Raw genomic sequence first — 255,000 nt, 5'->3', positions numbered from 1 at the left:
TTAGGGACTTTAGTTTTCATTCCCTTAACTTTTTAAAGTTACCGTATTTATCGGGGTATTGCGCGCTCCGGCGTATAGCGCGTACCCCTAATGTGGACCCGCAATTCCTGTAAAAAAAAAAAAATTTAGTACTTGGTTTTGGTGTCTTGCACGGCGGCCTCGTCGGGTCCGGCTTCGGTGTCCTCCCGGCTTCTCCCGCGCTGTCTCCCCGTCGAATCGCCGCTTCCCGCGCTCAGTTTGAACGCCTCCGCCGACGTATACCGAGTGCAGTACAGTCGGCTACATTCCACCAGGCTCGGCTTCGCTCGTGCTAACGCTCTGTGACGTTTATGCGTGAGCACGAGCGAAGCCGAGCCTGGCCGAATGTAGCCGAGTGTACTGCACTCGGTGTACGTTGGCGCATGCATTCAAACTGAGCGTGGCTATCGGCGTATATCGCGCACCCACGGTTTTCCCCTTATTTTAAGGGGGAAAAAAGTGTGCGGTATAAGCCGATTAAATATGGTAGCTAAGTAAAGTCTAAGTTGGCTTACACTGACCACCTAAACTTGTCTTGCACTACTTTCACTCAGTCACTTTCCTGGAACAAGTTTTTTCCAGATGATGATGAAGTCCTAGATGGGATATATGCTACTACCTTCAGTTAATTGGACACTGACCAGCCTTTTTGTACTTGACGTGGAACTAAACTCTCTCAATCAACTATTTAACCTTATGCTGCTAGAATTAGTAAATGGATTGTTATATTTACTAGTTTGCGTTTCTTTTCTTCAGTTACTTTTTGGTTTCCAGGCCTTGTATAAATCCCTGAATACATGCTTATGTGCCCCCCCAAAAATTTGCATAGTCTGCGAGATCTGTCATTGCATGCCTCCAAATATAGGGTGCTCCTGGCCCTGCTAAAAATCTCAAGGCAACCTTTTCCTGAGACACTTGGATAGCCCACAGCTGAAGGACTTGGCAATGGTCTCATTTTAAAACATTTGAAAGGACATATCAAAGAATTGCTTCTCTGAGGTTTAGCTGTCGGACTAGCATGAACCAGGCATCCCTCAACTTGTTTCTGCATGAGGAGAATCCCACAAGCAAAGTGGCTTTTTTTGGTGACCATTATCTCCATCAGGCGTATTTTCCAAGTTTCTTGTAAATAATGTTTTCTCATCTTGTGTAGCAATAAAGTGATCCTAAGACCCAGACCCTCTTCCCTCCCCAAGATGGTTCCGTCCTTTCACCTCAAAGATATCTCATCCATATGTCCTGCCCTGAAGCACTCCAGAGATTTCCTTTCATGTGTGGCAGCCTATGCCCTCAAATAGAAAGGCGATGGGAATTTTAACTTTCCAGTGTTACCTTAAAATTCTATATTTCTCTTATCACCTTCCAGGACGGCACACGAGAGATGATGGCTCCTCCCCACAGGAAACACAATCACTTAACAATTTAAAAGTCCCCACCCTTCCCCTTGATCCCCAGTATTGATTGTGTTTCTCCCGAACACATCGTCACGTTTGTTTTGTTTGAATACCTAGAGACCGGGGAGGGTCGAAGGTACCCCTGTTGAGACAGGTCTTAGGGAGGCCGGGGAGGGCTGAACTAACCTGTAGGCCTTCGGGTCTAACTCACAGGTCGCCCCAGGCGTGCACCAGCGCTCTGAGCTGCGGGGAGGCTTGCCATCGCTAGGGTGCAGAGGAAACGCCGCCATTTGAAGAGCTCTCTCTTCCCGGGTACTGCTTCCTACTTTTGGAAACATGGCGCTCCAAGCCTCTCTGAGTGAAGGTGGGCTTTTGCCTCACAGCGCAACCCGGAAGGAACGCCTAGAGAGCAGCATGGGCGGCGGAAGGGTCGGCTTGCGGATAGCCCCTGCAAGAGGTACCGACAGCCATGGACCCAGCCAAACCTCCTCATGGAACAGGAGGAGATGAAGGCATATGTGACTGCAAGCAGATCCAGGTCGGGGTGCAGTGAGTACAAATCCCCCTTGGAAAAGGAGGAGGGAAGGGAGTGAGAGCTCCTGGATTTCAGGGGTCTGGGATCCTGGAGCCAGCCAGGCAGGACTGGTTTTCTCACCTTACCCTTTCCCCTCCCCAGTACAAACCTGCAGTCCTGGGGGAGGACAAAGTAATATTATGCATATATGTATATCTCTTGTCTGGCAGAAACCCCCCAGCGGATCCCAGGAGATCCCAAATAAATGGTCTCCTGCCGCTACAAGGTATAGCTCCTCTAAAAATAAATATGTGGGTCATAAGATAAACTCCCACTCAAAATCCTTTTTTGCTAAGAATGCATGGATAACCTAGCAGAGAAAGGGACTCCTGCAATAATGGGGTATCTCTCATCTATACAGATGGAAAGACCGGCAACGGTTAAAACTTTCCGTGAAACTGCCAGGCAGTCAGTAACCTAAGGTCTGACATAAGAGGAGCTTATCCCTAGAGAAAACATATCCTCCCAGGAAGGCCTCACCTGAATAGTATCTAGTGCCCTTCCCCCGCTTCCATTCATTCCCTTTAGTCCGGGTAGAGGAAGCAAAGGACAGGGAGGATATGAAAAGCAAAGCTGAACAGGACGCCCCTTCACCCTAGAGGGTCTGGATGGACTCCTGCGGGCAATACAGGCCTCTGAGGAGATTATAGGAATCCCTGAAGGATTAGGGCCAGCTACCATGAATCTGACATATAGCTCATAATGGTGTTGTTAGATGTTTTTTTTTTTTAGCCCCCAAAAAACGTACCTCCTAAACTCTTAGGATAGGCCCGACAAGGGGGGCAGCTTATATATATATATATATATATATATATATATATATATATATATATATATATATATATATATTACCCCTGTGGGGGTTGCTTATTGTCTACAACATCTTCCCAGGTTCCAACCGATCACTTTCTCCTTACAATGCTGTTATACTTATCAGTATGTAAGGGTTAATCTGAATCTCTTGTGGCTCAGGCAACAAACCAGTGAAGCAGCCATACAGGTGTCTGATTGCCTCCAGCCTAAAAGTTATGGTCATCTCTTCACGAGAGACCTAATTGATTTCTGAGTCTGTGCTCGTTAAGACCGTAGAGACTAGGACTCGCTCCCACCTGTATGTGGACCAGCTACACCTACTCAGATCTAGGCAATAGTAGGTTAGCAGCTACCACTACTGTGGTATATTTAAACACCTCAGATTTCCATTATTTGGAACTACCAGGCTCCTCCACTGGGAGGAAGGATCAGTATCTGAGATTCAGGTTATGCCTAGGATAGGTCGTTGGCTGTCCGCACATCAGAAATACACAACATGGGGAGTCTTTTATCTTGTGTCATTTTGATATACATATATATACAGTATATAGATAAATATCCTATGATTCACCAAAAATTGATTAGGTAACGGTACGCTGTTCCTAGTCAAACGCTTAACACTGAATGGTGGGTGATGCCTCTATTACATATCAGCACAGTCGGATACATGACTGTATACTATTGCTCATCAAAAAAGTATGACATTGATTTGTCGGTGACACATCTATTATATAACGGCACACTATTGTTGTTCAGAAACGCACCACATTGAATTACTGTGGGTGAAATTTCTGTCGGATACAGGACTGTATACTATTGCTCATCAGAAAAGTGTGACATTGATTTGTCGGTGACACATCTATTATATAACGGCACACTATTGTTATTCAGAAACGCACCACATTGAATTACTGTGGGTGAAATTTCTGTCGGATACAGGATTGTATACTATTGCTCATCAGAAAAGTATGACATTGAATTGTCGGGGACACCTCTGTTATATTGTTATTCAGATACATACCATATTGATTTACTGTTGGTAAATATTTCTGGAGGTTACATGTCTGTACACTATTGCTTATCAGAAACGCATGACGTTGAGTTACTGATAGCGACTTTTCTGCTGATTATATGACTGTACAATTTTTGCTAAACAAAAACGCATAACATTGTATTATTGGTTATGATATTTATGTATTCAGATATGCACTGCTTCAAGGTTTCCTTTTGCTAGTGGCATCTCGGTTGATTAGAAGACCCGGCAAGGTTGCATTTAGTAACACACTGAGTTGTCGGCAACATTCTGTTGGTCATATAACTGTTCAAGTTTTTTTCTAATCAAAATCATTCACAACTTTGTATGGTGGGTTCAATGACGGTTTAACATTACTATCCAGAAACGCACAGCATTGGATTTTTGCTAGTAGCGTTTTTTCTATCGGGTATATGACTGTGTAGTGATGGTAATCAGGAATATACAATCTTACTGTCTGTAACATTTGTTGTCCTATACCCTGTTGTTTATCTGTAATGTGTTAATACCGCTCTCTGCTAGTTATGACTGCAGGTAGTATAGCACCAGCCATACACGGTTGAGGCCGCATTTGTCCTTCTTTGTTGTCTGCATGCAGCTGCAATTCATGATCATCAGAAATATACTATAGGTGCTAGTGTTATTTTCTGTTGATTTAGAGGACCGTACTGTGGTCAGAGTCAGGAATAGACAACACTAAAGTTGTTCTTGTCATCCCGTCTGGACTCTATTACCTGGGATCGCTGCAAATAGATAAAACACAGCAGTAGAAGGTGTCTGTGCCCTCCGCGTTTAATTACTCAGAAAAACACCATATTGGCTAGTGGCCTCTCTGTTGGATGCAGGACCTTATAACCTATTAAGCATCAGAAACTCACACTTGGAGCTTCTGTCCTTTCTCTGGGCTGAGGTTATATGGTATCTTATTGCATATTAGAATTACACAACATCCCTTGGTTGGTTTGTGTCTTCTCTATCCTACAGTTATCTGTATATCAGAAAACACAGCAGTGAAAGCTGGGGGTGTCTTCCTGCTTTGTGTTCCATGTTAAGTCTGAGCTTGCTACCCTTCGGAAATACAAGATTTATGACCTGTATTTCAGAGATGTTTTGGTCACTTTATTTCAGACCTCATTTTCCATGTACATGGAAGGAACAAGATTTCTGATTGCAGGCCTTTACTTCTAGGCATGCCAGAATTCCCTGGACCTTGGACCCAGTAGGGTTATAGGACACTGGAAGGAGGTCATAAAATCACCTATCAGGTTTTTTCTTAGTAGGAAAGGGGTAACGCTTTTAGGAGCTGTTTGCTTAAAAATTCAGCATCAGAATATTCTGACTGTTTCTCCCGATCCGATAGGTTTATGGCTCGGTATATGTTCTTCATGTCACCCCCTTGGACGAACTGGATGTGAATAACCAATATTCGTCTTTTACTCCTACTATAGCATTTGTCCCTTTATGGTAGGGATCTGTTTAACTTGACACTCCATTGGTGCTTGGAGTGAATCATGACCTCGAACACTGGATATTTACAGAATACTGTATTCTGTTGGCGTGTGGCACTCATGGGTTTACCCTGAGAATATAGGGTAAAAGGTGTCTGCGTGTTATACGCAGGGTGCGGTGAAAAGTTTTTTTTTTTTTCTTTCCCCGACACTTTTGTTTCTTTTCTGTTATATACCAATTAATGCAGTGGTTACTCGCAATTTAGTAACAGGCTCTTTTTCTGCGCAGTTTAATATATTGACTCGCAGAGTTATAAGGAGCCTGGGGTATATAGAACAATTTCACAGCCGACATGTCAGCATTCAGATGGGAAGAAACCCAGAAGTGGGGAATGACCAGGATGAGACCTACTTGCCAAACGCCTTGCAGTGCAGCCGTTTTGACCGGTCTAGCAGTGTGCGTTGGAGACAGAATTTTGTCCACGCGTATTGGCGGGCGCATGAATGAGCCACGCCAAGGCATCCTGTGGTCCTGACACTGACCAATAAGTGTCCTCACTATGAAGTCGCATGCATTCCAATAAATGGAGGTGGACAGGTGGACTGAAGGGAGTGCAGGAGCACACCAAACGCCTTGTTTAGTCACATACCTGTCCAGCCATTTGAATCAAGGGAATAAACTTCCCTTAAACCTAGTATCCTTGTTTCACCATGACTATGGCAAACAAAAAGGGGGACCCACAAGGATTGCCCATCAGGAGACCTTTTTTTCCTTTCTAAACCATTCTCCTGAACAGACTAGTGGCTTAAAACCAGATGTTTTGTCTTGGTTGATCAAAGTAGGTCCTTGTTTCACAGAACAAATGTCTAGATGGTCCTATGCAGCAGTGGCAGACATTATCGACCACGATGTCTAGAATATTGGCACAGCCAACCTTTCTATCCTAAAAAATACTCAGGCTCTCAGAATGTTTTTTCTTTAAGAGCACGTGCCACCTAGACCTTGCATCCAAAGAGGAGACAAGGGCATAGGTGGAGCAGACCTGCAGGTCATTTACATGATCCAGCTAGGATACCTTCATCACACACTAGGGAGTGGAGGTGGTGAAATAAAATCAGATTCTGACACCTAGCAGAAGACCTTGCAGGCAAGGGTCCCACCCTAAAGTAGGCCTTTTTGGTTCCTTGATTATCCTCTCGTGTGCCGTCCTGGAAGGTGATAAGAGAAAACCTACGTTACTTACCGATAACGTTATTTCTATGAACCTTCCAGGACGGCAGGCCTACTTCCCGCCCTATGTGGAGGGAAAAGATAAGCTAAACGCTAGGTGGTAAGTACCTATACGGAACAAGGTCCCTTGTGAACCAGTTCAGGATTACTTTATTACATACTGGGGATCAAGGGGAAGGGTGGGGACTTTTAAATTGTTAAGTGATTGTGTTTCCTGTGGGGAGGAGCCATCATCTCTCGTGTGCCGTCCTGGAAGGTTCATAGAAATAACGTTATCGGTAAGTAACGTAGGTTTTTTTATAAGGCAACACCAGTCAATTCCAAATCTTGTACAGGCCCTTCCCCCTCTGATCCCTATTTCTACTTATTGCACTGAAAGTGGGTTCCCAGCAAGACTTTTCCCAGTGTCCAATCACATGGTGGTAGCTGATTATACCCCATGGGCTTTGACTTCATATCCTGCGTCCTTTACCGGTACATCAATATGACGTTTACAGGGAAGTCAAAATGCCCATTTTTCTGCAATTTGTTTACAGTGTCCATTGCATGTTCTTTGCTGCTAATGTGATGTCTTTCTGGTTACTTTTTTAATTGGGTTTGTTTTTTTTTACATTTCTTCAGAGTGTATTATCTTGATAAATGGTGTATAGATGTGTTTAAGGTTTGTGTAGCTATATGTATAAATATAATTTTTCTTTTTTTAATGCAGCATTATAATGAGGGCAGAAACGTGCCCCCAGGAAGGGATAATACAGGGCCAAGAAAGGAATGGCATGGTCCAAATGCACAAGTGGGTGGATTTGACAACCGAAGAATGCCAGATGGTCGCAGTGGAGGCATGATGTCTTCTCATTCCAGGTTTGCATTTTTATTTTTTTTATTTTGTTCATGTAATCTATTTAGAAATCTGTGTGTATATGTACGAACATTAGTACAGTGACCTAACCACTAGAAGACCCAGGGGGTAGTATTACCTTCTCAATCAAATATTTGAACGCACTATTTTTTTTTTTTTTTTAACCACTTCAGTCCCAGAAGGATTTAGCTCCTTCCTGAACAAGCCCCCCCCCCCTTTTTTTTTTTTTTTTTTTTTTTTTTTAATATATATTATTATACAGCACTGCGTTGCTTTAACTGACCATTGCTCAGTCATGCAAAGTACCCAAACAAAATGTACCAAAAGAGCTTTCTTTTTGGTGGTATTTTATCACCTCTGCAATTATTTTTTGCGCTATAAACAAGTGACAATTTTGAGGGTTTCTTTGCTGTAATATACCAAAAAATATTTATTCCTCAGTGTAGGGTACTATGTATGCTACCTTATTGCAATTTTTTTTTTTACAAAAAAAAGGCATAAATCTTTGTAGATGCGATAACTTTTGTGCAAACCAACATACACATTGCAATTTTTTTTTCCAAAAAAAAAAGTGTATGTTGGTTTGCACAAAAGTTATCGCATCTACAAAATAGGGGATAGATTTATGCCTTTTTTTTTTTTTTTTTTTAATAGTAATCCGGATTTTCATTGTGACTGCGGCGGACAGATCAGACTTTTAACACTGTTTTGGGACCATTGACATTTATACAGCGATCAGAGCGAAAAAGCCACTGATTACTGTATAAATGGCAGGGAAGGGGTTAAACACTAGAGGGCAATCAAGGGGGTTCCCTCGGCATGTTCTAACTGTAGGGGGGGGTGGGCTTGCTAGAACATGGCACAGATCACTGGGAGCAGTAGATCCCTACCATGTTGCTAGGCAGAGCAGGGAAATGCCTTTGTCATCTCCTCGTTATGCCTCTCCGTGCCACGATCGCAGGCCACCGGCAGATATTGAGTATGCAGGCATGCTCTAGTGGCACCGCTACCCGCCAATGATGGAACGACATACATGTACGTAGTTTTGTGCACCTTTGCCACCGTTTATTTGCCTGAGCCGGTCAGCAAGTGGTTAACCTAGACATGCTGATCACTGTAATTCCCATTCTGTTTCAAATGAATGGAAGTTTTGCAAAGTTTTCTGAAACAGCCAGAACATGTAAATTTAACTTGGCTTTACATTAGGGTTGGAGTTGAACTTTAAGTTCTTATTCACATTGGGCATTCAGCCCCTGATATGAGGCTCCAGCATTTCACAGCTGTTGGAGGGCACAGGCGCGCACCGTCCAGCTTCGCTACCAGCTGTCTATCAAACTTTTCTGATAGTTTACTGCGGATGACTAGAGCACACTCGGCGGTATGCAAACAGTCTGCGTTCCAGGCATTGGCGCACATACTGCCCTGAACTGACTTGTCCAGCGGAAGCAGCTAACGAAGAGAATAGGCCCACCAAGTAGATTCTTAAACAGGATTTACTGAAGTTCCCGATCACCAAAAAATTGCACGTGTTTAGAAAGCACGGCGTGGCCCTCTTTCTCGGGGTGACAGACCATGAGGGGCACCCACTTTGCTCTTGAAACATTTTAACTGTTGGCGAAGAAAAATGTCAGTACATCCTATTTATTAGTCATCTTAATGTGCTTGCTTCTGTATGGTGCCGCTGTAAAGCCATGCATCCACCATTCAGAAGAGTCCTCTATAATGTCTATGTGGATGGTTTGATGAATTGTTATGCTGCCAGTGGAGCTGAATAGAGCGCCTGTGCCCTCCAGCTTAAATGCTGGTGCCTCGTGCATCATGCTAATTGTCCATGAGGCTTAAGTGGACTCTGATGGGTTGAAAAAATTGTTGGCTTTTTTTCCTTTTAAATTGCCCCTCCTTTGCAACCAAGCAATACATATCTTATAGTTTTGCTGATTGGTTACTAGGTATTATTGCACTTATAAAGGTGAGGTTTGAGAATGCTTTATGTACAATAATCATTAACCTGACTTTTTTTTATTTTTTATTTTTTGTACTAGTAATTCAGCCATCAACAGAGTTGTACCGATGCCGGGTGGATCCATGCAGCGAGGAAGTGGCTCTGGATTCAAGCCCTTTAAGGGAGCACCTCAAAGAAGATACTAAGTTTTTCACTTGCCTGGTTTTTGGAATAACTTATTCTTTTGTAAACTCTTCTGAATTTTGACAAGGGTTTTCTCATATATATATTTTTCTTTTTTTTTTTTCTTTTTTTTTACCATTTTAATTCTTTGTTTTATGATGGACTTTTAATGGTATAGTGAAGTTGTTCCTCGGGCAAACCATCCTTGGGCAAGCGGTCCTTGGAAATGACTTCTAACAGTATTTGGATCCAAATGTTAAGAATATTTTTCTTTTGTGCAAAAATATCATGAACAGACTTCACGGTGCAATGAACCTTCTCGGCCAGCACACCTGACATTGTATCGTTTCGATGGATTCAAACATTTTTCAGTGCAGAACCTGTAAAAATAGTACAATTTAGGTTTCTATTATGTGTAGGGAATGTAAAACTTTCCTAAAAGCTAGCAATCTTTTCTTCTCCTGCCCAAGGCTTTCATAAACAAAACACTTTTTTGACTGAATAAAATGTTCCGAAGTTCGTTGTAGATGTTGATAGCCTCACAGCCACCATTCAGCTACTGGAGTCTGGTTTTTAGAGCTCATAATAAGAATATTTTGGACTAAAATGGCTTTATCCTCAAACTATTTATAAGATAGAACACTGTCTGAATAAGTTTACTTGCGTAATAAAAATTAACTGAGCTTTTTTACTGAAGCAATATTTACCAATGCAATTATTTTTTTTTCCCCATAAGAATCACCATTTGGAAATGGTCTGTGATAGGCTAGATATTATCTGGTTACTGAGACGGTCGGTCTTTCAAGATGTAGTATAGTTTTTGTTTCATTTACATTTGAGCTTAAACATCATTAAGGTTCCCAATACTGTAGAATATTTTTTTGCACTTGTCTGGAATGTCAAGTTACACTGTGCTGTGATGTGAGTCCTGGCCATGACTTTTCTCCTCAATGTCTTGTAAAATTTTTAGGTGGTATAAAAATAAAGCTGGCATTCAGTTTTAAATGTGTTTTTGAGTTGTTTTTTTTGTATATTTGCTCCCCCCACTAATCCTTAGTTGTGGAGCACTTAAGAGTTCATGCTGACAGCCCTGCAATCTGTAGGAAGGTTAGTGGTGTCTCCAGTTTAATTTCACTCTATTGGTCTCCTATCCAAGAACATGCAGAAAACTCTTTAACTAAAATATTGTACTGCAGAGCATTTAGGGTGAATGCCTCTTCAGAACTGCCGTGAAACCCCTTAGCAAGGATGTTATTTGGGTCAAAGTGATTGTAAACCCTTTTTTATAACGTTATGCTGCAGGTAAGCCTATATTAAGGCTTACTTGTAGCTACCCAGGATATCTCCTAAACCTGCATGGTTTAGGAGATATCCCTGTGTCTGCATGTGCCGAAGTCATAAGCACATGCGCACTGGGGCAAACTAAAGCAATGGCACCTATGTGCCATTGCTTCAGTCTTCGTGCCGTTACTCTTGCGCGCATGCGTGAGAGTGAGGTCACCGCGGCTCCTGCCAATCATGACGCCGGAGTCGCGATACCCGGTAGTAACTCTGGGATGACATGATGGCCGGATGGGGAGACGTGGACCGCTGTGGGGGCTTCCATCGGAGGTAAGTAATACATAATGAGTTAGTATGCTGTGCATACTAGCTCGTTATGCCTTTGTCTTGCAGGTTTTTTTTTTTTGAGAACGGTTTACTTCCTCTCTAAGAGTGCTCATCTACCTCCGCAAAAAGTGTGAAGAATCGCCACACCCCTGGGGCAAAGGGTTCCTTTTCTGAACCAAAATAGTAGTTCATGTTCATGTGCAGAACTGACTGTAGACACAATGCAGCTTTGTGCATAGATAATATCTGGACATCTACACAAAGAACAAGGTGTCTGGCCAGTGCATTCCACCATATTTTGTGTTTTCAGAGCAGCCTTTCAAATGTCACTGCTTAGATTGCCAAACCTCTGTATATCCCCTGTGGGCCTTCTGAAGCGAAGGGCCATTCCAAAGCGAAAGGGCCATTACAAATTACTGTAGGGCAAAGGTTTCATTCATTTTTTATTTCAGCCTTTTCTTTTTTTTTTTTACAGTTCTGCAAAGATAAAATGGCATCTGGCCCAAATTATATCTCCCAGTCCTAAATGTCTTCTTTCAGGGCCTAAAAAATCTATATTGAGTCTATCAGGTCTGTCATAACTTTCCACCATCAGACTTTCTGGCTTCTGTACAGTAGACATCAAGGACACTTGGCTGCATATCCCTATTTCTCTTCCGTTCATGGACGGACACAGCAGCATTGACCTTGGGGTTATATATCCTTCCCTTCAGGAGAGACTAGGCAGAAAAAAAACAGCACTTCAAGTGTTAAAACACTTCCCTCAGTACAGCACCTCCCAGGGGGCGGGTCCCCGGGTACATCCCACTCTCATGCATCATGCAGCCTCAGTTTTATTCTGCCTAGCGTTAGAAGACATGGACATTTTTTGTTTTATTTGGATTTCCCTGCATTTTTGGATCTACAATCAACTGCCGACTGGGTGACAGGCTGGATTTTGATCCTTGTAGTCCCCCCATGTTCGGCAATCGAGCGTGTGCCAGCCTTTAGCTAGGCTGTCCACGACATGCCCCGTTGCTCCAGGGGTGGCCGGTGAGCTATATGCTACAGGGCACACATATGACCGGTCTATGGCTTTGTCACAGTGTGCCGGGTCGACAGCCATGCCGTATCTGCTGCGGACATTGGTTCTGTCTGGAATGCCTCCAGCCGGTGGTCGCAGGATGGGTAAGTAGTATCCCCTTGCCTTGGCAGGGTGGTTCGGCTGGTGCATTCCTGGGAAATCGATTGAGGGTTCGCCCTGCTTTCCTCTCTCCCTTCCTCTATCTCTTTCCCCATTCTGGGTGGCGGCTTTGAGGTGGGGGGTCCCCTGGGGGGGGGCTCTGTTACTGCCAGGGGCTGTGCTGCTGTGAGGTGCTATATTTTTTTTTCTTGCATTATGGTGCTGTGTATGCTGTACTGTTCTGCTGTGTGTTGCTGGGGTTTTAAAAAACGTGTATGGCTGCTATTTTACCGGGGTCGCGGTTCTATGTATCGGCGGCCATTTTCTTGTAGCCCACATGCTGTTTTTCTGCATGTCGGCGGCCATCTTGGAAACGCTTTTGGCCTCTAGTGCCCGAAATAATGGCGCCAAAGCCCGCAGAATACTTCCTGAGGGACAGCACGGACAGCGCTCTCCGCTCTTCAGCAGCGCTGCACTCTGGTCGGGGTGATAAGTCTGCTGGGGGGTCCCCTGCTCTCTGTTGCAGGCGGGAGGGTGACCTGTGGGTCCTGTCTTGCAGTACTATGGCGGCATATACAAGTGGGTCAGCATGGAGTCTGAACCAGAGGCTTCTACCCCAACCATGCCAGAGTTAACCCTGTGTCCCTGCGACCTCGGTGGATGCTATGGCAGCAGTCCTTGAGGCGTTTGTTGCCAGGATTGAAGCGGCAAGTGGCCAGAAGGGGGGTAAAAAGCGCCTGCTTCTGGGGATGTCTCTGACACGGAATCAGGCCCTGCCATTGCATTTGGCCCTGGTTCCGTTATGTCAGATGATGCAGGCTTAGATCACACGGACAGTGATGATGACTGCTTCAGGGTCGGCGCATGATAAGGAATTTGTTGGAGCTCTCATCACTGCAGTGCGGGATACTCAAACTTGAGGAATTTGGCGGAGGCATCAGATATGCCAGTCCCTTTTGGGTTCCGCAAGCCACCCCGCACCGCAAAAGTGTTTCCTTGTGTTCCATATCTGGAAAAATTGTTGTACAAGGAATGCGATCGGCTGCAGAATGTTTTTGCTGTTCCAAAATACTTTGCGGTCCGTTATCCTTTTGAGGAGGACTTTTTAAAAAAGTGGGTCTCTCCTCCGTCAGTGGACCCACCTGTGTCCAGGCTGATCAAGGCTACCATGTTACCTGTGGAAGGAGCTCCCGCTTTTAAGGATCAAGCAGATAGAGTTGAGGCTGTGGCCCGCTCCATGTTCACAGTAGTGGGGTTGGCGGTGAGACCGGTTTTGGCCGGGGCTCTGGTGTCGCAGACACTTACCGAACAGGCAAAGTCCTTGCTGCAGGAACTGGAGGCGCAGAATGCTTCTGAGCTTTGTGTGGACCTGGCTGAACAGTTGGTACAGGGCCTAAAGTTTGTCTGTGAGTCGGCCCTGGATACGCTCCCTTTGCTCTCCAGGGCCTCCGCGTTGGTACTACCCTGCCTCGTGTGGCTGAAGTGTTTGGTCTGCGGACCAGTCTTCTAAAAAGGTTTTGGTGGACTTACCCTTTAAGGGTGAACGGCTTTTTGGGGCATCCCTGGATGACACAGGTGGCAAGAGCACTCTGCTCCCACAATCTTGAAGGGAAAGGAGCCTCGCCGTAAGCAAGGACCCCTCCTTTACTGCCCCAAAGGGGTTCTTTCGCCCGCCAAGTGCGACAGGAAAACGTTTCCAGGGAGCTAAAGCGCCTGCTGAAGGGCAAAAGCGCCCCTGGTACCGCAAGCCCAACAAGCCTGCTTCTGCATGAAGGTCTGCCCCCGCATCTCGGGTGGGGGGGGCGGCTTCGCGGCTCGGTGGAGGTCTTTCCTTTCCGACCGTTGGGTTTGCGACGTAGTTTTCTCGGGGGTACAAGATAGTTTCTCTCTTGCCCACCAAACAGATTTTTTTCCCTCCAACCTCCCGCTTCCTCCGGGTTGCTGACAGGAGCTGTCCATAATCTGCTGGTCAGGGGGGTGGTTGTACCAGTTCCTTCAACGGAACAGTTTCAGGGGTTTTACTCCAATCTGTTTGTACTCCCCAAGAAGGAAGGGGTCTGTCCAATCCTGGACCTCAAGGCCCTCAATTGTTTTGTCAAAGTGCAAAAATTCAGGATGGAGTCGATTTGCTCAGTTGTAGCAGCGCTCCATCAGGGGGATTTCCTAGCATTCTTGGATATCAAGGACGCGTACCTGCATATCCCCATATGCGCAAAACACCAGAGCTTTCTGCGTTTTGCGATCGGAGAGGACCACTTTCAATTTGTGGCCCTCCCGTTCGGCCTGGCCTCGGCACCACGGGTTTTCACCAAGGTGCTCGCTCTGATTCTGGCCCTGCTGAGGCAGCGAGGGATCGCTATTGTAGGATACCTGGACAACCACCTTCTGAGAGCTTCTTCAAGCTCAGAGTTGGAAGAGGATGTGTATCACCTGTCAGCCGACCAAATTCTCTGAGGGTTTATTGAATACCCAGAAGTCAGTACTGGTACCATCTCAGCAGCTGGAATACCTGGGGTTAGTCCTGGACTCCTCAGAGGCGAGAGTTTTCCTCCCAACGGAAAAACTACAGACTTTAGTCTGCGGTGCAGCGGCTGACTACCCAGAAATTGACGTCGCTTCGCTTTTGCATGAGTGCTGGGTCTGATGGTGACCTCTTTCGAGGCAGTGCCGTATGCCCAATTTCACACTCGAGCATTGCAAAAAGATTGTCACGTTGGGACCCCCCCTGGTCTCTGGATTACCAGATTCGGATGAGTCGCCTGGTCCGGTCCTCCCTAGTTTGGTGGCTGACATCTCTGGCACTTTGGGCCGGAAAATCATTTCTGCCATGCCATTGGACAGTGATCACGACGGGTGCCAGCCTCTCTGGCTGTGGGGGGGGTCTGGGGTGTCCAGTCAGCCCAGGGGCGCTGGACTCGGGAGTCCCGCCTACCAATCTATGTACTGGAGCTCCGAGCGATCAAGTTGTCTCTCCAAGTGGTCTTCAGGACCGACCGGTCAAGATCCAGTCCAACAACGCCACGGCCGTGGCATACGTCAATCAGGGGGGCACGTGGAGCTCGGCTGCAGCGACAGAAGTCGCGCACATCCTCCGGTGGGCCGAAAGGTACGTTCCGGCTCTGTCGGCTGTGTACATTCCAGGGGTGATGAACTGGCAAGCTGACTACCTAAGTCGGCAAACGCTAGACCAAGGAGAATGGTCGCTACACCAGGAGGTGTTTCAGAGTCTGTGCCAAAGATGGGGCATTCCAGACGTGGACTTTCTGGTGTCCCGTCTCAATCGGAAGGTGTCACGTTTCGTGGTCAGGTCAAGGGATCCGTGAGCGGATGCGTTGGTGGCACCATGGGGGTGGGGGTCACTATCGCCTAATCTACACCTTCCCTCCTCTGAAGCTTCTTTCTCGTGTGCTGCGCAGAGTGGAAGCCGAGGGGATACTAACAATCCTGATCGCTCCGGATTGGCTGCGCCGTCCCTGGTACGCGGACCTGGTGTGTCTGGTGGCAGACGTCTGTACCCTGGCGTCTGATCTTTCACCCTGCTTTACAGTTGCTGGCTTTAATGGCGTGGCTGTTGAGAGCCAGGTGATGAAGGATCGAGGCCTGTCGGGCTTGGTGGTCTCTACCATGTTACGAGCACGGAAGTCTACTTCACAAAATATTTACCATCGTACGTGGAAGGCCTACATCGCCATGTGTGAAGAGATGAAATGGCACCCCCGTACGTACATACATGATGTCCTGGATTCTGCTGTTCTTACAGCGTGTAGTGTATCCGGCTCTCGCCTTAAGTACGATTAAGAGTCAGATTTCGGCTCTAGCTGTCTACTTTCAGAGACCCTTGGCGGCGCACTCCCTGGTGCGTACGTTTGTGCAGGGGGTTCAGCATGTAGCCCCTCCTGTGCGCCCTCCACTGCCTCCATGCGACTTGAATTTTTAGTCCTTTCGGTGCTTTAAGAAGCTCTGTTTTGAGGACATACGGAAGATTCCTCTGTTGACTCTGTCCCAGGAGGTTGTTTTTCTGGTGGCGATTACCTCGGTCAGATGAGTATCGGAACTGGCAGCCTTGTCATGCAAGGCTCCTTACTTGGCCATCATAAGGATACAGTGGTGCTGTAGCCACAGCTGTAATGCTGCCCAAAGGGTGTTTTGGATATTTACATTGAGGATATTGTTTTGCCATCCTTATGTCCTCGGCCGAAAAACACGAAGGAGGCCACTTTACATTCCTTGGATGTGGTTCGAGCCCTACGGGTGTACTTATCTGCTACGGCGCTGTTTCGGAGGTCGGACTCACTGTTTGTGTCGGTGACTGGTCCTAAGAAGAGTCTGGTGGTCTCGTCGGCCACCATTTCTAGGTGGATCAGACAGGTCGTGCTCCAGGCCTATGCCCTAAAGGGGCGGGCGCCTCCCTTTCAGGTTACGGCGCATTCGATTGGTGCCTTTTGGGCTTTCCGTCATCAAGCGTCTGTTTTACAGTTGTGTAAGACAGCGACCTGGTCGTCAATCCACACCTTCTCAAAGGTTTACAAGGTGGATGTGAGTGCATCTTTGGATGCCTCCTTTGGCTGCAAGGTTTTACAGGTGGCAGTTTAAGGTTGAAGTTCCTCCATTGAACTCTGGTTTGTTTGGGGTGAAGCTTGGTTTGCTGTGTCCCCCCCCCCCCCCCCAAATTTTTTTTTACACTGCTTGGGGATGTTCTTAAGGTCAATGCTGCTGTGTCCATCCATGAACGGAAGAGAAAATAGGATTTTTGTACTCACCGTAAAAATCCATTTCTCTGAGTTCATGGACGGACACAACAGCATTGACCTTAGGGTTATATATCCTTCCCTTCAGGAGAGACTAGACAGAAAAAAACAGCACTCCCAAGGTCAATGCTGTTGTGTCCTTCCATGAACTCAGAGAAATGGATTTTACGGTGAGTACAAAAATCCTATTTTTTTTTTCTTGCGCATTAGGATTTTTTTTTTTTTTGATTTGCTGTGTCTTTTTCAGTTCCATTCAGTTTTCTACACCCTGTGTATTTGCTAAAATTGTAGCCCCTGCGGGTGGCTTGTTACACTTCCAGATCATCATAATAGTAGGACGTTTGGATGACCTCCCTCCGTTGGGAAAATAGCACAAGTCCTGACCAATAATTTTGGGGGAAGATCGCTCAGACTTTGAAAAGATTGTTTGGATCCTGAACCTTTTTATGGCTGTATGGGGCCTCTTTCAAGGTATACCAATTTGCTGTTTCATTTCAGAGCTCTACAACTCCACATCCTGTCTTCATGGGACACATTTGGTTTAGTCTCCTGTCTCACCTGACACCAAGGACTAGGTTATCTCTGGCTTGTTGGCTCAGGAATCCAACTCTGCACTTGGGGGAAGCGTCATCCTTTTTTTTATCACTTGGAATACAATAGACTGCAGCCTAACAGACTAGGAACGTCAACTCCTGATCAACATTTTGGAGCTTTAAATAGTCTGCCACACTGGACATTTCAAATGTCGGGTCTTCCTATCAGGAACCAGACAATGACATACATTAACCATCAGGGATGAACCAGAAGACTTGCCGGGGCAAGAAATAAAGGATTCTGCCCTGGGCACAACTTCACATTCCAATTTTTGTACACTTGCATATCCCAGGTAAGGATAATCGGCCTACCTCAGCCAGCAGATAAGATGGCTGACGTTCTGGTAATGCTTTAACGCTCTGGACTGGTCCTGAATAATGTGACATGCTGACCTGATTAGACTCCTGGTAGATGCCTTGAGGGCTGTTCCAGATAAACTGTCCCCAGTGCTGGCTTGTGGTCCTTCGTGATCACTGACTTTAATGGCATGGCTGTTGAGGGACAGGGCTCTCTGAGCAATTCTTGAAAAGTCTACCATCCCATGTGGAAGGCATACTTCACTTAGTGAAGGAAAAACTTTCACCTCAGAAAATACTGTAAAAAAAGGTCAAATTTTCTCACAATCTGTCTGGAAGCAACAATTTGCCTGTAAGTACTATTTGTGGTCACCTGGTCTTCTGTTTTACATTTTTTCTAGATTATACTAGCTTTGGGAGTAAGGTCCTTCAAGCTTCTCTCACTTTTTTTAACCGCTTCAGCCCTGAAACGATTTATCCCTTTAATGATCAGGCCGTTTTTTAGGCATAACAAGGTGTAGTTTTAACTGACAATTGCATGGTCATGTAACATTGTACCCAAACAAAACTAATGTCCTTTTCTTCCCCCACAAATAGAGCTTTATTTTGGTGGTATTTGATCACCTTTGCAGTTTTTATTTTTTTGCGCTATAAACCAAAAAAAGTCTTTTTAAGCTTTTTTTTTTTTTTTACATTTTCTGCTATAATGCATAGCCGGGAAAAAACTGAATTAATCAATTTTGGCAAAATTGGGATATTTCTGGTAAAATCCCAATAAGTGTTTGATTGGTTTTCTCAAGTTATAGCAACTGCAAAATAGGGGATATATTGACTTTTTCAGACTACGACATTGCAGTGGACAAATCTGACCCTAAGTGACATTTGGGGACCAGTGACACCAATACAGTGATCAGTGCTAAAAAAAAAAAAAAAAGTATCAACGTATACATGACACTGGCAGGGAAGGGCTTGACACTGGGGGGGCGATCCAAGGGTCCCTTTTTAGTATGTGTTCTAATTGTGTTTGTGTTGTCCCAGTGAGCCCATCCCCAAGAATGCTGTTCCTGATCACTAGGAACAGCCGATCTTAGTGTTTTCCTATCAGAACGGGGATCCACCTTGTTTAAATTGGCAGATCCCCGTTCTGCCTCTGTGGAGCGATCGCAGTTAGCCAACGGCACGCGCCGGAAACAGTATCTCATGCACAAAACGATGTACAGGTATGTAGTTTTGCGCAGCCGGGCTGCCCTGCTGCAGTATGTGTGGTATGCGGTCTGGAAGTGGTTAAATATGTGGGCCTTTTAGCATTTTGTTTGCTGTGTTGCCCATACTTCTGTTGGGCTGCTTTTGGACATCCCACAGGTCCCTGAATCTTGTGTCCCTCCAATAAATGTTAAGACAATTTAATTTTTTTGTATTTGCCCAAATCCTTTTCTTGGTGTTCTTTAAGGGACACTGCTTGTTACAAAACTGAAGTATGCTGGGAGTGGGAGGGGGTTATATCAGACTTTTCAATATTTTGGAAATGAGAAGAGAAACACAGGCGCTTCTAGGTTAGGATTGTAAACATTTTAATGATACAGGTGCATTATTAACTTACATGGAGGTTAAGGCCAAGTCCATCCACACCGTTCACTGCAGGGTGGTGTTCTGAACAGCTGTGGGGGAGAAATCCTAGCCAGCAGGATCTCTGGGACCACAGCGATGAAACTGAGGCTTTGAATGTGGTGCCGGGCGTAATGACGTTGGGTTGCAACAGCATTTTGGAGCATGTGCACTGGTACACGGAAATCAGGGCACGCTCCTTTGTCAAGCTAGTGAGAATCTGGCTTATAGCAATGTTCCAAGGCATATATAAGGCCGTTATCTACTGCAGGGGTCTCCATACTTTTCAAGCAAAGGGCCAGTTTACGGTCTTTCAGACTTCAGGGGGCTGGATTCTGACCAGTCAGGGTAGAAAATGCCCAAGGATCAGTGAGAATAAACATGGCCCCAGTGTTGGTGGGCAGTAGGAGGAGGAATAGTGCTCATCATTGTTATTAGTCTAAGAAATTTTGTCTCATTGTTTGTGCAAATGGGAGGAATAGTGGCTCATATCGTTGGGAGCAATACTGCCCCAAGGGCCGGATGAAGGCTAGCAAAGGGCTGCAGTTTGGAGACCCCCTGATCTAGTGGAAAGAATGTGAGATGCTTACCAACATGAAATACCCAGAGCTAAAATAATATGGATATCAATAGACTGTTAACTGCCTATGGTTCACCAGAACTAACATGATGTATCAACTTCAGTTCTTGAGGTAATTCCATATAAGACTAGGCTATAAAAAAATATATATAAATTAAATTTGAGCATAAAATCAATCTAACTCTATTGCATTAATTTCTTTGGATTAAATGGATTCATTATCACAAAATTAATAGTATGTGTCGATGGCGGGGTAAGAGGAAAATAACATTTTATATTGCAAGATGCATGAAATTATGACGACTATGTATGTATCTTAAAATAATTTGTACACTCTGTATATCACACAGAGGTCAGTAGTAGCTAGATACCTTTTGCAAAGCAGTGATTTTTATTATAAATGTATGCATTAATAGTGGTATCTAATGTAATTGTTTTTGTGATGGGGTAATGTAGTGAGGCAATTGCACCTTTTAAAGGGGCTATTGGGAGTAAAAGGGGGAGTAGGGATGAAAAAGGAGGGAAGATGTGAATAGTAACACTGTGTTTACTAAAACCTCCCAAAGAAAAGTAATTTATATGAAAACCATCGCGATAAGGAGGGGTGGGGGAAAAGGTAATTCTTGAATTTTTTTTATAATATACAGGTGGTTCTCAAAAAATTAGAATATTGTGATAAAGTTCATTATTTTCTGTAATGTACTGATAAACATTAGACTTTCATATATTTTAGATGCATTACACACAACTGAAGTAGTTCAAGCCTTTTTATTGTTTTAATATTGATGATTTTGGCATACAGCTCATGAAAACCCACAATTCCTATCTCAAAAAATTTGCATATTTCATCCGACCAATAAAAGAGAAGTGTTTTTAATAAAAAAAAAGTCAACCTTCAAATAATTCTGTTCAGTTATGCACTCAATACTTGGTCGGGAATCCTTTTGCAGAAATGACTGCTTCAATGCGGCGTGGCATGGAGGCAATCAGCCTGTGGCACTGCTGAGGTGTTATGGAGGCCCAGGATGCTTCGGTAGCGGCCTTAAGCTCATCCAGAGTGTTGGGTCTTGCGTCTCTCAACTTTCTCTTCCCAATATCCCACAGATTCTCTATGGGGTTCAGGTCAGGAGAGTTGGCAGGCCAATTGAGCACAGTAATACCATGGTCAGTAAACCATTTACCAGTGGTTTTGGCACTGTGAGCAGGTGCCAGGTCGTGCTGAAAAATGAAATCTTCATCTCCATAAAGCTTTTCAGCAGATGGAAGCATGAAGTGCTCCAAAATCTCCTGATAGCTAGCTGCATTCACCCTGCCCTTGATAAAACAGAGTGGACCAACACCAGCAGCTGACATGGCACCCCAGACCATCACTGACTGTGGGTACTTGACACTGGACTTCAGGCATTTTGGCATTTCCCTCTCCCCAGTCTTCCTCCAGACTCTGGCACCTTGATTACCGAATGACATGCAAAATTTGCTTTCATCCGAAAAAAGTACTTTGGACCACTGAGCAACAGTCCAGTGTTGCTTCTCTGTAGCCCAGGTCAGGCGCTTCTGCCGCTGTTTCTGGTTCAAAAGTGGCTTGACCTGGGGAATGCGGCACCTGTAGCCCATTTCCTGCACATGCCTGTACACGGTGGTTTTGGATGTTTCTACTCCAGACTCAGTCCACTGCTTCCGCAGGTCCCCCAAGGTCTGGAATCGGTCCTTCTCCACAATCTTCCTCAGGGTCCGGTCACCTCTTCTCGTTGTGCAGCGTTTTCTGCCACACTTTTTCCTTCCCACTGAGGTGCCTTGATACAGCACTCTGGGAACAGCCTATTCGTTCAGAAATCTCTTTCTGTGTCTTACCCTCTTGCTTGAGGGTGTCAATGATGGCCTTCTGGACAGCAGTCAGGTCGGCAGTCTTACCCATGATTGCGGTTTGGAGTAATGAACCAGGCTGGGAGTTTTTAAAAGCCTCAGGAATCTTTTGCAGGTGTTTAGAGTTAATTAGTTGATTCAGATGATTAGGTTAAGAGCTTGTTTAGAGAACCTTTTTATGATATGCTAATTTTTGGAGATAGGAATTTTGGGTTTTCATGAGCTGTATGCCAAAATCATCAATATTAAAACAATAAAAAGGCTTGAACTACTTCAGTTGTGTGTAATGCATCTAAAATATATGAAAGTCTAATGTTTATCAGTACATTACAGAAAATAATGAACTTTATTACAATATGCTGATTTTTGGAGAACCACCTGTAGTAGACACCTAGTTCCTTGTTGACTCCCCCAGGCAAAAGAGATTGAGAGAATCAATCCAATATGTTTTGTGTGGATGGACTCGTGCCTTACTTCCTAAGGGCCCTTTCACACGGGTAGACTGTTTAGGTCTGCCTGTCAGTTTTTTTTTTTTTTTTTTAGGCAGACCTGAACAGGTGCGCCGTGCTCCTCTATGGAGCCACGGATGTCAGCGGTGATATCCCGCTGACATCTGACCTGCTCTGATCCGCCAAAGTGTGACGGAGGAAAACCCTACTTTTCAATCCTTCTGGCGGATCGGATGACGATGGACTCTACGGTCTGTCGTTATCTGACCCCCCCCCATAGAGGAGAGTGGAGTTCTCTGACAGGTCTGTTACTGCACAGTGTGCAGAGACCGACCTGTCATCTTCCTGCTCAGCGGGGATCAACGGTGCGATCCCCGCTGAGCAAAGTGGTGCCCATACATGGACAGCCCCGTGTGAAAGTGCTCTTATACTCCATGTAGGTGGATAATGCACCTGTATCTAGATAAAATGTTTACAGTTCTAACCTAGAGGCACCTGTGTTTCTCTTATTTGTATATCCGGAGTCTGCTTTCAGCTCCTCCATCCCCCCCGCCCCTCAAAGGCTGTCAAGGTTGTTTTGGACTGCTAAAGTAATCTATACAGGTCTCCCATCCTCATCTCTCCCCCTCCACATATACTGAGTATCCTGTGACTGACTCGGAGTGATACACCCCCCTTTTTTTTTTTTTTTGCTTACTTGGCTCGTCTCATTTGGATTAGGATTGAAGCAGTATTTTAGATTGTTATTATATGTATTTAATATAATTTTATTTATTAGCAAGCGCCATTACCCCTCTTGTATTCTTGTATATAATTGTTATCAGTGTGTGAGCACTATATTGTTGTGGCTGCTACTTTAGTTATTTTATTTTAGCTTTTATTAGTCATTATTACCTATTGCTTTTGTTAGTGTGGTTTTTGCGCATTAGTTCCGCCCACTATTCAATGCATTTTTTGTGGTGAAAATGACAATGGTCCCAAAAATGTGTCAAAATTGTCCGATGTGTCCGCCTTAATGTTGCAGCCACCAAAAAAAAAAAAAATCAATCACCACCATTAGTAGTAAAAAAAAAAAATAATAAAAATGCAATAAAACTATCCCCTATAAAAACCGCAGAGGTGATCAAATACCACCAAAATAAAGCTCTATTTGTGGGGGGAAAAAAAAGGACGCCAATTTTGTTTGGGAGCCACATCGCACGACTGCGCAATTGTCAGTTAAAGAGACGCAGTGCCGAATTGCAAAAACTGACCAGGTCCTTTACCTGCATAATGGTCCGGGTCTTAAGTGGTTAAAGAAACCTTAAGCAATAGCTATAGACCTGCCAGGAAACCATTGTTCCCTATGTGGCACATTGTTATGGACCTCTACTCATCAATACCTGATTTCTATCCTACAAAATAGGCTACACTCTGCAATATAATCCTGAAGACCATATTTCTGGTTGCTAGAACCTCTGAAGGGGGTATCAGAGCTACAGGCTTTGTACTCAAGGCGCCTCATCTAAATGTTTAACCCAAACAGAATAGTCCTAAAACGCCATCTTTCTTGGCGAAGAGAGAGAACCACAGCCCCTATATGTTGATTTAACTGATGGCCTGCTTGGCAGATACCTTTTCATTTAGAAAATCTGTGCTTGGTTCCAGCATGGCTTAGGGCAAGGTCAGTCAAATGCAACATGTACAGATTAAGACAATTAAATTAGCCTACTCTACAAGATCTTCCTGTTCCAGAGGACTTGAGAGCACATTCAACCAAGGCAATGCCAGCTCTGTGGACAGAGAAGTGTCTCCTAAGGCTATTTGCAAGTCAGCAATATGGTCCCCCCTAGACACCCTAATCACACTTTATTAGGTGAACCCAGCTCAGCTGACAGTAAAATTTGAAAAACTCATTGTGCATATTTACACTACTGACCATTACAACATTTTTCTTGCACCCTTCCATATAAAAGGTTAGTTCCCATTGTATGCTGCCATGATGCTTTAGGAAAAACTGTCAATTTTATACTCTCCTTTGCGTAATTTTCTTTTCCTGGTGCATCTTCATGGCAGCATACTGATTCCCACCCAACTGGTGAGAGTTATAGAGAATGCTGCACCCGTCTCTGTCTTTGATTTATAATTAACCAGTCCTATCAGGTTGTGGTGATGAAGCCACGACCCATTGTATGCCGTCATGAAGATGCACCAGGAAAGGAAATTACAGAAATGAGAGTATACAATTTTGCATTTTCTTGAGGGACGCAAGATTCAGAGACAATTGGTTATAATGCACATATAAAAGCAGTTGAACACACCAAAATATTGAAAAAAATGCATTGTTTACTGTGAAAATGATAATTGCAGTTTAGGAGTTAACCACTAGGGGGTGCTGTAGGGGTTATGTGTGACCTCATATGTGTTTCTAACTGTAGGGGGGCAGGGCCGGACATTTGACAGCACTGATCGCCTTTCCCTATATCAGGGAACAGACGATCAGTGACATTGCCACTGTGAAGAACGGGGAAGGTGTGTTTACACACACCTCTCCCCGTTCTTCAGCTCCTGTGACCGATCGCGGGACACCAGCGGCGATCTGGACCGCGGGTCCTGCGGCCACGGAGCTTCGGACCGGGTCGCGGGCGTGTGACCCACGGCTGGGCACTTAAAGGGGGACGTACAGGTACGTGCCTGTGCCCAGCCGTGCCATTCGGCCAACGTAAATGTGCAGGAGGTGGTCCTTAAGTGGTTAAACCCCTGTGAGTGCAGACATGGTTGAACTTCAAACGGATATGATCCTAGGACCCCCCCCCCCCCCCCCCTGTCCAGCCCCAGTTGTAAGAACTGCAGAATCTTGGCTGGTTTTGGTGATAAAAGGACTCCAAGCTTTTGCTGCATGATATCTGCACATTTTACCCATCCGCTCTGGTAAGTCTCATTCATGGAAACCTTTTTGGCTTTACACAAGGTAGCCAATACCTGCACTGCGTACACTTCATTTGGTAGCCTCTGCCTCTAAACTTCCATGCCATCAAAAATAGTCTCTTGGAGCTGGATGGAAAAACTGGTCATGAGAGAGCCGATCTGTCATCAGAGGCAGGGGTGACTCAATGCTTAACTGTAGGAGAGAAACACTAGAGCACCCCCAGCCAAAATGGTATAATTGCAATTATCAATACAGGAAATTCCACTAACAACCTAAGAATTTTACCCTTCCACTGCTGTCTAGGCACAGTAAAACTCTTGTTCCTCTTAGAAAAGGAATAAATCACAGTAGAGCTTTGATCACTGCTCTCAGTTTGAGGGCATTCAATACTATGCCTCATAAGTTGAACATCCCATAACCTTGATGAGCCTGCTCTTTGAAATGCGTCCTCCAACCTCTCAGGCTGGGAGCTAATGTGATAATGTTCCGTTTGAAAACGACTATTGGTCAGTTTAAAGAGATGTAAAGGGGTTTCACCCCTGCCCCCCCCTTTTTATACTTGCCTAGGTGGATGCTGCATCTGTCCCCCGGCGTCTCTAAACTGAGAACCGAGTCATCAAACACCGCCGATGGCACGGTTCTCACAGACCCAGAAAGGAGAGCTGCTTACTATCAATCAACAGCTCTCCTCTGCTTCTCTACTCTCACTGGAGCACTGAGCAGCCATCTCAGTCTCTCTGAGACAGGTATCAGTCCAGGCACCTGATGGATCCAGACTTTGCCGCGATGATGTGGTGCCTGGACTGATTCTAGTGACGCCAGCAGAGAGCGGACTTCAGACCACTCTGTTGAAGACGGGTCACAGGAGTGCAAAACGAATTGCACTCCCATAGGATAAGCCCAACCAAACAAGCTCAGGCTGGACTTCTCATTTTAAGGAACAAGGATAATTATACACTGTGCTGCTTGAAGAGACTTTGCTCCCAAAGCACATTTGACTTTCTCTATCACAGGACTAATCTTCTGTCGTGGAAGTTCTACGGAATTTTTCCATTTTCAAAAATGCCTCAAGAACATCATTCTTTTGGCTGGGCAGAGGAAGCTCCTCTTTCAATTAGCTGTCAAAATTCTGTAGATTGTGTAGCAGAGTATCCTGATGCCAGATAAACATCTCACAATTGCTGGCTAGAAGAAGGACTCTGTCCAAGTAGTGGTGTATTCTCATCCCTGTTGCAATTGCAGACAGTAGGACCTTTGTGAATGTCCTGGGGGAGGCACTAAAACTGGTAGTGGAACTGAAATGCAGGATGGATTAAGTAGGTGTCTGATAAACCTACAGAGCATCCAATCTCAGATTTATTAGTAAAAGGATTGATTGGAGGTTCTCCATTTTTATCTATTACTCCAACTTTCTGTGCTTGATCGCTCTTACAGGTGGCAGTTCAGCCACTTGCTCGTTCTAACAGGTGGCAGGAGGGGGACAACCCTTGCCCCACTGTTTCTCCAGACCGTGCAATTGGCGACGCAGAGAAAAAAAAGTCACCGCCGGTTGATGGTCATAGAGATTTCCGGGTTACCAGATGGTCCCCAGTCATCTCTAAGACCTTTTTTCTTTTTTTTAAATAAAAAAAATAAAGTAGAATAAACAATAAAAAAAAATGTACGGTAAGTCCCCGCGCACAGAAGCGAACGCACGTGTAAGTCACGCCCGCATATGTAAATGGCGTTCAAATCACATATCTGAGAGATCATCTGTACCTAACCTCTTCCCGCCGTCCATACAAATATATGCAGCCTCACAGAATGGGCCTTTATACATGGGCCGAATATATGCGTATCTGTCTTTGTGCTGAAAGCGCGCTCCCAGCACAGAGACTGCGTTCTCACCGGAAGCCCTTCCAGGTCACCTGAATGCTGCAATAGCCTCTGATTGGCTATCACAGTAAACAGTCACTGTGCAGCCCGATCCTGTGTTTTCTTTCTCTCTGAATGGAGGGAGAAATACATTGCATCTCTCTCTCTCCTTGTAGGGAGAAAGGTATAAACAAAAGTGTGCATCAAAAAAAGTGTCAGGGTCAAAGGTCCTGGTTAGTATATTTTGGGCAGGATTTTTTTTTTTTTTTTTTTTTTAATTTGGATTATTGTCAGTATGGTTTAGGTAGGATTTAAAAAAAAAAAATATGAACTATCTTTTCATGGCCGTGCTATGGGTACAAATAACTAACATACACATACCGTATTTGGTATCGCTGCGATCATCCAAAGTAGGAGAATTTCTATCACGTTGTTCTTTGGTGGTAGATTATGGTAGTAGCAGGAAATATATAGCTAAACTTAAAAAGTATATATATTTTTTTACCATTTTGGGTCAGTTTTCTTTTGATAATAAAAACAAAAAATCCGATATCCGGTACCTTATAATATTTACGGTTTTACAAACACATGTCAAAGTTGTAAAATTGTGTTCAGGCATCAACATTTGTTTTACCCCAAGTCACTAGGGAGTTAAAGACCTCCATTACCCTTTAAAAACAAAGAATGCATTCATTCTAGTCTGAATTTTTTATTGCCCATTTGCTTGCCCAACAAGTGACTAGTGGTTAGTTTTGTAGAAAGCAGAATAAGGCATGATTTTCTAATCTGCTACATAAATAGCCATTTATTGGGGGATATCTTGTGTTCAAGATTTCTTCTTGGGGTGAAAAAAAAATGCATGTAATTCTTACAAGTTATATGTAAATACACCAATCACAAGCAATGACCTACTTTGGTACAGTCTAGTACAGCATCTTCTTATAAGGTAAGTCCATTTAAAAGCTGATATTTTGGCTTTGTCTATATTTCTGGGACTCTGCCTGAGAGACATTTGTGATTAATATCCTATTTGAATTATGGAGTACACATACATAGGAGTGCAATGCTCTTGCGTCAGGGCTTGAAGTGATCGTTAATAACAGGTATGTTGAGATTATCCAAAAGATACCTGAAGCCAGTGACTAAAACCAGCAATTACAAAATTAGGTATAGGTGGACTTGACCTTCAGCCATATTTCCACAACTCATCTAGACAGCTACCTGTAACTAGTCTATAGTAGTAGTGTATGAAAACACAAAAACCAAGTGGATAACTGGAGCAGACATTGATTGTCTACAGTCATAAAACATATAGAATAAGACCACATTAACTTTACAGCCAATATAAATACATACCAACATTCTTCATTCAAACACTCTTGCAGCCTTACAGAACCAGTATAACAAGTCAAACACAAGTAAAACAGCTTTGTTTAGTCTTCATCGTTAAAATGTGTCGATCAGAGCTGCAAACACCAAGTGGTGCTTATTGCAGTATTTAACAGTCTCATTTGTTGGATTAAACGGTGTTCACCTTAGTTAACCTTATTTACTAGACACATCGTCAGCTCCTTATACTACCAATTTATCACATACAGAACATTGTATACAAAAAGACTGGTCCTAAATATTAAAAAAGAGAGTACTCTGTCACAAAATATTCAAACCTGATATTTTGGGTACAATGCCCAGGTTATGACACAGTGAAATAGTAAATATTCCCTTAATTACACTGAGTAAAAGTCTAACTGGATCTATATTTACAGGGGCAAATACATAAGACGGGCATCATTGAAACTTGTGGGGGAAAAAAAAGTGCAAGTCCCAGGATAAGAGGAAGTAAGGCCAGCACTTGAAGACACAAAGCATGATGGGGCATGCTTTTTACTCTCAATTTCCTTCAACAATCTGCCGTTTATTATTCAGAACATTTTCCTATGTCCAGAATGGTAAACATTCTTCTTTCCCATGGGTAGAAAATGTTGGGATAATTTATTATGGCTTAATATCAAGAAAGCCAAACAGATACAAAAAACCTAACGTAAATGATGCACTTGGTGCTTTTGCTCCACACCTTGTAACACGGACACATGGTTTCACCACACTACTCCAAATGAAAAAAAAAGTAATGAGTGTACCAAGTCTGTAACAAATCCCCCCTAACAAACTTGAAGCACGGCAGGGGGTGTTCAGGCACAGATGGCTTATAACCGTTGTTTCCTTTTTCCTGGACCCACTTTCATGACATATTGCTAAATAGCCAATAAGCTCCATTACAATAGTGTACACGTGTTCTTTTCTTTTTCCTTCTCTTTGGACTCTTTTTTCTTTTTTTCACCGCTTCCTGGTGATCGCCCACTGGACGGACTGGCGCTTGCTTGAGACTGCTGTCCCGGCTGTAATAAGCAAACAGATATAAATTATTTACAGTTAAAAAAATCTCTCCTGGGCCTCTAAAACCACCAGGAACTATTGGATATTTTCTTCATGCACAATATAGAAAACACTGGTAAACCTGGTGACACGATACAAAAATGCCAATAAATTCCAAGGAGAGTAAAACCTTGCTTTGAGAGTAACTTGGTTTGAGAACGTTTTGCAAGACGAGCAATATTTTTTAAATACATTTTTACTTCATATATAAGCGATGTCTTGAAATACATGTAGCGTCATGTCACAACGGAGTATAAAAGAGAAGAGAGGCGCCTCTAAGTGTAGCAATATGGTTACATTTAATGAAGGTACAACATTTAGAAACTCACATGGTTGATGAATAAAACAGGCACATCTAAGTATGCATGGCATCCGGGGTACAGCTGTCCACATAGACCATTTTCATCACCGCCATTGACGACGTCATTTCCACGATGCGCTCCAAGATCGCTTCAAGCCTCGCTTTCAGATCGCTCTACTGCAGAGTCTTCCCCGATTGCAAACGGACAGTGGTGAGAGCCGGCAGTGCGGGGGAAGGTCTATGTGGACAGATGTACCCCGCATGTCTGCATACTTAGATGTACTTCTTTTAATCATCAATCATGTGAGTTGCTAAATGTTATACCTTCATTAAATGTAACCATATTGCTACATTTATATGCGCCGCTCTTCTCTGTTATACTCTGTAGCTCCTGCTGGATTTTGCTAATCCCCATGTGAAGGGACATTTTATGGTTACACAACCTATCACATTATTATAATCTTTTTATATGGACTAAAAACTGAAGGGCTTATGAATAAATGGTTGTTAAATGAATCATTTGAGTTTCCATTATTTCTTATGGGGAAATTTGCTTTGCTATACTTTGGATTACAAGGTTTTACTGTACATGCCTCACAGTTACACTACTGTGCAACATTTTAGACAGGTGTGACAAAATGCTGTAAATTAAGATTGTGTTATTGGTTTGTTTTTATCAATTAACAAAATGAAAAGTTGAACAGAAATTCAATTCAAATCAATATTTGGTGTGGCCACCCTTTAGGTACACTTGGAACTTGTCAGGTGGGTTGTTTTAAACATCTTGGGGAGCAAACCCCAGATCCTCTGTGAACGTAGGCTGCCTAAATCCATCAGTCTCGTCATGAAATCCCATGACAGACTCCATGATGTTGAGATCAGGGCTCTGTGGGGGCCACCCATAACTTTCAGTACTCTTTGTAACACTGAAGATAGTTATTAATGACATTGGCTGTATGGTTTGGGGTCATTGTCCTGCTGCAGAATAAATTTGGGGCCAATCACATGCCTCCCTGATGGTATGGCATGATGGATAATTATCTACCTGTATGCGTCATTATTGAGGACATCACTGATCCTGACCAAATCAACTCCATTTGCAGAAATGCAGCCCCAAACTTGCAAGGAACCTCCAACATGCTTCACTGTTGCCTGCAAACACTCATTATTAAAATAAAAAGGAAAACTGTGCTAGTATGTACTAAAAGCCCTAAACAATATGATCAAAGCAGCAATTTTGTGTGCAACACCAACAGGTATAACGGCTGCTACACAGGTGCCTTATCCCATCGTTCACGTACTGAGTGATACCGGATCTATTTAGGAAACAAGTCCATCTTCCAACACCAAAACTGCTGTGAATCCACCACCAGCTGAAGAAACTGTTTACCAGCTCCTGTGTACCCCTTATTATAGAGTCATATTTAGAGTCTTATAGAAAGATGATCTGCACACAAAGAGTTTCTCTTAAAAAAAATCTACATCTTTATTCAGAATCCACAGTCTACAACCACAGATAAAATCAGTTGGCGAGTTTCAGCCTATGAGGCCTTCATCATATGACAAGGGCCTCATAGGCTGAAACGCATATGTACTCAGTGAAACAGCTGTGGATCGGGCACCTAGGAGCTCTTTTCATTGGTATGTTGTATGGGTAGCTGCACTGTTGCATCTGTTTATATTTAGATTCTTGCCCTTTTCACACGTAAATACTTGTATACAGAACATGCCTGTTAAAAGAACACTTCCAGGTTTGTTAATAACTGCACCTCCTCAGGTTTGGACTAAGCACAGCAAGTGTAAGAACCATGTTAACCTCTCCCCCCTCACCATTTGCATGCGTATCTGTGCACTATTGACTTTTTTTTAGGTATTTAAAAAAAGTGTGAACATTAAAGATAAGGGGACGCTGCCAAATGGACTTTTTTTTTTTACACATGATTTGATTTGTTACAACGCAGAATGTCCATATGCACCTTAAGGCCGGGTTCATACCTATGCGAATTGAATGCGCGTTTCGCCGCATTCAATTTGCATAGCAGGAAAATGTGACTGGCTCCCTAAGGAGCCGGTTCACATATTTCCGCAGAGGGTCAGGTGCGGTGTGCCGGAAAAACGCGTGCGTTTTTTTGTGCGTTTTAGGTTCGATTTCAGCCCAAAATTCGGGCTGAAATCGGACCTGAACCAGTGAACCAGCACGCACCGGACCCCTGCTGAGCGCCGCTTGTGGTGGCAGCGTGATCCCGGCCTAAATGATGTACCCTCTCTTTGATGACCGGTGAATCCTCAGCTTGTAGGCATAAATCTATAGATATCCTGATGTGGCCTGCTTTTGGTCGCTTAGGATACTGTGGTTTGCCCACTGTAAGCCACACCTCTCATTCAAAGTCCCAACCCTACTCTCCTTTGTATTTCTATAAGCAAGAGGGCATTAAAGAGGGAAATTTCGTTCAATATTTTTATTGAAGTTTAAGAGAGAAGAATCGCCCACTCAGAGGGATGTACATTTCTGATTTACCCTAGGTTCACATCTTTGCGTTCTGTGTGTGCTGCATTTGCACGGCACGACAGCCCATTCAAATGAATAGGCTGCCGTGCATGTGTTTCTGCAAAGAAAAAAAAAAAATAGGTGCATGCTCCTTTTTTAAAACGTAGCCGCAGGGAAATTGCAGTGCTTTTTGAAGTAAGTGGCCCCCAGGTACTCGGAGACAATCAGTCGGACAATTTAGAAGTTAGACATACTGGAGATATGCACTGAGGGCAGGGCATACAGGAGCCACGGCTCCCATATCTTGAGGAATTTGGGATAAGAATCGTTACGGATGCTGGACATCTTTTTAGAGGGGGAAATCTCAGGAAAAATTACAAAAATAAGGAAAGTAATTATGTTTGTGAAAAGAATAGCGTTTTTATAGTGCACATCACTAAAAAGGTAAGGTTACACATAACCTTAATAAGAAATGAGAAAAAGTATACCTGTGGGGGAGCAGAAACCGCTGCCTGCTCCTGTTCCTGATAATACTGTGAGGCTCTCCTATCCTCTTCCTCCTGAAGTTTTTTGGCCAGCTCCAGGTCACTGATGCCTTCTGGTATTTGCTCCCAGTCTATATCTTGGTTCTGCTGCTCCTGTTGTAGTGATAGTGCCATCAGATAATCCTATTAAAGACACAGTCTGTGAGAATTCCTTCAAGAAACATCTAAAGGCATGCTCAATTATTCCATTTACTTTACAAAGCTCCATCAAATTGAAACATTATTTTTTTTTTTTAGATCATTCAGTCAAGTCTTTAAACTTGACACAACTCACAATCTAAATTCCCTACATGCAGCAAGAGAACATTTTTGGAAAAGGGCCATCTGAAGTTTTTTGTATGGTTGTAGCAAATGTTAAACACACTGAAATCGAAATCTCAAAGCAGTTTTGTTCTACTTGAGTTCTCCCTGTCTGGACTACAGACTAGAAATCAACCAATTATCGGTATGGCAGATAATTGCAATTGCAGGACAATATCAGCATTTTCCCAAAAATCGGTTTCGGTTGCAAACTAGACCGATATTGGTCTCGTCGGGCCACGTCCATCTTTTGGGGGTCTAGAAGCCTGCAGAGTGCAGACCCAGTGCGCAGGGGTGCACGGGACATGCACATGACATCATTACGCCTCCGCACACTGGGCCTATCGAGTCTGAAAACCTCCCTTGCCTAACATCGACACTCGGATGGACGGCCAGCCAGCAATGTGGGATCAGTGTAGGACCAATGTCGCAGAGCAAAGTAGGATGAAAGTCCTGTAGTATAGTGTGAACCCAGCCTGAGGCCGGGTTCACACTTGTCCGACAAACGCTCCGACATTAGGAGCTCATGTCGCATGACGTGTGAAAATCAATGTTTCCCTATGAGAGCCGTCTTAACTGGTCCGACACAAGTCGGTCCAACTTTGAAAACGCTCCCTGTACTACTTTGGTCCGACATTGATCCTACTTCAGCCCATTGAATATCATTGAAGTCGGACCAAAGTAGGAGCCTTGTCCTTACCAGACATCCGACATGTGATTACAGCAGCAGTAAAAGGAATTTATCTCACTCTGGGATTTTTTTGATTGGTCAAAGAACAAGTCAGACTATCACAAAGTCAGTTCAAAGTAGTATCCTCTTCATGAAAGCCGGATGGATGTAGGACCAATGTAGGACAGATGTCGCAGAGTAGGATGAAAGTCGTACTGCTGTTCTGTAGTATACTGTGAACCCAACCTTCATTTGAGTCCAGCTGTATTTGATAATACTGATTGGACGTGATTAGGAAAGCCACACACCTGTCTATATAAGACCTTACAGCTCACAGTGCATGTCAGAGCAAATGAGAATCATGAGGTCAAAAGGAACTGCCTGAAGAGCTCAGAGACAGAATTGTGGCAAGGCACAGATCTGGCCAAGGTTACAAAAAAAATTCTGCTGCACTTAAGGTTCCTAAGAGCACAGTGGCCTCCATGAACCTTAAATGGAAGACATTTGGGATGATCAGAACCCTTCCTAGAACTGGCCGTCCAGCCAAACTGAGCGATCGGGGGAGAAGAGCCTTGGTGAGAGAGGTAAAAAAGAACCCAAAGATCACTGTGGCTGAGCTCCAGAGATGCAGTCGGGAGATAGGAGATAGTTGGAGAAAGTCAACCATCGCTGCAGCCCTCCACCAGTCGGGGCTTTACGGCAGGAAGCCTCTCCTTGGTGCAAGACACATGAAAGCCCGCATGGAGTTTGCTAAAAAAAAAACACCTGAAGGACTCCAAGATGGTGAGAAATAAGATTCTCTGGTCGGATGAGACCAAGAGAACTTTTTGGACCTAATTCTAAGCGGTATGTGTGGAGAAAACCAGCGACTGCTCATCACCTGTCTAATACAGTCCCAACAGTGAAGCATGGTGGTGGCAGCATCATGCTGTGGGGGTGTTTTTCAGCTGCAGGGACAGCTGGTTGCAATCGAGCGAAGGATGAATGCGGCCAAGTACAGGGATATCCTGGACGAAAAATCTTCTCCAGAGTGCTCAGGACCTCAGACTGGGCCGAAGGTTTACCTTCCAACAAGACAATGACCCTAAGCACACAGCTAAAATAAAGGAGTGGCTGTACTTGAATTGCCCAGCCAGAGCCCTGACTTAAACCCAATTGAGCATCTCTGGAGATACCTAAAAATGGCTGTCCACAAACGTTTACCATCCAACCTGACAGAACTGGAGAGGATCTGCAAGGAGGAATGGCAGAGGATCCCCAAATCCAGGTGTGAAAAACTTGTTGCATTTTTTTCCAAAAAGACTCATGGCTGTATTAGATCTAAAGGGTACTTCTACTAAACACTGAGCAATGGGTCTGAATACTTAGGACCATGTGATATTTCAGTTTTTCCTTTTTAATAAATCTTCAAAAATGTGAGCAATTCTGTGTTTTTCTGTCAATATGGGGGTGCGGTGTGTACATTAATGAGGAAAAAAATGAACTTAAATGATTTTAGCAAATGGCTGCAATATAACAAAGAGTGAAAAATTTAAGGGGGTCCGAATACTTTCCGTACCCACTGTATTTCTCCTCATCTGTAATTGCTTGGGAATGTGATGATTTTAATGTACCATTGCTAGGGACGGAATTGTGGAAAAAAAGCAATATTGATGTATAAGTCACACTGGCTATAGATTAAAATGATCAGATCCATATTTTTATGAGGCACTCTCTGTTTTAGCGATATTCTACAGCCTGTGCATATCAATATATACAGTGCCTTGCGAAAGTATTCGCCCCCCTTGAACTTTGCGACCTTTTGCCACATTTCAGGCTTCAAACATAAAGATATAAAACTAATTTTTTTTGAAGAATCAACAACAAGTGGGACACAATCATGAAGTGGAACGAAATTTATTGGATATTTCAAACTTTTTTACCAAATAAAAAACCGAAAAATTGGGCGTGCAAAATTATTCAGCCCCTTTACTTTCAGTGCAGCAAACTCTCTCCAGAAGTTCAGTGAGGATCTCTGAATGGTCCAGTGTTGACCTAAATGACTAATGATGATAAAAAGAATCCACCTGTGTGTAATCAAGTCTCTGTATAAATGCACCTGCACTGTGATAGTCTCAGAGGTCCGTTTAAAGCGCAGAGAGCATTATGAAGAACAAGGAACACACCAGGCAGGTCCGAAATACTGTTGTGGAGAAGTTTAAAGCCGTATTTGGATACAAAAAATTTTTCCCAAGCTTTAAACATCCCAAGGAACACTGTGCAAGTGATAATATTGAAATGAAAGGAGTATCAGACCACTGCAAATCTACGAAGACCTGGCCATCCCTCTAAACTTTCAGCTCATACAAGGAGAAGACTGATCAGAGATGCAGCCAAGAGGCTCATGATCACTCTGGATGAACTGCAGAGATCTACAGCAGAGGTGGGAGACTCTGTCCATAGGACAACAATCAGTCGTATACTGCACAAATCTGGCCTTTATGGAAGAGTGGTAAGAAGAAAGCCATTTCTTAAAGATATCCATAAAAAGTGTCGTTTAAAGTTTGCCACAAGCCACCTGGGAGACACACCAAACGTGGAAGAAGGTGCTCTGGTTGGATGAAACCAAAATCAAACTTTTTGGCAACAATGCAAAACGTTATGTTTGGCGTAAAAGCAACACAGCTCATCACCCTGAACACACCATCCCCACTGTCAAACATGGTGGTGGCAGCATCATGGTTTGGGCCTGCTTTTCTTCAGCAGGGACAGGGAAGATGGTTAAAATTGATGGGAAGATGGATGGAGCCAAATACAGGACCATTCTGGAAGAAAACCTGATGGAGTCTGCAAAAGACCTGAGACTGTGACGGAGATTTGTCTTCCAACAAGACAATGATCCAAAACATAAAGCAACATCTACAATGGAATGGTTCACAAATAAACATATCCAGGTGTTAGAACGGCCAAGTCAAAGTCCAGACCTGAAACCAATCGAGAATCTGTGGAAAGAACTGAAAACTGCTGTTCACAAACGCTCTCCATCCAACCTCACTGAGCTTGAGCTGTTTTGCGAGGAGGAATGGGCAAAAATTTCAGTCTCTCGATGTGCAAAACTGATAGAGACATACCCCAAGCGACTTACAGCTGTAATCGCAGCAAAAGGTGGCGCTACATAGTATTAACTTAAGGGGGCTGTATAATTTTGCACGCCCAATTTTTCAGTTTTTTATTTGTTAAAAAAGTTTGAAATATCCAATCAATTTCATCCTACTTCATGATTGTGTCCCACTTGTTGTTGATTCTTCAAAAAAAATTACAGTTTTATATCTTTATGTTTGAAGCCTGAAATGTGGCAAAAGGTCGCAAAGTTCAAGGGGGCCAAATACTTTCGCAAGGCACTGTAAGTATTCATAGAAACAGCGATATACTACAGACTGACACAACCTCCACCAGGCAACTGGACACTAATCTAGCAATAAAGTCAAGATATGAAGCTGTGTGGGGCATCCTCAAAAGGAGAAGTACAGCCAAAGCTCTTTTGGCTGTACTTCGCCTGTGGATCACAGGAGTGAACTCCTGTGACCGGTTTTCAGCAGACAGTGGGCTAAAGCCCGCAGTTGGCTGACTTCACAGAGTTGGTCCAGGCTAGGGCAAGAAAGCGACAATGAAGTCAGGATCCACCCACATGCCTGGAACGGCACCCGGCTCAGCCTCTCAGCGTGCCACCACTCCTGCCCCCTCCACAGCTCAGCACTCCAGTGAGTGTGGGGGGGGGGCAGAGCTGAGAGCTGCTGCCTGACAGTGTTAGAGTCGAAAGGGGACAGATGCAGCATTGGCCCGATGCTGCATCCACCTAGGTAAGTATGATTTAAAAAAACAAAAAAAAACAAACACATCTCTTTTAATCCATATTGTTATCCAATGAAGATTGCCACATTGAAAAGAGAGACACTGAAAAAGAAGCAAACGGTAAGATTAGGTCATGCAAACAAGCAATCTGACTACCTATGTGTGTCTGACATGGTGTCATAAAAAGAGCTTAAGGTAGCATACACTGTGTTAGATGTTAAAAGCCCAAATGGGCAGGAATTCACAAAACATGTGGTGCCCATGGTGCTGTGCAAACGCTCCATAGATAACCTGGACACTGCAAGTCGGAACAAATTCAAGTTGGCGGTCCATACCAACATTATAGAAACCAGTATGGGTATGGATACTATATGCACCACATCCCCAATAAGTAATTTAGAAAGAAACATACAAAAGCATGGGACATTATGGTCCAACATTGCGATCAAACAAGAACTAAAGAGTGCAAAACAGAACCCTACCAATGACCCTTCACAAACATCAATCCAAATAAATCAATATAAAATTTGTTGCAAGGGTCTGGAGTGGACCCAGGCAAAATTAAATTGCCACAAAGAAGGCTACCATCATGCCAAGTAGGGATGGGCTATCTGTTCGAGTCAAACATGAGTTTGACTTGAACATTGTCTGATCGCTGAACAGCAAACAATTTGGGGTGTTCACGGCAAATTCAAAGGCACCCGGCCGAATGATGCGCAAGCTGTTTGACAGTTCTTTTATAACCAAGGGTGGGCCCACCGTGACGCGGACGGGCGATCATTCGGCAGGGTGCCTTCCGTGCACGGAGGATCGTGCGTCGTTCCTCGCTGGAGTGGAGAGCATCGCTGAAGAATGGATCACCACAGGACATTGAGAATGCCTTACAACGCTGGACAGACTGGATTACATCGCTGGAATGTTTTGTTTTTTTTTAATAAAGGACTTGTCCCAAGCCGTTTTCTGTAATTTTTTATATTTTCACACTTTTTCTTTGTGCAATGGTAGGGGTACAATGTATCCCGTTACCAATTCACATAGGGGGGGGGGGCGGGATCTGGGATATAACAATCTTAACCGGTTAACGACCGCCCACTGTATATATACGTCCTGTTTTTAAAGATGGATATCTCGGTAACGGCAGCAGCTGCTGCCACAACCCGAGATATCCATCTCTTCAGTGAGCGGTCCTGTAAACAATAACGGCGGTCTCCGCAGCGGATTTGCCGCGAGATCGCCGTTATCGGTGGCGGGAGGGGGGCCGCTCTCCCGCGCCCTCCGCCGCTTACCGGAGCCGTAGGTAGCGGCGGAGGCGATCGGGACCTGCTGCCTACTGTGTGAGGATACGAGTGAGGGCAAGATGGCCCCCACCCGTCCTCAAAGCATTGCTGAGCGGAAGTGACGTCAAAACGTCAGTCCTGCCCAGCGTCTTAAAGAGACATTTTTTTGTTGTCATTTTTTTAAATGACAAAATTTTCTTTTCTTTTTTTTTTGCATTTAAGTCTAAATATGGGATCTGAGGTTTTTTGATCCCAGATCTCATATTTAAGAGGACCTGTCATGCTTTTTTCTATTACAAGGGATGTTTACATTCCTTGTAATAGGAATAAAAGTGATACATTTTTTTTTTATTTCAGTGTAAAACATTATAAAATCAATAAAAATAAATAAGAAAACAACCCCAATTTTTTTTTAAAGCGCCCCGTCCCGAAGAGCTCGCGCGCAGAAGCGAACGCATACGCGAGTAGCGCCCGCATATGAAAACGGTGTTCAAACCACACACGTGAGGTATCGCTGCGATCGTTAGAGCGAGAGCAATAATTCTAGCCATAGACCTACTCTGTAGCTCAAAAAATGCAACCTATAGAATTTTTTAAACGTCGCCTATCGAGATTTTTAAGGGTAAAAGTTTGACGCCATGCCACGAGCATCATTTTACTCAGCGTAACATTATCTTTCACAATATATAAAAAAATTGGGCCAAATTTATTGTTGTCTTATTTTTTAATTCAAAAAGTGAATTATTTCCAAAAAAAGTGCGCTTGTAAGACCGCTGCGCAAATACGGTGTGACAAAAAGTATTGCAATGACTGCCATTTTATTCTCTAGGGTGTTAGAAAAAAATATATATAATGTTTGGGGGTTTTAAGTAATTTTCTAGCAAAAAAAACTGTTTTAGTCTTGTAAACGGCGAATCTGAAAAACACCTTCTGTCCTTAAGTGGTTAAATTAAAATTGCATGTTTGTGGAAGTATAACTACTGTACATAAACATCGTTCTTGACATGTTTCGCTAGAGTATATAGCTTCTTCAGGAGATTTTCAGATATCTGTACAGCATCTTCACCCAAAATAAGGCTGCTCTTGGGTTAGCGTGCAAACATATCCGGGTCAATGGGCCGCCAATTCAGAGGATATCAGTAGATCATAGAAGGACCAAGGTGCCCATACAAAGATCTAATGTATAAAAAACTTCATTCCAAAAATTGGGAAGCTGTAATTTCTTTTTTCAACCACCGGGAGCCCAAAGGAAAGGCCTGCTAGTAGACATGTGCACAGAATTTTTTTTCGTTTTTTTTTGTTCTGTTTCGTATCGTTCCGTTGGTTCGTTACCGTTCGTTTTTCGTAAGACGCCCGTTTTCCTGTTCATTCCCGTTCGTTTTTCGTACGACGCGATTTTTTCGTATTTCGATCGTTTCGTATTTTGGTTACCGTTTTATTTTCGTACATGCGGGATGGTTCGTTATTCTGTTTAATTCATGTTCGTTACTTGTTAGACAATAATTTTCGTGAATTTTCGTCATTTTGTACTTTCGTAAATATATTGCGGGATTCGCGGCACTTTCAACACGCGGCTCATCCATATTAACTATTGTTAAGCCCCATACACTTGGTCAGACTTTTTTAACAACAAACATAAAAACGATCGTTTTACCGAACGTTCGTTCGTTTTTAAACTCCATCAGAAAACCATTTTTGGGTTCCAGGTTCAAAAGTCTGGCCAACTGATCTCCCTTCAGACGAAAATCCACAGAAAAGTTTATTTGGCTTTACTCTACTACTGTACTACTCAGCACAAAAGAGAAGCTGCTTCACTAACTACACTCACTGTCCATTCAAAAAAACGAAAATGACATCTTATAACAAAAGATTTGCATTCTGTATTTTGAAACCAAATTACGAACAGAAAAAAGGAATTCAGAATACAGAATACAAATCTTTTGTTATAGATGTCATATGAACATACAAACAGAAAAAGGAATCAAACAAAATACAGAATGAAAATCTTTTGTTAGATGTCATATGAACATACGACTGAAAATCAAAATACGAACAGAACAAGAATTCAAACAAAATAAAGAATGCAAGTCTTTTGTTATAGATGTCATATTCGTTCTTTTGCCGTTTTCGTTTTGTCGTATTTTCGTCGGATCGTTCGTTCGTATTTGCGGTTGTTCGTTATGCGACTCATTCGTAATCCCGTCGTTTTCGTATTTTGGTGCTTAAATTTTTTCGTATGTACACATTATTCTGCGGGTACGAAAATTAACATTTTCGTACGAAAATAACATTCGTACGAACGGGAATGCACATATCTACCTGCTAGTAATCACAGCAAGAAAAGAGCAGTCCAGAGTCCAGGTGTACAATAGCAAAGACGTCTAGAGATTCCATTATTTCCGACTTCAAACCGACCAAATCTTAGGATTGTAAAAAAAGAAAAATGTGTGGCTCCCAAGTAGGTGCAGCTTATTACCTGTATAAAAAGACACCTGTCCACAGAAGCAATCAGATTCCAATCTCTCCACCATGGCCAACACCAAAGAACTGCCCAAGGATGTCAGAGACAAGGCTGTAGACCTACACAAGACTGGAATGGGCTACAAGAACAACAGTTGGTGCTATTATTCGAAATAGAAGAAACACAAAATAACTGTCAATCTCCCTCAGTCTGGGGCTCCATGCAAGATCTCACCCCGTGGCATTTCAATGATCATGAGAACGGCGAGGAATCAGCCCAAAACTACACAGGAGGATCTTGTCAACAATCTCAAAGCAGCTGGGACCATAGTCACAACAAAAAAAAACATTGGTAACAATGTTGTGAAGGACTGAAATCCTGTAGTGCCCCCGCAAGGTCCCCCTGCCAAAAAAGCACATGTACAGGCCCGTCTGAAGTTTGCTAATGAACATCTGAATGATTCAGAGGAGAACTGGGTGAAAGTGTTGTGGTCAGATGAGACCAAAATCGAGCTCTTTGGCATCAACTCAACTCGCCGTGTTTGGAGGCGGAGGAGGAATGCTGCCTATGACCCCAAGAACACCATCCCCACCGTCAAATATGGAGGTGGAAACATTATGCTTTGGGGGTGTTATTCTGCTAAAGGGACAGGACAACTTCACTGCATCAAAGGGGCGATGGATAGGACCTGACGAAGAGGTCCTGCGTGGCCTCGAAACGTTGCACTTTCTGTGATGCTTTTTCTTGCAATACATTTTTGGACGTAATCTACGATCCATGGTGTGCTGGTGAATATGTTCATGTGGACGGGGCCACGAACCTTCAAATCTTGAGCGAGAAACTCTTTCCTTTAGTCAGGGCATTAATAATTGGTTGTGGATGGGTATTCCAGCACGACAAATACCCAAAACACATGGCCAAGGCAACACACGAGTGGCTCAAGAAGAAGCACATTCTGACACTTCACTCCTACATGTAAAAATCTAATTTCTTTTCCTAGAAAATTACATAGAACCCCCAAACACTATATATACCATGTTTCCCCGAAAATAAGCCCGGGTCTTATATTAATTTTCGCAAAAAAAGACACAGTAGGGCTTATTTTTGGGGTAGGTCTTACCATGTAATGTGCCGTCTTCTCCCCCCCCCTGCCAGGAATCCCCAGTGTGAACCGAGTTAAAATGCTTGTAAAATCCTATAATCCACTCTATTACAGTATTATATAATGTACAATGTGTGTTTTTCTGTAATATAGTTGTGCCAAATACCTTCGTTATAGCGCCGCTCTGCGCTTTTGTCACCCGCCGGAGCTCTCTTCCCCACAATTATATTACAGAAGCACACACATTGTACATTATATACTACTGTAATAGAGTGGATTATAGGATTTTACAAGCATTTTAAACTAGGGCTTATTTTTGGGGTAGGGCTTATATTGCAGCCCTCCTGGAAAATAGCGCTAGGTCTTATTTTCAGGGTGGGTCTTATTTTTGGGGAAACACGGTAGTGTTTGGGGGTTCTATAGCAGAGACTCTATAGAATACAATGGCGGTCGTTGCAGCTTTTTACCTCGCACAGTATTTGCGCAGCAATTTTTAAAATGCTTTTTTTGGGGGGGAAAAAACTGTTTCATGCTTTAAAAAAAACAGTAAAGTTAGCCCAATTTTTTGCATAATGTGAAAGATGAAGTTATGCCGAATAAATAGATACCCAACATGTCACGCTTCAAAATTGCACACGCTCGTGAAATGGCGACAAACTTCGGTACTTAAAAATCCCTGACACTTATTTTTTTTTTTACTGGTTACATGTTTTGAGTTACAGAGGAGGTCTAGGGCTAGAATTATTGCTCTCACTCCAACGTTCACAGCGACACCTCACATGTGTGATTTGAACACAGTTTTCATATTTATTAATGTTAAGTTTCCCAAGTCTAATTTTAATTTTGTCCTCTGTTGGCCATGGAGGTGCTTCCTGTGATGTGTCATGAGAATAAACACTGCAGTTTTGGTTACTGAAGCCCCCGATTCCCTCGTGAGGACTGAGGAGAAGAATAAATTCAATACCTTTGCCATCTCGTCATCCTTTGTAACCAGATGTCCTTATTCATTCTTTGAGAGGCCAATATGGTCTGTCCTCCCTTTTTTACCGTTTACATACTTGGGATTTTTTTTTGGCTCTCCTCCGCTATGTGTCTTTCATATTCTATCTTAGCCGCCCTCTCTCCTTCATGTTCTTTGTTCCTTAGATTTTATCCCAATTTATGCCTTCTAGCAAGGTTCGTAGTTTAGGGAAGTTGTCTCTTTCCCCTTATGTTTCCCATTTGTGTGATTTATACTGAAGCCAATTGACCTGTGATCATCGTTTCCTAAATTGCCCCATATTTCCACATCCGTGATCAGGTCTGTATTATTATTAATCAGTAGATCCGGTAACGCTTTATTTCTAGTTGTTGCGTCTACCATATGACCCATGAAATTGTCCTGCAAGACATTTAGGGAAAGTTGAGCCTAAAGCCCTGTACACACAAGTCAGAATCTTGTCAGGAAAAAAAAAGGTTGTTTTCCTGACGAGATTCTTGGCAAGAATCTCTTGCCGCCCGAGTGAACAGACACTCCTTTCAAAAGAACTGCTCGTCACATTCGATGCAGTCCCCACCATCTTGCTGCACCCTACCTATGCCTAGGAGGCTACCGTGCATGCGTCAGTCATTTCGAGCATGCGCAGGTTTCCACAGCGACAGGTAAGTATACACACTCTCGGGTTTCTCGGTAGGAAAACACTGCCGAGAATCACAACGAGAAAATAGAGAACATGTTCTCTATTTTTCTCATCTAGATTTTAGGCAGTTTTCTTGACGAGAATCCTGAAAGCCTCATACACACGCTCGGTATACTCGCCAAGAAAGCTCTGCCAGCAGTTTTCTTGCTGGGTCTTGCCGAGTAAACCGAGCGTGTGTATAAGGCTTTAGACAAATGCGTGGTTCCCTCCGCCCAGTGTATGTCTGGATAATTAAAATCCCCCATTATGATAACACTTCCTATCCTTGCTGCTAATCCAAATTGTGATAGCAGATCTGTCTCCCCCTCCTCGCTCAGGTCTTAATAGTAAGAGAATAAAAATGAAATCAAAAGAGATGAACATGTATAGAAAGACCATACAAAGCATAGTACCAATCACTCACACAAATCATCTAATAATTTAATATACCGTATCTGTATTTGTCTTTACGCCAAATAATATATAAGAGATGAAAAAAACTGCTGTACTTTTCTACATTTTAAACTCTCTGAAAAATATGACAAGTAATAATAGGATGCCTGAGCCATTAGCAGTTGTCACAGAGCTGATAAATAATGTATAAAAGTCTCATAAGCTTTGCCGAAAGACATGGCAGTTATATGACAACAGTACTCAATCACTGCTTACATCAGTAGGGTACCCATGCTAATGGCAAAAATCAAATAGAATTTTCTACTTGATTGTGGGAATAAAAACAAAATAAAGAGCCCTGTTGAGATTCTGTTAAAACTCTTTGATTAAATAGGAAATCGCTGCCAGAGATTAAACTCCTGTCGTGGGCTCCGGTGGCCATGTTTTATGCAATTTATTTTTTTCATTTTAACCTCTTTTTTGCTTAGAAAATGTTATGGGTTACCTGAAAGAGAAAGTGGGTAAATTTAAATCAAGCCTACCATACAGTGGGTAAAATAAGTTTTGACCACATCACCATTTTTCTAGTTAACTAAATTTCTAAAGGTGCTATTGACATTACCTTTTTTACCACATGTTGGTAACAACCCATGCAAACCATACATACAAAGATACCAAAACAAATAAGTTCAAAAATTAGGCTGGAAAAAGTATTGAACACATGAAGAAAGGGAGGTGCAAAAAGGCATTGAAAGCCAAGACATCAGCTGAAATATATTAGTAATTAAAAAGCAATCCTGCCCCTTGTCAGTGCAAACTAATATCAACTGGTTCAGTCTTGATGGCCTATAAAAATTACCAAGGTGTCACACGAGAAAGATCTCATGATGGGTAAAAGCAAAGAGCTCGCTCAAATACTTTACAACCTTATTGTTGCAAAACATATTGATGCCATTGGTTACAGAAGGATTTCTAAATTTCAAAACCAGTGAGCACTGTTGGGGCCATAATCCGGAAGTTGATAAAACAATTTCACTATAAACTGGACTCAACCAGATGCTCCTCACACGATTTCTGACAGACGAGTGAAAATAATTATCAGAAGAGTTGTCCAAAAGCCAAGGACCCCTTGTCAAGAGTTTAAGAAAGCTCTGGAATTAGCAGCCCCATACTAACAATGAAATTTGGAGGTGGGAAGATAATAGTGTGGGGCTGTTTTTTCAGCATTCAGACATTCTTGATAAAAATCTGCTGCCATTTACCAGAATGATGAAAATGAAACAAGGGTGGGCATTTCAGCAAAACAATGATCCCGAACACAAAGCCAAGGAAACTCAATTGGTTTCAAAGAAAGAAAACTAAATTGCTAGAATGGCCCAGCCAATCACCTGACTTGAATTTAATAGAAAATCTATGGAAAGAACTAAAAATCAGAGTTCATAGAAGAGGCGCACAGAACCTTCAAGATTTGAAGACTGTGTGGACGAATGGGCCAAAAATCACACCTGAGCAATGCATGCGACTAGTTTCACCATACAGTAGGTGTCTTGAAACAGTCTGTCAGGGATACCAACTGCAGGCATCCAGCAGGAGTGATCAGATCAGTTGGCTGCACCTAAAGGATTTAGGACCGCATGAGTAAGTGAAAATAATATATTTATTAAGATAATGACAAACTTCAAATACCAACACCAGTAAATCATAAGCAACTGGAAAGTAAACATAACACAGCCAAAACCCTATATAATAACCTAACTAACTATATACAAGTGGGGGGGAACACACATGAGCAAAACAGGACAGGGACAAGAGACAAGGGAAACCAGTAAGTGGGAGCAGGAAGCAGGTTGCAGGGGACAGGATCAGGAACGGAGCAGACTCAGGCAGGGACACAGCTTGCAGTGAAAATAATGAAGCACTGGATCTCAGGTAAAGGCGGGCCTATATACCCCCAGCAGTCCATATCAGGTGCAGCCTAATTCCCTGTATAGTCCATCTGCTGGGAGACACATCCTATTGATCTGGGGGCCACAGTGCCACCAGTAGGCGATGTCCTTTCTTGACAGTACCCCCCCCCTCTAAGGTGCGGCCTCAGCCCATAAAAGACAGCTGAACCAATCCAAAAAAAACAGTCTTCCGTTCCATAAGCCTAGAGCAAAAGTTCCTCGTAGTCTGAAGCAGTACCGGGTTCCAAGCAAGATGCCCTACTACCATTTCCGTCAATAGGCAAAGTGTCCCAATACCCGGGTCAGATGAATGGCTGGGTATCCCACTGTTGGGGTCAAGCGACTGGCTGGGTGTCCTGCTGGCCAGATTCCCTGAGATTTACAGCATTCGACACGCCAAGTCCCTCAAAACAGCAGATACCCCAATGCTGGGGTTCCAAAGGTTATCTGAAAACTTAGCCCTGGGGTCATGTTACAATACCGGAATCCAGACACCAAAGTGTCTTGTCATAACCAAGTAGCTTTCCTGGCTTCCACGACTCGCTCCGCTCATCAGAAGCCACCTAGGTCTCTCCGAGGCACTGGTTACCCGACCCATGTCCCTTAGTACACCCGGAGCTGTGGCAATTGCCTCTGGTTCAAGGCAATGCACATATCGTGCTCTGCCATTCTCCTAGAGCTTACCACGACCATGGCTCTAAAGACAAATGCAGCAACCAGTTACCAAGGACAAGTCCGGACCACCAGGCTTTGGCGCCATAGGAGCAAGATACTGCCAGAGGGTCTCAACAGAGGCAACTGTGAAATTAATCTCAGGCCAAGCAGGTAACCCATATAGGACACATGAGGATTCAAAGCTGTCAGACTCATTAGCAGGTGGACACTTAGCCTTTGCACCACAATCCAACCGAGCAGCTGGCATAATGTCAGTAGAACCCGGCTGTGTGGTAGGGAGAAGATAAATAAGATCATCAAGAGGTAGATTTGTCATTAGGCAGCGGACCATCAGATGCACATCAAGCTGGGCAGCGGCGCATCCGGCTGGGCAGAGGGCACGGGAACCATCAGGCAGGGCAGCGGGCATAGGACCATCAGGCTGGGCAGCAGGCAAAGGACCATTAAAGGCTGGCCTAACCCCATTGGCAATCAGAGGCAGGCTTGAGAAGATCAGCTGGCGTGGAGACAGACTGGGACAGGTCGGCTGGCGTGGGGGCAGACTGGAAAAGATCGGCTGGCGTGGGGGCAGACTGGAAAAGATCGGCTGGCGTGGGGGCAGACTGGAAAAGATCGGCTGGCATGGGGGCAGACTGGAAAAGATCGGCCGGCTTCGGGGGCAGACTGGAACAGATCGGCCGGCGTGGGGGGCAGACTGGAACAGATCGGCCGGCGTGGGGGGCAGACTGGAACAGATCGGCCGGCGTGGGGGGCAGACTGGAACAGATCGGCCGGCGTGGGGGGCAGACTGGAACAGATCGGCCGGCGTGGGGGGCAGACTGGAACAGATTGGCCGGCGTGGGGGGCAGACTGGAACAGATCGGCCGGCGTGGGGGGCAGACTGGAACAGATCGACCGGCGTGGGGGGCAGACTGGAACAGATCGGCCGGCGTGGGGGGCAGACTGGAACAGATCGGCCGGCGTGGGGGGCAGACTGGAACAGATCGGCCGGCGTGGGGGCAGACTGGAACAGATCGGCTGGCGTGGAAGCAGGATTGTGCGGGTTGGGAAAAACTTCAGTTTCTTTTTGGGGTTAGCCACTGAAGTTCTTTATGTGAATGCAGGGCTGTAAGTAGGGGGTGCAGCTGACGGAAGAGAAGAGCTGGAGGATGGTAAAAGAGGGAGCAGTTGTTAAGGGAGATCTTTGTGGGATGGTTGCAGGCAGTGGAGAAGAGGTGAATGGATTAAAGGCAGGGTAGGTACAGCAGGTGGAAACAGGATATGGACACGTGGTTGGTAGCAGGGTATATTGGGCTGCAACTGTGGTTGATGGATAGAGAGCAGGCAGGTGTCTAGCAGCAGGAATGGGTTGTTGCAAGCTGACAGAGTGCAATGTATCTGACCATGCCTGTAGTAATGGTTGCAAAAAAATCAGTTTACACTCCTGCACCTGTTGGGAACATGCTTAATAGTGCTCAAATAAATAAGCTGAATCATCCTCCAATAACCATACCAGAGATACTACCTGAACCACACTAAAAGGAGAAGAATAATCATTGCCAACGTTAGGGATACTAGACAAAGCCAACTCTGCGCAGATTTAAATGAGTGGCTGAATTTCTTCAAACACAAATCTGCCTTGATCAACAAGAGTGAGTCAGACAGATGCATACTTGCCAACAGACTATTGCTGTACATCCTCTCCTTAATACATCCTGATCAAGTGGGATTCACCCCTGAGAGAGAAGGTAGAGAAAATATGCAACGGGTCATAAGTTCTATACATTTTTCTCAATATCATCAAAAACCCCTAGTGCTTATCTCCACAGATGCAGAAAAAGCATTTGATAGGGTAGACTGGACCTTTCCGAGAGCTACTATGCAACATATAGGACTGAGGAAAGGAATGCAAAACTGGGTCATGTGTTTAGATTCCCTCCTCAAAGCCAGAGTCAAGGAAAATGACATACTGTTAGAACCTTTGTCCATATGCAATGGAACACGACAGGGATGTCCATTATCGCCTATCATTTTTATTCTGATGCTGGAATCCTTTTTAAGATCAATAAGAGCTAATCCAGATATCAGGGGCATAGCGATAAAAGGGAAGGAACATAAACTTGCTGCTTATGCGGATGACCTTTTGTTTTTCATAACCTCTCCAGTATTGTCCTTTCCTTCATTACTATCTGAGATACGCAATTATGAGGGCCTGTCCAACTTTAAGGTAATGATATGGTTGGAACTCCGCTTTAAATAATGTTTTCATTGTGGTTGCAATCAATGTCCAACAGCTATCGGCCTCTGCTTATTCCCATGTTTAAATTAGAAGTCTAGTTCCACATCTCTACATGTGGGGGACACGTGCAAAGTGCCTACCTTCCCAAACTGCAGAGAAATGTGTTGCACTTTAGCAGATGCACTGGATGCCATTAATAAATAGGCTGCCCTACACCCGCGACATGCCCATGATCTGAACTGAAAATAAATGCCACTTTTAGAGGAACAGTTTAAACATTTTGCTCATTCCTTAAAGGGAATCTATAGTCTTTTATGTTATTTCTTATATATCCATGTACGCAAAAGCAATCAGTCGGATATAAAATAATCTTGTGTGTTATTGTTCTAAAAAAAACATTGTTTATATATGAATAGCTATTAACCTCCCTGGCGGTATGATTATGTCAGATTTTTCATGCTCAAAGCGGTACATTGTTTTGCATGAAAATTTGGCGTTTTATATTATAAGCCTGTAATTCTTCATAATAACTCACTTAAATCTGTCCAAACAAGAGTCTAGTAGACATCCCGGGTATGAAAGTTTCAAACACAAATCATAAATTATAATATAAGAAAAAACTATAAATAATAACAAAAAATAATAAAACTTATTCAATAATGTAATCAAATCAAAAACTCTGAAATTTGCTCAGTTGCAGAATTGTCGCTGTCATTACTTTCAGTGTTTGATGACAAATTTCCCCACGAATCGCTATCGCTCAATTCTGCAAGTGATTCTAATTTATGATCGCGGTTTTCTAGCTGGACTAAAACAGCTTTTGGCGTAAAAGGGACACTTTTTGGTTGCTATGGACAATCTCCAGTTTCCAGGCAGAAAGAACAGTATTTATAATATAAAACTGCATGCAGGGTACTGGACAAACCATTAGGGACAAAAGGGATTTGAAATAATTTTATACAGTGATGTAATCTGTAAGATTACAGTGTACCGTATGTGTAATGCGTTTTAACATTTTTGAATTTGGCCCCGTGCTCCGTCTTCGTGCGTCGCAACGCTAAGAAGGTTAAAGCGGATGTAAACTCCATTCATGAAATTTGAGCTGGGCACATATATCTTCAGTGTTTTGTTATGTCTCTCCAAAGTACTGTCCAGTAGCTGTCTCCTGCTCCGTTCTTCTGTTATCAGCCTGATAACTCCTGGCAAGTTCTCTGTCACATATGATAAAAGCAGTTTGGGAGGATGCTATAAATAAATTAGCAGAGCCCTGAACTATTCAACGATCAGCTCTAAAAGTCTCTACCTATAAGTAGAGGGTGTGTGCGCGCCTTTCCTCCAATCAGCTGTCTTGGTTATATGCCCAGGCTTTACTGCATTGTGGAACAGGAAGAGAAAATCTAACATGATCTGAGCTTTCTAAAGAATATATAAAGTTGAAGACAGCAGATATACATGTAAAACTTATGTAGGAGGATTCGTTTCATCCCTGAGTATCATCTGAGGCTGTTCACTTCACTATATGTAAGGCCCCGTACACACGATAGAATCCACCCGCTGAAAAATCTCAGCGGATCGGTTTCAGCGGATAGATTCTATGGTGTGTACATTCCAGCGGATATTTATCCGCGGATATTTCCGAATTCCAGCAGATAAAAATTTGTAGACATGTCTACAAATCTATCCGCTAGAATCGGAACCAGCGGATCGATCCGGTGGTCTGTACAGACTCACCGGATCGATCCGTCCGAAGGGATCCCCTGCATGCGTCGTAATGATTCGACGCATGTGTGGAATTCCTTTTATGACAGCGTCGCGCACGTCGCCGCGTCATCATCGCGGCGACGGCGCGACACGTCATCGCGAGGGGATTTCGGCGCGGATTTCGATCCGATGGTGAGTACACTCCATAGGATCCAAATCCGTGGAAATCCTCGAGAGGATTTATCCGCGGATACGGTCCGCGGATAAATCCTCTCGTGTGTACTAGGCCTGAGGGTTTACATCCACATTAAACTTCATGGGGGCAGCCATATTTCCTTACCAATTACTCAGACTCTGCCTTTTGCTTTGCAACAATACACAATAATTCTCCTTAGCGGTTCTTTTTTTACATTGTAAGCCAATGGGTCAGCAGACTCAAAAGAACATACCTCCAAACTTTCTGAGACAGGAATGAGGAACACCTTCCAGCATAAAGTATGCAAGCAAAGGACACATCCCTAAGATGTCCCCAGTTATAAAGACGATAAAAAATTAAGACAAAAAAAATCTATTTAACTTAGTAAATTATAGATGCCATCCATGTTAAGTGTACCACTTCCCTTACATACCAAACAATTGAAATTTGAGTTCTTTACAACAGTGTTGGTCAGGAGAATGTTGTTCAAGTTACATTCAATCTTGGACAACTCCTCCCACCCACTCCACAATACGCTGGTCAGTCTGCGGAGTACCATCAGTGACAGATTGTTGCACCCACAATGCACCACAGAGCGACACAGGAAATCATTTTTGCCTGTGGCGATCAAGCTATATAATTCTTCTCTGGAATGGCTGGAGGTGAAGATCTAATTCTTGTTTATGATCAGGTTGTGTGTTGTTTTTATAGTATGTTGGTATTGTGTTGGCTATTATTTGGGGGTTGTTGGGGAAAGTGGTATATTATTTTATTTTATTATATGTATTTGGTAGTTTGTCTGTTTTTTAATCTGTGTTATTTATTCTATGTTGTATTTTAATTATATGGATGTTTTATTTATAGTGTAGTTTTAATTTTGTTTATTTGGTGCTAATGGCTGTTATTGGTAATTTTGTTGTGTTTTTGTATCTTGTTTAGTGTGTCTATGTCAAAATTTCCCAATTCCCTTTGGGATTAATAAAGTAAAGTATTCTGTATTCAACCAAAATGTTGAGGTTACCTTGTGGTACTTTTAAGGTACAAATGTTCTGGTGGCATCCTACCTAGAGGGGCTCTAAGGAGCATTAGCAGTAACCAATTAACAATGTGGAAATCTATTACATATTGTGAAACACCAAACTAAGAGTCTAAAAAGCAACAGCCCTTAAGAATGTGAAGGAAAGTGGGCACATTAACATACTACTATTATATTGGATATTTTTCTGTTAAAAAAATATATCAAACATATTATAAAAAATTGAGCAAATGGATAACACCTTACACTCAATCCATTTGACCAAGCACACAGCAATGGTGTCACTTTCGTTTAGAACAGCAGAACCTTTCCATTAACTGTTTTTGGTTGCCTTGATGACATTACAACTTTATTTAGAAATCTTACACAATGGAGATGCTTCTCTTCTGCCGACCTCCTGGAGTCCCCCCATTGGCGGAAGGTACTTTATTTTTTTTTGGGGGGGGGGGAGCAGCAAACAAACCACCGTACCATTCGTCTCGGTCCAGTTTGGTTGGACGGTTCATATCACCATGTCCGAGACACAGATTTGCACAAAGATGTTTGGACTTTACTGCACCCTTTCACATACCTGATCAATTTGATCTTGCTGCCCTTGGTAAACCGTCTCTGGATCAGTTGGAGGTCTTAAGTGGAAATCTGAATCACAAAAGTTTCCATCTCCATCCACATTGTGTAGACTTTCCCAGACAATGTTCTCTTCTGTAAGAAATCCTTGGTCCGTGACAAGCAAGTACAGCAGTCCCTTAAAAAATAAGCAACATTGTTTTTCATGTACATCACCCAAGAAAGTAATGCTATTTACTAATGGGGGGGGGGGGGAGATTTATGATCAGTGGGTTATATTGTAATCCATATTAAAGACTTTTCCGCTCCCAATGAAAATTCCCTAATAGCTTTTCAGTAAAAGGTTCTTATATACAACCTTTTGGATGTTGCTTGGGAGAAGGTGTCTTGGCCGACTAAGTAATTCTGAACAATGAGTGAGGCTGTCCCAAGGACAGAATGAGCTCTCTCTCATTAATGTACAATGCAAGAAGTTGAGACACTAAACCTTTAGCATTTTGTTAGAACAGTGTTCAAATCTAGTTACAGCTGTTAACGAAGATCTGCCTGCATGGTACAGACAATTGATTATGGCAAGCACAGTTGCCTAGCCCCCTCATGAACAAGGAGAACTATGTAGAATTTCACAATGCTGAAGGTTCCAGAATAGATTATCTATAAAAGGTAAGCTGCATTAAATTTTCATTATCAGTGTAAGGCCAGCTTTACTTTGCATGGTTCCTCAGGCAAAAATATAGAATGGTAGAGGTTGGGACAAACACAGATTGTCGCTCACTGACTTCCAATAAGCTTAAATTATAACTAAACAGGCAAAACTTTTTTTTTTAGTCTGGAGATTCACCCTTTCCATTTGTCCTGGTCACCATCATCATTGCAAGTGAAAGTAAAATCCCAAATTTTGGGTTGTCCCCAGGAAAAAGCAATAGGAGAAATCTTCCAATGGGTACACTAGTTCTGATGACCCGGGGGTCCCCAAGAAATGCCTTTAATTTGAAGGGATCTCTTCTCACTTCCTGTTTGGCTATGGGACAGGAAGTGAAGATAAATCTCCAAAATAGGACACAAATGGCAAAAAAAAAAACCTGACAGGGGTTATAACCCTCCCTTACTCTATCCAAAATGGAAAAAAAAAAGGTTCTACTTTAAAGGGGTTGTAAAAACAAAAATATTTTCCTCTTAAATTAAAGTCTGACAGTAGCTGATAAAGTAAAAAGTAATGTTTTGCATTATTACTAGTTTAATATAAAGAGTGTGGTGATACTGCGCTGTCGCACAAACAAAAAATTTAAATGCTGCAACTTTAAATGTGAGACACACAAAATAAACAATTGTATAACAAACAAGCTGCGCAACTAATAAAATAATTCAAACAAAAACCAGCGACTACATATATTGCAATACTAGTGCTGTGGATGTGTTAGAATCACAAAAACAAATAAAAACAAATTTAGATTAAATAATGAGAAGTCCCAATGAAAAAAAGAAGTGAGCAAATCAATGTCCTATATTCAAAAGAAATGACGCTTCAGATGGTGGTTTGGTAGTTGGAAATATACTGCTCTCCCACAGGTATAATGGTGACATCAAACCAAAAAGGAACCACAGAACAGTGATGGGATAGAAAAGAAATCCTCCACCTTCCAATAAAGCAGCCTCTTACTGAAAGGGAAGATCCCAACCAGAGATCTTCTGTTGGCGTGTTGCTTTCAAACCCAGCCTAGAGGTCTTTGTAGCAAGATGTCGTTACCCAGATGTCAAATGGATCTCCCACCGCTCACAAATGGTCAGGTATGAGGGCAGCCAAGTGTGGAAGGAAAATGGCTGACATAGCGTAATCCAGTAAAAACGTTTTAATGTATAAAATAAGTAAAATCGCACTTACAATGTGAAGATATAAAAATCGCATGTGAAAATTTGTAGCCGGCCGGCTAACACAGCCCGTTCACTCCGGGACTCTGTAAACAGTGATGACGTCAGCACGCCGCTTCACCCTACGTCGTTTCGTCTCAATAGACTTCGTCCTGGGGTACGAGCGGCATGCTCACTCACCGCTATTTATATCTCAAATACACAATTGGGACTGCCCCCATCTGAACTCCCAGCATCCCTGATGCAAAAGTAGCCATATTGGATGTGAGAAAGGCCCCCTATACCATGGGCAGGAACAATTTTGGCAAGTTCTCCCATGGTGACCCTACAGATGAGGCTCAAACTTTACATATGGAAGATAGAATTTAAAAAGTAAAATTAAAAATGTACTCACATGTGAAGATGAGGGTGTGTGATGTGCTGGATGTGGTATGCTCATCGTTTTCACACAGTAATCATATTAGGTAACCAAACCTTACAGTGACCATGATTGAATTGGCTATGGCCAATATTGCTAAAGGATTAGACCTAGGCACATTTGCCTATACTAGGGAAACGGCTGCACTGTAAAGTGCTCGTATCAATGCCGATCTGTATCTGACGCCCAGCATCATGTTACAGGCCGGCCGGTCACATGACTGCAAAGACTCCTCCCCCTCAAGAGCGTCTGTATAGGCGCTCCCATAATTGCTGATGGAAGGTTGCCCACACTCCAGGAGGGACGCCGTACTAGTGACACGCGTGTCTCCTCCTGCCTTGCTGCCCCTCCCATGTCGTGACGTCCTCCCGAGCGTCACCGAACCCCAATGTGCCGCTCGGAGAGGTGAATCCAGTAAAACCTTTTTTACTGGATTACGCTATGTCAGCCTTTTTCCTTCCACACTTGGCTGCCCTCATACCTGACCATTTGTGAGCGATGGGAGATCTATTTGACATCTGGGTAACGACATCTTGCTACAAAGACCTCTAGGCTGGGTTTGAAAGCCACACGCCTACAGAAGATTTCTGGTTGGGACCTTCCCTTTCGGTAAGAGGCTGCTTTATTGGAAGGTGGAGCATTTCTTTTCTATCCCATCACAGTTCTGTGGTTCCTTTTTGGTTTGATGTCACCATTATACCTGTGGTAGAGCAGTATATTTCCAACTACCAAACCACCATCTGAAGCGTCATTTCTTTTGAATATAGGACATTGATTTGCTCACTTCTTTTTTTCATTGGGACTTTTCATTATTTAATATAAATAGGGTCACCCATTTGTTTTTGTGATTCTAACACATCCACAGCACTAGTATTGCAATATATGTAGTCGCTGGTTTTTGTTTGAATTATTTTATTAGTTGCGCAGCTTGTTTGTTCTATAACTAGTTTGATACCTGTTGAAATCGAGCTGTTTTATTCACCTCCGTCACTCCTGAATCATTATTCTCACTGACTTCCTGGTTTGCGGTGCGCATTCATTCTTGCTACATCACGGCCTAATGGGAACTACAGTTCCCATTAGGCTTAGCCTCCATGCCTGTGAGGGATAAGAGAGCATCTTCACGCAGGGCTGTAGTCATAGGTAGGGGATGAGCACATTTTGCTTTCCACCATGCAAAACAGCTCAGATGCTGGTGGAAAGCAAGAAGAGGAGTGACAGGAATTGCATTTTCAATCAATTGATCTAATAAAAAACAAACCTTTAGTGTTCCTTTAAGGCTAAACCAGTGTATATCGGGGCTTTTTTTCCATATATGGTAAAATTTGCATTTTTTATAACAATTACATTAAACATTTTTTCAAAGTAGAGATCATATAAACAATAAAATGGTGGTATTTACATTTTTTTTTGTTACACAAAATTTGTACAGTTATTTATCAAAAATACATATTTTTAGAAAAAACACAAATGTATTTTAGTGCAAACACAATATTATACCCAATTTTTGTGGTAAAAATGTAAAAGATGCAGTTGCATTGATTAACCACTTTTGTACTGTAGAACGTCATATGACGTCCAGGACTTCAGTGGGGGATATCTGAATGATGCCTGCAGCTACAGGCATCATTCAGATATCCTTTTTTCAGGCGGTGATTCTGCGCACCATAAGAAGGATCATTGCGGCGGTTCGGCCGCTTGATCGTTGTTACAGGCGGCGGGAGGGGACATCATCCCCTTCTGCCGCCATCCGGTGGTTCTCCGGGCTCTCCCGTGCCATCGGAGGCCCGGAGAACGAATTGGCCGCCCGAATGAAAAGCATAGGTCTCTCGGAAGTAAACAAAGCCGCAATCGCAGCGAAAGCACGAGATCGATTAATTTTTTTTCCCGATATCATGCTTTCCAGCCTGGAAGAGAGATGTGGTGTCTTATTGACCCTGCATCTCTCCATAAAGAGGACCAGTCACACACTATGACGATTACAAGGGATGTTTAACCACTTCCATACCAGGTACTTACGCAGCTTCCCGCCCAAGCCAATTTTCAGCTTTCAGCACTGTCGCACTTTGAATGGCAATTGCGCGGTCATGCTACACTGTACCCAAACAAAATTGGCGTCCTTTTTTCCCCACAAATAGAGCTTTCTTTTGGTGGTATTCGATCACCTCTGCGATTTTTTTTTTTTGCGCAACAACTAAAAAAAGGCTGAAAATTTGGAAAAAAAATTACGTTTTTATTTTTTTCTGTTAATTTTTTTGTAAATAAGTTTTCTCTTTCAATTACGGGCACTGATATGGCGGCACTAATGGGCACCGATGAGATGGCACTGATGGACATCGATGAGGTAGTACTGACGGGCACAGATGAGGTGGCACTGATTGGCGGCGCTGGTATGCGACACTGATGGGCACACATAGGCGGCACTGATGGGCACACATAGGCGGCACTGATGGGCACACATAGGCGGCACTGATGGGCACACATAGGCGGCACTGATGGGCACACATAGGCGGCACTGATGGGCACACATAGGCGGCACTGGGCACTCATAGGCGGCACAGATGGGCACTCATGGGCGGCACAGATGGATACTTATGGGTGGCACAGATGGGCACTGATAGGTGGGCACTGGGCATGGATGGGCACTGTGGGGTGGCACTGATGGACACTGGGGTGGCACTGATGGACACTGGGGTGGCGCTGATGGACACTGGGGTGGCAGCACTGATTTTTGCCAGGTTGCCAGTCAGTGCCCATTTGTGGGCACTGACTGGCATCTTTTTTTTTTTTCTTTATGCTTTTTTTTTTTTTTTTTTCTGTCATTTTTTTATTTATTTTTTTGCCCACCCTGGTGCTCCAGGGTGGGCATCCCTGGTGGTCCAGTGTGGCGATCCGAGGGGGGGCTGCGCTGATAAACAATCAGCGCTAACCCCCCCTGTCAGGAGAGCCGCCGATCGGCTATCCTCTACTCGCGTCTGTCAGAGTGAGGAAGAGCCATCGACGGCTCTTCCTGTTTACATCGTGATCAGCCGTGGTTGGACACGGCTGATCACGTGGTAAAGAGTCTCCGCCGGAGGCTCTTTACCGAGATCGGAGATGCAGGGTGTCAGACTGACACCCCGCATCACCGATCGCCGCGATGCGCGCCCCCACGGGCGCGCGCGGCATGAAATCCTGCAGGACGTTCTAGAACGTCCTGTCAGGATTTCATAACCACTTCCCGGACGTAAATCGGCCATAGGCCGGGCGGGAAGTGGTTAAATTCCTCGTAATAGGAATAAAAGTGATAAAAAAAAAATGTAAAAAAAGTCCAAAAGTAAAAGTAAAAAAAAAAAAAAAAATAATAATAAAAATGATATATATATATATATATATAGAAAAAAAATTCAAAATGCCCCTGTCCCCAGTAGCACGCGCTCAGAAGCGAACACGCACGTAATTCCAGCCCACATATGTAAACGCCGTTCAAACCACACATATGAGGTATCGCTGTGTATGTTAGCGTGAGAGCAATAATTCTAGCACCTCCTCTAACTCTAAACGGGTAACCTGTAAAAAAAAATTAAAGCGTCGCCTATGGAGATTTTTAATTCCCGAAGTTTGGCGCCATTCCATGAGTTTGCGCAATTTTGAAGCGTGACAAGTTACGTATCTATTTACTCGACATAACATTATCTTTCACATTATAGAAAAAAATTGGGCTAACTTTACTGTTTTGTTATTTTTTAATTCAAGAAACCGTTTCCCCCCCCCAAAAAATAGGATTTTTTGTACTCACCGTAAAATCATTTTCTCTGTTGTCCATGGACGGACACAGCCTTCTCAAGTCTTGACAAGTGGGTTATGTTCCTGTTCACAGGAGAGGACTAGGCAGAAACATGATAGATAATTAAATACATTTTACTTTAACAGAGTTGAACAGCCCCACCCAGATGGGGGTCCCTCCGGACATAACCCTCCTCCCTGCAGCATGCAGCCTCAGTTCGTAACAGGCAGTACAAACCTAAAAAGGAGGGGTGGGGGCTGTGTCCGTCCATGGACGACAGAGAAAAGGATTTTACGGTGAGTACAAAAAATCCTATTTTCTCTTATGGTCCATGGACGGACACAGACTTCTCAAGTCCTGACAAGTGGGACGTCCCCAAGCAGTGTCAAAAGAAATGAGGGGTGGGAACAGTATCAGTAAAAACAAACTTCACCCCAAACAAGCAGAGCTCCTCAATGGAGGAGTTGCAACTTTAAACAGCCACCTGCAAAACCTTGCGGTCGAAGGAAGCATCAGAAGATGCACTCACTTTGTAAAATTTAGAAAAAGTGTGAACGGACAACCATGTCGCCGCCTTGCACACCTGCGAGACAAATGCCTGATGTCGGAAAGCCCAGAAAGCACCAATTGCCCTGGTCAAATGTGCCATGACCGGAAAGGGGGGTGCCCGCCCCTTAAGAGCATAGGCCTGTATGATGGTCTGCCTGATCTACCGAGAAATGGTGGCCGACGAGACCGCCAGGCCCTTTTGTGGACCAGATACCGACACAAAAAGTGAGTCAGACCTCCGAAACTGAGCCGTAGCAGACAGGTACACCCGCAGAGCCCAAACCACGTCTAAAGAATGAAGCGCAACCTCCTTAGGATGCGCCGGCCGAGGACACAAGGATGGAAGTACAATGTCCTCATTAAGGTGAAAAGACGAAACCACCTTGGGAAGAAAGGAAGGAAGGTTGCAGGCGCAACACTGCCTTATCCTTATGGAGGACCCCACCCCAGATGATGTGCTTTTGACCACGAAACGCGTCAGGAGGACTCCACTGTCGCCCCATTTTTGCATGCAAGAAATCTTTACATCAGCCAAATGTAAGTTTGTCAGCTGTGAATAAACTCGCAATTTTTTATCATACGGAGTTACGCTATGTGGCCACCTCTCTTTTCTCTCTCTTATGCACCGTTACTTCACTGAACCAATTGGTTTTGAGAGTCCTACACCAGTACAGTTTCCAGTCTGTCTCTGGGGACCTATTCCATCCACGGATACATCATCCAATTGGATCTACAATTCCCGGCTAAGGATCGTTTTCTGACATCCGTCATAATAAGCCTTGATTGACCTCTCTTGGCATACGCCACTAGCGGTCAATAAGTTCCGGTAAGCCTGCACTTTTATCGGTGGTGGGATTTTATCGTTTTAGAAGTCACGCATCTTTTTCATTTTTTCTCACTCACTCGAATGAAATGTGGAAATAATGAACTTCAACATTATCAATTATTTTGAACACTAAGTTTTGTCGGACTTTGTTTTTCACTGGATATCACATCAAGTATATTACATCATTCATTTATTGGCATTTCCCTTTTCCCAAAGGGTTGCACACACTGTTTATTTATGTTTCACATTTATTCATTTTTTGTGTAATTTTTATTACATATATCATGGTATTTTGATATTTAACATATCACTTTAAGCGCTACACTTATATATCTTTTTGTCATTTTTGCTTTTTTGAATAAGCTGTGTTAGCAGCTACCATTATCGCACTATAGGCAGCGCAGGGTATTCACTTTTCTTTGGTTTTATCCTTATGGAGGACCAAGTATGGCGACTTGCAAGACAAGGCCGCCAACTCAGAAACACGTCTGACAGACGTAATGGCCACCAAAAAGGCCACCTTCTGAGATAGTGTCAAGAGAGGAATCTCTCTGATGTTTTCTTCTTTCTGAAGAACCGAGAGCACCAGATTCAAATCCCATGGGGGAAAAGGTGGTTTAAGAGGAGGAAGTACATGACGAACCCCCTGCACAAAAGGTACCCACCAGAGAATGAGCCACCAAAGGCCGCTGAAAGAACACAGCCAAGGCTGAAATCTGCCCCTTAATAGTGCTTAAGGCAAGTTTTTGATCCACTCCACGCTGTAAAAACAGCAGGACCCTGGAAACCGAATACGGTGGTGGACATCACTCTATCTCTTCGCACAAAGAAGTAGGCCTTCCAGGTGCGATGGTAGAACTTGGTGGAAGACGACTTCCATGCCCTCAGCGTGGTTGAGATGACCAAGTCGGAAAGACCCCGGTCCCTTAAAACCTGTCTTTCAATAGCCATGCCGTTAAAGCCAGCAACTGTAAAGCAGGATGAAGTATGGGACCTTAAGACAGAAGGTCCTCCTGCATTGGCAGCCGCCAGGGTACATCCGCTACTAGGCGCCACAAGATCGGGGTACCAAGGACGCCGAGGCCAATCTGGAGCGATTAGAATCATCGGGATCCCCTCGTCCTCCACTCTGCGGAGCAGCCGAGGAAGCAACTTCAATGGGGGAAAGGCATAAATCAGCCAATACTGAGCCCACAGGGCCACAAACGCGTCTGCCCAGAGATCTCTGGACCTGGCCACAAACCTTCGACACCTTGCGGTTGAGACGAGAGGCCAAGAGATCCACATCCGGAGTGCCCCACCTCCTGCAAAGGAGCTGAAACACCTCCGTATGCAACGACCATTCCCCTTGGTCCAGCATCTGGCGACTCGGGTAGTCTGCCTGCCAGTTTACCACGCCCGGAATGTAGAGGGCCGACAGAGCCGGCACGCTTCTTTCCACCCACCTTAGGATGTGAGCGACGTCGGACGCTGCAGCCAATCTCCGCGTTCCCCCCTGATGGTCGACATAAGCCACTGCCGTGGCGTTGTCCGACTGGGTCCTGATTGGGTGACCCTGCAACCTCCTCAACCACCCAAAGTTCCAGGACATTGATCGGCAGATGGGATTCCTCCAGAGTCCAGCGACCCTGGGCCGACTGGACCCCCCAGACGCCCCCCAACCCGTGAGGCTGGCGTCCGTCGTAATCACCGTCTACTGGTAGGGAAGAAACGATTTCCCAGACCAAAGAGCTGGGGATCTCAGCCACCAATTCAGAGAGACCCTGACCAGGTGGCTTACCTGAATATGACGATCCAGAGACAAAGGAGATTTGTTCCATTTGCACAGGATCTCCTTCTGCAAGACACAAGTGTGGAACTGGGCATACGGTACTGCCTCGAAGGAGGCTACCATCAGGCCCAGGACTCACATGCAAAAACGGAGAGACGACCATTTGCGTGATGCCAACACCTGCACTGCAGACTGAAAAGTCTGCAATTTCTCCAGGGAAAGAAAAACCTTGGCTTCCCGAGGAGTCCAGGATCAACCCTAGGTACTCCAAGCGCCAAGTCGGAACCAGGACCGACTTCTGAATGTTTAACACCCACCCGAAATCTTGGAGGGTCTGGCTGGCTATAGAAACATCCTCCTTCAATTCTGAGCCAGAAGCTGCTCTCAGAAGAAGGTCGTCTAAGTAGCCCACAATGGCAATGCCTCGCTGTCTCAGCAGAGCTAGGATCGGTGCGAGCACCTTGGTGAAAACTCTTGGTGCAGACGCTAGGCCAAAAGTAAGGACCACAAACTGGTAGTGGTCCTCCCCTATCGCGAAGCGCAGAGACCTCTGGTGACTTGCGCAAATTGGGACATGCAAGTATGCGTCCTTGATGTCCGTATGGAGCGCAGCTACTACCGAACAAATGGATTCCATGTGGAACTTTCTTACTCTCACAAAGGCATTTAGGGCTTTGAGGTCCAAGATCGGACGGCCCCCTTTTCCTTCTTTGGGACCACAAACCGATTCAAATAAAATCCCTGGAACCTCTCGTCATGTGGAATGGGTAAAATCACTCCGCAGCCTAGCAAGTCCTGCACGGCCCCTAGTAGGGCAGACCGACGAGCCGGAAGGAGAGGGAGACTTGAGGGAAAGAATCTGTTCGGTGGATAGGAAAGAAACGAATCTTGTACCCTGAAGAGACCACCTTGCAGACCCACTGGTTGGAGAGCAGGGAGGTCCACCGAGCTGTGAACCTGCGAAGCCATCCCCCCACCCATGAGTCGGGCGGGGGCAAGACTTTATGCAGTGGCGGGCTTGGATGCTGGCTTGTTCGGCTTACGCACCCAGGGACATTTCTGTCCCCCAGCTGAGCCTTTGTCCGCCTGGGAGGGTTTACCCGCGGGCCCTGACTGGAAAAAAACGCTTCTGCGTGGGGAAAGAAGGACCCGGCTTACGGCGGGGCTCCTTGCCCTTAGAAGACTGAGGGAGAAGAGTGCTCTTACCCCCAAGTGACATCCTCGATAATGTTGTCCAGCGAGGAACCAAAAAGCCTCCCACCTTTGAAGGGTAAATTTGCCAGGGCTCTTTTGGAAGCTTGGTCAGCAGACCAGCATTTCAGCCAAATCAGGCGCCGCAAAACCACCACCGAAACAGAAGCTCTGAATATCAAGGGGGCTGCATCCAGTGTAGCGTCACAGACATATACAAGGCCCTGGACCAGCTGGTCCGCCAGCCTAATAGCTATGGGAGGGAGTTGGTGCTCCTCCACAGTTTGGTGCAAAATCTTTGTCCATTCAGTGAGTGTCTGAGACACCAGGGTTGCGGCCACAATAGGCCGCAGGGCAGACCCCAGCATGGTAAACATGGAGCGGGTTAGTGCTTCGGACCATCTATCAGTCTGGTCCTTGAAGGCAGGGGTCCCTTCTATAGGGAGAGTGGTCACCTTATTTAACCTGGCCACCGGGGGGTCCACTACCGGAGGAGAGGCCCATTTTTTCAAGAGACTCTCCTCAAAGGGGTTCCCATTCCCTATCAATGAATTTGTCAAAGAAGGAAACATAAGGAAAAACCTTCACGGAGCAGTCTGATTTGTGTGACCCAAAAAAGACCGACGCCTCAGAGGATGCCCCAGTAGCACTATCCAACTTAAGGGAGTCCCTTACAGTGTTGATAAGTGCACTGACAAGTGCCCTGTCATGTACTGACCCGAGTGAGGAGTCTTCCTCACAAGGAAGGTCCTGGTCCACATCCTAAGACGACACAGAACCAGGGACCTGAGCCGCAGCCAGGTCCTGGTCTGAGCCAGAGCATTCCCCAGGGAATGGCGGGAGGGGGCTTTTTACCCCCCTTACGCTGCTTCCACCCTGGCAACAAATGATTCCAGGACTGCCGACAAAGTGTCCATGGGAACCGCAGGTGCAGGGGCACCAGCTGCCACCTCAGGCATGTTTGGGGAAGAAGAACCAGATACTGACTCCATCCAGCTCTCAGGGACCTATTCAGACCTGAATAAAAGCCCGCCTTCCTGCTGCGCTGACCGAGGGGCTACTCAGGGGACTCACCAACCACAGGAGGAGACTGTTCAGCGCCGCTGCCTGCCCTCAGTACACAGCGTTTTGCGAGAGGGTAAAGCTGTGAGGTAACCGTGAGGCGACCCGTGCTGTGCGCCGTAGAACCCAGCACTAGAGGCCAAAACCGCCTCCCAGATGGCCGCCGGACGCCTCAGATAGAGCCAGACGCGGCCACAGTAAAATGGGCGACCGCAATGGTTAGCTGCGCCATAGTGCGGCCACAACAAAATGGCCGCCAATGGGATTTCAAATGTAAACAAACTACAATACAATGGCGCCGGCGCCGCCAAAATGGCGGCGAAACGACGCAACAAAGATGGGAAGGCCAAATGGGGCCTGACAGTGGCAAAAAACACCCCCACAAAAAAAAAACATCAGGCTAAGACAGGTGAGGAGCCCCCACACAGGTCCACCTCGGCATCAGGAATAGCATAGCAGTAGAGGGAAAAATGACAGAGCAGGGAGGGGAAGGGTAGGAGAAACCCCCGAACCCCAGAAATGCCCAGCCGTACCGACCTGCTGAGGCGGGAAGGACTGTACTTACCTGTCCATACGAGGACCCACTGGCGCATTCCTCAGAAAAAAAAACTGAGGCTGCATGCTGCAGGGAGGAGAGTTATGGCCGGAGGGACCGCCCCCGGGGCTGTTAAACTCTGTTAAAGTAACATGTATTTAAATATGTAACATGTTTCTGCCTAGTCCTCTCCTGTGAACAGGAACATAACCCACTTGTCAAGACTTAAGAAGTCCATGAGCGATAAGAGAAAAGGCGTTTGAAAAATTATTGCGCAAATACCGAGCGAGATAAAAAGTTGCAATGACTGCCACTTTATCCCCTAGGGTATGATCATATTCGCCAGCACACCACAGATCGTATATAACGTCCCAAAGTTTTAATGCAAAGAAAGCATCACAAGAAGTGCAACGTTTCGAGGCCACGCAGGACCTCTTCGTCAGGCAAGTGATAAAAAAAGTCAGTGAAACACCATTAAATATATAGAAACAGCCACCAATGAGAACATGTGAAAGAAATTGCATCATCCCTCCCTCCTCCTCCTCCCCTCTCTCCCTGTGACATCATACAGCGTCAGCCCAGACAAAGAATGAGTGAATCACAAAACAAAGATCACTCACCTAGGGGAAATCGGCATGTCCACAGCGACACAATGTAACATCACCTGTCCGCGTGGACACTGTACGGGTACAGCAGCTCAAAACAATTATACAACATGATTCCCACCATAGCGCTGTATAGACCCAGGATCACCCATACCTTGTCTATCCAATGGCCGAGCAATGACGTCGCCGACCCAATCACGGCATGCCACGTGTCCCGCGCATGCGCCCGGGACACTGTAGGGGATCGTGGAGGACGCCAATGTGCGTGCCGCAGTCGTCACAACAACCAGTGACGTACAGGTGCTGCATTAGGTGAATCAGTGGGTATAAGGAAGTGTGGAAGCGAGGCTTAAGAAGCAAGCTGCCAACCAGGAAAAAAAAAATACAAAACAAAAAGAAAAAAAAAAAAAAGGGAGTGTGTAGCGAGGCTATCTAAGAAAGAAAGAAAGAAAGAAAGAAAGAAAGAAAGAAAGAAAGAAAGAAAGAAAGAAAGAAAGAAAGAAAGAAAAGAAAAAGAAAAACATACCGAAGAGAAAAATAATAAATTAAAGAGCCAGTTGAAAAAGAAAAGGAAGGAAAAAATTAGAAAATGGAAAAAAGGAAGGTGAAAAAGAAAAGGAAAAAAAAAAAAAAAAGGAAGAAAAAAAGGGGAAAAAAAAAATATACAAAATAAATACAGTGAAAATAAAAATAAATATAAAAATAAAAAGTAAAAATAAATATGAAAATAAAACTAAAAAGGAATAGAGTGAAAATAAAATAAAATATAAACATAAATAAAAATAAAAATGAATATAAATAAATGGTGTGAGAAACGTATGGAAAAAACATGAAAAAAAGAAACAAATAAATGCTAAATTAAATCACGCTACCAAGTGAAAAACTGTATGTTGCTATCACACCAGAGGCTCAGGCTATTATCAAAACATATTAAAATATTTTATGCTCAAAAAGAGCTATAACAGTCAATGCCTATATATTTCTTATTATTGGGACTTGACAAAAAGCCTAGGTCTCCTTAAAGCGGAGTTCCGGCCACAATTTCACTTTTTAAATATAAATACCCCTGTAATACACAAGCTTAATGTATTCTAGTAAAGTTAGTCTGTAAACTAAGGTCCGTTTTGTTAGGTTGTTACAGCATTTAGACACTTTATAAAATAGAAATTGACTGGGGCCATCTTAAGAGTGGGCATCATGAAGCCAGACTGTATGACTTCCTGGATTTCAGCCTTGCAGATCTCGCACATGCTCAGTGCTGCACAAGCAGTGTAATAGGTTTCAGATCAGGTTTCAGCACCTGTACTGTCCAAGTCACATGATTCTTCGAGACTGGGGAGTGCACAGACTCCTGGAAAGTTACACCCACTACATTCCCAGGAGTCTGTGCGGTGTAGGTTTAGGACCTAGGTGCAGGAAGAGGGAAGATTAACTATTCTGCCTAGCAACTACACTTTGAAGGCATCTAAAAAAAAAAAATGTTCTTAAAGGACTAATGACATTTTTTTAAAACTACTAATGTAATGTTATATTTATGGGTGGAACTCCAATTTAATTCACCAGCCATACTGAGCAAAGGTGTCATAGATACACCTTCATCGTAGAAAAAAAGGGAAAATAGGAAAAAAAGACCCAAGAAAAGAGATACATGGTATAAAACCATACCAGATGGGGTATCACTCAAACTGAGCATTGGCAATAAATTAAAACGATTACTGGATACAGCTAAACCTACATACACATGTTATGAATGTGTTATCATAAACGATCGAGGAGAAAAAAAAATGATAAACTGTCATCTATCCTCAATAAAACATGTAAGAGATAGATTAGTGTCAAGTCCTCCAGGTTGTACTGTAACTAAAGTATATATCCAGTACGCCCTAAAGGCGAAGGAGTAATCGATCACGATCACCCCAGGATTAACTACGGACCACTTAGGCTTTGATGAAGGAGGTGCGCCTCTGAAACACGTCAGCTATATTGCCGGTTCGATACCATCTGATCCGTGGTGTCATCAAGTTCTGCTGGCGATGCTGTGTACCAGATCGAATGCTTGATAAGCGCTTTCAATAACTTGTTTTGCGAGTAAGATCATTGTTTTAATTAATTTGATAAAATCCTTTAAAAAGGTAATGCACTAGGTTGGTGCGCCCTCCTTTTTCTTTTCTTTTCCAATGGTCTTACCAACATACGTCAGTGCACTTGGGCACTTTAAAATGTAAGCACAATAATCAGTGTTACAGTTAAAGTATTCCCGTATGGGGTATCGACCTCCCATGCGTGGGTGTGAGAAATACTCGCCACAGATAAGCAAATGCACACATTGCAATTGTAGCACTTAAAACACCCAGTTTTCGGAAATATCTTTGGTGCGATTTTAGCATACTTATGCCAAGGATCTGCCTGTACCAAATGGTCACGCAGTGTCCTTCCTCATTTATACGCTATCATTGGTCTGGTTTTGATAGCAGATCCCAAAGATCTATCTGATTGCAAAATGTTAAGGTTACGTTCAGTAGTACGTTTGATAGTGCCTGACTCTTGATTGAATGTGTGAACAAACAAGGGATGAGTAATAGGACGAGAGGTCCTACCATTACCAACCAATTCCTTATCAAGGGCCTGATCCAGAACTGATCTGGGGTACCCACGTTCCAAAACTTTGTGATACATAGTATCAAGTGCTTTCTTTTTATCCTGCTCATCTGAGCAGATACGTAGAACCCGTACAAACTGTGAAATTGTCAGGTTCCTACGTAAATGTGTAGGATGTGCGCTCTGAAAATGCAACAGAGTATTCCTATCGGTAGGTTTGGTATATAAGGATGTAGTTATAGCACCATTAGTAATAGTAATACGCACATCAAGGAATGGAATACGTTCACCTGAAAGTTCTGGATTAAATACTATCCCTGGAAAAACACCATTCAGGAACTCCACAAACCTACCAAAATCAGCCTCGCTCCCCATCCAAATAAAAAAGATATCGTCAATATACCTCATCCATTTTTTTACATATTTTTTTTACCGAATAAGGGAGACAGATAGATGTGTACCTCCTCGAGATAGCCAACAAATAAGTTGGCAAATGAGGGAGCTGCGGAGCTCCCCATAGCTGTCCCGCAAATTTGTGTATACGTCCTCCCCTCGAACCTAAAGTGATTGTTAACTAGGATAAACTGGAGACATTCTAATATATAGGCACTCGGTAACCCAGGGGAACCTTGTTTGGTCAAAAGGCCGGTATCATTAGGTATACAAGTGTACAATGAAGAAATGTCCATTGTGTTTCTTTCCATCCATCATTAAATGTCGAAGAAGGCCCCAGTTTGTCAAGAAAGTCACTTGTAACCCGGATATATGTTGGTAGGTCCTTCACGAACGGCTGTAGATAAAAATCCATAACCTGAGCGAATGGTTGGGTGATGGAACCTGTGCCGGAGACAATAGGCCGAAATTTCAGTGGGGTGTAATGCCTTTATGAATCTTAGGTAGTCCATAAATAACTGGCATTCGTGGAAAATCATTGTGTAGATAATTAGCGACCTCGTCCGTCAGCCAACCATTTGCCCGTCCGACATCTATTAATTTAGACAAACCATTTTTGTGCCTGTTGAGGGATCACCCCTCAATATCGTATAACTAGTGAAATCAGCCAGCATAGAAAGCATACCCTCTCTGTAATCGCTGTAGTGCATAATGACAACCCCCCCGCCTTTGTCGGTGGGTTTGACTACAATGTTCCTGTCATCTTTGAGGGATTTCAATGCTGCAAAGTCCGTGGGACTCAAATTGGTTTGTGTTCTGTTGGAAACATTATTAACAACTTTGTGTTTAATCGTCCTAGTATAGCTCTCGAGTGGAACTGTCCAAGAGGCATAAACTTACTCTTTAATCCAAATGGAGATGGGACTTTAGCAGGTGTCCCAGGCTGACTGAAAAAACGGTTTTATTTTTAAAGTCTGTTCAAACTTGAACATTTCTACCTTGAAATCAAACAGATTTAGTCTATTTGCAGGACAGAATGATAGGCCTTTAGATAGCAATTTAGACTCACCCTCAGTGATGCGTCGCAAAGAAAGATTGATCACCGGGCACGACCGGTTCCTTGTCTCGTGCTGCTGCGAAGTAATGGGAGGGCGGAGTCTTATTAAAAAAAAATTATTGTGACAGCGGGTGCGGGGGAGAAGATCCCTGGTCTGCTGTCACAGTGGGGACTCAGGGGCGGAGGAGTAGCTGCAGCAGTAACAGGTTACACCCTGAACACGAGGGTAAAACATGTCATAAAAAGTGAACTTATCCTTTGAAGTGGTTCTAAAGTCTGGGTACTTGCCTTTTCTGCATTAAAGTAAAAAACACCCCATTAACTATTCCCCCTCCCCAGTCACTTACCCGACTCCTCATTCGATTCAGTGCTGTACTATCTGCAGCAGCGCTGCTTTCTCTCTTGGTAGTCTCATAGGAAACTCTGACACCTCGTACACACGATCGGTTGTCCCAACGGGAAATCCGCCATGTTTGCTTTTGGTCGGGAAAACCAGCTGTGTGTATGCTCCATAGCAGTTTTCCCAAAAGGAAAACGGCGAGCAAAAAAAATTTGAACTTTGAGTCTATAGGCGAGTAAGCTCCAGCCAACGTTGTTTGGTAGGAAGTGAAAGAGCCATGAATACCAGTTTTCCTTGAGCCAGGATTTTGTGGGTTCCATTAGAGAACATTCCGTGGATGCTGGATTTGACTTCATCTAATGCAAGTGAATATAAGGCAATGCTTCTGCAATAGTTTGTTTGGTAATAACTGAGGTTTGGCAATACCTTCCATTTTCAGGTTTAGGAGTTATTTACAAGGGTTTAGGTTGATGGGAGTTTGTAGCAAACTTTTAAGTGATCTATCACGTGTGCAGAAATGTTTCTGGTTGCAAACTCCTCCTAAAACAGTCTGGTCAGAGGCCTGGTGCTATATGTGCTAGGTGAGTACCAGCGGAGTAGTACTTTATAGTTTGCATTCCCCGTATCACCGCCATATTGGCATTCTAAGAGGTATATTTGCTGGTACACCATATTTGGGAACACATCTTGGGTTGCAGGGTGACATTTACATCAGCTGCCGACTAAATCATGTAATTATGGGTGGGTAATGGGGGTCTATGCAGAAATCGGTTAAATAGCAAAATAATTATACCCTAGGAATAGGGTGCTTCCCGAAGTTCTGTTTTAAAGGCATAAAAGTTAGTGGTCACTTCCCTCCCCCCCTCCTTCTCTCTCTTCCCCGCCCGCCAAAACTTCACTCTTCTTGTGATTTCTTCTCCATGTTTCCTATGGGCTACAATAACTATATTGGGATAGTTAAGATCTAGATTCTGGACTTTTTCCCCACCAGGCCAATGATTCTCAGTTGCACGACCTAGTACACCATATGATCTCAAAGATTAAACTTCCTATATATATATCACTGTATTACAACAAATGGTTTGAAATGCAAGTAAAAATGTTTGACATGTAGATACCTAAAGAGGTCTGAGCTTGGTAATTTGTGTGCCTATTGCAACAATGAGAAAGATTTCACACCCCCCATCATGAGAGGTTAATGTAGATGAGTGGTATCTGTGGTGATCCACTGTTTAAAAGGCAACTGGGAATACAAGACCTGCAGAGAATGGGGTATTGAGAAGGTATGAGAAAGGGAGGCATTAGTAGAAGGGGGGATAAAAGGCCCCCTGAGTGTTTAGCACCTCTTACACTTTGAGAGGCTGCAGTGTGATATGATTTTGCAATGAGGTCCTATCCAAAGTAGGTAATCCCACAGAGGGGGTCACAGTCAATTACTTCAAGAGCCACCCTGAGTGGGAATTTCTTAGAAGCACGCTACTTTTGGTGAGAGTGGCCAGCTGTGCAGCCTGACAAGTGTGGGAATCCCCATCCACCTGTAATGGCTTACCTTGGCTGGAGTCCATATTGCAGAGTTGTATGCTCACCCTTACAAATACACACAGCCCACAGTAACAAAGTAAGAAGCCACCTGGGCTGTGAGTCTGTGCACGGGGGCTTGACAGGGATTTGCCAAAGGATGGTCAAAGTTAAGCCGTGGTCAGGGATTCCAGAATTCAGAAGACACGATAAACATAGCCAGGGTCAGAAGTCGGAGTCAGTCTTGTAGCTGAAACAAAGCACAGGAATACAGGTACACAGGAACCTTTGGCAATGACAGGACAATCACAATGAACTGACCAATCCCTCAGAGTGAGGCAGTGTTTTATACCCTAGTTGATTGGGTAACCTGCCTCAGCTGGACCAGGAGAGACAGGTGTAGATTGCAAGGAGATTCAGAGAAAGGTGATCAGCACATCATTCAGAACCACCTTAGCTGGAAAGCAAGCAGAATACTAAACTGAGGAGTGGCTAAGCAGTAAAGAACCAAAGCAGCAACAGAGAGGTCCCAGGTTCAATACCACCCAGAGCCACTTGGGGCACGACCACGCCTCACCGTCTGCTTGGCACGGTAGGGACCGTGACAGTTCCCCCCCTTTAAAAACGCCCTCTGGGTGTGGGCAGGAGCTTCCTCATAGGCATAGTCTTTAAAGTCCAAACCACCCTTTTCACTAGAGTAGCCAAGCACGTCGTCAGCAGACAAGAGAAATGTATTACCATAGGCATCCATGCCATACGTACAGTTCTCCTTAAACCCGTGTGGAAACAAGGCACCAACAGCAGAGCCTGAAGACTTTTTTTTTTATTTTTCCCTTTGGTCTTTGTTGTCCTTGGAGTTCTAGAAGGGGGTGCATTCGCTACTTGCAAAGCTTGTTCAAACATTACTAGATCCTGTTTACGGACCATGGTACCATTCGAGGCATATGTACAGTCAGGTGGAAGAACTTCACTTGGGGACACAGGAGCTGGAACTTCAACTGGAAACACAGGAACTGCAACTGGGGACACAGGAACTGGGGACACAGGAACTGGAACTGGGGACACAGGAACTGGAACTGGGGACACAGGAACTGGAACTGGGGACACAGGAACTGGAACTGGAGACACAGGAACTGGAACTGAAACTGGGGACACTGGAGCCGGAACTGGGGACACTGGAGCCGGAACTGGGGACACTGGAGCCGGAACTGGGGACACTGGAGCCGGAACTGGGGACACTGGAGCCGGAACTGGGGACACTGGAGCCGAAACTGGGGACACTGGAGCCGGAACTGGGGACACTGGAGCCGGAACTGGGGACACTGGAGCCGGAACTGGGGACACTGGAGCCGGAACTTTAACTGGGAAGGTAGGTACAGCAAGCTGAAGAACAGGTGCATCGGACTGGACAGTAGTCACCGGAATGTCAGACTGGGGCAAAGGAACTTCAAGCTGCATAGCAAGCAAAGATTCTGGGGTAGCAGAAAGGCTCCCAATAGTACCCACCTGAAGAACCTTTGGCCGAGGTGGGCGAGTTGGGCAGAGAGATAAAGTGCCCGCTTACACCACAGTAAAAACAAAGTCCATAGCCTCTCCTCCGCTCTCTTTCTACCTTAGATAGCCTGGACCGGATGGCCCCGATCTGCATGGGTTCCACATCTTCTAAGGTAGGCGTGTGTGCATCCACAGGAGCGTCAAGGCTTTGAACCAACCACATAAGGTTCTTTGCTAAATCAAAACGAGGCTTAGTTTCCAGTGCAGAAGCCCACGTTTGAATACGAGGCTTGGTTGGTTTGTTTTTTATATCTATGGCGGTGACAGGAAGTGTTTCCTAAGCCCCGGAAGAAGTCCTTTCGCTATGAAACCAGTGCAAGGAAATGCTACCTGCTTCACCGCAATTTTTAGCTCTATAAGCTTTCTAGGTTTTATGTTTGCTGCAGCTTTTAACTTATGCACTTCAATGTTCTGTGCTATTGGATGTGCAAACAAATACCTCAAAGGTTTTACACGATCAGAGTTTTTTTGTTTTGATTTGTTTCTTGGGTACTACTGGGCTGCCATGATTTATTTTTAGTACGGGAGGAACAGCTGGAGAGATGGGACTACCTAAATCATATGCATTTGGACACCTCAGTAGCAGATATACCTTGAGTGAGTTTAACCTTCCATAATTAGAGGGTCTACTATGTGGGTAAGACATCTTGACTAAATGTTGGCGACGCCACTTGGAGGAGGAGTCATTGTTGTGAACTACATCACACATTTTTGGGATCGAATTTGATCATTTAGACCACTTATTGGACTTTAGTTTTTGATTACTCTGTTTCAATTATCTTGAAATTTGCGTGCCAACCAGAGAAGCTTTCCAACTGTCTCTTGTTTGAGACTTGAGGCAAGTTGGATACATTTTTCCAATATCACAGCCTTATGTAAAAGGAGTATAGTTGCCATTTAATTGCCTATTGTATTAAAGTCTTTGTGTAAATAAAACTTTAGACAGAGGCTGCCTAACTCCTGTAAATGAATATGTTTCTAAGTGTGACATATGGAACAGTTTTGACTTATGTTTTTTATACTCAAAGTATCCCAATTCTGATGTAAACCCATGTTTGATTCAATAATTCCCCGATATCTGCCATTGTACAAATAAATGAGAAAGACCGCACAAAGCTATTCCCTACTGTGTGGTTTTAATCGACAGATTACCTATTAAGAAGTGATCCAAAAGACCATAGATTAAATTAAAGCCTGGAAATTGCCTGAAGGCATAGTTGTGGTCAACATGCCTACAATTCAGCTGTATCCTTTCTGAAGCCTTTCCTTTGGTTTTCAACAAAATCACAATTTACTTGTGACTTACATTTTCCACAGAGAATTGAATTAAAATGGTTTAACAGGTTTGTTTAATAGGCCTGTGCCGAGAATAGACTATTAAACTGACTAGGCAAATTACCTACTAAAAACCACAATCATATCTGTCAGACTGGCTGAAAATTCCATCTATACCGTATATTGTCAACTTGAGGCGGCTTGTGTCAATACAAAACTAGGTAAACATAATCCAACATAATAAAAATCCTACTCCAGAAAGCAATGAAAATGTAAAGCCATGAAACAAGCCACTTAAATCTGCACTTGTATTTCCTTTTGTTCCCTTTTTTTAATATTTACATTTCATGTCGAACACTGTTGTTTATGTGATAATTTGATGGAAGGATCCTAGGAGGTATTTTGGCAGAGAGCCTTTTCAGCATTTTATTGTGCAGCAGTAAGTCAGAGAGAAGCAATTAAAGCTTTGAAAAATAGCATATAATTCACAATTCGCAAGGTCTGCTCAGCAGAAATGGGCTCCATTATATAGGTCGTTTGCAGCAGAAAATGTCTCTTGCAGTATTAAAACAAAACTGCAGAGAATCCATGAGCTAAAACAGCACTTATGTTCGGCAATGGCAATTCTCCTTCTGTGGCGATGAACACATTGATATAATAATACACTACCCCATCTACATTCAATTATAAGACTTTCAGTTTTAAACCAGTAAAATTTCAACTTTCTTTATTGTACAAAACCTGTATATTATTATAATGACAATCAATGGGGATCCTGAATTTTGCTTTGCTCATGCCTTTTACAAAATCAGTTAATTACAGGGCCATTTATTTCTTGCTAAGGAGAAGTGGTGGAGTAATGGGCTTTTATTATAAAAATAAAAAAACACAGCACAGAATATAGACAATGGGAATAAGCACCAATATTGCCTTTGTATTTGTGTTTAAATTAGGTATATTATGTTCTGGGTGAAAGAACTTTTGTTACTATACTTGCCTACAATTATATCTGGAAAGACTTCCCTAATTGCCAGTTTTGACAATGCTACTCAATTTTGTAAGATAGTCAACTGCCAAACCTAAGCAACAGCTTGAATTATACAAAAGTAAGTTCTATAATTTACAGGCAAACAAGGAAAAAGTTCAGAAGTCTTCCAGAAGTGAAAGCAGCCCTGCAGAGATATTTTCCTATACTCAGTTGGTCCATTAGTCCCACTGACAGTGCAGGCAGACACTTGTAAACCAGTTTCTGTCTTTCTAATTCTACTGGCCATAGACATTTAGAAAAAAAATCAACAACATTTCTTATAAGGGCTCATTCACCTCAACCTGCAGAGAAAAATAAGCAATTTTCCTGTGCGGGGTAGAGTTTTAAAAATTTTAACAGAAGTGATATTTTTTTCATATACTGCAGCTGTGGTGCGTAAAAATGCACAAACAGTTACCGAAGCACAGAGTTCTGGTGCAAAAAAATGCAGACATGTTGCCTGTCTCTGCACACCAAACCTCTCCACTGCGTTGTATGAATGGGGCGTATAAACATGGGAATGTAGGCTATACCAACACTTAATCTAAATAAATACTAATAATAATAAATTACTCCAAACCAAGACCATCAAAGATGGTGATAAAATTGGCCGCGGCACCTTTATTGGTGTAAATATTCTACAAACATCAAATATATAAAATTAAAACTTATCTTTATTAACTTCCATCAATAAATAAATAAATAATTAAAACTTAAATTATTTTCAAATATTTCAAATCTCACTCAGTCTTAGGACTCGAGCGAGTACCATAAATAAAGATATTAAACAAAAAGTCCCCCCTTGATCCAAGGGTGACAGACCACATAAAAGGTGCTGCGACAGGGTGGGAGGGATGGGGGAGCTCTTCAGTTTTCAGGTAAAGTGCCTGACTGCCTCTGAGGGAGGGGGTTTTTATACCCTCTGGTAAGCGAGGATGAGTCATGCATCCCTCTGATGTTCCCACCCAAAGACACCTGTGCCCCCAGCTCCAGGAGCATGAACTTCCCGCCCAAATACCTCACATACCACAAATTCCTATTAACCCTATTGTCCTTAACTGCAAACCTGGGATAGCCACAATCCCATGCTGTGGGCACTAAACATGCCCCCTTGCTCATGGGAATGTAGGCTATACCAACACTTAATCTAAATAAATACTAATAATAATAAATTACTCCAAACCAAGACCATCAAAGATGGTGATAAAATTGGCCGCGGCACCTTTATTGGTGTAAATATTCTACAAACATCAAATATATAAAATTAAAACTTATCTTTATTAACTTCCATCAATAAATAAATAAATAATTAAAACTTAAATTATTTTCAAATATTTCAAATCTCACTCAGTCTTAGGACTCGAGCGAGTACCATAAATAAAGATATTAAACAAAAAGTCCCCACCTAGCCTGTTTTGTTTAACGAACAAAACAAGGCTACCCCAAAACCGCGGCCTTCTCGATCATGGTTTGGATATTTAAATTAAAAATATCCAGGCCTACATCCGACAAGTGGATACCGTCTTGTCTATATAAGCCTGGAAAACCTCCTTCCAATTCCGTATGCCTAAAAGAAAAACCTCCCAGCTTCGGCATAAATTTTTCCATGGAGTGATTAATCCTTCTCCTTATTTTCTCCAAATTTCTTTGTTTCCCGGCAGACAACCAAATCAATCTAGGGACTATCTCTGAAAAGATCAATCTCGCCTTGGGAAAATGTTTTTGCAATAAATGGAAATCATTTTTAAACAACAGTAACAACTCTAACGTGGACTGTTTTCCCACATCATTGCCACCCCCATGTATAATTATTACATCTGGGGAGGGCCAACTTTCCACCAACTTGAAAATTTGTACCAACAAATTTTTCCACTGTAATCCCCGAATACCTTTCCACCAAATCTGACAAACTTCAGGAGGAAAAGATAAATTGGCAGAATAACATCTCAAACATGCCCTTCTATGTGCCCAGTGCACAAACGAATGTCCAAATATCCAGACAATTCTATTGAGACCTAAAAATTAAACAGATAGGTTAGGGCGAACATACAAATTAAACCTATCGGATTCCCACCTTCCCAGACTCTTTATAACACCATTGTCAAGGCCCATTCTGGCTGCCTCAGTTGCGGCGCCAATTCTGAAAGAGTGCGAGGAAAATTTCAAGTGAGAGAGACTGAGGTATGCCAAGCATTTATTAAAAATTGCTGAAAACTGAAATTTTGTTAGCGGTAAGTGATTCTGATGAACCAAGAAACTACCCGCACACTGAGGCCTTGAACTCAAGTATTTTTCAACTATTAATAACGGGCAAATATTAGCATCACCACAGGCATTCAGCGAGAGCCAATGACCTCTTCCCAGCACGTCAGTCTTAGATTTGCAGATAAAGATACGCACTTTATCTCCGTCTATGAAAACCTCCCCCTGCTTAAGGCCTGTTACGCCCTGCTTATTTGCAGGGACTAACTCGGACATTCGCAACGCCGCAAAGAAAATTAAAATAAAAGCTGTCCGGAATAATAACGCCTCATATTCCGAAGAACATATAAAAACCGTGGCAGCGCAAATCTTTTTTAAAATCTCGACGGAGATTGGTCTGCGTGAATCCGGCTTAAAATTCAACCTTCTGTAACCCTTCAAAGCTTGACGTACTGAGAAAAAGCTGTTACACACTGGTAAACCATTCATTTTGAAAAAGAAAGAAATACCCACCATCGTTTTATTGATATGGTTAAAGGAAAAACCTCCCTCCATCAGAGAGCTCAGGAAAGCTAACACTGTGTTCTCCGAGGGCAACAAACCTGAACAGCCCAAACTATCATTAAACAATAGCCATTTCTTCCATGCCATAGAGTACTCCGTCCATGTCCTAGGAAGCACCGACTGTTTAATTGATTCTAAGACTGGCGTTAAATCAATTCCCACAAGTGGCTTGGACAAACGAAACCTACCGCATCCGCTTCTGGAAAAAGCAGTCTGAACCTGGAGATCTGGGAACGAGATAACGCATCGGCCACTAAATTCTCTTTACCCGGCACATGTTTTACCTTCACCCAAATATTATATCTTAAACACAACAGGACAAAATACCGTAAAAGTTTTATTACTTGCTCAGATTTTGATGATAAACAATTTATGGCAAATAAAACTCCTTTATTGTCAGAGTGTATTAAAATTCTTTTGTTGGCGAAACTACTTCCCCACAGTTCAAATGCCACAACTATAGGGAAGAGCTCCAACAAAACAATGTTCCTTGTCGCTCTACACTGCACCCAAAAAGGGGGCCAAGACCCATAGCACCAGTGCGTTTTCCAGATTGCCGCGAAACCAATTGATCCAGCGGCATCTGTGAACAAATGCATGTCCGCTGCAAAAATGAATTCCTCTTGAAACATTGTACGGCCATTATAATCCTCCAAAAATTGGGACCACACTAGTAGGTCATCTTTCAATTCAGTGGTAAGGCATATGTGGGAGAAAGGTGATTTTAAACCTGCCGACGCCAACGCCAATCTCCTAGAAAAAATTCTGCCCACAGGCATGACCCTAGATGCGAAGGCTAAATGACCGAGAAAAGACTGTAGCTCCTTTAAAATCACCTTTCTCTTACGCAACAGACAACAGATCGTCTGCTGCATGTGCACTATTTTTTCCAAAGGAAGTTGAAATTGAAATAACTCAGTGTCGATGCTTATACCCAGAAAAACTAACCTTGTTACTGGCAAAACGGTTTTTTCTTTTGCGATCGGAATACCGAAGTATTCTGCAATCGCTAAGAAAAGATTTAGTACTAAACCACAGATAGGGGAGTCCGGAGGTCCTATGAACAGGAAATCATCCAGGTAGTGGGTGATTCCTTCACTACCTGATTCACGAATAATTACCCATTGTAAAAAAGATGCAAATAACTCAAAATAATGGCAAGACAGTGAGCAACCCATTGGAAGGCACATATCATAAAAATATTTTTCCTCAAAACAAAAACCAAGGGAGCAAAAAGCTTCAGGCGCGATAGGCAGCAACCTAAATGCTGATTGAATATCGGTTTTTGCTAATAAAGCGCCCAACCCAAATCTTTTTATAATCCTTACCGCGTCGTCAAAGGTTGCGTAAGACACTGAAGCCGAAGACGGGTCGATTTCGTCGTTTAACGACTTTCCTTTAGGGTAAGATAGGTGGTGGATTAATCGAAAGGAGTTAGGTTCCTTCTTAGGAATGAGGCCTAAAGGAGATACCCGAAAATCCTTAAACGGAGGGGAATTAAACGGGCCAGCGATACGCCCAGCCGAAATTTCCTGCCACAATTTCTCCCTCACAACTTGCTCATTTTGCCATACCGATTTTAGATTGCTCACTGCCTTGCAACCTGATCCCCCAAATTTTGGTAAAGTGAAACCCGAGGAGAAGCCTTTAATTAAAACTTCCGCTCTCTCCTTGTCGGGGTAGAGCAGAAGCCATGGAAACATTTTTTCCAGCTTCACTGGGGTTCGCACCTTTGGGACCGTCTTTTTGTTGAAAATTTCTTTTAAAACACTTCACGACCGGATGTGGGCCGAAACAAAAAGAACATTCATGCCTATACCTGCACGATGCCGCCCAGCGGCATTGCGACTCGTTAAAGGCATAGCATATTCCTTTCTTGTACATAGCGGACGAATTCGTTTGGGTAACGTTCGGTTGATTTTTTGTAAAGACTGGTTTTTGTGGCAGTATGAGATTTAGCCACAACCCCACGTCTTTCATACCCCATCGTAGATTTTTATAGACCGCCAGCTTCTGGCGAAACGACTCATCGTAATTATACCAGCCAAATCCGCCGAAATTCCTATACGCTTCTAATATGTGCTCTAAATGCTGGAAGAGACCGCTACATTTTTCGGGAAATTTTTCTCCCAACACTGCCGAAAAAATACAAAAGGCTTGTAGCCAGTTGTAAAAAGATCTAGGTGCGACACGCCGTCTCTCATCCTCCTCCAGTTTTTTATCACTTCTTGAAGAAAAATCTTTATTATTAGGGAGCAATGACATCAAATCAATGAAGTCATTGTTCCAAATTTTTTCCTTCACATTTAAGGACAGATGAAATCCTAACGGCGAGATCTCGCATTGTAAGACTTCTTTAAAACAGTTATCAGGAATATTACTTTTCAAATTTTCTCTAACTTCGCAAGTGTTTGTGTTCAAATCACTCCAAACACTTGCAGCTGAATTAGCATTCATTGCCACTGGCTTCAAAGAGTCAGTTAACTTGTCAATCTTTTGCAATAGTTTAGAAATTAAACTGCATTCTGATGACTCACCAGCAGGGGGCGCAGGAGTACTTGCAGTAGCTGCCGCCTGACTAGACCTCCCGTCCTGTCTTTCGTCTGCTCTCGCCGCACCCAGCTGATCCAGCCTGGAGACATGCGAAGCTGCTGGTCCCGCTGTGCTCCTTCCAACCTGTGAAGATAAGGACACATTCTTTCCCCTAGGTGGGGATGTTTGGGGTTTGTTCCTTCCTCCTCTCCCCCGCCCTGGGGACGGAGAAACATTCTTGCGCTTCTTCGTTGCTTTCCGTGCAGTTTCGCCGGCTCTGACGTCACTCCCGACCTCCTCCTCCGAGCGGAATCCCGGCGTCACGCTAGCTGCCGCTGAAGTTACCGGACGCTCCGGCGGACGATTCCGTTGAGACCTGCGGGAAGGAAGAGAGCGCACATCGAGGGGGGGCGGCCCGCGCGGTGATGATACTTCACCTTCTTCCAGGCCGACAGCATACACCTCCCGGACGTCTTCGCTCTGCTCCACCGCTGCTGGTTCACCTATGCCCGACAGGCATTTTTCCAGCCACTCTTCTCCGCCTTTATTCTCAGCTCTCTCCAGCATCCTCCGCACCAACGACCGCATCGCTTCAGACTCCAACAGGCTCATCTTGGACCGGAGCTCTTCAGTTTTCAGGTAAAGTGCCTGACTGCCTCTGAGGGAGGGGGTTTTTATACCCTCTGGTAAGTGAGGATGAGTCATGCATCCCTCTGATGTTCCCGCCCAAAGACACCTGTTCCCCCAGCTCCAGGAGCATGAACTTCCCGCCCAAATACCTCACATACCACAAATTCCTATTAACCCTATTGTCCTTAACTGCAAACCTGGGATAGCCACAATCCCATGCTGTGGGCACTAAACATGCCCCCTTGCTCAATTGTTTTCTGTGTGCCCTTGGAGGGAACACCATTTTTAAAGTGTAGAATAACAATGAATGTCAGGAGCACTTTGTGATCACTTAACACACCTTGTATAATCAAATCTGAAGTTCCATCTGCTTATATTTTACCTTCCCTGGTTCCTTATTTTACCTCACCTCTCAGCATGCGAATTACATTTTAAATATTACTTGACTTCTCATTATTTTTTTTTTTTTAGTGTTTGTAGCATTACATGCTACTCCAAAAACCTATAATTTTCCATAATATACTGTCTCCTGTCTGATAAGACATAGTGCAAATGTTTAACCACTTCAGCCCTGGAAGGATTTACCCCCTTAATGGCCAGGCCATTTTTTGCGATCCGGCACTGCATCGCTTTAACTGACAATTGCGTGGTCGGGCGAAGTTGTACCCAAACAAAATGTATGTATTTTCCCCACAAATAGAGCTTTTTCTTCAACCCCCCTTGCCCCTTCTTCCTCTTTTTTCCCTTAGCCCTCCCTCTCTCTCCAACCCCACCCCCCACTTTTTTCACTTTTTTTCGCACACCCATTTTAGTGTCCTTAACTCTGATTTCCCACACCAATCGAAAAAATTAGTGAAAGCTTTCCACTCTTTTCAGTCTCGCTACTCTGATGTGGTTTACTTGCAGGAGACCCATTTTCAGTAGAGCTTGGTCCCAAGGTACTTACATGCTTTGTGAGGAATTAGTTTAGGAGTGGGCTGTGTGCGACTCCCTGGATGAGTTCACAGTATGGGTAAAAAGCACAGCAGACAGCAGGATCTTGGTAAAACAGAAGCACTGTTAATTTATAAAGTCAGTGTTCGCACAGGCTTCAAAACGGCACTAAAAATAATACAATAAACACAGAACAGAGTACTCAGACCTGCTTCAGCTGGGGAAAGAAAAAGATCCTGGTGGCCGTCCAGGATCTTTTTCTTTCCTCAAGCTTGTGCAGAGCCAGCACCTGTAAGTTATATTAGGGCAGGTGTTCCGGTATAGAGCTGAAGGGCTGGAGCGGCAATCTTTGTTTCCTGCTTTAGTTGGGCTTGTTAACCCACCAAGCAAGCTCACTAAACAGCACAAAAAGAAAAAGTCTGTATACTGCTTGAATTCGGGACAAATATCTCCCAACCTGGACACAACCAGTAGTTTTTTCTGGTCTCCTGTCACAACTTCTTAACCCTCAATTTTAAGCAAACTCTGCCAACACAACGCAGCAAGAAAAACCAATAGCTTTTCGTAACTCGGTCCATTTCTCATGTAGCAAATTGCTAACCCTGAGGGCAGGTACATAGTTCTTGTGGGCTCAACCAACCATACCCACATTACATTTGTCACATATAAAGCCCCCGATTTGGGCCCCTTATCACAGTACAACCTTGTGGATGTTACATAGTTGGTCAGGTTGAAAAAAGACACAAGTCCATCAAGTTCAACCATAAGAAATAAAATAATAATAATAATATCGTACAACCACATACCCAATTCTATATCCACAGTTGATCCAGAGGAAGGCAAAAAAAAACAGCAAAGCATGATCCAATTTGCTACAGCAGGGGAAAAAAATCCTTTCTGATCCCCCGAGAGGCAATCGGATATTCCCCAGATCCACATTACCTATTAATGTCAGTACCCAGTTATATTATGTACATTTAGGAAAGTATCCATGCCTTTCTTAAAGCACTTTACTGAGCTGGCCAGAACCACCTCTGGAGGGAGTCTATTCCACATTTTCACAGCTCTTACTGTGAAGAAACCTTTTCCGTATTTGGAGGTGAAATCTCTTTTCCTCTAGACGTAAAGAGTGCCCCCTTGTCCTCAGTGTTGACCGTAAAATGATAACTCAACACCAAGTTCACTATATGGACCGCTTATATATTTGTACATGTTGATCATATCCCCCCTTAATCTCCTCTTCTCAAGAGTGAATAAATTCAGTTCATCTAATCTTTTCTCATAGCTGAGCTCCTCCATGCCTCTTATCAGTTTGGTTGCCCTTCTCTGCACTTTCTCCAGTTCCCCTATATCCTTCTTGAGAACTGGAGCCCAAAACTAAACTGCATATTTCAGATGAGGTCTTACTAATGAGGAAAAATGATATCTCTCTCTCTGGAGTCCATACCTCTCTTAATACAAGAAAGGACTTTGCTTGCTTTGGAAACTGCAGCTTGGCATTGCATGCCATTATGGAGCTTATGATCTACCAAAACCCCCAGATCCTTCTCCACTATGAATCCCTCCAGTTGTACTCCCCCTAGTATGTATGATGCATGCATATTCTTAGCCCCCAAGTGCATAACTTTACATTTATCAACATTAACCACTTAAGGACCGCCTCCTGCACATATACGTCGGCAGAATGGCACGGCTGGGCACAAGCACAAACAGGTACGTCCTCTTTAAGTGCCCAGCCGTGGGTCGCAGGCGCGTGCCCGCGACCCAGTCCGAAGCTCCGTGACCACGGGACCCGATCGCCGCTGGAGTCCCGCGATCGGTCCCCGGAGCTGAAGAACGGAGAGAGCTGTGTGTAAACACAGCTTCCCCATTCTTCACTGTGGCGCCGTCATTGATTGTGTGTTCCCTTTTATAGTGAAACAATGGTGAAACAATGCTCACAATGGATGCCAATCAGTGCCCATAATGAGCATCACTGATTGGAAGGCATTATTGTTTGGCACTGATTGGCATCCATTAGTACAACACATTAGTCTATCAGTGCCCATCCGTGCCACCTATCAGTGCCCATTCGTGCCACCTATCAGTGCCCACCCGTGCCCATCCACGCCGCCTATCAATGCCCATCCATGCCACCTATCTGTGCCCATCCATGCCGCCTATCAGTGCCCATCCATGCCGCCTATCCGTGCCCATCCATGCCGCCTATCCGTGCCCATCCGTGCTGCATATCAGTGCCACCTATCAGTGCCCATCATCAGTGTATAAAGTGCCCTGTGTGGAAGTGGTTAAAAAAAAATAACTGGCCGCTGTAATTCATATGCCCAGTGACCCAAAAGGGGCCATGAATAGGGGGCGTCCGCAGTGGCAGTGGATAGATTTATGGTATGCATGAATCTAACCATTATGCATACAGGGGGTAGCGAGGAGAGGGGGGGCGGCGCCCCTAATGGGCGGGTGTCCCTGCCTGACAGTCTAATAATGCTGGTGTCTCTTAATGCACAATAAAGACAATATGTTTTCTTTTGGCAGTTAAATATGATCTATACCGTAACAATTTAACTTTTTTCAAGCTTTCCACTCCTTTTCACTTGTTGAAATATCATCTCCTGTTGAAAAAAAAAATCTTCACAGAGATCAGGACTAGCTCAAGACATTGTGCTGCCTGGTTCCACAAAAAAACACATGCCCACCAAAAGGCCCCCACATCCATTTTTTTTATATCATGATAATTAAAACTAAAACGTAATTCATTAGTAAGTCAGATTTACATACAATCTTATCTATATGCAAAATTATGACATACCATTATATTCAATTCCAAGGGATGTGGGCTAGGGTAGTATAGAGGCAGGCAGAGCGGCCCAGGTAGCAGTTGTCTTAATGACAAACAAAACTGCTGTAAATCTTGGTCGTCAATTTGCTGGGTAAATAGAAGAGAAGGAGTGGCAATCGTGGTTCAACTTGCTGCCCCTCTTAAAGTGCTGCCTGGGTGCTATGGACCCCTTGGGACCCAAGGATAGGGCCGGCCCTGACAGAGATCAATATTTCCAGTTGCAATTTGCACACAGTACTGAAAGACTCTTTCGAGTGATTCAGAGACAGACAGTTATTTGTTGTAGTGTCTCTGTAGATAACCCATAATGCCCTGGAAATCTTTTGGCATGTATTAAAAGTGTTTAAAGAAAAAAAAAAAAAAACAATATAAATATAATTGACCCAAATTCTATATAGCTTGCCTTTAAGTGCACACCATTTAACTTGTTAGACCATATCTACTGCAATAAAACAATATAAAAGTCCTACCTTATATTTGGTCATAGTGCTAAAATGATTGTTCCTGAAGAATACACATAGCTCTCCCTCCTGAAGGGTTGACGTCAGCTCACTTAGCCCGTGGAAAGTCAGCTGTGTGGCTGTGCCATTTAAAAACTGTTCAGCTACATAGCCTGAAAGAGAATGAGCAATGCAATAATTAGATCAGTTCACAGTAAACATTTGAAATATCTTTATATCTGCAACTTGAAATGTAACACATTTAGACAAACAGATTAAAGGCACCCCCCACACTCTTCCCCAGTGGGTTAGTGTCTCACTGATGAAAACTTTATCTCTTGCTAGATTAAAATTAGATACCCTAGTTGCCAAGACTCTTTTTGGAAAATCGGTGACTCACATAGGCAACATCTGGAAGGTCTCAGGTTGATAAATTTACCAAACATTTCTATATGTACTGTACTTTTGAAGACCTCAGGGGCTACTGAACTAGGCTCCCATGTTTTGCCACGGTCTATTCTGCAGACATGAGTAAAGGATGTATCTTCCATTGCACTCCATTGCCCCCTCCTGGGCTGATGATGTACCTGCAGGTGCACAGGTGACCGTTCTGTGTCATTCCGCAATTTAGGGCTTAGCGCTGATATGTTGCTATTATTACTGAGAAGATAGTCACCGCTCCAATAGGGTATGTGGATGAATCCCTATCCTCTCAGAGAAACCCAGGTGCCGGCAATGCACGAAGCAATAGTAGAAAGAAATGTTTGGACAGCCGCACTCTGGAACAACCCTCTTGGTTGCCTTTTATTGATAAAAGTTTTCAAACACCACACATCACAGCAAAGACAGGGGCATACAGCTGACGTTTCGCACTACAATCAGTGCTTACTCATAGCTATGAGTAAGCACTGATTGTAGTGCGAAACGTCAGCTGTATGCCTGTCTTTGCTGTGATGTGTGGTGTTTGAAAACTTTTATCAATAAAAGGCAACCAAGAGGGTTGTTCCAGAGTGCGGCTGTCCAAACATTTCTTTCTACTATTGCTATTATTACTATTGGGACTGAAAATGCTACATGCCATCCACTAGGCAAAAGATTCCCACTGGAAGACTGGGTAAATAAAGGGATTTTTAATAACAGCTTACCTGTAAAATCCTTTTCTTGTAGTACATCACGGGACACAGAGCAGCATAGCCATTACATATGGGTTATATAGTGCACCTTCAGGTGATGGACACTGGCACTCTCCGACAGGAAGTTCCCTCCCTATATAACCCCCACCCATAGTGGGAGTACCTCAGTTTTGTAGCAAGCAATATGCATCCCAAAATTCCCCAAAAGAGGGGTGGGAGCTCTGTGTCCCGTGATGTACTACAAGAAAAGGATTTTACAGGTAAGCTGTTATTAAAAATCCCTTTTTCTTTATCGTACATCACGGGACACAGAGCAGCATAGCCATTACATATGGGATGTCCCCAAGCAATGCAAATGAGGGGAGGGAAAACAACCATGCACAGAAAAAAACAGCGGGTGCCATAGGACAAGAGGATCTTATACTGCGGCCTGCAGAACCGCCTGCCCGAAGGCTGAATCAGCGTTCCTCCTAACGTCCATTTGATAAAATTTAGCAAACGTATGAACCGACGACCAGGTCGCTGCCTTGCAGACTTGGGCCATGGAGACCTGGTGATACGCTGCCCAAGAGGCGCTCACGGCTCTTGTGGAATGAGCCTTGATCGACAAGGGCGGGCTCTTACCTTTCAGGCCGTAGGCCTGTACAATCACTTGTCTAATCCACTTGGAAATGGTGGCTTTAGACGCTGCCTGACCTTTTTTAGGTCCTTCCGGCAGAATAAATAAGACTTCAGTCTTGCGAATCTGGGCTGTGGCCTTTAGATAAATCTTAACAGCCCTAACCACATCTAAGGAATGCAGGAGTCTCTCCTTCTTAGAAGAAGGTTTAGGAAAAAAGGACGGAAGAATTAAGTCCTGATTCAAATGAAAGCTAGATACCACCTTCGGTAGGAAGGACGGATGTGGCCGAAGAACGACCCTGTCCTTATGTACAATCAAGTAAGGTGTCTTGCATGACAAGGCTGCCAGTTCTGATACCCTTCTGGCGGAAGCCATAGCAACCAAAAAAACTAGTTTCCTAGTCAACAAGACCAGCGGGATTTCAGACAGCGGTTCAAAGGGCTGGCTTTGCAAAGCCGAGAGAACCAAGTTTAGATCCCAAGGATATAGGGGAGCTTTAATCGGAGGGTTAATCCGAATGACCCCCTGCAAAAAAGACTTCATTAAGGAGTGAGAGGCCAGAGGTCTCTGAAAGAAAATGGATAGGGCCGAGACCTGTCCTTTGACTGTGCTAATAGCCAGCCCCTTTTCTACTCCTAATTGTAGGAATTCCAAGATTCTCCCAATGACATACTTGCGGGGATGCCATCTCTTAGCCTCGCACCATGTAATGTAAGCCTTCCACACCCTATAGTATATAAGCCTAGAGACTGGCTTTCTTGCATTAATCAGGGTGGGAATGACCCGGCCAGAGAGGCCCCTGTTTCTAAGAATTAGGGATTCAGCCGCCAGGCCGTCAAATTTAGGGCCTGTAAGGCAGGATGGAAGAACGGTCCTTGTGAGAGGAGGTCCGGCCTTAACGGGAGGACCCAAGGTTCTTCCACTGCCATCCTTATTATTAAGGAGTACCAAGGCCTCCGGGGCCACGCGGGGGCTACTAGAATCGTTGGTTTGTGCTCCACCTGAATTCTGAGAAGAAGACGGGGTAGCATCCGTAACGGAGGGAAGGCGTAGATCAGTGCAAACTGATGCCAAGGACATACTAGGGCGTCCGTCCCGTAGGCCAATGGATCCCTTGTCCGTGACACGAACTTGGTCAACTTCGTATTGAATCTGGAGGCCATTATGTCCACCTCCGGGACTCCCCATCTTTGGCAGATGGCCTGAAATACCTCGGGATGGAGGGACCATTCTCCCGGAGACATCTGATGGCGGCTGAGGAAATCCGCCTGCCAATTGTCCACCCCGGGGATAAACACTGCTGAAATGCAGGGAACATGGGACTCTGCCCAAGCAAAGATCCGGTCCACCTCCTTCTGGGCTGCTTGACTTCTGGTGCCGCCCTGGTGGTTTATGTAGGCCACAGCCGTGGCGTTGTCGGACTGTATCCTCACAGGGGAGTCCTGTAATACATCTGTCCATGCAACTAGAGCTAACCGGATTGCTCGTATCTCCAGAACATTTATCGACAGGATCGATTCTGCTCTTGACCACTTCCCTTGCTGGGTCAATCCGTCCAGGACTGCGCCCCACCCCAAAAGACTCGCGTCTGTAGTCACAATCCTCCATGAAACTGGACAGAACGACCTTCCCTTCAAAAGGTTTTGTGGGACCAGCCACCAGCACAGACTCTGACGGGCTGCCTAGGACAGGGATATGGGAAGATCCAGGGCCTGGATTCTCTTGTCCCAAGCTGCGAGAATTGCTTTCTGCAATTTTCGGGAGTGGATCTGGGCGTAGGGCACTGCCTCGAAGGTGGCCACTAGCTTGCCCAAGAGGCGCATACACAGGCGAACTGTTGGCCTTGCGCTGCTTAGAACCACCTGGATCAATTCCTTTATAGAATCCACCTTGGACTGGGGAAGAAAGACCTTCTGCTGCATAGTATCTAGAATTAACCCAAGATACTCCAACCTTCTTGTGGGCTGCAAGGCCGACTTGTCCTGATTTAGAACCCAACCCAGGGATTCTAGATAATTTACCACTAAGCAAACTGCCTGTTTTAGGCTGGCTACTGAAAGATCGACGACTAGTCGATCGTCTAGATAAGCCATAACCAGGATCCCCTGGGATCTTAGGTTGGCCAACACCGGGGCCAAAATTTTGGTGAAGACCCGGGGAGCCGTGGCTAGCCCGAAGGGCAAGGCCGTGAACTGAAAATGCCGATGGCCTAAGGCAAACCGGAGGTACCTGAAATGGCCGGGGTAGATTGGCACGTGCAGGTATGCATCCTTGATGTCGATGGATGCGAGAAATTCTTTTCCCTGTAGGGCGGCCATCACTGAACGAATGGACTCCATACGGAAGGAGCGAACCCTTAAATAACGGTTCAGGGTTTTTAGATCCAATATTGGTCTTACATCGCCGTTGGGCTTTGGGACTATAAATAGATTTGAATAAAATCCTTGTCCGCGCTCCTGAGATGGTACTTCCATAATCACTTGTTGATCTAAGAGGCGATCTAGGGCTGCTAGAAGCGGGACCCTTTTCTTTGGATCGCTTGGGAGCCTGGACTCCTGGAAGTGAGGAGGGGGAAACCCCAAAAACTCCAGCTTGTACCCCTGAGCCACTGAGGACAGAACCCATTCGTCGGAGATTCTGGCCTCCCAAAGCTCCGAGAAAAAGCGGAGTCTTCCCCCCACCCGAGAGAGTGGGGGCGTCCCTTCACAGATTCGCTTTAGGGGCAGCTTTAACTGGTTTGCGAAACCACGGTTTTTTGATACCTGAAGCTTGCCCTTGCGGTCTGTTTGCGGGTGAACGGCCAGCAGGCCGTCGATACTGCCGGGAGGGTGAGGGACCTGGACCTGGAGAGTTTGGGCGCTTAAAGGTTGGCCCTCGAAACCTCTTTTTAACAGGCAGGAGAGTGCTCTTGCCACTGGAAATCTTCTGGATATACTTATCCAGATCATCTCCAAACAACCTCTCCCCCTGGAACGAAAACCCAGTTAAGAGTTTCTTACAGGGAGTCTCTGCCGACCAATTTTTTAGCCATAAAAGTCTTCTCATGTGAACCAGGAATAAGGATAACCGAGAAGCTTGCTGGATGGAATCCTTAATGGCATCTACGGCAAAGCATAATGCCCTAGGCAGATCAGCCAAGTCCTGTGCCTGTTGCGCCGGAAGGTCTCTTAGAACCTGTTTGGCCTGGTCCTTCAATGCCTGGCATACTCCAATGGCGGCTACCGCTGGTTGCACTACAGCCCCTGCGGTGGCAAAGGAAGATTTTAGCAGAGTTTCAAGCCTTTTATCGACAGGATCCTTAAACATGTGAATGTTGTCTACCGGACACGTCAAGGACTTATTGACACATGAAATGGCTGCGTCCACAGTAGGGACAGTCCATTTTTTAGAAAACCCTTCTTCTAAAGGATATAAAACTGAAAACCTCTTAGGAGGAAGAAAAATCCTATCTGGTTTGGCCCAATCCTGAAAGATTAGGTCCCTCAGATACGGTAGCCTGAGGTTCAGGCAGGGGTAATTTAAATGCTGTCCGTACCATGTCCGCTAGGGACTGGATCCATAGTCTCTCTGCCTGAGAGGCTGAGAACGGTTCCTCTATTGTGGATTCTTCCGAACCCTGTTCCAGGGGGTCATCCCCCTGCTCCGCCAAGAAATCAATTTCTTCTTGGGAAAGGACCTCCTCATCTGGAGAGTCGACCCTAGGGGAAGGGGACCTAGTCCGTTTCTTCCCGGGAAATGATGCGGCTAATAAAGCAGTCATCCTTTGCTCAAATCCGCCTAAGGTGGCGGCTAACATCTCCTCCGTAACAAAGGAGGGAGTTGGTTGGGTAGGGCCAGCCGTAGCACCTAGCAACCCCAATGGCTCAACTGGGCTAACGACCTCTGGTCTGTCCGGGGAGGAAGGCACTGCAGAGGCCTGGCCAAGATCCTCCGAACCCGATGGGGAACCCTTCTGCTTTTTTGTAGCTTTAGCATTTTTGGTGCTTCCCGCGCCCTTAGGAGCCATCTATACAAACCCAAGGTACTCCGCTAAACACCACTGAATGTTTTAATCAGCAGAGACAAAAAAACACCTCTTTGAAAAAGTGTCAAAAAATTAATAGGTTAGGGTGCTGTTAAATTATTAAACTTCCCATAACCTAATAAAGATGGACAATACAATGCCCCAAGGGCTTGTAACTCACACTAAATGAGCTAAGTAAAGCCACCTTTTATGCTGATCTGGGATAGAGCCGTGGGTAGCAAGGCTCAGACTGCTGCAAGTACACCGGCCTTTTAAACAAGAAACGAGCCGCAGGCTCCTTATAGAAAAAGTGTACTTCACCAGATCCACCACCGGGTGTCACTCTCCCTTCGCAAGGTACTGCTCTCACGCAGTTAACATGCCGCTGCTCCGTGTCCCACGGCGACCCAGATCGACTGCCAGCCTAATATAGGCTCTCAGAGCAGGAAGAGGGACCGCCCCGAAAACTCCGCCTCCTCACGCAGCGTCGCCGCGTCTATTTACACCGTGCGCGCGCCCGTTCCGGACGCTGCTGGAGGAGCAGAGACACACGTGGAGCTGCAGGGGAGTGAGACGCCCGAACAGGCTTACGGGGGAGCCATGTAGCTGCGCGGATGGTAAGGCCTCCATGCTACACAAGTGACCCCCCCTAGCGCAATAGCAGCTCTTTTTGTAAACCTTATGGTTATGCAGCCGTCTACCAGAACCAGCCAGGGGAAGCATTAATGGGTACATAGAAACCATCCTGTCATTCAGACTTTGTGGAATGAGGCGCCCATGCACAGAGGCATAAATCGGGCTAAACCCAGAGTCCCCTGTGGGGGCCTGCTGACAAACCAAGTTCCGCAGGCCCCCTCTTACCTTCTCCACGCCGCAGGGTATTGCCAAATGCAAGAGGCCCAATCTTCCCCCTAAAACGTGGGTAACGTCATAGACCTTCAGGTACCGGGGTCCAGATTAGGAACACCACACTCCTGGACCTATATAGCACTGCTGGCAACAGGAATTACTTGGTTGCAGGAAACCAGTCCTGGAACCCAGAGTCCAGCTCTCGCAAAGGAGAAGCGTTATAGGCAAAACCCCCTCCAGGACCTGGGGGCCCGGGTACCGTCCACTTTGGCTATGAAGCACCTTGGACGGATCCGGTCAGCTTGCCCTGGTCCAGAGGACAACCATAGGCAGAGCTCTTCAATGTGCACCAACACCTAAGACACTGGCGAAAAAACTGAGGTACTCCCACTATGGGTGGGGGTTATATAGGGAGGGAACTTCCTGTCGGAGAGTGCCAGTGTCCATCACCTGAAGGTGCACTATATAACCCATATGTAATGGCTATGCTGCTCTGTGTCCCGTGATGTACGATAAAGAAAATGTCTGGGTTTATTCTTCTGTTGGTTCTGAAGGATTCTTTTAAAACAGGGGCAGCTCCTCTATTAAGGGCACACGGGTGCCGCCACCTCCCCTATCCATGCTTTTGACCTTTTTAACCACTTGCCGACCGCGCACCGTCATAATACGTCCACAAGGTGGCTCTCCTGGGCGAGATCACGTATTATGACGTCCGGCGCGTGAACGGCGATGGGGCGCGCGCGCCCCCCCGCCGTTCCCGATGATCAGATTCGATGCAGAACTGATCAATCACCAGGTCCAGGCCAATAAAATCTGGCCTGGACCTGGTGATCGCTCTAACCAATGGTTGTCTTCCCCTGGCAATGTTTTGTAAACATTGGCAGGGGAAGTACTGCTCTCTCCCTCGTGTCGGTCTTTCCGTTCCAGACCGAGAGGGAGAGAGCATCTAACAGTGAGTTGCACAACACTACACTGACACCAGGTCACGTAGGCACACATTTAACCCCCTGATCACCCCCCGATCACCCCCCAAATTAACCCATTCACTGCCTGTCACTGTGTCACCTAGTACAGCAATCAGATTTTTTTTCGATCGCTGTACTAGTGTCATTAGTGACAAAAATAAGTGTTAGGGTAATCAGTCTTAGGCCCTAAATAGTCTAGGGACCCCCCCTAACCCCCCCCAATAAAGGTTTAACCCCATCATTACCCCCTGTCACCAGTGATCACAGTATAAGTGTCACCGGTGACGCAGTTTAGCTAGTTAATTTTTTATAGCATCAAGGCACCCGCCATATTTTTTGCAATAAAGTTTTAACCCCCTGATCGCCCGGCGGGTGATCAAAGTTTGGTTTTAGCGCCAGATAGGGTCTGCGTCGCCCCAGGCAGCGGCCAATAGCGCTAACACCCACGCACGCACCATACGCCTCCCTTTAGTGGTATAGTATCTGATCGGATCGATACTTGATCTGATCAGATCTATACTAGCGTCCCCTGCAGTTTAGGGTTCCCAAAAACGCATGGTTAGCGGGATCAGCCCAGATACCTGCTAGCACCTGCGTTTAGCCCCTTCGCCCAGTCCAGCCCACCGAAGTGCAGTATTGATCGATCGATCGATCACTGACACAAAACACAAAAACACATAACTGCAGCGTTCGCAGAGTCAGGCCTGATCTCTGCGATCGCTAACAGTTTTTTTGGTAGCGCTTGACTCGGTCACTAACAGGTCAGGTGCTTTTTTGCCTGTGAATCTCACCACTGTACCCCTAAATTTAGAGCCCAAAATGGCAAATCGATGGTACAGTGATGAAGAGGCCTACTTGTTTATGAGCCTGACAGATAGTGATGAGGAGGTCACGCATCTGTCAAATTCTTGCTCAGAATACGATCCTGTAGACGACAGTGGCTCCCTGACAGATAGCTCTGACGCCGGAGTGGTCCCTGCTAGGGTCAGGCGTACCAGACCCCGATCTTCTGCTGTCGCTGAGGTGCAAGAACCGCAGGGCTCTCGTATGGAGGAGAGAATTACTAGAGCCGCTATTCCTTCTGGTGAACTGGCAAGCACCAGCGGCCTAGTACATCCTGGTCATATATCCAGCACTGCAGAGTCCCATAAGTGCAGTTCAAGCTGGAGAGGTGGCAAGCACTAGTAGTGTTCCGCTGCCACCAAGAAGAAGACGACAAAGACAGGCCCGTCCCCATAGTGCCCTTCCTGCTGCATTCGCCAATCCTGATTGGGTACCCACCACTTCTGCAGCACCCGTACTTCCCCCATTCACTGGCCAACCCGGAATTCAGGTGAATACAGTTGATTTTACGTCACTGGATTTTTATTCGCTGTATTTCACGGAAGATCTCTATAGATCTATTGTGGACCAAAGCAATTTGTACGCTGGTCAATTCATCGCCGCTAATCCCCAGCTGTCCCTTGCCAGAGATTGGAAGCCAATTACGTTTCCGAATTTAAGATCTTTCTGGGCCTTTCCCTCATCATGGGCATTACTAAAAAGAGTGAGCTGCGGATGTATTGGTCCACGCACCTAGTTCACCATATGCCCATTTTCTCTGCCTCCATGGCCAGGACACGATACGAGCAGATCTTGCGGTTCATGCATTTTAGTGACAATGAACTCTGTCGTCCTCGGGGAGACCCTGGATTCGATCGGCTCTACAAAATTCGGCCCCTCGTAAACCACTTCAACGAACGGTTTGCAGCCTTGTATAATCCCCATCAAGTTGTCTGCGTTGATGAGTCCCTGGTTAAGTTTTCTGGCCGCTTGTCATTCAAACAATTCCTTCCCAGCAAGCGTGCCAGATACGGGGTCAAGTTGTATAAGCTCTGTGACAGGGCAACAGGCTATACATCTAGCTTTATGGTTTACGAGGGAAAAGACAGTCACGTAGAGCCGGAGAATTGCCCTGATTACATAGGGAGCGCTGGTAAGATAGTGTGGGAATTGGTGTCACCCTTATTCGGAAAGGGGTACCACTTGTACGTGGACAATTATTACACAAGCTTGCCACTTTTTAGTCACCTTTTTGATTATGGAATTGGCGCATGTGGCACCGTGCGACCTAATCGCCGGGGCATCCCCCAACGGCTTGTAGAATCCCGTCTTAGTCGGGGGGAGAGAGCCTGCTTACAGTGTAATAATTTGTTAGCAGTGAAGTGGAGGGATTCACGGAATGTTTTCGTTCTGTCCACGCTTCACGCAGACACGGCAGTCCAAATTCCTACGGCGACTGGTGTTGTGGAGAAACCCCTCTGTATCCACGAGTACAACCTTAACATGGGAGGGGTGGACCTCAATGACCAGTTGTTGGCGCCGTACCCAATTGCCCGGAGGTCCAAACGCTGGTACAAAAAAGTGTCAGTTTATTTGTTTCAATTGGCTTTGCTGAACGCTCATGTGCTATACAGAGCTTCAGGACGGACTGGATCCTTCCTAAAATTCCAGGAAGAGATCGTCGAAGCCCTTCTGTTTCCAGATGGTGCTGTGCCCCACCTTCCCAACGCAAATGCAGTGAGCCGGCTGTATGAGAGGCATTTTCCTTTTGTCCTCCCTGGTACCCCTACCCAAAGATCCCGCCAAAAAAGATGTCGTGTCTGCAGCAAACTCGGATTTAGGCGTGACACCCGCTTTTATTGTCCCGACTGTCCTGACCAACCTGGTCTCTGCATTGGTGTATGTTTCAAACGCTACCACACACTAATTGAGTTTTAGCGTAGGGTACAGCACCACACAGTCCTAGGCACACCAACACAGGGTCTCGGAATATGTGATGGCCATCACATTTTGAGAGACCATAATCTGCAACGTTCAGTTTACAGTTTTCTTACAGTTTTTATAAAAGTGAAAAAAAGTGGAATTTTTTTAAAAAACTCACACAAAAACACAAAAAAAATATAAAATAAAAAATCCAAAAATAGTTGTGGTTGTATTTTTCTCCTCTCTTTATTGTTCTCTTATGTTCACTCTCTACTGTCCACTCACTATTGTTCTATATTTATTCTCTCTATTTTTACAATGTTTTATTGTATTTGCTTTGCAGGTATGGTATGTTATACTGTAATGTTTGTTTTATTGTTAACCATCATTTGTTTAGCAGGTACGCCATTCAGTTGCATCGCGGATTTATTTAGCGTGACAGCAACAGCGTTTGCTCCCACGATTTATAAAGCTGTGACTCCAACGCTGTAGGAGGTGATTTCACCACCACAGTTAAAAAAAAAAGCATATATGCCGAAGCATGGGGGCATTAGGGGCGGAGGAGCGATTTTGCTCCTAATGCCGCGTACATACGGTCGAAATTCCGACGGAGGCTTGCCCGTGGAAAAGTTCGACCGTGTGTATGCGGCATAACTTTTTATGCGGGAGGATGCCCCCATGCTTCGGCATGTATATTTTTTAGGCACAGGTTGCGTTAAAAAATGTTTTATTTTTTACTGTTTTTATTTTTTTGGTATTTGCTTTGCAGGTATGGTATGGTAAGATCTTAATGTTAAAATGTAATGTTACTTTGTTATAATGTTAACCATCATTTGCTTAGCAGGTACGCCATTCAGTTGCAGCACGGATTTATTTAGCGTGACAGCAACAGCGTTTGCTCCCACGATACATAAAGCCGCGACTCCAACACTGTGGGAGGTGATTTCACCACCACAGTTAAAAAAAGAGCATATATGCCGAAGCATGGGGGCATTAGGGGCGGAGGAGCGATTTTGCTCCTAATGCCGCGTACATACGGTCGAAATTCCGTCGGAAGCTTGCCCGTGGAAAAGTCCGACCGTGTGTATGCGCCATAACTTTTTATGCGGCGTACATACGTGTGTGAGCGGCATAACTTTTGTGGAAGGATGCCCCCATGCTTCGGCATATATAAATGGTGCATGTATGTCCATCATTAGAAGTGGGTGGATGAAGGGAGGTATTCTAATGGTGGGCATACCCACCGATCAATCTCTTTTTTTCGTTCAGCCAACAGGCTGCATGAAAAAAAAAAAAGATTACAATACATGTCCAACAAGAACCATCAACGTATGGTATGTTGCTGGACTTTGAATGGTTATACCAGAATGATGCCTGCGGGTTTAGGTATCATCTTGGTATCATTCTTTTCAGCCAGCGGTTGGCTTTCATGTAAAAGCAGTCCTAGCGGCTAATTAGCCTCTAAACTGCTTTTACAAGCAGTGGGAGGGAATGTCCCCTCCCCGGATATAAACCGCGCCATTGGGAAAGTGGAAAAACATTTTATCACACCGATCTTGGTGTGGTCAGATGCTTTAAGGGCAGAGGAGAGATCTAGGGTCTAATAGACCCCAATTTTTTCAAAAAAGAGTACCTGTCACTAACTATTGCTATCATAGGGGATATTTACATGCCCTAAGATAACAATAAATATTATAAAAATTATAAAAAAAGTAAGAAACAGTTTAAAATAAAATTAAAAAAGCAAATGAAATAATAATAATAATAATAATAAAAAAAAAAAAGCACCCCTGTCCCCCCCTGCTCTTGCGCAAAGGCGAACGCAAGCGTCGGTTTGGCGTCATATGTAAACAGCAATTGTACCATGCATGTGAGGTATCACCGCGAAGGTCAGATCGAGGGCAGTAATTTTAGCAGTAGACCTCCTCTGTAAATCTAATGTGGTAACCCGTAGAGGCATTTAAAGGCTATTAAAAATGTATGTAGTTTGTCGCCACTGCGCATTTGTGCGCAATTTTAAAGCATGTCGTGTTTGGTATCTATGTACTCGGCCTAAGATCATCTTTTTTATTTCATCAAACATTTGGGCAATATAGTGTGTTTTAGTGCATTAAAATAAAAAAATATGTATTTTTGCCCAAAAAAAATGCATTTGAAAAATCGCTGCGCAAATACTGCGTGGTAAAAAAAATGCAACACCCACCATTTTAATCTGTAGGGCCTTTGCTTTAAAATAATATATAATGTTTGGGGGTTCAACTTAACTTTCTTGCAAAAAAATAATATGTTTTTATGTAAACAAACAGTGTCAGAAAGGGCTTTTTCTTCAAGTGGTTAGAAGAGTGGGTAATGTGTGACATAAGCTTCTAAATGTTGTTCATAAAATGCCAGGACAGTTCAAAACCCCCCCAAATGACCCCATTTTGGAAAGTAGACACCCCAAGCTATTTGCTGAGAGGCATCTCGAGTCCATGGAATATTTTATATTTTGACACAAGTTGTAGGAAAGAGAATTATTATTATTTTATTTTATTTTTTTTGCACAAAGTTGTCACTAAATGATATATTGCTCAAACATGGGCATATGTGGAATTACACCCCAAAATACATTCTGCTGCTTCTCCTGAGTACGGGGATACCACATGTGTGAGACTTTTTGGGAGCCTAGCCACGTACGGGACCCCAAAAACCCATCACCACCTTCAGGCTTTCTAAGGGTGTAAATTTTTGATTTCACTCCTCACTACCTATCACAGTTTCGGAGGCCATGGAATGCCCAGATGGCACAAAACCCCCCCAAATGACCCCATTTTGGAAAGTAGACACCCCAAGCTATTTGCTGAGAGGTATGTTGAGTATTTTGCAGATCTTGCTTTTTGTCACAAAGATTTGAAAATTGAAAAAAGAAAAAGAAAAAAATATATATATATCTTTCTTCATTTTCAAAAATAAATGAGCGCTGTAAAATACTCACCATGCCTCTCAGCAAATAGCTTGGGGTGTCTACTTTCCAAAATGGGGTCATTTGGGGGGGTTGTGTGCCATCTGGGAATTCCATGGCCTCCGAAACTGTGATAGGCAGAGAGGAGTGAAATCAAAAATTTGCGCCCTTAGAAATCCTGAAGGCGGTGCTTGGTTTCGGGGCCCCGTACGCGGCTAGACTCCCAAAAAGTCCCACACATGTGGTATCCCCGTACTCAGGAGAAGCAGCAGAATGTATTTTGGGGTGCAATTCCACATATAACCATGGCATGTGTGAGCAATATATCATTTAGTAACAACTTTGTGCAAAAAAAAAAAAAAAGTTTGTCATATTCCAGCAACTGGTGGCAAGATATAAAATATTCCATGAACTCAAAATGCCTCTCAGAAAATAGCTTGGGGTGTCTACTTTCCAAAATGGGGTCATTTGGGGGAGTTGTGTGCCATCATGGCATTTTATGGCCTTCAATACTGTGATAGGTAGTGATCGGTAGTGAGGAGTGAAATCAAAAATGTATGCCCTTAGAAATCCTGAAGGCAGTGCTTGGTTTTCGGGGTCCCGTACGCGGCTAGGCTCCCAAAAAGTCCCACACATGTGGTATCCCCGTACTCAGGAGAAGCTGCAGAATGTATTTTGGGGTGTAATTCCACATATGCCCATGGCATGTGTGAGCAATATATCATTTAGTGACAACTTTGTGCAAAAAAAAAAAAATTGTCATATTCCCGCAACTTGTGGCAAAATATTAAATATTCCATGGACTCAACATGCCTCTCAGCAAATAGCCTGGGGTGTCTACTTTCCAAAATGGGGTCATTTGGGGGGGTTTTGTGCTATTTGGGCATTTTATGGCCTTCAAAACTGTGATAGGTAGTGAGGAGTGAAATAAAAAATTTGCGCCCTTAGAAATCCTGAAGGCGATGCTTGGTTTTCGGGGCACCGTACGCGGCTAGACTCGCAAAAAGTCCCACACATGTGGTATCCCCGTACTCAGGAGAAGCAGCAGAATGTCTTTTGGGGTGCAATTCCACATATAACCATGGCATGTATGAGCAATATATCATTTAGTTACAACTTTTTGTAATTTCTTTTTTCTTTCTTTTTTTTTTGTCATTATTCAATCACTTGGTACAAAAAAATTAAATATTCAGTGGGCTCAGCATGCCCCTCAGCAGATTCCTTGGGGTGTCTACTTTCCAAAATGGGGTCATTTGGGGGGATTTTGTGCTATTTGGGCATTTTATGGCCTTCAAAACTGTCTTAGGTAGTGAGAAGTGAAATCAAAAATTTGCGCCCTTAGAAATCCTGAAGGCGGTGCTTGGTTTTCGTGGCCCCGTACGTGGTTGGGCTCCCAAAAAGTCTCACACATGTGGTATCCCCGTACTCAGGAGAAGCAGCAGAATGTATTTTGGGGTGCAATTCCACATATAACTATGACATGTGTGAGCAATATATCATTTAGTGACAACTTTTTGTAATTTCTTTTTTTTTTTTGTCATTATTCAATCACTTGGTACACAAAAAAAAAATATTCAATGGACTCAACATGCCTTTCAGCAGGTTTCTTGGGGTGTCTACTTTCCAAAATGGGGTCATTTGGAGGGGTTTTGTACTTCCCTGCTATTTTAGCACCTCAAGAATTGAGATAGGCAGTCATAAAATAAAAGCTGTGTAAATTCCAGAAAATGTACCCTAGTTTGTAGATGCTATAACTTTTGCGCAAACCAATAAATATACGCTTATTGGCATTTTTTTTTACTAAAGACATGTGGCTGAATACATTTTGGCCAAAATGTATGACTAAAATTGAGTTTGTTCGATTTTTCTTATAACAAAAAGTAGAAAATATCATTTTTTCTCAAAATTTTCGCTCTTTTTCCGTTTATATCGCAAACATTAAAAATCGCAGAGGCAATCAAATACCATCAAAAGAAAGCTCTATTTGTGGGAAAAAAAGGACGCAAATTTTGTTTGGGTACAACATTGTATGGCCGCGCAATTACCAGTTAAAGCAGCGCAGTGGAAAATTGTAAAAACACCTCTGGTCTTAAGGCTGACAAATGGTCCGGTGGGAAAGTGGTTAAGGACACCGGCGCATGGATTTCAATGCAGAGAGGCTGTTTTTTTTGAAGCACCAATTATACAGTACAGACCAAAAGTTTGGACACACCTTCTCATTCAAAGAGTTTTCTTTATTTTCATGACTATGAAAATTGTAGATTTACACTGAAGGCATTAAAACTATGAATTAACACATGTGGAATTATACATAACAAAAAAGTGTGAAACAACTGAAAATATATTTCATATTCTAGGTTCTTCAAAGTAGCCACCTTTTGCAGCAGACACATCTCTAGAACTGTTAAGAGGAGACTGTGTGAATCAGGCATTCATTGTAGAATATCTGCTAGGAAACCACTGCTAAAGAAAGGCAACAAGCAGAAGAGACTTTTTTGGGCTAAAGAACACAAGGAATGGACATTAGACCAGTGGAAATCTGTGCTTTTGTCTGATGAGTCCAAACTTGAGATCTTTGGTTCCAACCCCCGTGTCTTTGTGCGACGCAGAAAAGGTGAACGGATGGACTCTACATGCCTGGTTCCCACTGTGAAGCATGGAGGAGGAGGTGTGATGGTGTGGGGGTGCTTTGCTGGTGACACTGTTGGGGATTTATTCAAAATTGAAGGCATACTGAACCAGCATGGCTACCACAGCATCTTGCAGCGGCATTCTATTCCATCCGGTTTGCGTTTAGTTAGACCATCATTTATTTTCCAACAGGACAATGACCCCAAACACACCTCCAGGCCGTGTAAGGGCTATTTGACCAAGAAGGAGAGTGATGGGGTGCTACCTCTTGAAGCTCATCAAGAGAATTCCAAGAGTGTGCAAAGCAGTAATCAAAGCAAAAGGTGGCTACTTTGAAGAACCTAGATTATGAAATTTATTTTCAGTTGTTTCACACTTTTTTGTTATGTATAATTCCACATGTGTTAATTCATAATTTTGAAGCCTTCAGTGTGAATCTACAATTTTCATAGTCATGAAAATAATGAAAACTCTTTGAATGAGAAGGTGTGTCCAAACTTTTGGTCTGTACTGTATATATATATACATATATATATATATATATATATATATATATATATATATATATATATAGGTTGGGCTCGGGTCCCAGAGAGTACGCAGGTGTGTTACAACAGCGAATCAATATTCTGAGAGTCAATCCCGGAAAGCCTTGTATTCATTGCTAGAATACATTGATTGCTAGAATACATTGATTTCTCCGATTGGCTGAGCGCCGATCAGATGGACTCTAAAGTGTTCTATAAGACAGGAAGTCTGAGATTGAACCCGGAATACAGTACGGTATGCTGTTGTAGCCTCAGCTACATATAGGGGGTAATTTAATAAAGGCAAATCCACTTTGCACTACAAGTACAAATTACAAGTGTGAAGTGCACTTGAAATTGCACTGAAAGTGCATTTGGAAGTGCAGTCGCTGTAGATCCGAGGGGGACATGCAAGGAAAGTAAATAACAGCATTTTAGCTTGCACATGATAGGATCAGCAGAGCTTTCCCTCATTTCAGATCTACCCCTCAGATTTACAGTGACTGCACTTCCAAGTGCACTTTGCATTTGTAATCTGCCTTTCATAAATAATCCCCATTGTGTATACCACACATCCACATGGTAGTAAGGGACATAGTTTGTTTGGGCCAGCTTGGCCCAAACAAACTATGTAGAGTGTAGCAAAAGCTGTAGTTCAGCTTTAAAATGTTCCCGGAGTGGGGCTTTATGTTTAGTGTTTTAACCGCTAGCCGCCCAGCCACAGTATCTTTACTGCGGCAGGGCAGCGCGGTTAGGCAGGATAATGTACATGTGACCCTGCCTCTTCTGGGTTAGGGTGCAAAGCTGACCACACCCATGACTGTTGTGTCCACTGGACCCAGCAGATTGTGGCTCCAGGTACCCAGCCGATTATGTCATTGCGATGCGATCACATGATCACAATGTCAACAAAGCTGTTATGAAGGATTTTCATTCATAACACCTGTGTTTCCTACAGTGATGCTGTGAATGTCAAGTATTTTTGGGGTCTTCTTCATTTATCCATATTCATACTCATATTCACCCCACTAATGCAAACCTTATACTATCAACACTGTTACTTTCCCCTTTTTAATGTTATTCATAATTCTTGTAGGCACTCTCATTATAATATGTATACCTGGTGGTGCTTTCCAGGACTTTATTTTGCCTTGGGGGGCCCTCTGGTGTCCAATGTCCGAAAATTTTTCTCTCACATGCCAATTGTGCCTTTTTTATATACGCGCAGACATGGACATTATATATGCGCAAACCTTGCACAAAATGTTTTTCAAAATTAATTCACTCTTTTATACTAGTCCGTTTGTAATTAGTCCATATACATTTGCTCTGCTTTGTCTATAACTGCAGCAATGTCATTGTGCTCCATCAGCTCGTTTTCTCTGTACTCCCATTGGTTGGCATCCACCACATGACCAGTTATAACACATGTCCTTTCCCCTATCTCATCACACTTGAAAAAGGAGCGCGCAGGTCGGTTCCGTGCGCATGCTCTGAAACGCGTTGTGGCTCTCCTCGGCCCCTGTCCAAGCTGACGTCATGTACCAGCAGACAAGCTCACTGCATAGCAGCGGTATAACATCACGGACACAGCCGGTTCTCCCTGGCTCCCTCCGGCTCCTGAGCTCACACGCTTCACTGACTGTCAGCTAAAGACCTACACCAGCCTCCCTGACTGCAGCATATTATTATGATGCAAGTGCTGGATAACTTTATTTTTTATAATAAAATACAGTATACTCAGAGGCGCTTTTCTCTCCACTTTTTTTTATGACTGAAATATCGGTAGAGTTTGGTGCTCAAATGCATGTTCATATTTATCAGATAAATACCGAAAAAACGCAAATGTCAGGTATAAGGCACTAAAGAAAATAATAAAAAAAAAAGGACTATACCTTATATCAGGCTTAGCGTGCCTCCGGACCACCCATCCACCCCTAATTCGTTCAAACTGTGGATGGGAGGGGGCACGTGAGAGGAAAGATAAATAAATAAAATATGAGAAAGCTAAAGTCCCAAGAAGATAAATATAGTTATCGTGACATACAAGAAAAGGAGCATACATCTCCTGTGCGTTGTTTCTGAAATACCTGAACTGACCCTTTAAAATGGGTCGTATTAATAAAGGAATCTATTAGGTAAATAGTCCAAACTCTAAATTATATATGCAGACAATTGTAGAAAAAAACAGAGAAAAAATCCCAAATTTACTTGTTGATGAATAATAAGCAGAGAGAAAAAAAAAAGGAAATTGTTAAGAAAAGAAGGAGAGGAAGAAGAGAGGAAGAAGTGAGGAAGAAGGAGAGAAGAAGGGAAGATAAGAGTAGGATTCTCTCCCAAAGAAAAAAAAAAAAAAAAAAAAGAACACACTAAGAAAACTAAAATAAATGGCGCAAAAAAAAAAAAGGAAACATGAAAAAATTATTAGCAAGGCATCAATAAAATTGATCAAAATCGGAAGGTAGGTAATGGTTAACCCACGGTTGCCAAATTTTATAGAAATGTTTAATAGTATCATTCTCAATAGCCGACATTTTGTGAAAGACAAGAGCTCTATTCATTCGGTGTTTAGCCTCAGCCACTACGAGCGTTTGAGATTTCCATGCCTTAGCTATGGTTTGTTTAGCCAAAGTTGTCAGATATACAAGTAGCTGGAATTGAGTCCGAGTGAGTTCAGGGGGCTTAAGGTTTAACAGTGCTACGGGAGGGTCGGGGGATCGAGATTTCCAGGGCAGTAGAGGCCATATTAAATATTTTGATCCAAAACGTTTGAGCTATTCGACATTCCCACCAGATGTGTGAGTACCTGGAGATGTGCAGCCACAAAAACAAGTATCTGGATAAGTAGGGAGAAATTTTGCTATTTTTGCTGGTACCATATACCAGCGTGTTAAGACTTTGAAGTTCGTTTCCAGTGCATTGCAATTTGGGGATGAGTGCATTGTGGTCAACCAAATATTATCCCAGTTCTCTTTGCAGAATATTTTATCTAAGTCCTGTGACCATTTGGTAGTATATAAGGGTAAGTATCTGTGAGGCCCCGTGCACACGACCGAGTTTCTCGGCAGAATTCAGCCAGAAACTCGGTCGGAGCTGGATTCTGGCGAGAAACTCGGTCGTGTGTACAGTTTTCAGCGAGGAAGCCGACGAGGAACTCGTCGAGCCGAAAAGAGAACATGTTCTCTATTTCCTCGTTGTTCAATGAGGAAATTCGGCCCGCCGAGCTCCTCGGCGGCTTCCACACTGAACTCGACGAGGACCTCGATGTGTTTGGCACGTCGAGTTCCTCGGTCGTGTGTACTGGGCCTGAGAGGGGAATTAAGATGTTTATAAAAAAGTGAGATCAGACCTCTAGTAGGAGGGTCGCTTTTGCAGATCCGTTCGAATTGTGATAATTGGTTGAGTATTGAACCCGTCTCAATGATTGGCGTATAGAAATTTTTAATCTGTAGATACCGAAAAAGTTCATTACTGGGTAAACCATGAATATCACACAGAGCAGGGAATGTAAGGATGTTATTAGTAGGGATGCACCGATTATCGGCGGCCGATACATATCGGCCGAAAATAGCCTTTTTGGGTCCCTGCCGAAACACAGCAAAATTGCCGATAATAAAGCTGTGGGTGAAACCATTTTTTACCAGAGGGGGGCAATGTTCCTATGCACACGCAGATCCACACTTTGGCCGCCAGACCTGTACATAGCGCGAGCAGCGGCAGTGGCACTGTACAAATTGTGTGCCGACTGCCGATCGCGCTCCACCGTGTCCTCCTAGCTCCTATTTCTTACATTTTGGACTCCCCCTATGGGGGAGTCTCTTGGTGTAGTCCAGCGGCGTGAGCGGCGTGACGTCACGGCCTGGAGGCGAGGGAGGCTTTGGAGCGCGCAGGGAGCTGTGTCGGACGGAGCCTGTGAGTGTGAACCTACGAGGAACCTTGCAGTGTACTCAGTTAAAAAAGTAAGCAAACAGCACACAACCTATAAGAAATTAAGTTTTACAAACTGTGTTCATGTTAAATGGCTAGTTCCGGGGGGGGGGGCGGATCTTGTGGGGTAAGTGGTTAACTGACCAGATAAAAAAAAAAAATGATCTACCATTTTTTCACAGTGGCACAGTGAGGCTGCAATTGATATTTTTTTTGGTAGTCAGATAAGGCAAGCATGGCTCAATAACACAAACGTTTTTTTTAAAAAAACGTTTGTGTGTTATTGAGCCATGCTTGCCTTATCTGACTACCAAAAAAAACATTAATTGCCGCCTCACTGTGCCATCACATACAGCCAATGTGCCCATCAAACGCAGCCACTGTGCTATCACATGCAGCCACTGTGCCATCAAACGCAGCCACTGTGCCATCAAACGCAGCCACTGTGCCATCAAACGCAGCCACTGTGCCATCAAACGCAGCCACTGTGCCATCAAACGCAGCCACTGTGCCATCAAACGCAGCCACTATAACCATTAATTATTGCCACTGCCAGTTTGCCCCATCAATTGCCGCCAGTGTGCCCATCAATTGCCGCCAGTGTGCCCATCAATTGCCGCCACTGTGCCCATCAAATGCAGCCACTGTGCTATCACATGCAGCCACTGTGCCAACACACGTCGCCACTGTGCCCATCAAACGCAGCCACTGTGCCATCAAACGCAGCCACTGTGCCATCAAACGCAGCCACTATAACCATTATTATTGCCACTGCCAGTTTGCCCCATCAATTGCCGCCAGTGTGCCCATCAATTGCCGCCACTGTGCCCATCACACGCAGCCACTGTGCCCATCACACGCAGCCACTGTGCCATCCCACGCAGCCACTGTGCCATCCCACGCAGCCACTGTGCCATCCCACGCAGCCACTATGCCACTGCCAACACACGCAGCCACTGTGCCCATCAAACGCAGCCACTGTGCCATCACATGCAGCCACTGTGCCAACACACATCGCCACTGTGCCAAAAAAAATGAAATAGGGGGAAAACAAAGAAAAGTCATTTTCGGTTTCGGTTTCGGTTTCGGACTGAATTTTTTTTTTATTTCGGTTTCGTTTCGGTTCTGAAATTTCCATTTCGGTGCATCCCTAGTTATTAGTAGAAGCTATATTATGGATTCTATTGTAACCCATAGAGGAGATTCAAATGTCGCATGGTACTTGGACAATTGTGCTTTTTGCGCTGCATGATAATATGAAGTAAAGTTAGGAAGGCCTAGTCCACCTTTAGATTTATCGAGAAAAAGTGAAGCTTTGGAAATACGTGGTTTTGTATTACCCCATATAAAGGACATAACTCTGTGTTAAAGAAGTCTCAAAAAATAAGATGGAATTTGGATGGGAAGTACCCTAAAAAGATAAAGGAATTTCGATAAAATAGACATTTTCACAGCATTAATTCTACCAAACCAAGATAGAGGAAGTGAAGACCAATTTTTCATTAAACTTGTGACTTTTTTCAATAGTGGCAAATAATTCGCTTTAAACAGGTCTAAGATTGAGGGTGTGAGTTGAATACCCAAATATGGCATGTAGTGTGTGACCCAGTTGAATTGTAATGATGCTTGAGCTCTATGTAGTTCGGTCCACAGTGCTGTGCCTTTAAAATGTGTGGCAGAGAGGTGGTAGTGCGCTGTGTGCTGGATAGTGAGGTGTTTGGCGGCCCCATTTTGGAAGAAAACGGCCTGGCCGCAGTCTCCTTATGATTCCCAGCTTTTATTTTTAGTTTGGGGCCCCGCAGGACCATATTACCGGCTCAGACGTGTTCCTGGACGTAAGCAGCAGCATAGTTTCAGAAGCCGCTGTAGCTTTCAGTCCTCCGGTGTGACTAGCTCAGGCATCCGCACATGCACCCCGTATGTAAAAGTTTTTATGTGAAAAACAATAAAAAATAATTAAAACAAAACCATTCCAACTTTTCCAACTATTCTCACTTCTTCAATTTTTTCTTACGGATTTACACAGTTTCCACAGTTACTCTAGCCACTCCACCCAGTAACTCCGCCCACTCCGGTTGTAGACTACTGGTGGAGGCAAGAACACTTCACACAATTTCCCCAGAAATTGTAGCTTTTCTAGTTCCAGTTACAATACGTGAATTCCATGGATTTACATCGCTTCCATGCTTTCCTCACATGCCCACCATGAGTGATCCAACTTCCCGGGCATGCTATTCAAAATCTCTACTGCTATTGGCTGCACGCTCTGTCTATTCTGGCTTATTAATTCCTTATTGGTCGCTCTCGCCACCCGCTGTCGTACTCTTGCTGTCAATTGGCTAGCAGACGACTTTCGCCCTTACTTACTCCAATGCCTGTTGTGGATTTGTGTAAGCTCACCCACCAGGCAGAGACACTTTCACACAGAAGAGCCTTGAAACCCCTGATTAAGCAACTATAAGAAAAAAATATCTATTATAGATGGAGATTCCCAGCATGCCTGATAGCTAAAAATCAAGGAATATCAGCCACTTTGCGATTTCCAGATGATCTGAAGGAATTTTGCAGTAAAACGGATTTACCAACTATTAACCTAGAACAGGGCTCAAAATTTCAAGTCCTGAGCTACTCGCCAGGCCTAAGAGTTACTCGCCACTAGTTGCCCCGCCCCTAAACACCCTTATAAGTCATCATATTTTATCCAGATCATATACGGGTATGCCATGATTGCAAATGCCCCCAGCTCTCTCACTAATGCTGCCCCAGCTCTCTCACTAATACTGCCCCAGCTCTCTCACTAATGCTGCCCCAGCTCTCTCACTAGTACCCCCCCAGCTCTCTCACTAATACACCCCCAGCTCTCTCACTAATACCCCCAGCTCTCTCACTAATACCCCCCAGCTCTCTCACCAATACCCCCCCAGCTCTCTCACCAATACCCCCCCAGCTGTCTCACTAATACCCCCCCAGCTGTCTCACTAATACCCCCCCAGCTGTCTCACTAATACCCCCCACCTCTCTCACCAATGCCCCCCCAGTGCTCTCAATAATACCACCTGTTCTCTCAATAATACCCTCCTGCTCTCTCAATAATACCCCCCAGGTCTCTCAATAATACCCCCCAGGTCTCTCAATAATACCCCCCAGGTCTCTCAATAATACCCCCCAGGTCTCTCAACAATACCCCCCCAGGTCTCTCAACAATACCCCCCCAGGTCTCTCAACAATACCCCCCCAGGTCTCTCAACAATACCCCCCAGCGTCTCTCAATAATACCCAACCAGGTCTCACGAATACCCCCCCCCCCAGCAGCTCTGTCACCTCTTGCAAATATAGAATGCAGCGGGCACCATGCTGTTTGTTTTTTGTTTTCTCCAGCACAGTGCCGCTGACAGAGCTACGACTGTGGTGACTGTAGCACAGAGCCGAGGAGAAGTTTCACAGCACTTCACTCGGCTCCATGCTACAGTCCCGACAGGCAGAGAAAGAAGGCACCTTGGACTGGAACAGCAATGTGGGCGGTTGCGGCGGCGCGTCGGGACACCCACCAGCAAATGTGGGGCATATGCCTGGCGCTCACACAAAAAAAGCTGCAAATAAAAAACATGACACAGGGGCTGCAGGATTTCTTACCAGGGGAGCCGCTGAGACCAGGGCAGAAAGCGGGGAGCAGGAGCGGAGGGCGGAGCTGTCCAGAAAAGTGTGCGATCCGTGTCTGTATTGAGGAGGGGTGAGAGCAGACATTGCTAGCAAGCCAGGATGGTTGGGGGTTATCCCCTCAGCATCCACCGAGCACCTCTTCTCCTCCCTCAGCAGCATCCTGGCTGCTTCTGCCTTCTTCACTCGCCCTACCTAAATATCCACTCGCCAAATGCTAGCAGGCGAGTGGAATTTTTGAGGGCTGACCTAGAAAATTGGGCAAAGAAACCTTCAGAATAGGAAAAGCTCAAGAATCAGTCATGGAATAGGGCCTAGTGGTCCTAAAGTTTAAAATAAGAAAAGTAGAATAAGCAATGGGCTAGCAGGCAGGGAGTGGTTAGGCTGTTGAGAAACAATTTTGCTCAAGGAAGGGGGGGGGGGTGTTTGGGCGGGGAGGACCTTGCAGGAAAAATGGCACCTCTAAAGATAGTTACATATAACATCAGAGGGTTAAACAGTCCTAATAAGAGGTATCAAATATTGCAGGAATTGAAAAATTGGTCATCAAATATTGTTTTTTTTTTACAGGAAACTCATTTAAGTGGTCATCCAGGGTCAGACTGAACTCTAAAAATGTTCCAACATGGTTTCACGGATACTCCCCCAATAAGATCTAAAGGCATAGCAATAGGATTTGACAGCAATATCCCTTTCGTTTTAAAAGCTATCAAGTCGGACTCCGAAGGGAGGTATCCATTTATTAAAGGCTCCCTGTTTAATAAAATCTATACATTAGTTAACATATACTGCCCTAACACCCATCCCTGTCTTTTCTTTGGAAAAGTATTAAATAAATTGGAAAAGTTCAGGGAAGGGGGGGCGATTATGGCAGGGGATCTTAATTTTGTGTTCGATCCAGCCCTGGATACCCAACCTCTTTCTCTACACTCAGAAGGAAAGTACCTTAAGGTAATTAAAAGAAAATTACACCAGCAACAACTAGTGGAGGTATAGAGAGTTTTAGACCCTAAGGGAAGGGACTTTACATATTACTCTCAGGTACACTCCACCTATTTGAGAATTGACTATATCTCCCTAGACCATCAGCTCATGGAAGGGCTATTGAAGGTAGAGGTGAAATCAGTAACCCTCTCGGATAATGCCCCGGTTATGGCCAATCTGGATTTAGAGGACATACCGGATAGGCAGAGATCCTGGAGGATAGATGAATCTCTTCTATATGACCATAATGTTTTTGATGCTTTAGCAATGGAGTTTAATCTATTTTTTGAAGAAAACCATATAGAAAACATTGCACCATCTACATTGTGGGAAACCCATAAAGTATTCATGAGAGGGAGATTAATAGCAGAAGGGGCAAAGAGAAGGAAGATGTGGGTAGCACAAAAAAAATGATTTTTCAGGAAATTCAGGAGCTGGAGCGGATGCATAAAGCGTCAAATGACGGTAAAATAATGGGGGAACCAACAGGAAAGCGGGAAGCTCTGAGGAACTTGTTGGAGCAGCATACAAAAACAGTGTTTCTGAAATCGGCTAAAAGACAATATGAATTCGGTAATAAACCTGGGTGACTGTTGGCGGGGGTAATTAAACCTAGACGGAACCGGAACTATATCGCAAAAATAAAGGATAAAAGGGGATTGCTGAAACACTCAACCAGAGATATTAGTAAAAACTTTTTAGAGTACTATGAATCACTATATAAAGTAAGCAGTAGTCAAGATTGTGATGATAAACAAAATAAGAAAAATAAAATTGAACAGTATCTTCTGGAGATTGAGCTATCAGCTATATCAAAAGAAGATTCAAGTAAACTGGATAGTGAGATTACTAAGGAAGAGATTCACCAGGCAATTAAGAATAGCAAGAGCGGGAAGAGTCCAGGGCCGGACGGGCATACATCCCTATATTTAAAAAAAAAATCTTGGACGTCTTATTTTCATCTTTATATGAATTCTATCGGGGGAGGAATGAGGATATGTAAGGAAGCTTTGGGGGCTCATATAACAATGTTGCCAAACTGTTGTAATTCCTACACGTTCACCTGATTTGGATGTAAATACCCTCAAATTGAAGCTGAAAGCCTGCAGTTAAAGCACATCTTGTTTGTTTCATTTCAAATCCATTGTGGTGGTGTATAGAGCCAAAAAGATTAGAATTGTGACGATGTCCCAATATTTATGGACCTGACTGTACATAGTACAGAATTCAGCCAGAATGCGGAGTTCAGAGACACTCTACTTAAATAGAGTAGAATTCAGGAGTGCGCTACATACATAGTACAGAGTTCAGGGGTGCGCTATGTATTGAGTGCAGAGTTCAGGAGTGCAGTATGTACAGACTGCATGGTTAAGAAGTGCGCTATATACAGAGTGCATGGATTAGGCGTGTGCAGGGTTCAACTCTTTTTTCCACTTGACACCCTTCCTTGACTCTGACCTCTGGACACTTTTTCCTTCGCAGCGCTCATCTCTCTTCCCCCATCCTCCTAAAAGCTTCCTCGAATCTCACCTACCCAGCATGGCTTTAGTACCTTCGTTCAGTGTAGGTAGCTCCACTTCTCTCACTTTTAAGAAGTTCATTGGTCGGCATATGTGCACAGTACAGCTTACTACGTGATGCTCCATCCCATACTGTACCTGCATCTCCCCTGTTCCCGCCATAAGTGCAGGGCCACAGAGAGGAAAACCATTCTTGCAAACACACAAGGCTTCTGCTGTTACAAGTGACAATGGTGAGCGGAGGGTGAGAGCTGAAGGTGGCGTAAAAAAAAGCCCTGGGTGTGAGGACGACAGGACATGGCCATGTTTTACATGTGATTTAGAACCTTTGCGCTACAATGGTTGTAGGGTGAGAATCTTCTTTTGATACTGCATTGATCTGTAAATTTGAATTTGCAGAGAACTGCGACATGCATGGGCATTTTTTCCAATAATTTGTCAATTTTTATTTTGAATTGAAATGTAAGTAAAGAAATCAAAGTCACTCACCCACCTTCACTAACCAGCTCACTGTTGTCTGACTGCTTGCATGAAATAATCTTCTCTACCAACTGGTTGTAGCTGCAGTTACTGACTGCCTTTACAACTTCAGAAATCTGAGAGATGAAAAGTGTAATCATAATTAGAAAACGTACTGAAACTGTACAGAGACTCAATGTGTGATTCACATTCACTGATAAACTTGAGGTGACAGAGCATGAAAGTAAAAATTATGCAAAAAAAAAAAAAAAAAACCTGCTGGAAAACATTCCATTATTTTTTTTATTTTTTTAAATGTCTAAGTTTGAAAAAGAGATTGCCTTTCACCTACTGTTGTGCCTAAAGAAAGTGTACAATCACAAGAAATGTTTCACAATTTATGCATCTCATTATGTTATTTGGTATTGAGATTATAGATATTTAGAAAATCCTATTTTTAAACTAAGTTTAGATAGAAAAAATAAATAAAAAAAATCAGTCAGAAGGCTGCATATACATTTCTTGGGCTTCATGAGCATCACGGGAGCCATGTTACCTATGGTGGTCACATATGCAAAGACAGGCATGAAGAGGCAAAGTTAGGATTTAGTCTGCCCTTTATCATGCTTTACTATTGGACCTTCAACATGATGGGTGGTCTCAATGGCCAATAATGAGGTGTGAGAGAAAGGTGTGACCTTCCTCTAATATCTGCATATTACAGCTTTCATAGTTATGGGGTTTCTAAATTTCACTCTTATTGGACATCATAACCGTGGATTTTTTTCCGACGGATTGTTCACTCAAACTTGTCTTGCATACACACCGTCAAACGAATGTTGTCGGAAATTGCGAACATCAAGAACGCGGTCACGTACAACACTACGACGAGCCGAGAAAAATTAAGTTCAACAATTCCGAGAATTCGTCAAATTGAATCCGAGCATGCGTAGGATTTTTGTGTGTCGAACTGGCTACAGACGATAGGAATTTCCGACAAGAACTTTTGTTGTCGGAAAAAAGAAAAGGTTCAAGCAAGCTCCTGAGCTTGCCTTCTTTTCAGTGCCAGAACCTCATGCAAAATATGAATGGATGAAAACGCAACTTACCTGAATTCTGCCCTCCTGTGGGCATTAAGCAGGTACATAGATATTGTATATGTTTTAGCTACATAATATCCATCATAATACATTCTGTGGTGGTTGTGATTTATTCAATATTGAATTTCAAATTTATCATTTTCATTCATATTGTAATTCTATAATGGCTTTGCACTATACGATTCCATTATATATAAACAGTTTACAGTATAATGCATTTACACTTAACGTGTTACTACCCAGGACCCTGCATATATTTTAGTAAATATAAATTGCTAAATACCTATTTTTAATCCACAGTTAGAACAGTCTTGTGACTTCTATCAGTGTCTGGTTACAGCTTGTAGAAGGAGATTTCATTCTCCTATGATTGCCCAATGAGAATACAGGGCCCCTGACCCTCTGTCTGGACAGTGCTGATTGGCCCAGTGCTGATAACCTGCATCCTCCCAAGAAAAATAACTCTTGCAATATACACCAAACTAAGTATGTGCATCCTGTCCCTTGACACAGGATTTGACTAACAGCAGCCAATGGCTCCCACTGCCTCATCAATGCCTGTGAGAGTGGGGAGAAGAGGAGATAGCCGCTACAGATGGGCACAGCTCTAGATTGATACAGTACTCAGGTAAGTATAAAGGTCGTACACACAATCGTATTTTCCAACAATTGTGTGATGGCAGGGCCGAATGGCTTCCCTGTGGGAATCGCCAGCCTCTTTAAAGGGTATGGGGGGACGCACGCACGCCCATCGTGTCACTGAGGAGCCGATGTGCGTGCCGCAATGTCTGCTGGGCACCCGCGATCACTCCTGACAGAGCCAGAACGGGATGTGTGTGTGTGTGTATATACACACACACACACATCCCCGTTTTGGCAGGGGAGAGGAAACAGATCGTGTGTTCCTAGTAAACAGGAACAACAATCGGTCTCCTCCTCCAGGCAGTCCCATCCCCCCTACAGTTAGAACACACAGAGGGAACACATTTAACCCCTTGATATCCCCCTAGTGTTAACCCCTTCCCTGCCAATGACATTTATACAGTAATCAGTGGATATTTTGTAGCTCTAAACGCTGTATAAATGTCAATGGTCCCACAAAAGTGTCAAAAGTGTCCGATCTGTCCGCCGCAAAGTCGCAGTCCCGATAAAAATCGCAGATCACCGCCATTACTAGTAAAAAAATAAAATAATAAAAATTCTTATAAATCTATCCCCTATTTTGTAGACACGATAACTTTTGCGCAAACCAATCAATATACGCTTACTGCGATATTTTTTTACCAAAAAAGCGTTCAGTAAATGAAAGCGGTGTGGATGAAGGTCATGATCTACCTTCCTCCATTCACCGAAGGTCTCGTATTCAGTGAAACGAATACAAGAAGTTTTGGCCGAGGTGGAGAGTGAGTGACCGACTATCAGTTGCAACGCCAGCTGGAACTGCATTTTTTCAGTGCTGGATGTTTGGCACTTACTGTAGTGTACCCGTTTAACATGCATAATGGTCATGAATACCCCAAAATTGTCTGCTTTACAAGAAAATAACTTTGCATCCCTAGGGTGCCTAGTCTCTGTCAGAGGACCTAGGGAGCGACATTAAAGTGGATGTAAAGGCAGGTTTTTTACCTTAATGCATTCTCTGCATTAAGGTGAAAAAAAAACTTTCAACGGTCAGCTTATCCCCAGCCCCCCCGCCCAAATACTTAAATGAGCCCAAGCACAATACAGCGATGTGCCTGAGAGCAGCAGCACTGCTCTCTCTCTTCTCACATGCTCAGAGGCAGCAGCGGGTCATTTGCTCCTGTTGTCAATTAAATCCTCCGGAGGAAGTGGGGCGGGCCAAGCAGCCCTGTGTATGTCAACAGACACACATAGCCCGGCTCGGTAGAGAGCTTGCACAATCGTCCCATACCAAGTGGCTTGCTATTGGTGCACTCAGGAGGTAGGATGAGCCAAGAGCACCGGCAGAGGACACCAGAAGAGGAGGTTTTAGATCTGCTCTGTGCAAAACAATTGCAAAGATCAGGTGCATATAACATTTTTTATTATTAATAAATACCTTTACAGTCACTTTAACTGCTTGCCGACCAGCCGCCGGCAGGTCGGCTCGGCTGCGCGAGATCACATAGCTATACGTCATCTCGCGAATCAGCCAATAAGGGTGCGTGAGTGCGCGGCGCCGGAGGCGCGCACCCCCTTTTGCCCCTGGTCCCGACGCGCGTGTCCGGTGGGCGTGATCACCCACGAATGCTCGTTACAGAGCGAGAACCGGGAGCTGTGTGTGTAAACACACAGCTCCCGGTCCTGTCAGGGGGAGAAATGCCTGATCGTCTGTTCATACAATGTATGAACAGCGATCAGTCATTTCCCCAAGTCATTCCCACCCCCCCTACAGTTAGAACACACAGGGAACATAATTAACCCCTTCCTCGCCCCCTAGTGTTAACCCCTTCCCTGCCAGTGGCATTTTTATAGTATTCAATGCATTTTTATAGCACTGATCGCTATAAAAATGCCAATGGTCTTAAAAATGTGTCAAAAGTGTCCGCCATAAGGTCGCAGTACAGATAAAAATTGCTGATCGCCGCCATTACTAGTAAAAAAAAAAATCTTAATAAAATTGCCATAAAACTATGCCCTATTTTGTAGACGCTATAACTTTTGCGCAAACCAATCAATAAACGCTTATTGCGATTTTTTTTTTTACAAAAAATATGTAGAAGAATACGTATCGGCCTAAACTGAGGAAAAAAAAAAGTTTTTTATATATTTTTGGGGATATTTATTACAGCAAAAAGTAAAAAAAAAATATATTTTTTTTTTCAAAATTATCGCTCTATTTTTGTTTATAGCACAAAAAATAAAAACCACAGAGGTGATCAAATACCACCAAAAGGAAGCTATATTTGTGGGGGGGGAAAAGGACGCCGATTTTGTTTGGGACCCATGTCGCACGACCGCGCAATTGTCAGTTAGAGCGACGCAGTGCCGAATCGCAAAAAGTGGCCCGGTCATTGACCAGCAATATGGTTCGGGGCTGAAGACAAAGACAGCATCTTTAGTACAGAAAATCTTCCACATCAGTAAGACCGACCTAAGCAGTGCCTCCACAAGTTCTCAGACATGAGACTGATATGGAAATTACTCTCATTACAAGAAAATAACACGTTTTGGGCTTTCATTACCTTTTGAAAATATGATGCAGGATGAATATCACAGTAGAGATATGGAATAGCAATTTTCAATAAAAAACACTATTATTAGAAGTCTAAGCAGATATTCACAAATATGCATGACCTTGTCCTTGTCTCTTCACGTATGACAGCATACAGAATAAAATACACTGCCATGTCCATTAACACTTCTAGAATTATATTTAAAAGGTTTGTAAGTGTGATTAACCACTTCAGCCCCAGAAGAATTGGCTGTCCAATGACCGGGCCATTTTTTGCGATATGGCACAGTGTCACTTTAACTCACAATTGCGCAGTTGTGCAACGCTATACCCAAACAAAATTGATGTTTTTTACCACAAATAGAGCTTTTTTTTTGGTGGTATTTGATCATCTCTGCGATTTTAATTTTTTGCGCTATAAACAAAAAAAGAGCGTAAATTTAGAAAAACACACAATATTTTTTACTTTTTACTATAATAAATAACCCCAATTAAAAAAAAAAAAAAAAGCAAATCTTTTCTCAGTTTAAGCCAATATGTATTCTTATACATGTTTTTGGTAATAAAAATCGCAATAAGCATATGTTGATTGGTTTGCGCAAAAGTTATAGCGTCTACAAAATAGGGGATAGATTTATATATTTTTTTATTTTTATTTTTTTACTGGTAATGGGAGCGATCTGTGATTTTTTATCGGTACTGCGACATTATGGCAGACACATCTGACACTTTTGACACATTTTTGGGACTATTGGCATTTATACAGCGATCAGTGTTAAAAAATGCACTAATTACTGTAAAAATGTAATTGGCAGAGAAAGTGGTTAACACTAGGGGGCAATCAAGGGGTTAACTGTGTTCCCTAATGTGTTTCTAACTGTAGGGGGAGGGGACTGACATATAGGAAATGATAGATCATGGTTCCTAGCTATTAGAAACTCACAATCTGTCTTTCCTCACTAAACAGGCTTACCTATAGGTAGTGGAATTATCTCCTAAACGTGTACGTGTATATTTCCTGTACACTGCGTCAATGTCATTGGTGCATGAACTGTGAAGAAACGTATCTCCATGCCGTTTCTTCACTCGAATGTGCAGTGACTGAAGGCTCCCGCGCGCATGCGTGGGCGTGCCGTCAGGCGGCTCCAGCCAGTCACAGAGCCCGAGTCCGCAGCCCCGGAAGGAAGAGGGCAGGAGATGGATGGGGACACCGTGGGCTTCGTTTGCAGTTAAGTGGCACATAATGGGCTAGGACACGATGCACACTAGCCCATTATGCTTTTACTTTGCAGGGAAACAAAGAACCATCAGGGTTTACTTCCTCTTTAAAGGAAGATGTTTATTAATGAGGACACAGTAACTGAAATTATCCAGCTAAACAAATTAGCAAGCCATGATGCCCTGCTTTATCAGTTAGGCCCCTTTCACTCTTGTACCACTTGTCCAGCTACTTGGGACTGCAAAGTTACATGACAAGTTGTACCCTCATGATTTTAAATAAATTACATTCATATCTGTAGGACTTCAGGGTAGTCCCTGTACTACTTTGGTCTGACTGTGATGCAAGTTGAGGTCCATAGACCTCAAGTTTACACATGCATTCCCTGAAATTGCGGCGAAGTCACATTAGTGTGAAAGGGGCCTTACCTGGCACTTCTATTCTGTACTAGTGCCTCTAGAAATTTCTGCTAACAAAAAAAGCTTTCAAATAAAGCCATAAAAAAATCTGTATCAAACCATTTCTGTTTCTTTTCAGTTATTTTGGAAATGACTCAAAACTTAAAGCAAACATACCTCTGGATCCACTAGCCAGCCATGGTAAAGTGGTATATCAAGAAGATCAAACACAATGCATTCAGGAGTGTATTCAAAAACCCTCACTCCAGTGAACTTCACATTGACATCAAGACCAGTCTGTAATTTATGTAGAATAGCCATGGCATCACTCATATTCTGTAACAAAAAAAAAAGATAAATGCATGAAAGCTCATATATATGAGTATATATCATTTATACTGTATTTTCTCATGATGCAGGCTCTGTGGCTCATAAGCCATCCAGCCAAACTCTGTCACTTTGGGGATGAAAATTATATAATAGCTGGAAATGTAACAAGTGCTACATATGTCCTTTAAAATATACCGGTCACAAATCAGTAAATCAAACCAAGCACCTGTTCTTTGTAAACCAGTATTATTTAGAACATATAAAAAATCGTTTCAATAGAACCAAGAACTATATCTGATCATGCACCAGTGGTGTTGATGTTTGAGCCAGTCTCGATGGGGTACAGGGAGAAAACCTGGCGATTGAATGAAACACTACTGGATGGTGAACAGAGAGCAGAGGATATACGGCAGAAAATGATAGAATACTTTGAAATAAATAAAACAGGAGAGATATCATGGGAAGCCCATAAAGTAGTTATACGGGAGGCGTTAATAGCCCACGGATCAAGTAAAAAAAAAAAAAGGAAGGAGATAGAGGAACTATTAAAAAAAATACATGAAGCAGAGAGAAAACATAAAAAGAATTTCGATCTTAGAGAGGCGGAGTAATTGGAAACTTTAAGAACGGAACTTGGTAATTTCCTAGATAGAAAGGTAAAAGATAAATGTAGATTATTTGCAAATAAATCATACAAACAAGGGAATAAGTGTGGCAAATTACTAGCTAGACAGTTAAAAAACCAACAAGAATTATCCCATGTCCATAACATCCGAGTGAATAATAAGCAGATAAAAGACACAAAAAATATAGCTGCGGAATTCCAACGCTTTTATACTGGTCTATATGACATGATATGATATGAAGAAAAAGAATTAAGAGAATATATCAGGGAGTCCAAACTACCATCCCTGCCAGGGGATGTGGTGGAGGAATTAGAAGAACGGATCACCAGAGAGGAAAATTAAAAGAGCAATAGAGGACCTCCCAGGTGGGAAGAGCCTAGGACCAGATGGCCTAAATAATGCATATTATAAAAAACATATGGATATAGTAATTACATCACTTTATAATTATTTTAATAAGATCAAAGTTGGAAATCCACTACTCTCAGAAGCATTACTGGCATTTGTGAAATCATGAAAAAAAACGGGGAAGGACCCAGAATATTGCTCAAGTTATAGACATATTTCCCTCCTAAATACAGATACAAAATTATTTTCCAAAATATTAGCAAATGGATTAAAGGAGAAGGTAACAAAAATAGTACACATAGATCAGACTGCATTTATGATGGGGAGGGAAACAAAAGACAACACAATATGATCACTTAACCAGTTGCCGACAAGCCGCAGTTATACGGCGGCAGGTCGGCTCCCCTGCGCGAAATCACGTAGCTATACGTCACGCGCGTGGCCGGCTAGGGGGAGCGTTCCCGACGATCAGATTTGTTTTAGAACTGATCAATCTCCAGGCCCAGGCCTGGACCTGGTGATCACTCCTGGTCAATGACATCCTTCCCCTGTCTCTGTAACTGTAAACATTGACAGGGGAAGTGATGTTCTCTCCCTCGTGTCAGTCTTCTCGTTCCAGACCGAGATTAGAGAACATCTAAAAGTGAGTTGCACAACACTACGCTGACACCAGGTCACATAGGCACACAATTCACCCCTCGATCACCCCCCCCCCAATTAACCCCTTCACCACCTGTCACTGTGTCACCCAGTACAGCAATCAGATTTTTTTTTTTATCGCTGTACTAGTGTCAATAGTGACTAAAATAAGTGCTAGGGTAATTAGTCTTAGGCCCTGATAGGTCTAGGGACCCCCCTAACCCCCCCAATAAAGGTTTAACCCCTTGGTTACCCCCTGTCACCAGTGATCACAGTATAAGTGTCACGGGTGACGCAGTTTAGCTAGTTTATATTTTACAGCGTCAAGGCACCCGCCATATTTTTCCCAATAAAGGTTTAACCACCTGATCGCCCAGCGGGTGATCAAAGTTTGATTTTAGCGCCAGATAGGGTCTGCGTCACCCTAGGCAGCGTCAGATTAGTGCCAGTAGCTCGAACACCCACGCACGCACCATACACCTCCCTTAGTGGTATAGTATCTGAACGGATCGATACCTGATCTGATCAGATCTATACTAGCGTCCCCTGCAGTTTAGGGTTCCCAAAAACGCATGGTTAGCGGGATCAGCCCAGATACCTGCTAGCACCTGCGTTTAGCCCCTTTGCCCAACCCAGCCCACCCAAGTGCAGTATCGATAGATCACTGTCACAAAACACATAACTTCAGTGTTCGCAGAGTCAGGCATGATCTCTGCGATCGCTAACAGTTTTTTGGTAGCGTTTGACAGTCAGGTGCTTTTTTACCTTTGAATCTTACTAGTGTACCACTAAATTTAGAGCCCAAAATGGCAAATCAAAGGTACACTAGTGAAGAGGCCTACACGCTTCTGAGCCTGACAGATAGTGAAGAGGAGGTCACTCATCTGTCAGATTCTGGCTCAGAATACGATCCTGTAGACGACAGCAGCTCCCTGACAGATAGCTCTGACGACGGAGTTGTGGTCCCTGCTAGGGTCAGGCGTACCAGACCCCGATCTTCTGCTGTCGTTGAGGTGCAAGAACCGCAGGGCTCTCGTATGGAGCAGAGAAATATTAGCGCCGCTATTCCTTCTGGTGAACTGGCAAGCACCAACGGCCTAGTACACCCTGATCGTACATCCAGCACTGCAGTATCACGCGGTGACGTGTCGAGTCCCATGAGTGCAGTTCAAGCTGGTAAGCACAAGTAGTGTCCCGCTGCCACCAAGAAGACGACAAACACAGGCCCGTCATGCACATAGTGCCCTTCCTGCTGCATTCACCAATCCTGATTGGGTACCCACCACTTCTGCAGCACCCGTACTTCCCCCATTCACTGGCCAACTCGGAATTCAGGTGGAAACAGCTGATTTTACGTCACTTGATGTTTATTCGCCGTTTTTCACCAAAGATCTCTATAGATCTATTGTGGACCAAAGCAATTTGTATGCTGGTCAATACATCGCCGCTAATCCCCAGCTGACCCTTGCCAGAGATTGGAAACCAATTACGGTTTCCAAATTTAAAAACCTTCCTGGGCCTAGCCCTCCTCATGGGCATTACTAAAAAGAGTGAGTTGCGGTCATATTGGTCCACTGACCCAATTCACCATATGCCTGTGTTCTCTGCCTCCGTGACCAGGACACGATATGAGCAGATCTTACGGTTCATGCATTTCAGTGACAATGAACTCTGTGGTCCTCGGGTGTGGGACTTGGTGTCACCCTTATTCGTAAAGGGGTACCACTTGTACGTGGACAATTATTACATAAGCATGCCACTTTTTAGTCACCTTTTTGATTGTGGAATTGGCGCATGTGGCACCGTGCGACCTAATCGCCGGGGCTTCCCCCCAACGGCTTGTAGAATCCCATCTTACTCGGGGGGAGAGAGCCTGCTTGCAGTGTAATTTGTTAGCAGTGAAGTAGAGGGATTCACGGAATGTTTTCGTTCTGTCCTTGCTTCACACAGACACGGCAGTCCAAATTCCTACGGCGACTGGTTTTGTGGAGAAACCCCTCTGTATCCACAAGTACAACCTTAACATGGGAGGGGTGGACCTCAATGACCAGTTGTTGGCGCCGTACCTAATTGCCCGTAAGGCCAGACGCTGGTACAAAAAGGTGTCTGTATATTTATTTCAATTGGCTTTGCTGAACGCTCATGTGCTATACAGAGCTTCAGGACGGACTGGATCCATCCTTAAATTCCAGGAAGAGATATTCAGAGCCCTTCTGTTTCCAGACGGTGCCCTTGCCCAACTTCCCAACGCAAATGCAGTGAGCCGGCTGTATGAAAGACATTTTCCTTTTGTCCTCTCTGGTACCCCTACCCAAAGAACCCCCCAAAGAAGATGTCGTGTCTGCAGCAAATGCGGATTTAGGTGTGACACCCACTTTTATTGTCCCTCCTGTCCTGACCAACCTGATCTCTGCATTGGTGAATGTTTCAAACGCTACCACACGCTACTTGAGTTTTAGCGTAGGGTACAGCACCACACAGTCCTAAGCACACTAACACAGGGTCTCGGAAGATGTGATGGCCATCACATTTTGAGAGACCATAATCTGCAATGTTCAGTTTACAGTTTTTTTTAAGTGAAAAAAATAAATAAAAAAAAACTCACACAAAAAAATATAAATTAAAAAAATCCCAAAATAGTTGTGGTTCTATTTTTCTCCTCTCTCTCTATTGTTCTATCTTATGTTCACTCTCTACTGTCCACTCACTATTGTTCTATATCTATTGTTCTCTCTATTTTTACTATGTTTTATTGTATTTGCTATGCGCAGGTATGGTATGCTATACTGTAATGTTTGTTTTATTGTTAACCATCATTTGCTTAGCAGGTACGCCATTCAGTTGCAGCGCAGATTTATTTAGCTTGACAGCAACAGCGTTTGCTCCCAGAATACATAAAGCCGTGACTCCAACGCTGTAGGTGGTGATTTCCCCCCCACAATTAAAAAAAAGAGCATATATGCTGAAGCATGGGGGCATTAGGGGCGGAGGAGCGAGTTTGCCCCTAATGCCACGTTTATACGGTCAAAATTCCGACAGAGGCTGGCCCGTGGAAAAGTTTAATCGTGCGTACGAGGCATTACTTTTTTTTGCGGAGGATGCCCCCATGCTCCGGCATATATATATATATATATATATATATATATATTTTAGGCACAGGTTGCGTTAAAAAATGTTTTATTTTTTACTGGGGTTTTTTTTGGTATTTGCTTTGCAGGTATGGTATTGGTAAGGTCTTACTGTTAAAATGTAATGTTACTTTGTTTTAATGTTAACCATCATTTGCTTAGCAGGTACGCCAATTCAGTTGCAGCACGGATTTATTTAGCTTGAAAGCAACAGCGTTTGCTCCCACGATACATAAAGCCGCGACTCCAACGCTATTGGAGGTAACACCACCACAGTTAAAAAAAAATAGCATATATGCCGAAGTATGGGGGCATTAGGGGCAGAGGAGGGATTGTGCTCCTAATGTCGCGTACATACGGTCGAAATTCCGACGGAGGCTTGCCCGTGGAAAAGTCAGACCGTGTGTATGCACCATTACTTTTTATGCCGCGTACATACGGTCGAAATTCCGACAGAGGCTTGCGCGTGGAAAAGTCCGACCGTGTGTGTGCGGCATTACTTTTTTGCGGGAGGATGCCCCTATGCTTCGGCATATATAAATGGTGTATGTATGCCCATCAATACAGGGAGTGCAGAATTATTAGGCAAGTTGTATTTTTGAGGATTAATTTTATTATTGAACAACAACCATGTTCTCAATGAACCCAAAAAACTCATTAATATTAAAGCTGAATATTTTTGGAAGTAGTTTTTAGTTTGTTTTTAGTTTTAGCTATTTTAGGGGGATATCTGTGTGTACAGGTGACTATTACTGTGCATAATTATTAGGCAACTTAACAAAAAATATATATATACCCATTTCAATTATTTATTTTTACCAGTGAAACCAATATAACATCTCAACATTCACAAATATACATTTCTGACATTCAAAAACAAAACAAAAACAAATCAGTGACCAATATAGCCACCTTTCTTTGCAAGGACACTCAGAAGCCTGCCATCCATGGATTCTGTCAGTGTTTTGATCTGTTCACCATCAACATTGCGTGCAGCAGCAACCACAGCCTCCCAGACACTGTTCAGAGAGGTGTACTGTTTTCCCTCCTTGTAAATCTCACATTTGATGATGGACCACAGGTTCTCAATGGGGTTCAGATCAGGTGAACAAGGAGGCCATGTCATTAGTTTTTCTTCTTTTATACCCTTTCTTGCCAGCCACGCTGTGGAGTACTTGGACGCGTGTGCTGGAGCATTGTCCTGCATGAAAATCATGTTTTTCTTGAAGGATGCAGACTTCTTCCTATACCACTGCTTGAAGAAGGTGTCTTCCAGAAACTGGCAGTAGGACTGGGAGTTGAGCTTGACTCCATCCTCAACCCGAAAACGCCCCACAAGCTCATCTTTGATGATACCAGCCCAAACCAGTACTCCACCTCCACCTTGCTGGCGTCTGAGTCGGACTGGAGCTCTCTGCCCTTTACCAATCCAGCCACGGGCCCATCCATCTGGCCCATCAAGACTCACTCTCATTTCATCAGTCCATAAAACCTTAGAAAAATCAGTCTTGAGATATTTCTTGGCCCAGTCTTGACGTTTCAGCTTGTGTGTCTTGTTCAGTGGTGGTCGTCTTTCAGCCTTTCTTACCTTGGCCATGTCTCTGAGTATTGCACACCTTGTGCTTTTGGGCACTCCAGTGATGTTGCAGCTCTGAAATATGGCCAAACTGGTGGCAAGTGGCATCTTGGCAGCTGCACGCTTGACTTTTCTCAGTTCATGGGCAGTTATTTTGCGCCTTGGTTTTTCCACACGCTTCTTGCGACCCTGTTGACTATTTTGAATGAAACGCTTGATTGTTCGATGATCACGCTTCAGAAGCTTTGCAATTTTAAGAGTGCTGCATCCCTCTGCAAGATATCTCACTATTTTTGACTTTTCTGAGCCTGTCAAGTCCTTCTTTTGACCCATTTTGCCAAAGGAAAGGAAGTTGCCTAATAATTATGCACACCTGATATAGGGTGTTGATGTCATTAGACCACACACCTTCTCATTACAGAGATGCACATCACCTAATATGCTTAATTGGTAGTAGGCTTTCGAGCCTATACAGCTTGGAGTAAGACAACATGCATAAAGAGGATGATGTGGTCCAAATACTCATTTGCCTAATAATTCTGCACTCCCTGTAGAAGTGAGTGGATGAAGGGAGGTATTCTAATGGTGGGCATACCCACCGATCAATCTCTTTTTTTCGTTCAGCTAACAGGCTGCATGAAAGGCAAACACAAGCGTCGGTCTGGCGTCATATGTAAACAGCAATTGTACCATGCATGTGAGGTATCACCGCAAAGGTCAGATCGAGGGCAGTATTTTTAGCAGTAGACCTCCTCTGTAAATCTAATGTGGTAACCTGTAGAGGCTTTTAGAAATGTATGTAGTTTGTCGCCACTGTGCGTTTGTGCGAAATTTTAAAGCATGTCGGGTTTGGTATCTTTGTACTCGGCCTAAGATCATCTTTTTTATTTCATCAAACATTTGGGCAATATAGTGTGTTTTAGTGCATTAAAATAAAATAAAGTGTGTTTTTGCCCAAAAAAATGTGTTTGAAAAAATCGCTGCGCAGATACTGCGTGGAAAAAAAATGCAACACACACCATTTTAATCTGTAGGGCCTTTGCTTTAAAAAAATATATAATGTTTGGGGGTTCAACGCAATTTTCTTGCAAAAAAATGTTTTTTTTCATGTAAACAAAAAGTGTCAGAAATGGCTTTGTCTTCAAGTGGTTAGAAGAGTGGGTGATGTGTGATATAAGCTTCTAAATGTTGTGCATAAAATGCCAGGACAATTCAAAACCCCCCCAAATGACCCCATTTTGGAAAGTAGACGCCCCAAGACATTTGCTGAGAGGCATGTCGAGTCCATGGAATATTTTATATTTTGACACAAATTGCGGGGGAAAAAAATGTTTTTTTTTTTGCACAAAGTTGTCACTAAATGATATATTGCTCAGACATGCCATGGGCATATGTGGAATTACACCCCATAATACATTCTATTACTTCTCCTGAGTACAGGGATAGTACATGTGTGAGACTTTTTGAGAGCCTAGCCGCGTACACCCTTAGAAAGCCTGAAGGCGGTGCTTGGTTTTCGGGGTCACGTACGCGGTTAGGCTCCCAAAAAGTATCCCTGTACTCAGGATAAGCAGTAGAATGTATTTTGGGGTGTAATTCCACATATGCCCATGGCATGTTTGAGCAATATATAATTTAGTGTGCAAAAAAAAAAAAAAAGGTTTGTCATATTCCAGCAACTGGTGGCAAAATATAAAATATTCCATGGACTCAACATGCCTCAGAAAATAGCTTGGGGTGTCTACTTTCCAAAATGGGGTCATTTGGGGAGGTTTGTGCAATCTTGGCATTTTATGGCCTTCAAAACTGTGATAGGTAGTGAGGAGTGAAATAAAAAATGTATGCCCTTAGAAATCACATATGTGGTATCCCCGTACTCAGGAGAAGCAGCATAATGTATTTTGGGGTGTAATTCCACATATGCTCATGGCAAAACATCAAATATTTCATGGACTCAACATGCCTCTCAGCAAATAGCTTGGGGTGTCTACTTTCCAAAACGGGGTCATTTGGGGGGGGGGGGGTTGTGCTATTTGGGCATTTTATGGGCTTCAAAACTGTCATAGGTAGTGAGGAGTAAAATCAAAAATTTGCTCCCTTAGAAATCCTAAAGGCGGTGCTTGGTTTTTGGGGCCCCGTACGCAGCTAGGCTCCCAAGAAATCCCACACATGTGGTATCCCCGTACTCAGGAGAAGTAGCAAAATGTATTTTGGGGTGCAATTCCACATATAACCATGGCATGTGTGAGCAATATATCATTTAGCTACAACTTTTTGCATTTTTTTTTTTGTCATTATTCAATCACTTGGTACAAAAAAAATTAAATATTCAGTGGGCTCAACATGCCCCTCAGCAATTTCCTTGGGGTGTCTACTTTACAAAATTGGGTCATTTGTGGGGGTTTTGTACTGCCCTGCCATTTTAGCACCTCAAGAAATGAGATAGGCAGTCTAAAACTAAAAGCTGTGTAAATTCCAGAAAATGTACCCTAGTTTGTAGACACTATGGGGCATATCCACGTACATCGGCGCATACCTAGACCGGCGTAGCACATCTCATTTACGTTACGCCGGCTCAACTTAGAGAGGCAAGTACCGTATCCTCATAGTATTTGCGCCCAAATGTGCGCCGGCGCAACGTAAATTCCGAGGCGTAAGCCGGCGTAATTGAAAGTGGGAAGGACGTGGGCGTGTTCCATTGAAATGAGCCGTGACCCCATGCAAATGAAGGGCCGGCCGGACTGCGCATGACGCTGACTATGGTCAGAGCCTCTCTGCGCATGCTCAGAACTCGGCCCGGCGCAATCAGTGAGATAGGAATTAGGCCCGGTGTACCTAGTGAGATACGCCCAGGGCATAAATAGGCCCAGACATACGCCCTTCCATTGCAAAAGTACATCCATTTGTTTCCCCCCCTGAAGCAAGGTGCTTTTGTTCCGTTGTCTGTTGCTGTTTGTTGGTTTGTGTCGTGTCGGTGTGGTTTTTGGAGAGTGTTTTGGAGAGTGTTTTGGAAAGATGACTGAGAGGAAGAGGAAGTTAAAACTACTCCTTGCGGGAGAAGGAGATCATTGTGAGGGCCATTACCCAATTTGGTCGTTTTCTGCATGGCCCTGAGAGTGCCAACACCACCCCGGCCAGGAGGAGGCAGATACTGCAAGACATCACAGACGATGTCAATGCGTTGGGTGGTGAGACCAGGACCCGCAGTGGGATCCAAAAAAAGATCAATGATCTCAGGCGTGTGGTCCGTGGGAAGCTGGCAAAGATTGCAGCACATACCAGGGGCACTGGAGGGGGACCTGCATGCACTATTAGGCTGACTGCTGAGGAGCGTGCAGTGGCCCAGTGCTTCCACAGGCAGCAAGTGGAGGGGCTGCCTGGCTTTGGCTCCATTGAGGAGGCCGTGAGGACAGGTAAGTGTTTTTTTTTTCTATCTGGTGAGTAGCATGTGTGGGGGGGGGAAGGGAATATGTGACAAGTGTGTGGATCCTCCAACCTGTGTATGTTTTGTGTCATCAACAGATATGCAGGAGGGTGCTGGGCCATCTGGCCAGTCCGCAGCCTCCACCGGACATGAGTCTGAGGAAGACCCCCAGGCAAGCCCGGAGTCCTCTGAGGAGGTTGAGGTGATGTCGGGGAATGATATCACGCTCCATTTGGAGGAGGCTCCCCCTAGGGCTGGCAGGAGTCAGGCCTCCATCAGGGGTAGCCCCTCCCACTCCTTCCCCAACAGGGCTCTCCCCTACTCCCAGGCCACAAGCCTCATCTGGAGGCAGGAAGGCGACCCGCAAGACCAGGGGGGTGGCAGAGGCTCTGCCGGAAAACCTAAGAAGGGACCAGGCCCGTCAGACCCGCCATCTGGGTCAGGTCACCCAGACTTTGGGCCGGATGGAGGAGAGCCTGGCCTCCATCAAGGAGTCAGTGCAGGACATGTCTTGCAACTCACTGGCAATGATTAACTGCTGTAACGACTAAAGGGAGCTGCGGTGGCTCAACACGATTGGCACTGCGCTGACAAGCCATTCACCTCTGCAGCTAGGGGTTCGGATCCCGGTCTCGGCTACATGTGAATTGAGTTTGGTGGTCTCAGCCCAGCTCCCGGTGGGTGTGCTATGCGAGGTAAGCCTGTGCTTAGTACGCCCACCCCCCTCCCACAAAAACCACCACACTTACACGCACTCGAAATTGGGTTAACATGCAAGCACTTTGACCACGCGGTCTCTAAAAAAGAGAGGCGAAGGACTAACAGGGCTGGTTGAGCGGGCTAGATCCTCTCACTCCCTTATAGGGAGTCCCTCTGCCCCGTTGGGCTTCAAAGCGGAGCAGGTAGGGCGGGCTGTGTGGGAGGACCCCCTCACACACCCGCCATTGCCACCCGGGGCATAGAGAAAGGTGGCAGATTGCCTCTGGGGGAGGCCTGCCTACTCCCAACTCCTGCAGTCCGGCTCCTCTATCGAGTACATGCACAAAATACACTTTAAAAAAAAAAAACTGCTGTAACGACCTGCAGACTTCCACAGCAGGCGTGGGTCAGGAGGTGCGTGCCCTGACCCAGGCTGTCCAGGCCAACACGGCAGCCCTCAATGTGGGCCTCACCAGAATCACCGTGGCCTTGGAGGGCAGGCCGCCAGGTGGGCAGAGACCAGGGGATGCTCCTCATTCCCCCCCCATGAGTCTCCCCTGTGGAGCCGGGGCCGTGGTCGCCCCAGGCGTGGGTCACGCCAGCGGCGTTAAGTTTTTGTCTTTTTTTGTTTTCAGTGTTTTAAATTTTTTTTTTTTTTTTTACTGCGATTATGATTTGTTTTATGTTTGTGAATGATGTATGATTGTGGGGGTGACATTCCTGCCGGAAACCATTTTTATGCAGGGTGAGAGGGAACAGGGGAATAGTGGGAGTGGAAATTGAGCAAAGAGAGCATAAAGTGGCAGCATATGCTGATGATTTATTATTTTTTCTCAAAACCACAAGAATCAATATATGAGCTGATGCAAGAAGTGAAAAGATATGGAAAGATATCTAATTTTAAAATAAACATAGAGAAATCAGTAATAATGCCAAGTCATGTACCACTGCCTATAATTACATCACCACAGGATAGATACTCGTTTTTATGGAACAAGGAATCACTGTACTATTTGGGAGTGCACATAACGGCCGATGAAAAGATGTTATATGAGTGTAAATATGGAGCATTAACAAAAGACCTGAATAGATGGAAGGGAAACACACAAACATGGTTTGGGAGAATCAACACCCTAAAAATGAATGTAGTACCCAGATTGTTATACCTATTGTATACAGTTCCCATACAACTTCCCCAGATATTTTTTAAAAAGATACGGAAACTATTTATATAATTTATATAGAAGAAGGGAAATGTCAGGATAGCATATGAAATTCTATGTAAAAGTAAGGGAGAGGGAGGAGTTGGGCTCCCAGATATTGCATACTATTATAAAGCGATGGCCCTGGTGCGTATATTGCACTGGTGCCATGATGAAGGTAACGGAACATGGGTATTAATAGAGGCAATATGGTGGGAAGAAACCTGGCTGGGGCACCATGGATACCAACAAAGGCCAGAGGATTATCAAACTGGACATCCCCATTAACTCGGAATACACTGGCAGTATGGGATAGGATAAATCAACTTGCAAATATGCCCCAAAAACATCCCCACTAGCACCACTGGGGGGTTAACCATAGTTCCCCCCAGGAGAGGAAAAAGAAGCACTGTGCTTGAGGTATGCACCACTGGGGGTTTTGATGCCTCAAGCAGATTTAATATCACAAGGAGATATGGTAATGGCAGGATGGAGATATAGCCGGATGCAAAGCTTCTTTAGACGATTAGAACCTCAAGTAAGAACTCTTAACTCCCTAACTATATTTGAAAAAACATGTAGAAAAGGTATTAAAACCGGATCACTTAAACTGTGTGAACACGATTAGTTTGTCAGATGAAAACAGACCGATGGACTGTTTTCATCGGACATACTGATCGTGTGTGGGCCCCATCGGTCTTTTTTCCATCGGTGTTAAAAAATAGAACATGTTTTACATTTTTCCTATAAATAAAAACACGATAGAAAAATCCGATCGTCTGTGTGGAACTCTATCGGATAAAAATCCACGCATGCTCAGAAGCAAGTCGACGCATTCTCGGAAGCATTGAACTTCATTTTTTTGGGCTCGTCGTGGTGTTTTACGTCACCGCGTTTTGGCACGGTCGGATTTTTGACTGATGGTGTGTAGGCAAGACTAATGAAAGTCAGCTTCATCGGATATCCGACGAAAAAATCCATCGGATTAGATTCCATCAGATATCCGATCGTGTGTACAGGGCTTTACTGTCACAGATGTATAAATTAATACGTAATGAACAGAATAAAACAACCCCTTACTTTATCTAAGAATGGTAAAAAGAACTAGGATGCAAATTCTCTCCATTACAATTAAAGAAATTAATCACAAACACACGTCATATCCACAAGTTCAGCCATCCAGGAAATGGCATAGAAGTTCCTAGCCAGATGGTATCGCACCCCGGTGCGGCTAGCACAAATATATCCAACGATTGATGTTGGAGGGGATGTGGGGAGAGGGGTACCTACCTTCACATCTGGTGGGAATGTCTAGGGATAAGAGTCTTTTGGGAGGAAGTGGCTCCATGGATCAGGAAAATGTCAGAGGAGACAATGGAGTTCACTCCATTGGGGTTCCTGTTCCATGGAACCACAAGAGACAAAAACTTATAAAAACAGTATTGTTCCGCATTTATTAAATGCGGCCAAAAGATTAATACCAAGGCACTGGAAGCAAACAACATGCCCCACCCTCCAAGAATGGAAAAGGTAAGTGACCATAATAAAGGCAGCAGAAAAATGGATATATGACACCAGGCATAAACAAGAGACATTTAAATAAATTTGGGAAAAACATAATCAAGAAATAGATGGATAATGGAAGACCTTAAAGCCTTAGGAAGCTCTGAAAAGGATATAGTAACTATAGAAAGAAAGATGGGCAACAATCTACAGCTTTTTTTTTAATGTGTATGTATTTATGCTTGTTTTGTATTGTAAATATGTTAAAGATTAGTAGAATGCATGACACTAGAAGAAAGGGAGGTTGGTTAACGATCCTCTTCATTTAATTCAAAAAGTCTCCCCCCCCCTTTTTTTTTCTCTTTCTTTCTTTTTATGGGGGAAGGGATTATATATATATATATATACGGATAAACAAGTAGAAGACAACACATAGGAAACAATAAATTTCACATTAACAAAGCACTTAAATATAGATATATGAATATATCCTTTATAATCACAACCCCCCCCCCCCCCCAGTTGCCCCCTCCCTTTTCCTCTTTTTTTTCTTGAGGAATCGAAGAAACCACCATTCGGTAAAGAAAGAGATTAAGGAGGTGTTTTTAGGTGTCAATGAAATCTTGGAGGCCCCTTTCACACTGGGGCGTTTTTCGAGCGTTTTTCAGGCGAAACCTCATCTGCAATCCCAATGTAAAAGTCTGAGTGCTTTCAAAGCCCTTTCACGCTGCCAGCGCCCGAAAAACGCTGGTAAAGCACTGCTAAGACCCTAACGTTTTAGGCTGTTTTTGCAGTGCCTTAGTGTCAAAGGGCAGTGCGATTTTAACCACTTAAGCCCCGGACCATTTTGCAGCTAAATGCCCAGGCCAGGTTTTGCGATTCGCCAATGCGTCGCTTTAACAGACAATTGCGCAGTCGTGCGACGTGGCTCCCAAACAAAATTGGCGTCCTTTTTTCCCCACAAATAGAGCTTTCTTTTGGTGGTATTTGATCACCTCTGTGGTTTTTATTTATTGCGCTATAAACAAAAATAGAGCGACAATTTTGAAAAAAATTCAATATTTTTTAATTTTTGCTATAATAAATATCCCCCAAAAAACATATCTAAAAAAAAATGTTTTCCTCAGTTTAGGCCGATACGTATTCTTCTACCTATTTTTGGTAAAAAAAAATTGCAATAAGCGTTTATCGATTGGTTTGCGCAAAATTTATAGCGTTTACAAAATAGGGGATAGTTTTATTGCATTTTTATTAATTTTTTTTTTTTTACTACTATTGGCGGCGATCAGCGATTTTTTCGTGACTGCGACATTATGGCGGACACTTCGGACAATTTTGACACTTTTAAATTGCATTGTTTATTGTGAAAATGACAGTTGCAGTTTGGGAGTTAACCACAGGGGGCGCTGTAGGAGTTGAGGTTCACCTAGTGTGTGTTTACAACTGTAGGGGGGTGTGGCTGTAGGACTGACGTCATCGATCGAGTCTCCCTATAAAAGGGATCACTCGATCGATACGCCGCCACAGTGAAGCACGGGGAAGCCGTGTTTACATACAGCTCTCCCCGTTCTTCAGCTCCGGGGAGCGATCGCGACAGAGCGGCTATAAACGAATAGCCATGCCGTCGTCCCGGATCGCTCCCCGAGGGAATCCGCCCGCCGCACGGAGCGGGGGGTCCCGATCGGACCCCCCACCCGCTAGAAGGCAGGGACGTATATATACGCCCATCTGCCTGTCCGTGCCATTTTGCGGACGTATATAGTCGTGCGGCGGGCGTTAAGGGGTTAAAAGCACTTTCAATTAATTACAATGGAGAGGGGCGTTTTTAGAGCGTTTTTTTCAGCGCCCAAAAACTGCTCCAAAGATGCTGCTTGCAGGACTCAGTGTAAAAGGGTCCATTGAGATGCATGGAGAGAGTTTTATGAGCGTTTTATTATCACCATTTTTAACGCTAAAACGCTGTAAAAATGCTTCAGTGTGAAAGGGGTCTAAGTGTTAAATGTTATATGGAATTGGAAAATTTAATAAAGAGAAATTAAACAAAAAAAATCAAACCAAGCACAATGTGAAAAAAAATATCAAGCAGATGTTTAAAAGGAGAGATATACATGCAGATTTCCACTTTACCTGTAAATGTTGAGCTAGAGCTTAATCTTGGCCCTAAGCCCTCTTTCATACTAATGCAATTTGTCAAGCGATTTGACAGTTCAAAACAGGTCGCATCCTATTTTCAAAAATGGAACCAACTCATACTCAAGTTGCAGCGACTTTGAAAGGTTCATGCACTACTTGTCTGTAATTTATTTGCCACTTGCATTGACTTTTCTTAAACAAAGTTGCAAACTGCAATGAAATCACTGATCCAAATCACACTGATCTTTGGCTTTGAAATCACACTGAAGTAACATGATCTACACTGGTGTCAACAAGGGCCAAGACCCCATACACACTATTAGATTTTCTGCAGATTTTTGTCTTCAGATTTACCAAAACCATGTAGTGCAAGGGCCTGCCTGATTGCAAACAAATTGAAACTCCTAAGGTTTTACCTCATATTATATGGTTCTGGTAAATCTGAAGACAAAAATCTGCAGAAAATCTAATGGTATGTATGGAGTCTAACTCTACAGTCTCCCAACAGGCCTTTCAGTGCAACAGATCACCTCCTTATTTATTCTGAAAGGTGGAAGAGTAATGGTAGCTCTGGAAAAAAATATGAATCTTTTGAAATACATGGTAATACAACAAAATTACATTTACCGTATATATACTATTGACTTGAGTATAAGCCTAGGGTGGGAAATGCAGCAGCTACTGGTAAACAATGCCCATCTGTAGCCTCACTGTGCCCATCTGCAGCCTCATGTACCTTTGATTACAGTCTCCCGATGTGTCATGCAGTCTTAACTGTTCGGCGGCCATCCACTGTAACACAGCCCGCCTCCTCCTTGTCCGTGATAGACAGAACACGGATTCAGTTTCCCAGCATTGTATCAGTGTTCCGACTAAGGCGGCGGGGCTTTGTTACAGTGGACGGCCACCAAACAGTTAAGACTGCATGACACAGTGGGAGACCCTCACTGGAGTATAAGCCAGGGGGGGGGGGCTTTTTCAGCATAAAACAATGTGCTGAAAAAGTCGGCCTATACTCGAGTATATACGGTAGTTTGCTGAAGCACTGTGTATCTAACAGGAATTTTCTTTAATTAAAATAACAATTTTTATCTTTTTTATTCATTGAAGTATCTTAGTGTTGCTGATCTACAGCAGTCTTTTTGTAGACATTGCCCATCTACATGCACTCCAGAGATGGCTACACAGCATTTCTCAGGAATGGTTTCCTGATGGTGATAAGAATGGACCATGCCTGTGCGATGTATATGGAACTAGCCACTTGCAGTCTCTATTAGAAGTCTGTGGGACAGGGTGACATTGTCGGAGCACAGGGTAGAAGCAGAGTGTTATCAACCTTTAACAGGAATGGCTTGCACCAAGACCTCCATGACAGGATCACCAGGTAATATGTTAAAAAAATATGCAAATTTGATGCTGTAAAGAAAAAAACGGTGGATGTGTTGAATTTGATTTTCTCCGTGCCTTCGACCAGTGGAAAACAAGACTGCAGCAATGTATTAGTGCAAATGTACAGTATATTTGTATAAAGGGGACAAGCATTCAATTTGTAATACATATAAATAAAGGCAAGTTATTTATTCAGTTTCGTTATTTAATACACACAACTTTTACACATATACACACACACACATTATATATATATATATATATATCTCACAAACGTGAGTACACCCCTCACATTTTTGTAAATATTTGATATCTTTTTATGTGACAACACTGAAGAAATTACACTTTTCTACAATGTAAAGTAGTAAGTTTACAGCTTGTATAACAGTGTAAATTTGCTGTCCCCTCAAAATAACTAACACAGCCATTAATGTCTAAACCACTGGCAACAAAAGCAAGGACACCCCTAAGTGAAAATGTCCAAATTGGGCCCAATAAGCCATTTTCCCTCACCGATGTCATGTACCTCATTAGTGTTGCAAGGTCTCAGGTGTGAATGGGGAGCAGATGTGTTAAATTTGGTGTCATCGCTCTCACTCCCGCATACTGGTCACTGGACGTTCAACATGGCACCTCATGGCAAAGAGCTCTCTGAGGATTTGAAAAAAAAAATTGTTGTTCTACATAAAGATGGCATATACTAGAAGAAGATTGCCAAGACCCTGAAACTGAGCTACAGCACGGTGACCAAGAATATACAGAGTTTTAAAAGGACAGGTTCCACTCAGAATAGGCCTAGCAATGGTCGATCAAAGAAGTTGAGTGCACGTGCTGAGTGTCATATCCAGAGGTTGTCTTTGGAAAATAGAGTGCTGCTAGCATTGCTCCAAAGGTTTCAGAGGTTGAAGAGGTGGGGGGGGGGGAACCTGTCAGTGCTCAGACCTTATGGCACACAGTGCATCAAAATGGTCTGCATGGCTGTCGTCCTAGAAGGAAGCCTCTACTAAAGATGATGCACAAGAAAGCCCACAAACAGTTTGCTTAAGACATGCAGACTAAGGACATGGATTACTGGAACCATGTCTTCTGGTCTGATGAGACCAAGATAAATGTATTTGGTTCAGATGGTATCAAGCATGTGTGGCAGCAACCAGGTGAGCAGTACAAAGACAAGTGTGTGTATTGTTTTCCTAAGAAATTTAATTAGAAATTCCACCCATGGCCAGCTTTACTGTGTTCTTTTAACCACCAAAAGGACCGCCCACCACATATGTACTGCGGCAGGACAGCCCTATTGTACGAAACGGCGTACACGTACGTCGTTTCGTACACGAGATAATGCAGGCGTGTGCAGCCACCTGTGACCGCTTCTCAGAAAGGCAGAACGGGGATCTTCCTATGTAAACAAAGCAGATTCTGTTCTAACGGGGGAAGTACAGAGAGATCGTCTGTTCCCAGTGATCAGGAACAGTAATCTCTCTATACTCTGTCAGTCCACCCCCCCCCCCCAGTTAGACAGTACCTCCCTAGGACACACTTAACCCCTTGATTGCCCCCTAGTGTTAACCCCTTCCCTGTTAGTGTCATTTATACAATAATCGGTGCATATTTGTATGCATATTTGATCACTGTAATGTCACTGGTCCCAAAAAAGGTCAACAGTGTGTATATCTGTCCGCCGCAATGTCGCAGTCCCACCATAAAATCTATCTCCTATTTTGTAGATGCTATAACTTTTGCTTATGTAAACCAATCAATATACGCTTATTGCGATTTTTTTTACCAAAAAGCTATTGAAGAATACATAATGGCCTAAATTGATGAATACATTTTTTTTTTATTGGATATGGTTTATGTTTAAAAGTAAAAAATATATAAATTCTTTTTTTTTTCAAGATTGGCGGTCTTTTTTTGTTTATAGAGCAAAAAATAAAAACTGCAGGAGGTGATCAAATAGCACCAAAATAAAGCTCTATTTGTGGGAAAAGAAGAAAATCTATTTTATTGGGGTACAGTGTCGCACAGCCGCACAATTGTCAGTTAAATTAACGCAGTGCCAGATTGCAAAAAATGGCCTGGTCATTGAGGGGGTAAATCCTTCGGGGCTCAAGTGGTTAAGACAGCAAAACCATTTTTAAGACAGCAAAACCATTTTCTTTACACACCTCTTATGCAGGTTGAATTTGTGCAATCTCTTTTTCAGTGTAGTTGCATGAAGCATGACCCCAACTGCTGCAAGAGGTACTAGAATACCTTTAAAAGGATTTTTGGGGTTCTTGGGGACCTCACTTCGTACCACTTTTACAAATTGTGTTAATTTGCTCTATACTGGCACTACATCCACTGGAGCGTTGCAGCTTGCATGACTGGCAGGGAAGGATTACTTTGTTGCAGTTGGCCAGTTTAAACTTGTACTGCAATGTATGTGAACTAAAAAAACAGTTTTTGTGCAAATTTTACTAGAAAGGGTGTATAAACAGTGTGCAGAGGGTCCATGCAGAATTTTCTTTTAGCATCAGTCAGTCAGTTCTTGGGTTAAATTTGCAGGGCCCGCCAGTGCTTGACAAATTGGCAGTTGTTTGAAATTTAGGCCACTTGTAGGTTATTTTCAAATCATTTAGCAATCTTTTCAAATCTTATGCCAGACTCGTAGGCATCCACAACTTTCTTGAGGGCTTTAGAGAGCTCTACGGATCTTGGCATGATGACACATGTGTCAACAGCAAAGAGAACAGTCCCTAGAAGTTTCACATGCATTATCCCTAGTGAAGTTCTCTTTATTGGCACCTAATCCAAAACACCAGATTATAATTTCATTGCTTTGAAGTGGTGGCAAATGTAGGGATACTTACTTTTTGCATATGACAATGCTACATTTTGTGAATTTAAAAACTGAAAATTAATACACCAAGTAAATGTTATGTCTCACTTGTTCATGTATGTCACTTCCTGTTGGCATTATTTGAATTAGGATTTAAGGTTTGCCGTTTTCAGTGTTGTAAAAGTCAAAAATGTCCATGGGGTGTACCTGATTTTTCACCAGACTGTTTATAATTTTTTAGAAATCTTCTCTGTATTTATATAACCAAGCATCATTTCACTGATATGGGGAGATTTCTCATTAGCAGTCGTCACTGCTAACGAGAAATCTCCCAATACCAGCCGGTTTTTCTAAATGGAATACTTTGGGTAAAATTCATCAAGCTGTTTGGGTTCCGGACTCCAAGTCACCATGAGTCAGCATACAGTCGATGGCTGTCGATTTATTGGCTACACTCTCCAATATTATGCACATATTTTTTCCAAATCTAACTAACAGGAGACATTTGGGACTAAATTACAAAGTTATCTTATGTGGGTGTATACTAGTTCTTCAACAGACATCAACAAAATATACAAAACTTGGGAGTGCAGGACTTTGATTTGCAGGTGATTGATCGTCATATCCTGTGACCTCTCCTGAAAAATTCACAATAAGATCCTGAAACACGTCAGCGAAACAATAAGGAGATCTACATCTTTGAATTTATATCAGTTGTATTGCTTTTATTGGCATTCATGGGTTTTATATGGTGACATATGTGCCTATTAGATTCTAACTAATTCCTTTAAATAAATTCATACATTTTCTATATATTTCCATGATTTTTCTCACAAGTTGCCTTAAAAGCCCCACACCTTTGTGGGGGGTATTTTGTTTTCAACAATCCTCTTTAACTTATGTAAAAAATAACTAACACACAGCACCTGCAATGCACCAAAAAGCATAGATGTGAATTTAAGCTTAAAGTTATTTTAAAGTGGGCAAAAATAAAAATAAATTCCAATAACTAGAAGAGATTGAGAAATAAATATGCAATGAGACGAATATGTAAAGTTACCATTGCCAACTTCTTTTGAATACTAGTTGCTCGCTGTCTGTGGCTTCAATACTTCACTGACCCAGAAAAGGTACACAACTCAAGAACTGTGAATTTAATTAACTCAAAATGTTGAAAGTCAGGCTCCAGATCCCTCTCTGCATTTGCCACCCCATTCCCTAGCATACAGTGGATATAAAAAGTCTACACACCCCTGTTAAAATTTCAGGTTTCTGCGATGTAAAAAAAAAATTTTTTTCCACCTTTAATGTGCCGTAGATACTGTACAACTCAGTTGAAAAAAACTAACTGAAATGTTTTAGGTAGAGGAAAGTAAAAATATAATAATATGGTTGCATAAGTGTGCACACTAGACATGTGCACAACAAAAATATTTTTTATTTTTTTGTTTCATTTCGTCTTGTTCCGTAGAATCGTGAAGATTTGTAATTTCGCAAGACTCAAGTTTTCCTATTCGGACCCGTTCGTATTTTCGTAACAGTTTTATTTTCGTTTATACTGAATGATTCGTAATTCTGTCTAATTTATTTTCGTTGATTCGAAATTCGTAATTTAGATAATAATTTTTGTTTAATGGATTCATAATTTTGTACTTTCATAAATACATAGCAACACGCGGCTAATCCATATTAACATATACTTTCTGTTAAGCCCTGTACACACTGTCAGACTTTTTGCCAACAAACTTCAAAATTAGCGTTTTCCAAAAAATCCGACCTTGTGTGCGCTGTATTGGACAAACTTTTTCGGTTTCTTTTCAATTGTTTTTATTATAATTATGCCACATACAGAGGTAGACAAAAACATAGCAATTAACTTCATTTAGAGCATTGGTCGTGGAAACTGTGATACATAGCAGTCCGACATGCCTCACCGCGTGTTGAGGGTAATAAAAAAGAAAAGAAAAAGTTAAACTTTTTCGGTTTCAATAGTCTGGCCAACTCCCTTCAGACAAAAATCCACAGAAAAGTTTGTTTGAAGTCCGATCGTGTGTACAAGGGCATTACACTATACAATGTGACTCAGCACAAAAGAGATAAGCCGATTGGCTAAAATATTAAGTAAGATACATCACTCACTAACTACACTGCCCATTCGAAAGAACGATACAAGTACACAAATTTACGAACAGACAAAGAAACGGATTTACAAAACACAAATGAAAATACGAACGTACGAATGAAAATACGAACAGACACAGGATTTAAAATACGGAATGCAAATCGTTCGTTATAGATGTCATTTTCGTTCTTTTGCTTTTTCGGTGTTTCGTATTTTAGTAAGATTGTCCAATCATACGTTCGTATTTTCGCTTGTTCGTTATTTTGCTTATTCGTAATTCTGTAATTTTCGCATTTTGGCTCTTTCAGCAATGTGCTCCACAGCAATGTGAAAGACTCACCGCTAGGTATTGCAAATGGTGCAAGTACCCAAATTGGACCCGGTGTCAGCATCCCTGTGTAACAGAGCTGGAGTATAAGAGGAAGAATGTGCTGACAAGAGGCATGCTGATAGGAAGAGAAAAATGTACAAAATTGTGAGCTTATCAGTGTGCTGCTTCTCCTTTCAATGCATTGTACATTTACATCAGTCCCTACCCTCAAGAAGCTTACACTCTAAGGTCCCTAACTCACATTCATACATACACATACTAGACAGGATCCAATTAACCTACCAGCATGTCCTTGGAGTGTGGAAGGAAACCGGTACAGTATTCTATGATTTGGACGTCTTTTTCAGTCTTTTCGGGGAGCGGGGTCCTTGGGTGGCTATGCTCACTCATTCCAATGTACAATCTTTGAAGGAAGCCATGGCTATAACCCAGGCTTCCCTTTTGAACTAGACTACAAACTACAAAGAAGATAAGACTGTTTAGACCTTTAATACAGCTCAAATTAAGTGACGAAGACACATCTCTGCCAAGATCAACAGGTATTATCTGCAGTTACTAAAAAAAAATCTTAGTCTGAAAATTTAAAATGAATGCAGTCACTACATCTAGGGACAGGTAATATGCAAAAATCTATTTGGTTTAGATACACTTTAGCACTTACAGGCCTTGTTCCTTCCTCATACTGTAACTGGACAGTAGGAGAAGAAGCATCAGACTAATTAGTTTATCGGCCTTTCTTTCACGGCTCTATTTCTTGTGCTGCTTTGACGACTCCCGGTCTGAGCTATGTCTAATAGGGAATTGGAATAGGCTGATACCAAGTGCATATTAGGCACTTACTGTGTTTGTATTTTAAAAACATAAATGTAATCGTGCAACAACAACAGAGATAGAATAGTTTTTGCCTTTTATATCAGCCTTAAAGTGGAACAAAACCTATGTATCCTTGTATCCTTTTATAGACAAGGAAGCTGCCATCTTGGTCCCTTTTAGATCGGTAGTTGCTATGGTGCTACACATGTGATCAATTCTGGCTTCAGCATAGGTGTGCGCAAGGGGTGTGCCTGGGCACACCCTAATCCTGGGATGGGTAACCTGTCAATGGTGGGCAGGTGACAGGTAAACCACAGTCCTTCCTTGCCGACCCTCAGAACCTGGACAGAAGAGGTGGCGGGGGCCAGAATTTAGTGGAACCGATCTGTATTTTCCTCCTGCAGCAGCTGCAAGTAGGCTCCTCTTCCTCCTCCCTTTTGTCAACATTTAGCTGCTACAGGAGGAAACTAATATATGCCACCCCTCCTTTCCCTGTTACTCTTCCTTCTGTTGCCTGGGTCCCCCATGTGCTCCCTTACTCCCCCTTCATCCCATTGTTTCAGGATGGAGAGTGGTGAAGAGGCCGGTAAATATTTCAAATGCATAGGTGTTGGAACTTTTGGGGTGCACACCCTAATGCAATAGACTGTGCACACGTATGAACTCCAGCCATTTAATGGCTAGACAAATTTGGTTGAGTGTAAAGTCAATGTGACAGTAAATCACAGCATGCCTTGAATGTAACAGTTTGGGGAAATTGTTAAATTGATGGGGTAAGCTCCGCTTTAAAGTTAAAGCCAAACTTTACTCTTAACAGTTTGAAAACAAATAACATTATTTAAAGCTAAACTTTAGGCCAACATTTAAAATGGAAGAACAGGAAGGAATTTTAATGCTGAGGTGTATACAGTGCCTTGAAAAAGTTTTCATACCCCATGGAGTTTTCCAAATTTTTTTCATGTTACAACCAAAAATATAAATGTATTTTATTGGGTTTTTACGTGTTAGACCAACACAAAGTGGCACATAATTGTGAATTGGATGGGAAATTGTAATAGGTTGTCTGAATTTTTTTACAAATAAATATGTGAAAAGTGTGACGCACATTTGTATTCAGCCCCCCCCCCAGTCAATACTTTGTAGAACTACCTTTCACTGCAAAAACAGCTGCAAGTCTTTTTGTGTATGTCTCTACCAGCCTTGCATATCTAAAGGAGTGGCATCTGTGAACAGAAATGTTCAAGTCTTACCACAGATACTTATTGGATTTAGGTCTGGACTTTGGGCCATTCTAACATGAATATGCTTTGATCTAAACCTTTCAATTGCAGCTCTGACTGTATGTTTGGAGTCGTTGTCCTTCTGAAAGGTGAACCTTAGCCACAGTTACAAGTCTTTTGCAAAATCTAACAGTTTTTTTTCTAAGATTGCCCTGTATTTGGCTTCATCCATCTTCCCATTAACTCTGACCAGCTTCCCTGTCCCTGCAGAAGAAAAGCATCCCGACTACATGATACTGCCACCACCATGTTTCACGGTGGGGACGGTGTGTTCAGAGTGATGTGCAGTGTTAATTTTCCACCACGAATAGCGTTTTGCTTTTAGGGCAAAAGGTTTAATTTTGCTCTCATCTGACCAGAGCGCTTTCTTCCACATGTTTGTTTGTTGCGTCTCCCACAAGGCTTCTCGCAAACTGCAAATGGGACTTCTTATGGCTTTCTTTCAACAATGACTTGTCACTCTTCCATAAAGGCCAGATTTGTTGAGTGCACAAATAATAGTTGTCCTGTGGACATATTCTCCCACCTCAACATGGATATCTGCAAATCTCCCATCAGTTTAAGTGGACAGCCAAATCTTTGTAGGTTTGCAGTTGTGCCATACTCTTTCCATTTTCAGATGATGGATTGAACAGTGCTCCGTGAGAAGTTCAAAGCTTGGGATTTTTTTATAACCTAACCCTGGTTTAAACTTCTCCACACCTTTATCCCTGACCTGTCTGGTGTGTTCCTTGCCCTTTATGATGCTATGTATGCACTGTAACATTAGTGTAACATTATACACTAATATTATACACGTTTCAAACAACACTTCCTTGAATTTAGAGCCCTTTTACACTAACAGCGTTGCCACGTTAGCGGTAAAGCTCCACTTTAAAGAATGGTTACAGTGTACGAGAGAAACTTTTAGGTGGAGAAGAACATATATAATCTCAAGGGGATGCCCTTGTAAATAAGATCAACTATGGGGCCCATAGTTGGACACCCTGAGATTGAGCCCACTTGACTTCATCTTAGATAGGCTTCTAATGGGTAAATGTAAACTCCATTGGCTATTGAATTACCTGAGTGGCTGGAAAACTAAGGAAGTTACCTTTACTGTGTAATGTCTTATATTTATTGTGCTGTTGGTATGATTTCTGATATACTTGCTGGTCTCTGTTATGATATGCCCAGTCTGTATCATTGGCTGATCTTGAATCATGGAACTGTTGACTTTGGCTATGGAAGCTGATCTGTTCTGAAACTGTTGTATTTTTTCCTTTTTCTATTTTCTGTTTAATAAAGCTTTCCTTGATTTAAAATAAATAAAATGTTAATTGTGACTTTGCAAGACTTGGCCTTGAATTCCTCCTGAGAAATAGCAGTGCATTTCCTGGCATATGACAAGACCTAGGCATACTTGTGCTTATAGCCCCATACCTGTATATCTGCATTGGGAGAGGCACGCTGCCTCTGATTGCTTATCTCTCAAGATTTTGAATAAGATTTACTTAATTCTGTGGATCTGCTTTTCTTCACCTCTCTTGCTGCGAATTAAAGAATTCCTCACCAGTTATGAGAGGGACAGCTCTAACATAGGGAAGCAAAACCCTGCCTTGAAAAAGACCTTGAACAAGATGACTGCCTCAAAGCAAAGACACAGTATCGAACAAGGCATGGTAGATCATTATTACCACGGTACTGGTAGTTAGTCCTATGGCCTCTACATACTTTTTGAGGCACCGCTTCAACATCACAGGTCCCGACTGACTTTAACAAATATTTCTGAAAACAAAAGGTCACAGATTTTGTGGCTGTTCCCACGTTATCATGATGTGCTTCTTGGTTAGATATTTGGACAATAAATTCAAGGAATAAAGAATTTATGCAATATAAACTCAATGATAGTTGACAAGACTTAAAGTGTTACTAAACCCACAACAGTAAAATCAGTCTGTATATTGGATTGGATTGGAATAAATGCTTATAGAGCGCCGAATGCGAGTTGTGAAACTCGCGTCTAAGCATGCTTACTCAGTAAAGCATGCTTATTATACTAACTGTGGAACCGAAGGGGTTAATCCTCTGCATTGTGTTAAAGGGCTGGTTGAGCCTGTCCTCGCTTATCCTCCCCTTCTTTTAAAGTGGTAGTAAAGTCTTATTTTTAATTTGTACCTACAGGTAAGCCTATAAGAAAGCACGGTTTAGGAGATATTCACACTGCATGCAGCTGAAGACATCACCAGCCCATGCGCTCTGAAGGGGCAGCATAACTGTGCCATCCCTTCATAGTTCAATGGCGCGGCCGTGACATCGCGGCTAGCACAAAAATCAGAAGGGCGGAGCACTCAAACCTGGACAGAAAACCGGATAAAGGTGGAAGCCCTGTCAGTAGTGACAACGCTCTGCTGGAAGACTACGTTCTAAAGTATTTCATTATGTGCAAGTATGCGGTGCATACTTGCACATTATGCAATTGTCTTGCAAGGTTTTTTTTTTTTTTTTAAGTTGCAGTTTACTACCACTTTAACCAGTACCAAACGCCCACTGCAGGTACGCCTTAATGACCAAGTTACAAATATTCTAGTGAGTTTCAAAAACCATTCTGTTTCTAAACACTACCTCCTAAAACATAATAGAGACCCGTCAAATGCTCTCTTTTTGGGGATTGATAAGTTCAAGCCCAATTTGAGAGGGAGCCTACTAGTGAGGGAGATCTCCAAGCTGGAGATGGCTTGAATTTACGGTTTAAAAACATATGCCCCTACGGGTTAATCATTGAAACGGATGTAAATGCCTTTATAAAAACAATGCTTGATTTGGCCAATATGTATACCCGTTGTGACATGCAGTAACAGGTACATATTTTTCCACTCACATTGTTCACAAAGCGTTTTTTTTTTTCATTTCTCTTTTTTCCTAATTTTCATTAATTGCCCCCAATTAGGCGATTCACATAATATTCATCACAGGGATGATTATTATATTTTTTTCAATATTAAAAAAAAATATATATATATTTTTTTATATATATATTTTTTTTGTGCCACCATTGGTATAATTTATTTTATACCTTTTTATAATTATACTTACATTAGGCACTTAGTTATCACATTCATATACTCCTCTTACTTAATTATTGATTGATATCAATGACTTTGAAAGGGTTCACTATCAAGTTTTTATATCTATATTGATTTAAAATTTATCTTTTTCACTTGAATTGCCTTGTAGTAACTCCACTAGGTGTCACTAGTTCCGTGTTGGTTGCCGCTTAGGGTGCGGATGATCCGGGACATAATATTTTTTTAAACAATATTCCCCTTTTTTTCTTTTTTCTTTGCCGGTTGCTTAGACAGAGATTTTTTTTTTGTCTTAACTTTTATAAGAATTCAATAGTTGAATTTAGTTACTCCATATCGGATTATATATACATTTTTCCAAGTACTACCATTTTTGCCCACAATTAACATGCTGATGGCTGTTTCCTTGCATCTCACAACAAGGTTTATCTGTATTTAAAGCGGAGTTCCACCCAGGAAAACAACATTTGGCCAAAAGTATTAAAAAAATAAAATAAAATAAAAGTGAAAAAAAAAAAAAAAAAATTATACTCACCCGAAATACCTGTTGCTATGCGGAAGTCCGTAATCTGCCTCTTCGGCACCGCGGAATGTTTTCTTCTTCTTCTTCTCCTAGTGAATGGGGCGCGCTGCTTTCTGGGAACTGTGTGTGTTCTCAGAGAGCAGCCGCCCATTCACAAGCCGGCACGAGACTCACACAGGCGTAGTAGGAAATGGGCAGTGAAGCCGTAAGGCTTCACTGCCTGTTTCCCCTAGTGTGAATGGCGGCGCGGGACCTGCATCGATCGTGGGATCGGCATCGGGGGGGCCATCAGCGCGGGCACGTAGGACAAGGTAAGTGTCCTTAGTAAATGTCAGCAGCTACACTGTTAGTAGCTGCTGACTTTAAAAAAAATAATAATTGCGGGTGGAATCCCGCTTTAATGTGGCGAGTCACTGTAGTGCCCTATTCCCATTGAGAATGTCTGTTGATGACGAACCGCGTATGGGAGTAAGCGCAGTGACGTCACCACGCTGATGTGAGGAGGAAGGGTTCCTTGTTATGCCGTCCGGCATTTTTTGTACGCTGATTTTATCTTGAATTTTTGTAAGTACAATTTACCCTTTTAATAAAATTACATTTGTTGCGTTGTTACGCTATGGTCCCCCATTTTTTTCTGTGTATACCCGATTCATTGACCGCATGAGCACGGAAGGAGTCTGGGTCCTGGAACTTTCACCCTGTGTGAATCCATTTTGATACCTTTTACCCTTGGAGTTTAAAGGCCGCAGCTGGGCTATAGCCGATAGTTAAATTGGTCTTGCCCTCTGGTAAGCGGCCATTACATTCGGTGGTGGGTTTCTCACTTATTTATGGATTATTTGTGGAGTCACTGCGGTGTTGTTTAATCAATACTTAAAGAACCAGGATTCAATTATAGACTGTTTGGCGTCTTACTCTGTCTGGAGTACACCTATTACATCTATCCTCCTAGTCTGAGGACTGTGCATATTTAATGTTTGGCGCAGTTTTCTTTTTTCTAACCAGTGCTCTGCCAGACACTGATAGAAGTCATAAGACTGCTGATGAGAAAAGATAATTTTGTAGTTTATATTTACTAAAATAATTACATTTACATATTCTGTGTACTGTGGGAGACCAGACATAGTGAATGCAGGGTCCTGGGTTTAGTAACACTAACTTAAACATAATCCCAGATCAAATGTCTAAAGTAACCCTTGCCCAACCAACAGTGCCATCAAAACCCTTATTCATATTAAACATTTTGCCAAAATACATGACGGAAAGTTCAAATTACATCAGTTTATCCCTCAATGATAACAAGGTGGAAATTATTATAAATTATGAAATTCTTCGCAATCTTCTTCTTTTATAGAGACACTTTTTGTTACTTTTCTGTTTCTAAATAGATTAATCAGACAAGGTCTGAATTGCATTTGAACAATGTAATGCCTGCTTTTCTATAGAAAGAATAAAATTATCTTCCATAGTGTTAACCTGCCTAATGTCAAGAAATACATATGGTGTTAATCTAGTTTACATTCTATGAGGTGAGCTGTAATCTGGATAGAGGAAGACCTGTTGATGTGTTGCATCTAGATTTCGCAAAAGCATTTGATACAGTTCCCCATACATGCTTAACTTACAAAGAGGAAGATTTGTATTTGTTCACAGAATACAAAGCTTCCTATGAATGGCTGAGCATTGCTCAGACCGACTCTATATTGCTGCGGGTGTGAGATGAAAAGTCTCTGTCTCAGGCCTTGTACAGACGAGCAGACATGTCCGATGAAAACGGTCCGCGGACCGTTTTCATCGGACATGTCTGCTGGGAGATTTTGGTCTGATGTGTGTACACACCATCAGACCAAATTCCCCGCGGACAGAATACGCGATGACGTGGCGGCGACGATGACGCCGCGACCCAGGAAGTTCAATGCTTCCACGCATGCGTCGAATCACTTTGACGCATGCAAGGGATTTCGGCCCAGCGGACATGTCTGATGAGTCGTACTAATCATCGGACATGTCCGACGGACAGGCTTCCAGCGGACATGTTTCTTAGCATGCTAAGAAACATTTGTCCGCTGGAAACCTGTCCGCTAGCCCAGGAATCCGGTCTGGTCGGCCCTACGCACGGTCGGACATGTCCGCGGAAACTGGTCCGCGGACCAGTTTCAGCAGACATGTTCGGTCGTGTGTACGAGGCCTTACAGCTGAAACCCAGCACCGTGTATTGTATATAGCTGAAACTACATGCAGTACCATACAAGGTTTAGAGACACTGCATTACTTAGTGAACAAAATAGTTTGTTTGGACCTGTGTGGTCCAAACAAACTAAAGTGACAGGAAACCTGGAAATCAGCTCTAAAGTGGAAGTTCAACCTAACTAAAATCTACTCACAGCCACAAACTAACCTATTTAGCCCCGTAAAGCAAAAATCGTTATAAATACCTTTTCTGAGGCTGCTCTGGTCCGGTCTCAGGAGGCAGAAGCTGTGGGCAGGACACAGCAGACAACAGCTGGGAAATGCCTGGGAAGTGATGTCACCCAAACACTTAATATGGGTCTTCCATTGTCAGATGCCTCTTCTGCACCCTACACAAAGAACCCGCCGCTGACAGCTCAGTGTGGGACCGGAGTGGCTGCAGAAAAGGAATGTATAGCAATTTTTGCTTTGCAGGGCTATATAGGTTAGTCTTAGATTGTGGCTGCAAGTAGATTACATTTTTTTTTGTTTTAGGCTGAACTTTTACTTTAAAGCGGAATTCCAGCCTGTATTAACCACTTGCCGATCAGCTGCAGCAGTTATACGGTGGCAGGTCGGTTCTCCTGCGAGGGACCCGCGATCATGGTACACAGATGCAGAAATGGGACCAGCCTATGTATACAGGAGACATCTCAGAGATCTGCTGTTCCCAGTGACCGAGAACAGCGATCTCTGTCATGTCCCTGGCAGCCCACCCATCCTACAATTAGAACACCCAGGGAACACAATCAACCCCTTGATTGCCTCCTAGTGTTAACCCCTTCCCTGCCAGTGTCATTTATACATTGATCACTGCAATAATGTCACTGGTCCCCTAAAAGTGTCACATAGGGTCAGATTTTTTCGCCGCAATTTGTTTGCCACTAAAATGAAAAAAAAAAAAAAAAAGAAGAATCACAGATCATCGCCATTACTAGTAAAAGCATAAAAAAATAAAAGTTCAAAAATCTATCCCCTATTTTGTACACGCTATAACTTTTGCGCAAATCAATCAATATACACTTATTGTGATTTTTTTTAACAAAAATATGTAAAATACATATTGGCCTAAACTGATGAATAAGAATTTTTTTTTGGATATGTATTATAGTAAAAAGAAAATAAATGTTTTTTTTTTTTTCGCTCTCTGTTTATAGCCCAAAAAATTTAAACCATAGAGGTAATCAAATACCACCAAAAGAAAGCTCTATTTGTGGGGGGGAAAAAAAAGGACATACAATTTTGTTTGCATACAACGTCGTACAAAAATGGCTTGGTCAGGAAGTGGTTAAAAAAATTAAGTAGCTACTAATACTGGCGCTGCTGTACTTTTACTATAAGGACACTTACCTGCTCAGGGAGCCCATGATGTCGGCACCCTAAGCCGACTCATCGATCGGCTTTGGATGCAGGTGCCAGTATCCTTACTTGCGGCTTCACAGCCTGTTTCTATGCATGCGCGAGGGGAAGGAGGAGGGTCCGTAAATGACGGAGATCACTGCAGCGCCTTTACATGGAACTGGGAGCGAACACCTGCTTTTGACATTTATCCGTCCCCCCCCCCCCCCCGAAAGGTGCCAAATGTGGCACCAGAGGAGGGAGGAAACAGATAAGCGGAGCTTCCAATTTTGGGTGGAACCCTGCTTTAGGTAAATCATAAAGTCATGTTATACAAACCCATAAAGCTGAGTAAAAACACAATCACTTTATGTGTTAAAAGAAAAAATACATAATTTTATAATAAATAAAAAAAATATATACACATGTCTTTACCTGCTCATAGTTCAGACGCTGAATTTCAGAAATCTCTTTAGGTTTTGCCTCTAAAATATAATCTCCTAAAAGAAAAGTGACAACCAATTGAAACAATTTCATTCTAAAAGGTATAATAAAATACACATGTACAGTCATTTTTTGTTTTCTAGGGAAGAAGAAAAAAAAAAAATTCTTGTGAAACTATAATCAATAGTTTTGTCAGTAACTAATATATGGCAAACCTTCATTTATCGATTTAGCAATGACATTTTCAGCCTTTTCACATTTCAGAACACAAAAGAAAATCTATCTAAGCTCCAGCATACAACCAAGGCTGCATACACACAGGCTGAATATCGTTTTCAGTTTATCTAGGAATTTCTCAAATAAGTGTTCACCATCAAAAGGTATGCGTAGAAGACACTTTTTACCAGCAGGCTATAGGGACACTAGAGCAGGCTTTCTCTCGGAATTTAATGCATTAAGGTAAAAAAAACTTTGCGCCTTTAAAACCACTTTAACTAGCAAGGCCTAACTAAACAGTAAGTGTCAGGTGTCTGTGAAAGTTAGAAATTTTAGATCGCCAACTCTGCGTTCTCCAGGGTGCGGAGTCTAAGCCACAGCCTGTTTCTTTACCAGGGCCTCTGATGGTGGGGATGGACTTGCAGCAAGCTAAAACCAGGTACACCCAAGTAAACCCAGCTGAGGATGCAGAGACCACTCAAGTCAAACAAGTCGAGGTCAGGGTAGACGGCAGGCAAGCACAGACGGAGTCAGTACACGGGAAGTCAGAATACACGTAATAGTAGGCAGGAGCTCAGAGAACTAGGAAGTTGCTCAGGCAAAGCATTGAGTATGTGTGATATAGGGAAGCAAACTGGGAGGTGGGGCAGGAAACGATGGAAGGAAACAAACCCACAGAATAGCAGGCAATGCCCATAGGTGAGCACAGAAGCCAAACAACACATATAAAAGGAGTCAGAAGAATTATAAAGAATTACACAGGCAGGAAACGTTTAGGCTAAATCGTGACAGTAAGAAAAATGTAGAAAAATATAATAAAACAAATGTCACTGTAAAAATATAAAGCTACACTACCTTAAATGTGGACCGTGCCAGTCAGAGCAGTGGACAGTATCAGCAGGGCAGCGGACGATGTGTGGACAGCGTCAGTAAGCAATTTGTGGATAGTGTCAGTAGGGCTGTGGATGTTGTCAGTAGGGAAGAGGTTGGTGTAAGAATAGCCGTGGATTGTGTCATTAGTTAATTATTTTTATCATTTTATTTTTTACCAATTTCTTTTTTATTATTTATTTACAATGTTATTTTATCATTTTTATTACATTTTATTTTAGGACCCAAAAAACTTCACCAAAGTTCGGGGGATTTGGTGAAATATCAGGGGCCTAAACAGAGCCCTGATGTCTCACTTTTGAGACAGACAGAGAAAGTGACAGAGCAGAGACTCTCTGCAGTCTCAGCTGCACTGGATAGTGAATGAATGGGAAGTGCTCTGCACTTTGCCGCTTCCTGTTAATTCACAAAATTAAGCATAGTAAATAGTTTATTATTGTTCTGTTATGACTGAACACAGCAAGTGATCAAGTGGTACCGATCACTCACTTGTTAATTCAAAAAAAGAAGGGGCCAGTAAATGATTTATCGCCCACCATCTCTGCCGTTTATCCTGAAACATTCCCACAGGATCTCCATTTAATTTTTTTGGGTTACAAACACTTTAACCTCCTGGGCGGTGTTCCCGAGTCTGACTCGGGGTGAGATTTTTGGGCTAGGATCGGTAACCCCGAGTCAGACTCGGGCTCGCCTCGCTGGATGTACAGGGAGTTTTACTTACCTTGTCCCTGGATCCAGCGATGCCACCGCGCTGTGTGAGCGAGCAGGACCTCGCTCGATTCACACAGTGCCTCCGTGTGACGCTGATCTCCGTTCCCTGCGACGTTACGACGCACGGGGACGGAGAACGGCGCCAAATTCAAAAAAGTAAACAAACACTATACATACAGTATACTGTAATCTTATAGATTACAGTACTGTATGTAAAAAAAACACACCCCCCTTGTCCCTAGTGGTCTGTCCTGTGTCATGCATGTCATTTTATATAATAAAAACGTTTCTTTCTCCCTGCAAACTGTAGATTGTCCATAGCAACCAAAAGTGTCCCTTTATGTCAAAAATAGTTTTAGATCAGCTAAAAAACAGCGATAATAAATTATAATCACTTGCAGAATTGTGCGATAGCAATTTGTGGGGAAATTCGTCATAAAAAAATAAAAATAATGACAGCAACAATTCTGCAACTGAGCAAATTTCAGTGATTTTGATTTGATTACATTATATTATTATTTGTTATAATTATTTATAATTATTTATTATATTATAATTTATAATTTTGTTTTAAAAAAAATGTCATACCCGGGATGCCTATTAGAAGCTTGTTTGGTCAGATTTAAGTGAGTTATTTCTAAAAATGACAGACCTACAATATAAAACGCCAAATTTCCTTGCAAATAATGGTACCGCTTTCAGCATGTTTTTTCTGAAAGAATCATACCGCCAGGGAGGTTAAGTCCCAGGAAGCTTTGGCCGCTCCAGACTCTACAGAACTCCACCTATCTCCAAGCCTCCTCCATCCTACTCCATAAACAAACATTAGTTTCTTTTGCAGTAAAAAAAAAAAAAAAAATGGCATGGTTTCAAAGAATATGCCTGTTTACTGTACAAGGAAAGAGCTCTTGGGAGATGCATTTCTCTGGGCTTGGTTACCTCAATAGGAAATTACCACCAGCAGCTGCCTTTACAAGAATATTACAAAGTGGTCAGTTACATAGGAAACTCAGTCAAACAGTAAAATTCGAGTAGACTACAGAGAAGCATTTAATATAACAAACCTAAGATTATTCTTAAAATAATTAATGTGTAGAAAAATGCATTTTAAGTTATGACATCTAACCAAAAAGCTACAATAAAAGGGGTTATTAATAATCAGCTAAAACCTAATCTACTTTATATGCTCCACGCATTGAGTTACAATGAAATTGTCCCAACAAATTCTCTTCTATTTGTTAATATTCCTTTGTACCAAAGCTAGATTTTAATATGGCACCATACAGTATATTGATAATGTAAACACCCCTGTGAAAGTGCCACACAACTGTCAAAAGTAAAATCGGTGATCAGATAGCTGCCAGCTCACTTTGTGGTGCTACAAGTTGGGTCACGCCAAAGCAAATTAAGAATATCGCTAAACCAAATTAAAAGGTTTTTGTTCATGTCAGTAATCAACAGTCTACAAATAGAAATTAAATTACGGCTCTGAGCAAACCAAGACAACCACACAGCGCCAAGTAAAGATTATGTAAAAAAAATAAAGAAAAAATACACTTCTAGTTAGCAGTGGACACACTCGTATGTTTAGTTTTCCTCTATTGATACGTAGTGTACTATATGTATATAATGTATTAAGCAAATTAAACCAAATGGTTTCTATTAGAGTAAAAAATAATTACAATTAAAGTACATCTTTCAAGACAAAAACATTACAGTTTATACTATTGTCTTCCTCTCAAAATTGTATTTGCTGCTAAATGTAAAAAAGATACATAAGTTCCTTGATCTGCCGGAATCCAGTGCTTTCCTCCTCTCAATCCTCGCTTGTTCCCATTTTGAGGAACCCGGGCTTCCCTCCCCCAGGCATGGCGCCTGTTCCGTGGTCTCTCAGAGAGAGGATGCTTCCAAGTCTCTCACTTTCTGACCACGGAACGATGGCCCTCGATCTCCACATTGACGCAGCCGGACGGACGATTTAGGTTGGACTTTTGGTTTGCTTTACAGCTTCATCATTTTCTTTAAACCTCAGGACCCCCTGCGAACTTAAGTCATCAGCTGACAATGTTCGAATCTCTTTGGGCACACAATGGCCTAGTTTGCCTCATCCTCTCTCAGATGTATTCACTATTAATCTCTCCCCCCAGAGGACTTTATTATGCCTGGCCTTAAAAAAATGGGAGGGACCATGATAGGACCTTTACACTTGATTAACACGGGAACATCATACATCTTGCCTTAAAGTCCTCTGAATGCAAACGTATTCAGGAAAACAATTACAAAATGACACACACGTTGGTATTGCACACCGGCGGTAATGTGCAAATACTTAATCTTTTTCACTTCCAACCAATACTGTTTTGGTTTTGGACAAGACCAAAAAATGTGAAATAGTGTCCCCTGTCCCTCCCGGCATCTCCAGCAACAATCTGAAGCACCTGGTAAAACACCAGATAACAAAGCCCCCTCAGGAAGGCCCCCCCCGGACAGCAGCTTTAGCAATGCAGCAGAGGGAAAGGAGCAGGGAAGGGAGGAGAAGAGTCAATCCAATCCACCGAAGCGGGAGGTACTGTACTTACCCGTCCGAGCGAGAACTCGCTGACGCATTCCTGACAGAACTACAACCGCAATTGAGGTAGCTGTCGGCCCGGTCCACTGTGAGTGAGACAACACCACAGCCCAGTCATATGTGGACCTCGGAGCAAAGCTCACCGGCCACCCCAGGAGCCATGGGGTATGGCGTGGCAGACGCAGCCTCTTTGCAAAGGTGTGCCCACGCTCGCTGGTCGGACTGAGAAGACTACAAGGATCTATATTATCCAGCCTGTCTCTCAGCCGACAGTTGAAAGAAGATTCTGCAAGAAAAAGTAAAATAACATTTCTCCTCATGGCGCTGGGCCCAAAGGGAGCCATACATCCTTCTCCTTTGCTAGGCAGAACGAAACTGAGGCTGCATGCTGCAATGAGGAGGGTTATGTCTGAAGGGACCGCCCCCTGGGCAGGGCTGTTCAACTCTGTTAATGTAATATGTATGTAAATTATCTAACATGTTTCTGCCTTGTCCTCTCCTGTAAACAGGGAACATAACCCACTTGTCAAAATTTAAAAGGAGCTGTGTCTGTCCATGGACGATAAGAGAAATTAGCATTTTGTATAGTTTGTAATTAAATACAGTATGTACATGAGGGCAACAAATGTAGGATCTGTTCCTTACTTGGCGGGCGATTAGACAATGCAAGCCTATTTCTCTCGCTGGTCATTGTAGATAAACACCCTACTATCCAAGAAATCAGGACTACTTGTATAGGAATATACCAGACATACAGGAAGTTGACTGAAAGGCCCCGCTGAGCTTTAAGAATGGGTCCCACAGCCTCTTTCTCCCCATGCTCTGGTGGATGTCAATATATCAAAAGTGGACATATAAGGTTGCCTAGGTACAGTCCACGGATAGCTTATAGGGGAGAACCATAAGTTGGGGAGTGGAGGATTGGGCAAGTAAAACTGCTTTTCCTGCCGCCTAGCGGTAAATGAGCAAAGTAACACTAAACTCTGGTTTTAATCATTTCTTTTTTTATTCGTGTATTGTTAACTCAAAAGGTACATTCTATTGGCTCTCAACCCCCTCCAAATCTCTTTTCATTGTTGCCGTGATCTGACTTTCTGTTAGAGGATGGTTACTTTTGTTCAAGGTCCCACTGTATGTAGGAAGGTAGCCACTTTCTCTCTGGCTTTGTCCAGAGATGGACTGCAGACAATGGGATGTGTGCATAAAGCAGTGCACATGACCACAACCAACGCACACTGTTCATTCCAAACAGAAGTAAGCGGGAAAAAAAAGGAGATTTGGGAGCTCATGTTGTACATTATAAAGAGGCAGAAAAACACAGAAAAAATGGATTTCATGAAAACTAAATTATAAGGCCATTAAGCAGTGATTGTGTATACTTAAATTAATTTTGGGAAAATAAGGAAATTGTTTATGTTATATATACTTCACCAAAGTGACACTAAAGTGTAGCACTAAATATAGGTGATTTAAGAGATTGGATATGTTGATAAATATCCAATCATAGAAAACCGTGGAAGTGAAACATGATAAGACATCCACAGATAGGGATAAAACTGTAAAAAAAGTCTCTACTAAATAAATATAAGAAAACAGTTCATAATTGGTAGTTGTGCAAAAATTGAAGTGGCTTAATCTTCACAGATAAGAGATGAAAAAATCCAGCACCGAAGTGAATGGAGGCTTACCGGAAACAGTGGACCCAAAATAGGCTTATACCTAGTGGGTCATAAACACTTGTAATTGATGGTACCAGCATAGAGATGAAGTCCAATGCAGGATCAGGAATGGGACAACATGGAATCAACTTGAGATGTATTGTAAACTCGGATCCATAAGGAGGTTCAGACACTCAATTCAATAAAAGGAAGGAGAAAAAAGGCAAAAATGCACATAGTGTAAATCCGTTTTCAAAAAATTTACTTGGCAGCAAAGTTTAAAAGTTACACTCACATTTTCATCACTTGTATCAGGCATATAACAATAGGCAGTAATGTCAGCAGGTTCCCGACGCGTTTCGATCTAATCGATCCAGATGATGATCGATTAGATCGAAACGCGTCGGGAACCTGCTGACATTACTGCCTATTGCTATATGCCTGATACAAGTGATGAAAATGTGAGTGTAACTTTTAAACTTTGCTGCCAAGTAAATTTTTTGAAAACGGATTTACACTATGTGCATTTTTGCCTTTTTTCTCCTTCCTTTTATTGAATTGAGTGTCTGAACCTCCTTATGGATCCGAGTTTACAATACATCTCAAGTTGATTCCATGTTGTCCCATTCCTGATCCTGCATTGGACTTCATCTCTATGCTGGTACCATCAATTACAAGTGTTTAAGGACCCACTAGGTATAAGCCTATTCTGGGTCCACTGTTCCGGTAAGCCTCCATTCACTTCGGTGCTGGATTTTTTCATCTCTCATCTGTGAAGATTAAGCCACTTCAATTTTTGCACAACTACCAATTATGAACTGTTTTCTTATATTTATTTAGTAGAGACTTTTTTTACAGTTTTATCCCTATCTGTGGATGTCTTATGTTTCGCTTCCACAGTTTTCTATGATTGGATATTTATCAACATATCCAATCTCTTAAATCACCTATATTTAGCGCTACACTTTATGTTATATATGCTTGTTTTTTGCAGGATTGATCTATTCTGTGGTGTTGGCTGCAATTTATATGGTTTGTCTAGTAGCGCGGTGTTGTCTATACTAATCAGTATAGCTTTTTTATCTTCACTTTGGTGAAGTAGCTGCCCCCCAGTTAATGGACACAAATCAAAAACTGGTTGTGGAGTTTTTGAGCCAAAAATAAATCAAAAAATCAAAAAGGAAAAGTATGGAAAGTTTCTGCCGAATAGACAGTAAATTGAAAGGTTAATGCGTTTCTCACCCCTTCAAAAAATTAGCTGTTGGTACTGTGGATATGTGACCCAAAAACAAAAAAGAGAAAAAAAATGTATTTATGTCCATGGAACGATTTATTGTTCGAAATTAGGTCATTGCATGACGGTAACATCGTTTGCTTTCATGACCCTGTTTTCATTTTTCAAAAACATGTTTTTCCACTTGCATATGGCCAACATTAGAGAAAGGCTTGGATAGAAAAGTAACAGGCAAAGTGTGTTCATTATAGTATAACCAAGGCTTGTGGCACAAACCTGTTTGTGGAGCTGCTGGTGATGCGGAGAAGCTGGGAGTAGGTTGTGGTTTGATCCCTGCCATTGGAGGATTGACCCAGTACAATTTGTGAGTGGCATTATATATTTTAAAGGATCGTAGGGAGTCAGATAGTATACTTAGAATTGTATATTGGGGGAAAGGAACCACCTACATTATTATGGTTCATATAGGACTTCTAGATGTGGTGAAATGTTTTTGGGCTGTTGCTGGCAGGACCTCCCTCAGTGTTCTTTGATTTGAGCACCAACCAGCAACTTCAATGACAGGAGTAGTTGCATAAAGCCTAGTACACACGGGCGGCCAAATGTTGGGACACATGGGCGGTAAAAAAAAAAACAGCCAACATTAGGCCCGTGTGTATTTTGGTCTGTCTGACAGAAGCCGGCCGTGCATGCATGAAAACCAGCATCTGACCGACTCAGTCAGTCCTCTCAGCAGAAGTGGCAGGTCCATAAGGAGCGCAGGGGCACCGCCCCCTAGTTTGCATGTGGGAAAGCATGCAGGGCGTGGGACTCATAGGTTTCCATGAGGTTTTTTTTCAAGCCACATGATTAGAGCCTGAGGCTTTAATTGGCTTGAAAAAGGTTGGCTCGGGGCGCAGTGACCACCCACTTGTGACACTAGCAATGTTTGCTATGGTCTTCTGGCTTCTCCTCCCTGCCAATCCAGACAGGAGGCGGATCGGGTTGGCTGGAAGACGCCACGGAGCTGCAACCCACTTGTGAGACTGCGATTGCCTCGTTGAAATGGAGGGCTGCAGATTGAGTGGATCTGGACTGATGAGACTCCGCTCCCTTAGGAACCCGTGAGTACATGACTGCCTACCACATCTTCTGCAATTCCCAGATGTGTCTCCTGATAACTTGATTTATTCTGATTTGCCCTATTTACAGATCATTTTCAAAGAAGATTCAGAATTCAACATAATAGATCGATTCCAATGACAAGATGTGCCTATCATGTTTTTTTTTAAATCCAACAAGATTCCCCCAACAACTAAACAACAACAAAAAAAATACAAGAACTAGCAAGATTTGCTTATCAGCTGTTGCATTACACATACATAAAATAGACCCTACATGGTGTATTGGCAAATATATGGTATATGATTATTGCATAGATTGTGCAGACAAATACGGTATATAATATATGATGCCTGTAATTATAGGGTGTGTGTACAATATGGGATATATACAATATTGAAAATATAGGTTGTTTTCTTAATTGCCTTTCTTGAGTTTCTAATGTCTGGTGTGTTTTAATCGGCCTTTGTGTCCATACAGAAGTTTAAATCTCCTCCCAATATTATCTTTCCCCTTCTAAAGTCTTTTAATTTCCCCAGGATTCCCAGGAGGTATTTCATCGGGGAGGTATTCGGTGCATATATGTTTACAAGAGTATATTCCTCCTCCTCTAGTTTTCCCCTTAAAAAGAGGAATCTCCCTTCTGGGTCTGTCAATCGGTCTGTTAACACAAACCTAATCCCCTTAGCTATCCCGATTGCTACCCCTCTGGCCCTTTTAGTAATGGTGTCACCATAGTACCATATGGGGAAGTCAGGGGAGTATAGCTTTATGTTTGATCCTAATGTAAGATGGGTTTCTTGTAGGAAGACTACATCTGACCTATACCTCTTTAGTTCCTTTAGTACCTTATGTCTCTTTGATGGACTATTGAGGCCTTTTACGTTATAAGATAGGCATTTAATTACCGGCATCTTGGTTGTTGGTTACTCTTTCTTCCGATTGTTTTGGTGAGATAGGGTATCTTCCTCCCTCCCTCCCTTCTCCCCCTCCTCCCCCCCTTCCTTCCACCCTCCCCCCACCCTCCTCCCCCCCTCCCTATTGGCCTATTAAAGACCACTGAACCATCTTCCATGTCTTGGTTCAGTTTCGCTCTGGGTGAGGTTGGGAATTTCCCCCACCCCTCCTGTTCTTTCACCAGGAGGGGCGGGGGGAGGTTGGACCCTCCCCTCTCTGTCTCCAGGGGGATCCTCACGGATCCCAAAAGATAATGGTACACAAGAGAAGAGAGAAAGAGAGAAAAAAAAAAAAAGAAAAAAAGGAGAAAAGAGAGCCTCCCAAGGTGCCCCCCGGGAGACAGAGCACATCGCATAAACGAGCAGAGAAACAGAGAGAGAAGAGGGGGGGGGGGGGGGGGGGGGGGAGTCCCCCCCCGTCTCCACCCCCTCCCCTACTCCCAGCCCGGAAGGTCGGGCACCTGCATATCCAATTTCCTACAAAAATCTTCTAACTCCTCGGGGAATCTCAGTGTCGCAGATCTCCCCTCTTTTGTCCCGATTAAACAAGAAGGGAATCCCCAGTTATATTTGATGTTCAGATCTATCATTTGTTTTAAGAGTGGTTTTAACAACCATCTCCTAGCCAAAGTTTCTGGGGCTACATCCGTAAATATCTGGAGCTCTGTTCCTTCAAATGCCATCGGGGGATGTCCTCTCAATCTCTTCCAAATTGCTTCTTTATCTTCATAAAATTGAAACCTTATTATAACATCTCTTATTCGATCGGCAGCTCCTCTTTTCGGGTTTCCTACCCGGTGGACCCTTTCGATCCTGATTGGGTTGTCTGCTGTTCTTTCCAATAATGGGTTGAATATCGTCTGAGTTATTGTCCTTAAGTCCTCACCCCTCCTCTCTGGTATAGATCTTATCCTTAAGTTTTGTCTCCGGTTTCTATTTTCCTGATCTTCTAGTTTATAGAGAATGTGTCTCTGCTGTAGTTGGATCCGATCAATCTGTTCTTTTAAGAGGTTCGATTCTTGTTCTTGTTTCTCCAATTGTTCCTCAGCTGATTCTATTCTAGATAACATGTGGCCTACATCGGTTCTCAGGTTCTGTATTTCCCCCTTTATCGCATTTTCTAATTTTAACAGCATCTCTGCCATTTCGCTCTTAGAGGGGGACTGTGCGTCTGGACTCTGTTCATCTGCCCTGCTGCTTTCCAATCTACTTCCTAGGGGTCCCTCCTCTCTTAATTCCATAGATGTTTCTCTGGGGTCTTACTTCTGGGGTCTCTTATCTTCAGCTTTCTTTGCCTTATTTGCTGGTTGTTGCTTAGTCGTTGTCTGAGCTCCGATAGCTCGTGGGCTCTCTCCTCTGGTCATGAAAGGTCTTATTGAGCTTGTCGCAGTTATATTGCTTGGGGTGGTAGGGGGACCCCCCTTTGTCGATCTACTTGTCATTCTGCTCATATTGATCCCCCTCCTCCTGATTCTCTTCCCCAGTTTGACCCCTTCTTTCCAACAAACTGACACCGGAGTCGACTTGGCCGGGGTGTCAATATGTCTGATCTGTATTTCTCAGGGGTTTCTAAAATTGCCTGTCTGATCCTGTACCGCACAGCCGCAGGATATCCTGAGGGTTTATTTCTCCTCCTTTTTCCCTTTATTTTAAAAAAGGGAGAGCGTTGTTTCCCTCCCTTTCACAAAACGTTTCGTCTGTTCCTATATTTATAGGCGGTTTTAATTACTACCTGATCGAGTTCTGTACGGGCAGGGTCTGCATGTGCAGAGGTGCAGAGGTATGATCCAATGGGGCTCGCCTATTTACCATTCACAATTGGGGTGACCAAGAGGGGGGGCCGAATAGCTATCGGTTTTCTTCCCCTTCAGTCCTCCTGTCTCTTCCTCTCTCCTTTCCTTCCCCCTGCTTCTCCTTTCCTTTTCCCTTTCCTTTTTAATTATACCCTCTCTTTCTCTTTTCTACACCAGGGAGCTAGAAAAAGAGCTCCCCGGGGGCATGTAAAGAAGACCCAAGTCAGAGAACCTCCAGCAAATCCTGCAGTTCCCTACTATAGGGTGAAGAGAAAAAAAGAAAAAGGAAGAATCCTTCAATCAGCAGCCACAGTCCCAGAGAAATCGGGGTATAAACCCCCCTTTTAGGCAGTGTGTTAATGGCCCTGGTCTCCAAAGAGGAAAGAGAGGGAAAAGGGAGGGGGGGGTGATAAACCAAGACAAAGAACCGAAGTATATATATTTGTATAGATTTGCCTATACCATTTTCCAGTCTTTCCCACTTGAAGTATAAATATTCCCCTTCCGTTAGTTAGTTCATTAGTTAGTTGGTTAGTTAGTCGATTAATTAGTGGTCAATTAGTGAGTCCTTGTCCATGCTGTTTATTCAGGTTCACTCGAGGCCATCTGGGGCAGGCAGTTGATTATCTCCTTGTTTTCACCTCTCCTCTATGTGTCTCCTCTATGTATCCTCCTGTTCACATTTTAGTGTACATTATTTTGCTTTGGACCATATATTGTAAAACATCATCATTTCCCCCATATATCCATCAAATAAGGGCAATGTCGCGTTTAACATATCCTACAGCCAACAGCATATCATAACTTTCTTTTTTTTTGAATTTTCCACTGTGCCTTTTATGTCACCCTTCCCAGTAAGTTCAATCAGTACCTTACTAGCCGGTCCTCTCAGTTCCCTTCAGCATAGCATAGCATAGTTTAATCACTCTCTTAGTATGCCTAATTTACCTTTTCATTCTGGGTCCGTATGAGAGGGGGTAGTCTACATAGAAGCCAATTAGTAGACACATGGAGGATCTTTAACCCAAGCAAACGAGATTATACATTTTACTCTCATGTACATGAGAGCTACTCCCGGATCGATCACATTTTCATCGAGCATAGAATGTTAGATGCGGTGGTCGAGACAAAAATAGAGACCATGACGATTTCCGATCATGCCCCAATTAGCATATCCATAAATATTATAGGCAATCAAAGGACCTATCTAAATTGGAGACTAAATGAGAAACTACTAATAGAAGAGAAAAGTTTAATGAGGGTTAAAAAAGAATTAGAGGAATATTTTAAGATAAATAAGACAGATGAAATTTCGGCAGCAACATTATGGGATGCCCATAAGGCGGTGATTAGAGGGGTGTTAATCTCCGAAGGAGGAAAAAAGAAATGAACAGTAAAAAGGAAAAATTAGTAGATGAGATCTTCAATTTAGAACCAACACATAAGAAAAATGGTAAACAACGAGATATATATTTGGGCCTAGTTAATAAGCGGAACGAACTTAAAGAACTTATGGACCGGGAAACAAGAAGGTAATTTTAACTTGGTGGCAAGGGAGAGATATAGGTGGGGAAATAAAACAAGCAAACATCTGGCTCGGATGGTACAAAAAAAGAAATCAAGGAATTATATAGATAAAATTAAAAATGAAAAAGGAGAGGTCTTGCATACAACAAAAGATATTGCTGAAACATTTAGATTATATTACGAAAAATTATACTCAGTAGAACAAAAAAACTGGCAAAAAGGGGAGAAAGACAATAAAATCTCAGCATTTTTAGAAGAAGCAAGGTTATCAAAAGTCAGTCAAATAGACGCAGAGGGGATGGACAGGCAAATAACGGAAAACGAAATTAAATTAGCATTATCAAGTTCTGCCTCAGGTAAAAGTCCGGGGCCAGACGGGTTTACATTAATGTATTACAAAAAATTTAAGGAGATACTTCTGCCAAGGCTATGCCAGTATTTTAATGGGCTTGGAAAGGAGTACGAACTAAGTAAAGAGGCATCAGAGGCAACTATCACCGTTATCCCTAAGGAAGGTAAGGACATCGGAAATTGTTCAGGATACCGGCCGATATCTCTGCTTAATACAGATTTAAAACTGTTTGCAAAGGTATTGGCCGGGAGAGTTAAACAGGAAATGACGAAATTGGTGTACCCGGATCAGACAGGTTTTGTCCAGGGAAGAGAGGGGAGAGACAATGGGGTTAGAACACTGTTAATCCTCCGGAAAATGAAGGCGGCGGGGTCCCCAGGTCTACTCCTGTCGATAGACGCAGAAAAAGCGTTTGACAGGGTAGACTGGGGACTTATGTTGCTCACCCTGAAGGAAATGGGGTTTGGACAGAGGATGATGGAGTGGATTGGCACCCTCTACAGGTCCCCCACGGCCAAAATAAAAATAAATGGAAGTCTCTCTCAAACCTTCTTAATGAGAAACGGTACAAGGCAAGGGTGCCCTCTATCGCCATTACTGTTCGTGCTCGCATTGGAACCCCTGCTGGCTAGGATCCGAAACTCTCAAAAAATAAAAGGGGTTAAAATAGGAGAGGAAGAACATAAACTTGCAGCTTTTGCAGACAACGTCCTCTTCTATTTAATGGAACCCAAAACATCAATCCCAAACCTTCTAAACCTATGTAGCGAATACGGAGAAATTTCAAACTTTAAATTAAACATCACAAAAACGGAGATCATGAGTATAAACATAAGCAAGATAGAAGAGCAACTCCTGAAAACGAAGTACAAATTTGCTTGGGTTAAAGAACTTAAATACCTAGGGATACTGCTAGCAAAATCTACTAGGGAGATGTATACGATAAATTTCATCCCTTTATTAAATGAAATTAAGACAGAAACAAAAAGGGTGGAAAACAGGGCAATATCATGGATAGGACGAATTAATTACTGCAAAATGGTTATTCTACCAAAAATTTTATATAAATTCCAGATGATCCTCATTGCCCTCCCCGGGACATTGCTCTCGGCCCTTAGGAAATTAATAATGAATTATATATGGAGAAATAAGAAACACAGGATAGCACTTCAGACCCTAAAACAACCAAAAAAAAAAGGGTGGATTAGCGGTGCCCGATGTCAAGAGATACTATGAGGCGGTGATATTAACAAGAGTGGTGGAGTGGGCCAGAGCTAGCAAAGAAAAAAGGTGGGTTAGTGTAGAAAATGAATTATCACAGGCAAGGTTAGATAAGATAATTTGGAACCCTCCCCAATTTAGGACAATAGATAAAAATGCACACGAGATAACTAAAAATGCACTTAAAGTTTGGGACACGGTTTATAAGAAAATTGTGAAAGAGTACAATTCACCCCTTATATCACTAAAGAATAACGATTATTTTGCACCAGGTAAAACACAAGTGGGGGGAAATTGGATTAAAATGGACACTATACAATTAAGGGATATAATGAAGGAAGGGCACATTTTAACACTACAGGAGTTGAAATTAAAAAACTTTTTCCTGGAAATTAATGAATGGAGATATCGGCAACTAAACCATTTTATCCAAGACCTTCCACACCCACTGAGGTCGGGAGATCAGTTATCGGAATTGGAAAAAATATGCTCTACAAAAAATGCCAGAGGTTCTATCTCGGGACTATATAAGATGTTACTGAAGATGGAAGAGCAGAACATACCTCCATTCATTAAAAAATGGGAAAGGGAACTAGGGACACTGCGGGATAGGACCACAATAGAGAAAATGCTGACCCTGACACACTCCTCCGCGGTGGATAGCCGCACAGCAGAGATGTGTTTTAAATGCATAGCCGGATGGTACATGACACCAGACAAATTAAAAAAGTTTAAAGAGGGACAGACTGGAGAGTGCTGGAGGGGCTGCGGTTCACCAGGAAATATGGCGCACCTGTGGTGGGGATGCCCTAAGATAAGGAGGTACTGGGAAAAAATATTGGCCTGCATTGAAGAGATTACAAAGAAAAAGATAAAGATGGACCCTTGGGTTGTCCTGTTCCACGGGGGGGAAGAAGGCATTAAAAGTTATAAAAAATCGCTAGTACCACACCTACTGAATGCTGCCAAAAGATTAATTCCAAGGGGCTGGCAAGAGGTGGAATGCCCATCAATCTGGGAATGGATTGATGCGGTTGAAGAAACGTATAAAATGGAGGAACTGCAGGAGGACATGGAGGGCAACAACATATTACAAAATATGAAATGGGAAAATTGGAGAACCTTTAAGAAATCATGGAGTTACGCGGAAAAGTTAAGAGAAGATATTTAAGGCCACCATAGAAAAATCAGAGAAGTAGAGGTATAAGGAGATTGTTTTGGGTGAGATAGGAGGGGGGGGGGGGGGGGGGGGGGGGGGGGGGAGGGAAGGGTAAGGGGGGTGAAGTATTAAGGGAAAAACTTTTGTATACGTCTAGCAAAAGAAGTTAAATATGTATTCAAGAAAATAATACATATATATATATTTAAAAAAAAAAAATAAAAAAAAACATAAGAGGAAAAACAAAAACAACTTACATAAGAAACAGAGACACTAATGATGCAAAACCGAAATAGAGATGCAATGGGCCGGTACGCAGAACATGAGCATGTAAATGCACACTCTATGAGGTGGAGTCTGAAGTAAAAAAAAAAAAAAAAAAAAAAAAAGAAAATATAGGTTGTAAAGACACACATACAGTATGATATAAATGAACTCAAGTCTATTAAAATCACAGCAGCTAAAGTAGTAAATAGTGCAGAAAAAAAACTTCTACCTACCCAGATACTCCATAAGTTGTTCTACAGTGATCATTTCTATCATGGGGGGTAATTTCACCTGTAAAAAAATAAATAAAATGTAAATACAATTTATATATACACACGCATCTATTTCAGCAATGCAATATCCCTACTTTTCACTTTTATAAACATATTAATGAATACAAGGTTATAAGTTTTATTCCTGCATATGACATGCTGCTATCCTGATATTAGAATGCTTGTTTTGAAACCTATACAATTATCATTAGAGCCGGTTCACACAGGGGCAACGCGACTTTCAGAGCGACTTTGGGAGGGAACTTGAACACGACTTGAGTATGCATCACAACGTGACTTACAACACCACTTGAAGTCGCCTCCAGGAAGGGGAACTCGATGCCAAATTTTAAATAAAAAACGGCATGGGTTCCCCCTCCAGGAGCATACCAGGCCCTTAGGTCTGGTATGGATTTCAAGGGGAACCCCCCACCCCACGCCGAAAAAACGTTGTGAGGGTCCCCCCAAATCCATACCAGACCCTTATCCGAGCACGCAGACCGACCGGTCAGGAAAGGGGTGGGGACGAGCGAGGCCCCCCCCTCCCTCCTGAACCGTACCAGGCAGTACGCCCTCAACATGGGGGGGGGTGGGTGCTTTGACCCCCCCAAAGTCGGAAGAGAGAAGACCGGGCCCCTGCTGGTAAGAGAGCTGAAAGAAGACATCGGTGGTGCCCGGCAGAAGGGAGAAGTCGGAAGACCCCCGAAGTCGAAAGAAGACCCCCGGAGCTGCCTAATAAACTACTTTAAAAACCTGTGTAGTGTTTTTTTTATTGACATTTTTCTTCTACCAGGTGAATGGCTAGGGTTACGATGTACCCCCATACTCATTCACATAGGATGGGGGGCCAGGATCCGATAAGCCCCCGCCCACAGACCCTGACAACCAACGGCCAGGGTTGTCGGGAAGAGCCCCTTGTCCCCATCAACATGGGGACATGGTGCGTTGGGGTGGGGGGGGAAGCCGCAGGGCACCCCCCTGCCGCAAAGCACCCACCCATGTTGAGGGCATGCCACCTGGTACGGTTCAGGGGGGGGGGGGGGCGCTCGCTCGTCCCCACCCCTTTCCTGACCGGCCGGCGTGCTCGGATAAGGGTCTGGCATGAATTTGGGGGGGACCCCCAGGCCGTTTTTTCGGCGTAGGGGGATCCCCTTGAAATCCATACCAGACCTAGGGGCCTGGTATGCTCCTGGAGGGGGAATCCATGCCGGTTTTTTATTTTAAATTTGGCGTGGAGTTCCCCTGTGGGAGGGAGGAGTTTACCTTAGAAAAGGTTCACACTGGGTCGACTTACTGTAAAGTTGCCTCACTGTGAACGGGGATCTGACTTGGAGGCGACTTCTATTGAAATCAATGGGTACAAGTTGCCTACAAGTCAGATTGAAGTAGTACAGGAACGACTGCAGTAGTCGGAGCGACTGCAGTAGTGTACATTTAGACGGCTCCAATTACTTACATTCATTTCTTCATGCAGCGCGACTTGAGGCGACCTGAAGTCGGATCCCAGGTAGCCCCTGTTTGAACCGGCTATTAGGATTTAATGTACAGTATGAACATATTTTTCTCAAGCGCACATAACTTGTAAAATGAGACTACGAGAGCCCCAGACCCACCTTCATTCAAAAATGTACCTTGCCAAGACTTATGCTACTTAACAGCTTGCCGACCAGCCACCGCAGTTATACGGCGGCAGGTCGGCTCTGCTGGGCGAGATCACATAGCTATACGTCATCTCTCCCAGCAGCCAATAGGGGCGCGCGATCGCTCATTATAGACCTTTGGCTGTACTTCTCCTTTAACTATCTGGACATTTCTCGGCAAGAAAGCTGCTGGCAGAGCTTTCTGCCGAGAAAACCACGCGCGTGTATGGTTTCTCGTGTAGAAAACTGGCCAGAATCTCGACGAGAAAAATAGAGAACCTGCTCTCTATTTTCCTCGTTGTGATTCTCGGCAGTGTTTACCTGCCGAGAAACCAGAGAGTGCAGGGCTCGACAAATCCCGGTCACCAGGTCGCCATGGCGACTAGAAATCGCGTCCTGGCGACTTGGCTTGGAAGGTGGGCAAAAATGGCTGGCACCATCTGGTGGTGAGCCGTTGGTATTACAATTTATTACCACCAGATGTGTGAGCTGGCGCCATCTGGTGGTGGCCATTGGTATTACAAGTTAAGCATTACAAGTTAAAGTGGGGGTTCACCCTAAAAAAAACTGTAGACTGTTATATCCAGCATACTGCTGACATCAACAGTATGCTGGATTTTTTTTTTCGGTCTGTACTTACCTTTTTCCGTCGTTTTCACCCGACTTCTCGCTACCCCGGGGAGTAGGCGTTCCTAAGCTCTGCATAGATGATTGACGTGCGCGTCATCGCCTTCCGAAAATATCCGAGTGGGACTCGGCACTTTACGGCGCCTGCGCAGTCAGCTCTACACGGCAGGCGCGGGCGCCGTATAGTGCCGTAAAGAGCCGAGTCCCCGTCGGATATTTTCGGAAGGCGATGACGCGCACGTAAATCGTCTATGCAGAGCTCCCCGTCGGGGAAAAGGAGCGACACGCCCACTCCTCGCAAGGAAGAAGACCCGGAAGTGTGGCTGAAGACAGGTAAGTGTACACATAAAAAAAATGACAACGCTACAAGCCTTTATTAAGGCTACAGATAGGTTAGCCAAAAAAGTTAATTTTAGGGTGAACCTCCGCTTTAAACAGCAATTCTAATGTAATTTTTCAATATTTTCACTGCCATCTTCTTCCCTGCAATTAGAACCCCCAAACATTATATATATTTTTTATCCTAACAGCCTAGAGAATAAAATGGTGATCGTTGCAATACTTTCTGTCACGCCGTATTTGCGCAGTGGTCTTACAAGCGCACTTTTTTGGGAAAAAATTACACTTTTTTTTTAATTAAAAACTAAGACAACAGTAAAGTTATCCCCATTTTTTTTAATAATATGAAAGATAATGTTACGCTGAGTAAATTCATACCCAACATGTCACGCTTCAAAATTGTGTCCGCTCGTGGAATGCCGACAAACTTTTACCCTTTAAAATCTTCATAGAAGACGTTTAAAAAAATCTACAGGTTGCATGTTTTGAGTTACAGAGGAGGTCTAGGGCTAGAATTATTGCTCTCGCTCTACCAATCGCGGCGATACCTCACATGTTTGGTTTGAACACCCTTTTATATATGCGAGCGCTGCTCACGTATGTGTTCGCTTCTGCGCGCAAGCTCGTCGGGACGGGGTGCGTTTTCTGGCTCCTAACTTTTTTAGCTGGCTCCTAGATTCCAAGCAAATTTGTCAAACCCTGCGAGAGTGTGTATACTTACCTGCCTCCATAGAAACCGGTGCATGCTCGAAATGACTTTGATGCATGCGCGGTAGCTTCCAAGGACAGTGTAGGGTGTAGCAAGATGGCAGCGACGGCATCGAATGTGACGAGCGCATGCTCGTCGTAGTCGATGACGTCACCGCCTTCTTGCCATTCAAAAGAACTTCGGTTTAATCTTCCCAATCTCACATAACTATAATATAAAAGGTTACGAAGTGAGGCAGAGACGATACTTTTACAAATAATGACACCAAAAAATGTGGGTTCAAGGACACTTAAAGCAGAGTTCTATCCTAAAATGGAACTTCCGCTTTACGGAATCCTCCCCCTCTCCGGTGTCACATTTGGCACCTTTCAGGGGGACGGGGAGCAGATACACGTATAATGCAGGTATTTGCTCCCACTTCTGGGCATAGATAGCCGTAGTATCCGTGGATATCTAAGCCATGTCCTCTGTCCCCTCCTCTGCCTTCTGGGAGACACACAGGTCCCAGAAGACAGCAGGGACCATTCAAATCGTGCATGCACAGTAGGGAACCAGAAAGTGAAGCCGCAAGGCTCCACTTCCTGATTCCCTTACCGAAGATGGTGGCGGCAGCACCCGAGAGCCAAGGGACAGATCGGCTTCGGGTGCCGACATCGGGGGCACCCTGGACAGGTAAGTGTCCATATTTTAAAAGTCAGCAGCTGCTGACTTTAAAAAAATTGGACAACCTAGAAGCAATGGATTAATCTCCATCTAAAAAGGGACTATGGTTAGGATACAGCAAGTACCCAAGATATAAATTGATCACATGCTTATTGAACATTCATCTTAGCAAAAAACTCCTCACGCAAAAAAAAAAAAAAAAAAAATGTTCTTGTTGTTCTCCTGTAATAAGGAAAAGATTTGTAAGCCGACTGGTTGCATTGAACAAGAACATTTTTCTCATGAATAGTTTTCATACAAGGCCCATGGTGCACATAGATATTGCTTTTTATGTTCACCATAAAGATGATTGACCTTATACTGCAACAAGTACTAGAAGTTCTCCACATGTAGTTACCTCACTAACAAGCGGCAGAAAGTATAGCATTTTTAACAGAAGCGTATAAGACTTCAGATTTAAAGTATATGTAAACCCAAATCGCACAACCTCATATAAGCTTAATTTGTAGCTCTCTTCAAAAAGACACCTTGTGATCCTGCTATGGAAGTTCTTGTTCAGACACTTCTGTTATTGAGTGACAAACACTCTGTCCCCGTCTCCCAGTTGTGTTCCTATCTTTTCACATGGTCACACAAGCCTTCACTCAAGACTATGGGGTTTATTTACTAAAGGCAAATTCAATGTGCACTGCAAGTTCACTTGGAAATGCAGTCGCTGTAGATCTAAGGGGGACATGCAAGGAAAAAAATGTTATTTGTTTGTACATGATTGGATGATAGAAATCAGCAGAGCTTCCCCTCATTTCAGATCTACCCCTCAGATCTACAGTGACTGCACTTCCAGTTAACTTGTAGTGCACATTGGATTTGCCTTTAGCAAATCAACCCCATTGTGTGGCCTTTTAACCACTTCAATACTGGGCATGTTCACCCCCTTCCTGTCCAGGCCAATTTTCAGATTTCGGCACTGTCACACTTTGAATGACAATTGCGCGGTCAGTCAACACTGTACCCAATTTAAAAAAAAAATGAGACATATATAGATTTCTTTTGGTAGTAGCCTTAGGGCCCTTTCACACGGGCGGACGAACTGTCTGTTTTTTACAAGTCCGTTTACGGACTCACAATGCATCCCTATGGGATTGTGGACGTTAGCGGATAAGCATCCGCTAACGTCCGTAAAGATCCGCCTCCGCAAAGATCCGCTTTTTCAGACGGAAGAAAACCCTATTTTTCTTCCGTCTGGCGGAACGGTTTGGATGAATACGGACACACGGTCCGTATTCATCCGATTCCCCATAGGGGAGAGCGGAGGAAAGACAGGGCGTCTCTGCACAGTGTGCGGGGACCGCCCTGTCCGCCGACAGCTCAGCGGGGATTTACGGATGATCCCCGCTGAGCCGACGGACACACACGGGGCGGATCAATACGGATCCGCTCCGTGTGAAAGAGCCCTTTCTCCACTTTTGTCAAGAAAAACAAAAAACATTCCACTCTGGGTGATCGGAGAGTACATTGCAAGAGTTTGAACTAATTTTGTTGCACATTCATACTTTTTGTTATTTTAAAGAAATCCCTGTTTGTTCCTCTATGCCGAGTCTATCTAATGGAAGTGGTTTCATAATTATCAAGCGGCTGCAGGGCTCCAATGAGGAAAATTGCGGGTCTGCATCACTTTATAAGCGATTTCCTATTGGGAGTATCTTACCAAAAATGACATTTGTGCTGCAGGGGATGCCAAAAATCTGCCTTGTATCTTAGTGTAGACTTCTGAGAAAATCAGTGAGCCAATCACACAAGCAGGAAATGTTTCTGGGGGGCCTTCTGCACACATTCTATGTACAGAACCCCCCAGGTAGCCATATTGCATTTTACAGAAAATGACAGAGCTGCATATTGAAAAGGTAAGGTAATTTTTAAGACCATTCATTTACAATAGGACTTGCGTCACAATTGTATATGCCATATGATTTTTTTTTTAGTTTTCCTATGAAAGTGGAGTTTCCCTTTAATCACTACTGGGTATTTTATTTTTTTGCTTAACAAAAAAAAGCCCCCCCCAAAAAAATTGAAAAAAATAAAAATATTCTTAGTTTGTGTTATAAAATTTTGCAAATAAGTATTTTTTCTTCTTCACTGACACCGATGAGGCAGCACTGATAATCAGGGCACTAATCAGTGCAGCTTATCAGTGTGAACAATATACCTAATGTGCTCTGCCAGCCTTGCAGGTTATCGGCTCTACTTTCCTCACACAGAGACCATGTGAGGAAAGGAATGCCAATAACCAGTAAGGCCCGGTTCACACTGGTGTGACACGACACTAATACTACTTTGGATCCGACTTTGCCCTGCAACTTGAAGTCAGAGACACATACGAGTTCAATGAATGGGGATCCGACTTGGATCCCCTCCAATACCGGGCACTGTGTTTGGTATGAATCTTGAGGGGTAACTCCACGCCAAATTTTAAATAAAAACTAGCATAGGTTCCCCCCTCTAAGAGCAAACCAGATCCTTCGTTCTGGTATGGATTTTAAGGGGAACCCCAACGCTGCAAAAACAGCGTGGGGACCCCCCTAAAATCCATAACAGACCCTTTTCCGAGCACGCAGCCCAGCCGGTCGGGAAGGGGGGTGGGGACGAGCTTTGATCCAACTTCAATGATATTCAATGGGCTGAAGTAGGATCAAAGTCAGACCAAAGTCAGACCAAAGTAGTGCAGGGAGCATTTTTAAAGTCGGAACCGACATGTGTCGGACCAGTTAAGACGGCTCCCATAGGGAAACATTGATTTTCACATGTCATGCGACATGAACTCCCAATGTCGGAGCATTTGTCGCACCAGTGTGAACCCGGCCTAAGTCTGTTTACAAGTGACCAGCTGTGATTAGACACAGCTCATCACACGGCAAGGGCGACTAATTGGCCCTTTGCCATGATCGGTGATCAGCTGTGTCCAAAAGACACAGCGGTAACAAAGCATGCTTGATGTGTGCACAGTACTGAGAGGACGCCCTCCAAGAAATGGAGATCTGCGCTGTAGCCATCTTTTGGCACCTCCAAACTCATTCCTAGTCAAACTTGCACTCTCTTTTTACTCCAATGAGCGGTGGGCTGGGTCATTCCCACCTTACAGCTTGCGTAAATAAAAAGGCAGGAGTAAAAACGAACGCAAGTTTTAGATCTGAGCGCATCTGAGCGCATCTCTAGTCACCCTCAGAAACGCATCCTAGGAAATACCATTCAACTGGAGTTAATTTATGTTTATTAAGTGGCTGCAGGATATCAGCAGCAATGAGATGCAACAAAGGATGAAAAAGGTGGAAGATTTATTTTATTAAAAACTGCAATGATATACAATAGACAGTGCTTTTTAAAAAAATAAATAAAAAAAAGGCATTTTGATTTTTGTCTGTGTTGTGGTACCATTGCCCCTGGAACAGTAAAGCCTTGTACACACGATCGGATATCTGATGGAATCTAGTCCGATGGATTTTTTCGTCGGATATCCAATGAAGCCGACTTTCATCAGTCTTGCCTACACACCATCAGTCAAAAATCCGACCGTGACAAAACGCGGTGACGTACAACACAACGGCGTGCTGAGAAAGATTAAGTTCAATGCTTCCAAGCATGCGTCGACTTGATTCTGAGCATGCGTGGATTTTTGACCGATGGATTTCCACACAGACGATCGTTTTTTTCTATTGGTTTTTTATCCATAGGAAAAATGTAAAACATGTTCTTTTTTTTTTTCACTGATGGAAAACAAACCGATGGGGCCCACACATGATCGGTTTGTCTGATGAAAACAGTCCATCGGTCTGTTTTCATCGGACAAACCGATCGTGTGTACAGGGCTTAAGGGCACGTTCACATGGGCGGGGGGACATGATCGGAATCTCCAGTCTGCTCCATGGAGTGGCAGAATTCCCCTGGAGTGGGCAATGTTGGAGTCTGCCTGCTCAGCAGGGAACCTGTCCGCTGACCAGGTGGATGGCTGGTCTGTGTCCGCTCTGCATAACACAGACACAGCCCACTCTCCTTAATGGGCAATCCGACGTAAAATGGACAGTCTGTCTGTTGACAACCATCGACATCCAATCCTGTCCACTAAACTAATGGACAGATGGCAGTTTGGTGTAAACGGACAGGTGGTCTGTTTACATCCAACCGCCATAGACAAGACTGGGCTGTGTTATGCAAAGCAGACACAGACCAGCCATCCACCTGCTTAGCAGGGATCAGCAGACACATTCCCCACTAATCAGTGTTACTTTCCACATCAGCAAAACAGAGCCCACCCCACTGTGTAAGCGGCCTAAGGGCCCTTTCACACGGGGCGGATCAGTAATGATCCGCCTCCGTGTGTCCGTCAGCTCAGCGTGGATCGCTCCGTAAAATCCCCGCTGAGCCGTCGGCTGACAGGGCGGTCCCCGCACACTATGCAGGGACCGCCCTGTCTTTTCTCCGCTCTCCCCTATGGAGGGATCGGATGAACATGGACCGTGTGTCCGTGTTCATCCGATCCGCAGACGGAAGAAATCACTGACACCCGCAATCACATAAGGACCAAAATGCGGACATACGGTCCGCACATGTGAAAGGGGCCTTAGTAAGGGGAATTCTCTGTAACAGAGCCCCAGATAATAGTAGAAACCCGACATTCATTCTAATCCTTTCCAACTCTATCTGAAATTAAAATAGAAAAAAAGTTTTGGCCAGACATAATGTTGACAAATAGGACCAGGTCAGGTGTGTTCCATTCACATTACAATGGATCAAACATTGCACTTTACACACATGAATAAGATGACGATAAAATAGCCAAATCCTGTTTACCAGGATAAAGCACATGATTTCTCTGGCCTTGTTACAGATTACATAACTATTAACTGCCCAATGTATCATTCATCAGCCACACACATATCAAGACGGCATGTTTCTTTTCTATAGCTTTTCTATACATTTTAAAATAAAGGTTACAAAGAAAACAGTGTAGTAACGTGTTGTCTCTGCAGTATAGAGTGTAGGAAGTAATGGATACATTTGTGTGTACCCGATGAGGGATGAGGGACAGGATGGAGGATAACAAATAATATTTCCAATGTATGTACTTTGTGGAAGGAAAATATGCACCCGACGTGACCAGCCATCAAAGTGTCCAATGTAGTTTTGTATTAAATAATGGAGTTTTATAGAAGAAGAGACAAACTCAGAGAAAGGAAAAAGGAGAAAAATAAATAAAAATAGGAAAAGGGGGAAGATCAGCGATCTCCTGATTGCCTAGGAGTTCAGGATTCAGGTCAAAGCTGTCCTTCCTATCAGTGCAGAGAGCCTGTCCGTTTTCATCCGATTCCATCCGGCACATGGCTGGAAAATAGGGTTTCCATCCGTCTGGATCAGCGGATCGGATGTCGGTGGACATGTCACCACGGATATCTGTCGCTCCATAGACCTGCATGGAGCATCCATTTAGGTCCGCACAAAAAAACTGACAGGTGAAGCTTAACGGTCCGCATGTGTGAAAGGGGCCTAAAAGTTCCACTTTGATATTGGTGGGTTCAGTTCTGCTTTAAAGCGGAACTAAGTTCATTGATTTAACCGTTTCCTAAAACAATGTGAATTGTGAATGTCACAAAGACCTGTGTTCTCAAGTCATCTTATGGCTGGTGTTCTATATATACATATCTATATAGAGCATCGGGAAAGGATTTACAGCACATCTCTGTCCTCAGTCCCCCCTCTCCCGAAACCTGTCCCCCCTCTCCCCGTCCCTGATCTCAGTCCCTCCTCTCCCCGTCCCTGATCCCAGTCCCTCCTCTCCCCGTCCCTGATCCCAGTCCCTCCTCTCCCCGTCCCTGATCCCAGTCCCTCCTCTCCCCGTTCCTGATCCCAGTCCCTCCTCTCCCCTTCCCTAATCCCTCCTCTCCCGATCCCAGTCCCTCCTCTCCCAATCCCAGTCCCTCCTCTCCCCTTGCCTGATCCCAGTCCCTCCTCTCCCCTTCCCTGATCCCAGTCCCTCCTCTCCCCTTCCCTGATCCCAGTCCCTCCTCTCCCCGTCCCTGATCCCAGTCCCCACTCTCCCGATCCCTGATCCCAGTCCCCACTCTCCCGATCCCTGATCCCAGTCCCCACTCTCCCGATCCCTGATCCCAGTCCCCACTCTCCCGATCCCAGTCCCCACTCTCCCGATCCCTGATCCCAGTCCCCACTCTCCCGATCCCTGATCCCAGTCCCCACTCTCCCGATCCCTGATCCCAGTCCCCACTCTCCCGATCCCTGATCCCAGTCCCCACTCTCCCGATCCCTGATCCCAGTCCCCACTCTCCCGATCCCTGATCCCAGTCCCCACTCTCCCGATCCCTGATCCCAGTCCCCACTGTCCCGATCCCTGATCCCAGTCCCTCCTCTCCCGTTCCCTGATCCCAGTCCCCACTCTCCCGATCTCTGTCCCTCTTCTCCCCGTCCCTGATCCTCAGTCCCTCCTCTCCCGATCCCTGATCCCAGTCCCTCCTCTCCCCGTCCCTCCTCTCCCCGTCCCTGATCCCAGTCCCTCCTCTCCCGATCCCAGTCCCTCCTCTCCCCGTCCCTGATCCCAGTCCCTCCTCTCCCCGTCCCTGATCTCAGTCCCTCCTCTCCCGGTCCCTGATCTCAGTCCCTCCTCTCCCGGTCCCTGATCTCAGTCCCTCCTCTCCCAATCCCTGATCCCAGTCCCTCCTCTCCCCGTCCCTGATCCCAGTCCCTGCTCTCCTGATCCCAGTCCCTCTTCTCCCCGTCCCTGATCCCAGTCCCTGCTCTCCTGATCCCAGTCCCTCTTCTCCCCGTCCCTGATCCCAGTCCCTCCTCTCCCCGTCCCTGATCCCAGTCCCCCCATCCCTGATCCCAGTCCCCCCGGTCCTTGGTACCTTCCAGGCCAGCAGTAGGACGTTCATGATGGCCAGCAGCGGGCAGGGCCCGTTCTCGTTCTGGGTGACGATGGGGGTGCTCTGCTCCTTCCAGCGGATCCATTTGATGTGATAGACGGACTGTCCCGGGTAGCGGTCCCTGGCCGCCAGTCCCTCCTCCGGTCCCTCGGGAAGCAGCGTGTCCTCCGGGGAGCTGGGACAGGAGAGGAGGTTGGAGAAGGAGTCCAGGGAGTCCAGGCTGTGCGAGGCGCCGGGAATACTGCGGCCGCTGCTGCTCGCCTCCTCGGCGGAGCTCTTCTCTCTCCCGGCCTCCTCAGAGTGTGGAGAGGATGCTACCCGGAGCTGGGCGCTGTCATCTTCCGAGACAGCTGTCTGCACCGGGGGCTCGGAGGCCTTCGCCGCCCCGTTCCCCGCACTTGCCGCCACCGGACTCTCCATGACCGGCAATCGCTCGGGGCTCAACCGGACCGCATCGGTTCCTCAGCAGCCGTCTCCGCCGCCATGACAGCCCCGCCCCTAGCGACGTCACGCCACAGCTGTCCCGTGCTCCGGTGTTGGATGCCGCTGCTCAGGTTGCTCGCTGTTACCTGTCAGAAAGGCCCAACAAGGAGAAATAAACAATTTACCTGACCCAACCCACACTTCTATCCTCCAGTCATACACATGATTCACCACATCCATTCACCACCAGCTTGGCTAACCAATCAGCGCTGGGCTATAGATTTTTGTTTTTTACTTCTTTGGTGAGGGCGTGATCACCCCTGGACCCCCATAGGAAAATACCTGACACGATATGGGTGCGAAAAAACTGCACCAACTAAGGGAGGGGGGGTTTAAAATTGACCTCCCTCCCTAAGCCTAAATCACCCTTCCCCTAGTACAGCTCCCCTCAGCACATGTATCCCCAGTACACCCCCCCCCCCCCCAGTACAGCTCCCCTCATCACACGTATCCCCAGTACAGACCTCCCCCCCCCCCCCCAGTACAGATCCCCTCAGCACAAGTATCCCCAGTACAGACCTCCCCCAGTACAGCTCCCTTCAATACATACTGTATATCCCCTTCATTACAGACCCCCCCCCCCCCATTTACAGCTCCCCTCAGCACACGTATCCCCAGTACAGACCTCCCCCCCCCCCCCAGTACAGATCCCCTCAGCACAAGTATCCCCAGTACAGACCTCCCCCCAGTACAGCTCCCTTCAGCACACGTATCCCCAGTACAGACCTCCCCCCAGTACAGCTCCCTTCAGCACACGTATCCCCAGTACAGACCTCCCCCCAGTACAGCTCCCTTCAGCACACGTATCCCCAGTACAGACCTCCCCCCAGTACAGCTCCCTTCAGCACACGTATCCCCAGTACAGACCTCCCCCCAGTACAGCTCCCTTCAGCACACGTATCCCCAGTACAGACCTCCCCCCAGTACAGCTCCCTTCAGCACACGTATCCCCAGTACAGACCTCCCCCAGTACAGCTCCCTTCAGCACTTGTATCCCCAGTACAGACCTCCAGTGGCGTCTCCAGCTTTCATATTTAGGGGGGGCACATGGGGGGACAGGGACAAAAGTAGGGGGGCCAACTATAAAATGCAATTATATATATTTGTTGACATGCTGATCGGCATGTGATCCAGGTGATGCTCCCAGTCAAATCTAATAAACACAGTATTTATTAGCATCAAGAGTACAACCACATATATATAATCAACCGTATGATCAGCAGCCATGTGGGCTCTATGCCTGTAAAGTGTGGGCTCTATGCCTGTAAAGTGTGGGCTTTGATCAATAAAATCTCTGATATTTATGACTAGGATTTGACTAAGGGCTTCACCTGGATTGCATCCTGATCAGCATGTGTCCACTGCTGCTAAGCAACCTGCAGGGAGCTCAACTGTCTACAACCAATAGAGATGGGCTCGGGTGTGTTTGAAATCCCACATGCCCGATCACGCCAGGAAGCCGACACTCCACGGTGTTAATCAATGTATGGGCTGCCTAAGAGCTAAGACCAGCCATAGACAGTTTAAATCTCAGCTGGTTCAGCAGAAACTGGCTGAGATTTGAACCATTAATGAGCAGATTCTCTTATAATTATCACTATTGGTTGCTGTATAGCCACTGGTGATAATCACTGTTTGTCGGGAGAATACAATTGCTGGGCAGGAGGGATATTCCCCTGTCACCACTGTCTGTTGATGGGGGAATCATGCAAGTTTCTTTCCTGCAATCTGTGGATGCAGGAAAGAAATGTGCACCATATATTATCTGCCTAACTGAAAGTGAAAGTAAATTGTGAATGTTTTGAAAGAACAGGAGAGGGGGAGGGAGACAGATGGGGGGAGAGAAGGGATGGAGATAATGTAGTTCAGTGATTACAGTGTACTGCAGTCTGCAGTGCACACACTTAAACACGGTCCAGGCTAGAATATCTGGTTGTGTGAGCGCTCACATTATGCAGTGATGGCGAGCACAGGGAGGGGGAGGAATCCCCCGCAGAGCTGACTGGGGACGCTCTCCCTCTCGGGGAGCAAAATACAAAAATTGCAAAAAAAAAAAAAAAAATTTTTTTTTGGGGGGGCACATGGTGGGGCACAGCATGATGTTGGGGGGGTCAGGGCCCCCTCTGGCCCCCCCCTAGGGACGCCCCTGCAGACCTCCCCCAGTACAGCTCCCTTCTGCACACGTATCCCCAGTACAGACCTCCCCCCATTTACAGCTCCCCTCAGCACACGTATCCCCAGTACAGACCTCCCCCCCCAGTACAGCTCCCTTCAGTACATACTGTATATCCCTTTCATTACAGATCCCCCCCCCATTTACAGCTCCCCTCAGCACACGTATCCCCAGTACAGACCTCCCCCCCAGTACAGCTCCCTTCAGTACATACTGTATATCCCTTTCATTACAGACCCCCCCCCCCCCATTTACAGCTCCCCTCAGCACACGTATCCCCAGTACAGACCTCCCCCCCAGTACAGCTCCCTTCAGTACATACTGTATATCCCTTTCATTACAGATCCCCCCCCATTTACAGCTCCCCTCAGCACATGTATCCCCAGTGCAGACCCCCCCCCCCCCAGTACAGCTCCCTTCAGTACATACTGTATATCCCTTTCATTACAGACCCCCCCCCCATTTACAGCTCCCCTCAGCACACGTATCCCCAGTACAGACCCCCCCCCCAGTACAGTTCCCTTCAGTACATACTGTATATCCTTTTCATTACAGATTCCCCAGATGTACAGCTCCTGTCAGGGACCTGCCAATAGGCTCTGGCGTGCACGCATGCGCACACCTACTGATGGTCAGAATCAGTACCAATCACCTATTCATGTGCGCAGGCGCGTCCCACATGCACACGGATATGTGCCAAATGCGCGCATCTGTGCGGCAAATGTGCGCGCTCGTGTGCGCCTACTACACGCGCACGACGGCGGGAACGCGCGCATGCTCGTTAATGCGCGATTGGCGCCACTCAGCCTTTAAAAAGCAAGCAGCTGCAGTGACACTTTGCTGTCTGATCTGCAGCGTTGTATCAGTGAAACCTGTGACCTGTTGTAACCTGTTACCTCAAACCGACCCGGCTCCGTCTGACCATCCGACCCTCTCCACTCCGACCCCTGGCTTGCTCTGACTCCGCTCTGCTCTCCTGCCCATCGTTACCAGACCCTGTGCCTGAATCTGACTACGCTTGCTTAACCCACCTGATTATCTGCTAACCCGGTTTGCTTCACCAGCTCCTGCTATCCAGTGCCTGTGCCAGCTCCAGAGACGCTGTCTCCTACAACCACCGTCCCGAAGGACCACCAACGCTGCCGGGCTGCTATCATCACCAGGCACTCCTACCTCGCCGTGCTCCCAACTCCAGCAGCTCCAGAGCCGGGGCTGTAAGAGAGGCCTCCTCCTGCACACTAGGCTCTGGCTATAAGGTACGTTCCAGTACATAACAGCTCCCCTCAGCACACGTATCCCCATTACAGACCCCCCCCAGTACAGCTCACTTCAGTACATACTGTATATCCCTTTCATTACAGATCCCCCCCATGTACAGCTCCCTTCAGCACACGTATCCCCAGCACAGACCCCCCCCCCCCAGTACAGCTCCCTTCAGTACATACTGTATATCCCTTTCATTATAGATTCCCCAGATGTACAGCTCCCCTCAGCACATGTATCCCCAGTACAGACCTCCTCCCCCCCAGTACAGCTCCCTTCTGTACATATTGTATATCCCTTTCATTATAGATCCCCTCCCCCAAGTACAGATCCCCCAGTAAAGACCTCTCCCCCAGTACAGCTCCCCTCAGTTCATATCTCTCCCCCTGTACAGATTTCCGCCAGTACAGGTCCCTCCAGTACAGATCACCCCCAGTACAGATCTCCCCACAAGTACATACTACTCCCCCCAATACAGATCTCCCCAGTACAGCTCCCCTCAGTACATACAGTATCCCCCCCACACTACAGTTCTTCCCCAAGTACACTTGCTCTTTCCCCCATTACAGCTCCCCTCAGTTTATATCTTTTCCCCTGTACTGATCTCCCCCAGTACAACTCCTCTCAGTTCATCCGTCCACCTGTACAGATCACCCACAGATCTCCCCCCAATTTTGTATCCCCCTCAATACAGATCTTCCCCATCAAAGCTCTCACCCCTAGTACAGATATCCCCCTCAGTATAGACCTCTCCCCCATTACAGCTCCCCTTAGTACATACAGTATCTACCGCTCACTACAGGTCTCCCCCCAAGTACAGATCTCCCCAGTATAGACCTCTCCCCCATTACAGCCCCCCTCAGTTCATATCACTCCCCCTGTACAGATCTCCCCAATATTGATCTCCCCCAGTACAACTCCCCTCAGTTCATATTTCTCCCCTGTATAGATTTCCCTTGCAGTACAGATCCCTCCAAAACCACCCCAAGTACAGATCTCCCCCTAAGTATGTATCCCCAATAAAGATCTAACCCCAAACAGATCTCACCCCAGTATAAACCTCTCCCCCATTACAGCTCCCCTCAGTTCATATCTCTCCCCCTGTATAGATCTCCTCCAATACAGATCTCCCCCCAAGTACATATGCCTCAATAAAGATCTCCCCCAGTATAAAACTCTCCCCCATTACAGCTCCCCTCAGTTCACATCTCTCCCCCTGTACATACAGTATCTCCCCCACACTACAGGCCTCCCCCAAGTACAGATCCCCCCCCCCAGTATAGACCCCTCCCCCATTACAGCTCACCTCAATTCATATCTCTCCCCCTGTATAAATCTCCTCCAATACAGATCTCCCCCAAGTACATATCCGCCAATAAAGATCCCCCAGTATAGACCTCTCCCCCATTACAGCTCCCCTTAGTTCATATCACTCCCCCTGTACAGATCTCCCCAATACTGATCTCCCCCAGTACAACACCCCTCAGTTCATATTTCTCCCCCTGTATAGATTTCCCCCAGTACAGATCCTTTCAATACACCCCCCCAGTACAGATCTCCCCCCAAGTATGTATCCCCCAATAAAAATCTCCCCCAAGTACTTATTCCCCCAATAAAGACCTTCCCCTGTACAGACCTCACCCCAGTATAGACCTCTCCCCCATTACAGCTCCCCTTAGTTCATATCTCTCCCCCTGTATAGATCTCCCTGAATACAGATCTCCACTCAGTACATACAGTATCTCCCTCCCACTACAGATCTATCACAATAGAGATTTATAGAGAAGTGTGTTTTACGAATGAGTATAATAAAGAAACACAAGTTTACATATATCAAATTGATACATTAGCCATAAGAGAATGCATCCGAACAAATGCTCCGGTACACAGACCACCAGAAGAAAAAGAAGAAAGAAAGACAAAACGAAAAACAGCCCATACAAAAAGATGACAATACCACATGAGAAAAGGTATCACATCATGTTATCGTTAAACTCCGATCCATCAACCACCTAGTATAAACATCTAATGTATTGTGTTGTATTATTGAACTTTATTTCGTATATCTGGAGATCAGAAAGGGATGCTCCCACTATTCATGACGAATGTCCTTGCTATAGGTGTAGGCCATGTTCAGCCCCAATGGCAAGAAGAAACAAGAACAATGCTGGAGGCAATTTACAGCACGCATTTATTTTGGTATCATAATATTATTGTGGAATGTATGTTCCTTGCTAAAGAACATTATTTTGTTTCAAGTTGTTGGTTAAAGTTCCATTTTAATGGTTTAAAAAAAATAGTTACATTCCTGGTATGTTGAGAATCCTAACTGTCACAAACAAACTGTCAACCTATCAAATCACTAGTGCTATAACTGATCACATTAGTGGAGGTTGGTGCTCCAAATATTTGCAGCCACTGTGCCCATCAAACGCAGCTACTGTGCCATCAAACGCAGCTACTGTGCCATCAAACAAAGCCACTGTACCCATAAATTGCCGCCACTGTGCCATCAAACGCAGCCACTGTACCATCAAATGCAGCCACTGCACACATAAATTGCTGCCACTGTGCCATCAAACGCAGCCACTGTACCATCAAACACAGCCACTGCACACATAAATTGCCGCCACTGTGCTATCAAACGCAGCCACTGCACCCATAAATTGCCGCCACTGTGCCATCAAACGCAGCCACTGCACCCATAAATTGCCGCCACTGTGCCATCAAACGCAGCCACTGTACCCATCAATTTCCACCAGTGTGCCCCATCAAATGCTGCCAGTGTGCCCATCAATTGCCGTTACTGTGTCCCATCAGATGCTGCCAGTGTGCCCATCAATTGCCACTGTGCCCTATCAGATGCTGCCAGTGTGCCCATCAATTGCCACTGTGCCCTATCAGATGCTGCCAGTGTGCCCATCAATTGCCGCTAATGTGCCCCATCAAATGCTGCCCGGCACTTACCTGTCTTGCAGCTGGTCAACGACGGTCTCCTGCATGTCCTCCATCACAACACCTGACGTTTCAGCCAATCAGGTGACCGGTAACAGACCCAGCAACCTGATTGGCTGACAGGCGGTTCAGTGATAGCAAAGTGAATTCCTTTGATTTGCTAAACACACAGCTGAGTGAACAGCAAACGCCCAGCATGGCTCCCGCTGTTCACATTTTTGGGTGCCTATTAGAGCTTAATGCCGCGTACAGACGGTCGTTTTTGCGATGGAAAAAAAACGACGTTTTATGTGATGTAAAAAACTACGTTTTTGAAACTTCATTTTCAAAAACGACGTAGCATACAGACCATCGTTTTTTCACAATGCTCTAGCAAAGCGAGGTTACGTTTCACCACTTTTTTCCATTGAAGCTCACTTCATAACTAACTTCTGGGCATGCGTGGGTTTAAAAACGTCGTTTTATACGTCGTTTTTTGCTACACACGGTCAATTTCTGTGAAACAAAAACGAAGTTTTGAAAAACGACACAAAAAATTCGAGCATGTTCGAATTTTTTTTTGGTCGTTTTTTTGAAGACATAAAACAACGTTTTGCCCACACACGATCATTTTAAATAACGTTTTTTAAAACGTAGTTTTTTTTCATCACAAAAAACGACCGTCTGTACGCGGCATAAGGCTCTAATCTGGTGCTTTCAAAATACACCCCCGCCACTGTAACTCAGGTGCCACCTGAATAGGGGGTGTCAGCGGCGACCATAGATAGATTCATGCAATGCATGAATCTATCTATGATGGTAGAGCGGTGCAGGAGAGAGGGGGCGGTCCCTTTATGGACGCACCGCAACTGGATCACGTGTATAGCACCATGGCAGCTGCATATCAATCAGAAGCCAAGATGGCAGCTTCCATGGCCGAATAGGATAAGTTTTTCTGCTTTATGGGCTTAGAAAGGCTCCTGAGTTGTTGTTTTTAGGTGTGATCCATTCTTATTTGAGGCCTCATTCACACTTTGCGTAGCGGGACCTCACGTGTGATTTTGCATATCATCCATCGAGCAGTCCACCCACTTCAATGGGCTGCTCTATGCGCTTGTTGGCTAAAAGAAGCTCATGCTCTTTTTTTTGGGGCGACAAGCTCCACACAATTCACATTTTGCTGTGATTGCAGAACGATTCTGTCACGTGAAAGTTGTGGCAAAAATTGCACCACGTTTGGGGTGCTATTTTGAAAAAAAATGGTACTCAAACACGCATTGTGATATGTGAATTGGAATCATAAGCAAAATCGTGGCAATTAGATCACAAACATTGATTTGTTTCTCCTCTGGTACTGGTGTTTTTTAACCACTTCAGCCCCAGAAGAATTTACTCCCTTCCTAACCAGAGCACTTTTTGCGATTCGGCACTGCTTCGCTTTAACTGACAATTGCACGGTCGTGGGACGTGGTACCCAAACAAAATTGACGTCCTTTTTTTCCCACAAATAGAGCTTTCTTTTGCTGGTATTTCATTACCTCTGTGGTTTTTATTTTTTGTGCTATGAACCAAAAAAAGCATAAATTTTGAAAAAAAAAACACAATATTTTGTACTTTTTACTATAATAAATAACCCCAATTTATTTAACCACTTAAGGACCGCCGCACGACGATATACGTCGACAGCATGGCACGGCTGGGCACATGGACGTACAGGTACGTCCCCTTTAGGAGCCCAGCCGTGGGTCGCGAGCACGCCGCCGGTGGCGTGCTCGTGACCCAGTCCGAAGCTCTGTGACCGCGCCCGTGGGACCCGCGGACCCGATCGCTGCCGGTGTCCCGCGATCGGGTCACAGGAGCAGAAGAACGGGGAGAGGTGAGTGTAAACAAACCTTCCCTGTTCTTCTCTGTAGCTCGTCACTGATTGTCTGTTTCCTCTCATAGGGAACATCGATCAGTGACATCACACGTCCAGGCACGTCCCCCTACAGTTAGAAAAAATACATTAGGTCAGACTTAACCCTTTAGTGCCCCCTAGTGGTTAACCCCTTCACTGTTATTGTCATTTTCACAGTAATCAGTGCATTTTTATAGCACTTTTCGCTGTGAAAATGACAATGGTCCCAAAAGTGTCCGATGTGTCCGCCAAAATGTTGCAGTCACGAAAAAAATCGCTGATCGCCGCCATTACTAGTAAAAAAAAAAAATATTAAAAAAAATACAATAAAACTATCCCCTATTTTGTAAACGCTATAAATTTTGTGCAAACCAATCAATAAACACTTATTGCGATTTTTTTACCAAAAATATGTAGAAGAATACGTATCGGCCTAAACTGAGGCAAGACATTTTTTTATATATCTTTTTGGGGGATATTTATTATAGCAAAAAGTAAAAAAGATTGATTTTTTTCAAAATTGTCGCTCTATTTTTGTTTGTAGCGCAAAAAATAAAAACCGCAGAGGTGATTAAATACCACCAAAAGAAAGCTCTATTTGTGGGAAATAAAGGACGCCAATTTTGTTTGGAAGCCACGTCGCACGACCCGGTCCAAAGCTCCGTGACCGCGCCCGTGGGACTTGCGGACCCGAACGCCGCCGGTGTTCCGCGCTCGGTCACCGGAGCTGAAGAACGGGGAGAGGTGTGTGTAAACACACCTTCCCTGTTTTCATTGTGGCAGTGGCAGTGATCGTCTGTTCCCTGATATAGGGAAAGACCATCACTGATGTCACACGTCCAGCTCCGCCCCTCTACCGTTAGAAACACATATGAGATCACACTTAACCCCTACAGGGCCCCCTAGTGGTTAACTCCTAAACTTCAATTGTCATTTTCACAGTATCAGTGCTTTTTTATAGCACTTTTTGCTGTGAAAATGACAATGGTCCCAAAAATGTGTCAAAATTGTCCGATGTGTCCGCCATAATGTCGCAGTCATGAAAAAAAAAACGCTGATCGCCGCCATTAGTAGTAAAAAAAAAAAAATATTATTAAAAATGCAATAAAACTATTCCGTAAAAGCTATACATTTTGCGCAAACCAATCGATAAACACTTATTGCCATTTTTTTTACCAAAAATAGGTAGAAGAATACGTATCGGCCTAAACTGAGGGAAAAAAACGTTTTTTTATATATTTTTGGGGGATATTTATTATAGCAAAAAGTAAAAAATATTGAATTTTTTTCAAAATTGTCGCTCTATTTTTGTTTATAGGGCAAAAAATTAAAACCGCAGAGGTGATCAAATACCACCAAAAGAAAGCTCTATTTGTGGGAAAAAAAGGACGCAAATTTTGTTTGGGAGCCACGTCGCACGACCGCGCAATTGTCAGTTAAAGCGACGCAGTGCCGAATCGCAAAAAGGGGCAAGGTCCTTAACCTGCATAATGGTCCGGGTCTTAAGTGGTTAAAAAGAGAGACCATTTTGAAAAAAAAAGCAATATTTTTATCTTTTTGCTATAATAAATATCCCCCAAAAATATTTAGATCGATATGTATTCTTCTACATATTTTTGGTAAAAAAAAAAAAAAACGCAATAAGCATATATTGATTGGTTTGCGCAAAAGTTATAGCGTCTACAAAATAGTTGATAGTTTTATGGCATTTTTATTTTTTATTTTTTTATTAGTAATGGCAGCGATCTGCGATTTTTATCGTAACAGCGACATTATGGTGGACACATCGGACACTATTTTGGGACCATTGTCATTTATACAGCGATCAGTGCTATAAAAATGATTACATTTTTTTTGTCCCTTTCTTTGCCTCGTTTTCCTTATACTTTATTTGGTATATTTTGTGCTTATATCTGCAGTTTCCTAGATTATAACCAAAAAAAAAGAAAAGAAAAGAGGGGTCAAAATAGCAATTTTTAACCACTTCCCTACCGGCCCATAGTCAAATGACGTCCACAAAGAACCTCTGCCGTTCAGAGTGGACGTCATATGACGTCCTGGGCTTTGTGGGGGGGATATCTGAATGATGCCTGCAGCTAGAGGCATCATTCAGATATCCTTCTCTTGTGCCGGCGATTCTGCACAACGTAAGAACGATCATAGCGGCGGTTCCGCCGCTAGATCGTTCTTACAGGCGGCGGGAGGGGACATCCCCCCCCCTCCCGCCGCCATCCGGTGCTTCTCCGGGCTCTCCCGTGCCATCGGGGGCCCGGAGAACGAATCGTCCGGCGCTCGCAGGAAGCATAGAGATGACTGGTGACCAGATGGTCACCAGTCATCTCTATGACCGTCGGAGGACCCGGGCGCGATGTGATGACGTCACGCCCGGGTCCCGTAAGTAAACAAAGCAGCGATTGCGGCTGCTAAGCAACAGCAAGCATGAGATCGGTGAATTTTTTTTCACCGATTTCATGCTTTCCAGCCTGGAGGAGAGATGTGAGGTCTTATTGACCCCGCATCTCTCCATAAAGAGTACCTGTCACACACATTCCTATTACAAGGGATGTTTACATTCCTTGTAATAGGAATAAAAGTGATCAAAAAAAAAAAAAATTTTTAAAAAAAAAGTGTAAAAAAAGAAATAAATATATAAAAATAAAAAAATAAATAAAATTTATTTTTTTAACGCCCCTGTCCCCGGTAGCTTGCGCACAGAAGCGAACGCACACGCAAGTCCCGCCGACATATGTAAACGCCGTTTAAACCACATATGTGAGGTATCGCCGCGTGCGTTAGAGTGCCAGCAACAATTCTAGCACTAGATCTTCTCTGTAAATCTAAACTGGTAACCTGTAAAAAATTTCAAATCGTTGCCTATGGAGATTTTTAAGTACCGAAGTTTGGCGCCATTCCATGAGTGTGCGCAATTTTAAAGCGTGACATGTTAGGTATCTATTTACTCGGTGTAACATCATCTTTCCTATTTTACAAAAAAATTGGGCTAACTTTACTGTTTTTAAATTTTTTAATTCATGAAACAATTTTTTTCCAAAAAAAAGGCGTTTGAAAAATTATTGCGCAAATACCGTTCAAGATAAAAGGTTTCAATGACCGTCGTTTTATTCCCTAGGGTGTCTGCTAAAAAAACATATATAATGTTTGGGGGTTCTGCGTAATTTTCTAGCAAAAAAATTATGATTTGTACATGTAGGAGAGAAGTGCCAGAATAGGCCTGGTATGGAAGTGTGTATAACTGCCCTGTATGGAAGAGGTTAAAGTGCCTTTACATTCCTATTTGTACTCTGGTTTCCCTAATGCTTAATAATAACACAATGTAGCAAAGAGTTTGTAAAAAAGGAGGGAAAGAACACATTATTTTTGGTGACCCTGGAAAACCCTTGAGAACTTATTCGTTTTTACACAAATACATTCCTCTACAGAGCTGTCAAAACAATATACCCGTATTTTCCGGCGTATAAGACGACTGGGCGTATAAGACGACCCCCTATTTTACAAGTGAAAACATAGCTTTTGGGCTCTACTCGCCTTATAAGACTACCCCCTTCCAAGGCAACACCATGTAAAAAAAAACATGGATTCCACCGCATATTCACCACCGATCATTGCAGCCTCTGCTCACCTGTGCCAACATTGCAGCCTCTGCTCACCTGTGCCAACATTGCAGCCTCTGCTCACCTGTGCCAACATTGCAGCCTCTGCTCACCTGTGCCAACATTGCAGCCTCTGTTAACCTGTGCCAACATTGCAGCCTCTGCTCATCTGTGCCAACATTGCAGCCTCTGCTCACCTGTGCCAACATTGCAGCCTCTGCTCACCTGTGCCAACATTGCAGCCTCTGTTAACCTGTGCCAACATTGCAGCCTCTGCTCATCTGTGCCAACATTGCAGCCTCTGCTCACCTGTGCCAACATTGCAGGCCCTGCTCACCAGTGACAACATTGCAGCCCCTGCTCACCAGTGCCAACATTGCAGCCACTGCTCACCTGTGCCAACATTGCAGCCACTGCTCACCTGTGCCAACATTGCAGCCTCTGCTCACCTGTGCCAACATTTCAGCCACTGCTCATCTGTGCCAACATTTCAGCCACTGCTCACCTGTGCCAACATTTCAGCCACTGCTCACCTGTGCCAACATTTCAGCCACTGCTCACCTGTGCCAACATTTCAGCCACTGCTCATCTGTGCCGAGGATCGGGAGCCGTACATATAGCATGGAGGAAGAGAAAAGCCACGGGGTTGATCGGGAGCCAAGAATGGAGGAAGAGAAAAGCCGCGGGATTACAGAGCGGATAGTCGGCTGTTACAGCAAAGTTTACATTATGTCTCCGCTCCGCTCGTGATTACACACAGCCCCGCCTCCTGACCTTGCGCCAGTAAGATGGACAGAATGCCAGTCCAATGCTGGGACGTGTTCTGTCCACCTTACAGGCGTGGGGTCAGCAGGCGGGGTGTAAATAACCACGAGCGGAGTAAAGGCAAACTTTGCTGTAACAGCAGGCTATCCGCTCTGTAATCCGATGTCTTTCCTCTTCCTCCATGCTCTATGCACGGTTCCCGATCAACCCCGTATGCCGGCGGTACCCGCACTCTCCCCCCCCCCCCCACTCCTGCACATCCGGGCTGAAATCATATGTTTTCGGTTTTAAACCTGGCGTATAAGACGACCCCTGATATTTGGGCGTTTTTTAAAAATGTAAAACGTCGTCTTATATGCCGGAAAATACGGTATTACTAAATCAGCACTAATGAATTGTAATGACCAATATGCAAAAGAGGAAAGATATGGACAGCCGCACTCCAATTTCTTAAAAAGACGTGCCCTTTATTGGGTAAAGGAAAAATGCACTACAGGTATCAGCACACAGTGGGAAAAACAGCTGACGCGTTTCGCATTGCATATCAATGCTTAGTCATGGCATGGTAATGACCAACCTGGATTGGGATTGTAAAAAATCTCTTTCATTAGAATGTAGAGAAAGCAATACATTTTAGGAATCTCTCTAGATTATAAAAATGGCTTTTATGTAAATGAGACCATTCATATAATCCCAGGCAGGGTCATTACAGTTCATTGTGACTACTTCATTGACAGCTCCATTGTAGAATGTATTTGTATACAAATAAATTCCAAAAGTAATGATGAGTCGCCGCCAGGATCAAAAGGGTAATAAAGTTTTGTTTACATGGCAAGGCTTTCTCACCAGCATTCAGTAGGTTCGAAGGCACTGTCTACATCACAATTCCTTGCTTTAAAGTAGTATTAAACAGCCCCCCCCCCTTTTTTTGGGGTTATAGAAAGTATAGACAAAGCTTTTTTGGCTGTATTTCTCCTATGAATCAGAGAAGTGCAGTGCATTTTGTACTCCTGTGACCCGTTTTTAGCTGACAGTGGGCTAAAGTTCACCGTCGGCTGCTGTTACAGAGCCGGTCCAGGCAGGGGAAAGAGTCACCCACATACCTGGACCAGCAACTCATTCAGCCTCTCAGTGAGCCGCTGTGAGCCTGAGCCGGAAGCTCCCACCCCCTCCACAGCCCAGCCCTCCAGTGAGCGCTAGAAGGGCAAAGCAGAGAGCTGCTGAGTGACAGTCACCAGCTCTCTGAAGCCTGAAGACTGAGAAATGAGCAATCAGCAGTGTTTGATCACTCAGTTCTTAGTCTTAGAGCCAGCAGGGAACAGATGCAGCATCAAACCGATATTGCATGCACCTAGGTGAGTATATAATTTAGTTTTTTATGTAAACTCAAACTCTTTTAACACATTGAGCAAAAAAATAAAAAATCATCCACAGTAAACTATTTGTTAAAATTCTCACCACAGCACTTGCAGTTTAAAACTTTCCATGTCGCTGACTGCTGCTCCTTTAGTTCTGCGTTCCTGAACATGTTTTTCACTGGAAAGAGTTAATGGAAAAGTGCAGCCAACATTTGGCTGTACTTCTACTATGGATCACAGGAGTGCAGTTTGTTCTGCACTCCAGTGACCCATTTTCATCAGACAGCAGCCTGAAGTTCACTGTCGGCTGATGTCACAGAGCCGGTCCATATGGACAGGATCTGCCCACATACCTGAACCAGCACCCAGCTCAGGCTCTCGGCAAGCTTCTGAAAGCCTGAGCAGGCCCCTCCCATCCCACCATGCTCCAGTGAGCATGGGAGCAGAGCGGAGAGCTTCTGACTGACAGTCACCAGCTCTCTGCTCAGGGAACTGTGAGAACCGAGCGATTGGCAGTGTTTGATCGCTCGGTTCCCAGCGTTAGAGCCGGCGGAGGACAAATGCAGCATTGGACCAATTCTGCATCCACCTAGGTAGGTATGATTAACCACTTCTGGACCACTACGGTGCAGATATACTGTGACAGGGTGGCCATCCTGCATGAAATCACCTACATGTACGTGAATTTGTGCACACGGTCTGGGGCACGTGCGCTCTGACGACAACCTGCTCCTCCTGTGATTGGACGCAACGTGTCCGGCGGATATGATGTCCTCCAGGACCAGGCGATCTTTCTGAGAATAGGCAGAACAGCAGTCTGCCTGTGTAAACAAGGCAGACCGCCATTCTGTCAGAGAAGAAAAGCAGAAACACTGATCTCTGTATTCCCCTAATCAAAGCACATCCCCCACAGTTAGAAAGCACCCCCTAGGGACACATTTAACCCTTTGATTGCCCCTCAAGTTAACCCCTTCCCTGCCAGTGTCATTTGCAGAGCTGCTGATAGGGGGGAGACCACCGATTCTCTTGTAGGGGCCCCAAGCACACAGTGGGGCCCACAAAGGGAGGGGGATTAGTGATGGATGGCAATTGCAGAGCTCTTTTTCCAGCATCTGAATGCTGGTCTCTCCCCGCTACCAGCTTTTATCTGCTGAGAAAGAGACATCCCTATTTAATCCTCCTCTCTGTCCAGGCCCCCCCCCCCCCTCTCAGCCTGGCTCTAATGTTAGCTCTGCTCCTGAGTATGTTATCTCTGTCAGGGCTCATGTACACAGAACAGTTGAAAACTTTTTATATTGACCTAAACTGATGAAGAAATTCGATTTTATATTAAAAATATATATATATATTAGATGTGTTTAATAGCAGAAAGTAAAAAATATAGTTTTTTTTTTTCTTTAATTGTCGCTCTTTTTTTTGTTTATAGCGCAAAAAATTAAAACCACAGAGGTGATCAAAAAACACCTATTTTGGGGAAAAAAGGACATCAATTTCATTTGGGTACAGCATTGCACAACGGTGCAATTGTCAGTTAAAACATTGAAGTGCCGTACCGCAAAATGGTCATGAAGGGGTTAAAACCTTCCGGGACTGAAGTGGTTAAAACATTTTATTACCATACTTCTATTTTAACTGTGAGCAGTGCAGTCTCACATCAATGTGTTTGCTTGGAGAAGGCAGGGAGGAGGGGGAGGGAGGAACAGAGGAGTGCCTTGCTATTCTAGGCTATGGGGCTGTGTGTTTCTATTTGTTATAAGAGAAAAACTTGCGCGCTACTATGTTCTAATTTTTAAGTAAATATAAACCATCAACCTCCAGTGAATATAGTGAAAATAAACTCAGAAAAAAAAATATAGTACATGTATAGTGACCGGTGTAAGCGGCGTCTGTCGCTTTTCGCCCGTTGCGTTCCACGTTGGAACGCATCAAGCGATCGTGCAATGACGCCAATGCTCGGGGGGCGCTGCGTTCCACGCGGGAGCGCGGAAGTGCTGAGCGGAACGTGCGGCTCCTCTCATCCGCACTTCCTGACCCTTTAACATCACTCTGGGACACAAACACGCCGTTCCTTTATTGTTAGCCGTAGCCTGTGAATCCTGGTTCCACACTACCATCAATATACTGAATCCTGGATCCACACTACCATCAATGCATTGAATCCGGGATCCATGCTACCATCATTACACTACTTTGCTGTGGAGACATTCTCCCTTATTCCCTGGACCTGACTCAAGATCCTCTGAAGTGTTCCAGACCAGAAACAGCTCTGCCATTTAGAAGCACCTATCTTCTGGGAAGCGATAAGTACCCCGAACTCTAATTTCCATGCTTGTGACTTGCCTTAGTTCTATACTGCATATAATTATCTTGCATGCACATGTTGAGATCAGCCGTCTTTAATTTACTTTCATACTTGGAGATAGCCATTGTGGATTCATACTACTATCATATGACTTACCTTACCTTATACTGCATAAGTACCCTGGAAGCACATATTGTCACCAGCCGGGTTAGTTTATTTCATAACTGGAGATAAATTCTGAGCATTCTGAGCATTCATACAACTATATAACTAAGAATTATCATAAAAACCCTGCATGCTTAGGGCTCTTTCACATTGAGCGTCCGTACAGGTCCGCCTGTCAGTTTTTTTTTGCGGACCTGTACGGGCGCTCCGTGCTCCTCTATGGAGCCGTGGATGTCAGCGGTGACATGCCTGCTGACATCCGACCCGCTCCGATCCGTCAAAGTGTGACAGAGGAAAAACCTACTTTTCCATCCGTCTGGCGGATCGGATCGGGTGAACACGGACATACGGTCCGTGTTCATCCGATCACCCCATAGGGGGGAGCGGAGAAAAGACAGGGCAGTCCCTGCACAGTGTGCGGGGACCGCCCTGTCATCCGCCGGCTCAGCGGGGATCAACGGAGCGATCCGCCCCGTGTGAAAGAGGCCTGAAGCTACGTGTTTGACATTTGTTATACGTCTAAGGCCTCGTACACACAATCGGTTAACCAGAGGACAACGGTCTGAAGGACCGTTTTCATCGGTCAAAACCGATCGTGTGTGGGCCCCATAGGTTATTTAACCATAGGTTAAAAAAAATCCAACTTACTTTAAAATTTTATCGATGGATTGGTAACCGATAGTTCAAAACCGATCGTTAGTAGGCACAACCATCGGTTAAAAATCCACGCATGCTCAGAATCAAGTCGACGCATGCTTGTAAGCATTGAACTTCGTTTTTTTCAGCACGTCGTTGTGTTTTACGTCACCGCGTTCTGACACGATCGTTTTTTTAACCGATGGTGTGTAGGCGCGACGGACCATCAGTTTGCTTCATCGGTTAATCTATAGTTACATAGTTAGTTACATAGTTAGTCAGGTTGAAAAAAGACACAAGTCCATCCAGTTCAACCACAAAAAATAAAAAATAAAAAAACAAAATAAAAAACACAGTACAATCCTATACACCCAACTCCATACCCACAGTTGATCCAGAGGAAGGCAAAAAAACCCAGCAGAGCATGATCCAATTTGCTACAGCAGGGGAAAAAATTCCTTCCTGATCCCCCAAGAGGCAATCGGATTTACCCTGGATCAACTTTACCTACAAATCTTAGTACTCAGTTATATTCTGTACATTTAGGAAAGAATCCAGGCCTTTCTTAAAGCAATCTACTGAGCTGGCCAGAACCACCTCTGGAGGTCCTTCAGACCGTTCTCAACTGATGGACTGATCGTGTGTACGAGGCTTTATAGGTCATATTGCCCTGTATACTCAAAAAGCTTGCATATGCATTTTAACCTAGTGCTTGCAGGTATTCAATAATACCTTGTGGCCTACCTTCTAAAAAGATTCCTCTCTGGAATAACAGATGATGTAATGAACTCCAAACTCTTCGCTTAAAATTAAGAGTGACGCCTGGGGTCCAATACTGAATGTCATACTTCACAGAGAAATGTACGATTTCCACTAATGTAATCCTTTTCTCCGCAGTTGTGGTTCACTTTCGTTCACCATAGTTTGTGACATAATAAAGGAACCTCACCATGAACCCAGCAGAACTTGCAACTTAGTTGTTGCTCTCACACAAAAAGTAGATACTCTTGCTCACTGTAAAGCCCTGTACAAACGAACAGTCCATCCGATGAGAACGGTCCAAAGGATAACTGACCGATGGGGCCCACACACGGTCGGTTTGGACCGATGAAACGGTCCTTCAGTCCGTTTTCATCGGTTTAGACTGATTGTGTGTACGCAACCTAACAGCACTGGTGAACGGAGTGAACCACAACTGCGGTTAGCAGGGATTTCAATGCGCTTCTTTATGTGAGAACTCAGTATTGGGCCCCAGGCGTCACTCCACACAAACAGGAGTTTGTGGGATCTCTACATCATCTCTCTCCCACATAAAAAAAGGCGTTGAGCTAATAAGGATGGACGCATTACAACATGATTCCAATTCACCTCTATAGGCGAGTGATTATCAGTACGGGACCCCAGGCGTCACTCCACACAAACAGGAGTTTGGGGGTTCTCTACATCATATCACTTTGAACATATAGGGATGTATTAGGCCACTAAGGGAGTTGGTATAAAATACCATCAACCCTTAGCATAGAAAAGTTAGAGCGAACATTTTCAATAATTTAGGACAAGGCCTATAAGCAATTTGTACTTAAGTCAAGCTCGTAGTAAATAGGAGTTGTAGTGACAACTAGTAGTTGCGCATGAGAGGCAGCATAGCTCAGGTAATAGTAGTTGCATATAAGAAGCAATATAGCTTAGGTAATTATAGTTGCATATGAGAAGCAATTTAGCTTAGGTAATTATAGTTGGATATGAGAAGCAATTTAGCTTAGGTAATTATGGTTGCCTATGAGAAGCAATTATAGCTCAGGTAATTTGGAGGAAGATGGCCCTTTAAGGTATTCATTAGCAAACAGTCCTTAGCACAACAATATATCCCAAATAGTATGTTGATATCCACAAGGCATAATAAGTAATAGGAATAATATTGGATATAACGATGGAAACACAAGCAGCAGATTTTCCTATGGCACTACAAGTGACACAATAGCTACTTATCCGTTTGCAGGCTTTAGTGTAGTAAACAGGGATTCTGTGGTGTAAGATGTTCAGCAAGGAAGGCCTCAAGGTTGTCCCCAGCAATGGCTCCCTGTTGCAGTAGATGTAACAGCACTAAAGTAGTAGTTGCAGGCTGGAGCGGTGTTGCAGCATGGGGAGCGATGGCACCAATATCAGTAGTGTGGCCGAGCTACAGCTGACAATAATAGAACGCTGTCTGTGTATCAGGTGAATGCCTTTATAGGCAGGAGACAGGTACCAGACAGCTGTAATGCATCGGCAGTGATTTGAAAGAAGCGCCGTATAGTGCGCCGTCACCGTAATGCATTCCAGCGTGTAACGCATTACAGAAAAGAACAGGCGCATAGAGCGCCTGTTACACTCACACTGTACAAACTCTCCAATTGGAAAACCAAACCCTGCGAGACTTAGTTGCTCAGAATCCGAATGTACTTCGTGTTGCTCCTGAACCTAAGGTCAATCCCCCTGAACCCTTTAGTGGGGACCGAAAAACCTACAGAGAATTCATCAATGCATGTAAATTAATGTTTGAATAATGCCCTTGCATGTTCCCCTACGATAGAACCAAGGTGCTCACCCTTATATCTTACTTAAGTGGAGAACCACGTGCTTGGGCAAACACCCTGCAGAATTTATAGCATGCACTGCCCCCTTTGCAAAGCTGAGACCTGCCAGTGTTATGGATTGTTCTCAATCATCGTCTGGGAAGACCAGGTGATGTCAATCTCTAAGGTTTTTAATGCCCAGACTCATCTGACCTTGCCCCAACAATCAGCACCATGGGTTCTTCTAAGCAGTTGTCTAGAAAACTGAAACTGAAAATAGTTGACGCTCACAAAGCTGGAGAAGGCTATAAGAAGATAGCAAAGCGTTTTCAGATGTCAATATCCTCTGTTCGGAATGTAATTAAGAAATGGCAGTCATCAGGAACAGTGGAAGATAAAGCAAGATCTGGAAGACCAAGAAAAATATCAGACAGAACAGCTCGCAGGATTGTGAGAAAAGAAATTCAAAACCCACGTTTGACTGCACGATCCTTCCAGAAAGATCTGGCAGATACTGGAGTTGTGGTACACTATTCCACTATAAAGAGATACTTGTACAAATATGGTCTTCATGGAAGAGTCATCAGAAGAAAACCTCTTCTATGTCCTCACCACAAAAATCAGCGTTTGAACTTTGCAAATGAACATATAGACAAGTCTGATGCATTTTGGAAGTTCTGTGGACCGATGAGGTTAAAATAGAACTTTTTGGAATGAGCAAAGGTACGTTTAGAGAAAGGGAACAGAATTTAATGAAAAGAACCTCTGTCCAACTGTTAAAGGAGTTCTCTAAGCTAAAACTTTTAACCCCCGCTGTGCCCGGGCTGTAAAACTATACAAAATAAACTTTCACTTACCTGCCTACGATCCCCCGTTGTTCCGTTATCGCCGCCGTTATCGCAATGTCCCGCTGCGGCCGCTGATAGGCTGAGCGCATGGTGAGTCACCGACCCGCAGGAAGAGGAAGCTGACAGGAACCGGAGCACGGGCGGCGATAACAGAACAACGGGGGATCGTAGGCAGGTAAGTGAAAGTTTATTTTGTATAGTTTTACAGCCCGGGCACAGCGGGGGTTAAAAGTTTTAGCTTAGAGAACTCCTTTAAGCATGGGGGTGGATCAATCATGCTTTGGGGTTGTAGTGCAGCCAGTGGCACAGGGAACATTTCACGAGTAGAAGGAAAAATGGATTCAATAACATTTCAGCAAATTTTGGATGGTAACTTGATGCCATCTGTGAAAAAGCTGAAGTTAAAGAGAGGATGGCTTCTACAAATGGATAATGATCCTAAACACACCTCAAAATCCACGGGGGATTACATCAAGAGGTGTAAACTGAAGGTTTTTCCAAGGCCTTCACAATCTCCTGACCTCAACATAATTGAAAATCTATGGATAGACCTTAAAAGAGCAGTGCGTGACAGACAGCCCAGGAATCTCAAAGAACTGGAAGACTTTTGTAAGGAAGAATGGGCAAAGATACCTCAAACAAGAATTGAAAGACTCTTGGCTGGCTACAAAAAGCGTTTACAAGCTGTGATACTTGCCAAAGGGGGCAGTACAAGATATTAACTCTGCAGGGTGCCCAAACTTTTGCAGATGCCATTTTTTTGTTTTGCCTCACTGTTCCATGTATGCAGCCTCACTGTGCCATGTATGCAGCCTCACTTTGCCATGTATGTAGTCTCACTGTGCCCATATATGTAGTCTCATTGTGCCATGTATGCAGCCTCACTGCCCATCAAACTCAACTCACCATTGCCAGGCTGTGACAGAGCTGGGTCTGTGTTCCGCACGGCACTGTAACAAGGTCCCGCCTCCTAGGCTGTCTCATGTGATAGTCTAGAATAGATGGAACGCTGATTGAATCAGTGTTCCGCCTATCACATGAGATGACGGCCTAGGAGGCGGGACCTTGTAGCCAGATGACAAATGCACCCCTGTTGGAGTCAGGGGTGCACCGCAAGGTAGTGAACCCTATAGCGGACTGCTGTGGATGGACAGGAAGTGTGAGCCCAAGATTCCCCAGGGCGCAGAGTCTAAGGTCCAGCAGGTGTTCACCAGAGCCTCTAGTAGTGAGGATGGCGTTCGCTGCAACTGAACCGAGGTTGCGGCCCCCAGAGTCCCCCAGGTCACGCTCCATAGGGAGAGAGGGGAAGCAGTCAATCGGGACGCAAGGGATCGTGAAGGGTAAGCAGAGGTCGGGGCAACAGGCAGATGAGGATAACCAAAGGACAGGCCAAGGGTCAGGGTAACAGGCAAACAGAAGTAGTTGGGGACAAGCCAAAATCGGTACACAGAGAAATTAACGTAGCACACGGCAGGAACACAAAGCTAACAAACAACGTTGAACGGCAAAGCAGACCTGCAGTGCACTAGTTAATATAGAGTTCCTGGGATGGCCTGGGGTGGAGGTATACAGGGAGGAGAGATGATAAAAGGCAGCCAGATAAGAGAGTCAGGCCTCTAATGAACACATGGAGGAGAAGGTAAGCTGCCAGACATTATTACATATCCATGACAGTACCCTCCCTCTTACGAGGCCTCCCCCTTCCCGCCTGGACCCGGGTTTAGAGGGAAACTTCAGATGAAACTTTTTTAACAGACGAGGTGCAAAGACCTCAGATGCAGTGACCCAAGACCTCTCCTCAGGGCCAAAGCCTTTCCGATGAACAAGGTACTGAAGAGCGCCTCTACAGTCGGGAATACAGAATTTGACTGACCTCGTATTCCTGATTATCCTCAGAGACCGGCGCCATGGTAGGGAGAGGACGAGAGAACTTATTGAGGACTAAAGGCTTCAGAAGGGCAACATGGAAGGAGTTAGCAATTTTGAGGCTTTTGGGAATCTGGAGTTTGAAACAAACCAGATTCAGTTTAGAAGTTATAGTGTATGGACCAATGAATCTTGGAGCAAACTTCAGAGAAGGAACTCGGAGCTTGATGTTCCTGGTGGAGAGACAGACTTTGTCCCCTGGCTGAAGAGAAGGCTGTTTACGCCTGTGGCCGTCAGCAAAGCCTTTGAATTTGTCGGCAGCTGCCCGGAGGGAATCATGAACGTCACTCCAGATAGAATTGAAGGACTCCTGAGCCAAAGCCAAAGCTGGGATATCCGGAGAACAGGTCATGGGAAGTGGAACTTGAGGATGTCTTCCAAAAACTGCGAAAAAGGGTGTTCTCTGCGAACTGGTATTTACATGATTGTTATGAGAAAATTCCGCCCCCGGGGAAGTAGAGAGAAGCAATCCAAAATCCAAGACAATATTGAGGGATTTGCAAAAGGCTCTCCAGAAGCGAGACGTAAATTGAACACCCCTGTCGGAAACAATATGAGAAGGAACCCCATGGGGGCGGAAAAATTCTCGAATAAAAATGGGGACCAAGGCAGGAGCAGAAGGAAGACCAAGTAAGAGAAACAAAATGAGCCATCTTGGAGAACCGGTCGACTACCACCCAAATGACTATATTACTGTCAGACAGTGGGAGATCGGTGATAAAATCCATGGCAATATGAGCCCAGGGCTTCTTAGGAATGGGCAAGGGCATGAGGAGACCAGCAGGAGCTTGTGTGGAGGATTTAGACTGAGCACAGACATGACAAGCCTTGACATAGTCTTTGACATCCGAGCGGAGATTAGGCCACCAGTAGTGACGACTGATGAGTAAGAAGGACCGGAGGAATGCAGCGTGACCCGCCACCTTGGAATCATGTCCCCAACAAAGGATCTTAGCTCTTAGCTCATGGGGACAAAGGGTAGGTACGACCCTTGGGCAGAGTTGCTCCGGGGACAAGGTCAATGGCACAGTCAAAAGACTTGTGGGGAGGAAGCACCTCAGCTGATTTCTTACAGAACACATCACGGTAATCGCTGTATGCAGCGAGAAGATCAGAAGATACAGATGTGGTAGCAACTGGAAGTCTCTCCTTGGGGACCACCTTGAGAAGACATGACGAGAAGCATGAGGAACCCCAAGTCAGGATCTGCCCAGAGACCCAGTCCACATGGGGAGGGTGGAGCTGTAGCCAAGGAAGACCCAGTACTATGCGGGTAGAGGCTTTGGGTAGGATGAGAAAGGATATCCACTCCTGGTGGAGAATCCCTACCGACATCCTAATAGGTAGCGTCTGGAAGCGAATAGAGCCCCCTGGGAGGACAGTGTCATCAATTGCCGAGACTACCATCGGCGTAGTGAGGGGTAAAAGGGTAAGCTTCATAGAAGAAGCAATATTGCAATCCATAATATTGCCGGCAGCCCCGGAATCCAGATATGCAAGGGTCGATCGAGGAGAAGTGCCTACATGAAGGAACACCGGAAGAAGAAGACGGGAAGGTGATGTTTCTGGATCCAATACTCCACCTTAAAAATGTATTAGACTCGAGCGTTTCCCGGGCGAAAGCGAGCCACGAAAGTGACCCTTGCCTCCACAATAGAGACACAAGCCCAGAGTTCTGCGCCTAGCACATTCTTCGGGGGTTAGTCTGGTCCGGCCCGGCTGCAAAGGTTCCTCAGCAGGCAGAGGATGCTCCACGGGACGAAGTGAGGGGAGCTCAGACTGGCTAGGGCCTAGGGAGTGTTGGCGTCTTTATTTATGGACCTCTCCTGAAAACGAATATCGATCTGATTGCACAAGGAAATGACATCGTCCAGACCGGCGGGGATGGTTCTTGCCGCTAATTCGTCTTTCACCCAGTCAGAGAGGCCATGTAAAAAGGTAGCGACCAGAGCCTCGTTGTTCCAGCTTAATTCAGCTGAGAGAATACAGAACTAAAGAGCATATTGTTCCACTGAATGAGATTCTTGACGGAGACGTAAAAGAGCACTAGCCGCTGACAAAACCCGAGCCGGCTCCTCGAAGATATTACGAAAGAGCTTCAAGAAGTTCGACAGGCTGGAAACCATCGGATCATTTTTCTCCCACAGGGGGGCAGCCCAGGCTAAAGCTTCACCGGAAAGGAGGGAAATAATATAGGCTACCTTTGCCCGATCAGACAGGAAGTTTTGAGGCTGAAGCTCAAAATGAATGGTGCATTGGCTAAGAAACCCCCTACAGGCCTCGGAGTCCCCAGAAAAACAGAATGGAGGTGGTAGTTCTAGTGAATGCGACTCTGCGACTGGTGTGATAGGCGCAGCCGCTGGTTGTACTTGAGGTTGCTGATTCAGGGTTCCCAAAGAGGTCTGGAGCTGCTCGAAGCGGACAGATCCTGAAGGAATCACATCACTTGAGTCTGATTCGCTTCTTGAGTCCCAAGTCTGCGGACTATGCCCTGCAATGGATCGTCTGCGGAAATCAGCACTTCAGCCAGGTTCATGGCTGTTCAAACTGTCAGGTCACCTGTGGCCAGATGACAAATGCACCCCGTTGGAGTCAGGGGTGCACCGCAAGGTAGTGAACCCTATAGCGTACTGCTGCGGATGGACAGGAAGCTTGAGCCCAAGATTCCCCAGGGCGCGGAGTCTAAGGTGCAGCAGGTGTTCACCAGAGCCTCTAGTAGTGAGGATGGCAGGTCACGCTCCGTAGGGAGAGAGGGGAAGCACCCAATCAGGACACAAGGGATCGTGAAGGGTAAGCCGAGGTCTGGGGAACAGGCAGATGAGGATAACCAAAGGACAGGTCAAGGGTCAGGGTAACAGGCAAACAGGAGTAGTCGGGGACAAGCCAAAATCGGTACACGGAGAGATTAACGTAGCACACGGCAAGCAGGAACACAAAGCTAACAAACAGCGTTGAACAGCAAAGCAGACCTGTAGTGCACTAGTTAATATAGAGTTCCTGGGATGGCCTGGGGTGGAGGTATACAGGGAGGAGAGATGATAAAAGGCAGCCAGATAAGAGAGTCAGGCCTCTAATGAACACATGGAGGAGAAGGTAAGCTGCCAGACATTATTGCATATCCATGACACCCAGCTCCATCACACACAGTGGAGATGTACGCTGTGTGTGACAAACAGAGGAAAAAGAGAAGGAGGGAGGGAGGGAGGGAGGGAGGTGAGGGCAGCGCAGCCACAGATCAAAGCAGCCCCGGAGCATGCGGCCTAACGGGAAATTTCCCAGCATCCCGGTAGGGCAGTCCGGCCCTGGGGAAGAGTAAGGAAATGGAATACAAATAAGGGCCATAGATGGAATATTGGAAGGTAGTAGTCATATTTAGGCAGGAGAATGGGATAGTGTCGTCCCATGATCAGGCACAGAGCAATAGCATTGGAGGTGGATCTTAGAGGAGAAGAGTTATCCTCTTTCTCCACTCTCTGTTTATCTTGTGTTTTTTTTTCTTCTTTTAGCTTGTTATGGTTTAGACCAGGGATCCTCAAACTACGGCCCTCCAGCTGTTGTAGAACTCCACATCCCATGAGGCATTGTAACACACTGACATTCACAGACATGACTAGGCGTGATGGGAATTGTAGTTCCTGAACAACTGGAGGGCCGTAGTTTGAAGACCCATGGTTTTAACGAATTGCCTCACTTTGTTCTCTCTTCCCGCAGTGGACACTATTCTGGAGGGGGGCAGCAGTTAGGACTAGGCGGTATTGAACGTATCGATTTACCTTTTTGTTGTAAATATCCAGGAATGAAATGTTAAATGAAATGTTAAATTGTGTAAAGATGGTTAATTGTAATTATCCTTTTCCTGCCCTTGTATCAAAGTGAAAAATAAAGAAATTATAAAAAAAAATAAAAAATGGTATTGGTGCATCCCTAGTTGCAGCCTTTAAAAAAAAATCCTCAAAATTCCTTCATCCTTTAGTCTGTGCCCCCCCCCCTTGCATTGGGTTGGTCTTCAAGGTTGAAAATCATGAGGCTCTCCTATGATGTTACTGCCTGCTGTCAAAAGTCTTTTATTTCATACTGAGCCGTTCTGCCATTTCCTGGTCTGATAGTGCCAAAGTTGCTAAAAAAAAGTAATTTAAACACACTTTTTCCTTGTCATTTATTTGTATTTATTTTTTTCTCATCCCATAGACGCCTTCCTGGATTCATGATCAGGTTAAACAATGAAAGAGTTGCATGTAAGAATTTAATAGGGGAAACATTTTTCTCAATTTGCAAGAAAATAGCTAAACATACAGCTAAATTTTTATATATATAGGGCTAGATTCACATAGATCAGCGGATCTTTAAATCTGCGTGATCTATGTGATTTAAGATCCGCTGCCGCAAGTTTGAGAGGCAAGTGGGTAATTCACAAACCATTTACCTCCAAACTTGCGGCGGCGGATCTTAAAACCCCCGGCGGAATTCAAATTCCGCGGCTAGGGGGAGTGTACTATTTAAATCAGGCGCGTTCCCTCGCCGATTTAAATGCACATGCGCCGTCCGCGAAATTTCCCGGCGTGCATTGCTCCCACTGACGTCGCTAGGACGTCAGTGGTTTCGACGCTTACGTAAATGACGTCCATCCGTATTCGAGAACGACTTACGCAAACGACGTAAAAAAATTCAAAATCGACGCGGGAACGAAGGCTATACTTAACATTGGCTGCGCCTCATAGAAGCAGGGGTAAGTATACGCCGGAAAAACCGCTACGGAAACATCGTAACAACACTGCGTCGGGTCCGCGTACGTTCGTGAATTTGCGTATCTCGCTGATTTACATATTTCTCAGCGTAAATCAGCGAGAACGCCCCCCGCGCCATTTTTAAATTGCAGGTAAGATCCGACGGTGTAACACAGTTACACCTGTCGGATCTTATGCATATCTATGCGTAACTGATTCTATGAATCAGGCGCATAGATACGACCAGCCTAACTCTGAGATACGACGGTGTATCAGGAGATACACCATCGTATCTCTCTCTGAATCTGGCCCATATTGTTTAAGATACCACAAGGTTTGTATTTCTTTACATTCAATGCAGAAGTTTAAAAAGCCTTGGCAGACAGCACACACAGGCCAGTGATCTGATTTATATACTGCATATAACCAACATAACCAGGTCACCTCCCTGCCCCCTGTCTATGACTGTACAGTAATGAGCTCATCCCACCGTGATCCTTGTACACACATGGTCATGTAGGAGAGACTAATCAGCTCCAATCCCTGGTCCCCTGTCTACCAGTCTGAATGATGTTGTACAGGGATTACGCTAATATTAGTACAATTTTACATACCTACCATAGCAATACATTATTTCTAAAAATATAATTAGAGGGTGCAAAAAAAAAAACAAGCTTGTACTCCGCCACTGATTTTGCATTAATAGTATAATTTAAGTAACAGGAATGTATTTTGATTTTGTATAGATTTTTATATGGTCAGAAATATAAATATGGTAAATATGAAATATCACACAAGAATACATTTTGTAATCTCAAATGTAGCCAGCAGATGGAGCTCTCACTTCTAATTTCTACTTACAGCCTGTTGTGAAAAACCTTTTACAAAGCTCAACAGCTAAAGCAAAAATGTACTCAAATAAGTCAATAAATTGGAGCACTATGATCCTCCGTGCTCCTTTCTTTAGTTGACCCTGGAGATTTGGGCTCTTTTGACAAATAAGTTCTGAATTTTTACAGAATAAATAGTGTAAATATTCAGTTTAATTATCTAATCAGAGCACCGGTTGCACACATAAAAGGAGCCTGCCAGAGTGGGCTATAAGGCAGGTACAACTCATTGCTGCATACCTAGGCTTAGCAAGCAGTGAGTTGGATGGAGATGGGGGTGATGGTGACACACTGCAAGGGTATTTAGCGTAAAACTTGGAGTTCAGCTTTAACGCTTTTAGTGTGTGTGTGGGAGCCTCGTTGAAAAGGAAGATTTTCCTTTAGTTGTACCTGTTTATCTGCAGTCTTTCCCTCTCTACATCCATTCAAACTCCAAAATGTACAAAGCTTAAATGAGCTGTCAGAAAATTTGTCAAAAGTGACTTATATGGATAGCGGAGAAACGAAGCATCAGCCAAAAGTGACACTTAGTGCTGTTAATTGATACAAGTACACACTATAGAGGGATATACTTTGTTTATATTCCATGTCTGAGTTATACAACCACTTTAAGGCTGGGTTCACACCTAATACCAATGTGGCTCCCAGGAGGGGATCCTGTGTGTCCCCGGTTCAGGTCTGATTTCAGCCAAATTTTTTACTGAATTCGGACCTGAAACAAACCAAAAGATGCACAGGGCTCCTGTGCAAATTTGAACCGGAGCCGCAGCGGACCTGTGTGAACCGGCTCCATAGAGAGATGGTCAAAGTCTTCTGCTATGCATCCATTTCGCAATGGTGTGAACTCATTCTCCTAGTCTATGCCCCTTTACTTGCATCAGCCTGATTTTCATTTTATATATGCAATAATATAATCTTAACAGTTCAAAATGACTCTCATTTTGCTCATTCAGGGCAGAAAACGCCACTGCAGAACCCTATAGGGAGCGACTGCACAGGTGTGGCCAGTGTACTGTAGATTGACAAGGACATAACTGCAAGGTAAGTGTGCACCTGAGGAAAAGAAAGGTGAGCCAGAATTGAATTGGAAGTGTGCTTATCCTTTAGGCTGGGTTCTCACTGTTGTGAATTGAATGCTGATCGGGAGCTGGCCAGCTGCTGTTTTTTCAGCATTATTGTCTAACCGAAGCCAGCCAAACTGCCAGCTTCTGTCAGACAATAATGCTGAAAAACCAGCAGCTGGCTAGCTCCCGATCAGCGCTCTCAGCCAATGGCAGAGTGCTCTGACCGGAGTTTTCTGGCGGGGGGTTGTCCCCCTGTCACAACAAAAAAGGACAGCACGAAAGATTGCTGCACTAACATCGGCTTGGTCCATAAAGACATAGATGAGCAAGTTTGGGGTGGAGGAACTTGACTGGCCTGCACAGAGTCCTGACCTCAACCCGATATAACACCTTTGGGATTAATTAGAGTGGAGTCTGCGAGCCAGGCCTTCTCGCCTACATCAGTGCCTGACCTCACAAATGTGCTTCTGGAAGAATGTTCAAACATTCCCATAGACACACTCCTAAACCTTGTGGACAGCCTTCCCAGAAGAGTTAAAGCTGTTATAGCGGCAAAGAGTGGGCCAACTCAATATCAAACCATTCAAACTAAGAAAGGGATGCCATTAAAGATCATGTGCGCGTGTAAAGGCGGGCGTCCCAATACTTTTGGGTAATATAGTGTATCTCGCCAACTTTCAAATGCCATTGTAAAAAAGATAATCGTTTGAGAAGATTTACTAAATCTGGTGCAGCTGTGCATAGTAACCAATCAGCTTCTAACTTCAGCTTGTTTAACCACTTGCCAACCTCAATACGTAGATATACGTTGCGGATTGCAAGTGGTTTACCGGGATTATGGCTGAAGATATGAGCCATAACCCCTGTATTTTTTTTTTTAGCCGGTGGCTGGCTTTTTCTTGAAAGCATTCCGGTGACTGCGATCTGTTAACCGATCTGGGGGTGTCATTAACTTTGTATTGACACCCACCGCGGTTCGCAGAGGGCAATGTGAACTGCCTGCGAGGGGGATGCGATGAGGGGACTGGCACTGGGATTGCACTGGTTCCCGCATTGCATAAGTGTGAACCCAGGCTAAAGGAAAAAAATACTTCTGACAAAAACTACGAATTATTTTTTTAAAAATTTTGGGGTTTTTTTAGCTAAAAAAAAAACAGTGGTGATTAACTGCTTGCCGATCAGCCTCCGCAGTTATATGGTGGCAGGTCGGCTCTGGGCGATATAATGTAGCTATACGTCATCTCTCCCAGCAGCCAATAGGGGCACGCGCCCGCCCCTCGCTTGTCCCTGATCCCGGTGCTCGCGCTGGGCGATCGCTTGTTACAGAGCGAGAACCGGGAGCTGTGTTTAACACACAGCTCCCAGGCCTGTCAGGGAGAAATGCCTGACCGTCTGTATGAACAGCAATCAGTCATTTCCCCCAGTCAGTCCACCCAGTCCACCCCCCCTTCAGTTAGAACACACCCAGGAAACATACTTAACCCCTTCCTCGGCCCCTATTGTTAACCCCTTGCCAATGGTCCCAAAAATGTGTCAAAAGTGTCCGATGTGTCCGCCATAATGTCGCAGTACCGAAAAAAATCGCTGATCGCCGCCATTACTAGTAAAAAAAAAATATTAAGAAAAATGCCATAAAACGATCCCCTATTTTTTAAACGCTATAACTTTTGCGCAAACCAATCAATAAACTCTTAGGCCCCATACACACGAGAGGATTTATCCGCAGATTCTATGCGATGGCGTGTACACACCATCGCATTGAAATCCGCGCTGAAATCCTCTGCCGATGACGTGTCGCGCCGTCGCCGCTATTATGACGCGGCGACGGGCGCGACGCTGTCATATAAGGAATTCCACGCATGCGTCAAATCATTACGACGCGTGCGGGGAATCCCTTTGGACGGATGGATCCGGTAAGTCTGTACAGACGAGCGGATCCATCCGTTAGAATGGATTCCAGCAGATGGATTTGTTGAGCATGTCAGCAAATATCCATCTGCTGGAAATCCATCCCAGAGGAGATTTATCCGCGGATAAATATCCGACGGAGTGTACACACCATAGAATCTATCCGCAGAAACCCATTTGATGGGATTTATCTGCGGATAGATTCTATGGTGTGTATGGGGCCTAATTGTGAAACTGAGGAAAAAAAATGTTTTTTTTTATATGTTTTTTGGGGATATTTATTATAGCAAAAAGTAAAAGATATAAATTTTTTTCAAAATTGTCGCTCTATTTTTGTTTATAGCGCAAAAACTAAAAACCGCAGAGGTGATCAAATACCACCAAAAGAAAGCTCTATTTGTGGGAGAAAAAAGTACGCCAATTTTGTTTGGGAGCCACATCCCACGACCGTGCAATTGTCAGTTAAAGCGATGCAGTGCCGAATCGCAAAAAGTGGCCTGGTCTTTGACCAGTAATATGGTCCGGGGGTTAAGTGGTTAAATACTCCCCCAAAAAAGCTCTATTTGTGTGAAAAAAAATGTCATATGAGTACAGTGTTTTATGACTGCACAATTGTCATTCAATGTGTGACAGTGCTGAAAGCTGAATATTGGCCTGGGCAGGAAGGGAGTAAAAGTGGCTGGTATTAACCACTTAAGCCCTGGACCTTTAGGCAGCTAAATGCCCAGGCCAGGTTTTGCGATTCGGCACTGCGTCGCTTTAACAGACAATTGCGCGATCGTGCGACGTGGCTCCCAAACAAAATTGGCGTCCTTTTTCCCCCCACAAATAGAGCTTTCTTTTGGTGGTATTTGATGGTGGCTATAAACAAAAATAGAGCGACAATTTTGAAAAAAAATCAATATTTTTTACTTTTTGCTATAATAAATATCCCCCAAAAACATATATAAAAAATATTTTTTTCCTCAGTTTAGGCCGATACATATTCTTCTACCTATTTTTGGTAAAAAAAATCGCAATAAGCGTTTATCGATTGGTTTGCGCAAAATTTATAGCGTTTACAAAATAGGGGATAGTTTTATTATTATTTTTTTTTTTACTACTAATGGTGGCGATCAGCGTTTTTTTTCGTAACTGCGACATTATGGCGGACACTTCGGACAATTTTGACACATTTTTGGGACCATTGTCATTTTCACAGCGGAAAGGCGGGGACGTACATGTACGCCCATATGCTTGTACGTGCCATTCTGTGGACGTATATGTACATGCGGCGGTCGTTAACCGGTTAAAGTGGTTAAACAAAAGGTAAAAATAAAAAAGTTTTTTTTTTGTTTTGAAGAAAAAGGTAAAGAGATTTGGGGTCTTTTTGACCTCAGATTTTTTCATAAAGAGGACCTGTCATTCTTATTTCTATTACAATGGATCCACCGGTGTCGGACATTGAACATAGAGCTTTCCAAGGGACAGATGGTTCCCGGCAATCTCTATGACCTTCGGAGGCCCGGGCATGACATTATGATGTCACGTCTGGCCCAGCAGAAGTAAACCTGGCCAGGGACTCGGCTGGAAAAGCCAAAATCATTTATTTTTTCTTTTGATCTCAGTCTTTTTTGCCTGGAGGAGAGATGTGGGATATTATAGACCTCACATCTCTCCATATAGAGAACCTGTCACGCACCATTCCTACCCTTAAAAAAAAAAACCTGCAAGACAAAAGCATAATGAGCTAGTATGCATACTAGCTCATTATGTATTACTTACCTGAGATCGAAGCCCCCACAGCCGTCCTCGACCCCCCCTCCAGCCGCGGACACCTCTCCCGGAGCTTACTTCCGGGTATCGCAGCTCCAGGGCTGTGATTGGCCTGAGCCGCGATGACGTCACTCCCACGCATGCACACAGGAGCCGCCAGTAACAGCCCAGTCACTGAAAGCAACGGCACGACGTGCCATTGCTTCAGTGTGCATGTGTCGATCACTTGTGCACAAGCAGACACAGGGGGATTTCTCCTAAACCATGCAGGTTTAGGAGATATCCAGGGTAGCTACAGGTAAGCCTTAAAGCGGAGTTCCACCCAAAAGTGGAACTTCCGCTTAATCCACTCCTCACCCCCTTAGGCCTCGTACACACGACCGGATCTATCTGCTGGGATTGAACTGCGGATCAGTTCCAGCGGACAAATCCGGTCGTCTGTACAGCCTAGCGGATATTTATCCGCGGAGATTCGTCCAGCCGATCGATTTCAAGCGGATAGAAATTTCTTAGCATGCTAAGAAATCTATCCGCTTGAATCGTGTCCAGCGGATTGATCCGGTCGTCTGTACAGACTCACCGGATCAATCCGTCCGCTCCCCTCCCTCACATGCGTCGTAATGATTCGACGCATGCGTGGAAGTACTTACCTTCCAGCGTCGCGGCGACACGTCACCGCGGATGTATTCCGCGCGGATTTTGATCCGATGGTGTGTACAAGCCATCGGATCAAAATTCGGAGAAGGAATCCCCTCGTCTGTACGAGGCCTTACATGCCGTATTTGGCATGTAATTTTTTTTGGAGAGGAGTGGGGGCTTCAGGAGGAGTGGGACATCCTGTCCCACTTCCTCCTTCTGCCCAGGGACCGCTTAGGCGATATGTCATATCGCCTTTTGGCGGCCCCTCCCTGTAGGCGATCACCTGGGACATGTGACAGGTCCCAGGCGATCGCCTGACCAATCACAGTGCGCAGCGTCGCAGCGTCGCTCGCGCATGCGCAGCGAGTGCCCGGCCGTGAAGCCGAAAGCTGTCACGGCCGGGTGCCTACACTAACAATGAAGACGCCGGCCGGAGAGGGGGGGGAGAGGAGCAGAGCTCCGGCCAGCGCGTCACTGGACCGTGAAGCAGGTGAGTGCATGTCTAATAAAAGCCAGCAGCTACACTTTTTGTAGCTGATGACTTTTAATAAACATTAAAAATGCCTTGAAACTCCCCTTTAATATAGGCTTACCTGTAGCATAAACTTGTTATAATGGGTTTACAACCACTTTAAATTGTGGCCCTTCGTTCTCCTCGTTGTCCCTGGTCCCGTTTTTCTTTTCATCCCCTTTTGCCAATACTATTCTCAAAGGGGGAGGGGTTAAAACCCGGAGATTGTGTCGTATTAATACATTATCACTCTCTTTTGTTCTGGTCCCCCTTATTTTTCTTTTTTTTTGCTTCTATCTCTATTACCGGTCCAGCAATGCTTCATGTGTTGCATGCATGGCCGGTTAAAAATACAATATAGAAGACAGTGCAGTGCTGATAATTAATAGTTAAATGCTTAAATACAATTGAGTAGAAACAGTGTAGACAAAAAAACCCTTGATAAAAAAGAGTCCGAATAAATTAAATGAATAAGTGAAAAAGAAACAGCAAAGTTTTCCAGCTTCATTAATGGATTCCTGGGCTATTTAAAACAACCAAGCGAGCTGACGTCCATATCCGGCTAATCCCCCGTAGAAGTCCCTTCGTGACGAAACGATTGTTGGGTGCCGTGACGTCATCGCGTTCCGTCCTGAACGCTGGCCGTGGTTGCAGACTGAGTAGCGAGGAGCATCGGAACACTACAGCTGAAGCGCTCTTTTTTAACCTTGTCCACTGTTATGCAGTTTTTTGGCAACTTAACTGTAAGTGCATTACCTAAATTAAATATAACCTCTTGGTTTAAATGTTATGCACTATGAGAAGTTTCTTTTGTTCCATTTTATGACACCCGGATCGAATGCTGAGTTTTATCATTACTGAAAAGTTATTGGGAGACCTGACTTCCCATAGGCTCTATAAGACTGGTGGAAAACAGTCTTTACCTCTGGTAAGCGGTTAATCCTATCTTCACGAATTGCATGGGTGAACACCATTTCACAGCAATCAAGATCTCATCACATCTTGTCAATTAAGGAATTTCCTTATAGATGAAACTACACCGGATTGAGACACTCTTTAATTTTTGGGTTTTCAAACGGACTTTGCTGTTTCTTTTTCACTTATTCATTTAATTTATTCGGACTCTTTTTTATCAAGGGTTTTTTTGTCTACACTGTTTCTACTCAATTGTATTTAAGCATTTAACTATTAATTATCAGCGCTGCACTGTCTTCTATATTTATGCCTTTTAATTTGTTGTACACATTTTAGTGCTAGCTGCTACTCGTTTTTTTTTGTTTGTTCACAACATTATTCATCACTTTTTATCACTAATTCATTAGCGCAGCGCCAACCTTTGTTTTTTTTTCATTTACTGGTTAAAAATACAACACCGCCCTGTTCCAACATAGCCGCACCCGCTTCGTCTGGATGGTCTCTCATCCAGGCAGCGGGATATGATGTGGCGGCATCTAGTCCCATGACGTGCCACGTCATATCAGGTGGGGGGCTTTTTTGACGGTGCGCCGGATCTCCCATTGCGTGCCGTGTCATTGCGATCTATGACGCAGCGCGTATTTGGTGCACTGCGTCATCATAGCTGTGGCGCGGCACATGGCTTGCACGCCGTGTTACCACATGATCGAAATGGACCAATTAGGTCCAGGATATAGGTTTAAAAGGACGCCAAGGCGAGGACATGGTCGCCAGCTTGATAGCTGAAGGAGTTCCCTTTGAAGGTGCAAAAAATTGCTGTATTTGTGGAGTCGGTGGATTACTCCTCAAGGATTCCCTTTTCAGTTGAAGAAGCCAGTCTGACTTAAAGGCTGCAATCACACCTAGGCATTTTGTCGCCTGAAGCGCGACGCTACAAAACGCTGGAGGGGAAAAATAACATTATTGTCTATGGAGACACATCTCCACGCCGAATGCCTGAAGCTGAAACAAGTCCCGGACCCTTTTTTGTCGCGCGTATCGGGCGGCTTTGGCGTTTTCCATAGCCGACAATGACCTATACAAAACCGCGGTTAAAAACGATGGCAAATCTTGGTACAAAATGCCGCAAATCGCCTACGCAAAGGTGTGAATGCAGCCAAAGGGGTTATAAAGGTACAAGGTTTTTCACCTTAAAGCATTGTATGCATAAAGGTGAAAAAACATCTGCGGATTAGCACCCCCCCTTTACTTAACCGCGCCGCAAATGTGCAGGCTTCTCGGCTCATTCATTGGTTGATTGAAAGCAGCGCAGCTATTGGCTCGTGCTGCTGTCAATCACATCCAATGACATGGCGTGCCAGGGGGCGGGGCCGAGTGATACAGTGAGCGGCTATGGCCGCCGGCTGTATCACAGGAGCGCGCCTGCAAGAACTCATCACCATGCAAGCTCTCTTGCATGAAGGTGATGAGTTCTTGTAAGGGAGAGCCGAGACAGCCGCCGAGGGACCCCAGAAGACCAGGTTCGGGGCCACTCTGTCCAAAACGAGCTGCACAGTGGAGGTAAGTATAACATGTTTGTTATTTAAAAATAAAAATGTACCTTTGTTCCTTTAAGAGCTTTTTTATGCTGTTTTGGGATTTTACCTTGTTTGTGGGTAAGTCTTCCTGTATTTATCTCCCATATGCTGCCTCATGGAGATAGGACAACTGTTCATATTATAACAGTTTTTTCTTTTCTCTTGATTTATGTTCTGGCATAGCACCCCCATTAATATTCAAGCGCCATGTTTTGGATAATTATCCGGCTCTCCTATAGAAAGTGAGAGTGTGGAGAAACGCACAGAAAAACAAGGGGAACCAACACCATTGTCGCTATGGGGAATGCACTTGCTCTTTGAGGAGATTGAAATTTGAAAAGTGAGTCACTGCCTATTTACACCGATGTGGGAAATGTGGCTCAATATTTTGTTGCTATTAATTGAATTGTTTTGATTTATTATAGATAATGATACAATATCCCTGATGAAGAAATGTTTTAAAGGGGAGTTCCAGTAATTTTTAATGTTTATTAAAAGTCAGCAGCTACAAAAAGTGTAGCTGCTGGCTTTTAATAAACATACACTCACCTGCTCCACGTTCCAGCGACGCGCCGGCCGGGGCTCCGCTCCTCTCCCCCCCCTCTCCGGCCGGCGTCTTCATTCTAAGTGTGGGCACCCGGCCACGACAACTTTCAGCTTCATGGCCGGGCACCCACTGCGCATGCGCTGCGCCATCCGATTGGACAGGCGATCGCCTGGGACCTGTCACGTGTCCCAGGCGAACGCCTACAGGGAGGGGCTGCCAAAAGGCGATATGACTATTCGCCTTAGCAGCTCCTCGGTGGAAGGAGGAAGTGGGACAGGAAGTCCAACTCCTCCTGAAGCCCCCACTCCCCCCCCCCCAAAAAAAATGACATGCCAAATGTGGCATGTAAGGGGGCGAGGAGTGGATTAAGCGGAAGTTCCACTTTTGGGTGGAACTCCGCTTTAATATTACCACTTGTATCGCGTTGGATAAGCTGCTCTTCTTCTTCTACCACCAGTTGATCTTGGAGGTTTTTTAATTTTGGCAATTGTATCATCTTTATCTATGTGTTCATCAAAATCCTCTTTTTTAATGTCTAAAAAGGATATAATGTATTTATAATATAAAAAAATGTTGTATGATAAATTAATTTTTTCGCTACACTTTTGTTTTCTGTTGCATAAAAAAATCCCATCACTAGAGGTTTTCCAATAGTATTTTAGCCTATAAGGGATAATGGCAACCACATGTTCCTATGCATAAGTCATCCTAATTTAAAGTGGTGTTCCACCCTAAAAAAATTACAGGAAAATGCTTAAAAAAAAATACTCACCCGAAATACCTGTTGCTATGCAGATGTTCCTAATCTGCATCTTCCTTATCTGCGGTGGGTCTTCTTCCGCATCCTCCTTCTTGTGAATGGGGCGCGCTGCCTTCTGGGAACTGTGTGTATCCCAGAGAGCAGCCGCCCATTCACAAAGCGGCGCGAGCCTCGCACATGCGCAGTAAGAAACTGGCAGTGAAGCCGCAAGCTTCACCACCTGTTTCCCTTACTGAGGATGGCGGCGCGGGACCTGCAATGATCCTGGTCGGCATGGGGGGGGGGGGCATTATCGCTGGCGCCTAGGACAGGTAAGCGTCCTTATTAACCACTTAAGCCCCGGACCATATTGCTGGTCAAAGACCAGAGCACTTTTTGCGATTCGGCACTGCGTCGCTTTAACTCACAATTGCGTGGTCGTGCGACGTGGCTCCCAAACAAAATTGGCGTTCTTTTTTCCCCACAAATAGAGCTTTCTTTTGGTGGTATTTGATCACCTCTGCGGATTTTAGTTTTTGCGCTATAAACAAAAATAGAGCGACAATTTTGAAAAAAATGAATATTTTTTTCTTTTTGCTGTAATAAATATCCCCCAAAAATATATAAAAAAAATATTTTTTTCCTCAGTTTAGGCTGATACGTATTCTTCTACCTATTTTTTGTAAAAAAAAAAAACGCAATAAGCGTTTATTGATTGGTTTGCGCAAAAGTTATAGCGTTTACAAAATAGGGGGTAGTTTTATGGCATTTTTATTAATATTTTTTGTTTACTAGTAATGGTGGCGATCAGCGATTTTTATCGGTACTGCGACATTATGGCAGACACTTTTGACACATTTTTGGGACCATTGGCATTTTTATAGCGATCAGTGCTATAAAAATGCAATGATTACTATAAAAATTCCACTGGCAGGGAAGGGGTTAACACTAGGGGGTGGGGAAGGTGTTAAGTATGTTCTCTGGGTGTGTTCTAACTGTAGGGGGGGTGTGGCCTCACTAGGGGAAATGACTGATCGCTGTTCATACATTGTATGAACAGACGATCAGGCATTTCTCCCCCGGACAGGACCGGGAGCTGTGTGTTTACACACATAGCTCCCGCTTCTCGCTCTGTAACGAGCAATCGCGGGTGCCCGGCGGTGATCGTGATCGCCGGGCACGTGCGCGGAGTCAGGAGTGAGCGGGGGGCGCGCACGCCCCTAGTGGCCGCTTTGCGAGTCGACATAGAGCTACGGGCTCTCGCGCAGGAGAGCTGACCTGCCGCCGTAGAACTGCGGCGGCTGGTCGGCATGTAGTTAAAAGTCAGCAGCTAGCTGCTGACTTTTAAAAAAAAAATAATTGCGGGTGGAATCCCGCTTTAACTCTAAACATTTAACCTGTAAAAAAAATGTAAGCGTTGCCTATGGAGATTTTTAAGTACCAAAGTTTAGTGCTGTTTCATGAGTGTGCGCAATTTTAAAGCGTGGCATGTTGGGTATCTCTTTACTCTGCGTTATATTATCTTTCACATTATACAAAAATACCGTGTGACATAAAAAGTTGCAACGACCGCCATTTTTTTTCTGTAGGGTCTCTGCTAAAAAAAAAAACATATATTTCTAGAAAAAAATAATATGATTTTGACATCTAGGAGAGAAGTGCCAGAATTGGCCGGGTAAGTGGTAAAAGCGCCCTGTGCCTCTGTACTCGCATGCAGAAGTGAACGCATACATAAGTCGCACACACATATGTAAACAGTGTTTGCACCATACATGTGAGGTATCGCCGCGATCGTTAGAGCGAGAGAAATAATTCTAGCACTAGTGCTCCTCTGTAACTCTAAACTGGTAACCTGTAGAGGCGTTCAAAGCGTTGCCTATAGAGATTTCTAAGTACCGTTTGTCGCAATTCCACAAGCGTTCGCAATTTTTAAGCGTGACATGTTGGGTACGTAATTACTCGGCGTAACATCATCTTTCATAATATACAAGAAATATTGATTTTGTTGTAATTGTATTTTTTGCAAAAGAATTGCGTTTAAAAAAATGATTGCGCAACAAACCTGTGACATAAAAAATTGCAACGACAGCTGTTTTATTCTGCTAAAAATATATCTAATGTTTTAGGGTTTTTCTAGCAAAAAATACTAATTTAAACTTGTAAACAAAAAGTGCCAGAAAAGACCTGGTCAGCAAGTGGTTAAAGTAACGAACGCAAAAAATGGCCAGGGCATGATGGGGGTAAATGTTACGTCACGTGGTAAACATCCATAGGAAAGCACTGTGTGTATATTGTATGTATTATTGCACAGCACTGAGCTCAGCACACAATCCCCCGAGCCTTGTCCGCAGTGCTCATCCCTCCCCGCACTGTCCGTACACGGCGCCAGTGATTGGGGGCGGGCCCCGCATTCTGCTCGGGTGACGGGTCCAATCTCCGCCATCTGACGTCACTCAGCAGCACTCCTTTCCCCGCTATAACACCAACAACACATTTCCTTCCAGCGGAAGACAGGTTAAAAGATAAAGCAGTCGACGCCCGTGATGTCACGAAAGACAAAGCCCCCGCCCACCACAAAGTGCAGACACGCCCACGGTGGGATCACTATTTGGCAGGAAGTTGAGAGAGGCCACTGCGCAAGCGCAAAACAGCGCGGGCTGCTGCCTGTTAAAGGCGCAGGGCTCATAATAATGAGTGAAGCTGGAGGCTTGTTATGTTTTCTTGTTTATATAGATTATTTTCTCAAAACAATACAATTATAAACAGTTTAATTTCTATGTATTTTTTTTTTCTGATAATCAGCTTTTAGTTGTTGTTAGTGACGTTAGTAAATGTTAGTGCTCATTCAGAAATGCAGCAAGGGGGTGGTAAGAGCAGAAGGTTGAGCTGTGGGTTTACTGCCCCACCCAACCACTCACCTGAACAAGGAGATGCAGTTGCTAAAGACTGTACACATGCAAACACAATGTTGCTTTGTAGCTGCAGCAAAAATGAAACCCCCTGGTGTGCTTGGTAGTACTGCCAAGTAAATGGGGCAGGGTGCAACCATGTGTAATGCACACCAAAACTACCCTGTACCATATGCAATGCAAGGTGCACCCACCCTGTACCATGTGCAATGCATGGAGCAACCACCCTGTACCATGTGCAATGCATGGCGCAACCACCCTGTACCATGTGCAATGCATGGAGCAACCACCCTGTACCATGTGCAATGCACGGCGCACCCACCCTGTACCATGTGCAATGCATGGCGCACCCACCCTGTATCATGTGCAATGCACGGCGCACCCACTCTGTACCATGTGCAATGCACGGCGCAACCACCCTGTACCATGTGCAATGCATGGCGCAACCACCCTGTACCATGTGCAATGCATGGCGCAACCACCCTGTACCATGTGCAATGCATGGAGCAACCACCCTGTACCATGTGCAATGCACGGCGCACCCACCCTGTACCATGTGCAATGCATGGCGCACCCACCCTGTATCATGTGCAATGCACGGCGCACCCACTCTGTACCATGTGCAATGCACGGCGCACCCACCCTGTACCATGTGCAATGCATGGCGCACCCACCCTGTATCATGTGCAATGCACGGCGCACCCACTCTGTACCATGTGCAATGCACGGCGCAACCACCCTGTACCACAATTAGTGTGACCACATTTCCAAACTACCATTCAGGACACCCTCCCTTCCCAAAAATCAGCTTGTGCTGTAACGAATCACAGCACAGTGATTGGACAGTGATTTCTCCAATCACAAGCAAGGGGCGGGATTGTGCTCCTCCAGGCATTCCAGAACAAGTACTGTCAGTACATTTTTCGTTTGCTCGTCGTCATGATTACATGCACCCTTGACAAATCATGGCGCCAAATGGGCTATTTAAACTGGGTCTGTGCTCAGGTTCAGTGCTGCTTTGTCTTCCACCTTCTGTGTGTCCTGAGAACCTGTGATCTTGTATCCTGACTCCATTTGCTGGCTTGTCTGGCTACTCCCTAAACTCTGCCTGTACTGACCTCGTCTTGCCTTCTGACCACCGCTTCTGCCTGCTTCATTTGCTGCTTCTCCATTGATCGGCTCCTGACCCGGCTTGTACCTTGACCACACTTTGGCCTGTGCCCCTGTACCTGATCTGTCTTTCTAGTGTATGGCCTGGTCTGCCTGACTCTGCTATTACTCCTGCTGTCACCAGGATCTGCCTGCCACCTGGCTGTGTCTGCCTATCCACTATCTGCTACCAGTATACGCCTGCTGTTGGCAGTAGCGGATTGCCTTAGTCTGCTGCTCACCAGCTACAACCCAGCCTGCCTGCTTCACTGAAAACCGCTGGAGACTACCCCTGCCTGGCATGGACACCTGCTCTGCTAGCAAGACTTACAGGCATTCATGTCACTCTGCTCTCCTGCGCCTTCTGTTTACACTATCAGGGGCCCTGAGTCAGAGGTAAGAGAGGCCTTCCTTATCATATCAGGCTCTGCTACCAGGTATGTGATACGTGATACACACCCAAAGCCACAGCCAGAGCGAAAACTAGAAATAGCCGGCTCTCAGTTGACTTTGGGTCACAGGAGTACAATAGAAATATCATCCTGTTACTCTAACGAGATATAGACAATAATAGAAGGTTTGACCATGCTTCTCTTGTAAAACGTGTGTTGCTGGTCATCTAATTTCAATAAAAAAGTGGAAAGCCCTCATTCCTGTTTGTACTTCTGCTGATTGGTTGTTTACAGCATGTAAAAAGACAGCGAAACTGAAAGTAATGGGTTGCCAAGCCACAACTTCACTGTATCGCCCTTTAAAAAAAGTTTAAGGCAATTATGCAATTTACCCCAAGGAAAAAAAAGTTTAGTGGAGTCAGTATGTAAGTACCATAATTGGTCTTAAAGGGGTAGTAAAGCCTCAAGGTTTTTCACCTTAATACATTCTATGAATTGAGGTGAAAAACCTTCTGTGCTGCAGCTCCCCACAGACAAACAGACTTTTATTTTCTTAGCTGAGCCCAATCTAATCCAGTGATGTGCACAAATGCAGTGGCTCCAGCTGCTTTCTCCCTCCTCATTGGCCAGATTGATAGCAGCAGAAGCCCATTGACTTCTGTCGGACAAGCATGCTGGAAAAACAAGCAGTCGACTGGCTGCTGATCAACGCTCTCAGCCAATGTCTGAGAGCGCTGACCGAAGTGTTCTGGTGGGGGGCGCCATCCTGTCAGAATTTAATAGCTCAGCGGAGGAGATTGCTGTGCTAACATCGGATTGGGTTTAACGAAAAGTTCAGATTTCCTGCCCCCCCCTCTCTTCAACTTTTGGGGTGAAAAATTGTGGGGGGTTTGGAGCGGGTATCTGGTTTTGACAGGTACCTGCTCCCACTTCTGCTCAGATTGCCTAGGCGTGAAGCATCTGAGCAATTGATCTCCCACTTGGGATTTAGTAATCGACTGGGTCCCCACCTACAGAGGTCCCGGCTGTCCGTCCTGTTGGAGGAAGCTGTTCGGTGGAGAGTCTGCCTGAGGAGTGCCAAGAGAGGCTGGTGTTCCAATAGGGGCCTGACCATCCATCGGGGACCAGGGGAACTGCAAACTGAGAGGCTGGTTGTTGGTCGCCTATCAGTCGGTAACCTAATCTAAACTACCTGAAGGAGATCCAGGTGTTAAGTCCAGTCAAGAGAATTTTAGACCACTATTTTCTGCATCCATTGGGAGGGTCTGTGGCAGAGACTTAACCCCAAGTTCGAGTGTCATTCTGGCTGCCAGGCTTGTGAGAGAGGCCTGTCCTACACCCATTCCGGCTGGAGTGGCGAAGTGAAAGATTGTCGTTGGAAGCAGGACTGTTTCCTTTACCTACACCTGAATCTGTATTCTCCACCTCTGCTATTCTTCTATTCTTCACCAAGTTCAACTGTTTTACCTTGTTGGGTAAATAAAAGCACAAGAAAAAAGCCACCTGCTGTGTGGACATTCCATTATTACGGCTCCCATCAACTACCCTAGACGGCCGAGTCACAGAGGTAACATGCCACCCAAAACAAACCAGCAGCTCCTCCGGGGGTAGTGCTACAGGTGAAAATAAAACATCTGTACAGAAAAGCCCTCTGTACAGCATGTGATTGGGGAATAGTATGTTGTGTAATTGTATAGAAAGAAGATTTCAGAAATAAGTTTAAATGCCACCTTCATGGACTCCTTAGTTTATCTGAGATGATCCCACCAATAATTCATGGATATCCTTGAATTAGGGCCCCATGATGTTTCCTGCAAATACTCACAGATCACAGAGTGCATAAATATCCTGTGTCCTGCCTGGAGATAATTTGATTGTTTTATTGATTGCGTTCATTGATTTCAAATCTGCAACTGTGAATTTATCTAGTTACCAGCAACTTGGTGTCTCTAGCATGTGCTTGGTAGTGCTAGCTTACTGTCATCTTGATCTATAACCCTATTACAAATATTCATGTTTTTATAAGTTCCCTCAATTCATGTTAAATATTATATGACTCTATTGAATAGGGTCATAGCTTCATGAGTAACATCCATATTTTAAAAATCATTCATTAAATGAAGTTGTCTTTAAACAAATGGGTTGATTTATTAAAGGCAAATAGGCTGTTCACTTTGCAAGGGAATCTTTACTTTGCTAGAAAAATTTCCTTTTGCTAAGGAAATGTGATGAAATTTCACTTTGCAAAAGAATACCCAATCGTGTGCAAGAAAAAAATAAAATAAATGTTAGCTTGCACATTATTGGATGATGCAAGTCAGCAGATCTTCACCTCATTAACTGAGCGAAAGGAACAATTCCCTTGCAAAAGTGAGTAGTCTTATTTGTCTGAACCTGAACCCCAAAATAACATGTGTAGCACTACCCCTGAAGGAGCTGCTGAGTATTTTTTGGATGGCACGTTACCTCTATCTTCTCGCTGTCCAGGGTGAAAAAGAGAGTTTGAAGAATTTCACACAATGCACTTCCTTTTCTGGGATTTATTTGCAGAACTTTAGTAGAAAATAAGTAAAGGGTGGAAGGCAGGCCCGGACTGGGACAAAAAATAGGCTGACCATTCTAGGCTAAGCAGCCCATTTTTTTAAAAACCAAATTACAAATAATGGCAACCGTTTCTCTATGTATTTTAGTTATATTTAGCCTGCTTCAGTCACTGTAACTGACTGCGGATTTAATACAATCGAATACGATTGTATTATATATACACCCAAAGGGTGTCCCGAAGTCGGACTGCATTGCCAGTTTGAAATTGTGCGACTTCAGTTGACATGGGGGGGGGGGGTTGGGGGTGATTTGACAGACATCTGTGCGGGTTCATGCACAGATGTCTATTCAAATCGCCCCCGAAGTCGGCAAAAGTAGTACAGGAACTACTTTTGGGAATCAGTGCAGCGCCACAAAGTCGGCATGGCACTGATTCAGACGGTACTATTGCCGGCAATACCCTTCGATTTGGCATTGCCGGAAATCGCATGCCAAATCGGCTCAATGTGAACTAGGGCTCAATGCAGGACACCTTTTGGGCACAAGAACTGTTCCTCTCTCACACAATGTCTGAAAAGTGCCTCTCAAGACTCCCCAGTATGCTTTCACACTGGGGCGATGCGCTTGCAGGATGGGAAAAAAAGTCTTGCTAGCAGCATCTTTGGGGAGGTTTGGGAGCGCTGTATACTGTACATTACTCCCAAAACGCCCTGCCCATCGAAATGAATGGGCAGCTCTTACGAGGCGCCTGCAAAGCATTTCGGCAGCGCCTCTTTTCGGGTGCTTTTAACCCCTTCTTTGGGGTAAAATCGCCCCGCTACCACCCGTAAAGTGGCGCTGCAGTGCCGGTAAAGCGCCACTAAAACGAGCGGCTCTTTAACGCTACCATGGGGCGGTCTAGGTGTGAAAGGGGTCCTTCAAACTTTGTTCAGCATCACTCACATTGTGTAAGACCTCTTTCATACAGAGGCGCTTTACAGGTGTTTTTGCGCTAAAAATAGCGCCTGTAAACTGCCTCTTCTGTGTTTTCACACTGGAGTGTAGCACTTGCAGAGTGTGAAAAAAAGTCCTGCAAGCAGCATCTTTGGGGCAGTGCGTGAGCGGTGTATACACTGCTCCCCTACCGCCCCTGCCCATTAAAATTAATGGGTACTGCTTTCAGAGCACCATAAAAACACTTTGAAAGCAGCGCTAAGCGGACGCTTTTAACCCCTTCTGGGGGGTTAAAAGCGCTTGCTAGCGGCGCCAAAGGGCTGCTATAAGGCAACTTTCACACTGAGACACTTTCCAGGTGCTATAGTGCTAAAAATAGCGCCTGCAAGCGCCCTGAAAGAGCGCTTGCACAAAAGAGCGCTTGCACAAAAAAAGCACAACAAAAAATAGCTGCGTTTTACCACCAACGCCTCAGTGTGAAAGTAGCCTAACATCGGTAAAGCGTCGCTAAAACTAGCAGCGCAATACCGTTAATGCCCGCACTGCCCCAGTGTGAAAGGCGTCTCTAAGACCTAAGACCTCAGCATGCTTTTATTATGAATAGTTTAACATTGCCAGGCATGACAAAAAAAAACATTGGTAGCCAAGATACAGAAAAAAAAATGACAGGCAAGATGCAAAAAAAAATACATTGGCCAAGATACAAAAAAATGAAATAAAAACACATTGGCAGGCAAGAAACTAAAAAATGAAAAAAAATAACCACATTGGCGGGCAAGAAAGCACCTTTTACAACATCAGGCAGAGGAGGTCTCCTCCAGCTCCTCCCCTTTCATGGTCACATGACCTGTCTTCTTCATTTCCTCCTTCTGAGCTCAATAGATTCAGAAGGCTGGCTGGACGGCCACGGAGGTGACCGTGGAGCCAGCCGTGGTGAACGGCGCCGGCAAAAGGAGCAGCCCATATCGCTGCCCTCAGAGTAGGGAGTGGGACCCTGGCTGGCAGATAGAAATGCGGCTGTCGGCCGCGGAATCGGCCACAGGGCCTGTCGTGGATCTGACTGCGGAGTTTGCCACAGCTGAGAGTGCACTGGGGGGAGATGTGACATGAGGGCCGCCGCGGCCCACCGGGCATATGCCCGGTATGCCCCATGGCCAGTCCAGGCCTGGTGGAAGGGTAGGTAGGTTCAGGTGCATAATCACAAATAGGAAACACTCCTGCTTCCAGCAACCAGTTCTCGTCGCCACCCTAGCCAGAGTGGGTATTGCTCACCCGGATAGGTCCCTCTCACTGGCCTAGCAGCCAGGATGGCGCACAAAATAAAGTACAGTCTCTGCCACAGACCTTCCTTTATGAGGAGACACTTTTGGTCCAGAATCCCCTTTCACAGGATTCAGCACCTGGATCTCTCCAGATTAACTTTGATAGAACTCAGATCTGACAGGCGATCACCATCAAGCCTCTCAGTGTATGGTGCATCCTTTGATGGAGTTTCCAGGCCTACTCCCAAGATACCAGCCTCTTGCATGGCCCTCTTCAGGATAGGTCCTCCCCTGGCTTCCTACATCAAGTGGCTTCCTCCTGCAGGACAGACAGCACAGGATCACCCCTTCAGAAAGCAGGCCCCAGTCTGACTACTGGGCCCACCAGGCAAAGCCGTGACCCCGGACCAACGTGGCTCCGGAGTCAGGATTCAGGACATGCACCTCAGGCCCGGTGGGCCATGAGGTGCGAACAACAACCCCCCCGCCTATGGCGTCTGTCTTTTAAGTACCCCTCCACAGCATACACAGCGGGGCGACCACTCCCACTTATTCGCCGCTGAGGGGAGCACCCAATACACCTTGACCTTGCTGCTGCCACCCTTGGCCTTGGGTGGTAATGACACCCAAGGCGAACAATGGTGGAACTCTCAGGATAGCCATGGCTGGAACAGAGGCAAAATTTGCCATTAATCACACTAGTCTGAGCTAAATAACAGTTCAGACCCCACTAAATTTAAAGCAGCGCCTGTTCAACAGGAGCAGGTCGCTACACATGTCAAGAAGTATTGTGCTATGAAATTATTTTTGAGAGCAGCTTGGAAAGCGAAAAACTAAATACTGACAGAAACAATCTTGCAAAATAGATAGCGGGACATAACTTCTAATGGTATAATATGGCAGTGTTTCTCAACTCCAGTCCTCAAGGCGCCCCAACAGGTCATGTTTTCAGGCTTTCCATTATTTTGCACAGGAGATTTGATCAGTTTCACTGCCTTAGCAGTTACCACAGCCGTTTTATCTGAGGGAAATCCTGAAAACATGACCTGTTGGGGCGCCTCGAGGACTGGAGTTGAGAAACACTGTAATATGGTATAATATACATCTGAAGTACAAATAGTCTTTGTTGGATCTTAAACACCTTGGGCCAGATTCACAAAAGAGATACGACGGCGTATCTCCTGATACGCCGTTGTATCTCTGTTTTAGGGTCGTCCTAACTATGCGACTGATTCATAGAATCAGTTACGCATAGTTAGCCCTAAGATCCGACAGGTGTAATTGAATTACACTGTCGGATCTTAGGATGCAATACCGCGGCCGCCGCTGGGGGGAGTTCGCGTCGTAAACCAGCGTCGGGTATGCAAATTAGTAGTTACGGCGATCCACAACGGTTTTTCGCAGTCGTTACGTCGTTGCTAGTCTAGTTTCCCGTTGCAAAGTTAGTCGTCGTTTTAGCTGCCCTAACTTTACACAGCCCATGTTAAAGTATGGCCGTCGTTCCCGCGTCGAATTTCAATTTTTTTTTTTCTTGCATAAGACGTCCGGGAATACGAAAGTACGCTACGCACGTCGCCGTTCAAAAAAATTACGTCACTTCGCGCAAAGCACGGTGGGAATTTCAAAACGGAGCATGCGCAGTATGTCCGGCGCGGGAGCGCGCCTAATTTAAAAGGCACACGCCCCTTTGAATTACGCGGGCTTACGCCGGAGGCCGCCGGCGTAAGTTTTCATGCAAGTGCTTTGACAATCAGGCACTTGCGATGAAAACTTGCGGCGGTGTAACGTATCTACGATACGTTACGCCGCCGCGATTCTACGTGAATCTGGCCCCTTATCTTTAGAATAACAAGGTCATTTGATGAGGCAGCGTAAACAGCAATTGCTGTTTGTTATGTGCAGTAACCTGATGTCAACTTTTTTTTAGCTTATAGGAATCAGAATATTAAATGATGGATGCTGGTTGTAGGTAGTCTATGGCTAGCTGCCAGTCAGAAGATGATGCATCTGCATACCTCGTGTCCCTAAAGTACAACATGGCGGCTAAATAAGAGACGCAAAGCAAAGGCAGCTGCTGTTAAATAATGCGGTTAGTGTCAATGCCTATTTTACACGGTAGCACACGAAAAAGAGAAAGAGAGGAACGTAGGAGATCAGGGAGCCGTTGGCACAGTGATATGTTACTAGTGCAATGGCCATAGATAACAACAAAAACCTGGGGAATGCCCAGGGAAAAACCAAGCCTACTTACAATGGCCATAGATGCAGACTGTGATTGACTTCCAGGAATATTTTTAGGCTGGCCATGTACTAGAGAACAAAGAATGATTGGTAGATTGTTATGCAACCATCATTATAATTTTGACGTATTGACAGCTTTAAGGAAAATAATGTACTGCATTTGTGTTCCACCATGCTGCACTTTCTTACAGTATGTAGGCCAATTCCATGGGGACCTTCTAAATGCATTTAAATGTATCTAGTACACAGACGCACTACCATGTTATGAGTCGGAGTGCTCTTAGCATTAAACAACACATTATCATAACATTCTAAACTGATAGCCAAGATGCAGCCTCTTCTTTTTAGGGTGTGTGCTCCACCACCTTACTAGTCTGAAAACATGCTGGTGGGTTAAACTATAACAAACATAAGGTTCAATTTAAAGCGGTTGTAAACCCTTATTTTTCACTTTTACCTACAGGTAAGCCTATAATAAGGCTTACCTGTAGGTATAAAGAATATCTCCTAAACCTGCACGGTTTAGGAGATATTCCCCTCGCAATGCGCCGCTGATTGCAGCGGCGCAGGGGGAATCCACAGCGAAAGGACCGGCAGCCGCCGGACCTTGCCGATTTTAAATCTCCCGCGCGCAAGCGTGGGAGTGACGTCATCGCCGCTCCAGCCAATCACAGCGCTGGAGCGGCGATACCCGGAAGACACGCCGGAGCAAGATGACATCTTGCTCGGCGTGGACCAGGTAAGTGTTCTTCACCTCGTTCTGAGGTAAGTATTTCATAATCAGCTATTATGCGGTGCATACTAGCTGATTATGCCTTTTGCCTTGCAGGTTTAAAAAAAAAAATATATATATATATATATATATATATATATATATATATGCGGTTTACAACCGCTTTAAAGTCCAACTCCAGGCAAAAAGTAAATTTAAATAGAGCATTGTGCATCAATTATCTTGCTTCTCAGTACAATGGATCAGAGTCACTATGAGCCTAAGATCATTTTCTACCCTGGGGTCTGGGCATTTTCCAGGCTCTTTTTTTTGTCTTGCCCAGCTGTCCCCTTACTGCCCCTGTGAGTTCTCCGGTGTTTGGAGCCAATAAAAGAAGACCCGGGCGCTGAAAGTGTTGCCTCCACCAATAGGAGATGTACACAGTGTGTAGCAGTGGTGTCTGGTGCTGACATTTTTTTGAGGGGCGCAAACAAACTGGAAAAAAAAACATCAATTGCAGCTACTGTGCACATCAATTGCTGCCACTGTGCCCATCAATTGCCACCACTGTGCCATCAAACGCAGCCACTGTGATATTAAAAAAATGCAGCCACTGTGCCCATCAATAGCTGTCAGTTTGCCCCATCAATAGCCGCCAGTTTGCCCCATCAATAGCCGCCAGTTTGCCCCATCAATAGCCGCCAGTTTGCCCCATCAATAGCCACCAGTTTGCCCCATCAATAGCCACCAGTTTGCCCCATCAAGAGCCACCAGTTTGCCCAATCAAATGCTGCCAGTTTGCCCCATCAAATGCTGCCAGTCTGCCCCCCCCCCGTGGGCACTTCCTCAAAGTCTTCTCCCGTCCTCTTCATGTTATCTCTGCTATGATTGGACGCCTGATAGGCGTTCAATCACAGCGCCTGTCGCTTCAGCCAATCAGGTGACCAGTAACCAGACCTGGTGCACCTGATTGGCTGAGAGGTGGGTCAGTGTTATGGGAGCAATTCTCTAACACAGCACTGTGTAAACGGCGAACGCACAGCAGTGTGCCCGCTGCTTAACAATTTGGAAGCCTATTAGAGCCCATAGACTCTAATCGGTAAGCATATTAGAGCCTATGGCTCTAATCGGGCACTTCCAAAACACCCCCACCATTGTAATTCAGATGGCCGGCACTCGACAAGGGACCGGACACCTGAATAGTGGGTGGCAGCGGCGACAATAGATAGATTCATGCATTGCATGTATCTATCTATTGTTGATTGACGTGTGCAGGAGAGAGGGGGCGGCTCTTCTGTGCCAACTATGGACGCACCGCCACTGTTGTACAGGTAGCAATATGTTTACCTGAAGAAGGACCTCAGAGGGTAAAGAGAGAAGACAAGGATCATAATGTATCTATTGCTTCAAGTAAAATGGGCATTTTGTTTTTTATACCAGTGGATAGTTAGATGGGGTGAGAGGGTGGGAGTGCTAATATACTGGAGTTTGGCATTAAATGCTGTCTTTTTGAACCTTTGAAATGCAGCCAGATACTTCAGATCCAGATAGGTCCCGCTCCAGATCTGACAGAAATGCTTATTCCCCGCCCTAAGCGAGCCATACATGGATCGAAATTTGGGTGGTTCAGCAGGGACTGTATGAATTCTGATCCATTTATGGGTAGGCTGGTTGTACAGAAGATGATCTACCGATTGACTTCTGTACAGCCACCCTGTCAGGTTTTTCACAATTAGTGCTAATAACCATAGCCGGTAACACTGATCAGTGTCTTCTGATGATGGGAAAGTCTCCCGCTGTCAGAATACAATAACTCAGCAGGAAGGATTCTCCTATCCACGTTGAGTGTGTACAGTAGATGGGGGAATCGGGTTAATTTTATTTTTTTAATTCAACTAGCTGGCTAAACGAAAAAAAAAGAGACAAATGTGCGGACTGCCTTAATGCTGCAAGGGACCAGTAATGTAAGACGGCGGGACACTGGCTTGCTTCTCAAGCAGAGGGAGCCATTCAATGCCAGGGACTTCACATTTCTTTAGCAGTGGTTAATTAGCAGGCCTCTTGGACTTAACGGGGGACCATCCAAGATCTCAGGTCACAGGTAAGTTTTGGATGCTCTTTTTATCTTTTACAGAATGTATGCAGCAGAGGGGGCAGGTGCATCCAATGTGAGTTACTGATCTTAGGTGCACATTCTTTGGCATAAGTATTCTGTTAAAGTGAAAAGAATAGAAATATGGTAGCTGTCATTTCTGACTTTTTTGTAAGTGTAAGCTCCAAGGTTGTCCTGGTATATTTAGTTTTCCCTGATTTTGACTGCATTTAGCAGCATTCAGCTTTTAGATTCACTTCATCACATAATAATAACACAAAGTGGCTCATTTTTAGTGTATCAAGTCTGTGGTGCATGTGTATGGTATAGTAATTGGTATTAAGTGTGGTGAGTGTCCACAGGAATCAATGGTGAGTCATTGATACAACTAGTGATTACTCAAAAGCAATCAGTTTAATCCAGTAAACCTCTCCCCCTCACCTGTTCAATGACACTCTTAAGCCAACCATAGACGATTTGAATCTCCGCCAGTTCCTGCTGATTCAAACCATGTATGGGCAGGCTGAATGTACCCAAGTTGATTGAATGACCAGCCTGGATAATACATGCGATGATTGCTAGCGGCTGTTATAAGGGCTCCCCCCTCCAGCCAGGAGAACACAGTGGTTTCAAGTGAAAGTTTCCCCCATCAACACAGTTAGGCTGCATTCACACCTGAGCGTTTTGTCGCCTGAAGCGCGACGCTCAAAAACGCTAGAGGGGAAAAAAATACATTATTCCCTATGGAGATGGTTCACATCTCCACTCCAATACGCCTGACGCCGAACGCCTGAAGCTCAAACAAGTTCCGGACCCTTTTTTGTCGTGCATATCGGGCTGTTTGGTCGTTTTTGAGCGTTTCCATTTCCCATAAAAAGTAATGGAAACGCTTGATTCAAGCGACTAGCGCGACAACGAGCGTTTGCTACGGGCGTTTTGTCGCTTTAATCAATAGAACATTTCACCCAGGCAGAAGATTAAAAAAATCTACCAACATAGCAACAAGTGATGAAAAGATGATAATTTTTCCTATGGGCTAAAATAAAAAATGTCGGACGACTCTGTATGCAAACGCGCAAATAAGCATGAATACGCGCAACAAAACGCCGAGAAAAAAACACCGGAAAAAACGACCGAACGACCGACGCTCAGGTGTAAATGCAGCCTTAGTGGCTGCAGGAAAGAAATTTTCTCAATTTATGTCTGGCCTTATGCCTCGTACACACGATAATTTTTCGGCATGAAAAAAACGTTTTAAAAAAATGTAATTTAAAATGATCGTGTGTGGGCTTCACATCATTTTTCAGGTTCTGAAAAACGACAATTTTTTTTCCCGAACATGCTGCATTTTTTTAACGTAGTTTTAAACAATGTCGTTTTTCAGGTTGTAAAAAACGATCGTGTGTGGGCTAAAACGACGTTAAAAACCTGCGCATGCTCAGAAGCAAGTTATGAGACGGGAATGGTAGTTTGGTAAAACTACCATTCATAATGGAGATAGCACATTCATCACGCTGTAACAGACAGAAAAGCGCGAATCATCTTTTACTAACAAGGAATCAGCTAAAGCAGCCCAAAGGCGAATGGAACTTCCTCTTTAGAGTGCCGTCGTACATGTTGTACATCACCGCGCTTTGCTAGAGCATTTTTTTAAAACAATGGTGTGTGGGAAACGTCGTTTTAATGATGAAGTTGGAAAAACAACGTTTTTTCTACATGCTGAAAAATGATCGTGTGTACGCATTAGATTTGTCCTCCTAACTACTGTATATAACAGGAAGACTCTGAACTTTACCTAAACAACATTTCCTATATTCCAAAAATTCTTCCTTGATGCTAGATTTGATATTCACAGTTGTGTTTAACATTTCTTACCCTACTATTTCTTCCAATAATAATACCATACCAACCCAAATGTTCAGTTTCTGACAAATATTATTGTATTACAATAGTAACTGACACAATGGTCTTCACAAAAGAGGTTTATTGTGAAATGTCAACATGTTTCATTTTATAAACCTTAATAAAATCAGTTTATATTAAGAAAAAAATTGTTTCTTTCAGCAGTATGATTTAAAAATGTTCATTGTTACAAAGCATACATCTCACACTGGTTCCATGAACAAGGCAGTGACTTCAGTACACACCAGGGGCCTGCATAGTCTCAACACAATTCAACTGAATATATTTAGAAACAAGGTGGAAAGAGAGTTCAAAGAATAAATGGGTAGCCAACCAATCTGAAGAAAATGCTTAAAGGGGTTGTAAAGGTTCGTCTTTTATTTTTTAAATAGGTTCCTTTAAGCTAGTGTATTGTTGGATAACTTACCTTTTCCTTCCATTTCCCTTTTTCTTTGTTTGAATTTCTCACTTCCTGTTTCTCCTCAGTAAGCTTTCCACCATCATCAGAGCGGTGGAAAGTCATTTAGAACAGCTTACTGAACACCTTACTGAGGAGGAACAGGAAGTGAGAAATTCAGACAAAGAAAACAAAGAAAAAAAAATTTTAGAAGGGAAATCAAAGGAAAAGGTAAGTAAACCAACAATGCACTAGCTTAAAGTAACCTATTTAGAAAATAAAAAACGAACCTTTACAACCCCTTTAATGCAACAGAATCAGTACGAATAAAAAAAGCAAAAAGGTATTTTCTAGCACTTTGTTGACTTTATGAAATGAAGAATTTAGGCTGTTTTGACAAAACGAATGGGCAGTAAACCTTGCATTGGTCTAGTAGAATTTTTTAAACTGTATATTGTTTTTGTTTGTTGTTATTTTTTCTAATACATATTCATATTGATCTTTCATTTGCAAAATATTAGTTTAAACTAGGGTTGTCCCGATACCGATACCAGTATCGGGACCGATACCGTGTATTTGCGGGAGTACTCGTACTCCCGCAAATACCCCCGATACCTAAATAGAATACTTTCCCCCCACCAGCCGCCGCCGCCGTATATCGTTAATCACCGTGCGGCGAACATTACAGGCACCTTTAGTTTGAATAGCTGTTTTGCCCGCCGCGCCGTGTATAGACACTCCCCCTTGGACGGATCTGTCCAATCCCGAGCAAGGGGGAGTGTCCTTTACACGGCGTGGCAGGGAAAACAGCTATTGAAACGAAAACTGCCTGTAATGTTCGCCGCACAATGATTAACGCGGCGGCAGCGACGGGGGCGGCGGCATCGGCATCATCATCATCATCATCATCAGGTATGGGGGACATGGCTGGATATATGTGGGGGACATGGCTGCATATACGGGGGACATGGCTGCATATACGGGGGACATGACTGCATATACTGTATGGGGGACATGGCTGCATATACTGTATGGGGGGACATGGCTGCATATATGGGGGGACATGGCTGGATATATGGGGGGACATGCCTGCATATATGTGGGGGGACATGGCTGCATATATGTGGGGGGACATGGCTGCATATATATATGGGGGGACATGGCTGCATATATGTGGGGGGACATGGCTGCATATATGTGGGGGACATGGCTGCATATATGTGGGGGACATGGCTGCATATATGTGGGGGACATGGCTGCATATGTTTGGGGACATAGCTGCATTTGTGGGGGGGACATGGCTGCATTTGTGGGGGGACATGGCTGCATTTGTGGGGGACATGGCTGCATTTGTGGGGGACATGGCTGCATTTGTGGGGGGACATGGCTGCATTTGGGGACACATTTAAAAAAAAGTATCGGTATTCGGTTATCGGCGAGTACATAAAAAAAAGTATCGGTACTTGTACTCGGTCCTAAAAAAGTGGTATCGGGACAACCCTAGTTTAAACCTAAATTTTTCAGAAAAAAAAATATGAAAAGACTAACTTGCACCCCCCACCCTCCCCAACACCCTAGTCCCTGCTACACTTACCTTCTCCAATGTCCGTGGTCGGATCAGATTGTTTCTAATTCGCCAGCAAGGTCATGTGACGGCGCTGACCAATCAGAACTGCTCTGATCTGTCCCAGCCTCCCTAGAAGAAGATGCAAAGGAAGAAAAATAAAAGAGCAGTGTAGCATTCAAACCCCAAGTCCATTGCTGTGGGCTGTATGGACAGTGGAATGATGAAACCCACTTGGGTAAGTGTAGCAGGGACTGGGGGTGGGAAAGGTATAGGGTGTTGGTTCACCTTTTATTTTTTTTTGAAAAGGTGAGCTAACACTTTAAATATTTATTGTTTGGGGATTCTTTTTATGTTAAGATGTATGTTCCTGGCAGCTGGTTAGCGCCATTATCTTGTTGGCACCAAGATCATCAGTACGACCTATAATTAAGGACATGCACAGCTTGCTTTAAAAAAGTAGCTTGATGGAGAAGAGATGGAGGTGAGAGGAGAACACTGAGACTTGTCGTCCTGTATGCAGCTATGATCAATGTTAATTGACACATGCCTGGGGCATCGGTGACATTCTACATCGGGAATTGGGAATAATTCTTAGTGGCATATTGCTCTCTCTCTGTTCACATATACACAGGCTGTCATTGATGAGAATACAGAAATCATGGATAACGGTCAGGCCTGAGTGGCCTAATTGAGATCCTCTCTAACACCTACTGCTGTGGGTCTGCTTAAAAGCCTTTTTGTTATTTTTGAAAAAAGACACAATAATACAGTACAAGTCATTTGGAGAGCTGTAACACTTCTAAAATGTATCTAAGTTAAAAGGTATCTGTGGCTGAAACTATGTTGCATTACTTTTGCAAAGACTGGCAAGCTGCCAAATTCATACTAAAAGGCCACTAGTTCAGAGATTATTTATTCTATAAAATGTTAAAATACCAGATTCTAAAGAAATTGCTCGCTCAAAACATAAGCATTATTATCTATTCAATTAAATGTTATCTTAATTAATCTATTAAAAAACGTCTGTTTGGAGTTCTCATTGAGTATCTACCTCATAATATACTGGATATGATGCACTTTTATAACTCAGTAGCCAATGAATGTATATGTGAAACATTTTACCTGCAATTCTGCCAAGCTATTCTACCAGTTTGGACGTACCAGTCACATTGCATGGCTAGAAAAGTGGCATCACTTTTGAGCCATACAGCTCAGTCACCAACTTCCCCCAAATTGGACAATGCTTCTTTGTGCTTTGTTCTCTTGTACAAGCATCCAGTCTTACACTATCTGTACCTCTCTCTCTAATTCTTAGTCCTGATGCATAATGAAATATAGAAAGCTCATATAAAGACAGAAATTAGGTACTTATGCTTTTGATTATATTTTGGTAATATAACTAGGTTAAAGAAGAACTCTTGCCAGAAGTGAGAACAGTTTAATAAATCCCCCAGCGAACTCTGTGCAAATAGCACTTGTCACCATTAAAATTTGTTCTGTGGTTTGGAAATAAAAGGCTTTTTTCTACTGTCAATGCTGACTGTAGCTCCACCCCAGGCAACAGCCCAAATTATGGGCATTCCTATGGGGCGGGTGTGATACATGCTGCACTGAAGCCACAGACCTCAGTTCTGCAACCCTTCTTGGCTGAGCCAAGTGGAGACCTGGTGTGTCTGGCAATGTCTCTTTTCTGGTACAATACATTTTTATTATTGCACTCAAAGATAACAGTACAGCAAGTCACCTATGCAGGGTTTAGACAATAAGAAACAAGTCATATATACATGGGTGAAGTCTTGTGCAACATTCAATTTAATTAAATAGAGTTTCCACTAGATGACCACACGGTGGGAGCCGTGGGTCCATATAAGTTACCTAAGCCAGGGCTCAGGGTTAAACCATGGGGAAATCTGAGGGGTGGACCAACAAGGCAATGTCTCAGTGGTTGCCATTCCCAGACATTTATGAAATGTATGGGTAGTTGCAACGCTGTATCCTGGCCTAGGCCAACAAGGCCCAGGCCTAGGGCAGCACTTTGCAGGGGGGCAGCATGGAAAGAGTCCCCGCTGGCTTGTGCTACACTGTTGGTGTAACACAAGCTGTTTCTAATTCTGACTGTCCTATCATCCTGGACCCCAAACCTTTCTCACTGTGCTATATGTTTTCTGCCGTACCATTGGCATGGTTATATCTTCTTAGTCCTCTCCATAAAATTATCAGAAATTTGTGCTTGAAGTAGAACTATAGGCAAAACTTTTTATTTTCATTTTGGATAGAGTAAGGGAGGGTTATAGCCCCTTTTACCATCCCTGTCACATTTCAGAGATTTCCCTTCACTTTCTGCCCCATAGCTAAACAGGAAGTGATAGGAAATTTATGCAAATTAAGGGAATCCATTCCCCCCACCCAGGCATTGAGAACTAGTGTCCACACTCGAAAATGTCAGGGGGGGTCTTAAACAGAAAGGGTTGTGGCCTTGACAGGAAGGGGTTGGGTCGTATTTAAATTAGGGGGTGCACGAGTTTAGTCAGGCCTAGGGCAGCACAAAACCTAAATACAACACTGGGTAGTTGGCAACCCTGTACCCTTTTTCTAGTTAACACATGTCCCCCCCCCCCAGTTGTAACAAATCAAATTCCTCGCCCTGCCAAGGTATCAACAGAAGTTTGCCCCCCCTCCTGTTAAGACACATGCCCTCCCCCTCCAAGTAATATCATATGTCCCTCACCTCCAGGTAATGATAGGTGCCCTCCTACTGGTGATTACATATGATAACCCCTCCCCCCGCTTGTAATGAGACAGAGATCCTTCTTATTGATGTATGGAAATTTCTAAGCAATTCATGTTTGAGTCACATTATTCATATATTTATTTAATTTATTTTTGCACAGCTCCTCTTTACTTTTTCTTGTCCTAATTTATGTGTGGTCTCACATTTGGAGCTGCTGCACATTTTTTTTTAAAAATGTTAATATTTTTTATTAATATTCACGTGTTTAGGTAGCACAGTGTATTCATCCCCTTACCTGGTAAAGGCGATTGGTCCCTTCATGGCAACAGCTTCCCTTCTACCTCCGACCACTGACAGATTCGCCAGCCGGCAGAACTGTCACTTTTGGTTGGACTGCAAGCTGCAGTTCCAACCCTGCGCTGCCCTCTTACTTCTGCATAGGCCCTCACACAGCCTGGCAGCCAGATGCCCCCAGGATAGCCAAATCTCTGGCCAAGCAGACCGGGGCAGATGACACACGTCCACCCAGACAGCAGTCCAGGTGGCACAGAACACAGATCACCTGACCTCATCCAAATATATAGGCTCTTCAAGCAGGCCAAGGGATTAAAGAAAACCCCTGCCCATTGGCTGGGACACCCACATACCCATAACCTGAGCTTGGATTGCCCTTCTCGTATCTAGTGCCACCAAGTACCCGGTCACCTAGTGGTATTTAAATCATGCAGCTAAATACCTTCTATCACATCACCAGTGTGCGGTCACGTGACCTTCCATCGCTCTCCCTCGCCGATTTGAGGACTACAGCAGGAGGGTCTGAGATTCCCCTCTGATATCAGCTGGGAGGTCACATGACTGCACACCAGTGTTGTAAAAGAAGGTATTTAGTTACATGGTCTTTAAAAAACAAAGAGACTGCACAGTATATCTTGTTATTACAGAGGGGATGCCAGTAATTGTAATCGGATAGAAGAAAATCCTGGCCTGCCACACTCCTTAAAACGAGCTACGAGTAAGCATCACATGATGTGAAACATGTCAGCCACCTTTTTCCTGTTATTCACTTCATTTTGACTGCATCAATTTGGTTGTTTTTTGGATTTTATTTGTACAATAAAGACATGGGCCGGGATTCAGAAAGAACTTACGCCGACCTTTCTACTGATACGCCGCGTAAGTCCACGGATGCGCCGTCGTATCTATGCGCATCTATGCGCCATACCCACAAAACGGATACGCGGGGTCCTACTTGTGCACTGTGAAATAATGCAGCACATCCCTCCAGGCAGGGCTGGATTCCAGACAAGGCCACAGAGGCCAGGCCTCAGGGCAGCAGTGGGTGCAGGGGCGGCGACGGCGCCACGGCAACAGGGGGCAGGGATGGACTGGCCATCGGGACTACCGGGAGTTTCCCGGTGGGCCGATGGGCTCAGTGGGCTGTTTGCAGCGGCCGCCTAATCTGCATCAAAGGTCCGCAGCGATCTACCCGTCAGTCGCCGACAGCTGGTGCCTGACGGGTAGATTGAGATTTAGCCAACATGCAGAGTAGCGCAGGAAGCGTGTGTAATAAGTTCTCTCTCGTGTCACTCTGCTTCCCGGCGGCCCCTCCTCTCTTCTCTTACATCACCATTTGCTTGTGACATCATCTGGGATGGACGAGAAGAGAGGAGAGGCCGCCAGGGGGGAGGAGAGTGACATGAGAGAGAACTTTTTACACACGCTTCCTGCACTACTCTACATGCTGGCTGGTAAACGATGTGCCCTGGTGTGCTATGTGCTCTGATGTGCTATGTGCCCTGATGTGCTATGTGCCCCCTGATGTCCTGTGCCTCAATGTAGTGTGCCCTGATGTGCTGTGATGGGTCTTGATGTGCTGCACCCTGTACCCTGATGTGCTCTGTATGTGTGGTGCCCTGTGTCCTGATGTGCTGGGCTCTGTACCCTGATGTGCTGTGCCCTGTACCCTGATGTGCTGTGCCCTATACCCTGATGTGCTGTGCCCTGATGTGCTGAGCTCTGTACCATGCCCTGATGTGCACTGTGTCCTGATGTGCACTGTACCCTGATGTGCTGTGCCCTGTACCCTGATGTGTTGTGCCCTGATGTGCTGAGCTCTGTACCGTGCCCTGATGTGCACTGTACCCTGATGTGCACTGTACCCTGATGTGCTGTGCCCTGGGCCGGTCTGGATGAAGGCCCCCTATGTGATAGTGTGTGTGTGGGGGGCGGCATTGAAGGGCCGGGCCTTGGGGCAGCAAAGGGAGTAAATCCAGACCTGCCTCCAGGCTGTATTGCAGTTTGAAAGGAGCTCATAGAAAACTTTTGTTTTCTGTGTGTCTTAGCAGTGACTGCAATCCTTTCAATGCAGAACAACACTAGTCACTGCACTCATGTGTGAGTCTTACACTCACTTCCTGGTTGTGTTTACAAAACAGGAAATGTCTGGAAATCTGCTCAGTGGGACATAAATAGCAAATAAAAAACAGGCATGGGATTTAAATCGTCAAAATACAAATAAATGTTTGACTTTAGATCCTTTATTTTCAGATCCTTGTGACAGAGACTGAATAGAATGACGTTTTATTTACAGGAAGTGAGGGTGGGAATGCCTCTTGTTCAGGCGGTGATCGGTGTGGGAAGGGTTAACTCCGGCGGGCCATTATTTGTCAGGGGGCGGCTGCGGAACCGTGGCGGGCGTGGTTTAGCGGGTGACGTCACCCGGGAGGAAGGGCTGCCCGTTTCCTTCCTCCATCGGATAGAGCTGCTCGGGACACCGGTGGGAGCTTCCGCTTTCTTGTGGAACGTACGGGCGGGGGACGGAGCGCCGACAAGCCGAGTCTAGTGGACGTCCAGCTGGGTCAATGTGTGATTGCTGACAGAAAGGGATCATGGCGGCGATACGGCTCGTGTTCCTGCTTTCCTGGGCGGCCAGTTCGGGAGGTGAGAGAAAGAGAGCGGGGAATGGGAGGGAGGGGGGAGTCCGGGGCCGCTCCAGTCTGATGGCAGCCCGGCTATCCCAGGGGGGAGGGGAGGAGGCTGAGCTCACTCCCTATACAGATGCAGCATGTGTCCAGTGATGACAGGTCCGTACACCGGGCACATGGCCATCCATCCCCCTCTGTCCCGGGGCTCTACACTGCCTGTCATCGGAGGGATGCCCTCCATTCTTCTCTATAGTGATCGGAGCCTTTGTTGTGATGTGTATACACCATAAACACGGAGCACATGTGTGTACAATACAGGAGACCCTCTGATGTGAGATCACCTCCTCCCTCTTCTCCTAAGCCCTCCATTGTCTATAGGAGGATGGGGAGGGAGCAGGTGGATCCGGGCTTCTGTGTCTATTAGATGGTCAGAATAGACCCCCATTGGCTGGGCACTGTGTATGTCAGAGATATTGATTGGTCAGGGTAGATCCTTCACTTGTGGGCACATGTCAGATGTATTAATCAGGTTAATACCCCCCCCCCAAATTGGCTGGGCACATTGTGTACATCAGAAGTATTGATTGGCCAGAGTAGATTCCCCTTCCTCCTCCCTTTTTATTGGCTAGCCACTGTGTGTACATCAGCAGTATTGATTGGCCAGGGTACATTCCCCCCCCCCCCCTTCATTGGCTAGACACTGTGTACATCAGAAGTATTGATTGACCAGGGAAGATTCCTCTTCCCTCCCTCTTCCCTCATTGGCTAGCCACTGTGTGTACATCAGAAGTATTGATTGGCCAGTGTACGTCCCCCCCCCCCCCCTTCATTGGCTAGACACTGTGTACATCAGAAGTATTGATTGACCAGGGAAGATTCCTCTTCCCTCCCTCTTCCATCATTGGCTAGCCACTGTGTGTACATCAGAAGTATTGATTGGCCAGTGTACGTCCCCCCCCCCCTTCATTGGCTAGACACTGTGTACATCAGAAGTATTGATTGGCCAGGGTAGATTCCTCTTCCCTCCCTCTTCCTTCATTGGCTAGCAACTGTGTGTACATCATAAGTATTGATTGGCCAGGGTACATCCCCCCCCCTTCTTCATTGGCTAGACACTGTGTACATCAGAAGTATTGATTGGCCAGGATAGATTCCCCCTCCCCTCCCCTCATTGGCTAGCCACTGTGTGTACATCATAAGTATTGATTGGCCAGGGTACATCCCCCCCCCCCATCCTTCTTCATTGGCTAGACACTGTGTACATCAGAAGTATTGATTGGCCAGGATAGATTCCTCTCCCCCCCCCCCCCCCTTCCTTACTTGGCTAGCCACTGTGTGTACATCAGAAGTATTGATTGGCCAGGGCAGATTCCTCCTTCTGCCCTCATTAGCTGGGCTCATTGTACATCAGACGTATTGATTGGCCAGGGTAGGTGCCCATCCCTTCATTGGCTAGTCACTGTGTGTACATCAGAAGTATTGATTGGCCAGGATAGATTCCCCCTTCCCTCCCTTCATTGGCTAGCCACTGTGTGTACATCAGAAGTATTGATTGGTCAAGGCAGTTTCCACACCCCCCCCTCCCCAGTCATTGGCTGGGCACATTGTGTACGTCAGAATTATTGATTCGTCAGGGTAGATTCCCCTCACTGTAGGGTTTATTTACTAAAGAAAAATCTACTACGCTACAAGGGGAAGCTCTGCTGGTTTCTATCATCTAAACCTGTACAAGCAACAATGCTATTATTTGACTTCCTTGTATGACTCCCTCAGATCTACAGCGACTGCACTTCCTGGTGCATTTATAGTGCACAGTGGCTTTGCCTTTAGTATATATTCCTCTGTGTACATCAAAGGTATTGACTGGTCAGGGTAGATTTACCTCCTCCAATTGGCTGGGCACCATGTGTACATCGCATGTATTGATTGGTAGATTCCCCTCCTACTCTCATTGGCTGGCCTCTGTGTGTGTGTGTGTGTGTGTGTGTGTATAGCAGAGGTATTGGAGGGTTGGGGTAGATGATTCACCCCCCCCCCCAATAAGCTGGGCACTGTTGCCTACATCAGAGGTAATGATTGGTCAGGGTAGATCCCCCCCCCCCCATTGGCTGGCAGCTGCGTGTGCATCAGAGGTTATTGGATGGTCAGGTAGACCCCCCCCCCTCCTCTGGCTGGTTGCAGGCATTGCATGGTCTGGGAAAATTCACCAGCATGCAGGGCACTGTGCCTATATCGGAGCCTCAGAGGTATTGGATGAGATCAGCTGGCGTCTGTAAAGATCCACCAACTGACTGGTTCCAGTACCAGGGGTTGGAGGATCTAAGTAGATCCCCCCCCCCCCTTCTCTGGCTGGGCACAGTGTATATATCAAAGACTGTATCCAAAACTGAGAGGTATTGCATGGTCAGTGCCCCCCACAGCTGGGCACTGTGCCAGTGTCTGAGGCTTTGGATGGTCAGGGTAAGTGTTTTTTTGGGTGGGCGCAGTGTGTACATCAGAGGCATTGCATGGTCAGGGTAGATCCTTCTGTCAGCGGGGCACTGTTTGTGTATATGGGCATTTTGGAGACAGCTTCTAACCTCAGCTTATTCAATTAGGTTTTGGCAGTAAAACCTGGAAGCTGCTTGGTGTCTATGCTGAAGTGAGCCTGATTTTTGCACTCTTCAGCTTTAGTAAATAAAGCCCTGTGAGTGTATCAGAGACATTGGATGGTCAGGGTATTGCTGGCTGGCTGGGCACTGTGTGCTTATAGTTACATTGGCTGGTTGGGCACTGTGCATATCTTAGATATTGGATGGTTGGGGTAGATCCTGGCTGGGCACTGTTGGTATATAAGACATTGGCTGTTCAGGGTAGATCCTCCTGCTGGCTGGGCACTGTGTATCTGAGACATTGGCTGGTCGGGGTAGATCCTCCTGCTGGCTGGGCACTGTGTATTTGAGACATTGGCTGGTTGGGGTAGATCCTGGCTGGGCACTGTGTATCTGAGACATTGGCTGGTCGGGGTAGATACACAGTGCCCAGCCAGCAGGAGGATCTGAGACATTGGCTGGTCGGGGTAGATCCTCCTGCTGGCTGGGCACTATGTATCTGAGACATTGGCTGGTCGGGGTAGATCCTCCTGCTGGCTGGGCACTATGTATCTGAGACATTGGCTGGTCGGGGTAGATCCTCCTGCTGGCTGGGCACTGTGTATCTGAGACCTTGGCTGGTCGGGGTAGATCCTGGCTGGGCACTGTGTATCTGAGACATTGGCTGGTCGGGGTAGATCCTGGCTGGGCACTGTGTATCTGAGACATTGGCTGGTCGGGGTAGATCCTGGCTGGGCACTGTGTATCTGAGACATTGGCTGGTCGGGGTAGATCCTCCTCCTGCTGGCTGGGCACTGTGTATATGTCAGGAGAGGACAAGCTGCTCCTGTGTAGGAGAGGATTGCTGCAGACTTCCCAGCACCCTCCTCTGTAGGCGGTTGGTGGGGGGAAAATAAGAAAAGATGGAGGGATTGAGGCGTTGCAAGACCTGGAGACGACAGTGGATCCGATGGATCTGTTGTGTTTTTGTTGTCAATTGCTCCCCCCTCCCCCTTTCCTCCTCACTTAGCTACAAGCAAGCTGGGATTCACATTTAACCCATTAGTCTCCATATCCTGGCATGACACCGCCGTAGAATGGAGACGCTGGCTGTTACTATGCAAAGGAAGAGCTGAGGATCAAGTTTTGTTTTCATTTATCTTTTGAATCTGTGACCTCCCCAGTCCAGGTCACCGATGTGCATTTATGATGTAGGCGATGTTTCTATGATTCTATAGCTGGCATGTGAGGGCAATACATGGAAAGCAGTCTGGATGGGGCTGTCATTCCTCGGCTCACCTCTGCTGCAGTCTATTCTCAGCTAGTGTCATGTTTTCTGCCTTGCACATACATATATTGGAATGATTTTCTTTCGTTATGACTTGATATGTTTGGTAACTGCTGTGAGATCATTTCCTCTGAAATATGATGCGCTGAAACAGATGTTGCGCTATTACACATTATGCAACTGAAACCATGGCCTCCGGGCCTAGAAACTGACAGTTGCTGCCCTTCAGTCACCGGCGCACCTTTATTTTATCAGTGTGTCTTGTACTATGCCGGTGATCTGATGGAAGATATTCTCTGGAAAAGCATGAACTTGTCTGAATGGTGTAATAATTGCGGGGCAATACTTCCAACCAAAAGCAAACATTTGTTTTATTGCAGCTTAACAATTCTTGGATGTGATGGCTGCATTGGTTTTATTTTTTAAGTCTTCTCTCCTTTTTATTTTCATCCGGTAAAGTGACCAATAAGTATGTTATTCAACGTTCTGCAGATGTAGCAGTTGGAGGGTTGAGACAAACCATGTTCCACCTTACTGTAGCGCACCCCCTAGGGAGCTGCAGATGAACTGGATTCCCCACTCCTACACACAGGATTTTTCACAAGAATTCCAGATTCTGAGAACAGTCCGTAATTTTGTTTTTTGTCATTTGAGGGTTACATGGGTTGTAAAGGTTCTTCTTAAAAACAAAAACAAAAAAACTGTCATATTTGCCTCCACTGTACAGTTTAGTTTTGCACACAATGGCCCCTATCCTCCTCTTCTGGGGTCCCTCAGCAGCGCTCCTGGCTCCTCCTCTTCTCGAGTGTACCGTCGGAGAAGCATTTCTCTGATGGGACATTCGTGTGGGCGTGTTCCTGTAGGTACATTTTAGTTTAGCTCAGGGCTGGATGACTCATCATGACAGCTCCTGTGGTGCCTCCCCCAGTTTCTGGGACATTGGAGAACGTTCTAGAGCTAGTGGGCAGGAGGTTGGGAGGAGCTGCTGGAATATTTGAGACCTTGTCCAATCCCCAGGAGTGGTCTAGCAGGGGGCAGAGCTTGCCACCATAAATTGGTCTTGAGCCATGCCAGCAGGCAGTCTGGTGGAAGATGGAGATATCGTGTTGAGGCGACTATGGGTAGCCCTAAGGGGTACCCCGTAAACTAGATGGCATGCCTAGTCATGTCTGTGAATGTCAGACTTATACAATGCCTCATGGGACGTGAAGGGCCATAGTTTGGAGATCCCAATTGTGGAACAATAAAGTGACACAGCTTCTACATTCACATCACTTCCTCTCTGTGGTCACTGCTCCCAGCACAACCTCTTCAGGTACTGCCAACCTACCTGGCTGCCCCTCTCGCTAGCCCACCTGGCTGACTCTCAGATCTCTCAGGGAAGGATGAAAACTTTGGCACACGCTGTCTTCAGGGAGAACTGGCTACATGTGACAGTTTCCCCTCTTATAAGTCCTCAGTAGTGCTGACCTACTCGCGCTGTCCTCTGGCCCCCAGTTCCCCAGAAAGGACTTTCTCCGGGTATTGGGGCAGGAACCTTCCAAGCTCCGGCCCAAGGTCGCCCCCTCTCCATTTAGGGGGTACCCTTGAGGGCCACTCATAGCCTCTTAAGCACTATATCACCATCTTCAACCTGACTGCCTGCTGGCATGGCTCATGGCCTATTTATGCCCCCCTGCTAGACCACTCCGGGATTGGCCGAGGTCTCATAAATATTTCAGGCAGCACCTCCTGCCCACTAGCTCTAGAACGTTCTCCAATGTCCCAGAAACTGGGGGAGGCACCAGGGGAGCTGTCGGGATGAGTCAATCGGCTGAGTCCCTGAACCCCAACACAGATTCCATGGCTCAGTCTTAGCCCTGATCCTAAACTAAAATGTACTTGCTCTACTTCTATCACACACTAGAGCTACATTCCCATTTACCAAACGTCATCAAAAGATTCCAAGAATCGGGAGAAATCTGTGTGTAAGGCTGCATTCACACCTAAGCGACAGCCGCGTACGCGTGTAGCGGCAGATTTGCCGCGATTACAAATTTTTTATTTTTTTTTCTAAAGTATTCCCATTGCTGTCTATGGGAAAACGCGCCTGTCGCGTGAAAAAAAGGGTCCGGGACTTTTTTTCAGGCGACAGGCGTTGCGCGTCTATGAGATGTGAACCATCTCCATAGACGGCAATGGGAATTCTCCCCTCTAGCGACAGAAGCGTCCCGCGTCGGGCGTTTTGTCGCTTAGGTGTGAATGGGGTCTAAGGGACAAAGCCAAAGTGCATTATTGGATGCCCATGATCTTGGGGTTCTCGGACGGCATTTCATTAAAAACCGGCATTATTCTGATGGATATCACTGCATGGGCTCAGGAATATTTGCAAAAAATAACTGTCTGTGAACCCAGGTCGCCGTGCTGTCCAAAAACACAAGGTGAAGCTCTATCATGCAAAGAAGAAATCGCAATATCAGAACATGTGGTGGATAAATACATTTTTTTTTTCTTGTATATTTTCGTGCACACAAACACAATATAATGCCCAATTTTTTTTTGTAAAATATAAAAGATGTTGCGCCAAGTAAATGGATACCAAACATGTTGCGCTTTAGGCTCCATTCACATCTAGGCGGACGAAATCGCGGTACAAATAGCAGCGATTTGCGGCGACAAAACGCCGGTATTGTCCGCCTAGATGTGCCCCAGATTGACCCCCTCTATGGAGATGCTTCCCATCTCCTAGCCGAACGCCGAAAGACGCCTGAAAAAACACATTTCCATAGAGGGAAATGTGTTTCCAGCCCTCTGGCGGCAGCGGCGTAGCGCTACAGGCGAAAAAACGCCTAGATGTGAATGGGGGCTTAAAATTGTGAACTGCGACAAATTACGGGTAAATTAAACTAATTTAGATTTACACAGGAGGTGTCTGGTGCAGGGTGCTGCCCTTGGCATAAACATGCAGGCAGGAGGGTGTGCTGAGCTGAGAATGCCCCACCCCCCTCCCTCCCTAAAGATTACAGAGATATGACATAATTTGCCTAGGCTAGCATTCAGGAAGTAATTGAAGAAATGTAAAAAAAAAAGTTTAAAACCAGTAAATATGATATACTTTCCTATCTATTTACTAATCCTAGCCACGTGAGAATTAAAAATAATCAATGTTGATGATTGGGGGGAGTGAAGTGCCACTTTAATGGTGCCAAGCAGCAATGCACACAGGGCCCAGTGTTTGAGCAGTGAGGTGGAGAGATCTCCTCACAGCTGCCTGTCAAGCACCTTCTAAAAAGCGATCGGCCACAATTGCCTTTTAGAGGGGCGTCAATGGCTTGTGTGTTTGTGTGTGTGTGTGAGAGAGAACAAGCCTTCGTGATTTTACGTTTTTTTTTTTTTTTTTTATTGTTGGTGAATGTGAAATGCTGTGTACATTCCAGCATGTGAGCTGTTTAATTGGGTTCAGCCAATATGTTGTTGCAGTGTAGGGCTGCAACTAACAATTATTTTAATAATCGATTAGTTGGCCGATTATTATTTCGAATAATCGGTTAATAACCTTAAAAAAAAAAATCATCATTTTGCTGCGATTTGCATTTTTTTTGCCAATTGTTTGTTGGGCAGATTAGAAAACAAATTGCCACAAAACATTTTTTTCTGCAGCTTCTCCATTGAAGTATATTGAACAAAAAAAAACTAAATGGCAGTTTTGCGTTAAAAAAAAAAAAAGTCCTTGCCCTTTCCAAATACCCAGCAGTGGAAAAAATCATGGGTGTGAAACCATGTAAATGAACGTAGTGTGTTTCGCCAAAAAGCACAGAGGTGTGACCCCGGCCTGAGATGTTTAGTAACATAATGGGGGTTAAAAAACTAAAATTAGAACAAAAAGAGCAAATCGCTACTGTAAGGGGTTCATTTTACAGTAGCGATTTGCTGTTTTTGTACTATAAATTATTATTATTTTTTTTTTTTTTTAACCCCATTATGTTACTGGCCGATTTTAATCGATTATGAAAATGGTAATCGATTAATTTCTTAATCGATTAGTTGTCTCGGCCCTAGTTGCAGTGTACTTTCACCCAGCATGAACTCCCCTAATGTCCCCGAAGGTTTAGTAACATTGTTTTTTCCCCTGAATAGTTTACCTGAATTCAGCCGTCACAAACATGAAAGGCCCTTGGCAGCAGCATGCTTCAAATGGAGCATCTGTAGAATGACCTGGCACAATGTACAGGCACAGCGGGGGACTGAAGTTACAGGATGAAAAGCAAAGGCATGGATGGAATACATCACTTAAAATATATCCTATTGAATAATATGGAGCCGCTTGGATGAGCCTGTTTCAGAATAGCACAAGAGCACATTTTAGGGCTTGTTCACACCAGATGTATTGGCTATGCTGGCTTGACCAAGGTGTAATGTCTTGTGTCCTACAGTGTGTTTACTATGATGTGCTGTGAAAAAGTACTGCATGTAGTACAATATTTTTTGCACGTCGGGTTGCAATGCTATTGCAGTGACTTGTTGCTCACCACATTGTACTCATGTCAACTGATGGATCAACTTTGGTACAACCACCCTGCCCATACATGGATTGAATAAGGGGCAGTCCCAGCTTTACCAGCTGAGATTTGATCCATCTTTGGCCGCATTTAAGCCTCATACACGCGATCGGATTTTCAGCGGACAAAGCGTAGGACTTTCGTCCGAAGAGCTTTGGCCAGGAATTTATATTGCATACAAACGGCAAAGAATTGTCGGCCAACACACACAACTGTTTTTTCAGCTCTTTAGCGCTACCCTTTGGACAACTTCTGCTAATGTTGTGTTATGGTGAGCATTGCTTCTGAGCATGCGTGTTTGTAGTTTGGAGTTTTGTCCGGACTTGTGCACACATGATAAGAAAATCTGACAACACACAATTGTTGGCGGACAATTTTAATGCATGCTATCCCACATTTATCCATGGAAACAATTATCCGATGAAGCATACAAACGGTCGGATTTTCTGACAACAGCCTGCCATCACACAATTCCCGTTCGTTAATTTCCATTGTGTGCATAAGGCTTAAAGTGGTACTAAAAGGTGTTTGAAAAGTCAAACTTTACTTTGCAGTTCCATTTGCACAGAGTGGCCCCGATCGTCCTCTTCTTGGGCCCCCTGGTGGCTCTCGTGGGTCCTCCCCACAATGGATAACCCCCTCTGGGAAGCTCTATCCCGAGGGGGGTTACTTTGCGGGCGCTCTCCTGTGTCATACACTCGGCGGCCGTAGTTGCCGAGTGTATGATTGGCCCCGCCCCCCGCAGCCGCATCATTTGATTTTCAGCAGCGGGAGCCAATGGCTGCGCTGTTATCAATCTACCCAATGAAAACCTGACAAGTCATGAGTAAAGCGCTGCGGGATTGCGACCATCGAAATTTGGGGCGCAGGAAATTAAAACGGGGGGGCCCAGGCACAACAAGATGTTTTTTCACCTTAATGCATAGGATACATCAAGGTGGAAAAAACATGAAGGTTTACAACCCTTTTAAGTAGGGGTGCAACGGATCAAAAAAATCACGGATCGGATCGATCCTCGGATCATGAGTCACGGCTCGGATCAGTAAAAAAAGTAACACTGTAATAGCCATTTTTTCCACACTGTAATAGCCAACATTGCCCCGGCCCCTACACTAGTAAACACTCAGTAACACAGTACACTGTATATGTATAGCCATTTTTCCCACTGTAATATAGCCAACATGAATCGACTCGCTGTACTACTCAGTCTCGCTGTACTCGGTTCGGTTGCAAGCAGACAGCGCGCTCTTGCAGAATAGAAGATCCACGAGCAGAGGGAGGGGTGATGACGTCGGCACGCACCGCCGCCGGGTGTACCAAGATGGTCGACTGCTCCGGAGCTAGGCCGAAGCCGCGGCCTTTCCTAAGGTGGCGGCGGTGGTGCGCTCCGCGGATCGCATTCTGTGCCGTTCCGAACAGGTCGGCCCATTCGGATCGGGCAAGATCTGTTGCACCCCTACTTTAAGTCTCTTTTGGATAGTTTAAGTTGGCTGGGTCTAGTTAGGCATTCATTGATGGGTATCGGGGAGGTGGGTTAAAAAGCAGGTGGTTGAGCTGCATTTTGCCCATACACCTATAAACATGGGAGCCGCTCAGGTTAACAGTCGTAGCCGCTTTGCTTCACGAGATTTGCATTTTTAACACTCCATTTCAGGTCTGACAGGCAGCATGACCTGTCACTCATCCATTGAACATAACGGCACCACGCTGTAGCTGTTTGACTGTAGTGGTGGCATCTCTGTAGCTTTGTGTATCACTTCCTGAATGCCCAGCGGCAAACCACTTATGAAAAAATTAGCCACAGCGGATCAGAGGTGGGTGGTAGAACCTGCTGCCTATGTGGAAAAGCCCCTATGAAATAAGGGAATGTCGTCTTGCCCCAGTATAAAAGCGAGACTAAATCAAACCAGCGTTGTGGTTTAGTGAGAACTCCAGATTCTATGAAAAAGCAATGTATTGTACATTTGTATTGTGGAACTATGGGAAGATCTTTTATTAGTCATGCAGACCCCAGAGACGTTGGGTGGCTCACATGGAGAGGAGCATTTCTGCACAATAGCAGTCCGATTTTGTTTAGAATGGTTATTAGATCTGAATAGATCTTGCTGTGATCTAGTGGCATTGTCTCTTAGCTAGGACATTGCTTTGTAAGGGAAAAGAGTGCAGGTTTACTTGGAGAGGAGGGCCGCTATCTGGTGTTGGATATCTGCCTTGTAGGCACTCCTTTCCTTTGGAAATAGACTTTTAAAGGCCTTGTTCTTTACTGTTGGAACCACTCCTGTTTGTCTTTCCATTCATTTCAATAAAAGGTTTCTGTAGAGCAGTTTACTCTTTTTGTTGTTTATATTTCAGTGACTAATTCTTTAAATTGGAGAATGTATTCTGTGATGACCTTCTCAGTTCCTGATCTAGGCGTGTGTTTAGCCGTACTTTCCACCGTGATCTCATGTCATACACTTACTGTCGGTGCATTGATCATAAACACATTTCAGGAAGTCACTTGGCTGATAAACTTCTGAAATGTCCATGCATGAAAATACAATGGGGTGTTGTGGCTCATTTTTGTTTTGTTGTTTTTGTGTTTTAGTTTGAGAATCTGGGACAGTTGGGGTGTACAGCTTATCTCCCGAATGACAAACAGTTGTGTGTCAAATTTTTTTTATCACAGATTTTTCAATTTGTTTTTGTTTTTTTCACATTCCAATGTTAAAAATAAGAATGAGAGTTCAAGCCAGTTCACACTAGTGCGATGCCAGACCTGGCATGTGATTCGCAGCACGTTGCTGTGCAGATCACATGTAATGTCTGTGCGATGCAAATTCAGCCCTAACTGTAATGCCTTGTACACACCATAGGATTTTCTGTCCGGATAAACTCAGACGGAATTCCGTTCAAACTGTCTTGCAATACACACTGTCGCACCAAATTCCGACCATCAAGAATGCGGTGACTTGTAACGCTACGGCGAGCCGAGAAAAATGAAGTTCAATGCTTCCGAGCATGCTTCGACTTGATTCTGAGCATGCATGTTTTTTTCCCTCCATCAGAGTTCCCTACAGACGAACGTAATTTCCAATAGGGGGGAAAAAGAAAACGTGTTCTCTTTCTAAATTCCGACAGAAAAAAACTCTGATGGGAGACAGTCGGAATACTCGATGAATGAAAGAATTCCGTCTGACTTTTTACATTGGAAATTCTGATCTTGTGTACAAGGCATTAGGCTGAATTTGCATCACATTCACACCATACTCGTGCAGGACTTCTTTCCTTCTTTCTTTCTTTCTTTCTTTCTTTCTTTCTTTCTTTCTTTCTTTCTTTCTTTCTTTCTTTCTTTCTTTCTTTCTTTCTTTCTTTCTTTCTTTCTTTCTTTCTTTCTTTCTTTCTTTCTTTCTTTCTTTCTTTCTTTCTTTCTTTCTTTCTTTCTTTCTTTCTTTCTTTCTTTCTTTCTTTCTTTCGTTTTGCGGAGTGTTGACTTATCCTACACTCCGCAATCAGTTTGCATGAACAGGTTTATCGACTTAGATGCGATGCAGATTTGCAGAAAATTTACTGTGAATTCGCACCACGTCTAGTGTGATCAAGAGTGAGAACATTGAGTTCTGCTTTCACACCTGAGCGTTGCGTTTTTGAGTTTTTTTTGTTTACAGTGTTCTTTAACCACTTCCCGCCCGGCCTATGGCCGATTTACGTCCGGGAAGTGGTTATGAAATCCTGACAGGACGTTCTAGAACGTCCTGCAGGATTTCATGCCGCGCGCGCCCGTGGGGGCGCGCATCGCGGCGATCGGTGATGCGGGGTGTCAGTCTGACACCCTGCATCTCCGTAAAGAGCCTCCGGCGGAGACTCTTTACCACGTGATCAGCCGTGTCCAACCACGGCTGATCACGATGTAAACAGGAAGAGCCGCCAATGGCTCTTCCTCACTCGCGTCTGACAGACGCGAGTAGAGGATAGCCGATCGGCGGCTCTCCTGTCAGGGGGGGTTCGCGCTGATTGTTTATCAGCGCAGCCCCCCCTCGGATCGCCACACTGGACCACCAGGGATGCCCACCCTGGAGCACCAGGGTGGGCAAAAAAAAAAAAAAAGCCAAAAAAAAAAAGTCTAAAAAAATTAAAAAAAAAACAAAGAAAGATGCCAGTCAGTGCCCACAAATGGGCACTGACTGGCAACAATCAGTGCTGCCACCCCAGTGTCCATCAGCGCCACCCCAGTGTCCATCAGCGCCACCCCAGTGTCCATCAGCGCCACCCCACAGTGCCCATCCATGCCCAGTGCCGCCCATGAGTGCCCACCTGTGCCGCCCATGAGTGCCCACCTGTGCCGCCCATGAGTGCCCACCTGTGCCGCCCATGAGTGCCCACCTGTGCCGCCCATGAGTGCCCACCAGTGTCGCATACCAGCGCCGCCAATCAGTGCCACCTCATCGATGTCCATCAGTGCCATCTCATCGGTGCCCATTAGTGCCGCCATATCAGTGCCGGTAATTGAAAGAGAAAACTTATTTACAAAAAAATTAACAGAAAAAAATAAAAACGTATTTTTTTTTCCAAATTTTCAGCCTTTTTTTAGTTGTTGCGCAAAAAAAAAAAATCGCAGAGGTGATCAAATACCACCAAAAGAAAGCTCTATTTGTGGGGAAAAAAGGACGCCAATTTTGTTTGGGTACAGTGTAGCATGACCGCGCAATTGCCATTCAAAGTGCGACAGTGCTGAAAGCTGAAAATTGGCTTGGGCGGGAAGCTGCGTAAGTACCTGGTATGGAAGTGGTTAAAGCAGGGGTCGACAAATCCCGGGCGCCAGGTCGCCATGGCGACTAGAAATAGGGTCCTGGCGACTTGGCTTGAAAGGGGGGGCAAAATAAATAAATAAAAAAAAAAAAATTTTTTTTTTTTTTTTTTTTGTGAGCTGGCACCATCTGGTGGTGAGCCGTTGGTATTACAAGTTATTACCACCAGATGTGTAAGCTGGCGCCATCTGGTGGTGGCTGTTGGTATTACAAGTTAAGCATTACAAGTTAAACAGCAATTCTAATGTATACCGTATTATTGCTATTTTCCACCCGGCTTCCGGGTACACACTTCTGCGGGAGTAGGCGTTCCTATGCAGAGGCGCAGTGTCATGTGGGACTTTGCCCAGATGATTGACGTTTATATTATTGACTCCATATAGAATACTTTGGTTTTGTTTTTCTAGCGTTTTTGGCGTCTGGAGCTACAAAACGCTCAGGTGTAAATGAAAGATTAAGCCCTGGTTCACACTGGGCTGCGGGAGAGAAGCCGTGCGAGTTCAGCTGAACTCGCGCGATTTCACTCCCGCTGGCAGTCCCGATTTCGGCCGCGATTTTAAGAGACATCTGTGCAGGTTTCTGCACAGATGTCAATGTAAATCGCGGCCCTAAATCACAAAAAGTAGTACAGGAACTACTTTTTTAAATCATGGCAGCGCCGCAAATGCGGCGTCGCACCGATTAGGACAGTGTCATTTTGCCGGCAAATGCCGCCGATCTGAGATGCGATTTCACAAGTGAAATCGCATCTCAAATCGAAGCAAATCGTACCCAGTGTGAACCTGGGCTAAAAAACTATTTATTTACCTGCTTCCTTGGGTCCCCGCAAGTGGTCCTAGCTCCTCCCTCCCTGCCAAGTGCCCCCAATAAGGAAGCCCCTTGCTGTAGGGGTACTTGAGCAGGCTCACTCCCAAGCTGTGCTCCATGTGTCTATTCACAAACAAAACTCAGCCCCACCTCTGCTCTCTCCTAATTGGCTCACTGGCTGTGACTGACAGCAGAAGGCAATTGTTCCTGCTGCAGTGTGAGCCAATGAGGGGAGGGGGGCCCAGGAGAGACGCTGATCTCATGCACATCACTGGATAGAGATGGGGCTCAGGTAAGTATAAGAGGGGCTGGGGGGAGTTTTTTTTTTTTTTTTTTCACCCAGAAGGTATTTTACCTAAATGCATAGAATACAATAAGGTAAAATGTAGTTTATGTAATTTTATTTGTTCCTCAATCTGTTCATGAAATAGTATCGGCTTAGTAGCGTTTGGCTGTATTTGGCAGCTTATTGAATAGTGTTTGTTTAGAAAGGGCGAGTATTTGAAAGCGGCTTTGGCCTTGGCTTGTTGTATGATACAGTATCTGTAACACCTTTTTGTGAATGCCAGTAGATGTATCGAGTGGATATTTTTTGGTGCATACGAAATTTACAAACTTTGTAGAGTGATGAGAACTATAACGCCTAGTTGGTCCACTGGCTTCTGCATGGACCATTGATCTCCGGGATGAATTTCCATAAAGTCTAGAATGAGCAAATGTTATTGCTTTTAACGTGGAGGTTTGTTGAGATGCAGTGGGAGTTGGATCACATTTATAGCCGAGCTGAAGAGAGCAATAAACTAAATCTTAATGATGCATTGTCTGCAGCGCTGTGTGTTTGGGTCCTGTTTCCTATGAAGTGATTTATATATTGTGTGCAGCAAGAAGGCCGCTTCTAATGTAGCACACGTGACTGCTGTACACATTGTTTAGCTCACCCACACATGGCGTCAAGGTAAAATATCAGCACAGACATTGTGAGACTTGCTTACTCCCTCATTTTTAGCACAGTGCACATCTTTTGTTCACCGTTTTGAAATGGAATAGAAATGAAATGTGCTTCCGACGCACAGTTTTTTTATTTATTGAATTCTTTAAAATGTTGAGCATTACGGCTGTGCTACATGTATTTATTTTTTCATCTGCCATTATGGCCTTTTTTAAATCCTACCCCCCCGTTTGCTGAATTGGCACACTCTCGTGACTCTTATAGAGGCGCTTTTACAGACTGAAGAAAACAATACCCAACACCTGTAACAGCGTTTAATTTAGGTTCTGTGTGCATGAGCACTTAAGCCTCGTACACACGATCGGATTTTCCGTCAGGAATTGTGTAATGACAGGCTGTTAGCGGAAAATCTGACCGTTTGTACGCTTTATCGGACAATTGTCGGATTTTTCGCGGACAACAATCTGTTGTCTGATTTTCAGAGCATGTGTACATAAGTCCGTCGGAAGAAAGTCCAAAAGTACAAACACGCATGCTCGAAATCCATGCTCACCAAACGCAACATTAGCAGAAGGTGCCCAAATGGTGGCGCTAAAGAGCTGAAAAACTACGTTAGTGTTTGTTGGCCGAAAAACTACGTTAGTGTTTGTTGGCCAACAACTGTGTGCCATTTGTATGCGAGACAAGTTTTCGGCCAACGCTCTTTGGACAAGTCGGAGGCTTTGTCTGCGGAAAATCCGATCGTGTGTACGAGGCTTTAGATCAAGGGTGTCAAACTCCATTTCATTGTGGGCCACATCAGCATTATGATTGCCCTCAGAAGGGCCGGTTGTATCTGTAAGATTAGATGTTCGCGAATCCCCTCCCCTTACATTAGATGTCAAGAGCCACCCCACCATCAGATGTTGAGTCTCCCTTACATCACAATGCTGGGAAACTGCTGGATGCATTGCTTGGAAAGCAGAAAGTAAGGGTCTGGAGGAGAACCAGAGGAGGGCTGGAGCTCTCCGGCAGCTGCAGA

The 255,000-nt window shown here is 44.4% G+C and overlaps 3 protein-coding genes across 11 annotated transcripts in view; 2 read left to right on the top strand and 1 right to left on the bottom strand.

Annotated features, from left to right (window-relative positions):
* Positions 1–10,497, top strand: part of SLTM (SAFB like transcription modulator) — an 89,507-nt gene extending 79,010 nt beyond the window's left edge. For all 7 annotated transcript variants that reach the window (XM_040342772.1, XM_040342771.1, XM_040342770.1 and 4 more), the window contains 2 exons: positions 7,221–7,369; positions 9,410–10,497. In XM_040342772.1, the coding sequence (XP_040198706.1) occupies positions 7,221–7,369; positions 9,410–9,515 (255 nt within the window). In that variant the 3' untranslated portion in view covers positions 9,516–10,497. The remainder of the gene's footprint in view (positions 1–7,220; positions 7,370–9,409) is intronic.
* Positions 10,498–27,852: 17,355 nt separating this feature from the next.
* On the bottom strand, positions 27,853–177,710 carry MINDY2 (MINDY lysine 48 deubiquitinase 2). 2 transcript variants are annotated; one of them, XM_040342765.1, is made up of 9 exons: positions 177,083–177,706; positions 166,155–166,212; positions 150,258–150,322; positions 118,481–118,639; positions 112,446–112,548; positions 85,479–85,621; positions 52,962–53,135; positions 32,870–33,049; positions 27,853–29,555 (listed from the first exon to the last, which is right to left on the bottom strand). In XM_040342765.1, exons 1-9 carry the CDS (start codon positions 177,518–177,520, stop codon positions 29,433–29,435), a joined length of 1,443 nt encoding a protein of 480 aa, XP_040198699.1. In that variant the 5' UTR covers positions 177,521–177,706; the 3' UTR covers positions 27,853–29,432. The 2 variants fall into 2 exon arrangements, with proteins under 2 accessions (XP_040198699.1, XP_040198700.1); XM_040342766.1 differs by lacking the exon at positions 118,481–118,639 and having other exon boundaries at positions 177,083–177,710.
* Positions 177,711–238,829: 61,119 nt separating this feature from the next.
* ADAM10 (ADAM metallopeptidase domain 10) overlaps positions 238,830–255,000 on the top strand; it is a 205,963-nt gene continuing 189,792 nt past the window's right edge. The window contains exon 1 of one of the 2 annotated variants that reach the window (XM_040342762.1): positions 238,830–239,056. In XM_040342762.1, the coding sequence (XP_040198696.1) occupies positions 239,005–239,056 (52 nt within the window). In that variant the 5' untranslated portion in view covers positions 238,830–239,004. The remainder of the gene's footprint in view (positions 239,057–255,000) is intronic. The other variant, XM_040342763.1, reaches the window with a different exon arrangement.

The sequence above is a fragment of the Rana temporaria genome, chromosome 3 (assembly GCF_905171775.1).
Source record: "Rana temporaria chromosome 3, aRanTem1.1, whole genome shotgun sequence".
Taxonomy (NCBI): domain Eukaryota; kingdom Metazoa; phylum Chordata; class Amphibia; order Anura; family Ranidae; genus Rana; species Rana temporaria.
This window is presented reverse-complemented; position numbering and strand designations above follow the sequence as displayed.

Excerpts from the sequence above, each read along its gene's own strand:
- MINDY2 (XM_040342765.1), bottom strand. The coding sequence starts at position 177,520 with ATGGAGAGTCCGGTGGCGGCAAGTGCGGGGAACGGGGCGGCGAAGGCC. Across the intron at positions 150,323-166,154 it reads ACAACTTATGGAGTATCTGG|GAGATTATATTTTAGAGGCA; the intron begins GTAGGTAGAAGT and ends CTTTTCTTTTAG. Across the intron at positions 85,622-112,445 it reads CAGTGAGCTGGTTAGTGAAG|GCTATGTAGCTGAACAGTTT; the intron begins GTGGGTGAGTGA and ends ATTCTCTTTCAG.